The sequence below is a fragment of the Schistocerca nitens genome, chromosome 5 (genome assembly GCF_023898315.1).
Source record: "Schistocerca nitens isolate TAMUIC-IGC-003100 chromosome 5, iqSchNite1.1, whole genome shotgun sequence".
Taxonomy (NCBI): Eukaryota; Metazoa; Arthropoda; class Insecta; order Orthoptera; family Acrididae; genus Schistocerca; species Schistocerca nitens.
Window position 1 is genome coordinate 389,958,536 of NC_064618.1, and position 288,358 is coordinate 390,246,893.

Consider the following 288,358-nt stretch of genomic DNA (forward strand, 5'->3'; position numbering starts at 1 on the left):
CTTTATTTGTGTGTGAGGAATGTTTCCTGAACGTTTGGCCGTACCTTTTTGTAACACCCTGTAGATGGAACAGTAGGGGTTCATTTTACCCACTTTTTTATCCAAGCACTTTGTTCTTGGTCTCCCAGTCTTATTGTTCCCTCTTGGTTCTTGTATATATTATACATCACCCATCTTCCCATATAGTTTAACCCTAGTTTTCTCAGAATTTCAAACCTTTTGCACCATTTTACATTGTCGAACACTTTTTCCAGGTCAACAAACCCTTTGAACTGGTCTTGATTTTTCTTCAGTCTTGCTCCCATTATCAGTAGTAACATCAGAACTCTCTATTTGGTACCTTTACCTCTCCTACAGCCAAACTGACCATCAATTAACAGATTCTCTATGTTCTTTTCCATTCTTTTATATATTATTTTTTATGGCAACTTGGATAAATGAGATGTTAAGTTAACTGCGCAATAATTCTCACACTTGTTGGCTCTTGCTGTCTTTGTAACTGGGTGGATGATGTTTCTCTGAGTGTCTGATTGTGTATTGCCAGTCTCATACATGGTACACATCAACATCAATAGTAATTTTGTAGCCACTTCTTCCAGTGATTGTAGAAATTCTGACGGAATGTTATGAGGGTGGTTTGAAAAGTTCTCGGTATCGCCACGAGAGGTCAGCGCTAGCGCAACAAGTTGTTCACATGATATTCATTGGACTGTTGCCTGTAAACGCATGCCACGTCAGTGCTCTCGGAGGAGAGCTGTAGCAGTGATGTGGCTCTGTTGTTTTTCCCGCATATGAATTCCGAAGAAGGAAAAAAAATCGAGATTTGAGCAGTGATTAAGTACTTCTTAAAGAAAGGTATGAAAGCAAAAGACATTCATGCTGATTTCCAGAATAGACTGGGGGACTCCGTTCCTTCATATTCAATTGTTGCCAAGTGGACAAATGTATTTAAACTTGGTTGCGAGAGCTTAGACGATGATCTGCGCAATGGTTGGCCAAGATGTGTCATTACTCCAGAAATCATTGCAAAAGTGCACAAAATGGTCATGGAGGATCGCCGATCGAAAGTGTATTAAATTACTCATGCTTTCCAGATGTCATCTGAGAGGGTATAACACATTTTAACTGAACAATTAGAAATGAAAAACAAAAAAATGTGCATGATGGGTGCCGTGACTCTTGACGCTGGATCAAAAACGTGCTGTCGCGAAAAAATTACACGAACGAAGGTATGAACTGTTGCCACACCCGCCTTATTCACCTGATATGGCTCCGTCCGACTTCCATCTCTTCGGAAAACCGAAAATTTTTCTTGGTGGACGAAGATTCACTTCAAATGAAGAATTGATAGCCGTAGTTGACAACTATTTTGCAGGCCTGGAGGTAACTCATTTTCGAGATGGGATCAAGGCACTGGAACATCATCGGACCAAGTGCATTAATCTACAAGGAGACTACATTGAAAAATAAAAAAAGGTTCATTGACGTATTTTTTTTCTATTCTGTTCCGAGAAATTTTCAAACCACCCTCGTCCCTACCTACTCCTGCATTACTTCATCTTAAGTCCTATAGTTCTTTTTTAAATTCAGGCTCTAATACTGAGAACCCTATCTCTTTCCTGTCAACTACTGTTTCTTCTTCTGTCATGTCATCAGGTAAGTCCTCCACCTCATAGAGCCATTCAGTGTACTCTTTTCAACAATCTGCTCTCTCCTCTGCATTTAACAGGAGTTCTCATTTCATTCTTAATGTTACCACCCTTGCTTTTAATTTCACTGGAGATTGTTTTGACTTTCCTACATGCTGAGTCATTCCTTCTGCCAATCAATTCTTTGTCAATATCTTCGCATTTTTTGTGCAGACATTTCATCTTAGCTTCACTGCACTTCCTGTTTATTTCTTTCCTAAGTGACTTGTATCTCTGTATTCCTGAACATTTTTGTACTTCCTTCTTTCGTCGAACAGCTGAAGTATTTCTTCTGTTACCCATGGTTTCCTCACAGTTACCTTCTTTGTACCCATATTTTTCATTCATCTAATGTGACTGCCCTTTCTAGAGATTTCCATTCCCCTTCAACTGAACTGGTTAATAGGCTATTAATTACCACAGTGTCTATAGCTTCAGAGATTTTGAAGCGCAGCTCTTCATTCCTTAGTACTTCTGTGTCCCACCTCTTTGTGTGCTGATTATTCTTGACTAATCTCTTAAATTTCAGCCAATGCTTTATCAGTACCAAATTATGATCTGAATCCATATCTGCTCCTGCCTTGAAATCCAGTACCTGATTTCAGAATCTCTGCCTGACCGTGATGTAATCTAACTGAAATCTTCCCATATCTCCTGACTTTTACCAAGTACACCTCCCCCTCTTGTGATTCTTGAACAGAATATTTGCTATTACTAGCTGAAATTTATTGCAAAACTCAATTAGTCTTTCCCCTCTCTCATTCCTAGTACCAAACCCATATTATCCAGTAATCCTTTCTTCTACCTCTTCCCCTACAATCACATTCCATTCCCCATGATTACTTCACTTTTGTCTCCCTTTAAATACTGAATTACCCGGTCAGTATCCTCCTATACTTTCTCTCTCTCATCATCACCTGCTTGCGATGTTGGTATGTCTACCTGAACTATTGTTGACAGTGCTGGATTGCTGTGTATTCTGATGAGAGCAACCCTATCACTTAACTGTTCACAATAACACTCTTGCCTACCTTTCTATATGTAACAAATCCTACTCATTTACACCATTTTCTGCTGCTGCAGACAGTACCCTATACTTCTCTGGCCAGAAATCCTTGTCTTCTTTCCATTTCATTTCAATGATCCCCACTGTATAAAGATTGAGCCTTAGCATTCCCCTTTCCAGATTTTCTAGCCTCTCTACCAAGTCCAGACTTCTGACATCCCATGTCCCGACTCATAGAAACTTACTCTTTTGTTGTTTATTCAATTTGTTTCTCATGGTCACCTCCCCCTTGGCAGGCCCCTCCCAGAGATCTGAATGGGGGCTAGTCCAGAGTCCTCAGGATACACATTGTGTGTTTTTAACGCAATGGTTTCCACTGACTTCTGCATCCTCAAGCCACTGATCATTGCTGGTTCTTCTGCCTTTTGAAGGCAGTTTCTCACACTAATGGGAAGAGTGTGTCCTCAACCTCTGTCTACCTCTCTACCCTCTTTGATAAGGCAATCAGCCAAATGAGGGCGACTTCTTAGGCTGGAAGTATATGGTCACCATTGCTGATTATTTTAATTCAAGATTTAAGCAGTGGCGTGGTTTGAACCCAGGACCAAGGACATTTTAATTTCCAGTTAAAAGATGCTAGCCCTAGAGCACAGATTACTGCCTCAGAGTGATTATGTCCCATAAATGTTCAGTGGGACTCGTGCAGGCCATCTGGATGGTCAAATTATTCACTCGAATCATCCAGAATGTTCTCCACACCAGTCATGAACAGTTCTAGACTGGCGATTGGTGCATTGTCATTCATAAAAATTCCATTATTATTTGGAAATATGAATGACTGCAAATGACTCCAAGTAGCTGAACATAACAATTTGCAGTCAATGATTGGTTCAGTTGGACCAGAGGATCCATTCCATGCAAACACAGCCCACACCATTAGGGGAGCCACCAACAGCTTACACAGTACCTTGTTGACAACTTGGGTTTATGGCTTTGTGGTGTCTGCACCACACCATCAGCTCTTAATAGCTGAAATTGGAACTCATCAGACCAGGCTATGGTTTGCCAGTTGTCTAGGATCCAGCTGATATACTCATGAGCCCAGGATGGCCCTGCAGGCACTTGCATTGGTGGTCTGCTCCCACGGCCCATTAACACCAGATTTCACCATACTGTTCTAATGCTAAGTTTGTCATACATCTCACATTGATTCCTGTGGTTATTTCATGCATTGTTGCTTCTCTGTTAGCACTGACAGCTATACACGAACAGAACTGCTTCCTGTCATTGAGTGAACGCCTTCGGCCACTGCATTGCATTGCATTGCCTGTGGTGAGAGATAATGCATTATATTTGCTATTATAAGCACATTCTTGATACTGTGGATCTCAAAATATTAAATTCCCTTAATGATTTCCAAAATGGAATGTCCCATGCATCTAACACCTAGCACCATTCTGCATTCAAAGTATATTAATTTCCATCGTGTGCCCTCAATCATGTCAGAAACCTTTCCACATGAATCACCCAAGTGCAAATGACTAGTCCGCCAATGCACTGCCATCTTATACCTTGTGTATGCGATCCTACCACCATCTGTATACGAGGGTCACTCCAAAAGAAATGCACACTATTTTTGTAAAAATACAGTTTTCATTCTGCATGTGTGAAAGTTTTACAGTGTGCTGATACATTCTTCCCGCTTGTTTTCAAACTTTGTTCAACCAGTTCCCATGAGTGGTGCCATAACAGCATGTCTTCAAGATGGCTGCTACACTTGACGTTCGTCAGAAGCAACGTGCTGTCATAGAATTCCTGTGCTGTGAAAACGAGACAGTGGGGAACATCCACAAGAGGTTGAAAAAGGTGCATGGAGATGCTGGTGTCGATCGTACTACAGTTAGTTGGTGGGCAAGCAGGTTACGTGATGAAAGCGGGCACGGCAATATTGAGGATTGTCCTCGCAGCGGCAGGCCTCATATTGCACACTCCAGACAATGTGCAGAGTGTTAATGAATTGGTGGCTGCTGACAGACGTATCACAGTGAACGAATTGTCACACTACATTGGGATGGGGGGAAGGAAGTGTTTGCAGAATACTGAAACTGTTGGCGTTAAAAAAGGTTTGTGCCTGGTGGGTTCACAGGATGTTGACAGTGGCTCACAAAGAAACAAGAAAAATGGTATGCAGCGTACTTTTGGAACATTATGAGAATGGTGAGATGAATTTCTTGGAAGAATTGTGACAGGTGAAGAAACATGGCTCCATCATTTTTCACCAGAGACGAAGAGGCAATCAATGGAGTGGCATCATACAAATTCACCCAAGAAAAAAAAATTCAAAACCACACCTTCTGCTGGAAAAGTTATGGCTATGGTGTTTTTCGATTTTGAAGGACTCTTGCTTGTGGACATCATGCCAAGTGGAACCACCATAAATTCTGATGCATACGAGGGTCGGTCAAAAAGTAATGCCTCCCATTTTTTTTCTACTTAAAGAAATTAAGTTAAGTGAAAAATTTGAATTTGGCGCCATTCCTCAAACCTTCTTCTGCAATCCACTGCAGTAGTAACTTTCTGTGTCAACAGGTGGCAGCACAGCAGAAGTTCGTAAGATGGCCGACATCGATGTTCGTTTGAGACAGCGTTGTGTGATTGAATTCTTGAATGCAGCAGGTGAAACGCCCATACGCATTCATGAAAGACTGAAGAAGGTGTATGGTGTTGTGACAGTGGATGTCAGCACTGTTAGACGATGGGTTCGTCGTCGTAAGGAAGCTGAAGGGCAAACACCGTTGACTGACGAAAAGCGGAGCGGCAGGCCGGTGAGTGCAGTGACTCCACACAACATTCAGCAAGTTGATGACATCATTCGTGGTGACCGTCGGGTGACTGCAGATGAAGTGTGTCACATTATTTCTCTTAGTAAAGGCAGTGTGATCACGATTATTAAACAATTGGGGTACTCAAAAGTTTGTGCACGGTGGGTTCCAAGAATGTTAACCGATCAGAATAAAGAGGCAAGGAAAACAATAGCCTCCCAACACTTGCAGCGCTTCCGTTTGGAGGGAGATGAGTTTCTGAAAAAAATTGTGACCGGGGACGAAACATGGGTGCATTTTTTTGAACCCGAATCAAAGAGGCAGTCAATGGAGTGGCGTCACACAAGCTCGCCGAGGAAGAAAAAATTCAAAACTGTGCGATCAGCAGGGAAAGTTATGGCAACAGTTTTCTGGGATACAGAGGGTGTGATTCTGGTTGATTTTTTGGAGCAGGGATGCACAATAAATTCTGTTCAATACGTCACAACCCTCAAAAAACTTAAAGCACGTCTTCAGCGAGTTCGCCCAACAAAATCAATGGCAGATGTTCTTCTTTTGCATGACAATGCAAGACCACACACCAGTCGTCACACCTCTGACGAGATTGTCAAAATTGGATGGGAAGTTTTGCCTCATCCCCCATACAGCCCTGACCTGGCACCATCAGACTTCCATCTGTTCGGGCCACTAAAAGAAGCTCATCGTGGGATTCATTTTGAAGATGAGGAGGTCGTCAAAACATCCGTGCGTCAATGGCTTAGGAAGCAGAGCTGTGATTTTTACCGTGCTGGGATACATGCCCTTGTTCAAAGATGGACCAAAACTGTAGAGATGGGCGGAGATTACATTGAAAAATGACAAAATGATCCTCAATGTTGTGGTTTTCAACCTATGTAATTGCATTTAAATTTCCTGACAATTAAACGTAGAAAAAAAAAATAGGAGGCATTACTTTTTGACTGACCCTCGTATGTGATAACACTGAAGAAACTTCAAGCTTGACTGAGTTGTGTTCGACGACATCGGCAAAAGCAGGATGTTTTGCTGTTGTGCGACAATGCACGGCCACATGTCAGTCAAAAAACCATGGAAGTGATCACAAAACTCGGATGGACAACACTGAAACACCTGCCTTACAGTCCTGACCTTTGGGAAACTGAAAGACTCTCTTCGTGGAACAAGGTTTGAAGATGATGACTCCCTTGTGCACGCTGCCAAACAGTGGCTCCAACAGATCGGTCCAAAATTTTACCGTGCGGGTGTACAGGCACTGGTTCCAAGATGGCGTAAGGCAGTTGAGAGGGATGGAAATTATGTGGAGAAATGAAAATATTGTTCCTAAAGGATGAATCTAGACACTGTAAAACTTTCAAACATGTAGAATAAAAGATGGATTTTTTTTAAAAAATAGTGTGCATTTCTTTTGGAGTGACTCTCGTACATGCATATCGCTGTTTCATCACTCTTGTAACCTACTAATAAGGCGTGTTGTTACCTATACTCCTTCCATTATTTATATTCTGCATACAACTTCCCATTACCACAGGAAGATAGATATAATTGAGGGTTCATATTAAAAAACTTTTGCTCTGTTTCCTTTTTTAGTAGGCACAACAAATTATTGAGAGTTCAATGTTTTTATCCATGACAGCAAGATCTTTGGATTTTGAAGAAGGGAGAAGTTCGATGAAATCCACAAAGCATTTTTGCTTAGAATGACGTCTGCAGCTTAGTCACTTTGAAAATTGTTTCCTCCAGATTTGTGCATCTAAATAATTCAGTTTTAAATGTAGCCTCTGGTAACTGTTAGCTATTTTGATGATCCATCTTTAGCCCTAATGTCTTATTTGCATTGTCTCCTCTACACTTTTAACTAAAAATAGATATTGCTTCACCTATGTGAGTGTTTGAGGATGTGAAACTCCCTGGCATAATAAAACTGTGCAGTACAAACATGCATTCTGTTCACTCTGATATGTTTCGCTCAATTACAGATAATGTAGATAGCAATGACAGGTTTTTCCTTTTTTTCAGCCATGAGGAATACGTGCTACTTCAAAAATAGCATGGAGTGATACAAGTGCACTAAGGTCATTGCTGGCAAAAACACATTTCCTACGTCTGACAATTTTTATTCAACCATTATTGATCAAAAACATAGTTCAAGTTGAACACAAGAGTTTTCAGTTTTGTGAAACACTATCACCCGCAAGAACATCTAACCTAGACTGTTTAGCAAAAATATCCCTAATTTGTTGCTTCTATACCACTTCTTCAAACAATGTCTTTGTGTTCACCTCCCCTCCCTCCTCCATTCATTTCAGAAAATTTAATCTTACAAAAATTACCATATCTCCCATTCCCCACATCTAACAGCACACAGCACTCAGTGCATTTACAAATGTTAGTAATAGTCGTATTTCTACAATTTTTTGTAAACTTATGCATCAATAATTGACTGAAGTAACTGTTATGAACAAGCAAAGGTAATAGTTTAATATTTCAAGCATTGTCAGTAATTAAGAAAGATGATGATTTTACCTTATATGCACTTTACATCTTAAAAATTTTTCATTCATTATTTGTGCCTTTCTTTAATTCTGTTTGCCAACCCACTTGCTCTATAATCAGTTTCCGTCTTCTTTAAGAGAAAACAAGAAGTTTGCTCTTGACACTGCTTTCTGCATTTTTATAAAAAATCAGTTGCCTTCACACAGAAAATTAAAAATACACAGTTCAGAAACTACTTAGTTTAACTACAGTGGTGAATAAATCCATAACACAATTAAATTAAGGAAATATCTATTGAATTGTTTTCACTATTTCCTTTTGAGTAGGTTAATAACCATAAATAAAAATAAAAACCAAAGTGGCAGAAAATATTTATTTGTGTTACATAATAATTTGATAAATGACTCTGTTTGACAATGTCTGATGGACTGAGGTAGATTTAAAATAAATGGCAGTGTGTAGCATGGAAACAAAAGGAAATATTTATACAATTAGCAACAGACGTTTATTAGTAATCTGTGAATACTTTCAAATTAACTAAAACACTCATTTTTTTCATTTTACAGTAATTATTATTACATCTCGTGCAAATTACATACCATTAAATGATTCAAGGCATGATCATTGCAAACCTGAAACAATCGTCGAAAACTCAGTACCAAATCTCACCAAAGAACTCTTTCAATGAAATGCATATCTGTTTTTGCTTCCTTCCTCCTTTTACACAAATAACATTTGAATATAGCTGTCATCAAACATTAACAGCACTGACCACATTTAATGCATCAATAGTTAAAATTAAGCTCCCAGAAGGCTATATTGCACTCCCCTCTTTTATTGAAAAGGAATATCACTACCACTCTCTCAATTTGAGAATTTTCAGTGTACAGAATAAGTTTGAGGCTGGCTGATATTAATGAAGAGCATAATATCTGAAGTCTTACACAATTACGAATTTTGGGAACAATGCATCTTCCTCATATTTTGTTTTCAAAAGTGAGGAAGTGCGCAATATGACAAGAACCTGATATAATCATTCCAGTAGGATATAGATAGAAAGTAGACTTCACTGCAACCCTCTCAAAGACTTTAAAAAGGAGTATTTGCCATGCACAAAAATTATTGCACATTTACTGAGGATAAATGTCCCAAAAGTGAGAAAACAACATGCTGTACGAGAATAAATTTCAACAACTGAAACATATTTCTTCTGATAATTAAGACAATTAAAAGAATACACATTTCACACAGCACCACTTATACAATTTTATAATGGAACTTAAGATGCAACATGTAACTAATGATTGAATGTATGCAGGTATACTTTTGTGAGTCACAGTTAATTTGACTATGGTATATGATTAATGTATGTGTAAAGATGTGTTGGGAGACAGCAGACCTTTCTGACGGGGAGGGGGGAGGGTGTGTGATTGCAAATATACAACATAAGATGGATATGTAATGGAAGATCACAGAAAATTAGAATAATTTCCACCCACTATGCACAAGCCACTTCAGCTACTGGATCACATTTTATGTCGCACATGCAATTCAGGTATTTTGAGGAGCAAGCAGCCCTTTGAAACATTTAAATGTGGTCAGTCATCATGAAATTAAATTGCTGCAAGAAAATTGCACAACAAAGAAGTGTAAAAGAAAAATATGTTATGAGATGCAGTATAAATGTATGGCTCAATTTTCTGTTTCTTCTTCTTTTTCTTTTTTTTTGAACAATTAATTTGTGGAATTTCAACACGAATGAATTTTAGAATATACCGAAAACTAACACCTACTTGCCAATAACACTAATTTTAAAGTAATTAAGTCACAAATGTAGAATGGGACATCATTATCCACCTTCTCCAAGAAGAATATTCAGCTCAACTATGGCTTACGCCTAGAATACTTCAGTTTCTTTACCGGAAACATTCACCTCAATACAAGGTAAAGTAACTAGAAGTTACAAAAAGTAGCTTTGGCAGTTCTAGTCCATCACTAATCTTCAGGAAACTTTGTATTAAAATATTCTGGTTAATGGATAATGAGCCCATTTATGGTACATCAAAATTTCAAAAACTTTTACATCCAAACACACTTTAAGAATAATTGCTTTATTTTTAAAAATAAATTTCATATCAACATTGAAATATTTGTTCAGTATTTTGTAGGTCATTACCAAGCTTGGTTCTGACAACTAAGCAGTCCACTTTTTGAGCACATTCAGAGCATAAGGGAGTACTTGAAAAGACACAAGTCAATTGCTAGATTTGCAGACTGTGCAGGTCAAAAACTTAATCAAATTTGTCTTCTAGGGGAAATGGACTGTAACTCATTCTCACACTGATACCAAATGTGATACAGTTAATTTTAACTATAATGCATTAGGTCTCATCATTTATAACTCCATTACAAGTGGGGGAGGGAGGGTTGGGCAGGGGGGAGATGGATTCAATAAATAAATACGCAAACAAACCTGCTATGTGAATGGAAATAGCGTTAAATTTTAGGAAATAGACATCCCCTATACAGAGACGATTTTAATTGGTTAAAATGCAAGTTGTTAACTGCAAAGGTAAAAATTAATGTTTGATTTAATAATGCTGTGGGGCAAAAGGTGTGGCAAAACCAAACTAACATATCCATTTCAAATATAAATCAATTCAGTTTCTGAGGTTCATGTAAAGCCTTTAATGTCAGCAATTGAACTGTGCCTTCAATTACAGACCTGTGAACTACTGTTCCTCAAGAATACAACACACTTACAATGTTCTCCTATTACGACTACACAATGAGAACACCTGAAAGCGTGCAGTATCATGCCTACTAGCAGAAACATTCAAGAGCTTCCATAACTACAATGTAACATTTTTAATAGTTATGTGGCAGTACCAGTTTTTTATCAAACTTAGTTTGACTGAAAATGATCAAATTTACACTATAATTTTACTAGCTTCAGGCACCAAGATGAATATAATTTTCCTGTGATTAATAATCAATACATCATGATGACAAATAAAGAAAAAAGTAATGTTGCTGTACCATTTCACACATTGTAGCAAGATAATACAGCAACATGTACTCTAATACCACACAGAACAATGAACAACTTAGTACAAATAAACAAAATTTAACATACAATTTTAACAACAGTAGAACATTTTAGTGTTGATTTAATACATACATCAAATAAACATATAACTTTATCATTATTTACATAGTCATAATGATAACTCATGTCATGATACTCATAAAAAATTACTCTCTGTGGACTGCAGTCAGGAAAACTGCTCTCAGAAGCTTAAAATGTATTAAGACAGAGGTGTGAATGAAAGGCTTCACTATGTCCTGTTGTATCACTGGAATATGTAATTTAGTTTGATACAACAGCATAATTTGCAAAGGACACAAGAACTGAAACTGTCCAGTGATTTTTATGGAACTTTTAAAATTAAAGAAAAAATATCTGTTATCATAACAAGACAAAGGATTCATTTAGTCACATAGCAAACCGAACTCTGCTTTATTTTTGTTATAGTCACAAATATTTCACAGACTTTTATTCACACCTACACCCTGAGAAAAATGGTATGTTTGTTAAATGTTAAAAATGGTTAAATTTGGTACAAGAAATTATTTCATGTACAGGTGCATACTCATTTAAACTATGGATACATATACCGAAAAATCCATGTTCTTTATTTATTTGTGTTCACATATATTATAATCAAGTTTCTCAATACACATATTTGAATACCATCAAACATTAATGCAATTTTTTGTAAATATCTAATACACATTACAGACAAAAACAATAACTATCCACATTCCACATAATAATGCAATTTTATGTCACCTGTAAGTTAATATTTAATTTCTAGTAGGGAGATCCAAAAAATAAGTGATACATTACATGAGAAACTGTAATGTAAATTTGTACATGGCACCAGTTTTTATAGGTAAATTAATGTGCCAATCATACCTATAAGGCACCCATCAGAATCAATGTTAGGCGATGACAACTTTTCTGCCAAACATATACCAATTTTTTTAAAAAAAAATTCATCTGATGTGCCTGCTAAGGTGTACATGAACTTGCATTAATAAAGTAGGATGACACACTATTGAGTAACATAAAACATCAAGTGTCTAATAGGCAAATTCAGTTGCATTGCTAATGAAGCAAAACATTACCAATGGCACCCATTCACACACTGATGAAATTCCTTGCAGGAAATTCTTTTCTGAGCATTATTTTTGTGTGACATTCTTGGTTACTGAAGGTAATATAGCAGAATGATGATTGTTCAACCTCATTTAAATGACAGCAAGAATGAAAACATGAGAAGGAGCAACATCACAATGTTTACAAATACAAAATATTTGTTTGGAATATGGTACCAAAAATTAAAACACATACACACACATGTGCACTAATCAGCACTGTGGATGATGGTGTCATTACAAACAATATTTGGCAACAGCATGTTGTCTGCTGTGTGTACACCTAGAACACTTCACAATACTTTTAATTTTTCATGCACAATTCTGTATCTAATCCACAATGAACAAGTAAATATCTAGAGTAATTTTGTTGGATAAACAAACTATATGTTTTATGGTGTCACAATCGCTTTTAAAACTAAAAATTTGGTGCAGCAGATAATTACAAGTGTGTGAAGTTGTGCAACTCTCAAGACTATTGTAATATACTTTGTCCGTATCAATAATTCATTTGATTTTTCTTCATTAGCAAAGACAAGACATCGAAACATGACGACATTTAAAATGTTCAATATACATGGCAAATATTTTTTTAACATATCCAACATGAAAGACACAAACAACCCGAGCATAGAAGTTTTTTGAAGTTGTAACATATCAAAGAAAATGCTTATTTTTTACACCTATTTTCACATAGATTATACAATGCACTTAATTTTATAGCTGTTACAAATTTCACTATATTTCAAATCTGAAAGCAATGTACAAAATTTCTGAACACTGGATTGAATCTAAGAGCAAGTAATAAGATGCAACACTGATGAGGAGGAGTGTGTATCACACCCCCTGAAATAATTTCCTGTTTCTTTTTTTGTATACAAAAAAGACTGGGTAATACAAGCATTTCCATACATAACAAATTTTGGTTTCAATAGGCTTAAAATCAACAATCACATAGATCCAGTTAATATAATTCACATTCCATTACTGATAATTTGTGTAACTATACATGTACACACATATTTTTTTTTTAATTTTCTTACAACTATGCACAGCTCTATATTTATGACTGTACAACAGATATTACCCAATAAAATAAACATCAAATAATAATAAAAACAATTACATATATTACATCTGAAACTAAGGTCACTGGTATAAAAAAATCACTGAAGATACATTGACAATGATGACTGGGTTTCACTCCCCACATATAGTTTTTTTTTTATTTTCATTCATTACCTATGTCTGTTGCAAATATGCAAACGCACGCGCGCCCACACACACACACACACACACACACACACACACACACACACACAGAAGAGAGAGTTATCATTGCCTATAAAAAATCATCTGTTTTTCATACTGGCATGGGTGTGTGTACACACACACACACAAACACACACACACACACACACACACACACACACACTTCTTACCACACATTATTTAATAGCACACAACAAGGTGGATGGGACAGACATGCAAGTCCCCCACAATCACAGGACCAGCATCATTTTTCCACATACCACGCCACAAATTAAGGTGCAGCAACACCACTTTTTTGAGCGATTTAAAAAATCTCTTCGGGAAAAAGACTCTTATATACAAAGCTAACGACTCATTTGAAGCCATTACTGTACATATGACCTAGTGGCCACCTACAATAATATCCATGTCATGAATACTGCAGATAATTCCTAGTGGCCTTTCACAGCTGAACACTCACTATCAACCATCAACATTGGTGCCAAGTGTGAAAAACTACATTATTTATATATATATATATTCATAAATGTGAATTTACAGCAACTGGTGAGGACTACTTACCCGTTTAGTTTTTTGTTTTCCAGAACTATGACAAGGTTATTTTAGTATGTACTTTTCAAAAGAATTTTCATATAAAAATCCAAAGTGTAAATTTATATCAACACACATGGAGAACAAATGAAATTTATAAACAAATATGCAATTTGTAGCCCACCAGTAAAATATCAGCAGCCACACCTCTATTAAAAAATCAAATTCTCTCTCTCTCTCTCCACACACACACACACACACACACACACACACACACACACACACACATGCTAAGCACGAGTGTGTGCTGTAAACACACACACACACACACACACACACACACACACACACACACACACAGAAACACGCACAAATATTACATTAAATGTTTGCTTAATTTGTACAGCATTTATCTTGTACTTGTTCACAGACATTAATATCTGCCTTAATATTATATATAGTTTACATTTCTTTTGTATTCTGTGTATATTTTCTTTTGCAATAAATAAGACAATTATCTGCCAGGCAGCTCGAGAAACGGGGTGATATAGGAAGCAAGCAATATATGAGAAAGTTTGGAGATATGAAACCAGAGTGCATTAGATGCAACCTGCAATGTAACCTTTCCAAACTCTGGTAGTAACAATAGCACCGGAACACTGTCAAATTGTGGTGAAAACTGCAAAATGTGATACTGTGTTAGCAATAGTTACTCTGTAATGAGCTGGATGGTTTTCAAAAGGAATTTGTACTTTCAAGGAACAAAACCCAGCCAGTAATGTACGTATCTAACAAATGTGGAGCAACAACCACAATCTAGAAGATAAAAAGAATACAAGTTAAAAAAATACAGAGATTCCACAAACTCCTGTTCATTGGACCCAATGGACGTTAAGTTTCTGTGCTACAAAACATCTGCATTAAACCATCTGAGGATATCAAAATGTCATTATAAATACTAGTCTGAGGTAATGTGTAATACTATATTAAATGTAAATTGAGGTAGCATGGTATGTTTGAGACAGTAACTTCTCACACATGTACAAATATATAATGCCTGAAAATTACCTGAGTTCCAGTTGTGACAGTCTCAAGAAAGAAATGTACACATATATGATGAGTGTTCATAATAACTGGAGATTCAGAATGATACAGAACACTTCAAAGGAATATCAACAGTACAAGGAGGATTGTGATTAGTACAATTGTTTTAATGCAATAATGCATGGCGTGTAGAAATTTTCTGTCATTAATGGAGCTCTTGACAGAGAACCAGATGCAATACCCAAGAATATGTATTAAAGTGAGGTAGGTAGCTTTGTGCTATTGCATCTAGTTCAGCTGTGCCCTGAGATTATATTAGGTAAAGTAAACTAGTAAGACCAAGTGTTTGTGGAATCATCTTAAATTCAAAAAAGTGATGCATTATTTAAACTATTGGCTCTAAAAATGAATACATTAATTGAGAAAGCTGTGAAATACTTTTCGTACACTAGCATTACACAACTAAATATTTTATATCACTTTGTGTATTACTGCCTACAAAACTACATTATGACAATTGCCAAAATAATAAAATCTGTGCATTTACTACAAAGCACATTGAACATTTGTTTAACACAATACCAAATTTGTTTCTAAAAATTTGTACTTCAAATGAAATGTGTACTGCAACTGCAACAAGTTCACTTGCACAGACAGCAGTGACATTCATATAAAATATTATTAAAACACATAAAATACACAATTATGTGAAACATTAAATCCCTGAAATGAATTCCTGAGATTGTTTTCTGTTGTGTTATTCTACAGTTAACGAATCAAAGCACATCTAATCATGAATTCTGTAACAGTGTCCTTTTCCCAAAGAATTTGGGAAAGTAACCGACAAAGCCTAAACCAATCATTCACTTTCTTCAGTTCTCTGCTGACCCTGCTTAAAAATGTAGTGACAGTTCAAGGATGAAAGAACTTGAACCCAGCATCACAAAACATATCTACTTTACTGTGGATTGCAGCTATTAAATGAGACGGAATGGTCATAACAATTTCCCACTTCCCATAAATAAGGAGAAAGGACCATTTATTATATACATGACTATTTAGAAAACTGTGGGCATGTGAGCATGGAACTGGGTGTACAGTAATGTTACATCCAGTTTAAAGATGAAATACTTAGTAATTTGAAACCTTGTATTCCAATTCATCTTCTAGGTCAATCCAAGGAAACAATATTTCACCACAATTCAACTCACAGATACCCGTCAGAAAGGTTAGCATTAATACTTTCAACGTTGCAAATGTAATACACTGCTGTAATACAAATGCAAGTTATTACTCCTGCTTAGTAAAGAAGAGTTGCCAGTAATTTGATTTACCCGTTTCATCACAAAGCACATAGTGCATCAAACAAATTTCTTACGTATAAAAAAGGGCCAATAATAAATTTTTCTGTAAAATGTTAGTAAATAAATACAGAAATAAGACTTCCATAAAAACAATCAACATTAAAATCTAAATTCTGTTACTTAAACCAATAACCATAGCCCATGATTAAAAGCACCAAAACACATAAAATCTAAAAGGCATTGTCAATTGCTTCAAACATAAAAATTTATCAACAATGAAAAACAAGTGAGAAAGAACCCACAAGCCAATTTCCATCCCCACATGCACAAAACTATGCAGTAAAGAAAATGACACTATGCCTGATTTTTCTCTGCTCAACAGAGGTTTGGATATGGTGTAAATAACAATGTGATTTCTATTGTACACTCCTTTGCACCACAGATGACAAGGTGCACGCAAAAGACACTTTAATGAGGAAGACCACAAACTACTGGTCTTTGTACTGTTAACACGCTATTTCAACAATGTAATAATATAGATCTTATATTACATAAACACAAAAATCGAGATAGACTATTTCACACATCTCCAAGCATTCACTCCCATATATCTCACACTGTTTGCAGTTATAACATTTGCTTAGGTGCTATCTTGACTGCTGTGTTATGATGATCGGTACACACATTACTTTCACTTGTACAACTCTGAAATCACTTTTCTTGCACTTTCCAACTGTAACAACATAGTTTCATTACAAACAACAAAAATCACCAAGAAATAAAACTACGTCTTATAGTTTCTACAAGTTCAAAATTTACACATTCACAAAAAAGAACAAATAAAAAGTTGCTACGATCCTACACTTGTGACATTTAAAATGCCAACTACCTGAGATTGCATAGGGAAAACCTATCAAACAAGAACATGACTGTAAATCAAGCAATGGCTTTCTCCTCAAATAGGAAAAATATAAGGACATCGGTAAAAAGTACCTCCTAGAAAATGCAGTATTTAAAATAGCTGTATAAAATAACAGTTTTTGCATTCTTGTGATGCTTGATCCTGAGTTCTGTAAAAACTGTCATGAAATGTATCATTTCAGATCTGTCAAACACTGTACAGATTAATAACAATGGATATATATGAATATGCACATTATTCTTGTATGTAAACTGGAATCTATAAACTGTGTACAAATAATGTTATGACCAAATTACTGACAAACATCTATACACTACAGGAAAACATTGACTAGGAGCGAACAGTAAACATGAATATAAATATTGTGTGTATATAGAATATCTTAAAGAAACAGGATGAGAAGAGGTCAAATAATCATTAAGAAATAGACTGGTGTGAGGACAGAAAGATATAATAATTTAGCATTGCTGAAGTGCTGTGTGAACTAAGCTACAACTGCAACGTAAGCTGACTTCCTTCTACTGGGTGTACTCCAATAATAAGCTCATATTCAAAATTCCTAAAGATTCTTTAAAAAATAAAATACTTTATACATTGTGTATAGCGGTGATTTGGCACTAGATATTTTACTGTCCCTGATAACCCATCTGAATGGGGCCTGATAAATAAAAATATCTTCATTTACTACTGATTCCTGAGATGTAAAAGATGTGAGGTTGCACATTTCAATGACTAGTTATCTAACAGGAAAATGGCAATAATTTCTGTTTTAAATGACGGACTACCATAACAAAATAATGTGTACAACTTTAAATTGCTCAGTATATCTTAAACATAACTCTCTTGTGGTCTTTAAGCCCACTGGAAGCAAGATGTTTAGGATGCAACTGAACAAGTTTTTAGTATGTACACGCAATGCAAGTTGGTAATAAAATTGCAAACCACAAGTTATGGAGGGCAACAGTTTTATCATCACCCCTAGAAGAGGTTTGATAAGATTTTAACTGTATTAAATGTACAAATACACAATCCAACTATTATTTGAAGTTCAAATGTACATTTCAAAGCAGAACACAATTTACCACCAACTGCAATTCAAAAATTCTCATTTTGTAGCTTATCAGTGAGGCACCATTGTAGATAAACTGCTGCCTTTGGGCAACGAGATTAGGACAGCAATGAAGTTCATAAAGCCCTTTCTGTCATATATGTTTGCACTTGCAACCAAAAGTCATTTGCAATAACAAAATTTTGTGTTGTTATGTCAAAGAGAGCCAATTAGTCCTCAGATATATGTCAGTGAGAAGAAAGAATTCTGGAAAAAAAGAAAGAAAGAAAGAAAGAAAGAAAAGAAAAGAAAAAAAGGAAAAAAAAAAGAAAAAAAGAAAGATCTGTTAACAGTTAACAGTACACTGTTTTACATTTCCTTAAACAATATAACATTTTTCATTTAATAATATATATATATCTATATATATAGATTTGTATATATCAATAATATATTTATGTATAAGATCGTTTGAGGTATTTCTGTTACTGTTGATTGGCTTGAGTTTACTGGTTGTTGTGATTATGGACTTGAGCTTGCTGGAACACTTTCAAGCTATATTCTGTTTTGTGCTCACGGGCAATGTGACGACGAACTGTATTGTTGCGGGTGAAGGTGCGGCTGCAGAATGGACATGGAACCCGTATACCCTGGTGACGCTGCCGAATGTGTGCCCGCAAGTTCGTTTCATAGCCATACAGACGCTCACAAAATGGGCACTTCAGTTTTTTGCCTGGAAGTAAATAAATATTTTCTTTTTGTAAATAATAATTTTTTGAGAAGTATACAAGAAAAGAAAAACAGTTATTACTAATGGTGAAATATAAATACATGAAACACAGTGTTAAAAGGATAGAAATTCCTGGGTGGAAAAATATGTGAAATAAAGGAAAGGCAACCACAAACCTACCACACAAACACACAAAGAAACTATATGGATGGATGTGTGTATTCTTACTAGAAAAAGGGCAAGAGCTTGAAAGCTAATGTTAACTGTTTTCTATTACATGTTTCTGTGTGCCACACACAAACAGCCTGTTGGCAAGTGGCTACCTTTCCCTTGTTTAACATATTTTCCACATATAGCATTGGATTATATACTCAGACATTTATGTAATATTCCACTAACGTATTACTGTTGGAGTTGCAGCACTTCCTCTCGATGTTGGATTACCTCCAAAAAGTATTTCAGTAGCTAATAACTGATATTTGATAGTGAGTTAAGCCTTCTTGTATGACTACATGCTTGTATGACTATCTGCATTTTTAGAGTGTTGTAGATGTGAAGATGTGTGGTGGATAATCTTTTTTCTTCAAATGTTTTATGCTGCAGCTTGCATTACTACAGCAATAATCCATTCAAATGTCACAAGGAATGTAAATGTCAACTTACAATGGCTATGACACAACCACACAAATAAAACAAATGCAGAACATAACTGTTTCCTACAGATTACTACAATATGTGAAAAATGTGAACAAGGAATAACTATGGAGGAGGAGGAGGATATTAGTGTTTAACGTCCCGTCGACAACGAGGTCATTAGGGACGGAGCGCAAGCTCGGGTGAGGGAAGGATGGGGATGGAAATCGGCCGTGCCCTTTCAAAGGAACCATCCAGGCATTTGCCTGAAGCGATTTAGGGAAATCACGGAAAACCTAAATCAGGATGGCCGAAGACGGGATTGAACCGTCGTCCTCCCAAATGCGAGTCCAGTGTGCTAACCACTGCGCCACCTCGCTCGGTGAATAACTATGATGCAGAATATATACTGATATCAGAACAGTATAAAACTGGATACAAACTAGGAAGGCAGTATTTATCATAGAAACGGAATTTGCTATGAGCTTCAGTACAATGCTTACATTTCTATAATTTAGGAGTAAAGGAGACCACTTGCCAAAGAGCAGAAGTGTTGAGTTGTCGAAAACCACACACAAAAGAGAAAGGAAACTTGCTAACTTTCAGGATAACTCTGTCGACAACCTACAGTACTAACACACACACACACACACACACACACACACACGCGCACGCGCGCGCACGCGCGCGCGCGACAGGACTGGAGAAGAAAGTGCTGTGTTGATGGATTGAGCACATCTGGCACCAGGTCCTTTGCCGGGATACAAATGCTTGGCTAGGAATTGGGGACGAGAGTGGCATAGGGATGAACCAAGGTGATTTATAGGTTGTGTGGGTGTTGAAATACCACTTTAGGAGGGTGGAAAGGATCTTGGGTAGGATGTCCCTCATTTCCAGCCATGACAATGGATAATCAAAGCTCAGGAGAAGGATATGGTTCACTGTTCTGCTCCAGCACAATGCTATGTGATGAAATGACACAGGATATCAGATTTTGGACTATTTTTTGGGTGGAGAGGGGGGTAGTGCCTGTCCATTAGCCTCCCCCTCTGCTACCACTATTCCCATACATCCTAGACCACCTGCTGAAACGCATTCCTGGCACTCTGTTTCCAGCCAACACAATGTAGGGGCACAAGTGTGTGTGTGTGTGTGTGTGTGTGTGTGTGTGTGTGTGTGTTTTAGAGAGAGAGAGAGAGAGAGAGAGAGAGAGAGAGAGAGTGAGAGTGAGTTTTCTTTCTCTTTGTGTGCAGCTGTTAAAGACTCAGTATTTCTTGTTTTTGTCTGTGGTCTCCCCTAGTCGTAAATTACTTACATTCGGTCAGAACTTTTGTTACTATATTTATACCGTTTAGTGGCTCCCTTCCATTATTAACCTCATACTGTCCTCCCCTCAGTATGCCCTCGTAATTTATGTCTACTTTGTCTCTCCCATACCGTGTTCCCATGTGTTCCTACATGTTCACATGTTTTCCTACGTTTTTCTTCTCACCTTTATTACACACATATGCATCACTGGCCCTTTTGTGACAGCTTGTGGCACCGGTAACATCTATTTTTACTATGTCACGTGCTATTCTATGAACCACACATCAATCAAATCACAGATAAAACACTATCCTCACAACAAAACTCTACATTTTATCTCCAAATTGACGCATCCCTATTCACACATTGCTCTCACTGGAATTATGTGTGTTTTATTTGTTGCGCGTGACGATAACTTACATGCAGTTAAATAGCCCCACAACACAGAACTATCCTACTGCCCTCATCACAAATTCTTCCAGACTTTTCATTTCCCAAAAGTCCATTTTCTACATCCCACCGCTCCTTTCACAACCACCTTAATCTTTTCACATTCCACTAGTCCCTATCCCTCACAAATGTGATACTGCAGAGAAACATCTCTCCCAGAACTGTCTCTGGTCTCTCCACAAGATATTGTGACTTTGCAATCCTAACAATATAAACATCTCCAAAATTGAAACTCTAGCCCTCCAATACCATGAAGAGCATTGTGGTCACTAACTCTGTAAACTGTACAACCTTCTGACATACTTCTCCCACCATGGAGCAACACTACCAATCAGCACCTATCCTAACCACAGGAATCCCCCTGCAATCCTTCATAGCACCCAGGCACTGCCTAGCTGACCTCTTCAATTTACCCCATGCTCCAAAACTTCCTCCGACACTGTACAAAATCCAGAACCCAAACAAAAACAAAACGTTGTTAACCATTCCAAAATCTCCAATCCTACAGAAGTTTCAGTCCTATAAAAGCTCCTCACCTGCAGCTCCCCCCCCCCCTCCCACACACACACAAGTTTAACCATGTTGGACTTGAAAAAGATCTACAAAGCTCTACTCTCTCTTCTCACAACCCCTTAAAGTTAAAACACATCTTGCTACCAATCCCTCCAACCAAAACCTACCTAATTCCAACACTGAACTTTGCCTCTTCCAGTTTATACCACCAACCAACCAAGGCCCTCCCCCCCCCCCTCCTACTTAACCAACCCTTTCCTTGCCTTCCACGTGGCCTGATCATTCTTCCCCCAATGTACCTCTCCAAGAACACTAATCTCTAACACAAGAAAAGACAGCCATTCACAGCCTCATAGCTGATCCTGACCTAATCATCCTCCCTGTAAACAAATGTTCCACCAATGTTGTGATGAATCACAGTGACAATCTGACAGAACACTTCTGCCAACTGCCTGGCTCCTCCACCAACTAGTGCTGCCATAGCAATCCCACCCCATACATAAAATATAACCTCCAATCACTACTGAACTCCTTAGGCCCATCCCAGAACCTTGCCTCCAGTACACCTTTCTCTTCACTCCGACGACACCCTGCATACCCACCTTCTATGAATTCCCCAAAATCTATAAACCCAACAATCCTAGTTCCTACTAAAAGAATTTTCACTCTTGTTGACCAACACCACCAACCAACTGCTCAAAGCCTAGTCTCTCACATCAAAGATAGTAGCCTTGCCCTTCAACAACTCTCCACCATCCTCACCCCTTTATCACCAGGATACCTCATCACTGTTGACGCCAGCTCCCTATAAACCAGCATCCCTCAGCCCATGGCCTTATAGAAATCTGCTACCTAATTTCTCATGTACCTTACCAACTATATCCTCACACTAACTACTCCTCCTTTGATGGGAAGGCATATAAATAAATCTTCAGCACAGCCATGGGTCCCTTCTATGTCACCTTTTTTTATGGGCCATCTCAATGGAAGTTTCTGAGCCTCCCAAAACCCAAAGCCCGTGTCTGGTTCATGTTCATTCATCATACCTTCATGATTTGAGCTCAGGGCCAAGACACCACTATCCTAATTTTTCCACAATCTCAACACCTTCTCTCCCAGTTGCTTCACCTGGTCCTCCTCAATCCAACATGTCATTTTCCTGGGCATTGACCTCCACTTCTCTGATGGCCCCATCCACACCTCTGTCCATATTAAACACACTAACCACCACCAGTACTTGCATTCTGATAGCTGTCACTCCTTCCACATCAAAAATTTGCTATCGTATAGTCTAGCCACCTGTGGATGACGTATCTGCAGTATCCTGAAGGCCTCACAAAGGCCTTCACAGACAGACATTACCTCCCAAACCTAGTCCACCAAGTTACCATGTAAAATCCTCACACACCCCAAATCCTCTCACCCCCCCCCCCAACCCCAAGATTCAGCTACAAAGAAGCACCCTCCTCATCATCAAATATCGCTATGGACAGTAGCAACTGGATCATTTCCTTCTTCCACAGTCTTGGATTATCTATCAACATGCCCAGAAATGAGGGATATCCTACCCAAAGATCCTTTTTCTGTTGTCCACCCAACTTATACAACACCCTGATCCATCCTTATGCCACTCCTGTTCCCAACTCCTTGCCACATGGGTCACATGCTGCAGAATACCAAGGAGCAAGACCTGCATGATCCACCCATCCAAAACTTCCTACTGCAGTACTGTCATAGGCTTATCCTATCTCACCTCTGAAAGCATATAACAACTCCACTGCAATCACTAAACAGATTTTTATTTCAGCACACCAACCAATGAGCTATCCACCAGAATGAATTGCCACCACTAAACTGTGGCCAAGTACAAAGCTAACACCCAGTTGGCACAACATACAGCTAAGCACAACATGCTTGAGTTAAACGGCTGCTTTACAACCCGTGTCATCTGGATCGTTCCTTCCACCACCAGATTTTCTGAACTATGCAGATAGCAGTTATTCTTGCAACACATCCTTCACTCCCATAACCCTTCTAGCCCCAATCTCCACTATCTGGCCACACACTCTCTATCAAATAGTTTGCTCTTCAACTGTGCTGTCACCCCTGTCTAATCGATACCTACAACCCTCCTTCACCATGTGCCGCACATCACTGGTTCCAGTACCTGTGATTCACATGCCTAGCCCATACACCTGCCATGCTTCCTTCCTACAATTCTAGCCAGTAAACCTGCTGCCTTCCTCCAAGCTGTTAGTTATCCGTCCCCAAATCCTCTTCCTGCATCCCACTTCTCTCTTCCTCTCCCCACCCCACCTTTGTCCACTTGTCGAGTTGCAATCCCAGCAAGTGTGTATCCATGCAAAGATTCAAATGCAGCCTCCAGCCCAGATCTAATCTCTCCTCTCTACCTCCCCCAACTTGCCTGCCAACCATAGAAGATGCGGTGCCCCTTGAATGTGAATAAAGGAGCAATATCTTGACATTATGATAGAAGAAGAGTATGGCAATCATTGGAACATTACAGTAATTCAATACAGCCACCCTGCTGTAAACCGGAGATTTGTATCAGCAGTATACCCAGGAAAAGTATACATCACACCAGTCACATATGTGGTGCTATCTGCAGTTCTCATTGGGGATTCCAATGTTGTCACCACCAGAGGAATTATTAGAGGCCAGCCATGGCTGGTCCTGGAGCCAATGCCATCAAAAACCTTCACAGGGCCACCACCACTGGACACTATTTGCATATGCTCAGGAGTTGTGGAAGCTTCCCTACTCCAGAAGACGTGAAATAACAATATAGTTGCCTATATAGGCTGCCACTAAGAGTCTAAACAAGAATAAAAACAGAATGGCTCCAAATCTTAACTTTGTTAAGCAACAAAATTGAAGAGATATATTACATCCAATAGCACCACATCTATGTAGAACGTCTGGATCCTAGCCAATAAAATCAGAACTGCCCATATGCCTCCTTGTTGTGCATGGTGGTGTCCCAGCCTCTATGTGGTTCCCATATTTTCTTAGAGCCACTAGAAGATCTTTCACACATTTTCTTTCACAATAACTGGAAGGCTATGAGGTTCTATGCAGTTGAATGTCACTTGAACCGACACATTACCACATGAATGACATGGATAGCAGAGCAGCACTGTCCTCCCCCCTCACTACCCACAACAATTGGTCAATTAATTTTTAAGCTCATTTGAGGATCTCAACATTGGTAAATCATTATATGAATATTTTAACACCATGAACATCCTTTTTGGCATAAGAGCAGGGTGTATAAGTGGACAAAGAAAAAATTTTCCATATTTCCCAGTTAAAAATACACTTTTTCTCAGATGAAAATACACAATTCCTCGAATGAAAACACACTTTTTTTTCCTATGTTAAATAACAACATACATTACCTCAGAACTATAAAACTTATCAATCCTTCGAATCGTTAAGGTTTTACACACCATTGTAGAACTTCCTGGCACTTTAGGAAACGAAACCCAGCAAAAAACATGTTTTGGAAAGATCTCTGATACACAGAAAGAAGTACTGTGTTTGTCAGTCTTTTTGTTGTGCCTATCTGCGACCAAGCATCTCCACTATTTGGTGAGTAGCAACTGTCCTTTTCATAATACTGAAAGTGTAAATACAAATTCTACCAAATACAGCACAGTAGCTTCTGAAGCACTGAAATCGAGATTGCACTGTGCAATGCGCTTTTGTCAGCCAATCAAAGCTGATGTCACGTGATCTCGTGAGCCAATGACAGCAAATACTCAAGAGTGTAGGACCCATGATTTAGAAAGCCATAGCAACATCAGTGTTAAGTAGCACAAACACACAAATCGCAGAAGTTGATGGTTTAAGTTAATATACATACAGCATAGCTACAAGAAAAGCTAAGCTTTCACATATAATATTGGTCTTTTTTAGCATGCGTTACCCTTTAAGATATGTAAAATACCAAAGTGCCAGGAATATTTTAAATAATGGCATAAACGGCTAATCTTCTGAGCCCAAAATGTTTGTAAGTAGCAATTGTACGAGTGTCAAATGCAACAATATTCAAGAAATTCATCGCACGTTCTCACAATTAATGTAATTCATCTTGTCAAAAGGAATTTACTTTAATATTAACACTTCTCAAACCATCATTCAGAATATTTCCCTGTGATCTGTTAAATTATGTAAACAGTTGTGACTAAACACTCATCGAAAGCATGTTGTTGTTATGAAGTACTGCATAGTCTTCACCCTAAAGCCTTTGACACTATTCGCTGTCATCAGGCGCTCGTGTGTGCACTGCGTTTTGTTGTTGTAAATGGCACACTTTCTTTTCAACTTAAGTTTATTCTGCAGTAGTGGGCTAAAGTAAAATTCTTTGTTAGAGTATCAGTTTTTTACCAGTCAAAATTACAAAAATTTAGCTGAAAACTAAAACAAAGAAAAGTTTGCGGGTTTTATCCAAAAGAAAAAATTCCAGCATTTTCCCCAAATCTCATAGGGAACATACATCCTGAACAGGCATAGGCCAGATAAAAATATCCAGTCCACAGAGCAGTTACTTGAAAGTGGATAATGATGAGGATGAGCATGAGAGCAGAATACAGTTTAGGTACTGTAGTCAACAACATCATAGCAGTGAGGAGACAATTTAGAATCACAAGTATCTGAAACGTTATTCTTGAGTACATTTGACAATCAATCAATCACTAACTGTAGATTACACTGTCATAACCTCCTCAGATCCCGCGTGTCGTATACGACACACCAAATTGGTGAACTTTGTTTAGCCACAGCTCCGATGTAACGCCAGAGACACATGTCTAAGTAGTTTCCCAGACGTCTGCGAGATGTCAGCATGGATTCCTGTGAGTTTTAGCGGTCTGGCGCGTGAAGTGACGAGTGTGAGCTTTGTTTCCTGAGTGCATGCGTGAAAAGGCGGACAAAATGATGTCGAGATTTTGTAAGTACCCATCTATGTAAAGTTATTTACATTTTGTGTTACCTTAACGTGCATAATGTTTGACGCAAATACTAATGCTCGGTATGTGAGCATTTTAAAACCACGAAATAATATTTTTCACTGTACTACAAAAGGCTTTGTACACGTGTGTCGGATAGGACACATCAGATTCTCAAAAAAACCAATCAAAAAAATTTTTAAAGAACAATGTTTCCTTGCTAATATCAACCATAACATCAAATAAAACGCAATTTTTTTTAGCAAAATTAAATTTAGAGGGTAGAGGATCTGAGGAGGATAAAAGAGTTTCATAAATTTTTGTCCTCACACAGCTGAAATTACTAATTTTGCTTTGGCTAAATTTGTAGTTACTATAATTTGCACTGTGAAAGTCTACAGGTTACCATAGCATTCACTGTCATATTCCTATCCGAATGTCCAAAAAAGGTTTTGGGCACTGAAAAGGCCCCTTATTCCAGTCTTTAATCTCAGTGGACAAAAATTGAGACCAATTTTCATCAGTGATGATCACATCTCTGTACTCAAATACGGTAATGTAAAAGCAAATAACAAATTCTTCTAAACATGCTTTTGTATTAGTATATTTTAACACAGGGATCTGAAGATGCTTATCACCAACAAACCAGTCATATGATGTGATTCTTCAGTTTCTCCTGGCGTATTTCTTGCTCGAAAAGTCCAAGGGTGTACTGCCGGTCCATAGTGTCCAACGGGCACAACATTTCAGCGATCAGACATGGCGCCATCGTCAGGTGCACTGATGAACTGGGCTCCTGAGGGCAGGCAGCCATCTTAAATCCCCTCCCCGTGCGAGGCGTTCTCTCTGCGGTCAGTGCCTGCGTGTCAGCAACCACTGGGACGCTGGTGTCGGTGTCCTTGGTGGTGTCGGTGCAATTGCCTCATCTGCCCTAGTCACCCGTTTGTTTCCTTTGCTGAGCATTTTTTTAATTAGACGCCCTGCTGAGGTTGTAGCTGCAATCTCAGTTGATGAGTCCATCCCTGGTACAAATTTTGATAGCCTCTCCAACAATGCTGTCCCAGTATTTAGACGTCTGGGCCAAGATCCTGGTATGTTGGTAGTCCATTTCGTGATTTTCGGACAAACAGTGCTCTGCGACCGCCGACTTGTTGGGGTACCCAAGTCGAGTGTGCCTCTAATGTTCTCGGCAATGATCTTCGATAGTGCACACTGTCTGTCCAACATAAGTCTTCCCACATTGATACGGAATCTGGTATATGCCGGCCTACCGCAAACCGAGATCGTCTTTGACACTTCCCAATAATGCTAGTGTTTTATTTGGTGGGCAAAAGACAGTTCCTACTCAGTGTTTCCTCAATATTCATCTTATTTTCCCGATAGTGTGCCAGTATATGGTATGTAGGCAGCGGCTATGTCATTCTGTCATTCTCTGCGACTTCTTCCGTCTCCACAAACTGTACTGTAGAGCGGGGGGCGGAGAGCACGTCTGATCTGCCATTCCGAGTACCTGTTTTTCTGGAATACAGTTTTGAGGTGTTCCAGCTCTTGAGGCAGACACTCTGCGTCAAGATGGTGCGTGCCCTATGCACCAGTGTTTTTAGCACCCCATTCCTCTGCGCAGGGTGGTGGCAGGTATCCGCTTGCAAATATAGGTTGGTGTGTGTTTTCTTCCTGTAAACCCTGTGGCCCAGGGTGCCATCTGCTCTTCTTTTGACCATGACATCCAGGAATGGTAATCTTCCTTCTGCTTTGGTCTCCAAAGTGAATTTTATGTTTGGACGTATGGAGTTCCTGTGTATAAGGAAGTCTAGGAGCTTGTCCCTTCCAAGGGGCCAGATCACGAATGTGTCATCCACGTAACTGAGAAAAACAAGTAGATTTCCATTTGGATGACGCCAAAGCTTCCTTCTCGAAGTACTCCATATAGAAATTCATGACCACAGGCGAGTGTGGGCTCCCAATTGCGACTCCTCCTGTTTGTTCATAGTATTCTCCATTAAAGAGAAAATACGTGGAGGTCAGAACTTGCTTGAAAAGGTCGGTCGTCGTATTGTCAAATTTCTTTGCAATAAGCTCAACTGACTCACGAAGAGGCACCCTGGTGAATAATGAAACAACGTCAAAACTCACCAGGATATCTGAGTCTTTCAGCTTGAGGTTGTAGAGACATTTTATGAAATCCACAGAATTACGAATGTGATGAGGGCATTTACCCACATAAGGGCTTAGTAATTCTGACAGGTATTTGGCCTCCAAATATGTACATGCCCTAATGTTGCTGATAATTAGGCGTAATGCCACCCCTTCTTTGTGGGCTTTAGGGAGTCCATAAGGTCTTGGCAGTACAGGTCCTTGAGGAGTCAATTTCTTGGCGACATCCTCTGCTAAATCTGCATCCTTGAGAAGAGCCCTAGTCTTGTTCTCTACCTTCTTTGTGGGGCCAGTGTTGATCTTCCTGTAAGATTCGTCATTTAGCAGGCTTTGCATCCTCTCAATGTAGTCCTTGTGGGAAAGAACAACCGTAGCATTACCTATGTCAGCCGGTGAGACAAACAATCTCAGGACTCTGTCTCAGGTCTCAAATGGCTGCCCTCTTAATGCTGGTAATATTCGCCTTGATCGGTTTAGTTCTCGTCAGAGCACAGAAGGTTTCCCGACATACTTCTTCAGCTGCTTCTATTGGTAGTTGCACAGCAACCTGTTCAACTGAAGTAAATCTAATCTAATCTAAAAATACTGACAATCTCCGCTACCGGCGTGAAGCTCCGTGTGGGAGCAAAATTAAGTCCCTTCTCCAGAACAAAGACAGTATCCCCAGTTAGTTCAATATCTGTGAGATTGATGACCGCCTTGCGTGGGGCCTCCAGCGATGGTTTGTCAGAGAGACAAGAGAATTTAGATATCTGACGTCCCGAGGTGGTCTTATGTGCAGAATCGTCAGTCACCCAGGTAACACCATCAATCCAGTCCCAGGTCCCGGAATTAAAATGATTGGCTAGTTGTAGATGTAGTTTAAGCTGTTCCTGGGAGTTGTACTCAAGGCTGCATCTGGTAAAGTGTACCCTCTCACGAACCAAGGAGAGGCTAGCATGCTTTATAAGCCTCTTAGCTGCTGCAGAATCGATGTGATGCGGTACCTTAGCAAAGTTTGGCAAAACCTGATCAGCATGAAATCTCTTTATAAAAGCAAGAGCACTTGGCAAACGGCTCCTTTGGTGGCACAGCTTGTCGTATTTCTTCATGCTGCGATACATCTCCTCCCCGCAGGGGTATATGATGTGATTCTTCAGTTTCTCCGGGCATATTTCTTGCTCGAACAGTCCACGGGTGCTCTACTCTCAGGAACCAAGTTTGTCGGTGCACTAGAAGATGGAAACATGTCTGATGGCCAAAATATTGTGCCCGTTGGACACTGTGAACCAGCAGTACACCCGTGGACTGTCCAAGCAAATCAGTCATAATGTATTTTACAACAAATGATACATTGTAATACAAAACCTTTCAACCATTCCTGGATCACTGTCATCTACACAGAGGAGATGCCGTTAATTTATATCTTTACATATTGACTGGACAATGTAGAAATTAAAATCATACATAATTAAACTTAAGTGATGAGATCATGTTGTTTCTGTTACCTTGTAATTTATTGCTTTTCTATACAATATCATCCCCTGACTTGTGTTACCTCGTTTTGCACAAATCCTGAGTTATGTGATCTGTCTGTTTGAGCAATGTGCACCTCTATTTCCTCATTCCGACAACACTGTGTTTAGTTTATGACAGGTTCAGATGCATTTCGTGGGGAATCGTTTGATCCATGGAGCTAGCTTGATTGATAGGTTCTAACTATGTCATCCATATGAAACAGAACTGTTTCATTTGTGTCAACCAAGAAAAGAAAAACATATTTCTGGAATATAAACTTAACATCTGTCACAGACTTTGATGCACTAGTTCAAAAGTTGTAATCAGCAAAGGATCGCAGAAGTGGAGAGAACAGCAATTGCTGATAAAGAGACTGTCACACTATCCAGAGCAATTTGGGGTAACGATAGGAGAAGGTGGCTATACAAGCCAGACCATTTTCAATGTAGCTGAAACTGGTCTGTTCTCGAAGAAGATGCCCAAAAGAACTTTTATCACACATGATAAGGAAACCTTTCCATCTTTCAAGCCACCAAAGATTGACTGACAGTGATAGTTGGTACAAATAGAGCTGGTGATTGAAAATTAAAACCTCACTTACTTTATACCTCAGAAAATCCAAGAGCTTTAAAAAAAATCTTAAGCTGGGTTGCCCTTGATTTGGACGTCAAATGCTGAAGCATAGGTAACAGCTTCCCCTAGTCATCACTTCATATCTGAAGTCAAATGTTAATGCCAGCCGGCCGCGGTGGTCTTGCGGTTCTAGGCGCTGCAGTACGGAACCGCGGGACTGCTACGGTCACAGGTTCGAATCCTGCCTCGGGCATGGATGTGTGTGATGTCCTTAGGTTAGTTAGGTTTAAGTAGTTGTAAGTTCTAAGGGACTGATGACCTAAGATGTTAAGTCCCATAGTGCTCAGAGCCATTTGAACCATTTTTTTGTTAATGCCAATAAAAACAAATCCTATTTGAAGTGATGCTATTAATTGGCAACACACAGGGTCTAATTGATTTCGAGCTACGTGTGAGAATTGTATTTTTCACACCAAATACACCCAGCTTGCTTCAACTGATTGATCAGGAAGTGATTAAAAATTTAAAGCTTACAACATGAGACAATCGTTTGCGCACCTGCATGAATCTATGAGAGAAAATAACGAACTCTCTGTTAAATACCTTTGGAAGCAATTCAATGTTTTGGATGCCGTGAGAATTTCAGAATAAAATTTCACTAACAGAATTGTAAACGACATCTAGAAAAAATGATTCATTGGGTGATATCGCATTATAATTTGTTTTATGTGTTAACCTTAGGTGTCCATGGTGCTTATGAACCATTAGCCAGTGTAAAGTGCTGTGTTCCAGAACATATCTTATTTTGAATGTCGTTGGTGTGCATTAATATATCTGTTATCTGTTCTTGTTCACCTCCCCTTAATTCTTCTGATTTTTAAAGTAAATATTGGTCATGTAATTTTCAATTGGTGGCGGAGTGAAATGTTTAGTATTACCAGATACCACAGCTGATTAACTGTTCATGTCAGAATGTGTGTGTGTGTGTGTGTGTGTGTGTGTGTGTGTGTGTGTCTTGCTGTTTTATTGACCTATTTATAAATTGCTTTTGTTGTTCTGGTTTCTAAGCTGTCTAAGAAGCAACACAGGGTGAAGCGAAATTCGTGCACTCTGTCTTTGCAGTGCGGCTCCTCACATGCCAGCAATAAAAAAATGTTCTCCACAAAATTTCGTCTGGCGAGTACATCCAGCATAAAAAGGACATTAAAGAGTGGAAATCTGGCAACACTGCCACCACATGTATGGTAACTACCTCTGACAGCACGTTTTAGTTATGCACTACAGTTGGTGCAGTGGATAGAGTTTTGGGTTAGCATGCAGGATGTCAACGGTTTGATCCTGGGTCGAAGCATATGTTTTTTATTTGGTAAATGTGTGCGATTTGAAGGGGTGGATGGGGGGGATTTCCCCCCCTCTGCATCAGACCATCCCCTCCTCTGGTTTTAGTTTATGCATCCCAACCTGGGATGTTTATTTCCCACGCATTGGAGTAAAACTTTACATATAATTTAAATTTGTGGAGCCGAACACTGAAAGTTTTTAATAATACTATTAATATGTTTCAGTTTTCTATCATCAGAGTAAGTACAACTTTTCACAAATGTGCCTCTACGTTTTGAATTCCCCTCGTATATCTGTACCCGTATGTAGATGATTTTGTAAATAAGCTTTACCTATAATGTACTTTTAAAGATATAACAAGGGATGGCTTTCCTGATAGTGCATACGAGTCAATAGCGAGTTTCGGCATTAACATCTATTTATAAATAGCTGTTTAATCATGCGTAACGCCACGGTCCAAGCTAGTAACATATATAATTCTACTAACCCCCTAAGACATCCCCCACCACTGGTAAAAGCACAAATCGCACCCTGAGTCCAGGTGATATGGTATCTGGCATCTTAATCGTCAACAGCGGTTGCAGTGGGTCCTCTAGAAAACATTTGTACTTACATACTATAATCGTAGAAATGGAAGAATGGTCTGCTTTGAAAGAAGCGCTTTCCACGTCACGGGCGTGAATTTACTAACACCACTTCATCTACTAGATGCGAAACCTGTTTCCCTTTGTACCTTCCTTCAGTGGTCCCATAGATTAGTACCAACTATTATTCTTGCCTTGTTCAGGTACATATCATTTTGCTAGGGCCTTACGTTACCAGTAGGACCAGCTACGTGCTTTGCTAATAATGTCCAAACTCTGTTACTATTTGTATGTGTTATCACCATGGTCCCACTAATTATGCCTTTCAACACTGAGTCTGGTAACCACATGCTGTTTAGTACGTTTCTCAATGCATTATTATTATTATTATTATTATTATTATTATTATTATTATTCTACCGACGGGATTTTGGAAACATCACGTCTATTACCATTAGGAAAACAGTGTAATTCGAAACTGAACATTTCACAATTAGTGGTGTCGGGATGTATCATACAGAACAATGTCTGTCAGAGAGGTAACGCTGTTAGATGGAACAACGCGCAGGACAATGGCATGTTTATACTGTATGTGCTGTCCACCAGACAGGGACTACCTGTGAGCGAAGTGACGCACACATGACATTGCAACGTACATGCGTACATGTATCAAATTTTCTCATCGTAAAACTCTAAACCAGTGTGGCAGATATATGGCATACATAAACGATGAATATGTGGATATGCTTCTGGTTCTTGGTGCATCTAATAACTGGGCTGGTGTTGCCACTCGTGAATATGCTGCCACATATCCTCGTCGACGCCATCCCGATAAAAATGTGTTTCGTCATCCGGAGCTGTGCCTTCGGGTGCCAGGTTCTCTCCTTCCACCATCGTGTGACAGAGGTCATCCACGGACTCGCCATACTCCAGCTACTGGGGGAGCTATTCTGGACGTCATACACCAAGAACTTCAGTAAAGTACACGTAGCACAGCAAGGCAGCTGTGTGTCTCGCAATGCACGGTCGTTAACGTGCTGCACGGGTATGGGCTGCACCCCTATTATTATGCTTTCACACAACACCTGCATCCTGCAGATCGCCATCAGCGGATGTAGTTTAGGGAATGGTTCCAACAACAACAGAAAGCCAACGATGACTTTGTGAACAACGTAATATGGTCGGATGAAGCAGCATTCACTCGTGGGCTGTCTTCAATATGCACAATGCCCATCACTGGTGTGAGGTTAACCTGCATGTTACCCGCGACCGTGTATATATCAAGTTCGATTTGGTATCAACACCTGGGCTGGAATATTGGGCTATAGGTGTTGGAGCCCCTACATGCTGCCTGACTGTTTGACTGCACGAAGGTATCATGAATTCGTCTCAAACTATCTATCTGAGGCACTGGAAGATGTTACACTACATGTTCGGCAGAGAATATGGTTTCAACATGATGGCGCACCTCCACACTCTGGAATTAATGTGCGACAGTATTTGGACAGAACATTTCCAGGGAAATGGCTCAGACATGAAGGTCCAGTTGTATGACCACCACATACACGTGACCTAAATCCCCTGGATTTCTTCCTGTGGGAACATCTGAATGAGCACATCTACTCTGCTGTGGACGCAGCTTTGCTGCAAAGGGTCCAGAGCTGTATGAGCCGGTGGGTTGCGAAATGTTTGGACATGCAGGGAGGTTTCTTTGAGCATCTGTTGTTCTGAGGACAAGGTATTCTGTTGTGAAGGTCATGGGTTCATTAATATGGCAATTATTATTGTCACTGGTTGCTAAAGTATGACATCTGAGCGCTCATATTACATATAGTATAAATGACAAGTAGATGTTGTGTTACTGTAGTGTGCCATCATCTTTAACATCTTGAAACTGATATTGATTTTGTAGTTATTCTGTTGTATGACAGGATATTTGTTTCAATTGTCTATTTCTTATTTGTCTAACCACGTGTTTGTTATGTTCAGCAGTACAAAAGTCATAAATTTAGGATACATGTGACCTAACAAATGGTGTATATTACAGCAGGAAATGTCAGAATTAAATAAAAAATGTGCCCCAACGCGGGATCGAACCCTCGACCTACTGCATGCTAACACACAATTCTGTCCACTGTACCAACTGTACAGCACAACTACTATATGACGACAGAGATAGTTACCTTACATGAGGTTACAGTGTTGCCAGATTGCCACTCTTTAACGTCCTTTTTCAGCCAGATGTACTTGCCAGACGAAATTTTGTGAGACATTTTTTTATTGTTAGCCTGTGAGGAGTAGCACTGTGAAGCCCGAGTGTGTGAATTTTGCTTCACCCTGTATAGCGTGTCTGTTCTATTTAAGTGGTTCAGATAAATTTTAGTATGTACCAAGATGCAGTTGTTTTCTCCGAACTGCTATAGACTAATGTGTGTACTGATGAGCTTTGAATGTCATGTGAGTGTCCTTGTGGCTGCTTTAATGGTTTGCTGGAAAGGAAAATTTTTCTGATATTAATATCTTATTGCTGAAATTATTTATTTAAAATACTTGTAGCTGGTTTCTTAAATATTTTGATTAACTTGTGAAAAGGTAGTTAAGGAATCGTGGTTTTTGGTAAGAGTTCAAATAATTAATGCTGTACCGTAAGAGTTATTCATTTGATGTATGGCTGTGTGTTGGAATTCTGTCTAACTAAAATTATGTGTGCCGCAGGAAACTGTCATTAACAATCTCTTGTACGCCATTGCTGATACTTGTTATCTAGAACTGGACCTCAGTTACTCACACCTCATCAGCCTGCTTACATCATTTGGAGTGCATACACTCAGTAGCTCTCGCCACTGTATGTCTTTTGCACTGTTTCCTCCAACTGTGGCTGCACTACTTAATGTTCCTGTTCAAGTTAAGCCTATACTTGGAATAATTCTGAATTTGTATCCGTTAGCTTGTTGCCTACACCTTAAGCAAATTTTCACGTCTGTTGGGACCCAACATACACCTTCATCCGTTGTAACTTAATCATCCAACATTTCTGGAAAATGTGTTAAATCTTCAATTGATTTGTTTTCCTGCATTTAAAATTACCTTGCCTAGATATTGGTGTTAAATTGTTTTTCTTTGTTTTATATATGGTTTTAGGTTTTTTTTTAATCAGTCAAGTTTAAATTATGTTTTACGCTCACCATTTTGTAATTGAGGCTGTTCTGGTCTGTTCTCGTACTGTTGTTTGGACTGATGTCTGCCTTTAGTAAGGGTTTAGCCTTATACATTCTGTGCCTAATATGGGGCATGTCTTGCCTTAAAGAATGTTACATCTTATTGGGTTAAATTTAATTTTAAATTTATTGTAAATTATTTAAATCAGCACTGAATTTTAAATGAGTTTCTCATTGCTTGGCCTTTTAATTAACTTATAAAAATAACAATAACCACTGGTTCAAGCCTTACCAGTTTTCCTTCCTGGCTGAATTAAGAGGCCATAATTATCACCATTTCAATAAACAATTACCACTTTCAAAAATGAAGAAAGAAAAAAGAAAACCACAGCACTACTAATGGAAATAATGATGCATAGGAAAGGAAGATGCACACTTTATAACACCAGAAGTTTTATGATAATGGTGATATGGCAAAAGAAGACAATCCTAAACAACACCGATTCTTTGTATGCTGAACTTATTCTAGGTATGTATTTCCTATCGAGCACCACTGATGTTTGTTTGCCTTTGCACTAGTTATTTAAAGGTTTTATATGGATTTTAATTTTTGTCACAGCCTTGAGAATTAAAAATAATGAATAAGTCTGGAAAAGTAAGGCCAACTCATTTAGGTACTTAGTAAGTGTAACTGACAAGTGGCTGGCTTATGACCAAATAAAACTTGGATGTACCATTCATCCTCCAATCTGACAAGTTTTTCTTAAATCATGTAACTGTTATAATTGTAGGTTGCCAACAATTCGAAGCTTTTGGCAACAGCAACGTGTACTTATTAAAATAACCACATTATATTTGATTGGTTTTGATAGTTTCATGGAGGATTTTATTGAGGAATGAATGCATACATATTACTTTTCAACAAACTTGTGTTTCAAGAACTTCTTCTCTTGAATAACACATTTCAAAATTGTATTTCTGAACTACACCTTGTAGGAATAACACAGTGAACAAACAATACAATTTTCAACTGATGCTTGATACCCATGTGTGACCACGAGATCATTATTTGAGTGTTTACATGTACTGTCCTTGTAAATGCAGACAGACGCCCATCTGCACAACAATTAACGGACAATGTCCTTGTAGAACCATTGTCAGCATTCAGCATTTCTATGACGCAGTCTTCATCACTTGATGTTTCTGTATCACTGTCATTAAAATCCTCATCATCGTTGTCTTCTTCAAACAACAGAATCACTAGCAACATATGCTGGATTATGCTTACACTAGGTAGTGCTGATACCCAAGTGTAAATACATTCCAACAATGTCCCAGATATTGTCCATGGTAGGCCCGAGCGCAGTTCATAGAGCACGGAGCACGGTGCCACCAGGTGGCCCGAACTTAGTTTGGAGAGCACGATCAAGTGGTTAAGTGAGGAACAATCTGTCTAGCTCTTCATGAACAAGCAAAAGTTTGAACAGAATTTTCTTCTGATGCAGTTATACCAAATCATAGGTCTTACCATCAATTCAATGAAATGGAAAAATAAAAGGATCAGTATAATTTCAGAAAAATGCATTACATTCAGTAATTATTCCTTGTCGGTTATAGCTAAACAGTACCTCTCTCGTATAACCAAATATATACATTTGTTGTAAAATGTTTGGTTGGTTGGTAGCTTGAGGGGGGCCGAACAACAGTCATTAACCCCACAATCCCATATGATTTGCATTAAGGGAGGAAACACATCAAAAGCACAGTCCAATTGATGGGAAACGAAAACAGGCAAACAAAGGGACAGAAGGAACATTGGGGCAACAGGAAAATTAACGAAAAGGATGGGAGGACGAGGGGGACGAGGTGGGCAGGGGTGAGAGCAGGGGTGCATTAAAGGTGCTATGTGCAATGGGGCACTGGCACCATCAGTGACCCATCCTTATGTCCACACCATACCATGATTGCTACACAATGGAGACAACACAATGGGAAGAAGACACAAGAAAAGGAGGAAAAAGTGGCACAAAAGATTAGAAGGCCTCCCAAATCAATGCTAACACTGAGGGACCATAATTCTGGGTGGAAATGAAATTCAGGTACTTAAATCTGGGAAGAGAACCTACTTTCATGAAGAAAACAGGACGGAATAACCATGTGAGGGTCATCCTCTAAGACCTGGGCCACGGAGAATGGGAATGCTATATCTAGTACAAGGGCTAAAAGGCAGGGGCAGCCCAGAAAAATACTGCTTGAGGTGAGTGGGGAGGGAGAACACCACATGGCAGGAGTCTCAGTAATTGCACTAAGAGGCAGCCCATGACTGGTGAAAAGGAATTTGACAAGAAGCCACAAATCCACTCCTGGAGGGGTCTTGAAGAGCAGGGGTAGGTGGCTTTCCATCCCCCCCCCCTGTCAGCCAGATGATTGGCAAGCTCAATACCCTTGGTACCCACATAGCTAGGGACACAAAAGAAATCAGCCAAAAAAGCAGCATGGACAGATCAACAAGAAGGTTATGGATGACAAGAGACCATGTGCTGGCGGGAAAAACATCGGGCAATGTTGTGAAGGCCACTCATCATGTCCATGCACAACAAAACTTAGCGAAGTGGAAGGCCCAGTAAATGCCCATCAGTACCACAATAAACATCCTACACATGGCACACAAGAGATGGTATTCCCTGCCAATAGTGAGCATGAGGCATTATCCCATGTGATCAGAGGATTTAGAGCAATAGTATACCATAACTCTTTTAACATATTGCAGAACAAACAACTAAACACCATCGAAGTGACAAAGCCTTTCCGACCCCAGAAGTGATCCATTCAAATCTTGCGGCAAGAAACTACCATGGTGGGAGGGGGGGGGGGGGGGGGTTCCAGGAGATAATGTGGGGAACAGGACAAAGAGGGAAGATTGATTTCCCAGTGGAGGGAAGTGAGGCGGAACCCAACCAGTAAACCCACCCAAGGGAGGGCGGGCTGTGGCTGAGCGACACCTCAAAGCAACGAAAGGAATAGTATAGAAGGGGTGAACAAGCAAAGAGTGGATAGCAGTGGCACCGTAAACCAAGAGGTGGAACCACAAAACTGAAAGGGAAAGGAACCAATCCCAGCGTCAACCAGAAGACTATTGACAAGCTAGTGCGAAAAGCACCAGTGGCCAAATGTTTATTATGATGGTGGATCAGGTGCAAGAACAGCACTGCAGAAAGGGCAGCTGACCCATAAACATTGCAACCATAGTCCAAAATGGACAGAATTGAGGCCCAATGAACATGGAGAAGAGTCAAATGATTTGTGCCCCCAAGAGATATGGGCACAGAAGCACAAGACATTGAGTTTACAGAAACAGCCAATCTTCAGCCAATTAAGCTTGTTGTCATTCACATACAGGGCATGGGTGACCAATGGTCCAATGGAGTCCACGAGTTCTTTAACAGTGATGTGAAACACAAGCACACTTAGTATAGAACCTTGTGAAACAATGTTCTCCTGGGACTGCAAAGCAGCCCGAACTCTGAATGACCTGCCTAACAGGAACAGGCCAATAAAATCGGGAGTGGGCCCCCAAAGACCTCACTCTTTGAGTGTAATTATGTTTTGATGGAGCCAAGTCACGTCACAGGCCTTATACAGATCATAGGAAACCTTGGCAACATGGTGATGCTGAGAAAAGGCCTGTTAAACTGTGGTTTCCAACTGAAGTAGATGACTGATCGGAGACCATCCCTCCAGAAAGCCACACTGGCAAAGAGAGAAAAGATCTCAAGATTCCAGGACCCAACATACCACACAAGCCACCATCCACTCAAATAACTTGCATGGGACATTGGTCAGACTGTTTGCCCAGTAATTATTAAAGGACAATGGGTTATTATCAGGTTTAAGGACAGGTACAACAATACTGTCATTCCACTGAGAAGGGAAAACACCTTGGTGCTAAATACGGCTAAACACCTGGAGGAGATATTGCCGTCGGAGAAATGAAATGTGTGTGTGTGTGTGTGTGTGTGTGTGTGTGTGTGTGTGTGTGTGTGACAAAGGCTTGCCGTTGTGTAGACCGATCGTGTAATACAAGTATTCTTAATTGATGTCATTTCAGTGTCTTGCATGTCAATGAGGATGAAACGATGATCAGCACAAAACAACGCAAAACTCAGGCCTCGAGCAGAGACAATCTCTGATTCGGCTGGGATTGAACCTGGACCCCTTGCATGGCATTCTGTCACACTGATATCTCAGCTTTGGAGGTGGACAGGTGGAGGATAGAGGTGTTCAAGAATTAGTTTTGGATGTGATCACAGCCAGGGGCTCAATTGTGGGAAAAGGAGAGGGCCAGAAGAAGTTCCCATTCAGTAAAAGGTTCATTGTAGGATTCTGCCTGACAAGGGGTAAAACAGAAGTGGGAAGGTTAGTCCAACTGTTTCGGGAGGAGGAAGGCAGCCAGATAGGAGGCTGTCTCTGATGCTGTCGCAAAATGGGTCACAAGGGCAAACACTGATGGATCCATACAAAGGGCACACAGGAGGGCAAGGCCCACGATGGAAGGGTGTTGGCAACCTTGGAGGGTGCTGAATGTAGCCTGCACCCATGACAGAGGAACAGAAGAACCCAGAAGGAGACAAAGTGTTCCCAACTCACCTGCTTGCTCTGTTTGATTAAATAACAGGCTTTGGCACAAAAGCATTTAAAGGTGTTATGGCCAGTGGATGATGAGTGCCACTTAAGGCACTGCAAGGTTCGACGGATTTCACGGATGGTGATGGCAATGGCCTTGGTCCACCGTGGGACGGGCTGGTGGCAAAAGGGGCCCATCGAGTGGGGATGGCAATGCCAGTGGTGTGAATCATCATATCGGACATGTTACGGATGACTTCATCAATACAGCCTGACAAAGAGGGGGTACATAAACATGACCTGGGAGGTACATATGGGGACCAAAAAGCGCGATGGAAAGCCCATCAGAGTAACCTGGCCACCTGGAGGTGGGAAAGGGATGAGAGAATCAATGGACAGTGGTCACTATCACAGAGGTCATCCTGCATCGACCTGTATAATGAAGGGAGAAGGAGAGGAGGCGTGAGTGACAGAAAAATGGCAAAGAAAGTGCCTAAGTGGCACTAAAATGGGTACAAGCACCATCATTAATAAGGCAAAGTTTGTGGCCCACAAGAAACTGGCCTATGTGGAGACCCCAACTGCCCCATACGAGGTGATGGGCATTAAAGAAGGGAGGGGGGTGTTGCTGAAGGAGGGCAGTTAGAGCAGCAGGTGTAGGTGGCCTGTCAGGAGAGGGAGGGGGAAGAAGAGAGGGGGGGGGAGAGGGAGAGAGAGGGGGGGGGGAGATTGCAAAACCATGACTACAGAGTCCAAGTGGACCTAGACGACACCTGCTGCAATAAAGTGTAATGAACATAGGAACTCCAGCAAATATGCACCTTTTACAAGCAAAGAAATTGAAGCAAATGTGATATACATGAACAGTACAGATGAGATATCAAGTAGGGCAGCAATGGTGTGTACTGGCAGTGTACTAACCACTATTTATAAAACATATTCTTTCAGTCAAACATTTACCCAGGTAGACACAGAATGCTGAGAGCTTCTGTAATAGTTCATTAGTTAAAGCACTGCACTTGTCCTTGGAAGTAACAAGAGAAAAAATTTGATAAAAAACATTTAACTTTGTAGACCAGTACTTTTCAAGAGGTGGTTTGGCAGCAATTGGTGGCTAATTGCTCTGAAATGTGTGCTACAGCAATGTGGGGTAAGCAGAAACATATTAAACAATTCACTATATTCTGAGGCACAGGTATGTATTAATTTTTTGCACCCAAAAAGCAAGTGAGTACACATCACTGCACTACATAGACAGTGAAGCATTTCTATCTTTATGTTCCAAAAATCCCTATGACTGGCTTCATTTCCTCATGGCAGACTGCATCAAAGACCTTCAGTTACAATGCTTTGTCAGATCTTCATATTATGCACTCATAATCAGGGCCTTAAAAAGACTCTATAAAACTGCACATTATAAGATCCATCTACAAGACATTGTAAAATATTAAATGCGTCCAAGGATCTACTTTTCACAATCCTCGTGTGTGCCAACTATGTTTTTGATAAATTATTTGAATGTGAGACAGAAGACACACTTCAGTAGTGCTGTAGAGTTGTTCTTTGCAACTAACTTACCATTTATAACATTTTCTAAGATAGCCTACAGCAGTGGATCTCAACCTGGAGGAACTACCCTTTGAGGGGTGAGAACTAAAGGATACAATTCTGTTTCAGTCACAAAACTAAATTATTTTCAAAAGATTATTACTATTTTACAAGTTGATAGTATAATTGGTATGATATCAACTTTATCCTGATGCCACATGTCCTTGACTTCCTCAGCCAGTTGGATGTATTTTTCAATTTTTTCTCCTGTTTTCTTCTGTATATTTGATGTATTGGGTATGGATATTTCGATTAGTTGTGTTAATTTCTTCTTTTTATTGGTGAGTATGATGTCAGGTTTGTTATGTGGTGTTGTTTTATCTGTTATAATGTTTCTGTTCCAGTATAATTTGTATTCATAATTCTCCAGTACATTTTGTGGTGAATACTTGTATGTGGGGACGTGTTGTTTTATTAGTGTATGTTGTATGGCAAGTTGTTGATGTATTATTTTTGCTACATTGTCATGTCTTCTGGGGTAGTCTGTATTTGCTAGTATTGTACATCCGCCTGTGATATGATCTACTGTTTCTATTTATTGTTTGCAAAGTCTGCATTTATCTGTTGTGGTATTGGGATCTTTAATCATATGCTTGCTTCAATATCTGGTGTTTATTGTTTGATCCTATATTGCAATCATGAATCCTTCTGCTTCACTGTATGTACTGCCTTTTCTTAGCCATGTGTTGGATGCGTCTTGATCGATGTGTGGCTGTGTTAGATGATACGGGTGCTTGCCATGTAGTGTTTTCTTTTTCCAATTTACTTTCTTTGTATCTGTTGATGTTATGTTATCTAAAGGGTTGTAGAAGTGGTTATGAAATTGCAATGGTGTAGGCGATGTATTTATATGAGTGATTGCTTTGTGTATTCTGCTAGTTTCTGCTAGTTCTATAAAGAATTTTCTTAAATTGTCTACCTGTCCATAATGTAGGTTTTTTATGTCGATAAATCCCCTTCCTCCTTCCTTTCTGCTTAATGTGAATCTTTCTGTTGCTGAATGTATGTGATGTATTCTATATTTGTGGCATTGTGATCGTGTAAGTGTATTGAGTGCTTCTAGGTCTGTGTTACTCCATTTCACTAGTCCAAATGAGTAGGCCAATATTGGTATAGTATAGGTATTTATAGCTTTTGTCTTGTTTCTTGCTGTCAATTCTGTTTTCAGTATTTGTCTATATTTTTCTTTTAGTTCTTCTTTAATATTTGTATTATCTATTCCTATTTTTTGTCTGTATCCTAGATATATATTGGCATCTGATTTTTCCATCGCTTCTATGCAGTCGCTGTGGTTATCCAATATGTAATCTTCTTGTTTAGTGTGTTTTCCCTTGACTATGCTATTTTTCTTACATTTGTCTGTTCCAAAAGCCATATTTACATCATTGCTGAATACTTCTGTTATCTTTAGCAATTGGTTGAGTTGTTGATTTGTTGCTGCCAGTAGTTTTAGATCATCCACGTATAGCAAATGTGTTATTTTGTGTTGGTATGTTCCAGTAATATTGTATCCATAATTTGTATTATTTAACATGTTGGATAGTGGGTTCAGAGCAAGGCAGAACCAGAGAGGACTTAATGAGTCTCCTTGGTATATTCCACGCTTAATCTGTATTGGCTGTGATGTATTATTTGAATTTGTTTGGATATTAAGTGTGGTTTTCCAATTTTTCATTACTATGTTTAGGAACTGTATCAATTTAGGATCTACTTTGTATATTTCCAATATTTGTAGTAACCATGAGAGGGGTACACTATCAAAAGCTTTTCGGTAATCAATGTATGTGTAGTGTAGTGACCTTTGTTTGGTTTTAGCTTGATATGTCACCTCTGCATCTATTATCAGTTGCTCTTTACATCCTCGTGCTCCTTTGCAACAGCCCTTTTGTCCTTCATTTATAATTTTGTTCTGTGTTGTATGTGTCATTAATTTCTGTGTAATGACTGAAGTTAATATTTTGTATATTGTTGATAGGCATGTTATGGGGCGATATTTTGCTGTGTCTGCTTGATCTTTAGGTTTCAGATAAGTTATTCCATGTGTAACTGTATCAGGGAATGTGTATGGGTCTGCAATGTAACTGTTAAATAATTTTGTTAGATGTGAATGTGTTGAGATGAACTTCTTTAGCCAGAAATTTGCTATTTTATCTTTTCCAGGGGCTTTCCAATTATGCATGGAATTAATTGCTCGGGTGACTTCATGTTGCAAAATTATCACTTCAGGCATTTGTGGTATCATCTTGTATGTGTCTGTTTCTGCTTTTATCCACCGTGCATGTCTGTTATGTTGTACCGGGTTTGACCATATGTTGCTCCAAAAGTGTTCCACGTCTGTTATGTTTGGTGGGTTGTCTATTTTAATGTGTGTGTTATCTATTGTCTGATTAAATTTCTTTTGGTTTGTGTTGAATGTTTGGTTTTGTTTCCTTCTATTTTCAATTTTTTTGTATCTTCTAAGTCGTTTGGCCAATGCTTGTAATTTCTGCTTCTTTTCATCTAATTGCTCTATCGCTTCTTGTTGTGAGATTTTACCTAACCTTTTTCGTTTCTTGTTTGATATTTCATTTCTTATAAATTGTGTTAGCTGTCTGATGTCTTTTCTCAGTTTTTCTATTCTGATCTGTAGCCTGTGTTGCCATGCTGGTTTTGTAGGTTTCTTCTGTGTGTTGGTTTGTTCTGATCTCTGCCTAGTGTGTATATTTAGTGTAGTAAGTGCTCCTATATAAACCAGTAGTTGTAACTCTTCCATAGTTGTATTTTCATTTATTTTGTTGTGTACGATTGTGTTGATAGTTGTTATTGTTGTTTCGACTTGTGGATTATTTGGTGGTCTATGCAAGAATGGTCTAATGCCTGTATTTGTGTCTTTGTATTCTATATATGTTAGGTGAAATTTTTCTTCTATATCTAACATGTGTGTCACTTCATGTTCTATTTGTGCTTGTTCTGGTGGCCGTCTTAAAGATTTCATTTTCCTCTGATTGTTTAATTGATGTGTGTTGTTCTTTGTTTGTTTGCTATAGGGTGTTTGAGTCCATTACTGTATTTTCTTCTTCTTCTGATTGCACATTATTTTGTTCCAGTATTTGTTGTATTTGTTGTACTTCTTGTTTGATGTTTTCTAATTCTGACTGGGGCATCCTTTTATTTTTGATTATTACACGGATCTGATCAGCTAGTCGTTGTTCTGTTAAAAATTTTAATTCTAGGTATCTCGTAATAAATTTTGTGTATACTTGTGATCTGTATCCAGTTGTGTTGGTTCCTAAGTTTGTTGCTTGGTAATAACAGAACATGACGTGTCGGTTAACTTCATCTGAGCATCTCATCCTCTGTCTTTGTTTTCCTTCTAGAGTGGTTGCAGGAAGCATATCCTGCAAAACACCTCTATTTGGATTTAAATCATTCTCCGTGTGGCTAGCACTGTCGTTACCATTGTGGACGGACATAGGGTTCAAGCGTCGTCTCCGACCATGACAGCGCTTGTCCGAGACTTCATTAGTTCTGTCCTGAACCAACTAATCACACTAAAAGGGGGTTAGTCCTATTAGTGGTTTGTTCTTTTCATCGCCTTTTACGACTGGCAGAACATACCGGAGGCCTATTCTTTCCTTATTATTATTATTATTATTATTATTATTATTACTACTATTACGGTGATTAGACACACAGCATAAACAGCCTGAAGTCATCCAATTTCTGCCTGTTCAGAAGTAAGGAGTGTGGCAATGAAGTGATTTACACACAGTCAGTAAGTGCTTGAACCATGAACCATGGACCTTGTCGTTGGTGGGGAGGCTTGCATGCCTCAGCAATACAAACAGCCATACTGAAGGTGGAACCACAACGGAGGGGTACGTGTTGAGAAGCCACACAAACGTGTGGTTCCTAAAGAGGGGCAGCAGCCTCTTCAGTAGTTTCAGGGGAAACAGTCTGGATGGCCTTGTAACATCAACCAAAACGGCCTTGCTGTGCTGGTATTGTGAACAGCTGAAAGCAAGGGGAAACTACAGCTCTAATTTTTCCTGAGGACATGAAGCTTTACTGTATGGTTAAACGGTGATGACATCCTCTTGGGTAAAATATTCCAGAGGTAAAATAGTCCCGATCTCTAGGCAGGGACTACTCAGGATGACATCATTAGCAGCATAAAAGAAACTGGCATTCTAAGGTTCAGAGTGTGGAATGTCAGATTCCTTAATCGGGTAGGTAGGTCAGAAAGTTTGGAAAGCGAAATGGATAGGTTAAAGTTAGATATAGTCTGAATTAATGAAGTTCAGTGGCAGAAGGAACAAGACTTCTCATCAAGTGAATACAGGGTTAGAAACGCAAAATCAAATAGTGGTAATGCAAGAGTAGGTTTAATAATGAATAAGAAAATAGGAGCACAGAAAAGTTCTATGAACAGTATAATGAATGCATTATTGTAGCCAAAACAGACACGAAGCCCACACCTACCACTGTAGTACAAGTTTATATACCAAATAGCTCCACAGATGATGAAGAGATTGAAGAAATGTATGATGTGATAAAAGAAATTATTCAGATAGTTCAGGTAGACGAAAATTTAATGGTCATGGGGGACTGGAATTTGATAGTAGGAAAAGGAAGAGAAGGGAAAGTAGTAGGTGAATATGGACTGGAGGTAAGGAATGAAAGAGGAAGCTGCCTGGCAGAATTTTGCACAGAGAATAACTTAATCATAGATAACACTTGGTTTAAACAGTGTGAAAGAAGGTTGTACATGTGGAAGAGGCCAGGAGACACTGGAAGGTTTCAGACATTATATAATGGTCAGACACAGATTTAGGAATCAGGTTTTAAATTGTAAGACATTTTGAAGGGCAGATGTTGACTCCGGCCACAATTTATTGGTTATGAACTGTAGACTAAAAATGAAGAAACGGCAAAAAGGTAGGAATTTAAGGAGATGGGACCTGGATAAACTGAAATAAGGCTGCAGAGAGTTCCAGAGAGAGCATTAGGGTATGTTTGACAAGAACAGGGGAAACTGATACCATAGAAGAAGAATGGGTAGCTTTTAGAGCTGAAATAGTAAAGGTAGCAGAGGATCAAATAGGTAAAAAGATGAGGGCTAGTAGAAATCTATGGGTAACAGAAGAGATACTGAATTTAACTGACGGAAGGAAAAAATATAAACATGCAGTAAATGAAGCAGACAAAAAGGGATACAAACTCCTCAAAAATGAGATCAATAGGAAGTGCAAAATGACTAAGCAGGGATGGCTGGAAGACAAATGTAAGGACATAGAAGCATGTATCACTAGGGGTAAGATAGATACTTCCTACAGGGAAATTAAAAAGAGCTTTGGAGAAAAGAGACCCACCATATGAACATCAAGAGCTCAGATGGAAAACCAGTCCTAAGCAATGAAGGGAAAGCAGAAATGTTGAAGGAGTACATACAGGATCTATAAAGGGACGATGTACTCGAGGGCAATATTATGGAAATGGAAGAGGATGTTGATGAAGATTAAATGGGAGATACGATACTGCATGAAGAATATGATAGAGCACTGAAAGACCTAAATTGAAACAAGGCCCTGGGAGTAGAAAATATTCCATTAGAACTATTGATAGCCTTGGGAGAAGCACCCATGACAAAACCCTATCATCTGGTGATCAAGATGTATGAGACAGGCAAAATACCCTCAGACTTCAAGAACAATATAATAACTCCAATCCCAAAGAAAGCAGGTTCTGACAGCTGTGAAAATTACCAACCTATTAGTTTAATAACTCCCGGTTGCAAAATACCAATACAAATTCTTTACAGATGGCAAAACTGATAGAAATGTTGGAATACACGAGACAATACTGACCCTACGACTTATCTTAGAACATAGGTTAAGGAAAAGGCAAACGTACGTTTCTAGCATTTGTAGACTTAGAGTAAGCTTTTGACAATGTTGACTGGAATACTCTCTTTCAAATTCTGAAGGGGGCAGGGGTGAAATACAGGGAATGAAAGAATATTTACTATTTGTACAGAAACCAGATGGCAGTTATAAGAGTCGAGGGGTATGAAAGGGAAGCAGTGGTTGGGAAGGGAGTGAGACAGGGTTGTTGCCTACCCCCAATGTTATTCAATCTGTATACGGAGCAAGCAGTAAAGGAAACAAAAGAAAAATTTAGAGTAGGAATTAAAATCCACGGAAAGAAATAAAAACATTGAGGTTTGCCAATGGCATTGCAAATTTGTCAGAGACAGCAAAGGACCTGGAAGAGCAGATGAACAACAGAACGGACACGGCCTTGAAAGGAGGATATAAGATTATCATCAACAAAACCAAAATGAGGATAATGGAATGTAGTCGAATTAAATTAGGTGATGCCAAGGGAATTAGATTAGGAAATGACACACTTAAAGTAGTAAATGAGTTCTGATATTTGGGAAGCAAAATAACTGATGACTTTCGAAGTAGTCATAACATAAAAGGCACACTCGCTATGGCAAGGAAAGTGTTTCTAAACTACGAAAGTGAAACATGGACAGTAAATAGTTTAGACAGGAGGAGAACAGAAGCTTTTGAAATGTAGTGCCATAGAAGAATGCTGAAGGGTAGATGAGGAGGTCAGGTAACGAATGAGGTGGTACTGAATAGAACTGGGGTGAAGAGAAATTTGTGGCACAACTTGACAGAAGAAGGTATCAGTTGATAAGACACATTCTGAAGCATCAAGGGATCACCGGTTTAGTATTGGAGGGAAGTGTGGAGTGTAAAAATTGTATAGGGAGGCCAAGAGATGAATACACTAAGCAGATTCAGAAGGATGTAGGTTGCAGTAGTTTTTCGGAGATGAAGAGGCTTGCACACGATAGTAGCATGGAGAGCTGAGTGTTCCAAGTAAAGTCTTTCATTCTTGAGTTAGCTACGTGCTAAAGTTGGTATAATGTGGGGGAGGAGTTAGTTAATATGTAATTGCACTCAGGGGTAATGGTCTAAGAAAGGTTGGGAACCACTGGTCTACAGCATGAATAAATTTTAGAAAATGCAGGCTGACTTTGGTGTATCGAATTTTATGCATTTGACCTGACCAGTTTCAGCTGTCAACCACCATCCTGGGAAAAAGCAAAAACCAATCTGACTTTTACGTTTCATATAGTATGCTACTGATGAATGCCACACTACAGGGCACATTTTGGTACAAATCAACAGCTATCAGAGAAATATTGTGACTCATTCACCTGAGATACAAAAACTGTATCACAGTTGAACAAGTTACAAAATGTCACTTATAGCTGTTAATGTGTCTCAGTCGAATGAGGCAGAATATTTTCTGGTAGCTATTGATGTGCATCGTAATATGCCCAGTAGTATCATATTTGTTTGTCACATGATTCATGAAATCTAAAAGTAGTATTGTTTTTTGCTTTTCCCTGGATGATTGTTGACAACCGAAACTGATTAGAATAAATAATCAATAAAGCAAAGTTAACATGGATATTCTAAAGATAATTTACACTCTCTGAACCTTGCAACACTCCCCTCCAAATGTTGTGCTATGCTGGACTGTCCAGTATTATGCAGCATGTTGTGTTATTCTATGCACGTACTGATGACTGTGACTGTGCCAACAGTCAGAGAATTGTTTCAGGGCAATCACTGGGTTTCAGATCATGCCTTTTAGCATTATGTATGGCAATTAGACATAAGTGAATCATGACACTGGTACATTCCTCCCACATTTTGAAAGTTAGTTATGAAGACTGTTGGTGAACTTTGAATGTTCATTTACAACAAAACCAATTGTGGCATAATAAACGTACCTGAAATAGAGCTGTGATGGTTTTTATTAACATTTAGGATAGGAGCTGCCTGTGATGGGACTGGAATAGGATATGCTGGGTAGGTGTATCAGACAGCTAATGCACTTGGTCTTTCACAGCGGTACAGACCATGCGGCACAAGGCTGGGACTACATGTGGCAAAAGGATGGATCAAGATGTTGCACAGAGTGGGCAGGCACACAAATACCACTCTGGGAGTGGAGGAAGGATTATGGATAACACCAATATCCCCCATGCCCATGTCATTGCTGCTATGTAACACTATGTCTATTAATGTCCTTCCAACTCTAAACCCACCACCTCAACTCCTACACTTACCAAACTACATCGTTACATAAGCTTATTATTTTTCTTTGGGGAAAATATACAAACATATCCTCCAAAATAAGGTAAAAAGTAAAGCGATACTCAATTTGAAGATTGTGCTTTACCAGAGTGGTCCTATTGTAGGTAATGTGCCCTTCCTCCCTCCTGCCTTTGAACTAACTTATCCACATACTTATTGTAGTACCTACAGTTTAGTGTGGATGCCAAAGTATGGCGTAACTAGCCTTCTTTTTAATGTACACAAACTGTTGCCTACGTAAAACCACAAATTTATTGAAAGGCACTGGAAAGTGAGGGGATCAGCGACTACTGGCACTAACTCTCTTATGTGATCATACTCAAGTGTATGAATTAGATCACCAACCATCACCACTTCAATACTACATACACTACCTTGGCACCATCCAAGGTGATTACATGGAGCCATTATGAAAGAACTCCCAGCTCACAGAGGACACCTCAAGCGATGTAAGATTGTATCTCCAAGGCCTTCTGTTAAGCCTGAATGTCATACTCGTTTATAACAGTTTCCTCCCCAAGATATGTTTTCACTGGTAATGTGCTACTTTAAACATCTGTGTAAGGTCATATCATTATATTCTGACCACCATACTCATCCTGGACGGCCAGGAGTATAACGAACATTCTACTGATGTTGCAAAATTTTTGTATGAACACACATTATTATTATTAATCTTCACAATTTTATATACCTTGTTACAAAAATCTGATATGGATCCTACACAATTGTACAGTATCCTAACATAGATCAAACAAGTATTTTATAAAAATCTCTGTGGGTTAACAAAGTACAGTTCCTAATATACTATTGATGAAAGTTCCTATTTGTCTTACAACTGCTTCTTCCATTGTAACTAGTACATATAATAATTCCATATACTAAAAATCACATGTACAGTGCATTACAAATACACCTGGCAATTCCTTTCAGTGACTGAAAAATTTACCAGCCAGTGCTGGCTGCTGCCTCAGACCTGTTTTAAGTCCAGTGACTGTAAATGCATTTTATTGATGCTACTTGATATTAGAAATGAATTTTTGGCACTAACCTCCCACTAAAAAAAACTGATAAATATGTTCTCTGAACAATCTCTCACATTAAACAAATTTTCTGACACTTTCTGCTAAAGTAACAAAATCAGTGTTGTCCATCACCACAGCCCTCAATTCTTCTCCAAAATGGGGATTATTTCAGCAACATTTACTCTTTTAAACCTCCTCAAATGAAAAAGTCACTACATCATAGGTCACAGCCATTGGGGACCATAAACCTTGAATGGTTATCTGATCACCAAAAAGATCACATACAGTGTTTGCACTGCAGCAGCATCTTTCAGAAAATATCCATACCTTTTTTTCCGTAAAATGTTCACTGAGTACCAAATGGAATTAGTACTGTTCTCATTTAAAAATTTTTCTTGGACGCACATACACATCAGTCTTTCCTCTGCTAGGAATCTTAGTACCTATACTACCGATGTTCCAATGCGGTATGAAAATCATCTCAGCAGTGAGGTTTTTCTCATTATTTCCTCTTTCTTCCACCAAAGTGCTAAGTTTGCAGCAGAGGAGGAGTTACTTGAGGAACTTGCTTATCCCCTGACACCTACAATGATGTCCATAGGGTCATAAAAACGCCCATCTTTTGATCTGCAGACAGGACCAAGAGATCATGATTGGATGGTTTTGTAACAATTTTTTTTTCCTTTTTTTGTTTAAAAACCCTCATCTGTATTTTGGTGAAGCTGTTTTACTAGAACTTTACTTTGTTGCTCTTTGTCTGCCAGCCATGAATACGTATTGTTCTTCCACAATAATCTGTTCTACTGCCACTACTGTTTCTGTTCTAGACGTACTTGTAGGTTTAATCACATTTACAGGTGAAGTCTGCTGCTCTTTCATCAGTTGCCAATAATAGCCTTTGATGGAGGTTTTTTGGTTGCTGGAACAACAGATTTAATGAACACAGATAGCTGCATGGCCTTCAATGCATTCTTTTCTTCACCTGAAGTGTTTGAGAAATGGCACGACCTTTATCTTCACATGAAAACTGGGAGACGAAGAAAGAAAAAGAAAGGAAAGGGAAGGAATTATTAATGTCAGCTGCATCGGGATGGTATGCAGAATCGGCAGCGACAAGTGAAAATGTGTGTCAAGGCTTTCCCACTTACTAGGCAGCTGCATCAACCACTGTGCCATCTGGACATAGTGTTTACCCCAATTGAGCGGACTATCTCAGTACGTCTCCCAGCTGACTCCCACTCCCACCTATCTGCAGTCCCTGTCCATGTCTTCCATGTTGGCCACTTTGAAATTCCCTCAGTAGGTTGAATGTTCATCCAAACTGAATTTAGTAGATTCATGGCCCACTAAGGCAAATCAGTAATATGAATGTGTGGTATCTGTTTTTTTGGACAACGTTCTGGGGGGGAAAAAAAACAACAACAACAACACACACACACATGCATTCATATAACTGATTCCCCTCAATGGGCCATGATTTCACAACCTGCAGTGTGGACGCATAATTATGTTCCACCTCCTACTGGAATCTCAAAGTGCTGAGCATGGAGGGCACGGACAGGGACTGCGGATAAGGGAAGTGTGGGTCAGCTGGGAAGCGTACCAAGATAGTCCGCACAATTGCAATGAACACTGTGTCTGGGTGGTGCAGAGGTTAACACAACTGCCTAATAAGTGGAAGATTCCAGGTTCAAGTCCCAGTCTGGCACACATTTTCACTCATCATCACTGAATCCACATAAAGTCCCAATGCTGCCAACATAAATAATTCCTTCCGTTTTCTTCCTTTCTCCTCCCTCCACCTACAGTTTACATAATATGTATCACAGCTGTGGATTCCGTACAGTGTCTGTTCTTTTGAACATATCCGAAAGAATAGACACCATGTGTTCATAAAATTCATATACTTTATATTATTATTCTCTTTTTTGAGGGCATTCTTTATTCCATAGTGGGTGTGGGTAGCATTCAATACACATGGGTGGGGAAGTCCACTGAATATACTGTTTGTAGGCAGCTGGACTGCTCCTTTATGGTGACTGGTGGCGTTACCAAAATATTGACACTTAAAACAGTGCATATGGAGTGATATACAAAGCCTAATTTACAGACAGCCAAAAGCTTCCTACAGCGTAATCGTGCACCTTTGTAACATTCAAAATAAGTAAAGGGCTAGTTTTTGAGCTAACCACTCTCTTTTCACTGTTGTTTACTTCTCCGACATCCTCACCTTCCCATTTCTATTGCAGTTCTTTTGTGTCTGTTTATGATTTCCTAGCAACTGACAACACCCGTATTGATACTTAACATACTTTTCAGCTTACTTCTTATGGCAAACTCTCCAATCAAAATGGTATGTAACAGTTTGATTACTTGGATTTTTTTTTTTTTTTTTTTTTCGTCTTGGCTATGAGTGTGCCACTGTTCAGCCTCTTGATGGATTTAAGAGGCCCTCCAATGCTTTACTCATATAAAAAGGTAACAGTGTTTTTAGATGTGCCTCCCACATGATGGATAACAATGAAAATGTTCACAGAACGAACTTTGTAACAGATTATGTGCTTTCCTGAAGCTTCCTTAAAGATTTTAATTGTGTGCTAGACTGGAACCCCGGTTTAGTTTGTCAGAGAGTTTTATGAGGAGCATCATCCAAGTGGCTACCTTGGTAACATTGTTTTAGCTAAGTATATTCCCCATTTAAGTAAATAAATAAAAGATGAAGTTATCTTTCTCATAACAGTCCTTCAAAAGCAAGTAAAGAGTAGATGAGTTGCTATTTTTAAAAAATTCATATATAAGGAAAGTTTTGTAATGTAACCTAAGTAACATTTTGCTCCTACAGGCTTGTTTGGAGATGTAAATACACATATATTTATACAAATTCTCAAAAGTTACAGATTTTAGGCTATTCTAAAAAGAAAATCAGTTACTGATTAAAGTAACTGATCTCACCATCTGCTGTGGCAATTGAGCTGCCCTTCTGCGGTGAAACCTTCATATTTGCACCGGAGTTCCATACATTGATTGGAATCATTTCTGGTGTTTGTTCTGCACTTGTATCTGCATACATAGCAGTAGATGAAGTATGCTGGTCTTCTGAATGAGAGCCTGATATCTCCAACTTCACTCGCAAATCTATAAATTGAAAATTTGGTTCCACTATAATGAACAAGTTACTTCATACTAAATACTATAATAATGTGATAATTATATACTAAGAAAACACATAACAACAACAAAAGAGACTTGTCTGGAAAACAAGTAGTGAGTACCCAGTCCTTAAAAAATCCTAATATATGGAACCTACAACATTGCCTTACACAGACATAGCTCTATTAAAATGGTGGCTCATTAAGAATTCTAACGGCACCAGTAGGTGGAAGTAGCCGTGTCATTGCACTTTGAAAAACAGTTGCAAGTTTGAGTGTTGACACACACACACACACACACACACACACTGAAGTGCAAAACGTAATCAGGTTTTTCATTTAAATAAAATGCTTCCAGCTACAATTCTTCACCAACTAGCACACGTTTACAGAACAAGTGTAGTATCACAAAAACAGGTATAACTGATAACAGCAGAGCACATTTGTGAGATAAGCAAAAGTCTGGGCTACCAACCATGTTCACCTAAGAGGGCAATATGTGCCATTTGAAGAACTGATTTAAGCTAATAGTTGCATATACATGACGAAGATTGCACATGAACTCAACACCTCCACTGACAGTATAGTCAATATAGTACACAATGTGTTGGATTACCAGAAGATATGGCAATTCTCAGATGAGAATAAAACCAACTGAATATGGTTGTTTCTCCACCATGTAAGACATATTGTGCACCGTACTGTTACAGCTGACAAAATGCAGCTGCATCGTATGACACCCGAGACAAAAAAAGCATCTATACCATGGAGGCAATCTTCCCCTCTCATAAGGACATCAAAACAACAGTAGTTATCACAAAATTTGCTGTCACATTCTTTTGGGACATGCAGGCAGCACTGCTCGTTGATTTCCTCACCCATCGAGAGACCATGAATGGTGCCATTTATTGCAACCTGCTAAAGCAGTTGCAAAAGGTAACTAGGAGTAAATGAGCGAGATCGCTTTGGTACGTATTGTGTTGTTGTACAACAACACCCGATAGCACACGGTCTCTGTTCTGGACGATTTAGTTCAGTGTTTCTGATGGAGCATATTGGAACAATTCGCATGCAGCCTTGTCTTCACTTCAAAATCAAAGCCAACTTTCAGGACACTTTTGTTAAATGGTGCCTAGACCTGGATCCTGATTGCTTTTATTTCAGTTACAACAGACTGTGTTACTGACAGAACAAATGTTTAGATGATCATGGTGAGTGTAGGAAAGTAACACGCACCAGTGCCTCAGTAACTTTGTTTACCTCTCTGATTTCCTGAAGAAACCTTTTCTGAGCCACCCTTGTATTTCTGAAATTAAACAAACATTTTCTAGCAGACCTGATCACTCTAGTACCCTTGACAAAAAGGATACAAAAGAAAATTGTCATTTCCTCCATATCTCAGCACAGGATCTCTTTGATTTTAGTAGTTATATGAGTGATTCTTAGTGCATACAATGCAACTAACACATTTTCAATATCTGTTCCATAATTGCACTGAAAGAAAACTTAAGAGCATATCAATGGTGACACCGAACAAAAACTAAGTGCTAAACGAAGACATTTCACACAAATCAAGAAAATTTGTTCAACAGATAGTTTTCTGAATAAAATCTTCATAGTTTTCAAGCCACGTCAGTTCAAATAGAATTCTCAAACTCAAGAAAATGAAAATAGGCTGTAACAACCTAATGGTCTGGACATTGTGTCTCTTTTTACGAGGGTGCCATACAAGACATGCTGGATCTTTTGTCCCAAAAGTTTCTTCCTGGATTCATCAAGTTCTTCCATCAATTTAGAACTATGACATACTTCTTGTATCACGACGAACATTATCAAATGACAGGTGGCTCAGCAATGGGATCACCACTGTCTCTGGCAGTCATGAATTTCTTCGTGGAGCAGGCTCTGAACACGTTGCTTCATTCTTGCTTCCCACAGCACATTGATGACACCTTGCTGATATGGCCTGGCCTCATGTTGAAAATACACTGCAGTAGTTGATCGATCACATGAATGGTGTCCATCGCAATATTAAATTTGCCATCGAGAGGGAGAAGGGTGGAAAGTTACTGTTCTTGGATGTTTCTGTTGAGCAGGAGGCTGGCTTGGTCATTCAGTGTACAGGAAACCGCCACACACTGATCAATATCCTAACACTGATAGTTTTCACTATCTTGTACACAACACAGTGGTCCTGAGCACATTAGTACATAGAGCAAAAGTTATTTCTGATGACAACCACCTACAGTCTGATTTGCATTCATTTGAGACATGTTCAGACAGAATGGTTATAGCCAAGAGAGACACTGAAATGCCTACAGGTGGCACCTAGCTTGTGAATTGGTAGGAAAAGTCAAGCTGGCTGCTTTTCTGCCATACTTCCGGGCAATGTGTAGCAAGTTAGGACGAATGGTGCTGAGACCTGAACAGAGACCAGTGTTCCGGCCATCCCCAGATACGAGACATGCTGTGACCTGTTAAAGACAACATAGCTCTTGGCATGCCCAGTGTGTATGGTGTCCCTATAGAATGCAGCAGCATCCATATGGTCAGGCAATTTGTACAGCTGCAGAGCAGTGTACTGAGCACAAGCGACATATTCAACAAAAGGAGCTCGACAAGTTGACCCCAGCTGAGCCCTGCCTAGAAAATGGACACAAAATAAAGTTTGAAAATGTGAGCATCTTGGCTCAAGCATCAACATATTGGCATTCCATATAAAGGAGGTGGCTGAGATTATAATGAACAGCAACAAGTTTAACAATGACCAGCACCACACACTTAGTGGAACATGGGGGCAGGCTTTGGGTATTAAAAGGAAGTAAAGACAGATGCTTGACACTTGAAGGGAGGCAGGGGCGTTAGTTTGAAACATGGTGCCGGCCCCTTGTGGCAGGCTGGAGCTGCTATGAGCTGTACAAGTCACCTACTATGCACACCATTTCAGCTCTCCCTGATTGGCGGCAGAGGCTGCAACCGTGCCTATATAAGCAAAAAACCCTGCCAGCACTGGCAGTTTGTGGTTTTTACTCCTGATGATGACTGCGGAGATACCCATCAAAAGCTCAAGATTTTATTCAATCTGATGTGGCTTGAAATTTGAGAAGATTTTATTCAGACATGCCGCAGCAGAAGACTCAAGGGCAGATAATGTTCCGTTTCCACACATAGATATCTGCACAGTAAACATTCATTAAAAGGGGAAATGGCAAAAAATAAATAAGTGTTTTGCTGCTTATATTCTCTTCCATAATTAGCACAAATGTAACAGAAAGAAAGGAAACAGCTATGCACTGCAATGGATACACCAGTGATACACGCATACACTATTATAAACTTTTGAAGAATTTCGACTGTGCACATAGCAGCACATTTAAATTAGAAGAAAACACATTTATGAGCTGTTTTAACAATTAAAATGGTAATATTTGAACTCGTTGGCACTATACACATCACCATGACAACAAATTAAAAAGTTAACACATCCGACAATTATATTATTTCAAAATATTTTGGACAAAAAATGAATATATTCACCTTATAAAAGAGTGACATTAATAATAATCTGTGGTATTCATCCAAAATCACTTTCTACACACAATCATGTAGTCTGCCAAGCACTTGAAATCTTTACATGGTGGGGTGGTCGGATAGTTAAATGGTCTATAGTGGTCTGTAGATATGAGGATCGTTTAACGAAGATTGAGACTGACGCTCAAAAAACTTTATTACCAGATAATTAATTGAAATCAATACATTTTCTGTGCAAATGTAGTTGCCATTAAGAATGATGTACTTGTCTCATCTTCTCACACACTTTTGGAAGCTTTCCTCAAATCTATTTCTTGATGATTGCTTCAAAATCAGCTCTAAAACCTTCAGTGTGTCGTTTTCAATGTCAAACTGAAATTATTTGAGATCTTTTCTTCAGTCAGAAAATGCAAAGAAAGTCACATGGGGCAAGGTCAGAGTTATATGGGGAGGGTGCAGGTAGGGGGAGGGCAATGGAGGGGGACTGTACAAAGACCCTTCTTTGCTAAAAATGAAGCTGCTGCTGCAACATGAGGCTGCACATTGCCCTGGGACAGTTTCCACTTTCCGTTGAGTTTTCACAGTTTCTTTGGGATATAATCTTTCATCAGTTGTTGCAGGACATTATACTTTTAGTACTCTGCATTTACTGTCTGACCAATGGGAACTTCCATGTACACCATGACACAATAATCACTGGGACCTTTTGGCTGATTTCTGGATCCACACTTATGTTGAGCAGGACTGTCCATTTTGAATCCACTCTTTATCTTTTCATTTCAGGGTCAAAATTCATTTCCAAAGATTGATGGTTTTCCACTATTCATCCTGGGCACATTGCCCCCCCTCCTTTCAGCTCATAACTCCCTCTTCTATTTTTGAAAGCTTTATTCCAATGGAAACGTGCAGCACTAGACACTGTAGACTCAGTGCCCTATGGAGATCTTTAAGCATTTTTGAAGCAGTCTTCATCAGAATGCAAAACCTGATTGCAGAACGTTGCTCACTACTTTTTGCATTTATAAACTTAAGACGTGGCTCAAGTTACAACCACATTTAAGATGCAACTGCCAGAGAAGGGCTAAAATCACCTGCAGAACATAGAGAGGGGACTGAGTACACAATATTTTGAATTGCAACCTATGCTGGAAACACACCATTTCTGAGCTAGGCATTTGAAAACATATCTGCTAGACAGGTTTGCAACCAGACATTCATGGTGGGTGTTGCTTACATCAGATAGGCTGATGTCATTTGATGTCCATCCTATCTCTTTGACCTAGTTTGAGCCTCATTCACATGCCTGTGAGTGTTAGAGCAACTTGACTGAGTAAACATCTGCAGAATACCCCAACATGATCCTTCCATATGGTGAAGCTAACTGTAATGGAAGAGCTACTTCTCGCCTTTATGGTGGCCATTACCCATAATGTCTGGCTCCAATGCATGCCCTTTTTGCCACAATTACACAATGGCTTCGAGAAAGGGATACCTTCGTCAGCAGGCATGACTGTGACGCACCAAGGAGATGCCGCATGCCTGATTTGGAAGAGACATACTATATCAAGTTGATAAGAAACCATCAATGAGTACAAGAGCAAATGTGTGTGCATTGGACGTTGGTCACAGCACAGCTCGGAACGTTCTGCATGACAACAACTACATCCGTACCACCTCCAGAGGATATAGTCACTAATACCAGCCGATTTTCGTACCACACGTTGACTTTTGTACACAGTTCCTGTGCCACTGCATCAACATGCCCCTAGTGTTTCCATGGCGTGTTCACTTCAGGGCTGTGTTCTCAATTCTCGAAACAGCCATTTTTGGGCGGATGAAGAGTTTTGTTTATGAGACTCCTGTAGAGACAGAAGAAGATTTGGTGGCATGAGTTGTTGTTGCTGCTGGACAGACTGCAGAAATACCAGGTGTCATACAGCATGTGTACCACATTATCATTCATAGATACAACACGTGCACCGAACTTGGTGGTTTCCACTTGTAGTGGGTAAGAGTGTTAAGCCTCCCTTGAAAGGGACAAAAACAGTTTAACTGTAGGCAAATGCAATTTTTAAAACTGATTAAGTTTCCTTTTTGTTTCTTTGGTTGTTAACGAGTGAAATTGTGAACGAAGTGCAGGGTTGCCACAAGTTTTCAGTAGTGAAATTCCCTGATATTTCCCTGATTTCAAGACAAATTTTAGCATTTTTCCCTGACAAGTTTTGAGATCTCAACAGCGAGAAAAGACGTAAGTTGAAAAAATGCAAGGACTTCTGTATTTCTCCCCCATGTGATCAAAAATCTTAAGTATTAACATAAACATATTTTATAATGAACTGTTTTTAGATGGAGAAAGCAAGACAGAGGGTATAGGTGTTTCATTAAGACCACTGTTGTTATTTTATTTCAATAAAATGAAGCGAATTTGATGACAAAAATATGCATTTCCTCGGAGTTGCAAGACAGATTTAAAATGCCTTCACTGATATCAGAAATAACCTCAAAACAAAGTAAGCCTCTTGAAAGCAGGGGAGAATTGTATAAACCAACATTATAGGTGACCACCAATAAAATGTTTGTTCTACTATGTTTGTTATTGTTGGTTATTACCCACTGTGTTATGACTATTATTTTACAGATACTGTGTGACTTTTCTTTCGAGAAAGATATGAGTACATAGCATACAAACCGCTAGCGATTACCACAATTTTCTTCTTTGTATCATCCAGAAATTATTTTTCAAGTGCCAAAATGTACTAGAATAAATAAAATGCCTATACAACTCCGCACTGTACTTGTGGTTAGAAAGTCGCAATTTCTGAAATCCATCGCCCATGGCCTCTGGCCTGCTGAGGAGCACCGCAGTCCTGGGACCTTGGATAAACCACGAAAATCCGCCGCATTATGCCACACACAAACAGACCCAGCCTGCGAGCAGATCGACCGAGACTAGATCCGACGGGAAGGGCTTACACATTAGTGGGAAATGATAGGCTTCAGACTGGCAGACCCGATCCGTCAGAGATACCCACAGAAATGGCCTGCAGTTTTGGCCCATCGTGGAAGTCCACTCATGTGGCCAGCTATTCACATGTCACAGACACAATGTTGATGAAATGATCAACCCACACAGCAGATAACTTGCACAAACATCCCGAGAATCAAATTTCCACAGCTTTTGGAAGAGACATAGTATATCAAGTTGATAAGAAACCATCAATGAGTACAAGAGCAAATGTGTGTGCATTGGACGTTGGTCACAGCACAGCTCGGAATGTTCTGCACACACACACACACACACACACACACAGTCACAACCGCTGTCTCTGCCTGCTGCGTCAACGACCTCTGAGAATCATATCCAAACAAACCATTCCTCACACCTCCCTGCTTCTGATCTACAGTTGCTAGGCTAGTAGCAAGAAAGGGTGCCGGCACTGACTGCAAGCTGAGGTGAGTGACAGGAAGGGGAGAAGCAGTGATAATGAGAGAGTAGGAAGCGGCACATTTACTCAACTGTGCCCAGCCAATGACGATGCACGACATCTCAGTAAACAAAGCATTTTATCTACTGTGGCAAAAACACGATTTTTTTCAGGTTTTTTTTTTCCAAATTTCCCTGACACATTTGAAATTCCCTGATATTTCCCTGATTTCCAGAACTTGGGGCAACCCTGTAAGTGATACACTGGGTCACGCCAAATAAATTACCTGTAAAAGTGGTTGTGTTACCAGAATGTTTTCAAATGGTTGTAGCATGGAAACTATGTTCCTGGACATAGGTTCAAATTCAAAATATTATCTACTCATGTCTCAGTTCCCTCTACAAATCATTTTAGAGTACCCTCTCCCTTTTTTCCCACCTGAAGGCAACACAGTTCTGCAACACTGTTAACTTATTCACTAACTAGTTTTCATCAATTGATGATAGCATAACAAGCCAAAACTGGTTGATGAACAAATAAAATTTATTGCGAAGCACCAGGAATGTGTTCTTTTTGTTGATTCTTATTGTGTTCAGCCAAATACGAACAGAGAATTCATTTAATAAATTTCTTTTATTTCCCATTGCATTTTCAACTCTTTTAATTTCAAAGAATCTACAAAAGGAAAGGTAAAAACAGTTCACTGTGACTTTTCTTTTAGACCAAGAAACAATAAGTATTTCTCATGATGACACACGTTATTCTCTGTAAATTGACATGAACAATAATCTGACAGCTGGTACTGAGTGGTTTGTCCTTGACCTGCACAACTCTTTGCACAATCAATAAATAGTTATAACATAACTTAGTGGTGTCGAAGTGATAAAGGTTGATAAAGTTAAAGTAATAACTCAGAGATATTCATAAAGTGTGATTAAATTTAAGAATCACCTGCAGGTGACACTTGGTACACACCAGAGAATCTAAAAATATACCTGAAGTAAAAAGGAAATTGCAATAAACCTTCAACATGAGGCAATAAAATCACAAGAAAAGTTCTAGAAGCAAAGACACAGAACAAAACTTGGGTTCAAAGAGGAAGTCATTAAACATTTGGGTTGTTCATAAAAATATGGAATCACAGAGTAATTTCAAAGAGAAGCCTTAGCCCAATTAAAGCCCCCACAATTCCACAAATGATTGTGTTTACTACTACTACTACTAGTACTACTACATAACAATAATTTCAGAAGGAAAACCAAAAGAACAATAGATCAGTGGAACTTGTTTAAATGTAAGGGGGGTAAAAAGTGCATAGTGAAATAGGTACTAAAATCAATCACTTTGTTGATAAACTTGAGTTCCTCTCTGAATAGAAATGCCCACATTCAAAATAAATCTTCACATAAAACATGGCACATCATGTTTCTATTTTTCCTGGTGATTGCAGGAAGGTATATAATTTCTGGAATGTAACTTCTGATGACAGTTCTTGTATTTCATTAAAGTCCAAATGTCTTCACAGTGGGTTTCCAAGATGACTAAGATACTGCTAATTAATGGTAGTTGCCCATGTGGTGCTTCACGAGAGTAGTACGCTAAGTGCTCACATAGGGATTTACTCTCTCTTTTTCTTTATTCTGAATACCCATTCATAAAAACAGTAGTACTAAATTACACACAGTCACACACTCTTTCACAACTTCTACTAGACAGTTACATATCTGATATTTAGAGACTGGACTTGTGACTGACTGAAGCAAGTCATGTGGAATCTTATAAATACACTGGCAGCTCCTTGTCTAGAGGTTAGTGCTGCTGCTATATCACAAGCTGCACAGGTGCGATCTCCCAGCCAATAATGCCATAATATGATCATTTCAATTATATAGGGTATCAGAAAAGTTTTCTCTAGACCACTATATCTTCATACCGTGAATAGCATTTCATTTGACATCATCATGTAGCTTGATGAGCTGTTGGCTAATGTATGCACAAATGGGAAAAGTTAATGGTTTAAATTAATATACATAGTGTTGCTACAAGAAAAGAAAAGCTTTCACATATAATATTGGTCTCGAAGCTGCAAGAGAAGCTAAGCTCTCACACATAATATTGATCTTTTTTGCGCATGTTACACTTTAAGCTACATCACACAAATGTGACAGTAAAATTTTTAATAACAACATAAATGTCTGATCTTCTGGGCTCGAAATTTTTCTAAATGGTCGTCCTCAAATAATTATTTTTAAATGAGAGGTAAACACTCTGTGATTTCTTGTACATTCTCACACATGGTTCAGCTTGCATAAAAGGAAATTTACTTTGAAAGTAACGTTTTTCAAACAACCATTCGCAATATTTTCCTGCGACCTGTTAGAAATAGGTTCGTTTCAGCAGTTGCCAGAGAGAGCCACGTAACAGGCATCACCGTGCTTGCGCAGCTACGATGGCACAGGAAGCCTGTAGGCTCGTACGTGTAAAACATTAGAAGATCTTATATTATGTCATAAAAGAAACAAAACATCAGAGGATACTCCAAGAGTGTAGGAATTTCGTGAACCATACTAAAATGCATAATTCAGCTTACAGTGCACATTCATATGTCCAGATTCGGATGTAAATTTTCTTGGAGAACCAGTACTGTATTATCTCATGTTTGGTTCTTTATTATGGCATTATGCCACATGTGCTAGAAGATGAAAAGATGTACTTTTGAAATGGAGTGAAGTTGAAACTAGCCAATAGTGTGGAATTAAACACTTTGTTTCAAATAAATTGACTGCCTTAGCGAAAAAGATTAATAAAAGCCAAATTTCTTTAGCAAACCGACAAAAATAACTTCACTGTTCTGCAAGGCGGTTATTGCTTGACTGTCAGAAAGGCGGGAATAAAATCTGAAACTAATAACATATTTAACCTTCCGTAATTATGTGAATGTATTTTAATTCACTTGCTAGCTCCTGGCCACAGAAACCCATTTTTTTTTCACTTGACATGAGTGCAATAAACAAAGAGGAAACAGCAAAATCACTAAATGTAAACACGGGTCACGTAGAGACTATCCATCTTCCTGCTCGCATCAGCATTGGATCAACGATATTTCCGAACCACAGCAATAGAAGATAGTGGTTCCCTTCCCCCTCTGTCCCTCTTCCTCCCTCGAGTGTTTGTGGTAGGACGCCAAAAATTTGGGAAAAAAAAACGACTTTTCAAAAATACGTTCACTTTGTAGTGCACATCTTTCTGAAGAGTCTGATATACAAAACAAGTGTTCGAGGAAATGTAAGACATGTTATCTGGTCTTTAGTGTGCCAAATGGCAGTGCCACGCCTCTTCACACAGCATTCTTCTATCGCATGTCATCGTTTTTCGCTCTGTGGAATTCAAACATATAATATTTTGTAATGGATGCCATCAAACTATATTCAGGACAGTGGAAATTAAAATGTCCTATGGTGTCTCTCCTGCTCCCAGTCGTCCAGTTTGACATCCAGCCTCTCTTAAAAAACTCACAATTAATACTGGATGGGATTATTTGTAAACCGGAGAACAAGAACTCTTCAGAAAATTTGCACTCTTTATTGCCTATTAGCTGACAACTTGCTTTTTTTGTGTAACATATAAGTAAATATAGGATACATGAAACCAATAAAGACAAGTGACAAGTAAGACAGTACACATTTCTTCAATCCTTAAGTCCTAGCATTTTTTTCTCTCTAACCTTGCTACAGTTTTACATGGTGTCCTTTCCTTTCTGGGAAAGGATCTATTACCTCAAACTTCCTCAAACGTTCTGCCACATGAAAAAACAAAATGTCAATGTCTACTGCTGAAAAAGCAGTTAATACAAACAGTACCCAAGATTGGTATGGTTTCTCGATCCGACTACGTGTATTTTGTCACTGCTAGATAAAATGAAATAGGCCTGTCTAATATTGCAGCAACTGTAACACACACCATATAAAGAGGCTGTTTTAGCACAAATGGTCACTTTTTTAACATGACAGAATATAATTCAGGAAGTACGAATATCGAATGCCTATTAGGCCTACTACAAGCAAAAAGCTTTATGTTCGGAAATAGTTTCACATTTCATTCATACACTCCAGCTTCTCAAGCATGAGATTGAAAAGTAGTAGTGCGAAATTTTTATATAAATTTGGAATTATCATATTCTTCCATAATTTGTGTGATGTCCCTAGTTCTTCGCCTTCCTTGTTCTAACAAACAATCTTGTTATCACTAATTCTGTAACTATTCCTGCCAGTGTCAAAACTTATTCTCTAGTTAATTTCACGAACCCTGTCACAATCAACTACTTTTATTATCTGGTCAGGCGTTATTGTGTGTTCATACAATGCGTTTTCCATGCTACTCCCAGAATAGAACTTAGGTGGCTGCTACCGGGGTCTGTACAACTGGCCATTACTAGTGTAGCGGTCTGGCCAAAAATTTTCTATCAAATTTCATTTTCTTGGATAGACCGAGAAGATAATATGTAATCTTTCTTATTTGTTATTCCTGTTAATTATAACAACATTGATCATTCACAAACCCAGTCAATCACATAAACAAATAGCGATTGTCATTCACCCGTTTGGCTTTATTCCACTCAGCTCTTATAGCCCCCTCCCCTTCTGTCTGCAGGAAAGATTATTTCTAGATGCGATGTGGATTCCCCTGGCAGACACATGACAGTATGCACGCATTCAAAAATCAACCTAAGATCCATTCAGAAATAAACTTAGAATATGTTCATAAATGTTCAAAAACCAACAGGGATGCATTTCAAAATCATATGAATAATTGATAGACCAACGTGCGCTGGATACTGGGCGCTTTGTGAAACAAGGCTTTTTCCTCAAGAATATGAATTCTTGCCATCCGGAGCAGATAGCCCGGTTTGCCCCCATTGAATCTGGCAGCATTGTTTCTTACCAGTTAAAATTACAAAAATTTAACTGAAAACTAAAAACCAAAAAATTCTCAGAATTCTAAAAAATTCCCGGGCTTTTCCCGGTTTTCTCCCAGATGAAAAAATTCCCGGGTTTTTGCCGGTTATCCCGAGTCGTATACACCCTGCTGAATGGCAATGGCAGCATACAGTCGAAAGTCACAATTTGCATTCGATCTATATAATGCCTTTACTGGTGCCAGAATCCCTTTGTGAAAACCACTGAATCCTACATTAAGACAGTTTTTGAAGAAGTATGCAGACAAATAAGTGACCAGTAACTAAAGTTTGCAAAAAATTTTCAATTAAGTGAATGTTATGATGAGGTAATGAAAATCAATAAAATAAATAAATAAATACACGTAAGTGTGAATAGAATTCACACTATGTGGGTTTGTATAAACTCAATTATGTACACAGATAGCTCATCCATCCTGGAAACTGAGAAGTTCGATGGTTTTGGCCTGTTATTGGTATTGATAATGGCAAGATATCAAAGTGACAAAACTGGCCAGATCTTTTGATGGCATTGACTTACAAGCTTAAAGTCTTCATACTGCAACTGTTAACTTTTTACATAGATAATTTTCCAGACCTTCTGGTGTAGGCAGGAATGCTTTTACTGATCTGCCTTCTGCAGGATCTAATAACTTTTTCAGGCAGTCTGTTGCAAGCAGGAATGCTTTTATTGATTCGCCTTCTGAAGGATGTAATGGTCAAACAATGACACTGGCAATGAAACGACCGTGGGATCAGCTGACTCGTCGATTGAAATCCAGATCTTTCTTAGGTTTCCGTACCTCAATTGGTAAAAACTGAACCATTATAGGATCAATTTGTTGTCTGCGTAATTGTTTGTCTATATGTCTTTCTGTCTGTCTGTCAAGAACCATTTTTCTCTCAAACGGATGGACATATCAAGTTTAAAATTATGTCACAGATAAACCATTTACTATGGAGCTCAGAACTACTTCGTAAAAGACAGTTGGGTTTTAAAATAAATATCAAGTACTGTTGCACTATGTCAACCTATTCTTGTTAGAAGGGTACTGTGTGTACCAAACCAAAGCATGAATAAGCAACTCTAAAAGATCTCAATCAGAACTATACAAGATGAAATCAATACTGAAAGAGAGCTATAATTACTTCCCTACTACTTCTACTAAATCGTTTCAGTACCCTCTCCAACAGCTTAATGGAGTTCCAGACATTTACTGTTGGATATTTGTACACTGTCAGAAGCGCTATCTTCTATGTTTACCAGTCTGCTGCTGAAGTACAGCATTCAAACAGCTGTTCAGTGCAGTACTCATTTACATCTATAGCCTGGGACTTTTAATATATATATACACGGTGGTCAGAAACAGTCTGACAAGCTTGTAAGGGTGTTACAGGGTAGGTTGTGCTGAGAAATAACTGTTAAGAAAAAAAATCTGCTATGTTGCATCGTTTCAGTTAATTAGCATTGTAGTTAGTCAATCCGGTCATTGCACATGCATATTCAAGTGACCCGCTGGATACGATTACTGTCAGTTTTTCTCATAGCTTAGATGATAATGCATGAGATTGCTCTGCCTTTGGCTCAGGTTTGATCTTACTATTGTCCCATGTCCAATTTCTGCATCACTCTCTTGTTCAATTTTAGGAAGCCAAACGAAGAACCTGCCTGGTAACACCATCTCTGGCAGTCCAATTAAATTTACATGCACATCGGCCTGACTGGTTGGCTTCAGTGCTAATTAAATCGAAAATGGCACAGTGTAATAATTTTTTTTTCTTCTCCTTATTATTTCTCAGAACAACCTACCCTGCAACACCCTTACAAGCTTAGGCATAGCACATCTTTAAAGTCTCTTTAAATATTTCAGTTTCCTGAACCAATACAAAAAGCTCATCTTCCTTACTTAATAAGCATATTATGTTCTGATTGTAACGTCCAAATGTATTATGACTATCACCCTTCCTACTCTCCAAGCTGCTGCCCTATTTTTTGCCACTGACTGTTACACCTACACCTATAGTTTTTCAGTAATTCTGTTCCAATAAAAATTTACTCTCAAAATTGCCTAGCGAAAATATTCAAAATAATAGGGAGGGGACAAACACTGCACTGGTTATACTAAATGTTTCTGGAAATTAGTTGTGTGAATAACCTCTTACTGGAAACATTCAGATGTAGTCCCATGCTGCATGTAGCACACAGGATGATGTGCGTGGTATGATGCATCAATCACACCAATGTGTGTGATCAGGCCATTCTGCTGAATGACTTCTGAAAACTCTGTGTTTACACATTTGCCATCTTTCTCAAAGAGTGTCACAATCTTTACGTCAGTGTGAGAAACATTCATATTGATGTGCTTGATGTCACATTCCAGCGTACAGTTTACATTACGTTCCAATGCTGATTCATAACACCACGAATAATGACTATATGAACTTCTTTACCAAGGTCTTCCCCATAAAGCCTAAATCACAGGTGACATCACCTAGCCCTGAACTTTGCTTAAAAATACTAGCTGCCTAGTATTTCTTACCCACAGAGTTCTGCACTATCTCAGACATCCCCTTTTATGACTACTATCTAGCAGATGGACCTTCTTCACCTTTTAAGCCCCAGACTACTACTTGCCTTAACTTGTACTTTTTCCAGTCTTATCAGACTGTTCCAGGCCGCCTTGGGTTGACTATATACTTTTGTCTATAGTCATCAAGGCAGTGACACTGTTGGAGGTGTTTAGAGTAAAGCCAGTCGAGTTTGCAGGTTTGGTCACAGTCCAGTTATCTATCCTATTTCTAAACTTACTCAAACTGCTCCAATTCTACTTGTGCTAGTACTAGATCAGATCAGAGTTTTAAGGTCAACTGTTCCTTCCCCATAATAGTGGAGCAACAAGGCCACCTACTACAAGGCAACACACTAGCCACACTCCAATCAAGCTAATTGGTTTGCAACAACCAACATGAGAAAACCAAAGGCAGTCTTCAGACTGTACACCATTTCTCAAAGAGGATGAAACTATGAAACTTCCTAACAGATTAAAATTGTGTGCCGGACCGAGACTCGAACTTGGGACTGAGTTCAAGTCTCGGGCCAGCACACAGTTTTAATCTGTCAGGAAGTTTCATATCAGTACACACACTGCTGCAGAGTGAAAATCTCATTCAGGATGAAACTATTATTAGTGAATGAGAGGTATCCAGAAAGCAGGAAAAACTTGGCAAATGGCTACCATTCTCTCTGCTTCCAAATAATGCATCATGCCTTGTCTTTCAAGTCATTGTGACTAGAAACTGCCACTTTATGGTCATGAATTGCTATGTTCACAAAGTGAACTGGTATATATGACAATCTTTCTGAATACAGGGAAGAGACTAGCTGCCATTAAACAGTTATGGAGAGTGAATCTACAAATCATCTTTATTTTCTGAATGAATCTAAAAGCAGCATGAAGTAAGTGTATCAAGTCACTAAATGCAAGAAAAGATTGTTCCAGTAACTTAATAAATGACTCATATGAACATGAGCATTATTGAAACTCTTTGAAATATAGTTTTTTGATATACAATACAATGATGATGTGGAATTGATGGTTTACCACTCACTATCCTTGCAATTCTCTCCAAGATATAAAAGTCAACTTTATCAAAGAATAGAGATATTACTATGAAGAATAAATAATGATGTTTGTTATCAAGTTGGAGCTAATGTGTAAAATCAATAAAATATTAATAAGAAGCAAGGTCTTCGCTTAACTTTTAATTTCTGTAGACTATATGTTTGTTTCTCACTTTCCTTCCTTCTGATATTTTCCCATTTTCTTCTATTTATGTTTCAGTTTATGCTCATCTTACAGTTTCTTCCATTTATCAAAGACCTCATTACCAAAACAAAACTAAATTTGATTTTCAAAGCTACTCTACTATTAATTAATATATTAAATAATCAAGTTCCCTCTCTTAGACAAGTATCCAAACCCGTCTTTTAAAATATTTAAACATCCTCATTTTCTCTCTTCGGTTAATACCTCGCTAAGTCTAAGACTTTTTATCTTTGTGAGACTCAGTTTCATATTCATCTGTGGATCTACTACTTCCTTAATTAGTGTACAAACACTTTCAATCTTGTATGATAAATTTAACTTTTACCTACATAACATCATAATGATGCCTGAAAACATTAGAAGTGCGCTCTCTCTCTCTCTCTCTCTCTCTCTCTCTCTCTCTCTCTCTCTCTCCCTCCCTCCCTTCTCCCCTCTCCTTCCCTGTCATAATTGGTAAAATCAAACAATGGAAAATCCAGTCATTCGCAGACAGGTACAACAAGAAGACTGCTAAACAAGTACACTTTCAGCCAAAAGGTCTTCTTCTGAATTAGAAAAAAAAAAAAAAACACACACACACACACACTGCGGGCAACAGAGCATGATAGGAGAAGCAGTCTGGGTGGTGGGGTGAGGAGGAGGCTGGGGCGAGGAGCGAGATGTATACCAGGACAGGACTGGGGAGCAGTAAGGTGCTGGCATTAGGTGGAGGGCAGTGTGTGTGTGTGGCGGGGGGAGGTAGAGAAGTAAAAAGACAGTGGATATGTTGGTGGAATAGAAGACTGTGTAGTGTTGGAGTAGTAATAGGGAAGGGGTAACTGGCAGAAGGATAGTGACTAACAAAGGCTGAAGCCAGGAGGGTTACAGGAACACAGGATATGTTGCACGGAGAATTCCCACCTGCGCAATTCACAAAAGCTGTTGTTGGTGTTGGTAGGAAGGATCCTGATAACATAGGCTTTGAGCAATCATTGAAACAAAGAATATTTTGTTGGGCAGCATGCTCAGGAACTGAGTGGTCCAGCTGTTTCTTGGCCGTAATTTGTCAGTGGTCAATCATGTGGACAAGCAGCCTGTTCATTGTTATGCGCACATAGAATAAAGCACAGTGGTTTCAGTTTAGCTTGTAGATCACATTGCTTGTTTCACAGATCGCCCTGCCTTTTATGGGATAGGTGGTGCTTATGAATGGACTGCAGTAGGTAGTGGTGGAAGGGTGTGTGGGACAGGTCTTGCATCTAGGTTTATAAAATGTACACGAGTCATTAGGCAAGGCACTGGGAGTGGGGGTTGAGTAAGGATGGACGAGGATATTGTGTGGGTTTGGTGGGCAGCGAAATACCACTGTAGGAGGAGTTGGAATGATAATGAGTACAACATTCTTCATTTCAGGGCACGGCAGCAGGTAGTCAAAACTCTGGCAGAGAAACAATTTAGTTGCTCCAGTCCTGGGTGGTACTGAGACATGAGGCGAATGCTCCTCTCGTCAGACAGTAGTAGTTTGGGAGGTGATGGGTGACTGGAGAGATAAGGCACAAGACATCTGTTTCTGTACGAGTGTGGAAGGGTAATGGTCTGTGATGGCCTCAGTGAGATCCTTGGTATATTTCAAGAGGAACTGCTTGTCACAATAGATACAATGGCCACAGGTTGGTAGGCCGTACGGAAGGGACATAAGGATGGAGGTACTACTGCAGTCATCTTTGAGGTGGAGGTCAACATCAAGGAAGGTGGTTTGCTGGGTTGAGGAGGAGCAAATGAAGCTAATAGGGGAGAAGGTGTTGAGTTTCTGGAGAAATGTGGATGGGTTGTCCTCGCATGAACAGGTTGGCACAGGATGGTGCCAAGGATGGTGCCATGCAAGTGGCCGTAGTGATACCCCGGATTTGTTTGTAAGTAATGCCTTCAAAGCAGAAATAATTGTGTGTGAGGATATTGTTGGTCATGGTGACCAGAAAGGCAGTTTAAGTTTGGAATTTATCGGGTGTTGGGGACGGTAGTGTTCAATAATGGTAAGGCCATGGGCATTGGGGATGTTAGTGTAAAGCAATGTGGCATCAATAGTGATAAGCAGGGCATCATGTGGTAAAGGAAATGGAACCGTGGAGAGTCTTTGGAGGAAATGGTTGGTGCCTTTTATGTAAGGGGGTAGGTTCCAGGTAACAGGTTGAAAATAGGTGGTCTACGAGAGCAGAGATTCTCTCAGTGGGGGCACAGTAACCAGATGCTCCATTGTGGCCTGTTACTGTGCCCCCAATGAGAGAATCTCTGCTCTCGTAGGGCAACACCTTCAGCGTATTACCTCCAACTTACCCTCCTATATAAAAGACACCAAACATTTTCTCCACAGTTGCTGTTCCTTTACCACACAGTGCCCTGCTCACCACTACTGATGCCACTCCCCTTCACACTGACATCTCCAATGTCCACGGCCTTGCCGTTATTGGAAAGTGCCATTCCCAATGCCTGATGCATTCCAAACCTACGACCTTCATCCTGGTAGCCATGACCAACTATACCCTCACCCACAATTACTTCCCCTTTGAAGGCATCACCTACAAACAAAATCTAGGATACAGCAATGGGCACCCACATAACACCATCCTATGCCAACCTACTCATTGGCCATCCACAGGAATCCTTCCTAACCAAACTGAATGCCAAACCCTTCACCAGGTTCAAATTCATTGATGACATTTTCGTGATCTGGATCAAGGGTAAGGACAAGCTACCCACATTCCTCCAGAACCTCAACATCTTCTCCACCATTTGCTTCACCTGGTCCTACTCAATCCAACAAGACACTTTTCCTCAATGTTAACCTCAAAATGGTTACATCAGTACCTTCGTCCATATAAAACGCACCAACCACAAGCAATACCTCCACTTTGACAGCTGCCACCCACTTGATACCAAGAAATCCCTTCCATACAGCCTGGCCACCCAAAGCCGTTTTATCAGTAGTGACGAGCAGCTCTTCTCAAAATATACCAAGGGCCTTCACAGACCATAATTACCCTCCCAATCTAGTACAGAAATAGATCGGCCGTGCCTTATCTCTCCTCTCACCCGTACCTCCTGAAGTCCTACTGTGACTCAGTATCACCCAGGACTTGTGCAACTGTATTGGGGTTCCAACTATCTCCTGTCATGCCCTGAAATGAGGTACGTTCTACGGACTATCCTCTCCACGCATCCCACAGTGGTATTCAACCACCAACCAAACCTACACAATATCCTCATCCATCCCTACTCAGCCCCTTCTCCCAAACCCTTGTCTCATGGCTCATATCCCTGTAATAGACCTAGATGCAGGACTTGTCCCATGCATCCTCCCACCACCTCCTACTCCAGCCTGGTCACAAGCATCACCTATTTCATCAAATGCAGGTCTACCTGTGACACGAGTCATGCAATTTACAGGCTAAGCTGCAACAACTGTGCTGCATTTTACATCAGCTTGACAACCAACAAATTGTCTGTCCACATTAATGACCACCAACAAACTGTGGCTACGAATCATCTGGACCACCCAGTTCCTGAGCATGTTGCCCAACCCAACCCTCTTCATTTCAATGACTGCTTCACAGCCTGTGCCATCTGGATCCTTCCTACCAACAGCTTTTCTGAACTGCACAGGTGGGAACTCTTCCTGCAATATATCCTATGTCTCATAAAACCCACAGACATCAACCGTCGCCAGTCATTGTCCTTCAACCACCAATCCCTTTCCTTGTTCCAGCATAACCAGCCTCCTATTCCTGCAACACACACACTGTCTTTACTTCTTTTCCACACCATCTCCCCCCCCCCCCCCCCCCACCACCACCACCACCAGCATTTTACCTCCTGATGGCACCTAGCTACCCTTCTCCGTTCCCACCATGTCCCTGTATGGCCCCACAAAGCAGTACTTTACTACCCTGCTATCCCTCCCCCTCCCCACCCCTTCCTCCTCCTTAACACTCACCCCCACATTGCTACTCCCATCATATTCTGTTGCTCTCAGTCTGGCCTTGGCAGCCAGACACAATGGCCATCTGTGAGTGAGTTGTGTTTGCATGCACATGTGTTGTCTAATTGAGAGGAAGGACTTACTTCTTTAGCAGTCTTTTTGTTGCACCTATCTGAGATTCAACACGTCCAATATGAGTTGAGCAGCAATCTATTCTTTTCATAATACTGTCATAACTGGTAAATGATGCCACACAATTACTCGCATTAAACAAACATTCAACAGAAAAATAACAACTAAACCTCACAGTCATAAAAACAAAAGAGATTAAATAGTCTACTAGAATACTATAAGTTTTTATTTCTTTGCAGTAGTTGTAAAATCTCTATGCTAAACATGGATACTACCATACTTCGCACCAAAATTTGTGATCTAGAACATGCGGTTCCACTCAGAAAGACCACCTGCGAGCACAGATGGGCAATGAGACAGTTGAGTCACATCCCACACAAATGTACTGCCTGAAGACAGAGGTGTCCTAGTGGCTCGCATACGTGGAAAACACATGCAACAGGACCTAGCAGTTAGCCTATACTACCTCCGCCTATATGCAGTGAGCTATTGGGTGCTTGTTGGCATCCATGTCCACAGTACTGCTGGAACAGCCTCGTCTAGAAACTACTGCCGAAGTGGCTCACACTTCAACCCCTCACACTAGTGAAAGAAGTAATAAGCTGCACACATGCGTGCACACACACACAGAATAGATCTTACATCCTATATGAAATGTGTAACTAACTTAATTCTTCAGCAGAATGAACTTACCTTCGGGACAACTGCTCCCAGTATCCACTGAAGATCGGCGGCTGTCTGAGCCAATAGGATCTGAAGGGTCGACATCCACAGCAGCAGTTCTGTCATAAGTCACAGGTGTGGCAGCAGGATTTGGATCAGCAGCAGAATCATATCGCATATGGTGAGGACTCTGTACATAAGTTTTGTCTGGTTCAGATTTGAGTTCAGGCTCAGGTGGCGGCGGTGGAGGGGGAGGTGGTTGCTGGTTCTGTTGCTGACTTCCTGATGGACGGTAAGCCAGTGATAGTGGCGACAACTTCCCTGATGGCTTACTGCCATCACGCAATACAGATGCGCGTACTGCAGCAGCAGCAGCAGCTGCATCTTGCATCACCTCCGACGAGCTGCGATGGTGACGTTTACGTGGAGGAGGAGCATCGTAATGGGAAGGAGATAATGGAACCCTCTGTTCATAGCGATAATGTGATGGATGCATATACAATGCTGTTGTATATGATGAGGTAGATGGATGCTGTTGGTGCAGCTGTTGCTGTGGTTGAGTTTGTGGTTGTGGTTGATGGTGATGGTGTTGCTGTGGTTGCTGTTGCTGCTGTTGAGGTGGTGGAGGTGGTTGTTGAAGTTGTTGCTGTTGCTGCTGTTGTTGTTGTTGCTGCTGCTGCTGTTGCTGCTGCTGTTGTTGTTGTTGTTGTTGCTGTGTCTGTTCTGGGGTGTTTCCTTCATGGGATTCCTTCGAAAGACAGCTATTAAGCTTTGACTGTTTCCTGTTAGTGGGTGAGTCAAGTTGGCTGTCATGATTCACAGAGCCAGCCTGGGAGCTGTGCACTACAGCCAGCTTTTCATGCTCTATTGAAAGACCTTTCACCTAGAACAGCAATTATCAAGTCATGCATTAGAATTCTGCGTTCATCATGTTGATATATTTAAATTACAGCTGTTATTCAACGTAAGACATAAAACATGGTAATCAGATAATACGAGATAACAGGTTAACCTGTGCATTATATCTTTCAGAACTCACAAGACTACTCTGTATACACTAATGTACCAAAACGTTATGACCACCTGCTTAACAGTGTGTTCATCCACCTTTTGAATACAATACACCAGTGATTCTGCTAGCTAGGATTCAATAAGTTCTGCATCAGTTTCAGCAGGCATGTGGCAGCAAATGCCTATGCACATATCACACGATTCCCAAAAAGTGTGGGTTTGTGGTTTGTTGGCATGGAACTGGTACCCAACAGTGTCATAAATGTGTTCCGTCGAGTCCCGATAAGGTGAATTTGGTGGCCAAGACATCTAAACAAGTTTGCTATCACGATCTACAAAACCAACCACTATGACATGATTCTGATCTTATGGCATGGTCAGCTATCCTGCTGGGAGGTGGTTGGTTGGTCGGTTAGTTGGTGGATTTGAGGGAGGTGACCAAACAGTGAGGTCACTGGTTCCATCATCTAGGATGACAGAAATCAAGGGAGGAACAACACAAACAGGACAGACCACTCAAGGGGAAGGGATAACCTGCAAGCAAAGAGGGAAAAGGAATGTCACGGCATCAGGAAGAGGAATGCACAGGAGAAGTCTGGGTGTTAACAGGGATGCCCCAGAGGTACTATGCACAATGGGGCACCAGCATTGTCACTAATCCATCCTGATACCCACCTGAGAGACAAACGACTTTCAGAAGAAAATTGAGAACAGACATGTGAGTCCGCGAGTGGAGCCCTGCAACTACCGAGGGGGGGGGGGGGGTAGCTTACCAAGAGTCAGCTCATGACTAAGTAAAAAAAGGGATTTGATGTAGAGCGGTGAATCGGCCTCAAAGGGGTCACGGAGAATGGGGGTAGGTGGTCTGTCCCCCTCCACAAAGAAAGATGATCAGTGAGTTCGCTGCCTGGGTTACATACATGGCCAGGAACCCAAAGGAAATCAACTGAACAAGCAGCATCACCAAGATCAGCAAAGAAGTCGTGGATGGCAGAGATCAAATGGTCATAGGTAAATACCAAGTGATAGCCTGAACAAAACTCAGGTGAGGAAGGACTGTTCAATAAAACAAAGGGCCCGATAGCTGGCCATATTTTGCAGTAAACACCCCCCACATGGCAGGTGAGAGATAGTGTTCCATGCCAACAGATGATGTGAAGGCATATCCCACATGACATGATCAACAGAGTTTGAGCCATCGGTGTAAAAAACAATGGCATCCTGAAACTCCTGTAAGAGCGTCTGGAACAAACAATGGAACACAACTGACGCAATGGAGGCTTTCTGTCCACGGAAATGATCTAGTCGAATCTGTGGCTGAGAAACTAACCAAGAGCAGGTGTCGGGAGAGAACATCGGGAAGACAACAAGGAGGGGAGATGGAAGTCATGGCAGTGGGAAGTGAGGCGGAGCCCTATCAGTAAACCCACCTGAGGGCGGACAGCGGGCTAGAGATGGTACCAAGCCACAATAAGAATAGAATAGGAAGTGCAAGCCGTGGAAGATCAGATAGTGATGGCATAGGAAACCAGGTTCTGTGACCACTGAATCAAAATGGAAGGGATCCCAGCATCAACCAGAAGACTATTGACAGGGCTAGTGTGAAAAGCACCTGAGGGTAAACAGGTGAATTGGGTCCATGAGCAGCAGCATAGAAGGGGCAGTTGATCCTTAAACTTGAAAACCATAGTCAACTTGGGACAGAACTAGTGCCCGGTAAAGGCAGAGAAGGGTCGAACAATCTATGCCCCAAGAGGTGTAGGCAAGGAAGCAAAGGGCGCCGAGTTTATGAAAATATCCAACCTTCAGATGATGAATATCAGACAACCAAGTAAGCTTGTTGTCAAAAAGAAGACCCAAGAAACAGAACTGGGGGACCATGGTCAGGCATTGGGCATCAAGAGAAAGCTCTTGATCAGGGTGGACCGTAATACGGCAACAGAAATGCGCTACCCTCAACTTAAGGGGAGAGAAATGAAAACCGTGCGTGTGTGTCCACGTGGAAGTGCAGTGGGTGGTAACTTGTTCTACAGAGGCCACCAAGTGGGAGCTAGCCCAAATACAGAAGCCATCCACATACAGAGCAGGGGTAATCAATGGTCTGGCAGAGGCTACAATTCCATTATTTGCGATGAGAAAGGGAAGGACACTTAATACTGAGCCCTGTGGAGCACCATTCTCCTGGGCTCCATGGAGAGCTGAGAACAGTGCCAACCTGAACTCTGAACAACCAGTGGCACAGGAACTGTTGAATACAAATCGGGAGGGGTCCCCGAAGACCCCACTCATGGGGCATAAGAAGGATGTAATGGCACCAAGCTGTGTTGTAGGCCTTACAACTGTGACAAAATGGTGGTGCTGAAAAAAGGCCTGATGAACTGTGGTTTCCAATCAAAGCAGATGATCAGAGACTGTCCCTCCCAAAAGCCGCACTGGTAAAGAGAGAAAAGTTTCCAAGATTCAAGAACCTAACTGAGACGAGAAACCAATATCCATTCTAATAACTTACAAGGAATACTGGTTGGACTGATGGGCCGGTAACTATCAAGGGACGACGGATCCTTGTCAGGCTGAAGGACATGAACCACAATACAAGGACGGTTTGAAAAGTTCTCTGAATCACCATGAGAGGTCAGCGCTAGCACAATGAGTTGTTCATGTGATATTCATTGGATGGTTGCCTGTCAACACGTGCCACATCACTGCTCTTGGAAGAGAGCTGTGGTGGTGACATGACTCTGTTGTTGTTCCTGCATAATGATTTGCGAAGATGGGGGGGGGGGGGGGGAATCAAGATTTGAGCAGTGATTAAGTACTTCGTAAACACAGGTATGAAAGCAAAGGACATTCATGCTGGTTTCCAGAATACACTGGGGGGCCGGCCGCGGTGGCCGTGCGGTTCTGGTGCTGCAGTCCGGAACCGCGGGACTGCTACGGTCGCAGGTTCGAATCCTGCCTCGGGCATGGGTGTGTGTGATGTCCTTAGGTTAGTTAGGTTTAAGTAGTTTTAAGTTCTAGGGGACTTATGACCTAAGATGTGAGTCCCATAGTGCTCAGAGCCAATACACTGGGGGACTCTGCTCCTTCATATTCAACTGTTGCCAAGTGGACAAATGAATTTAAATTTGGTCAGGAGAGCTTAGATAATGATCCCTGCAATGGTTGTCCAAGAAGTGTCACTACTCCAGAAATCATTGCGAAAGTGCACAAAATGGTCACGGAGGATTGCCTGCAAAGTGTGTGAAATTGCTCAAGCTTGCCAGACGTCATCCGAAAGGGCACATCACATTTTAACTGAATAATTAGAAATAAAAAAAATTATCTGCAAGATAGGTGCGCGACTTTTGACACTGGATCAAAAGCATGTGACAATGGACGTATCGAAACAATGTTTGGCCTGTTTTAGGAGAAAAGAATATGATTTTTTGTGTCGGTTTGTGACCACAGATGTAACTTGGGTGCACTACTACCGTATTTACTCAAATCTAAGCCGCACTTTTTTTCTGGTTTTTGTAATCCAAAAAACCGCCTGCGGCTTAGAATCGAGTGCAAAGCAAGCGGAAGTTCTGAAAAATGTTGATAGGTGTTGCCACAACTAACTTCTGTCGTCGAATATATGTAGCGCTACACAAGCATGCTTTGCATGCACAAATATAAATACTGGCGCCAAAACCTCTGCATCAGTAAATAAATTTAAAAAAAAGGTAGAAGACGAGCTTTTTTTTTCTCCGCCCCGAGTTTCGACCACTGCATTTTCATACATTATCCAACGAAGTAAATACAAATTCCGTATTGTTCATCTTCGAATGTAGCAGAATTTCAATGTACTACGAAAATCCGACTGGCAAGACTGTTAAGGATGTTTGTCAATATGGCCAACTCTACGTTCCGAGTTTTTTCCTACCTGTGAGAAGAGATGGTTGCTAACAGGAACCTGATGAAATGTGAATCACATGCAGTATTCTCTTCACCATAAGAATAATACGAATATAAACATTTTGCCATGTATTCTTTCGTGTTTGTTGCTATCTCATTCAAATCCTGTCTGCGTAATAAACTACGAAACTAGAGTGAGACAACACCCAACGCGGAAGAATATGCGTATTGTGTCATGTTTATATTCATATTATTCTTATGCCTAATAGTGATACAGTCAGAAATGAAGCACGGCAACTGACTAGATTTTAAATGTAAGATGACTAATTTCTGTGCAGAATTTGATGTACTAAAGAAGTGGCCGCAAAGATTTTCAAACGGAGGAAAATTTTCGCAAAACTCTCGTTCAGAACATGTTCTATCATACGCATGTTCTATCATACGCATTTGGTTCTTGTTGAGCATTATCAAAGAAAGCAGCAGTGTAAGTAACAACAAATAGCAGTCTCTTGCCATTGTTTCACTAATGAGACGATTCCTCTTTTTTTTTAAGCGGCGGTAGCGCGCACAAAAGCAAGTCATGCTGCAAGCGGCGACAGGCCGTAAACACGCACTATCAAAATGCGACAAACAATGCATTACACAGTACAGTAATGCATTTTCAGCTTAGAGTGACGTAAACACCTATAACAAAGAAAACGGCACTTATCAGATCAAAGCAAAATAAGCAATCGATTCACACCAGACGAAGCACGTGAAAAAGGAAGGGTACCCGTATAAATACGGATGCATAGCAATGGCTACCTGGTAAAACTTAACTGCTAAGCTTACGACTCGAACCAAACTACTGTAGCTGTATCGTCTTTCATTCGACCTAAATTGTGTCTCATATTACAATGGACCAACTTTGTTTCGATTTGGAGGTGCGGCCTAAAACTTTTCTCTCCCCTTGAATTTCGAGTCTCAAATTTCAGGTGCGGCTTAGATTCGGGAAATTTTTTTTTCCTTTATTTCGAGTCTCATTTTTCAGGTGCGGCTTAGATTCGAGTGCGGCTTAGATTCGAGTAAATACGGTATACCCCAGAGACAAAACCACAGTCAAAGTAGTGGAAACATGCTGATTTTCTGCCACCAAAGAGAGCAAAGACAATTCCTTCGGCGGGAAAGGTCATGGATCAGTGTTCTACATCTACATCTACATTTACACCCCGCAAGCCACGCAACGGTGTGTGGCGGAGGGCACTTTACGTGCCACTGTCATTACCTCCCTTTCCTGTTCCACTCGCACATGGTTCGCGAGAATAACGACTGCCGGAAAGCCTCCGTGCGTGCTCGGATCTCTCTAATTTTACATTCATGATCTCCTCAGAAGGTGTAAGCAGGGGGAAGCAATATATTCAATACCTCATCCAGAAACGCACCCTCTCGAAACCTGGACAGCAAGCTACACCGCGATGCAGAGCGCCTCTCTTTCAGAGTCTGCCACTTGAGTTTGCTAAACATCTCCATAATGCTATCATGCTTACCAAATAACTGTGTGACGAAACGTGCTGCTCTTCTTTGGATCTTCTCTATCTCCTCTGTCAACCTGACCTGGTACGGATCCAACACTGATGAGCAATACTCAAGTATAGGCCGAACAAGTGTTTTGTAAGCCACCTCCTTTGTTGATGGACTACATTTTGTAAGGATTCTCCCAATGAATCTCAACCTGGCACCCGCCTTACCAACAATTAATTTTATATGATCATTCCACTTCAAATCGTTCCGTACACATACTCCCAGATATTTTAAAGAAGTAACTGCTACCAGTGTTTGTTCTGCTATCATATAATCATACAATAAAGGATCCTTCTTTCTATGTATTCGCAATGCATTACATTTGTCTATGTTAAGGGTCAATTGCCACTCCCTGCACCAAGTGCCTATCCGCTGCAGATCTTCCTGCATTTCGCTGCAATTTTCTAATGCTGCAACTTCTTTGTATACCACAGCATCATCTGCGAAAAGCCGCATGGAACTTCCGACACTATCTACTAGGTCATTTACATATATTGTGAAAGGCAATGGTCGCATAACACTCCCCTGTGGTACGCCAGAGGTTACTTTAACGTCTGTAGACGTCTCTCCATTGATAACAACATGCTGTGTTCTGTTTGCTAAAAACTCTTCAATCCAGCCACACAGCTGCTCTGATGTTCCGTAGGCTCTTACTTTGTTTATCAGGCGACAATGCAGAACTGTATCGAACGCCTTCCGGAAGTCAAGGAAAATGGCATCTACCTGGGAGCCTGTATCTAATATTTTCTGGGTGTCATGAACAAATAAAGCTAGTTGGGTCTCACATGATCGTTGTTTCCGGAATCCATGTTGATTCCTACAGAGTAGATTCTGGGTTTCCAGAAATGACATGATACGCGAGCAAAAAACATGTTCTAAAATTCTACAACAGATCGATGTCAGAGATATAGGCCTATAGTTTTGCGCATCTGCTCGATGACCCTTCTTGAAAACTGGGACTACCTGTACTCTTTTCCAATCTTTTGGAACCTTCCGTTCCTCAAGAGACTTATGGTACACGGCTGTTAGAAAGGGGGAAGTTCTTTCGCCTACTCTGTGTAGAATCGAATTGGTATCCCGTCAGGTCCAGTAGACATTCCTCTGTTGAGTGATTTCAGTTGCTTTTCTATTCCTTGTACACTTATTTCAATGTCAGTCATTTTTTCGTTCGTGTGGGGATTTAGAGAAGAAACAGCAGTGCAGTCTTCCTCTGTAAAACAGCTTTGGACAAAGGTGTTTAGTATTTCAGCTTTACGCATGTCATCCTCTGTTTCAATGCCATCATCATCCCAGAGTGTCTGGATATGCTGTTTCGATCCACTTACTGATTTAACGTAAGACCAGAACTTCCTAGGATTTTCTGTCAAGTCGGTACATACAATTTTACTTTCAAATTCACTGAAAGCTTCACGCACAGCCCTGCTTACGCTAATTTTGACATTGTTTAGCTTCTGTTTGTCTGAGAGGTTTTGGCTGCATTTAAACTTGCAGTGAAGCTCTCTTTGCTTTCGCAGTAGTTTCCTAACTTTGTTGTTGAACCACGGTGGGTTTTTGCCATTCCTCACAGTTTTACTCGGCACGTACCTGTCTAAAATGCATTTTATGATTGCCTTGAACTTTTTCCATAAACATTTAACATTGTCAGTGTCGGAACAGAAATTTTGGTTTTGATCTGTTAGGTAGTCTGAATTCTGCCTCCTATTACTCTTGCTAAACAGATAAACCTTCCTCCCTTTTTTTATATTCCTATTTACTTCTATATTCAGGGATGCTGCAATGGCCTTATGATCACTGATTCCCTGTTCTGCGCTTACAGAGTCAAAAAGTTTGGGTCTGTTTGTTATCAGTAGGTCCAAGATGTTATCTCCACGAGTCGGTTCACTGTTTAATTGCTCGAGGTAATTTTCGGATAGTGCACTTAGTATACTGTCCCTCTATGCTCTGTCCCTACCACCCGTCCTAAACATCTGAGTGTCCCAGTCTATATCTGGTAAATTGAAACCCCCATCTAAGACTATAAAATGCTGGGGAAATTTATGTGAAATGTATTCCAGATTTTCTCTCAGTTGTTCTGCCACTAATGCTGCTGAGTTGGGAGGTTGGTAAAAGGAGCCAATTATTAACCTAGCTCGGTTGTTGAGTATAACCTCCACCCATAATAATTCACAGGAAGTATCCACTTCTATTTAACTACAGGATAAACTACTACTAACAGCGACAAACACGCCACCACCAGTTGCATGCAATCTATCCTTTCTAAACACCATCTGTGCCTTTGTAAAAATTTCGGCGGAATTTATCTCTGGCTTCAGCCAGGTTTCCGTACCTATAACAATTTCAGCTTCGGTGCTTTCTATCAGCGCTTGAAGTTCCGGTACTTTACCAACGCAGCTTCAACAGTTTACAATTACAATACCGATTGCTGCTTGGCCCCCGCATGTCCTAACTTTGCCCCGCACCCTTTGAGGCTGTTGCCCTTTCTGTACTTGCCCAAGGCCATCTAACCTAAAAAACCGCCCGGTCCATGCCACACAGCCCCTGCTACCCGTGTAGCCAACTGCTGAGTGTAGTGGACTCCTGACCTATCCAGCTGAACCCGAAACCCCACCACCCTATGGCACAAGTCGAGGAATCTGCAGCCCACACGGTCGCAGAACCGTCTCAGCCTCTGATTCAGACCCTCCACTCAGCTCTGTATCAAAGGTCTGCAGTCAGTCCTGTCGACGATGCTGCAGATGGTGAGCTCTGCTTTCATCCCGCTAGCGAGACTGGCAGTCTTCACCAAATCAGATATCCGCCGGAAGCCAGACAGGATTTCCTCCGATCCATAGCGACACACATCATTGGTGCCGAAATGAGCGACCACCTGCAGATGGGTGCACCCTGTACCCTTCATGGCATCCGGAAGGACCCTTTCCACATCTGGAATGACTCCCCCTGGTATGCACACAGAGTGCACATTGGTTTTCTTCCCCTGCCTTGCAGCCATATCCCTAAGGGGCCCCATTACGCGCCTGATGTTGGAGCTCCCAACTATTGGGATGCTAAGGGGATTCTGTTTGTAGATTATCACCCCCACTGGGTAAGCAATTACTGGAGAATACTATGCAAACCTCCTGGACAAAAGATACGCTAAAAAAGGCCAGGTTAAGCAAGGAAGAAAGTCATCTTCCATCAAGACAATGCGCATCCGCACACATGTGCTGTCGCCACGGCAAAATTACACGAACTAAGGTATGAAATGATGCCACACCCAACTTATTCACCTGATATGGCTCCTTCAGACTTACGTCTCTTCTCAAAACTGAAAATTTTTCTTCAAACGAAGAACTGATAGCCGGAGTTGACAACTATTTTGCAAAGCTGGAGGAATCTCATTTTCAAGATGGGATCAAGGCACTGGAACATCGTTGGACCAAGTGCATCAATCTACAAGGAGACTGCATTGAAAAACAAAAAAAGTTTCAGTCGTGTAAGTACTTTTTTCTATTCAATTCAGAGAACTTTTCAAACCAACCTTGTACTTTCTTTCCACTGAGAGGGGAAAATCCCTTGGAGCCCAACATAGTTAAACATCTGGAGGAGCTATCGGTATTGCGGAGGTTTGAAATGTTGAAGCAATTGGTTATGGAAGGAATCAGGACCAGTAGCTGAAGCGTGGGAAGAAGAGAGTGCCAGCAAAAGCTCCCATTCAGTAAAAGTTTCATTGTAGGTTTCCGCTGACAATCGGTAAAACGTAAGCAGGAAGCTTCAGTCCACTGTTTCCAGAGGCGAAAGGCAGCTGGATAGGGGGCTGACACCGATGCCGTTGTAAATGGGTCACGAGGAGTTCCAAGGGAACTGATGGATCTGTACAAACCTAGAAGGGCAAGGCCTGGAATGGAAGATAGCCACTGACAATCTTTGAGGGTGCAGAGAGTAGCTCACACTTGTGATGAATGGACAGAAGAACCTAGAGAGGGAGGGCCCAGTGGGGTAACTTGGCCACTGGGATGTGGGTAGGGAACAAGAGAATCAACGGGAAGTGGTAACTATCACAGAGGTCATCAGGTGATGACCAGCGTAAGGAAGGAAGAAGGGAGACAAAGAGAGCGAAATATCAATGGCAGAGAAAGTGTCACAAGCAGCACTAAAATGACTAGTGGAACCATCATGAAGGCGGCACAGCTCATGGTCCACAAGAAATGGGTCAATAAGGAACCCCCAAATAGATGAAGAAGCACTGCCCCTTAAAGGGTGATGGGCATTAAAATCCCAAAGGACAAGAAAGGCAGGTGGGAGTTGCTGAAGGAGGGCAGTTAGGATAGCAGATGTAGGTGGCCTATCAGGAGGGAGATTGAGATTGCAAACCATGATGGCAGAGCCCAACTGGACACAAACAGCAACCACTTCCAATGTGGTACAAAGTGGGATCCACATTCTAACAATAATCATATGGACCAACACATGCTGACATCACCAGAGCCCTCAAACGGCCAAGTTGGTTCTGACAGAAAGCACAGAACCCAAGACGAAACGGTGAATGAGCATCAGTACAATGAGATTCCTGGAGAACGACACAAACTCCTGAGTAACAGGCAATGAAGGGTTGCAACCCTGGGAAGTGATGGTAGTACCCATTACATTTCCACCTAGTGATCACGGAGCAGATACCCAAAAGGACAGTGTTTTCTTCTTTTGGAGGATGAGGAGGGTACGGCACAGAGAAGAGCTGGCTCCTGCAAGATCTGGAACCAAAAGAGAGTGGGCAACGTCAGGGTGCACAGACTATGCATCCCGTGGCTGACAGGCCTCCAGTCTGAGAGGCAGTTGCAGGAGGGGTCCTGGGGAGGGCGCCCCATCACTGGCAGGTGCCGAAGAAAGGAAGCACTTCTTCGGCCAGGGAGGGGGAGCACCATACAGAGGGGAGGGTGTGGGAACCGCAGGGGTGGGGAAGAGAAAGGGGGGAAGGGACTAGGGTAAGGAAGACATAGAAGAGAGAAAGGATGTAACAGAGACAAAAGTAGAAGTCAGGCATATTTTTAATGAGCCTCACTGTAAGATAGACAATCCAGAGATTTATAAATCTTGCATCTTCTTTTCTGTCTTTTAAGCTGTGCAATCTGGCAATCACGATAATTTACACACATAGGTGGTGGAACACAGGGGCTTCCTTCATGGAGTGAAGGTCCACAGTCACCACACAGAGGGTCTGCTGTACTGCGAGATGATGAGCCCAAAATGCAAGCACCAAAAGCACCTCATGGGTGGTGGGACATATGGCTACAAGTCACATCACCTTGACCTTCTCTGGGAGGGTATCTCCCTCAAATGCCAGAATAAAGGCACCAGTATCAGCACTGTTTTCTTCATGACCCTTCTGCACACGTGGAACAGAATGAATGCTGCGACACTCCAGATTAGCCTGGAATCCCTCATCACTTTGAAGGATGAGGTCCCTATGAAAAATCACTCCCTGGATCATATTCAGAGACTGGTTCAGGGTAATAGACACCATGATGCCACCTAGATGATCACAAGCACGAAGAGTCGCAGACTGGGTAGCAGAAGCAGCTTTGATCAACAGGGAGCCCAATCACATCTTACTGGGAGACTCCACTTCGCCAAACTTGTCCTTGATATTCTCCACAAAAAGCAACAGCTTTGTGGCAGTAAATGTGTCCCTATCTGTCTTAAGAACACAAAGTGAGGGGAATACGGGGAGTGGGTAAGGAGTGAAGATGAGGAGGGAGAGGCACAGGGAATGAAATGCAGACTGGGAAAGAAGAAAGAGATGCACCTTGAGTCCCTTGGGGGGGGGGGGGGGGGGCTGGAAGATGTCATCATGGTTAGGGAAGACATCAAGCATGAAGGGACGCAAATTGTTTACAGCAGTTGTCACATAATCCACAGCTGTCATGGTGCTTGTGATTAACACCATAGATCCCATGGAAGCCCAGACGAAAGTCTCCCATAGCATAACATTCTGTCCATGGTACAGGGCATGTTCCTAGCATCTGTTTGCCTGGATGACAGCTTATCCCAACACACCCACTGACCTGTTGTAAAAATGAACATTCTTCATACCCTATTGTCCCACATTTCAACATTCATGATGCCGTGCCCACTGCAACTGTAATTGATGGTGTCAATGAGTCAACATGGAAACAGGTAGGGGTTATCTGCTGCTTAGCCTCAAGTTAGCAATGTTTAATGAACAATATACTCCAAAACACTTATATCTGCTCCAGCACCAGACTCTGACATCAGATCTTCCACAGATCATTGCCTGTCCTACTTTAAAGACAGGCAAGCCCCTGTGTTCTGTGATGAAGCATGCTGTCCAACAACTCATTATAAACTCATGGGTGCACTGTCCTCCAACTACTTTCCATAGATGCTCACAACAGTAGCAAGCTTTGGCATTCCCAAAATGCTCATTCCCTGGCAGGAGGGCATACTTAGACACCCCCCCCCCCCTCCTCACCAGGTCATGGCCCGTATAGTCGTTAGAATGGTTCTCCATTTGTCTGAGCTCTGTTTACACAGTTTCCTTACTGCATCATATTTTACCCAGTCGATAAGTCTCAGATTAATTTGCAACAGGTAAAAATTTTGCTTTTACACTGACATGTGCACCCACACATCTTCTGCTTATCTTAGATTGCACGTAGGTTGAAGATTCAAATGGTGCAGGGAGTAAGAGGATAACACCTATGAAAATAAAAAGGATAAAAAAACTTTACTGTATAGTAATAACAGGCAAATAACCAAGAGAAGGCAGTCTGTTTGAAAATTACTATCTGTAAATCAAAATCTGCTGCTGAGTAAAATTTACTACTAAGTAAACCATGGACCTTGCCGTTGGTGGGGAGGCTTGCGTGCCTCAGCAATAAAGATAGCCGTACCGTAGGTGCAACCACAACGGAGGGGTATCTGTTGAGAGGCCAGACAAACGCGTGGTTCCTGAAGAAGGGCAGCAGCCTTTTCAGTAGTTGCAGGGGCAACAGTCTGGATGATTGACTGATCTGGCCTTGTAACGCTAACCAAAACGGCCTTGCTGTGCTGGTACTGCGAACGGTTGAATGCAAGGGGAAACTACAGCCGTAATTTTTCCCGAGGGCATGCAACTTTACTGTATGGTTAATGATGATGGCGTCCTCTTGGGTAAAATATTCAGGAGGTAAAATAGTCCCCCATTCGGATCTCCGGGCGGGAACTACTCAAGAGGACGTCGCTATCAGGAGAAAGAAAACTGGCGTTCTACGGATCAGAGCGTCGAATGTCAGATTCCTTAATCGGGCAGGTAGGTTAGAAAATTTAAAAAGGGAAATAGATAAGTTAAAGTTAGATATAGTGGGAATTAGTGAAGTTCAGTGGCAGGAGGAACAAGACTTTTGGTCAGTGAATACAGGGTTATAAATACAAAATCAAATAGGGGTAATGCAGGAGTACGTTTAATAATGAATAAAAAAGTAGGAGTGCGGGTAAGCTACTACAAACAGCATAGTGAACGCATTATTGTGGCCAAGATAGACACGAAGCCCACACCTACTACAGCAGTACAAGTTTATATATCAACTAGCTCTGCAGATGATGAAGAAATTGATGAAATGTATGATGAGATAAAAGAAATTATTCAGGTAGTGAAAAAGAGACGAAAATTTAATAGTCATGGGTGACTGGAATTCGGCAGTAGGATAAGGGAGAGAAGGAAACGCAGTACGTGAACATGGATTGGGGCTAAGAAATGAAAGAGGAAGCCGCCTGGTAGAATTTTGCACAGAGCACAACTTAATCATAGTTAACACTTGGATCAAGAATCATAAAAGAAGGTTGTATACATGGAATAATCCTGGAGATACTAAAAGGTATCAGATTATATAATGGTAAGACAGAGATTTAGGAACCAGGTTTTAAATTGTAAGACATTTCCAGGGGCAGATGTGGACTCCGACCACAATCTATTGGTTATGAACTGTAGATTAAAACTGAAGAAACTGCAAAAAGGTGGGAATTTAAGGAGATGGGACCTGGATAAACTGACTAAACCAGAGGTTGTACAGAGGTTCAGGGAGAGTGTAAGGGAACAAATGGCAGGAATGGAGGAAAGAAATACAGTAGAAGAAGAATGGGTAGCTTTGAGGGATGAAGTAGTGAAGGCAGCAGAGGATCAAGTAGGTAAAAAGACGAGGGCTAGTAGAAATCCTTGGGTAACAGAAGAAATATTGAATTTAATTGATGGAAGGAGAAAATATAAAAATGCAATAAATGAAGCAGGCAAAAAGGAATACAAACGTCTCAAAAATGAGATCGACAGGAAGTGCAAAATGGCTAAGCAGGCATGGCTAGAGGACAAATGTAACGATGTAGAGGCTTATCTCACATGGGGTAAGATAGATACTGCCTACAGGAAAATTAAAGAGACCTTTGGAGAAAAGAGAGCCACTTGTATGAATATCAAGAGCTCAGATGGAAACCCAGTTCTCAGCAAAGAATGGAAAGCTGAGAGGTGGAAGGAGTATACAGAGGGTCTATACAAGGGCGATGTTCCTGAGGACAATATTATGGAAATGGAAGAGGATGTAGATGAAGAGTTTGACAGAGCACTGAAAGACCTGAGTCGCAACAAAGCTCCAGGACTAGACAACATTCCATTAGAACTACTGAGAGCCTTGGGAGAGCCAGTCCTGACAAAACTCTACCATCTGGTGAGCAAGATGTATGAGACAGGCGAAATACCCACAGACTTCAAGAAGAATTTAATAATTCCAATCCCAAAGAAAGCAGCCGTTGACAGATGTGAAAATTACCGAACTATCAGTTTAATAAGTTACGGCTGCAAAATACTAACGCAAATTCTTTATAGACGAATGGAAAAACTAGTAGAAGCCGACCTTGGGGAAGATCAGTTTGGATTCCGTAGAAATATTGGAACACGTGTGGCAATACTGACCCTATGGCTTATCTTAGAAGCTAGATTAAGGAAAGGCAAACCTACGTTCCTATCATTTGTAGACTTAGAGAAAGCTTTTGACAATGTTGACTGGAATACTCTCTTTCAAATTCTGAAGGTGGTAGGGGTAAAATACAGGGAGCGAAAGGCTATTTACAATTTGTATAGAAACCAAATGGCAGTTATAGGAGTTGAGGTGCATGAAAGGGAAGCAGTGGTTGGGAAGGGAGTGAGACAGGGTTGTAGCCTCTCCCCGATGTTATTCAATCTGTATATTGAGCAAGCAGTGAAGGAAACAAAAGAAAAAATTCGGAGCAGGTATTAAAATCCATGGAGAAGAAATAAAAACTTTGAGGTTCGCTGATGACATTGTAATTCTGTCAGAGACAGCAAAGGACTTGGAAGAGCAGTTGAATGGAATGGATAGTGTCTTGAAGGGAGGATATAAGATGAACATCAACAAAAGCAAAATGAGGTTAATGGAATGTAGTCTAATTAAGTCGGGTGATGTTGAGGGTATTAGATTAGGAAATGAGGCACTTAAAGCAGTAAAGGAGTTTTGCTATTTGGGGAGCAAAATAACTGATGATAGTCGAAGTAGAGAGGATATAAAAAGTAGACTGGCAATGGGAAGGAAAGCGTTTTTGAAGAAGAGAAATTTGTTAACATCGAGTATAGATTTAAGTGTCAGGAAGTCGTTTCTGATAGTATTTGTATGGAGTGTAGCCATGTATGGAAGTGAAACATGGACGATAAATAGTTTAGACAAGAAGAGAATAGAAGCTTTCGAAATGTGGTGCTGCTGAAGATTAGATGGGTACATAACATAACTAATGAAGAGGTATTGAATAGGATTGGGGAGAAGAGAAGTTTGTGGCACAACTTGACTAGAAGAAGGGATCGGTTGGTAGGACATGTTCTGAGGCATCAAGGGATCACCAATTTAGTATTGGAGTGCAGCGTGGAGAGTAAAAACCGTAGAGGGAGACAAAGAGATGAATACACCAAGCAGATGCAGAAGGATGTAGGTTGCAGTAGGTACTGGGAGATGAAGAAGCTTGCGCAGGATAGAGTAGCATGGAGAGCTGCATCAAACCAGGCTCAGGACTGAAGACGACAACAACAACAACAACAACAACAACAAGTGGCTCCATCCAATGCATTGTAATATGATTCGATTCTCCCCAGCATACTGTCCACAAAGTGACTGAGGTACTGCTGCTCAAACATTTCTACCATACTGAAATCATTCAGAGTGTGCAGAACGTCTGTGCAAAGACGCACTTCAAGTCTCATTTGTTCCCATGTGCATCCAGTCACATTTGTGTCAGCAGATTCACAACACACCTCATTCAGTGGCCTCTTATCTGCTGAAGGAAAGTTTTAATAAGTTGGTGCAGCACGCTTTTATATTATCATCTTGGAAGGTGGAGCCATCACCAAAATATTTGCAATAGCGTTGGAGGATCATTTCTTGATACTGCACAATACTCAAACCCCCTTGATACGAATGAGAGGTGTCACAGAAATTGTTACATGATATCAGCCCAAAACACAACTGGCCCACCCCCTGCTGAAAATGTGGAGCTGAATTCGTACCCATGTTTATCATTAGGTGTCAGGCAAATCCAGCACTCTTCAGTGAAGAAAACCAGAGACCACCGATTAAGGTTACATACCAGGTGACTACTTTATCACCTTCTTCACGTACCATGGTTTGAGAGATTGTAATATTGTTTATAATGGATGCTTACAGGCTGCGCAGATTGTGCAAAGGTGGCTGTGTACTGTCCGAATCAACACAGCCATTTCAGTTTCTTCCAAGGGAACAGTGCACAATAATGCAATCTCCTTGAGGTACCTAAAATCGCTAATCTATAGGCAGCTGTCGTCAGCTGGCATTGTTCACCGGAGGTAATCACTACAAGACCGATCTATAATGTTTATTGTTTCACAATAGCAGTCCAATGTTTGAATACGGCACTGTGGTGTACACCAATCTGGCAGCAACTTCCCATGCTAGCTATCCTTCCTGTCATAAAGTAACAATGCACCCACAGTTTAAAACTGAAATGCCTCTTTGAGTCATGTTGATGGACACAAACTGCACTGCTCTGTTCACAATTGGAGAGACAGTACATTTTAATGAACTGAACGGCACTGCACTGATAATGCAGGTTTACTTTTATCCCACCACACGCTGGCTGTGAGCAGTGATTTCCTATGGTATAGAGTATTAAAAATAAGATTTTGGGTCCCAGACATGGTAAAACACTATATCCATAAACTGTCATTTTCAATTCTTGATTGAGTCACCTGTTGTAGGTCATCATCTTTATTTACCTTACTGCCAATGTAAATACCAGGAGCAGAACAAGAGCTGCATTTACTGTCCAACTAAATTTGTTATTAGGCAGTTAAATGGGTCGGTGTTTCCACTTTGCACTGTTTCGTCGATCTTTTTTTTTCCGTTAATGAGCCTTCCCTGTTATGTCACATGCTGGTTATCACTGTGAGGGCAACTTAGCTGGAGGCTGGTCCATTATCTTAAGGGTTTTGAACTGCTGATTATGTTAAGCTAAATCCTATTAACACCAATGCTAACAGTCTTCAGCATTCTCAGTGTTCCCTACTAAAACTCTCCAAGAAGGCCTGTATCTGCATTCCCATATGCTTAGTCAAAAACAGGCGATTCCGTGTTGTTTTGTTAGTTCTATTAACTTATTATTTACATTGTGTAAATAATGATTTAGATAATCATTGTGCAGTAGAAACTGGAAAAAATAAATACTATGTGATTCGTTGAACTGACACATGTTGCGGGCCTGTCAGAGAAGAAACAGAAAAGTAAAGTTCATGGTTTTTTTATCTTCTAAGTTCAGATGAGTTTGCGTCACACAAGAGTTGGAATAGAGAACACACAGTAGTATGAGAGACATTCAAAAAGTTCACAACTTGACACAAAAACTGCAAAATTTAATAAGAGACCTTATGTTAATTTCTCTACTTCATCTGTCTAAATCACTAAATAAATGACAGTTTCCCCGTATACAAAAATCCATCATCCGGCAAAAACATACAGGCACGCAATCAGGTTGCCACTTTGTCACTGCCATTTCAACAAAACAGAATTGATATTGAGCCAAATTAAAGAATACATTTGCAACAATGATGATAATAATAATAAAATATGCTATCTACAGTTTAGGCACAACAATGAAGCTGTTAGGAAAAATCATTTCTTAGGCAGTACATCATGAAAAAAGCATAGTACAAGAAGCTATTTTCAAAAATTCTAATCACCAAGTGGTGGCAGCAGGAGAAATCACATAAAGCATGTGGTATCGTGCAAGCTTCTGGAGCCAGTGATCCCTTCTTCTGGAAGAAGGATTGAACGGAAAGGAAGAAGGATGGAAGAAAAGAGCTGGTGAGGTTTAAGAAATGGTGAAAAGGGCTGGTGAGGTTTAAGAAATGGTAAGAGTAACAAAAATGTCATGCAGATAAGTGGGCCAGAGGACACTTGCTGGATGGGATGAGAAAGGAAGAATGATTGATGGGGCCTTCACCAGGTGAGAGTTGAAAAAATCTAATACAGTGCATGCACCAACAGTCTGTCTTTCCTTCTCAACCCTGACCCAGGGTTCTGGGAGACTTTTCCATAACTCTTCCCATCGCCAGTCCTTTTCTTTCATCTCCTCCTTTTCCCTTAAACCCTTCTACCAGAAGAAGGGGCCACTGGTTCAGACAACTCATGTATTTCCACACCTTTTGTGTGTTTTCGCCTGCCACCATTTGATAAGTAAACTCTCGATCTACCCATATTATATTTTCAAACAATGATTATTGTTGCTGATATATTTAAAAAATTCTTTGTTGAAAATGATGCATCACAAAATAACAACAGTGACACTGTTATCCTTCAAGCATGGGATGCAAGAAGTGTGATGTAAATTCAATTTTCCATTGTCATCAAAAAAATATGAACAGGAGGATTTAGTTGAATTTTTGGTAAGGGTATTTAAGTATCTACATAGCAAAATTATATTTTCATAAGTTTTGACTGTTAATAAGAAGATTGTTATGAGCAACTAAGTACAAATTAAGTTGATCTCAGGAACTCAGGTTAATAATTCTCAATGTTTGTATTATAACTGTTGCAGTACTGAGGTAGTGCATTTTGTTATCACTATCTTTGTTCTTTCAAACTGATAAATTTCCTCACCACCACTAACAGCCATAATTTATTCAGTTAGAAAATATAATAAAAGTTTTGAATATAAACATAGCGATATATTCCTCTCAACAACACCAAATGGGCAAACCGAAACGGCTTTGAAGCACAAATTTAGCATAACACATCACATTTAGCTAAAATTATCTCGTGTTAAGATAATCTCCACTCAAGCTGCAGTTTGGAGCATATGAAAATATGACGTATTCTTAATATTTAGCTGTTCGTCTAATTGAAAAAACAAAAATATTTCCAACATGTCAAAAATTTGGTAATGTCGTCTGAAAAAGCATTTTTGTAAAGTTTCTGTATTTCATCTTAAAAATGAATAAAACTAAAATGAAAACAGTGTAGCTCATTCAGAAGACAATGATGTCAGTTACAGCTTTGTGCATAGAATGGTTTGTGAATCTGAGAGAGTTGAATGAAGCGTAAGATTACATATGTATTCTATGTGGAACAAGACAACTCAATACCGCGTCTCCAGGCATTCCTGCCACAGTGTCAATACTAAAGTAATTTTGAACAGACAATAGGATGAAACACCAGATGTCTTTTCAGAAACTTGTATTGTATCAGGACAGTTTCCTCCCATCTGTTTAATCTTCAGTCAAACACTTTGTAAGGTTAAGATGATCAGTATGGAAGGCCAGATGAACCACAAATGGGTTAAATGGGAGACAATAATCCATAACTCAAGCCAACGAGCTTTACGAAGTTGAAGCAAGCACCATTTTCATATCTTTATGTCAACACTACACGAAAACAAATATATAAGTCATTTACTGCATGGTTATGGGAGATTTTGTTCAATGAACTTTCACTACCACTACAATAAATAGACTGTGAAGCCACCAGCTATGCTGTCAAGACTCAAAATTACACACAGAAGCCCTAACGTTCAAACGTTATATGTTACTAAAGTGCAATCTGTGGAAGAACACAAAAGTGGGAGAGTGGGAGGTGGGGACGGGTGGGGGGTGGGGGTGTGTACTCTCAGGATTTAGGTTTCAAACTTCTCCGCTGAGCAGCCTCAGCTAACAGACAGATAAAAAGTTAAGGATTTATGCTGTGCAGATTAATTTCCATGGTTTCCATCTGATATTCAATTGGTGACAATGTGGCTGCAAGAGAAGCAACCTACTCATTGCCTGATGAGCATCCTTAGATGAAAAAGTGTATTTCACACACATTATTCAAAAACGGAAAGAGGAGCAAGTCATCAAATGACTTTCCCTTGAAACTTCACACATTATTAACCATGTGCACCATCTTTAACGGCCTTCATACCCTTACTGCCTTTCTGTGGGAGCATATTTCCTTGTTATACATCACAATCGCAAAAGTGGACACAATACATTACTTCACTTTGTAAGGCTTCCAATATCAACATCACTGAACAGATACGTCAGAAAATGTCAGCAGTGAGAGAGATGCAAATTATTCTTGCCCTGTGCCCTACATCTACCATGGTAAGCCTTTGTTTCTCAAAGATAATGGTTCATTCTTTAAAAATTTATACTGTCCTCAGACAACCCTCTTTCTAAGTCATTAGTCTTCTGACTGGTTTGATATGGCCCACCACGAATTCCTCTCCTGGGCCAACCTCTCCATCCCAGAGTAGCACTTGCAAACTACATCCTTAATTATTTGCTGGATGTATTCCAATCTCCGTCTTCCTCTACAGTTTTTGCCCTCTACAGCTCCCTTTAGTCCCATGGAAGTCATTCCCTCACGTCTTAACAGATGTCATATCATCCTGTCCTTTCTCCTTGTCAGTGTTTTCCACAAACTCCTTTCCTCTCTGATTCTGCTTAGAACCTCCTCATTCCTTACGTTATCAGTCCATCTAATTTTCAACATTCATATGTAGCACCACATCTCAAATGCTTCGATTCTCTTCTTTTCCAGTTTTCCCACAGTCCATATTTCACTACCACACACGTTTGCTGCTAGTAGACTCCTCTTAGCCAGGAATGCCCTTTTTGACAGTGCTTGTCTACTTTTGATGTCCTCCTTGCTCCGTCTGTCATTGATTATTTTGCAACCTAGGTAGTAGAATCCCTTAACTTCATCTACTTCATGACCATCAATCCTGATGTTACGTTTCTCGCTGTTCTCATTTCCACTACTTCTCATTACTTTCATCGTTCTTCAATTTACTCTCAATCTCATTAGACTGTTTATACCACTCAGTCCATCCTGCAATTCTTCTTCACTTTCACTCAGGAGAGCAATGTCATCAGCGAACATTATTGTTGATAGCCTTTCACCGGGAATTTTAATTCCTCTGTCATTGTTTCTTCGATGTACAGACTGAACAGTAGGGACGTAAGATTACGTCACTGTCTTACACCCTTTTTAATCCAAGCACTTCATCCTTGGTCGTCCACTCTTCTTGGTTCTTGTACATAATGTATATTACCCATTTCTTTCTATAGCTTACCCCTATTTTTCTCATAATGTTTAACATCTTGCACCATTTTACACTGTTGAAAGCTTTGTCCGGGTCAACAAATCCTATGAACGTTTCTTGATTTTTCTTTAGTCTTGCTTCCCTTATCAACTGCAACGTCAGAATTGCCTCTCTGGTGCCTTTACTGTTTCTAAAGCCAAATCGATTGTCGTCTAACATATCCTCAATTTTCTTTTCCATTAGTCTGTATATTATTCTTGTCAGCAACATGGATGCATGAGCTGTTAGTCTCATTGTGCGATAATTCTCGCACCCTTCATCTCTTCCAGTCTTCAGAATTGCACGCATGATATTTTTTCCAAAAGTTGGGTGGTATGTCATTTGGCTCATACATTCTACACACCAATGTGACTAGTCTTTTAGCTGCCTCTTCCTCCAATGATATTAGAAATTCTGATGTAATGTTATCCATCCCTTCTCCCTTATTTGATCTTAAGCTCTCCAAAGCTCTCTTAAATTTTGATTTTAATACTGGATTCCCTATCTCTTCTGAATTGACTCCTGTTTCTTCTTCTACCACATCAGACAAATCTCCCCCCCCCCCCCCCCCCATACAGACCTTCAATGTACTTTTTCCACCTATCTGCTCTCTCCTCTGCATTTAACAGTTGCACTCTTAATGTTACCACCCTTGGTTTAGTTTTAATTTCACCAAAGTTTATTTTGAGTTTCCTATATGCTCAGTCAGTCCTTCCAACAAAAATTTCCTTTTCGATTCCTTCACATTTTTCATGCAGCCATTTCGTCTTAGCTTCCTTGCACTTCCTGTTTATTTCATTCCTCAGTGACTTGTATTTCTGTATTCCTGAATTTCCCTGAACATTTCTGTATTTCCTCCTTTCATGGATCAAGTGAAGTATTTCTGCTGTTACCCATGATTTCTTCAGTTACCTTCTTCATATCTATGTTTTCCTTTCCAGCTTCTGTGACTTTCCCTTTTTACTGATGTCCATTCCTCTTCAACTGAACTGCCTACTGAGCTATTCCTTATTGCTGTATCGATAGCCTTAGACAACTTCCAGCGTATTTTGTCATTCCTTAGTACTTTCGCATTACACTTCTTTGCAGACTGATTCTTCCTGACTAATCTCTTAATACTTTGGCTGCCGGACATGTAAACTGTGCCATTTCTTAGGAGCCCAGCGGTTTTTGCTAATATTGTACATTCGTTTTACAGAAAACTAGCCTACATTTTGTTGTGGTACTAACTTTTTATGAAAGCCGGCATCATCTTCTTCCAGAAAATATATATACAGCTCCTTTGATTGTTTAGTTTTTTTCCTTATATTTTTACTGATTGTAAGGTTTTACAAAATATACAAAAGTTTACGGAAATGAAAAACAAGTTTCACTGACATTTTATTCCTCATAATCTGTGGTTTTACATTCATTAACAGAAAACTGGTATCCTAAGTCCATAATTATTATAAATTGTTACATAGTATATTCACAAAGTATAATGTTTCTTCGTGTGATATATTCTGTACTGCGTGGGTTCATACAGTGAATGCAATCTATCGGCCGTTTGAGGAACTAAATGTACGCGATCTGTCGGCTGTTTTGGATACTACATGTACCAAGTACAGCAATGAAGGTCGATCGAGCTTGTCAATAAACGTGATTTTGTATTTAAAAGCAGGAGAAAACACATCACGTCAAATGACGTGATCGGCACTCTACGGAAATTCCCGCATCCCATCAATTGACATGATTGGCACTCAAAACGTTAACTTTCAGCCTACTCTTCATCACTACTACATTGCACGTTTTAAAATTCAGTATATGATTTGGTAATCCCTGTCTGACCATGATGTAATCTAACTGAAATCTTCCCATATCACCTGGCCTTTTCCAAGTATTCATCCTCCTCTTGTGATTCTTAAACAGAGTATTCGCTATTACTAGCTGAAATTTATTACCAAACTCAATTACTCTTTCCCCTCTCTCATTCCTTGTCCATAGCCCATATTGTCCTGTAACCTTTTCTTGTACTCCTTCCCCTGTTAGTTTGCTGTCAGTTCTGATACAAATAACCCTATCATTGATGTGTTCAGAACAACACACACTATACCCTACATTCCTGTTCATAATGAATTCTACTCCTGTTATAACATTTTCTGTTGCCACTGATATTACCCTTGTCTTCTTTCCGTTTAACTTTACTGGCCCCTACTAAACCTAGATTGAGCCTTTGCATTTCCCTTTACAGATTTTCTAGCTTCCTTACCAATTTCAAGCTTCTGACATTCCACGCCCTAACTCATAGAACATTATCATCTTTTTCTCACGGTCATCTCCCCATTGGCAGTCCCTGGCTGGAGATTCAAATGGGGGACTCTTCCAGAATCTTTTGCCAATGCAGAGATCATCATGGCACTTTTTCAATTCCTAGCCATGTGTCCTGTGGATACACATGATGTGTCTTTAATGCAGTGGTTTCCATTGCTTTCTGCATCCTCATGCCATTGATAATTGATTCTTCTTCCTTTAGGGGCAGTTTCCCACCCCAAGGACAAGAGAGGGCCCTGAACCTATGTCTGCTCCTCCATCCTCTTTGACAAGACCGTTGGCAGAATGAGGGTGACTTCTTATGCCAGAAGTCTTTGGCTGCCATTGTTGCTTATTAATCAAAATTTAAGTGTCAGCGGGTTTCAAATCCGGGATCAAGGACTGTTTGATTACTAATCAAAGATGCTACCCCTAGACCACATGTGTATTATAGCAACTGAAATTGTAGAAAAACAGCATTTTTGGAAATCTTCAATGTATCACAGCTTAAATCATGAAATAAACTGATGAATATTATGGTATCACCAAAACAGAGTTTTTCACGACATGTGTAAGGGGGTTGCAGATTTCAGTGCATCACAAAATCTACGAGTCAAAAAATCTTAAGGCAGCAGATTAATCATTATTCTAAACTACTGTTGATTACATTCAACTAATATTTTTATCTTGCCTTTACTTTACAGGAATAGCTAGAGCACAACAGGAACCATCTTACAATATGTTCAGAGTACCACGGAAAGAAAACACTTCCAGCATAATCCAATGCAACTTCCACACTTTTGAATACATTTAAGTTTAAAAACCAATCAGCGAAGATATGAGTCAAACACTATTCGGTAATTTTACTCTAACATTAATTACACTCAGCCAGAACTTTACATATCATATTTAGTTCAATGAAGCAAGTTAGACCTAAAATCCAGATAGCACCCTTCATTCATTCAAAAGAAGCAGATGATATATATTTTCCAAGTACTTTTTTGACTGTTTAGAATTTATTCTCATACATTACAACATTCAGTCCACAAACAATGTGTTTATAAACCTAAATCAATCTATTTCTTGGACTGATTCATCAGCTTCTCTTGGTGTATCAGTTTATTGAACAGTCCATGGGGGTACTGTCAATTCATAGCATCCAATAGGACCAATATTTGGCAGACAGATATATCACCATCATCAGGTGCACTGACAAACTGATCTCCTCAGGTGCATGGCTGTCTTATATACCACTACTAGTAGGCCACTTCATACAGAAGTCTGTGCCCCAGAAAATGAATTGGACACCAAAGAGACCAGTTTGGCTGCATTAGCAGTGATGTATGCACTTCATCCATTCTGGCCACAAGCTTGTTGTATTAGCCAAGTGTCTTCTTAATTAAACTCAGTGCAGATAGCCAAACATTGCTGAGACTACAGCCACAGTCTCAGTTTAAAACAGTGTGCTCTCTGAAAACTTGCTCGTTAGGACACATTAGTTGAGTGTGACGCTGATGTTGTCAGCATCAATCTTCAATGGTGTGCACTATTTGTCCAACATGTGTCTTGTTATAATGACACAGAATCTGGTATACATCAACCTTCTGTAAACCAAGGTCATCATTGACACTCCCCAATAATGTCTGTGTCTTACTAGGCGGGCAAAAGATAGTTCTTGCCGAGTGCTTTTTCAGCATGTGCCTGACATTTCCCGAAAGCCCGCTGGTGTACATTATAAAGGCAGAGGCTGCTTCATTTTCCGTAACTTTTACTGTCTCCATTGACTTTTATATCACAGTGCGGTGCAGAGTGCACCTAATCTGCCAATCTGAGTGTCCATTTTTCCAGGAGTCTGTTTCGAGTTGTTCCGGTTACTGCAGAGGGACTTACTGCACTTCAGATGGTGCACACCTTGTCTATTGGCATTTTCAGCACACCATTCCTCTGTGCAGTGCAGTGCAGTGCAGTGCAGTGGCAGCTGTCTGCGTCCTAGTGCAGGTCTGTGTGGATTTTCTTCCAATACACGCTGTGACCCAGGGAGCCATCCACTCTTCTCCAGACCATGACATCCAGGAATGGTAGTCTTCCCTCTGCCTCGAACTCCATAGTTGACCTGAAGTTGGGATGTGTGGAGTTTAGGTGTGTGAGGAAACCATGAAGTTCGTCTCTTACATAGGTCAAATGACAAACTTTTAATCCACATAGTGGAAAAAGAAAGGTGTTTCTCAAGTGACTCTTGTAGAGGCAACCTGGTAAAAACTGAAACATTTCTTGGATTGGTTATTGATATCCCAAGAGGTGTTTAACCAAACACACTATGTTCACAAATAATTCATACCAGTAGGTACCCCCTTGTTCTAACATCTGGCTATTTTTCCTCAAAAGGTAAAAACTTTTCCAAATATCTTCCCACTGCAAGAATTACAGTTCCTCCTGAAGGGTGTGGGAAAATGCAAAGGACCACATTTTGTAGGACACCACTGAAACACCGATTAATACCATTATGGTAAAATTAAAAGAACATTAATTTCTGCCCAACTTACTTGTTCATCAATGGACAAGAAGTACAGGATGTGAGTGGATGAAAGATTAAGAAATTTCCAAATCCATCCATTCATTAGCGATTGAAATGTGAATTTATTTATTACAAAACTTATTTTGTAAGGAAAATGTGAAAGAGGGACCAGGTGGCATGTGGGAATGCACACAATTTCTGACTGACTGGTTGGATGGATGGAGTAAAAGGACTAAACTTCTAGGTCATCAGTCCCTTCATCCTTTAAGTAGCAAACCAGTAGTAGTTTTCAAAGGAAGGAAGCAAAAGGCAAATCCTGGAAAGCATAAGTGTAACTAACACAATTCGTCGTCGGCTGATACTCGTATCCGAGTTTTCATTTCTCTCCTGAGATTTCCTTTGTCACGTTTCAGGCGTGGAAGTGTCTTTGATGGCTTAGCAATCCAATCCTAGCGTGGAACAGGCGGCCACAGACATTACAGCTGATGGAAGGTGGAGGACGTGGCTGAGCCTGGAGGAGTTTACGTCTCCGGTATTTATCATTCTCCATTCTTCGACGTTCCAGCTCAAAGTTTTGAAGAGCATTTGAGGTAACTGAGCGCCAGCGACTTCGATCTTCTGCTACTGTGGACCAGTTACTCGGATCGATGTTCAAGTTTTTCAGATTTTTCTTGTACTGATCCTTATAAAGTTTGAGAGGGGCACCTCGTAGCCTTTTACCTGTGCTCACTTCGCTGTACAGCATTTGGCGTGGAAGTCTGTCATTTTTCATCCGCTGGACACGTCCGACCCATCTGAGTTGATGCCCAATGATAAGAGCTTCCATGCTATACATTTTTGCTTTCTCAAGAACAGCCGTGTTGGATATGAAGTCATCCCATATCAGGTTCATGATATATCTTAGCTTCTGCTGGTTGAAGCGTTCTAGTTTCTTCAGATCACAGCAATATAACGTCCAGGTTTCACAACCATATAGCACGGTGGAAATGACTACAGATTTGTACACCATCAGTTTGGTGTACAGTGTTAGGTCTTTATTCAGGAAGACACGCTTTGTAAGACTTCCAAATGATACAAGGGCAGCACGTAATCTATTCTCCACATCTTTTCCAGATGAGCAGTTAGATGACAGTATACTTCCTAGGTAGAGGAAATGGTCCACTTGTTCGAAGGGTGTATCATAAATGGATATGTTGAAATCAGGAACAGAGGAGCCAGGAGATGGCTGCGCCATCACCTAAGACCATCCACATGGCTTCTCTGGGAACTGTATCAAAGGCCTTTTCTAGATCGTAGAAAACAAGTAGTAAAGGCTTTTGCTGTTCTCTGCACTTCTCCTGTAGTTGTCGTGCACAGAAAATCATGTCAATTGTCCCTCTTGAAGGTTGAAACCCGCATTGAGACTCGGGTAGTATAGTCTCTGAAAGTGTCGGGAGGCGATTTAAAAGGATTCTCGCAAAAATTTTGCCAGTGACAAAGAGTAGAGATATTCCCCGGTAGTTACCACAGACGCTTCTGTCGCCCTTCTTGAAGATGGTGACAATTGTGGAGTTCTTCAAGTCAGCTGGTACCTTGCGGGTTTCCCACATTAATAGAATGAGTGAGAAGAGTCTAGTTTTTAGAGGCAAGCTGCCACCCTCAATAAGCTCCATCCGGATGCTGTCAGGTCCAGGAGCCTTCCCAGGTTTCACACTCTTGGGTGCCTTGCAAAATTCTTGAAAAGTTGGAGGATCAGCCATCCAGGGTTGTGGAGGGTGCTGTGGGACATTTTTGAGAAAATCTCCAGCGGCAGTAGAAGGGCGGTTTAACAGTGAGCTGAAGTGCTCTTTCCAACGATTTAAGGTGTCCTGACTTTCAGTAAGAATGGTGGAGTTGTCAGCGGCTTTCAGTGTTCCTGATGAGGAGCGGATAGATTCATACAGCTCTTTAATACCAGCGTAGAAGGCACGCAGGTTCCTTGCATTGGAAAGATTTTGGAGTTCTGTGGCTTTCTGTTGCCACCATTTGTTCTCGATTGCTCATATTTCACTTTGACATTTCTGCTTGAGTTCTTGAAAGTGTGCTTTCTTTTCTGCGCAGGACGGATCTTGAGCAAGGGATAGGTAAGCATCCCGCTTTGCATTGATGATAGATTGGATTTCTCGATGGTTGTCATCAAACCAGTCACTTCTTTTCTGTGCACTAAAACCAATGACATTCTCAGCAGTTTCTTTGATGATGTTCTTTAATGTGGTCCATTCTTGTTCGACATCATCTGTGGTTGCTGGAGCTTTGTTAAGTTGTTCAGACAGTATGTCTTGGAAGTGTGAGCGAACGTTTTTGTTGTTCAGGCTGCTTATGTTGAATTTTCTGCGTGGTGGGTTTGAAAAGTGGGATCGTGGCTTAAAAAAACAGAAATAAAAGCCCAGAGAAAAGACAGGGGGTTGTTGTGGGGGGGGGGGGGGGGGGGGGCAGGAGATGGGTGCCCCACCAATCCTTCAAGTGGTCAATGAGGCCAAAAAGATTTTCCTTACAGGGATGAATAGAAACCATCTTCGCGGGCAAAACGTAACACAAGATCAACCTCTTTGGCATCCTCTGCTAGCACCCGAGGTTACGTGTCTGGGCGATTAAGGTGCCAGCTCAAAGCAGCCAAATTTGGGGAGTCAATGAGTAACTAGGCCATCATAAGTTGGGCTCTGCATCGGCAGTGAGGGGGATCCTCATATTGGAGAATGAGACCAAGGGTCAGCCAAGTGTGGCCAATGCAGAATCGATACAGGACAGTGGATTCCCTGTGTGAATCATGCAAGGAGGACTGCCAGATGGTCATCATCTCCTTAACTGTCCTCAATTTGGGGAGATCACGGCAGACCATTCTGAGTTCCAGACTTCCAGCAATTGATGGCATATAAACAACGAAAGGTCTGGTTCTTGGACCCCTATTTTCAGAATCGGCATCCTGGCGGACAGCTTGGCCAACTCATTCATTTCCTGAAATCCCAACATGACCTGAGGTCCAAACAAAAATGACTGGCCATCGAGCTTGATGGAGGTCAGAGAGAAGATACTCGATAGCTGTAACCAGTGGGTGAGAAGAGAAGCACTGTTCTATAGCTGCTGATGGAGTTACTACAGATTAGAACAAGAACAAACATGGCTAAGGGCTAGTTTAATGGCCATCAATGCAGTAGTGAAGACACTGCAGCTGTTTGGCAGGGAGTGGAGTTCACTGCACCATGCATGTGTGTATGCAAAGCCTGTTCGTCTAGTGACTGTTGAGCCATCAGTGAATACCACTTCTGAACCCAGATATGTCTCAAGGACAACCAAGAACAGGCGGCGAAAAATCGTAGGGTCAACGGAATCTTTTGGACTAAAGGAGACTTCCAGACAAATTCGAGGTCAGGGCACAAGCCACGTGGGCAGATGCTTTGTCTCCTTGACCAGAGGCAAAAGTTCTGAACAGAGACACTGGATGTGTGCAGCAATTGTATACCCAGTTCTGGGTCACTATTGTAGGAGGTGGAGCTCCCTTCTAGGGAAAAGGACATGGTAGTTGGGATGTTTAAGGAAGCTATGAACATGGATAGCAGAATTCAGTAGCTGTTGTTGGCACCTGATAGGTAACGGAGGGACTCCAGCCTTAATTAGTAGGCTGTTGGTTGGTTGGTTTTGGGGAAGGAGACCAGACAGCGTGGTCATCGGTCTCATCGGATTAGGGAAGGATGGGGAAGGAAGTCGGCCGTGCCCTTTCAGAGGAACCATCCCGGCATTTGCCTGGAGTGATTTAGGGAAATCACGGAAAACCTAAATCAGGATGGCCGGACGCGGGATTGAACCGTCGTCCTCCCGAATGCGAGTCCAGTGTCTAACCACTGCGCCACCTCGCTCGGTATTAGTAGGCTGTCAAAAGTCTAGTTCTAAAGGCTCCTGTCACAAGTTGGACCCCATAATGATGAATGGGGTCCATTGCCTGCAATGCTGCGGGTGATACTGAACCATACAAAAGACACCCATAGTTGAGACAGGCCAGAATCAGGGCTTTGTAGAGACACAAAAGAGCAGAGCGATCTGCACCCCAGTTAGCACTACTGAGGCAGGGAAATGTAATGAGATGTCGCCAGCACTTTTGCTTAAGTTTGTACTACTGGGGAAACCACGTCAGCAAGGAATCAAAGACTAGTCACAAAAACGCAGTGCATCTCAACTAAAAGATGTAACTGATTGTCTAGATAAGGCTCTGCATGAGGGTGGGGAGTACGCTGGAGATAGGTGTCCACGACACAAGTCTTGGAGGCTGTGAATCGAATGGCACACCGTAGGCAACACTCAGAAACACCCTTACTAGAAGAGAAATAATAAAAGCAAAAATCACCAATGTGTAAAGAGGGTGATACCAAAGACTCCCTGCCACCACTAGATAATTGAAGGCCACCAGAAAGAGAGGGACACTCAGTACAGAGTCCAGCAGGATCCCGTTCTCTTGAATATGGGAAGTACTGAGTGAAGCACCCACTTGAAAAAAAACGTATGATGAGACAGAAAGTTCTTGACAAAAATCAGGAGTGGACCCCAGAGACACCACTCATGTAATGCAGCAAGGATGTAGTGATGCCATGTGTCACAAGCCTTCTTTAGGTTGAAAAACACAGCAATGAGGTGCTGATGATGTGCAAAAGCCATCCAGATGGTAGACTCAAGTTGAACCAAATTATCAGTACTGGAGCAGCCTTTGCGAAAACTGCCCTGAGATGCAGCCAAAAGACTCAAGGAACCAACATAGCAGTTTGCTCACCATGCATTCGAGCAGTCTGCAGAGAGCGTTGGTAAGGATGTTTGGATGGTAACTGTCCATCTATAGATAGTTCTTACCTGGGTTCAGTACTGGAACTAGCTCACCGCTGAGATGGGAACTCACCCTCATTTCAGATCCAATTAAAGAGGGCAAGGATGTGATGCTGAAAAGCCACTCAGAGATGTTTCAGCATTTGGTTGTGGATGTGGTATGTCCCTGGGGCCACATCAGGGCAATGGGAGAGGGCACACGAGAGTTCCCATTCACTGAATTGAGCATTATATGACTCCATGTGGAAGGTAGTAAAAGGTAAGTGCATTCACTCCATCCACTGTATTATGAACCAAAAGGCAGGGTGGTACTTCTCAGACGCAGATGCATGAGCATAATGCTCAGCAAAATGTTCAGCAACAGCATCTGGATCAGAATAAATGGCACCATCTAAGGAAATACATAGTATACCCGAAAGGGATTGGAAGCTGTAGAGGTGTCTTATCTTTGCCCATACCTGTGATGGAGAGGAATGTGATCCACTGGTGGAAACATACTGTTCCAAGGATTCTAGTTTTCATCATTCACGAGGTAGCAGGCACAGGCACGGAGCCCTTTAAAGGCAATGAGGCGCTCCAGTGAAGGGTGCCACTTAGGGCACTGGAAAGCCCGCCTATCACCTCTAATGGCCACAGCAATCTCTGGGGTCTACCAGGGTACCATCTTCCGAGGGGGAGGATCCTGAGGAAAAGAAGATGGCTTGGTTGGCTGCCAAAGCAAAGACTGCTGTAGCATGCTGAACAGCTGCATCGATAATGCCTTGGATGGGGAGCTAAGCATGACAGCAGACATGAACCCACCCCAGTCAGGATCACAAAGAATCGATCTGGGCAGGCATCCAAGAAAGCAATGCTGAGTGAGAGACAAGAAGATCAGGAAGTGGTCACTACTGAACATGTCATTGTGGACCCTCCAGCGGATAGAGGGTAGAAGACCATAGCTGCAAAAGGAAAGATCAATGGCCAAATAAGTTCCATGTGTCAGACTGAAGAGTGTCAGGGCACCAAGAGTTCAAGAGGCAGAGGTCAAGCCATGCCAATGAAGTTTCATTGTCTTTACCACAGCCAGTGATCACTGTACAAACCTACAAAGGGTTATGACTAGGAAACTTGAGGGGAGCTCAGAGAGTAATGCAGACAGTAATCCTGGGACATGACATCATTGGGACAGAAATAAACATTACAGATGGCAAAATCCTGATGCACCCTAACCCAAACAGCCACAGTCTCCAAAGGTGTATCACGAGGGACAAGGTCACGGTATACAAGAGTCCAGCACATACCTATAATAAATTCCAACCAGTACCCTCTCACAATCGATACGATTCTTAAAATAACCTTGGCAGCCAAATCCTGGTACACGACATCATTGGGACAGAGATAAACATTACAGATGATAAAATCAATAACCTTGGCAGCCACGAAGAGCAGGGGTCCAAGTTGCTGGAAACAATGTTTCCTGCATGGCCGTACACAATGCAGTGTTAGGAGCTAAAACACTGCCAGAGCTTAGAGAGATGGTGGAAAAATCCATTAAAACTCTACTATTGGAGTATCAAACTGTCTGAATACTGTGGAGGGATGAAGCGATTTGATGGGAGGGGGGGGGGGGAGGAGGAGGAGAGGGAGTGGGGCAGGATATTACCCATGGTCATGTGCTGCCACTGGTTGAGATGTCAGGGGATCCACTGACACAGGTTGTGCAGCACACTGTCAGGGAGATCTGGTGTCTCAGGGGCCACTGGGATCTCCAACTTGGGCACCGAAGGAGTACATACAGAGTCCAGTGGCATGGAAGTTTCCTTCATATTATAGATTTCTTTTTGTCCTCCTCCTCCTCCTCCTCAGAAGACGAGGACTGGGAAGGCATCCCTGAATTGGTTTCTGGGACAGAGGGACAACGAGAAGTCCAGTGGCTAGAAGCCTGTAGTTCCTTCAGCCACTGGCTGGTGTCTGGCTGTGAGCCAGCAATAACCATGGAAGGAAGAGTCACGAGGGACCTATTCCTAGCTACAGCGGCCGGAGGAGGATGAGGTGCCTCCGGCTGAAGACTGGGGACTGGTGTCCCCGGCAGGTGGGGAGCCAATGCTCCTGAAGTGGGTGTGGTGGAAGCACCAGAAGGGTCCCCGACTGCCTGGGGGGACAAGGTAATAGCAGGCGGGTCTGCTAGTCCACACTAAGAGGTGCAACAAAGGAAGGCACTGTCAACAGAGAAGGCAACAACGTTGTGGCTGTAGTGTAAGATTGTGTCATTTGTATGGCATTAAGACGCTCATACTATTTTCTGGCCTCTTGATCTGTAAGCTTGTCGAGCATCTTATACTCCTCGATTTTCTTCCCATGCTTAAAAATGGAACAAATCTGATGAGCAGGAGAGTGAAGCTTATCGGAGTTTACACAGATGGAGGGAGGGTCACAAGGAACATTTGTGTGCAGTGGACGTCCACAATCCCAGACAGGGATGGTGGTGCAATGGGAAAATGTGTGTTCGAACTTCATACACCTGAAGCATCTCATAGCAGGAGGAACACATGGTTTCACATCACCCCAGTAGGCCATCATCTTGACCTTCTCAGGCAACATATCATTCTAGAAAGCCAAGATGAAGGGTACCGTAGCAACTCTGTTTTCCCTATGGGCACTAAGGGTCAGGTGCACACTCTGTCACTCTAGGTTCACCCACAGCTCATTATCAGATCGCAAAAGAAGATCACGGTGAAAGATAATGTCCTGGACCATACTGGGACTTGGGTGGAGAGTGACAGTCATGGAAATGTCATCCAAATTTTCACAAGAGAGTAGTGCCTGTGACTGGCTAGGAGATGATGTTTTAATCAGGAGGGAACCTCTCTTCATCTTAGAGATGGCTGCAACATCCCCACATTTATCTTCAATGTGTTTGACACAAAAAAAGGCTTTGTGGCCTGCTCCATTCAGTCCTGGTACAGACCAGGTGTTAGGAGGAGGGTTTTGCTCATTGTCATCTAGTCCTGCATTCCTCCCACAGCGTGGGCAGGAGAGGAAACGCATTGGGATCGTATTTTGCTGCATCATACGAGGCCTTTCCAGTCAGAGAGACTGCTAGGGCCATGTGACCACCAGCGAGAGAAAGTTTAAATCACTTCATGTGTGAATTATCTGCCGGAGTGCTACCCACTTTGAACGATGGCTCTCCCTATGGGCGTCACCCGGCCACAGTAATGGCTACCTTGCCAGTAATCTGTTGCTGAGAGTCCCTGTGCCTCAGTCATAAAGTGCATATACTCTACAGTATACGTGGGAAGTGCAATCCTTGCATGGTCAGGGGGGCTACCATTGTGCGGGTACTTGATGAAACCCCCCCCCCCCTCTCTCTCTCTCTCTCTCTCTCTCTCTCACACACACACACACACACACACACACACATACACACACACACACACACACACACACACACACACACACACAAACATACAAATTGGGTGGCTACCAAGCAGGATTTTGGGTGTACCATAGCAACAAGAAGGAAGGGTGACAGTGTGGAATGTCACAGAGGAAGAGCATACACCACACAACCTGCACGACACACACTGCTGTAAAATTTGGAACAGATGGAGAATCAAACCCAATAATGGAAACCATATAATCATTAACGGAAGGTGGTGATAGCACCAGCAGCAAAACTATGAATCAAGACAAAGAACGTGGCCCAATTCCAGGCACGGTCTGCACTGAAAGGACCATCTGACAAAAAGGTCAGAGGAGGTAACACATGGTCAACGTGCAGATTTGCATCACAGAAAAAGGAAGTAGTGTTGCAAAGGCTAGGGCCCTGTGGCAGCCAAGCACATACTCACAAAAGAGTGGAGAGCCTCCTCGCTGTTTCTAATTGAAGTTCTAAATTTTCCTCAGATTTCATCTCGGTTTCTTCCCCCCCTCCCCCCTCCTTGTGCATCCATTTCATCCTTTTCGTACTTTTCAAAAGTATTTTGGTGTATTTTTGCGTAATTTTTCGGACGAAATTGTACTTTCTTACGCAATTTTCGCATTTTTACACCACCTTGGATCCTTGCTCCTTCCATCTGCATCAATACAGAAAAGTTTCCTTATCCCTAGGCAGATCCCAGTCCCACATAATGTTCTTGCGTTGTTCCTTGGCTCATGAAATCCCCCCTAATGGCCTTACCATCAAATTAACCATCTCTGGTTGCCACCCCTCCTTCCATAATCACCTCCCCCTGTTCAGGTTCCGCCAGTCCTTAGCCCTCACCAACATAGTCCTGCAAAACCATATCAACCAAGCCCAATCCTCCTTGCAGTGCCTTCTCTCCATCTGCAAAATTCTTCTGCTATGTAATCCCAAATTCCTGAAACCCGTAACACACATTGGAACTCTTGACCAGCAGGAACTTCAGCAACATGCAAAATGCCACCTCAAAAAGCTCTCCATCCTGCTCACTTCCTACTCCTGCCTCGGAGTACCACTGTCCACCACTTCTACAACAACCTCCAAACCTCCCCCACGCCCCCTCATAGCTGACAAACCCTGTCTCACAGACCTACTCCAATTACCCCACCCTCCAAAACTCCCTCCCACCACCACAACGCAGAACCCAGAACCTAAACAGACCTGCAACACAGTTATGAGCCTTTCCTCCAGAAGTCTTAATCCCACAGAGATATCAGTCCTTTCCAAAGGCCTCACCTTTTGCCCCACTGCCAAATTCAACCATGGAAGATTAGTTAAAGACCTCTCCTTCTCCCGGTCCCTACAGTGGAAACACATTTCGCCACCTACCCGACCAATCAGACTCGACCAAAGACCAATATTGAACCTTGCCTAATAACTCAGTTCACTCCTCCATCCAACTGTGATTCCCCCCGCCCTGCCACCAAACCAACCCCTGTTAACTTTACAGAACTTCTTAACCTCGAACCTTGCCTCACCATCATTCCCCAAATCCCTCAACATGCAAACTAACCTTACATACGCAGAAAGAACCGCAGTCCACCATCTAAAACTGATCCCAACCTTGTAATCCTACCTGCAGACAAAGGCTCCACCACCGTTGTTTTGAACCGCAAGGATTACGTGGAAGAAGGACTCCGCCAGCTGTCAGATACTTCCACCTACAAACCATGCCACAGTGATCCCATTCTAGTAATCCAGCAGGATCTCCAGTCACTACTCAAATCTTTAGGCCCATCCCAGAACCTCTCCCCAGAGTCCATCCCTCTACTTACCCCTACCACTCCCCGGACTCCCACCTTCTACAAGCTTCCTAAAGTCCATAAACCTAACCACCCAGGACGACCCATTGTGGCCCCTTACTGTGCCCCCACTGAGAGAATCTCTGCTGTCGTAGACCAACACCTTCAACCTATTACCTGGAACCTATCCCCCTATATAAAAGATACACACCATTTCGTCTACCGACTCTCCACAGTTCCTGTCCCTTTACCACATGGTGCCCTGCTCGTCACTATTGATGCCACCTCTCTGTACACTAACATTCCTAATTCCCATGGCCTTACTGCTATCGAACACTACCTTTCCAGACGCCCTATGGATTCCAAACCAACAACCTCCTTCCTAGTCTCTATGACCAACTACATCCTCACCCACAATTACTTCTCCTTTGAAGGCATTAACTACAAACAAATCCGCGGTACGGCTATGGGCACCTGCATGGCACCATACTATGCTAACCTATTCATGGGCCATCTAGAGGAATCCTTCCTAAAAACCCAGAATCCTAAACCCCTCACCTGGTTCAGATTCACTGATGACATCTTTGTATTCTAGATTGAAGGGGAGGACACCTTATTCACATTCCTCCAGAACCTCAACTTCTCCCCCATTTGCTTCACCTGGTCCTACTCAACCCAGCAAGCCACCTTCCTAGATGTTGACCTCCACCGCAGAGATGGCTACATCAGTACCTCCGTCCATATCAAACCTACTAACCACCAGGAATACCTCCATGTCGACAGATGCCACCCATTCCATACCAAGAAGTGCTTTCCGTACAGCCTAGCCACCCATGGTGGTCGCATCTGCAGTGACAAGCAGCCCCTCTTAAAAGTTACCGAAGGTCTCACTCAAGTCTTCACTGTCCGTAATTATCCTCCCATCCTTGTACAAAAACAAATCTCCCGTGACTTATCTTTCCAGTCTCCCACCACCTTCCAAAGTCCCACAGCCCAGCCACAGAGGAGCAGTACCCACCTAACTCAGTATCATCTGGGACTGGAGCAACTGAATTACATTCTCTGCCAGGGTTTCGATTACCTCTCATCGTGCCCTGAAATGAGAAAGTCACCCCACTATCCTTCCCACCCCTCCTACAGTGGTATTCCGCTGTCCACCGAACCTACACAATATACTCGTCCATCCTTACACAAGCCCTGCTCCCAATCCCTTACCTCATGGCTCATACCCCTGTAATAGACCTAGGTGCAAGACCTGTCCCATACATCCTCCTACCACCACCTGTCCCATCAAAGGCAGACTGTGAAACCAGTCATGTGATTTATAAGCTAAGCTGCAACCACTGTGCTGCATTCTATGTAGGCATGACAACTAACAAGCTGTCTGTCCGCATAAACGGTCACTGACAAACTGTGGCCAAAAAACAAGTGGACCACCCTGTTGCTGAACACACTGCCAAACGTGATATCCCTCATCTCAATGACTGCTTTACAGCCTATGCCATATGGATCCTTCTCACCAACACCAGCTTTTCTGAATTGCGTAGGTGGGAACTTTCCCTGCAATACATCCTACATTCCCGTAACCCTCCTGGCCTCAACCTTCGTTAGTCATTGTCCTCACCCACCCAGCCCCTTCCCTGTTCTCATTCCAGTCTTTAATTTCTTTTCTTTTTATTTGTCTCCTTTCTGCTACTTACCCCCTCCCCCCCCCCCCTCCGCACCTTCTCTCCTGCCCTCCGTCTAAACTTCAACACTTCACTGTCCGCTATTCCCACCATACTATCTCCCTCCCTCTCCCAGGTGCAGCCTCCTCATCTCCATCCAGTCGCCACTCCCATCGTGCACCGGTGCTGCTGCTCGCAGTGTGGTTTCAAGTTCTCCAAGACTGCAGACATGTGTGCAAGTTGTGTGTGTGTGTGTGTGTGTGTGTGTGTGTGTGTGTGTGTGTATGTGTGTGTGCTGCTGACAAAGGCCTTAATGGCCGAAAGCTATAATTGTTTGAATCTTTTTGTTGTGCCTACCGCAATTCAGCATATCCGCTCTATGGTGAGTAGCAACTTTCCTTCTCTGGTTTAATTCATGTCACTGTTACAGGAACTGGATTTTTCAGACACTCTTTGTCACCAGCAAAATGTGTCACATCTCTGATTCTCATTACTTAATATTTGGAATTTTTTACTTCATATGTTCCCACACTCTATTCAATATTCCTATTCCCATGTATTTTTTCTTGTTGCAAAATAAAACAAAAAGAGTAATGGAAAAATGTGCCTGGGAATCACATGATACAAAAAAGGAAGTTACGAACAGCCTACACTATTTCACATACCGGTAAAGGTATTGTAAGCGATATTACTAAGTCAGTAACAACAAAATGAAAGTATAGTAGTGTAAAATACTTTAGAAATGGCTACTAAACTGAACATATCCAAATTATTTAACTTCAGTATGTATCAGATAAGAATTTTTAGAAGTGTTTACAATGTAGGGAAAATACAATGATACACTACATCAGATACACTTGGAATCATACCTGCAAACATTCAGCTGCTTTCAAAAAGCTTGACAAGCTGTCCTGTGAAACGTGAACTTCACCTTTGTACATAAATTCTAGCAATGCTGACATATTTGAAGATGATGTGCCATCCAATATAACAAGGACACTCGGACATACTGGTGCTGTTTCAAAGAGATCCTGAAAGTGCTTGCTGCATGCTGCTAAGATCAATTTGTGTGCTTTAAATGTGACACCTGTGTAAGAAAACAAAAGAAAAATTGGCGAATATATTACTTGTTTACTGTGACACTGAAGTTCTTGCTTTATAAAATACAGAACTTCAAAAATATGACATTTCATTACTGTAATTTTAAACAACTAATACAAAAGTAATTCAAATTTTCCTACTGTTGATATTCATATTTTACTCCAACGGTATACAGTGACGTTCTATACACTACTTGAAATATAACAACTGTACACATTTATATAAATCCTGAAACAGAACACACCATTGAAGACAGGTCACTTTAATTTTAGGCACAAGTAAGCCAAAAATTACGAAACAGTTATGAAATCTGCAGTATTTTTTATTTACTTCCAGCTTCACCCAGTTGTTCCTGTTTTGGTAGAAAGATAAAGAGTTTAATGCCTGACAAATGTCTACAGTTAATTATTCACTCCGCAAGCAAACTTGCGGCGTTGGTAGAGGTACTTCTGGAACCACTATCACTTCCCTTCTTTCTTATTCCACTTGAGAATTATGAGTGGGGAAAAAAACTGCCAATAGACCCCTGCATAAGCTCTAATTTCTATTATTTTCTCATAGTGATGGTTTCGAGAGACACATATCGCACTACAGAAGACTGAATTCAGTATTTTTGTCTTCTGTCAGTCATCTATCATTATGGTACCAGTGTGGTCACCAAGTGACTGAACAAATGATTTTGTCCACTTACTGACTTTACATACAACCAAAACTTCTTAGAATTTTTTGCCTGTTCAGTTGGCGACATTTTATTTTCAGTCATCAAAGTTATTAGACAAAATGTTCTGTATTATCCTGTAATCCCCTCCCCCTCCTCTCCTCTCTCATCGTTTACTGTAAACTGATACAGATCAAAACAATATTTTTAGAAACGAACATCATTTCCATAAACATATTATGATGTTGACTTATATTCTTTCCATACAAACCACACGCACTGTTGTAATTTAAGAAATGTTATTCACATCAGGCATCACATCAGAGTTCCCCTCTCTCGCACACTACTTCAAAGTGATATTTTTACGGACTGTTCCAACCTTCCACAACCTGAAGAATGAATAGCCAGACAGGGCCAATATACACACATGCATTGATTTATGAATAATAGAAGAAACAACAAGTAAAATATCTGGTAAAAATAACTATGGGTGTTGTCAAAAGCTTGCCTTAAATGATGTGTACACTAAAACCATACACAGCTGTGGCATGGACTCACAAACATTTCCAACAGAACATAACAGAGAAAAGAGATTTGCTGGCAAACTATGTAATCAAATGTACCTCCGGTAACTACTGAAGAGGTTCTAAATAGGATTTGAGAAAAAAAATTATGGCATTTGACTAAAACCAAAAGCAATAGGTTGACAGAGCATGTTCTGATGCATCAAGGAAGAGTTAATTTGGTAATGACCGGTAGTAATCCTTCCTTCAGTTGTGTAACAGATGTTACAAGAGATTTTCTATGCTGACACCTACTTTTTAAAAATAACATTTTCCAATTGCTAAGTATACATTAGGCATAAGCTTCTAAATTGTTCAAAAAGGTTTTTCCACAAACCTCATGACTTGCATAGCTCCATGTCCACACCCCCTCCCCCCCAATAGTCTTAAGCAGAGGACATCAATACATACAGCCACATGTGTAATGAAGGTAAAAATGAACCTTAATTCTCAATGTAGTTTTGTAAAGTGCATTGCATCTCCAATTATGAATGGGACAACCCATCTTGTGTTCACTGTTGAATCTGATAACATGACCTAAGAGTCATTTTCAATTTAGACTATTCATGCATTACAACTTTGCGGTGAGAGAAGTCGTCAGCACAGCAAGTTCCCCCCCCCCCCCCCCCCCCCAAGTTGGTGAACACCAGAGAAACACCACTAAAATATTCAACCACCTCCAATATGAAACACAAAAACTGTAGCTCTGGCTCATAGTGGCTGCCTTCACCAGATTAAAATGATCACAAACAACTGTACAAAAATACCACCACTGGAACGCGCAGGGTGAATGAGGAATCATCTGGATTAGAACCTGGGCCAATTGTATTGGATTCCCATCATCAGTAAGTGCAAAATTTGACATCTGCTGATTATGCATGTGGAAGTGGCTCGTACTAATGCATAACCCAGGCATGCAGTTCCATGGATGCAGCACAGAGGTCCCACGTACATGCAGCTGACACTCCTTATCAGTCTTGAGGGTGATATGGGGCCTGTACAGTATAGGAACAAGATCCTCCAACCTGTCGTCCTGCTATACAGCCAGCATTTCGACAATGGCTTAGCCTTCCAAGATGATAATGCAGCACATCTCACTCACTTTTTGACCATCTTCCTCCAGCCTCCAGGAGGAAGACATCAACTGAATGAAATTGCCAGCAGTATATGCTGCCAGTAGACTGATTCAGCAATCTTGGGATCAGCTGAAACTTGCACTGTGTATTCACAGGAAACCTCCTCGCACTGTGGGTGTCTCTGAAGGGCTGCCATCGAGCAGTGGGATAGGCTTGAGTAGCAATGTCTCGATCGCATTGTGGACAGCATGCTGGGGAGGATCAAAGTATGTTACAATGCTTGGGGCAGAGAAACACAGTATTGAATGTTACTCAGCAGCAGATTTTGATTTCACAGCTGTGTAAAAATTTGCAAACAAACTGCTTTTATTTTCATGATTATTTTGTTTTATTTCAGAGTACAGTCACCTCCAATTTTGTGGTCCCTTGAATATACGATCATACATTTGCAAGTAGGCATGTGGTGCAAAACCTTCTTCTGGTCAGTTTGTATCAGACAGTGAGAGTACAAGCCCTAGATATAAGCTGGAGGAACTTAGTGTCTCAAATAAAGATATGGACTACAGAGCTATTTTCTCTCTCAAGCAAATTGTGATACTGATAAAACTCTTTAGAAAGAAAACCAATATTCTAAGAGATGATTGTGGTTTATAATGATAAAATTTACTTGATAAATGACATTTCTTATTAGTATATAAAGACAAGACTTTTTTACTTTCATTAAAAATGTTGTTCATCAACTATATGAAGGTTGCAAGACATCTTGAATACAAAACACTGATAAAATTTATGCATTTCAACTAAAGCACCCCTCTCCCTGATTTCCCCCCCCCCCCCACACACACACACAACACACAAAACTCTTTGGTAAAAATAAGGGCACAGTTTCACACAAAATTTACTTAAGTACTAAATCACTTACAACTACAAAACAGGGCAAATTCCCTCTTAAAGGTAGAGCTGCCCCACCAGCAGAACGTAAAATATACACCATTAGTGTGAAATACTGATGCTACAGGGGCACAAATTCTTAGCTCCTCTGGGTGCGAAAGCTATCAACCAGTGTTCAATGGGCACTGCTTTATATACGGATGGGTCACTTTCATAACATTTCTGGGACCAGAAGGAATAACTCCACATCCGGATAGTTGATTTCACTGATCGCAACTTATTGTCCATAACTTTCATCCAACTTTCCTCCAATTGGCACAGCAGTGATCAACATTGCACAAATGGAGAGATGTATGTCTGCTGTGTATTTCTGACAAACTTTCTCAATTACAACATCATTTGACAGAAGGGAACAATAAATCATTTGATGGGGCTTCTGTGAAATTATATTGAGATTACTAAGAAAATCACAGCTGATCACATCTCATTTGCTCCAGCAGCTTCAATCTTGGATACAGTAAGACACTGTAATGTATATGATAGGTGATTGATGAACATATTGGGAAGGTAAATGGCTGAGCAGCAAAGAAAGTGTCTGCTTAGACTCATTGATATTCACTGCAGCGAACTCTTGACACTGATCTAAAATATGTAAAATGGTATTAAAGAACTAGTAGAGAGTGCTTTCCCTCTTAAAAGCTAACGTATCTGAAATAACTCTGGAGCTCTTAAGGAACCAAGGTGGTAATGCACTACAACCTCAGCAAAGGACACTGTCATTTGTCATAATCATTTCTAAGAGAAAGCTCTTTGTATGCAGTTCACTTGCAGACCTCTGGTCCTGGGCTGGTACATTTAAGTTTGGAGTGTGTCATATGAGAGGAGTCACTGCCCTCCCCTCATTTTCAGTCCACAATGATGAGGCGGAACACAATAATTATGTGAAAAATACTTTATTTCTCATTAAGTGATATTCAGTAATACTTTAGAAGATGCCCACAGGCTGCGGCCCTTGGCTGGTCAAGACATATGTCTGCTCACTGCTGTGCCTCCAGGCTACCTCAGGCCATTGCTCTCAATAGATGCTCAGCAGTACCTGCTTGAACACAGAACCTGGGAAGTCCAGTTCTGCACACACAAAGTTATAATATTTCCCGACAGGGAGCAGATTATGCTAAGACAGACCGACCTGTCCAATTTGCAAAATGCTGCTAGATGGCACTTGGAGTGTCAAGTGAGTTACAGAAATCAACACTCTTTCTACATGTCTTTGAGGACTCTACTGGTTTTCAAACAGTTTTTAAAATACTGTTCTATGAATTAGCTAGCAACAGTAGGGCATACATGTGTCTGAAGGTACAATATAAATCTGATATGATTTTTCAACACAAGTAAGTGCCATCGGATGGAAACTGGATACTTCCAAGCCTCAGCGGAGAGGTAGTGGATGAGACTGGTCCTAACTTTTTATATGTCAGCCTGCTGTTCATGTTGTGTGCGTGAAAATTTTAAAATACTGAGCATTGTGAGGCACCAGGCTCTCAGATACCTCAATTGTAGCAATTAAGTAAGTATCATAAGAAAACTGAAGCATAGGATCACATCAAATCCTTAAAATTTGAAGGTGTCTTTCACATGTCACATAGAAAGTCATGTACATTTCTCTGTCTTGTTTCTGAATTGTTGGCAACAATCTGATTCAAGTACACCACATACAATCATACATGTATATTCATTTTCCATTATTTCCTGGCACTTCATAGCATTCTTGAGTGTGTGTTTAGTCCAAAGAGAGATAATCAACCCTCTCCCCTCCCCAATATTCACCTGATTTGGCTTCAGGAGACATCAAGCTCTTCCCTGAACTTAAATCTGTCCTGAAGGATGAGCATTTTCAAGATGCTTAATAGCTTCAATGGAACATGGTGGTGATTCTGAACAACATTCCAGTCGAAGAATTTCCAAAGGTGTTCCAGAACTTCTATGATTAGTGCTGTGAGTGTGAAGCAGGGGAAGGATTGTTTGCGAAACTAACACAATAATTATTTTTCAAATACTACAGACCCGCTTCATCAATCATTTTCATATGATGAAACATCACATTCATCCCTTAGATTTAGTGCTGAAGTGTGTGGGGCCGATATCAATTAGGGCTAACAGAGGATGTTGTATACAAAGAAGGGCAGCACAAATGGTCACAGCTTTGCTTGACCCAAAGGAGAAGGTATCTAAGATGTAGAAAAACTTACTGGCAGATGCTTGAATAAAGATGCCAAGTATGTGAAATCGAACAAAATATTGACTGGATTGAGAATTTCTTGTAGGGTGGATGCAGGGTATTATCCCAAACCCAATGGAATCCCTGTGTGATTCGAAACAGAATTTGCAGCTGAAATAGCTCTCATTTTAACCATAGCATACTGTAGATATCTCGGTGAAGAAAAATGTTCTGAATAAATAGAAGAAAGCACATAAAACACAATCCACACAAAAAGTAGTAGAAGTGATCCACAAAACTATTATCGTATCTCATTCACACACACCTTCTGTGGAATCCTAAAACATATTCTGAACTCAAACTTAATGAGGTATTTTGAACAGAATGATCTCCTACATGGCAACTAGCATGGATTCCGAAAACACTGATCAAGCAACACCCAACCTGAGTTTTTCTTGGATGATACCCTGGAAGCCAATGATCAAGGTAATCAGGTGGCTTCTGAAAAGCATCTGACTTGGTACCACACCAAAAGTACAACAATATTGGGCATCAAACAAAATTTGTGATTGGATGAGGATTTCTTGGTAAGGTGGATGCGACATTATCTAGGATGGAGAGTCATCAACACAACTAGAAGTTAATTCAACTGTGCAAAGGGAAGTGTGTTGGGACCCATGCTGTATGTTTTAATGACCTGGTAGAAAATATTCACATTATTTCAGACTTTATGAAAGTGGTGCAGTTACATATAATGAAATACTATTTGATAAAAATCTGCAAAAATATCCAGTCAAATCTTAACAAGATTTTCAAGTTGTGCAAACACTGGCAACTTGCTTTAGATGTACAGAAATATACAACTGTAGGGAAAATAGTACCTTGTGACCACAATATCAGTAAGTCACAACTGAAAGCAATTAATTCATGCAAATACCTGGGTGCAACAATTTGCTGGGATGTGTAATGTAATAATGAATAGTAGGCAAAGCTGGCAGACTTCAATTCACTTGCAGGATAATGAGAAAATGCATTTGATCTACAATGGAGACTGTTTACAAAACATTTATGTCTTACGAGTATGAACGTGTGGTAAGTGAAATGTCTTTTCCGCTGCTCTCCTTTTCTACTCCCCATTCCCCCCTCCCTCTCCCACTAAGCCCCCTGATGCCACACCAGGCAGCCTTGTCTGCCCACAATCTAGTCCCTGCACGATCTGCCAAGCAGTGATAACTCTGCCAAGCAGTGATAACTCCTCTTTCCCCACCTGTACTCTGCCATCCCTCAACCTTCCCCATCCCATTCCAGACTGCTGCTTCCACTCGACATGATGCATACATTTTGGCCACAGCAGCCAGGCAGAGCAGTCACATAGGCATGAGGCTTGCTTGCTGTATGAATGTGTGTGTGTGTGTGTGTGTGTGTGTGTGTGTGTGTGTGTGTGTGTTCTTTTTTTTCTGAAGGTTTTGGCCGAAAACTTAGTGTGTAACAGTCCTTACGTTGTGTTTGTCTGCAACTCAACATGTCATCTTTATGGTGAGTAGCAATCTATCCTTTTCTTAATAATACTAATATCCCAACCATTGTTTTGTTAATGTAATATTGTAAAATTAAATTCAACTGAGGGCAAAAAAGGCTAATATCTAGACCAAGACCAGGACCAGCATCAGGCAGGGTAGTGTTTGCCTACTGTTCATAGGCTGGCAACTCGTCAATTTCACTTAGGCAGTGAGATGATACTTTCATTAGCCAGTGAGACACGAGGAAGGAGGCAATGAATTTCTAGCCCCACCATTGAAATCATTCTCTTCTTTGTTGTTTTCACAAATATCTGAGCATTTTTCCCAAATATGTCATGAATTATGAGAGATGGTGGTTAGGTTGAGACCGAATAGCACAGCTTGAATTGCTGCACATGAAACAAGCAGCAATTAAATTTACAGTCTTGATTGTAATAAAAAAATCAACCTTTTTTTCCCTCTCACTGAATGCATTAAGATTTCTGACACAGTGACATTCAGACATGAGAATGTCACACTATTCCTTCGCCTCTTGCTTTGAACATGTCGTCTATCTGCTGCTCTCTCATTGGCTGCATAAAACCCCTCTTTCATTCCCATCATACCTCACAGTGATTGCTGACAACAATGCTGCACGAAACATGTAAGCACTGGCCTCAATCTAGACTTTTACTGGGAAAAAAATGTGAAGTTCATAGAAACCATTCAAAGTTCCTTGCTCATATGAAGTTACTTGTGAAGAAATTATTTTCTCACCTTATTTCACTCATCAGCATGTAATGCGTAATAATAATAATAATAATAATAATGTGGCATCAGGATAAAGTTGACATTATACCAATTATATTATCAACTACAGGAGTCATACCACACAATATCCACCAGTACATCAATGCAACACAGCTACATCCAAACTTATATACACAACTACAGAAATCCGTAATTATTGATACATGTTCAATTACCCGAAAGTTCCTAAATGCAATATAACATATACCGTACAGTTAAAAGGAAGTCACGCTTGATCAAGGGCCGAGTCACTTTCCATTTTTGACCAGACATAACGTCTGAGAAAAGAAAGAGATAATAATAATAATACCAACATATCCTAAGGTAAATAACAATAAGATGTCATACAATTATAACAAATTAAAAAAATTATCATAATTTTTTCAGCTGTAACTCATTAAAAGTCCATGGATTATGAAGAAAAAGGCTCAGAAAATTACATGTGATGTAATAGAACCACTTGAATCAACAGTTGTATGTAGTGATAAAAAATGAAAAAAAAACCAGTTCTTTAATATTGTTAATCCCTAGAAGATATAAGATATGCACGATTTCAAATTGTATTATGTCCAAAAAACGAAATTTTACAGGTGAAGCAAGAAACTGATTACTCATAAACCTGGTAATTTTTTCCCAATTTTTTTCCCAAGTTATTGTGTCTGACGCATTCTTCTAGAAACACGAAAAAGTTATATCAATTTGCAATTTTGTTCTTGAAATGAAAGAAAAATGTGTTGGTCTTGATATGTTTTGATTCGATAATCTGTAAAATATATAAAGAAGAAAACACAATTATTCTTGGTATTATTATAGAAGAAAATGTTCCTGACACTGCCAGAATGGGGACAATCTGTAATATAATGAACTTTGGAAAAACTCCAAACAACCAACATCATCAAGATTTTGATCCAGCAGCCACCATGAATTTATACTCAAAGGAATTACAGACAGCTGTGAGTAGACACTGGTTTAATGCAATGGAGAAGATCGAAAATTTGTGCAGACCGGGATTCGAAACCAAGTCCACTGCTTACTAGGCAAATGCACTAATCATTGCGACATCAGGACACAGTGGTCATCACATGGCACTGAATAGATCATTAGCCATCCTAGCCCTTTGTCCAAAAGAATAGACACCACTTGTATATAAATAGCCTTATGTCTGAAAGAACATAAGGCGAGGACAGTCAATGAGCTCTTCAGTGTGGAGGCACACCAGACCTCAGCTCTTAGGGAAATCGTTGAAATGCCTTGAGTAGTGAGGATAATGGGCAAGGGGCACTATATTCGTAGTGTGTGGATAGATTGAGAATTTGGATCTGACAGGAGGTGTGCAAGGTTAGTCCCTGTAGTTGCGATGACCACTGTGTCCACATGGTGCAGAGGTCAGCGCATCTGTCTGTAGTTGTTGTTGTTGTTGTTGTTGAGGACTTCAGTCTTGAGATTGGTTTGATGCAGCTCTCCATGCTACTCTATCCTGTGCAAGCCTCTTCATCTCCCAGTACCCACTGCAAAATACATCCTTCCGAATTTGCTTAGTGTATTCATTTCTCGGTCTCCCTCTACGATTTTTTCCCTCCACGCCGCCCTCCAATACTAAACTGGTGATCCCTTGATGCCACAGAACATGCCCTACCAACCGATCCCTTCTTCTAGTCAAGTAGTGTCACAAACTCCTCTTCTCCCCAATTCTATTCAATACCTCCTCATTAGTTATGTGATCTACCCATCTAATCTTCAGCATTCTTCTGTAGCACCACATTTCGAAAGCTTCTATTCTCTTCTTGTCCAAACTATTTATCGTCCATGTTTCGCTTCCATACATGACTACACTCCATACAAATACTTTCAGAAACGACTTCCTGACACTGAAACCTATACTCGATGGTAACAAATTTCTATTCTTAAGAAACGCTTTCCTTGCCATTGCCAGTCTACATTTTATATCCTCTCTACTTCGGCCATCATCAGTTATTTTGCTCCCCAAATAGCAAAACTCCTTTACTACTTTAAGTGTCTCATTTCCTAATCTAATTCCCTCAGCATCACCCGATTTAATTTGACTACATTCCATTATCCTTGTTTTGCTTTTGTTGATGTTCATCTTATACCCTCCTTTCAAGACACTATCCATTCCGTTCAACTGCTCTTCCAAGTCCTTTGCTGTCTCTGACAGAATCACAATGTCATCGGCGAACCTTAAAGTTTTTATTTCTTCTCCATGGATTTTAATACCTACTCCGAATTTTTCTTTTGTTTCCTTTACTGCTTGCTCAATATACAGATTGAACAACGTTGGGGAGAGGCTACAATCCTTTCTCACTCCCTTCCCAACCACTGCTTCCCTTTCATGCACCTCAACTCTTATAACTGCCATTTGGTTTCTGTACAAATTGTAAATAGCCTTTCGCTCCCTGTATTTTACCCCTGCCACCTTCAGAATTTGAAAGAGAGTATTCCAGTCAACATTGTCAAAAGCTTTCTCTAAGTCTACAAATGATAGGAACGTAGGTTTGCTTTTCCTTAATCTAGCTTCTAAGATAAGTCGTATGGTCAGTATTGATTCACGTGTTCCAATATTTCTACGGAATCCAAACTGATCTTCCCCAAGGTCGGCTTCTACTAGTTTTTCCATTCGATTGTAAAGAATTCGTGTTAGTATTTTGCAGCCGTGACTTATTAAACTGATAGTTCGGTAATTTTCACATCTGTCAACACCTGCTTTCTTTGGGATTGGAATTATTATATTCTTCTTGAAGTCTGAGGGTATTTCGCCTGTCTCATACATCTTGCTCACCAGATGGTAGAGTTTTGTCAGGACTGGCTCTCCCAAGGCTCTCAGTAGTTCTAATGGAATGTTGTCTAGTCCTGGAGCTTTGTTGCGACTCAGGTCTTTCAGTGCTCTGTCAAACTCTTCACGCAGTAACATATCTCCCATTTCATCTTCATCTACATCCTCTTCCATTTCCATAATATTGTCCTCAGGAACATCGCCCTTGTATAGACCCTCTGTATACTCCTTCCACCTCTCAGCTTTCCATTCTTTGCTGAGAACTGGGTTTCCATCTGAGCTCTTGATATTCATACAAGTGGCTCTCTTTTCTCCAAAGGTCTCTTTAATTTTCCTGTAGGCAGTATCTATCTTACCCCTTGTGAGATAAGCCTCTACATCGTTACGTTTGTCCTCTAGCCATGCCTGCTTAGCCATTTTGCACTTCCTGTCGATCGCAATTTTGAGACGTTTGTATTCCTTTATGCCTGCTTCATTTACTGCATTTTTGTATTTTCTCCTACCATGAACTAAATTCAATATTTCTTCAGTTACCCAAGGATTTCTACTAGCCCTCGTCTTTTTACCTACTTGATCCTCTGCTGCCTTCACTACTTCATCCCTCAAAGCTAACCATTCTTCTTCTACTGTATTTATGTCCCCCATTCTTGTCAATTGTTCCCTTATGCTCTCCCTGAACCTCTGTACAACCTCTGGTTTAGTCAGTTTATCCAGGTCCCATCTCCTTAAATTCCCACCTTTTTGCAGTTTCTTCAGTTTTAATCTACAGTTCATAACCAATAGATTGTGGTCAGAGTCCACATCTGCCCCTGGAAATGTCTTACAATTTAAAACCTGGTTCCTAAATCTCTGTCTTACCATTATATAATCTATCTGAAACCTGTCAGTATCTCCAGGCTTCTTCCATGTATACAATCTTTTTATATGATTCTTGAAACAAGTTCACCTACTACGTTTCCTTCTCTCCCTTTTCCTACTGACGAATTCCAGTCACCCATGACTATTAAATTTTCGTCTCTTTTTCACTACCTGAATAATTTCTTTTATTTCATCATACATTTCTTCCATTTCTTCATCATCTGCAGAGCTAGTTGGCATATAAACTTGTACTACTGTAGTAGGCATGGGCTTTGTGTCTATCTTGGCCACAATAATGCGTTCACAATGCTGCATTCCTATTTCCCTATTCATTATTAAACCTACTCCTGCATTACCCCTATTTGATTTTGTATTTATAACCCTGTATTCACCTGACCAAAAGTCTTGTTCCTCCTGCCACTGAACTTCACTAATTCCCACTATATCTAACTTTAACCTATCCATTTCCCTTTTTAAATTTTCTAACCTACCTGCCCGATTAAGGAATCTGACATTCCAAGCTCCGATCCGCAGAACGCCAGTTTTCTTTCTCCTGATAACGACATCCACTCTAGTAGTCCCCGCCCAGAGATCCGAATGGGGGACTATTTTACCTCCGGAATGTTTTACCCAAGAGGATGCCATCATCATTTAACCATACAGTAAAGCTGGATGCCCTCGGGAAAAATTACGGCTGTAGTTTTCTCTTGCTGTCAGCCGTTCGCAGTACCAGCACAGCAAGGCCATTTTGGTTAGTGTTACAAGGCCAGATCAGTCAATCATCCAGACTGTTGCCCCTGCAATTGCTGAAAAGGCTGCTGCCCCTCTTCAGGAACCACACGTTTGTCTGGCCTCGCAACAGATAACCCTCCATTGTGGTTGCACCTACGGTACAGCTATCTGTATCGCTGAGGCACGCAAGCCTCCCCACCAACGGCAAGGTCCATTGTTCATGGGGGTAGCGCATCTGTCTAGTAAGCAGGAAACCCGAATTCGAATCCTGGTCCAGCACAAGTTTTCAACCTTTCTACTCACAGCCATTGTCTTTAATTCATTTGTGTCTTTATTACTAAAGTAATTATTTCAATGACAGATTTCAGTAAAATATGTTACCATCTTCAGATCTCCAACTTTACAATTCAGGTTATCTCTGCTCTCATACAATGCACTGATGGCGGAGGTTACATGAGTTGTGACGTAGACGATCTGAAGATGGTAAAATAGGCATTTAAACAAATAGTATACTAGTGTTCTTGGCCATTAGAAGTTTTCCTGAAGTTCATTATAGAAGAACACTAGCTTTAAATACAAACTTCCCACAATAAACTTTATAATGCACAGTGAACTCTTAACACCCCTCTAGTTGCCAACTGACTTTAATAAGTTTTATATCAAACTAATATGCTATTATTGAAACCATTTTTTATAATTCACAATGTCTTTTTGCTATAATTATTTAATGATATGCTCCATTATTTAAATGCTTGTTTGTGGTATTATTCAACAAAACTGATAGTCCAAAATCTAAATCTTATGGATAAAAGTTTTGATTTTTATAATGTTCAGAATGGCCATTCTATTGGTTTCTCTTCAAATTTGATTCAGTGCTCCTCCTTCCTAGCAACCACAAGCTAACACATCAACTTCCTCATTGTCAGTTACCAAAGCAACTGATTCAATGATGTTACCACAGAAATCTGAATATCCTATGCTCCTCCAATCACCCACCAAACATTTAGGCCTACATACTAAATTATTTTTTATGTCACTCTTCTTTGCTTCTCTCACTCTACTGTCTGCTGATTTAAGTTCATGGGCAAGTTTGTTTTTCTATCCCTCTTTCGGCTTCTTCCTGAATTACCACCCACAGTGCTTTCTTCCTCCATGAGACGAAAAGCTGTTTCCCTACACACAGTTCACAAGCAAAAGATACTGTCATTATTAAACACATAGCATTGTCAAGAAAAGCATGCTCGTTGTTAGTATAACCAGCTGAGCAAAGTAACTAGGCCCTAATAAGCTTCATGTAGTGTTTACAATAGACACAATACAACCTGAAACACACAATACAGAGGACTGAATATGATTTGAAAAAACAGCTAGTTCTCAGCAGATACACTTTTAGTGAATACAATTTGTTACAATCTGACTTTAGAGCTTGAAAGAATGCTTCAGAAGCAATGCAAAAAAATCATCAAACTTAATTTTGTCCATTGGTGTACATAACACAATTTGAAATGATGCTCCTCATATAGAAAAAAAAATCACTTTTTTGATACAAGAAAGTTTTAATTGTACTGCATCTGTATCTGCTAAAATGGAATTTTATGGAGGCAACAAATATACAGATTTATTTGTTTGGTACAATAAATGTAGCCTACAGATACCTCTACATCAATAACTGCATTAACATGTGACTTGAAATAATGTCATAGCAATTGCTGAAAGATATGAAAAGTAGTAGTTAGATCCAGTAACACTGTTGAGTTATTACTGAAGACATCCATGTATTTCAGACAGTCACCCCACTCACTTATTAACGGAAAAAATGAGTTGAAATTTTATGAGATAGGACTTTAAAATTCTTTCGCTTCTTACAATCTAGGACAATTGATGTTTGTTTCGAGACAATTTATTGAAAATTTTGCTAATACATACCTAAGTTACATCTAAATATGGTAGTGGGAAGTCCTTGGCTCCAAACTGTCCTACACCTCATGCAGTGTGCCCTTCGTTGCTAGCCCCATGTAGACCTTCTCTGTTATGTAAGATACATCAGAGACTTTTTTCTCCTTGTATGAACTGATGTTTGAAAAAAACTGTTAACCACTTGATATACCATGAAAGACTCCATCTAGTACTGAATAACTATAATCATGACTCCCTGATGAATTTCAGTACAGTACTGTTTACGATTTTCCTTTTATGGAGGGGGGGGGGTCACACTCATGTAGAACTTTTCAAAAGAAATTTCTGCTAACTGACCATAAACTACAGTTCATTTATTTCACACAACCACGGTTTCGGCTTTACAGCCATTCTCAAATGCATTGTGTGTGTGTGTGTGTGTCGTCCAGAAATATGTCTCTGTCAATGAAGATATGACACGTACACAGGTCAGATATACTGTAGCCTAACATTTGAACATGGACTTGCGAATGGCTACAAAGCCAAATCACGATTGTGTGAAATAAGTGCACGGTATCTTACATTGAAATGGTGAAAATTTTGTTCAAATTCTTAGGGTTTGTGTTTAAAGTTTTGACAAAAGTGTTCCTGTCTCTATGAAGTACAATGCCAGCAAAGTCGAAACAAAATATTGTTTTATGGCCCCTCCCCCCTGTCACTAACAACTACACAATCAATACTCCTGCTTTAGAGACAAGGCAATAGATTGTCATTGAAGATTGGCAAGATTCAGTACAAACAGTTCACCGTGGTGACATCTAGTGTAGTAGACATCTCGTAGAATTCAAGCTATAAAACTAGGTTTATCAGACAATGGTAAATAAATAGAAAGTGTGAAAGTCTTGGGACTTCAGACAGATAACGACCTTAATTGGAAAACTCACTGTCTAGAATTAATGAAGCATCTTAACTCGGTTATGATACAGTACAAATGATTATTGCTATTGGTGATTTAAGAATGGAGAAACTTAAGTTTACTCTGCATATTTCCTCTCCCTAATTGTACAAGTGCTATCTGTGGAAACTTTGTGTACATGGGCAGTATTTTCAGACTACAAAAAGTATGCTGTATAGGTCAAAATAAGAAACAGAGCAGCAGCACATCAATCACATTTGCAGGGCAGAACTAATAATGAATGGTCATCAAATAAATATCGTTCGCTGTTAATGGAATTTTATATTTACTTGGGTGACATGACAAGTTAAAAACACATACTGTCAGTCTCAAGTCATCTACATAAATATCTCACCTTCACAAAACAATGTAACGTCTGTTAAGCTCTCGGATCGAAATAAGTTTCCAAATGTTGTTGCTAGATTGCTGCCAAAACTGTTCCACTTAAGACAGAACTGCTGCTGTGAATCCATTCCAGATGTTGTTTGGAATGTATCAGCTGGAATGGAAGAATGACATAACACAACACTTCCAATTTCAACGCATTAGAATACATTAACTTCACTGTCAAATCAATATAACTCATTAACGTTGTCGTATAAAGTGCATACTATTTCAAAACTAGTAGCGTTTCCGGACATCGCGTATATGATTTACAACAGCACTATGAACACAGCGTGATACTGACAGACGCAAAATGATCAATAAAGTGATGGTAAATAACTACGAATGTAAATACGCACCTCCCTGCTGTTCTTCAGATCACATGGGGAAGCCTAGCTCTAAAATTAGTATAGTGCAGTAAATGCACTTAGGCCTAAATAAATTTTGGTTCGTAACTGCGTTTCCAATAAACGAGGCCAAATCTAATTACTGTCAATGTATATATGTGCTACGTTCCGATTTTCTACATAAACATGTTTAACAGGTGTTTTTATACAAATCCAACATCGTTCAAGGTAAACCTTGCGCCAAATCATAAACATGCAACCATCTTGACACGATTCATGCAACACCAATGCTAAGATTCCATGTCCGCTGCAGGAGACTCCCGCAAAATTCACAATTTGCAATATTGTATAATGAGGTCCATATAATTTGCGCTTACGCGATAACACATACACGGCGTTGCATTTAATTTCTATTTATTTCAAATAATACCTGAGATAGGTCCGTTCAATATTTATAAATAACTTAATTTCTCTAACCCGTGCATAAAAAGAAATGTTGGTGTAGGCTACAGCCGGAAACAGTTGTGTACGAATTATGAAAAATTTCGGTGCATCAGTTTAAGTCTTTGGAATAGGAAAGTAACTGCTGTGGCCTTACAATGAGTCCTGTTGACTTCCAGGGAAACGCATTATGAAAAATTAATTGTTTGGTAGCTTTTTATGTGTTATTACTGTTGTAATAGCTCACTTTACACTATTGGCACAGGGCAGATATCGAAATTTCTCATACCTCCCTAGTGGCGAAAATGCGAAGTAAAGTTCTATACGTTAGTTCTTTTGCAGTGGAGGTGAAGGTGGGATTGGCGTAGAAGGAGTGCAAGACGTAATACTAAGTTAACACAAGCATGATGAACATCGTATCTCGTGCGGGAAATTTAGCACCATACCTAAAAGCAACATCGCAGGTTGTAGCACCTCAATTAAAGCTACCAGCTACGCCGGTTGCAATTTCATCTGAAAAGATTGTGACCCCAAGTCTGCCGAAGCAACACACAAGTTATTCTTTAAGCCAGACTTTACCCAAGGGTAACTTGAGGGTGTGTTCTGGGCCAACAGGTAAAACGGTAAATTATATTTTATGCAATGTAGAATAAACCTTAATTCTCTGTTAATGTTGAGTGCTGACTTTGGTTTACAGTTACTACTCAAGTGAGATGTGCGCACACGGATATTCAGGTTCCAGATTTCAGTGCATACAGAAGACATTCAGTAGCAGATGCAACAGTGAAGAATACGGACCCGGAAGCCCGAAAATCTTTTACGTACCTAGTAGCGGGAAGTAAGAAGTTAAATTTGAGCTTTGATAGTCATCTAGATTTTAGCAGTTCTGTGTCCAATAACATATGTCTCCAGAAAGTAATTTTACGAGAATGGATTTAATAGTGACTTACGCCATGGTGTACTCTGTACACCTCAGTCGTACTTCTATTACAAACGCCTACCATCCTGGAGTGATACTTTCTGTGATGCTGTGCAGACATTAATAATAGTTAAAACCTGATTTTACTTAACAACATTATTCTTGTTTAAAACAACTGATGCCATTACTGGTGTGTAACTTTTGTTAGTATGAATAAAGTATCTTTACATACGTGGGAAGAAGATACTAATAAAAAATCTTTACTTTCAGCTGGTGCCATTGGAGGAGCATATGCTGCGAAGGCAATAGTAACCCAGTTTGTCTCAAGTATGAGTGCATCTGCAGACGTGCTAGCTTTGGCGAAAATTGAAGTGAAACTGAGTGACATCCCAGAAGGAAAGAGTGTTACATTCAAATGGCGAGGGAAGCCACTGTTCATCAGGCACAGGTATCTAGAACTGGGTGACTCTAGTTAAAGCTCAGAGTATGGTTGTGATGTGTTAAGGAATGTTCTACAAGGATTCTCTTATAATGTGTGATCTGCATCTGAGTACATATAGCTCAGAGTAAGTACTTAGTGCCAGCTCAGTTTTAGCAATATGGCTATCGTGACATTACACATTCAGGATGCAGACAGACAAGAAGTCTCATAATACAAAGTGTAACAAAAATTATTTGAAGAATGACATGAAGTTAATGGGAATTTTCGAGTTTTGGATGGGAAAAAACAAAATGACATTCCCAATGTAAAATTCATTCCTACCCAAACAAATAATTCAGTACTTCAGTAAGCCACAAAAATTGTTGGAAATTTCATTTGGCCTATATATCTCATATGAAGGCCACAATCAGCACAAAAGCTGGCATCAAAATATTCACTTGGTCTTCGTAGCTTAAACGAAGTCCATGATACAGTTTAATTTCACATGGTTCCAGATGTGTATTGAAACCTTCACTTCACGTACATAGCTAGAACAAACTCCACAATATAAAAAACCAAAACTAACTGATATATTTTCAATAATTTAACTTCTATGAAATAGCTAGAGCAACCTCCTTTTTTTCACATTTCAAAGCTAGCTAAATCTTAAGTAGTTGCAGTTTATGAAGCTTTGGTCGAACAATTAAAGGAATATGTACAGGTAATTCAGTTATGTTAATAGCACTGTATCATATATTTAAGATTTTTATACACAGATTTAAATTATTCCAAATAACCATTTTCAACAAACAGAACTTCCACCCCAGTGTCAATGACGGTATCTGCAATTGGAATCTGCCACATTCACTATTGACTCCTCTGTTACACAGTTCCACCTCTGCCTCAGAGAGAGAGAGAGATGTTGTTTGAAAAAAAAAAAAAAAAAAAAAAAAAAAGACAGCTTGTGAAATTTGCTGACAATGAGCTTCCCAAAGTTAACGATCAAAGTTCTTTTTGCCAGCAGAACATTCTGAAATATTACTGTTGCCTCATTTAATGGGTTCCTGCCAGTTCTCCGGGACCTGCAGCCTGTAAAATATTTCATATCTTCCGCTGGTAGAACTTGCGGAACCTGAAGCCAAATTAACTTGTTTCAGATCCTGGTGAATGAAGATAGTACGAAAAGGAAAGTGTGTTCAGCTAGGTAGTCTACTTCAATTATCATATGGGAGCAATTGATGAGTAGCATATTGTCCTACAGTGTCCTGTTGCTAGTGGTAGCAAATTTTGCAACTACAAGGGGTCATTTAGTGTTGTGCTGCTTGCTGTTTTTGCTGAGAATAACAACTTTTTATATGCTAATGTTGGCTGTCAAGGAAGGATTTCTGATGGAAGGGTTTTTAAATATTCCTCAGTGTGGACTTAATTATAAAACAAGCTGAACTTGTCATCTGATGAATGTTTATGTGGAGGGACAAACCTGCTGCCACATGTATTCCTGGCAGATGATGCTTCCTGTTACAAGAAAACTTCATGAAGTCATTTCCAGGAGAGCACAACCAATGTTCAAAAGAAAGAATTTTTATCTACAAATGTTTAGACCTCAGTGGAAACTAGTGTTGCAGTCTAGAAGGCACGAACTATACTATGACAATTGTTTTCCACAAGTTCTTAAGCAGAAATGTTAAGCAAAGAAGCTGTTATAGCCCAGGAGGAAATTTAAACTGTTATTTCCTATCTTCTATTACTACACTCCCAAATTTACCATGGAGAATTTCAACCAGAAACAAAGAAATAAAAAAATGGAAAATCCAGGATGGAATGTAACAATGTTAAGAAAAGGATAGTTGTGACTCCCTGTACAGCGGAGATGCTGAGTCGCAATAGGCACAGCAAGGCCTACACACACACACACACACACACACACACACACACACACACACACACACACACACACACACACACACACAGAGAGAGAGAGAGAGAGAGAGAGAGAGAGAGAGAGAGAGCATGATGGGAGAAGCAATAGGGTTGGTGTGAGGAGGCGGCTGGTGCGGGGAGGGGTGGGGGGGGGGGATAGCAGGCTAGGGGTGGGGGATGGTAAAGTACTGCTAGTGGAAGTGTGCAGGGACGAGGTGGCAGTTGGGATGTTAGACAAAGGGCAGGGGGGAGAGAGATGGGAGGCGGGGGAGAGAAGTAAAAAGACTGGGTGCATTGATGGAATAGAGGGCTGTGTAGTGCTGGAATGGGAACAGGGAAGAGGCTAGATAGGTAAGGACAATGACCAAAGAAGTTTGAGGCTAGGAGAGTTAAGGGAATGTAGGATATGTTGCAGGCAGAGATCCCACCTGCGCAATTCGGAAAAGCTGGTCTTCGTGGGAAGCATCCAAATGGCACAGGTTGTGAAGCAGTCATTGAAATGTAGAACACCATGTTGGGCGGTGTTCTCAGCAGCAGGGTGGTCCAGTAGTTTCTTGGCCACAGTTTGTGGCCATTCATACAGACACTGCTTATTGGTTGTCAAGCTCATTTAGAATGCAGAATGGTGGTTGCAGCTTAGCTTGTAGATCACATGACTGGTTTCACAGATAGCCCTGCCTTTGATTGGCTAGATGGTGATTGAGACCGGACTGGAGTAGGCGATGGTTGGAGGATGTATGGGACAGGTCTTGCATATAGCTAGGTCTATTACAGGAATATGAGCCATAAGACAAGGGGTTGGGAGCATTGTGTAGGGAAGGACAAGGGTATTGTGAAGGTTGTTTGGTGGGCAGTGGGAGGGGTGGGAAGGGTAGTGGTAGGACATTTCTCATTTCAGGGTACAACGAGAGGTTGTCGAAACCCTGGCAGAGAATGTGATTCAGTTGTTCCAGCTGTGGGTGGTACTGAGTCACAAGGGGAATGCTCCTCCGTGGCCAGACATGGGGTGGGAATCTGGGAGGTAGTGGGTGACTGGAAGGATACGGCATAGGAGACGTGTTTTCGTACAAGGTTGGGAGGGCACTTATGGCCAATGAAGGCCTCAGTGAGACACTTGGTATATTCCAAGAGGAACAGCTCGTCACTGCAGTTGTGATGTACACAGGTGGCTAGACTGTATGGAAGGGACTTCTTGGTCTGCAATGGGTGGAAGCTGTTGAAGTGGAGATATTGCTGGTGGTTGACATGATTTATATGGACAGAGGTATTGATGTGACCATCTTTGAGGTGGAGGTCAACATCAAGGAAGGTGGCTTGTTGGATTGAGTGGGACCAGGTCAAGGTCAAATTAGTGGGGGAGAAGGTATTGAGTTCGTGGAGGAATGTGAGTAGGGTGTCCTCACCCTTGATCCAGATCACTAAGATGTTGTCGAGAATCTGAACGAGTTGAGGGGCTTGGGATTCGGGTGACCAAGATTTGTTTGCAATTAATGCCTTCAAAGGAGATGTTATTGTTAGTGAGGGTGTAGTTGATCATGGTGACTAGGAAAGAGGTTGTGCCTTTGGAATCTGTCAGGCATTGGGAAAGACGGTGTTCAATAGTGGTAAGGCCATGGGCATTGAGGATGTTAGTGTAAAGGCAGGTGGTATCAATAGTAATGAGCAGGACACCGTGTGGTAAAGGAACTGGAACTGTGGAGTGTCTTTGGAGGAAACAGTTGTCTTTTGTATAGGAGGGTAGATTGCAGATAACAGGCTGGAGGTGTTAGTCAACAAGAGCAGAAAGTCACTGTGGGAACCCCTTAAAGGACCACAATGAGGCATTTGCTTGGTTGGGTTTATGGACTTCAGGAAGATTAGATTATTACTTGTTCCATAGATCATGAATATGACACTTCATAATGATGTGGAATGTGTCACATTAATAAAAGGTGTCTATACAAGATATTACATTACACAAAATATTACATGACAATTTTTTTAGGAGTTGCCATTCAGAAATTCTTTTAATTTCCTTTTAAATGCTATGTGGCTATCTGTCAGACTTTTGATGCTATTAGGTAAGTGACCAAAGACTTTCGTGGCAGCATAATTTACCCTCTTCTGAGCCAAAGTTAGATTTAACCTCGAGTAGTCTAATCTAATCTAGGAAGCATGTAGAAGGTAAGAGTCCAGGGAGTGGTAGGGGTGAGGAGAGATATAGACTCCAGGTAGAGGTTCTGGGATAGGCGTAAGAATTTGAGGAGAGACTAAGGTTCCTACTAGATTTTTGGAATAGGGTCACTGTGGCAGGGTTTGTGGGTGGATGCATCTGACAGGTGGCAGAGTCCTTCTGCCAGGTAATCCTTGCAGTTCAAAATAGCACTGGTGGAGCCTTTGTAAGCAGGTAGGATTATAAGGTCGAGATCAGTTTTTAGATGCTGGGTTGCGGTTCTTTCTGTAGATGTAAAGTTAATTTGCATGTTAAGGAGTTTGGGGAATGATGCTGAGGAAAGATTTGAGGTTAAGAAATTCTGCTAAATTATCAGGGGTGATTTGGGAGCAGTGGGGGTATCACAGTTGTATGGAGAAGTGGACTGAGTCAGGCAGGGTTCAGTATTGGTCTTTGGTTAACTCTGATTGGTAGGGTTGATGGCAGAAAAGTGTTTCCACTGTAGGGACTGGGAGAAGGAGATAAGGTCTTTAACAAGTCCTTTATTATTGAATTTGAGTCGGGCAAAAGGTGAGGCCTTTGGAAAGGTCTATTTCTGTGGGATAAAGGCTTTTGGAGGAAAAGGTCATTACTGTGCTTCAGGTCTGTTTTAGTTCTGGATTCTGGGAGGGAGTTTTTGAGGGTAGGGTATATTTAGTAGGTTTGTGAGAAAGGGTGTGTCAGCTATGAGGGGATGTGGGTGGTTTTGCAAGTTATTGTATAGGTGGACAGTGGTACTCCGAGGCGGGGGTAGGAAGTGAGCATGCTGGAGAGTTTTTTGAGGCGACATTGTGCATGTTGCTCTTGTTCATATATGACAAGAATTCAGTGTGTGTGTGTGTGTGTGTGTGTGTGTGTGTGTGTGTGTGTGTTTGGGATCCAGAACTTGGTTGCATAGCAGAATAATTTTATGGATGGAGAGAAGTTATTGCAGGGAGGTATGAGTGTGAGTAATATGGTTTTGCAGGATTATGTTGGTGAGAGGTAAGGATTGGTGGAATTGGAACAAATGGAGGTTATTGTGGAAGGAAGGATGGCAGAAATTTGAGATGAATTTGCAGAGTGCTTTTTAAACTCACAAGGATTTGTACTGCGATAAAATAATTAATAATATTGTTGTACAGTGCAGAATACAAATAAACAAGCATAACCTTGTTTACCCCTTTTTTTTATTGTCTGTTCTTTGTTTGGTTCCTGAATAATCATCCAAAACCTGTAAATAATGGAAACCAAACCACTTTATGTAAACAAAGATTCTGTACCACTGCCAGATTTCTTGTTCTCCAATTTTATTTTTCTCATGTCTGTATGGAGCTAAAAGAGATCTTGGCTTCCTGTCCACATCACTGCTGCTGATAGTAAGCAACAGTGGTTTTCTATAGAGAACCGTGCCCCACTTTTGTATTTTTATAACAGACGCAACATACATTCTATTAGCGTGTAAGAAGTTGTACACTTCATTTTCAAAATGTGATACAATGTACAGTGCAACATAAGACAACTCGCAGAGCTACACAAAGTAGGGCAGAGCATAAACAAACACTAGTTCTGTGTAGCTAATGAGAAACATTGTTACCTTTGATCTATACTGACACAAACGTGGAACACTTCTTGTTCGTGATGTGTTGCAAATTCTTGATTCCAGAATTAGTGACAGAATTCAAAACAAGAACAGCTGCCAACATGAGTGACAAAAAAGTATATATTCTTGGCGTAGTGAAGCAGCTTAAATCTCTTAACAAAAGTGTCTTCCAGTCCAGACAGCACACCAGTTAGGTTTCTTCCAGAGTGTACTGATACAATACCTCCATACAAACAATCATTTACAACTGCTTGTTAGACCAAAGATCTGTACCCAAAGATGGGAAAGTTGCGTAGGTCACATCAATATATATAAGAAAGGTAGTAGGAGTAATCCACTAAATTACAGGCTCATATCGTTAATGTTGATATGCAGTGGGATTTTGGAACATATATTGTGTTTGAACATTGTGAATTACCTCGAGGAGAAAGTTGTTACTCACTATACAGTGAACATGCTGAGTTGCGATAGGCACAACAAAAAGATTCACAAGATTATAGCTTTCGGCCATTAAGACCTTTGTCAGCAGTATACACACACACACACACACACACACACACCTGCAGTCTCAGGCAACTGAAATCACACTGCCAAGTGTCCTTTTGTTGTGCCTGTCTGTGATTCAGCATCTCCACTGCATCGTGAGTGGCAACTTTCCTTCTCATAATATTGTTACATTCCATCCTGGATTTTCAATTGTTTTATCTTTACTTACACGAAGTGTTAATGCTATTGGCAAGGGATTTCAAATTGATTCCATATTTCTATATTTCCAGAAGGCTTTTGACACTGCACCACACAAGTGGCTTGTAGTGAAATTGCTTGCTTATGGAATACCATCTCAGATATGTGACTGGATTCACGAGTTCCTTTCAGAGATGTCACAGTTCGTCATAAAGTGGAAAGTGTTAAAGTAAAAGAGATTTTCTTGCATTCCCCAATCTATAGCATTGTAGGCCCTTTGCTGTAACTTATCTATGTAAATGAGTTAGGAGACAATTTGAGCAACCATCTTACGTTGTTTGCAGATGATGGTGTCATTTATTTGCTAGTAGAGTCATCAGAAGATCAAAACAAATTGCAAAACGATTTACAAGAATATTTCTATGGTGCAAAAATTGGCAATTGAACCTAAATAACCAAAAGTGTGAGGTCGTCCACATGAGTGCTAAACGGAATCTGTTAAACTTTGGTTACATGATAAATCAGTCAAATTTAAAGGTCGTAAATTCAACTAAATACCCAGGAATTAAAATTGTGAAAAACTTAAATTGGATGGAACACACACAAAATGTTGTGAGGAAGACTAAGCAAAGACAGTGTTTCATTGGCAGGACACTTAAGAAGTGTAACAGATCTACTAATGAGACTGCCTGCAGTATGCTTATCCATCCTCTTTTTAGAATACTGCTGCACAGTGGGATCCTTTCCAGATAGGATTGACAGAGTACATCAAGAAAGTTCACAGGAGGACAGCACATGAAATAGGAGAGAGAGTATCGCTGAAATGATACAGGTTTAGGTGTGGACATTACTAAAACAAAAGTGCTTTTTGCTGTGGTGAAATCTTCTCACAAAATTTCAATCATCAACTTTTTCCTCCTAATGCAAAACTACTTTGGTTTTTCAAGCTGACCTACATAGGGAGAAACGATCATCATAATAAAATTGGGAAATTAGGGCTCGCATGGAAAGATATAGGTGTTTGTTTTTTCCGCATGCTGTACGAGATTGGAATAGTAGAGAATTATTGTTAAGGTGGTTCAATGAATCTTTTGCCAGGCACTTAAATGTGATTTGCAGTGTATCTGTGTAGATAGAGATGTTGCAAAACATGTTTCAAACTCGGTGTAAACAACCTTCAGGTACACAAAACTAATTGGTATTTTGTGGGATTCACACAGTGCATCTTTCAGAGATGTTTTTAAGCAATTTTGAATATTGGCCACATTTTCATATTATTGAATCACGGTAGGAATTAGCTGCTCAGATTCATAATCCTGAGAGAAATGATCTACAATATGCACTAGCAGATCTGACTTCACCACAGAATGAAGTGAAACCCACAGTTATAAAATTCTTTGATAACCTACCCATAGAAATAAAATGTATACCAGCAGCAGTAGTGTCCAGATTACAATTAAGGTGTGTGTGTTGTTTTTTTTTTTAATAAGTCTGAATTATTGTGGAGGGACATGACAGAGCAGAGCTGTGCATCGGGCAGCTGCTGCAATGCTTCTTCGTGTCTAGTTATAGTGGGGCAGGGATGAGCCCAGTAGCCAGTAGGCTCACTTCACTGCTTCATCAGCAAAAGCACAAGCTGGCCAATCTGCAGTCTTACTCCAACAATTTTAAAGAAACTACTAGGTAAAAAAATTCTCATGCATCTTAAGGATTTCGTGAAGAGCTGTTTATTGTTTCATTAATCACTGTGATATTTCAAAATTAAGTAGTCTTCTGCGTGAAAGCTGAATAGTTTGCGTTGACACATAGATGTTGTTATGAATTTGCATTTGGTGCCTGTTAACTCACATGTTGCTGCATACCAGATGTTGTTGACATATTGAAATATCGTTTGATCTTGGAATAGCATCTATAACTTACTCCATTCTTGAGGAAATGGATCATATATGGTGCACCCATAAAGCAAGAATCAAACTCTCATAACACCTGTGAATCTCGTAAACACTATGAATTAAAGAAACAAGATTTGGGCAAATAATAGTGCTCAAAGATGGGAGTATGTTGCCATTTGGTTGCTGTACAAAACTCCCTTATCTTATGTGATGCACAAATAAGTACAGCTTTCTTTTATTTAACTTTTTTTTCCAACAGAATAATGTGACTTCTTAAGGGTCATCAACAGTTAGTGAAACAAGAATTGTTAAAAGTTCCTGGAGACCAGAAGTAGTTTTTGAGACATAGCTCTATAGTCACAATAGGATTCGCAACCATTATAAGAAATGTGGAGTCAACTACCAAAGTGTTGTGGGATTGCCTTCAGCCACTCCACATGGAGTGTGTGTTCTGCAGATGATTTTCTAAATACTATAAAATATTTATAGAACTTAGAGAAACATTCAAATGAATTGGTGATGCTCGTAGAAGCCGCATTCATTTAAAATGTACAGAAAATTCTGGTATGATGTCTTAGGTTATAGGCATTTTCATTCAATTGTACTACAAGCAGTTGCAGATACTCATGGGGAAAGTCATTATAATCAATGTTGGAGAATATAGTAAGGAAAGTGACTGTGGTCTATTTAATTATTCTAGTGTATTTTGCTTGATGCGAGAAGGGGTGCTTAATATATCATCAGACTCTCCATTACCAGAGATATCAGTTATATTGCCTTTTGTGTTCATTGAAGATGAAGCATAGCCATTGTTAGGCATTTTGTCAAATCTTGCAGTCGGCAGATTTTAAATCGGGGAAAAAATATTTCAACGAACACTTTTACAGACCATGGCAATTGGTGTGTTTTTTGAATAATGAGCAGTAAGTGTAGCATATTTTTTAAGCCAAGAGAAACTCCACCCAAATTTGCTGCTGATATTGTGAAATGTAAGTGTTCTCCACAATGCCGGCATTGTTGTAGAAGGATCCCCGAGTTGCAGTGAGCGACATATGGTATAAACCGGGCATTCTGTGCAGGGCACTTATCATAGAGGACGAAACTATTAAGAGAGGTTCAAATGAAGCTATTAACTGAGTCTTTGAAAAACTTTTTCTCACATGGTAAAAGGTGGTTTTTGTGTTGTTATCAGCTCTGCTACTTTAATTTTGTTACCCTCTTGTTTTAAGACAATGAAAGATACCAGAGATTAAGGAAATGTATTCTGCACTTTTTGAAAAGATATTTCTGCCATTCAACTGTATACAAAGCCTTTATTTCACAATCTACATTTCGGCCTTTGGTCATTTTCAAGTGTCACAGTGTCAAAAACCATCAGATTTGTGTTGTTGAAAATGCACATCATGTTACATGTATAAACCAGTCGTATTGTAAGTCAGTATGACAAAATGTCTGTGACATACAAAAAGGCTGGAAACTTGTATATCTGCCAAATATAGTGAAGCTGTGATGTAAATTATACATATCCTAAAAATGGGTACACACTTAGTTTCATTTGAATTCATGTTTACGCACAATGAAATGAAGCTTACACCCATGCTTTGAATGTGATGTACATCACAGCTTCACTACACTTGTCAGTCATGCAAGTTTCCAGCCTTTTTATGTAACACAGGTATGTTCACACACTAATATAACCTGATATGTATTTTTCAACCATAACTTTTGTTTCACACAAGTCAGATGATTTTTGATGTTGTGACAATTGAAAATGGCCTAAGGTCATAATCTAGATACTGATATGAATGCATTGTGTGTTCTGGACTTCAGTCCAGAGACTGGTTTGATGCAGCTCTCCATGGTACTCAATCCTGTGCAAGCGTCGTCATCTCCGAGTAATGGCTGCAATGTACATCCTTCTGAATCTGCTTAGTGTAAGAATCTCTTTGTCTCCCTCTACGATATTTCCCCTCCACGCTTCCCTCCAGTACTAAATAGGTGATCCTTCGATGCCTCAGAATGTGTCCTACTAACCCATCCCTTCTTCTAGTCAAGTTGTGCCGCAAACTCCTCTTCTCCCTAATTCTATTCAGTACCTCCTCATTAGTTACGTGATGTATCCATGTAACCTTCAGAATAGTTTTCTAGCACCACATTTCGAAAGCTTCTATTCTTTTCTTGTCTACGCTATTTATTGTCCATACCTCACTTTCATACAGGACTACACTCCATACAAATACTTTCAGAAAAGGCTTCCTGACACTTACATCTACACTCGATGTTAACAAATTTATCTTCTTCTTAAACGCTTTCCTTGCCATTGCCAGTCTACATTTTATATCCTGTCTACTTTGACCACCATCAGTTATTTTGCTCCCCAAATAGCAAAACTCATCTACTACTTTGTCTCATTTCCTAAACTAATTATCACAGTACCATCCGATTTAATACGACTACATTTCATTATCCTCGTTTTGCTTTTGTTGATATTCATCTTATACCCTCCTTTCAAGATGCTGTCCATTCCGTTCAACTGCTTTTCCAGGTCCTTTGCTGTCTCTGACAGAATTACAATGTCATCGGCAAACCTCAAAAGTTTTTATTTCTTTTCTTGGATTTTTATTCCTACTTCAGTTTCCCCCTCCCCCCCCCCCCCCTTAACTTCATGCTCATTATACAGATTGAAGAACATCAGGGATAGGCTAAAACCCTGTCTCACTCCCTTCCCAACCACTGCTTCCCTTTCATGTCCCTCGACTCTTATAACTGCCATCAGGTTTTTGTACAAATAGTTAATATTCTTGTGCTCCCTGTATTTCACCCCTGCCACCTTCAGAATTTGAAAGAGAGTATTCCAGTCAACATTGTCAAAACTTTCTCTAAGTCTACAAATGCTAGAAATGTAGGTTTTCCTTTCCTTAATCTATCTTCTAAGATAATTCGTAGGGTCAGTATTGCCTCACATGATCCAACATTTCTAAGTAATCATAACTGCTCTTCCCTGAAGTCGTCTTCTACCAATTTTTCCATTTGTGTATAAAGAATTTGTGTTAGTATTTTGCAGCTGTGACTTGTTAAATTGATAGTTCAGTAATTTTCATGCATGTCAACACCTGCTTTTTTTTGGGATTGCGATTATAATATTCTTCTTGAAGTCTGAGGGTGTTTCGCCCGTCTCGTACATCTTGCTCACCAGATGTCAGGGTTTTGTCATGGCTGGCTCTCCCAAGGATTATCAGTAGCTCTAATGGAATGTTGTCTACTCCTGGGGCCTTGTTTCTACTTAGTTCTTTCAGTGCTCTGTCACAGTCTTCATACAGTATCACATCTCCCATTTCATCTTCATCTATGTACTCTGGCATTTCCATAATATGCCCTCAAGTACATCGCCCTGTATAAACCCTGTATATACTTCTTCCACCTTTCTGCTTTCCCTTCTTTGCTTAAAACTGGTTTTCCATCAGATCTCTTGATATTCATAAAAGTGGTTCTCTTTTCTCCAAAGATTTTATTAATTTTCCTGTAGGTAGTATCTATCTTATCCCTAGTGATATATGCCTCTACATCGTTACATTTGTCCTCTAGCCATCCCTGCTTAGCCATTTTGCACTTCCTGTCAATCTCATTATAGAGACGTTTGCACTCCTTTTTTACTGTTTCACCTACTGCATTTTTATATTTTCTCCTACCATCAATTAAAGTCAATCTCTCTTCTGTTACCCAAAGGTTTCCACTAGCCCACATCTTTATACCTACTTGATCCTCTGCTGGCTTCACTACTTCATCCCTCAAAGCTACCCCTTCTTCTTCTACTGTATTTCTTTCCCCCATTCTTGTCAATTGTTGCCTTGTGCTCTCCCTGAAACTCTGTACAAACTCTGGTGTAGTCAGTTTATCCAGGTCCCATCTCCTTAAATTGCCACCTTTTTGCAGATTCTTCAGTTTTAATCTACAGTTCATAACCAATAGATTGTAGTCAGAGTCCACATCTGCCGCTGGAAATGTCTTACAATTTAAAACCTGGTTCCTAAATCTGTCTTCCCTTTATACAGGGTGATTCAAAAAGAATACCACAACTTTAAAAATGTGTATTTAATGAAAGAAACATAATATAACCTTCTGTTATACATCATTACAAAGAGTATTTAAAAAGGTTTTTTTTTTTTTTTTTTCACTCAAAAACAAGTTCAGAGATGTTCAATATGGCCCCCTCCAGACACTCGAGCAATATCAACCCGATACTCCAACTCGTTCCACACTCTCTGTAACATATCAGGCGTAACAGTTTGGATAGCTGCTGTTATTTCTCGTTTCAAATCATCAATGGTGGCTGGGAGAGGTGGCCGAAACACCATATCCTTAACATACCCCCATAAGAAAAAATCGCAGGGGGTAAGATCAGGGCTTCTTGGAGGCGTGCTACATTTTCATCACTCGTTCTCGGCCGTCCAGAACTTTTCCCTTTGCACAAACACCCATCCTCTGTAAACTGTTTATACCAACGTTTAGTACACCACCTATCAGGAGGTTTAACACCATACTTCGTTCGAAATGCACGCTGAACAACTGTCGTCAATTCACTTCTGCCGTACTCAATAACACAAAAAGCTTTCTGTTGAGCGGTCGCCATCTTAGCATCAACTGACGCTGACGCCTAATCAACAGTGCCTCAAGCGAACAAATGTACAACTAAATGAAACTTTATAGCTCCCTTAACTCGCCGACAGATAGTGCTTAGCTCTGCCTTTTGTCGTTGCAGAGTTTTAAATTCCTAAAGTTATGGTATTCTTTTTGAATCACCCTGTATAATCTATCTGAAAGCTTCCCGTATCTCCAGGCCTCTTCCACGTGTATAACCTCCTTCCATGATTCTTAAACCAAGTGTTAGCTATGATTAAGTTATGCTCTGTGCAATGAATGCAGTACATACAGTCAAAAGGCATAAATATCTTTCCAAAAATTTTCTGTGACTATGGTTTCAGAAAAAAATCATCTCTTCTGTACTTGTTTGTACATCGGTTGCTGCCTGATCAGATAACTTGTCGAAAATCAATTGTGATCTTAGTTGTTTCACTGGTCCCATAAAGGGCACTGTGGAAAAACAACTGTATCAAGGCTTCCGCTGGTGCTATTTTCCCAGTAGTACAACAAAAGCAAGACAAATTCCAGAAATAATATTGACTCTGCTACCCACAGCAACAGCCAAATGCTGCTGGTGTTGTCCAAACACAGCCGGAGTCACTTGAAGGTTCTACTCGCAGCTCTGTGAAACAAACATATTGGATTCCCTCAGCACCGCTCTGCGCTGCTCTGCTGATTTGCCGATTTGCCTTGCTTGCTGCACCACTATGATCATGTGCACTGATCTGCACTGGTTTGTTTCATCAGTGCTGCTCTGCTCACCATGTTGCGCTGCTCTGCTCTGGTCATGCCATGCAACTCCACTTAACTGCAGCCTGACCCCTACATAATAGAGGTTTCTTGATTAGAAGTAGTCAGTTAGAAACTTTTGAATGTCCAGTATATATGTAACATAAGTTGCTCTATTTGCCTATAATTATGTGTAAATTTTGTCAAATTGACATAGTATTTATCACAATATTTATGATGGGTTTAACTAACTGTTTTGTGTTTATCTTTCCCAGAACAGCAGAAGAAATTCAGCAAGAACAGAGTGTAAATGTAAGCACACTAAGAGACCCTCAGCATGATAATGATAGAGTGCAGAAACCAGAATGGCTGGTTGTACTTGGAGTGTGCACCCACCTTGGCTGTGTACCCATTGCCAATGCAGGTAAGGTTTTAGCACGTATTTTGTTAACATTGTTTATATTGTCATTGGGGACTGAAATGATACTGTAGCAGGTTCATTGCTCTTACTTACAAGGAGGGCACAGCTTGGGAATTCAGATTGGAATGAATCTTGGTTGGCGTGTGGTTTACCTAAAGGATGCTATCCTGTAGGAGTAATAAAATACACTAGCTTGCCAACCACCCCAAAAAATTTCAAGTTTTTAAATGCATTTTATGCACCAGTTTAATGAACACCTGAACTTCTGTAAAAATAGCTCATTGGTGGCATGCTTGATTTTTAATCTGATGATCTAGATTCATTTCCTGTCTCTGTCTCTCTCTCTCTCTCTCTCTCTCTCTCTCTCTCTCTCTCTCTCTCCCTTTTTTTTAGGTAAATACTAAAACAGTGCTGTTGTCATTAAAAAAACATTAAGATATTATTCCCGTCCCCCCCTCCCCTCCCCCCAAAAAAACTGTTGTTACATGTGAACGGGTGCAAGTTGTTCATTAGAACTTTTTTAACATATTTATTCCATGGAAGAGTTTGACTGCTGGTCTGTTGTTGAAAGACAAACATTTCAGAACATCACAGATAGTATGGGAACAATTCAAGTAATAGTATGTACAGGCTACAGTATATTGCCGTATTCTACATATTAACTGGTTGTATTGAATAAACTTAAGTATATGTTCCAGTTCTTTCTGGAAAATTGCTGAGGTTGGAGTACTCATATTGTTAGATTGTTGAAGTGAATAAGTCTGTTAATAAGAAAACCATTAATGTAGCAGAAGTTGGAGATGAAATTACTCAGGATTACATATACAGTGGAAAGTTGAAGTTACTGTTGAGAGATGTTGTTCATTAACAAAGCCTTGCTGACTAATGATAATTCAGTTGCACCAAAATCTTCAACTTAGATTTCTCATGAAGCAGGGTTTATAAGAAATGCACAATCACAGTGAATAAATCTGTTGCTGTGCATTGTTGTTTGCACTGTTCTGAAACTTCCTGGCAGACTGGACCTCAAGTGGATAAGGTTCACCCCAATAGCAAGGATTTTATTCAGTGTAGCATGTACTTTTAATTTACTAGGATGCTTCATAACAGTACATACTGTGTATCAGAGTTAATTTTTCATTCTGCCACAAAGCGTTTCATGAATAATCTTTCCTTGTCAGTAAGACCCATTACCTTTTTGTTCCCTACATGGCTGATTCACTTTTTCTCCTTGCAAGTTTCAAGAAGTGAGATTGCTTATTTTTATGATAGTGGCATAATGCAAAGGTGTTTTTAACTTACAAACCTGTGGGTGCCAGAAAGCTGACTTACTAACATCCAAAGAACTGGTTCTGTAAAAAATTTCTGAAACCGATTTTCTTTTTTCTAAAGAATTATTATTCTTATGTGTTTTCACAAAAAGTGGTTTAAATTTCAAGATGGGAGAGATATTAAATAAAGAACACTAAGCAAAAGAACTAAGTTTTCATTGGCAGACCTTGGAACCAGTACTTCAAAATTAGCTGAGAGGTGGGCTTACTAAGAACTGAATTGTATGTTTACTAATCCCATTGTATAAACCTGATGAAAGTAGTAAGTTACCTGGAATATTGTCTGCATTTTTACTAAAATAGTTTTAAACAATCTTTTTCTAACTGAAGATAAAAAGTAAAGAAAATTAAAAAGCTGCACAGAGCAATCACTTCAACTATTTTACTTGAAGTCTCACTTGTACAAAACCTTTCCCTTAAAAAAAAAAAAGTGAGAGTGAGGGTGGTGATACCTCACCCAAGGCTAGTGTGGAGAGTCTTCCAGTAGACAAGTGGGCTCACCTTTTCTTTAGGATTTGATCAGCTAGCGTGTCTTTTGATTTCAGAGTTTTGAGAAATTTTTTTTGAAAAAAGGAAGCAGTTGGTTCTTCTGAATGAAGAACAACACTAACTCTGAATTTGTCAAATTGACATTGCTAGTCCTTTTCAAGAATGCAAGCAATCTACCATATCTGATTAATCCAGTTTCACCCAGTATATCTTAAATAACACTCAAAGCCTCTAAGGAATTAAGTTTTCAGAAATGGTTTGCGTACTTGATTTACCATTCAAGATGTGTGGCCCAATTGCAGCCCTGAAAATGGGTCACTGGAATGTGAGTGTGTACTAAGAATCCCTTCCATTCCTCTGTTGTATAGTTAATTACTTGTCTCATAGATCATATTCACAATGGAATATTGTGGAATGTACAGGCCATATTTACCAGACAATTTTTGAAGATGCTCCTTGGGAAATCTTTATTTTTATCAAACTGTGACTGATCACATTTACAACTGTTCTCTTGATGTAAGGTATCATAAGATTGGCCTAAAAAAGTTAACACTGTTCAGCTGTGGTGTATTGTTACATTGTTTGACAATATATGCAAGTAGCATTTAATTAAATGCCATGGAAAATTGCTAAGCTAGTGCTGTTCTAAATCCTTGTAAGACTCACCATCTTTATCATCGTCACACATGAGCACATGCTTGATGTAAATTCTGCACATGCAGTTTGAAAATTCCTCTTTCTCCCCAACCGCTTCATTCGAATAATGGGGAAGCCTTAATCATGTTTCTTTCAGGCGTAGTAAACAAACTGCTGCTCCAGTTCACAAATCCTTTCCTAATTCGACCCCCTGAAAGTTCAACATGCAGAACTGGTGATCTATAATTTGGTCTTAATCTTACACTACCTATGAACATTTGTTTCTGTAACATCAAATTTTCTACCTGTTTCTGGCCTTTTTAAGTCCTGGATCACTCTGCTCAGATTTTTCAATGTCATACAATACCAATCAGCATTTATGGTGTTCCTTCACAAAAGCTCACCACATCAATTCCAAAAGGCACTTGCACACACTTTAGGAAAACAAAGCCACCAGGAGACAATTTCGTTCAGTGGCAAGCAAGACATCTGAGAGAATTGATGTGTGAGTTCTGGAATTGCTTGCCACACTCCATCAGTTCTCATGTCACCAGGGATGGTTAGCCACTATGGTCTTTCCTGTGAATACAGGTTTGTCCTTCAGCATATGGCATGCACCATCATCTGACTGTACTGATTGTAATGATGTGCCTTTACGGTTGGCACAATTGGTGACAGATGTTGGCTGGAGATTGCTTCTGAGTGTGCAAAAATTGGATAACTGCATGAACCTTACAGTTGGTGGGAGACCACAACAATTACAAGATTGAAACTACACTGTGTTATTCTCACATACCTCCTCTCTACTCCTGTGCATGTGCATTCCTATCCGACAACTTGTGCCATCGTTGGATGTGATTAGAACTTTCTTTCTGAATGCACCTCATATGTTATCATCTTGGATCCTTTGTGGTGAACTGGTCAAAATAAGAGCACTAAGAGGCAACAGTGCACTTCTTTATTTGTTGCCAACCTTGAAAATCAGCAGGGCTGTTGAGCAGTAGCTGCTGTAGCGCCATTGTTGAACATTGTATTTCATTTATTACACATGTGTTTTGGGCATTCTGTGTGAACATATATTAGAATTAATGTCTTTCATGTTGAAATGTATGAGTATTTATCCATTTGTAAAGTCAATTAAATTCTGACCACATTTAGATTCCGGTGAACTGCAGTTTAAACGTGGTAGATGTTCATAAAAAGAAAGGTACGCTCGTCACTACCCTCCTGACATACTGCTGTGCTGGTGCCAGTGCACCCCATCCCACCCTTCTGAAATCATCAAATTACATCTTTGTGAGATCTCAATTACCGAAGCTTCATCTGCAAATGTAATACAACCCCAGTAATAAGCTACAACACAGTGTAAAAATATTGATCACCAGAATGAAAGCTTTATCTGCAAATGTATGATTACCCAGGTCCCCTTCCCCCAAAAGACAAAGCAAGATAATAAGCTCTCTTATTGTTGGGTAAATATGGTAATGCAGAATTGATCCCAAGAATGGTGCCTTGAGCAAAATTGCAGTTCTGGCCGGGTGTCGTGATTTGATTTCAAATGGCTCTTGTAAATGTGCTTTAACAGAGGTCTTTTGACAGTGAGCGGGTGTGCATGCGTTTTAGTGTTTGTGCAAATAAACGTACACAACACTTATAAAGTAATTATGCTTACCATAATATCCTGTTTTTTCTTTTTTTGTGGGCGGGGGGGGGGGGGGAGGGGGTGTGGATAAATAAAGGTTGAATTGCTGTTTAATCAGGCAGTAATGTAGAATGACAGGTTCATGAAATCAGACATACTTATTCCTGAGATAGCACTTTACATGTAAATGACATAAAATTTTACTATTGTTTGTACTCGCTTGTACCTGTTAACAGGCTCCCGCCCTCACCGCAGAACTTTTTGAATTTCGTTATTGAACCATAGTTCATTTTTTCTGTTCTTAGTCCACTTAACTTGGCACTTACTTCTCTGGAGTTTGATTTATAGCCAGTTTAAACTTTGCCCACAATTCCTGTACATCCATCATATTGGAACAAAATTATGTCCATTCAGTGTTTAAACAGGATGTTAACTACTGTTCATCTGTTGTATCCAGCATAAACACTTTCCTCGGTTTCTTGGTAGATTTATTTCAGTAACTGTTGTTGCTGTGATGACATCATGATTACTAATCCCTGCCTATATTGTCACTGTCAGTAAAGTTGTAGCTATGTTGCATGTGGGTCGTCAGACTAGCTGCTCAACCCAGTTTCTGTATAATATGTTTTTGGAGTCAGTTGCTCCTACCTGGGGGGGGGGGGGGGGGTAGAATAGGCAGGTTGTAAAATAAAAGGGAGTGAAGGAAATGAATATTCACACTCACGGGAAAGAAATTCTGAGACCACAAATGTTAATGTAAATTTAAGCCAGGTGGGTCACAAAAACCAAGCATGTGTTGTGATATCAGTTCCCACCTGCAGAGTTCTGAAGAATTCATGTCAGGAAGGAAAAACCAGCTAACGTGCGGTGAAACAGGCACTGAGGTCATGACTATCGCATTGTAGAGCATGCTCAATAACAGGATATTGTGTTTTGCCTGTATACCCCCTCTGTCTATTACCATTCAGACTGACTTTGACAAAAATGTCAGTCAGTGCCGTGACGAAATGATAGGAGAAACCAAAGGTGATGTGAAGGATAATACTGTTGTGATTATTGCTGATGAAACTTGACGGAATTGGAGGATACTTACTTGAAGTTTTATTTCGGACAATGACTGGAACATCACGACAGAAATTGTATATGGCTTCTTTTACTTTTTCGAAGTTGCTAACAGAAGTACTTTGCACAGGTCATAGTAGACACCCTAAAAACCCACAGCATTAAATGTGGAAACTCTGTAGGTTTAGTATCAGAATCTGCTACATACATTTCTTACACAAGTCACACGTTGATTGGAGACAGTTGAATACATTCACCTGCTGGGAACACAAAGTGAAGTTAGATGACATTTTCATGAAAGAACGAAAAGAGCTAAAGTTTATTGTCAATAAGATGAAAGTGGCATTTCTGCACTCCCTCAGAATGAAAGATGCACGCCTTCAGTTCCTTCAAGAGAAATTTGCTCGCCTGCCAAAAATATTTTTACCCCTATCTAATAATCACAAGATGGAATTTTTAGTTTCATGCAGTGCAATACTTGGACACACAAACCAGCAATCATCAAATTTTTCAGATCATTGCAAAATGAAAATGCTGCCATTGAGCTCATTTTTGATCATTTAAAATATGAAGCTGCATATTCTTACAAGGCAAATTTGTAAGTGACACATGTGCTAGCATCAACACCTCTATTACAACACTAGAAGGCATGACTTGCCCATTTGCACATTTGTTATGGAAACCTGAGAGTATCAGATTATTACTGAAAAATTCTGAAGATTATTTTTCAACAGGCACTGTGGCACAGAAAGCAGTTGCAAAGTATTGTCTCAAATCTGTTGCCATAAGAAGTTTACAAAGGCTATATAAACACGCAACACACAGCCCATCTAAACGAAAGCGCTGGCAGGTCGATAGACACACAAACATACACACAAAATTCTAGCTTTCGCAACCAATGGTTGCCTCGTCAGGAAAGAGGGAAGGAGAGGGAAAGACGAAAGGATTTGGGTTTTAAGGGAGAGGGTAAGGAGTCATTCCAATCCCGGGAGCGGAAAGACTTACCTTAGGGGGAAAAAAGGACGGGTATACACTCGCGCGCGCATACACACACACACACACACACACACACACACACACACACATCCATCCACACATATACAGACACAAGCAGACATATTCAAAGACAAAGAGTTTGGGCAGAGGTGTCAGTCGAGGTGGAAGTGCAGAGGCAAAGATGTTGAATGACAGGTGAGGTATGAGTGGTGGCAACTTGAAATTAGCGGAGATTGAGGCCTGGTGGGTAACGGGAAGAGAGGATATATTGAAGAGCAAGTTCCCATCTCCGGAGTTCAGATAGGTTGGTGTTAGTGGGAAGTATCCAGATAACCCGGATGGTGTAACACTGTGCCAAGATGTGCTGGCCGTGCACCAAGGCATGTTTAGCCACAGGGTGATCCTCATTACCAACAAACACTGTCTGCCTGTGTTCATTCATGCAAATGGACAGTTTGTTGCTGGTCATTCCCACATAGAATGCGTCACAGTGTAGGCAGGTCAGTTGGTAAATCACGTGGGTGCTTTCACACGTGGCTCTGCCTTTGATCGTGTATACCTTCCGGGTTACAGGACTGGAGTAGGTGGTGGTGGGAGGGTGCACGGGACAGGTTTTACACCGGGGGCGGTTACAAGGGTAGGAGCCAGAGGGTAGGGAAGGTGGTTTGGGGATTTCATAGGGATGAACTAACAGGTTACGAAGGTTAGGTGGACGGCGGAAAGACATTCTTGGTGGAGTGGGGAGGATTTCATCAAGGATGGATCTCATTTCAGGGCAGGATTTGAGGAAGTCGTATCCCTGCTGGAGAGCCACATTCAGAGTCTGCATCCTGTCATTCAACAACATCTTTGCCTCTGCACTTCCACCTCGACTGACATCTCTGCCCAAACTCTTTGTCTTTGAATATGTCTGCTTGTGTCTGTATATGTGTGGATGGATATGTGTGTGTGTGTGTGTGTGTGTGTGTGTGTGTGTGTTATTTATGAAAATATAATGTACAATCTCCAACAAATTTAACATATTCACAGGTACCTTTACCTTTACACCATACAAATACAGTTTCATTTACAGATATCTTACGTCTACTACGTGTAGAAAGGAAGAAGGGTGAGGGTGACATGTATGTGGATTTTCCAAAGTCTTTATTTGCATTTTCTGTAACATGGTAGGTCTTAAAGGCGATGTCTCTGTCAACGAAACTCTCTAGTCCAGACACGTTTGAAACACCTGTTCCTCCTCGTACAATGGCCACTGTAAGCCATCCATTGCCATGGGTAAATGTATCGTTGATGTCGATGCTGAAGTTCAGTTTACATCCACAGAATACAGCTGGTCCATCTAGAAGGGCGTGTGCGGCGACAGATTTCATTGTGTTCTTCTTCTTGTCGGCAGCAGATGTTGTCATTTCGACGTCTTCTATAGTTTTGTATATTGTCTGTCTAGCACGTCGCCGTTGTCGTCGGTAGCGCATCTTGGCAGCGTTCAATGCAGTTGCCTGTGCGACAGCAGCAGCGCGAATGACCCGCTATGCGCGGGCATCGCTCGCTTTTATACCCGCGCGCGAGTGTATACCCGTCCTTTTTTCCCCCTAAGGTAAGTCTTTCCGCTCCCGGGATTGGAATGACTCCTTACCCTCTCCCTTAAAACTCACATCCTTTCGTCTTTCCCTCTCCTTCCCTCTTTCCTGATGAGGCAACAGTTTGTTGCGAAAGCTTGAATTTTGTGTGTTTGTTTGTGTGTCTATCGACCTGCCAGCGCTTTCGTTTGGTAAGTCACATCATCTTTGTTTTATATATATATATATATATATATATATATATATACACACACACACACACACACACACACACACACACACACACACACACACACACACGAGGGCGGTTCAGAAAGTAACCTCCGATTGGTCACAGTGCGGGTTGTGGGGGGAGTAGCGACGCCATCTGTGCGTTCACGCACTCAACGGGTCAGTCGGCATCAAGCCGTGGTCGAGTGAACATCGTACCTGCGCTAGTTTAGTTTTTGTGGCAGTTTGAAATGTGTGCTGCAATAGAAAACCCCACCAAATGTGAAGTGCGTGCTGTCATAAGGTTTTTTACAGCCAAAGGATATTCTGCAGCAGCTATTCATCGTGAGCTTTGTGCCGTGTACGGACCAAGAGTTATGAGTGAAGGAGTTGTCCGTGAATGGGTACGTTTATTTAAAAGTGGCCGAGAAAACGTTCATGATGAAGAGAGGAGTGGTAGACCATCATTGGTGACTGACGAACTCGTTCAGACAGTTGATGCAAAAGTTCGTGAAAATCGACGTTTCTCAATGTCGGAGTTGTCTACTGGTTTTCCACAGATTTCTAAGACTCTCTTGTAGGAGATAGTGACAGCAAGATTGGGTTACCGTAAGTTCTGTGCACGATGGGTGCCCAAAATTCTTACCGACCACCACAAAACTCAAAGAATGGCCTCTGCATTAGACTTTGTCACGTTATGAGGACGAAGGAGAACCATTGTTAAACAGAATTGTGACCGGTGACGAAACCTGGATTAAGTACGTGAACCCTGAGACAAAAGAACAATCAAAGATGTGGGCACATTCAAATTCGCCTACCAAACCAAGAAAAGCCTCGCAAGATTTTTCTGCCAGAAAACTGATGGCAACGGTGTTTTGGGATGCCAAAGGGGTGTTGTTGGTTGAATTCATGGAACGTGGTACGACCATTAATCAAGACGTGTACTGTGAAACAATAAAAAAGTTAAGACGGGCTATACAGAACAAACGCCGTGGTATGCTGACTTCCGGTATCGTTTTTTTGCACGATAACGCCCGTCCTCACTCTGCTCGCAGAACAACGGCCCTTCTTGAGTCCTTCAAGTGGGACGTTATCAACCATCCACCTTACAGCCCAGACCTGGCGCCAAGTGATTATCACCTCTTCATGCATTTGAAGAAATGGCTCAGGTCACAGCGGTTTGATGACGACGCAGAGCTCAAAGATGCGGTCACAGGCTGGCTCCAGGCACAAGCGGGTGATTTTTATGCAGAAGGAATTTCAAAGCTTGTGAAGATACGATAAGTGCCTCAATCACTATGGAGACTATGTAGAAAAATAGTGCAAAGATGTAGTTGTAAGATGTATATATTAAAATATTTTTATTTAACTTGGTGTATTTTTTTAAATCAACCGGAGGTTACTTTCTGAACGGCCCTCGTATATAGTTTTACAGAAACATTGGTGAGCTCTTCAGCACTGAAGTTTGTCGTGCAAAGCTGTATTTGAAAGATTCTGCTGGGGAAAAAAATTGTAAATGGAAAGTATTCCACCTGACAATTTTTCTAACCATTCTATCAACATCGTATTGACTATTTGAGACTTGATGAGAAGCCTGATATATTGAACCTTCTCCTCTGTGACAAGTGCTTTATCTGCGATTTGGGTATCTGTCAATAGTGGGGATGCATAGAGGTACTTCTCAATGTACAATTTAGTTGTGGCAGTAGGAGGTCAGTGAAGCCCGACATTATTGAAACTACTTCAGTGATTGCATTCAATAGATAAACATTTGTATATAGGCCTAAAGTGTGTGTTAATTTGAATAACAACTAACACTGTGGAGTTGTGTTACAGAAAGAATCAGTTTTCTTTATTTTTTAGAGGAAACAGAATAATGAAATAGAAAAAATATGTGCTAAATTCAAATTTTAAAATGCTAAAATTTCAAATTTTATTTGCTAATTTCATGTAGCTTTACCAATGACTTACATTGATTTAGATTTTATAGGCAGAACTGAAGCTTGTAATAAAGAAATAGTTGTTTTTGCGTATTCTCAAGAAAATCTGATGTTACAGTATAGCTGTTAACCCTCTATTAAACAGATCCCTGCTTCTACTGATGAAGTCCTAGTAGAGAGGCTACACTAGCAAATATTTGCTATTTTACAGCTTTTCCACTTGGAATCTCAGTTACAAGCATATGCTGTAGAAGATATAATTCTATGTGTTTGCGTTAGCTTTACATATCATAATCCAATGTCAGCCCCGAAAAAGACCCTTACAGACCTTGCAACATTAACCTGATTTCTATATCTGTTTTCCAGATCTAGGCTTTCTGCAATGTCTAATAATGTTCAGTATGACCTGCAAATCTGCTCTTTTGCATTAGATGTCACATCTTCTAAAGACCAGTTATAACTTCCCTGTCTTCAAGGACAGAAAAAGAACCTCAACAGGAAGTCATTGGATTGTCACATGAATGCTCCACAAAGTTGTGGACTGCATCCACAAATGTCTGCAGGAATGGTATCTCCTTGATGACTGTCAGTTCAGTGAAGTTACTTTTGAAAGTAATTGACAAAAATTGCACTGTAATGAGTTTTATAAATAAAATATTTTTTCATTGTTTAGTTTGAAATATGTTGCTCTGCAAAATTATGAAGTGATCCTGTGACATGTTAATTCTTCTGTGGCCTGTATTTTGTTACATGTGCTGTGCTCTGCATTTCGTAATGTCAGAGGTTCATTAAAATGCCTTAAGTTAGTATGTGTTTTGTTTACAAAGTTAAGTTTCTGTATATACCCTTGCATCCGCTTAATATATTGGTGTGTGCTGGTTTTCAGTGTCAGTCTCTGTAAAAATTGTGATGTTTTAAACAAATGAACAGTTCAGATATTTTCATTACTACACCACTTTCTTTCAGGTGACTTTGGTGGATACTACTGTCCCTGTCACGGCTCTCACTATGATGCATCAGGTCGTATCAGAAAAGGCCCAGCACCTCTCAATTTAGAAGTTCCAACATATGTGTTTCAAGATGAAGGAACCTTAGTTGTTGGCTGATTTTACTCATAACTACTAGCATGTACTAGTTATGTGAAGTAAATCATATGTTCCCAAGATAATTAAGTTATTGTTCAGTTATATAGATATGTACATATTACCCTTTATTGTTCCTCATATGAAAGAAAACTGAGTTATCAATTGGTCTGTGGCTCTTAAAGTAAATATGAAACACTGTATATGTTGCAACACTTCCTTTTATGTACATTAATTAAAATTCTTTTTTTTTTTAATTATTGGAATAGTTGATTAAATGCATGCATGGTTTCTCTTTGGTAGAGTACTGCTCAGGGATAAAGTAATCTGCTTCTGTTTAGACTGTTGGTCATAAATACTTACATTGACATTTTAAAATGGAGTATAAAGCCTTTCAGAATATACCAGTAAACACTGCAGTGTTATCAAACACTTAGTGAGTATAGTCTGAACAATTTGTGCTCCATTTTAAGGAAAGTTAGTTTCTCCCGCATCTCGGTGTTTATCTCATGTACTTTGTGTGATAGAATAGTATGATTTTGCTGGTAAATTCAGTGATATATGTGGATTCTGTCTGCAAAATGTCCTGCAAATATAGGAGTAAAGAAGTTATGAATTAAAACAACATGCATGGCACTGAAGTTTTACTGAATGAACAGGGAAAATTTAGCATGTGATAAACTTTTACCAGTGAGAAAAAGTTTTGTAAAGGTTTCAAATTATGTGTAAAGTTATTTGGCAGCTGCAAAGTGCTCTCATTCTCAAATACTGGAGGAATACACACTGATTAATTTGTGCGGCATGAGTTATACTGCCTCAGAACAAATATTCTATGTTCAATATTAGATTGGCGTGTAAGTTTGTAGCATTTTTGTTTTGCATGTTGGTATTCCAGTTATTATGGGTTTGTTTATTGATTCTCATTTTTTATTTGTAGTTCACTGTTGATGTTTTGAGTTTACATACTGTCATTTAGAGATAGTGAGTGGAGCTATGGACATTATAAAGTGGAATGACAAGTGGACAAATCAGAACGTTTCTGACCTATTCTTCTGTTTGAGTTCAGTAGTGGGGTGACAACAAGGGAGGCAACGAGAAATATTTGCGCCTTGTATAAGGATAAGGCCATTGGACAGAGCAAGGCAAAAAAAAAAAAATGGTTTTCTCATTTTAAGGAGGATCATTCAGTGTGTCCTCATATTTGAAAGACCTCCAGGGTTTGATGAAAATATTTTAAACTCATTTTTCCACAATGAGCCACATCAGTGTACTCAAGAACTGGCAAATGTGATGAACCATGATCATTCCACCATCATGCGACATTTGCGTGCAAAGGGGAAGGTTCAAAATTCACAGAACTGACAGATGGCCATATGTGTATCTCTGCTTGCTTATCATCAGTTGGATCAGGAGCAACAGTGACTATTCTTATCCTGTATTGTCACAGGTGACAAATGGTGTCTTCATGCTAACAGAAGGCCAACTCCCGAAACAAAGAACTGCGTGCATCCACAGAAGATAGTGGTATGCATCTGGTGGAACAGCCCACGTCTCGTAGTCGTGCGGTAGCGTTCTCGCTTCCCACGCCCGGGTTCCCGGGTTCGATTCCCGGCGGGGTCAGGGATTTTTCTCTGCCTCGTGATGGCTGGGTGTTGTGTGCTGTCCTTAGGTTAGTTAGGTTTAAGTAGTTCTAAGTTCTAGGGGACTGATGACCATAGCTGTTAAGTCCCATAGTGCTCAGAGCCACTTGAACCATTTGAACCTGGTGGAACAACAATGTTATGGTGTACTACGAATTACTTCGCTGATGTGTAACCATCACTTCTAACACAACTGAGATGTTTTGCCAGATGCAGTCCAAGAGCAATGACCAGGAAGATTGCGTGAAGTTCTGCTACTCTGTGATAACGCCTGCCCGCATTCTGCTAGACTGACAAATAACAGTATACAGGAGTTGCGTTGGGAAGTCACTCTGTACCAACCTTATTCACTTGACCTTGTGCCCTCAGATTTTCACCTTTTCCGCTCTCTATTGGAAAACCTTCAAGGATCTTCCTTTCTGTATGAAAATGCACTCTGCACATGGCTCAATGAATTCTTTGCCTCAAACCTCTAAACCACATGATTTCTGCAGTAGCAGAATTGAAAGTAACTGTAGCATTGGACCCCCCTGCAGGTCTGGGGGTAGGAATAGGTCCGAAGTATTCCTGTCTGTTGTAACAGGTGACTAAAAGGAGTCTCACATGTTTCGGCCTTTATGTGATAGTTCCCTGTAGGGTTTGACCTCCATTCTTCAAAAATTTTTTGAATAGTGAGCCAATTGGGTAAGGGAGCCTTACATGGTGCATTGTGTCCATCATGCCTTGAAATCTGTAGCCCCCTTTCTCGTCGTCACATTGCAGTCCCACACATTCTCAATCTCCTGAGGGAGGACGCCTTCCTGGGTGCGTTTTCCACCATGCACTATGCAGTGTCACTTTCTGCGCCGACGATGATCATGGACCTGTTTTCACCTGATATCCAGCATGGTAGCCAGTATGTTGTGGTGGGGTCGCTATGTACCCTGTTGGTTGTAGCCCCCCGACAACACAGGGATCGCTCTGCTGATGCCTGCGCCGTTAACTCCCCACATACGCCAAGGAGTAGATGCCCGTCATCCTGGGGCATTGGGACTCCCGAAAATGGCCATCCTGCCAGGTGGTCGTTGCTGTGGCTGGGTGGCACCCATGGGGAGGGCCTCTTGACGGAGTGGATGGCATCAGCACGGATGAAACGCCACAGAGTAGTATGTCATCTCTTGCTTGTGATCTGCCGCCAGCTGTCTCTAACTGGCAAAGTCTAACTACAATGCTAAGAAATATGACCCCAAGTCATTCCCCTCCCTGGCCACACCATGAGAGGAACGCCAGGCTAAAGATCGCAGTGAAGCTCATTCGCTCCGGTACCTCATATGTACAAGAGTTGATGGGAATCTTTCATGTCCATGAAGCCTCAGTTTTTTGTGGAGCATTTGGAGGACAAGTTTGGGGAGGTGGAGGGCTTGTCCAAAATGCACTCTGGGTCAGTTTTGATAAAAACAGCATCCTCTGCCCAGTCACGGGCATTACTCACTTGTGGCAAGTTGGGGATGTTTCTGTTACCATCACGCCCCATAAGAGCTGAAATATGGTCCAGGATATTATATTCCAAAGGGAAATTCTTTTGCAGTCTTACGACGAGCTGCGCTCCAGTTTAGAGCGGCGAGGTAGTCATTTCGTCCGACACCTCCATCAGTCCCCGTGGGATAACCAGGTTGCCACCGGTGCCTTCATCTTGGCCTTCAAGAGTGACACATTGCCCGAGAATGTCAAGGTGGTGGTCTACTGCTGTGATGTCAAGCCATATATCCCTCCCCTGATGCGGTGCTTTAAGTGCTGGCAGTTCGGCCATATGTCTTCCCACTGTACTTCCAGCCCCACCTGTCGAGATTGTGGACGTCCATCACATTCCAATACTCCAAGTGCCCCGCCTCCCATCTGTGTCAACTGCGGAGAGCTTCCTTCACCTTGCTTGCCAGACTGCAGGGTTTTACAGAAAAAGAGGAAAAACATGGAATATAAGACCCTGGACAGACTGACCTACACGGGGGCTAAGAGGAAATTTGAGCACCTACATCCTGTCCCGTATGACCACCTTGTATGCCGCCACTACAAGAACACTTGTCGCCCCATCAGTTCCTTGAATTCCTGTCGCCTCTCAGAACTGGGAGACTACACTTCCCCCCTGATGGTGGAGGGCACTTCACTCCCTGTTGCTCTCACACCACCTACTTCGGGAGCAACACCCCCACCCCCCACCATCGAGGATTTCAGTCTCCACTTCTGAGCCAGAGAAGTGTAAGGCTTCTTCGGCTCCTCTCACTAGGAAGGGATCCCTTGGGTCGCTCACTTCCCAGGTTTCTGCTAGTGGAAAAGATGACACCCACCAGTGGCTGAAAAGCCCAAAAGTAGCTGGTCGTAGGGCTTCACACTCATTCTCAGTCCCAGAGACTGATTCAGTGAACTCCTCCCAGCCAGGGAAACCCAAGGAACAGTGCGAGAAATCAAAAGAGAAGACCCCGAAGAACAAGGAATGTGCGGTGGCACCCACACCACCGCTACCTAAAAGCCTGAGGATGGGGTGGATATTCTGGCATCCGCTGAGGACCTGGATCTCACCAAACCCTCAGTCACAATGGATATATACTGTTCAGGCAAAAAGTCGGTGGCAGCTGAAGACCCTGAAGCGTAAACTGCCTCATTGAATTTTTGATGCCATCCCAGTCTCTGCATTGCCCTCCAGGAAACCTGGTTCCCGGCAATGCAGACCCCTGGCCTCTGTGGCTATGAGGGATATTACAGGAACTGTAGCAACTATAATAGAGTGGCAGGTGGAGTTTGTGTCTGTCCTGAACTCGGTATGCAGTGAACCTGTGCCCCCTTCAAACCCCTCTTGAAGCTGTGGCTGTCAGGCAGGAAATAACTGTCTGCAATGTATATCTTCCTCCAGATGGTGCAATACCTCTGAACACACTGATTCATCAACTCCCTAAACCTTTCCTACTTTTGGGAGATTTTAACGCCCATAACCCCTTGTAGTGTGACACTGTGCTTACTGGCCGAGGCAGAGATATCGAAAGTCTACTGTCTCAGTTCGAAATCTGCCTCTTAAATACTGGGGCCGCCACATATTTCAGTGTGGCTTATTGTAGCTACTCAGCCATTGATTTATCAGTTTGCAGCCCAGGACTTATCCCATCTATCCACTGGAGAGTACATGACGACCTGTGTGGTAGTGACCACTCCCTCATCTTCCTGTCACTGCCCTGGCGTCAGGCCCATGGATGCCTGCCCAGATGGGCTTTAAACAAGGCAGGCTGGGAAACTTTCACCTCTGCTGTCACCATTGAGTCTCCCCCACACAGTAACATCGATGTGGTGGTTGAGTAGGTAACTAAAACGATCATTTCTGCGGCGGAAAACGCGATCCCTTGCTCTTTAGGGTGCCCCTGGCGAAAGACAGTCCCTTAGTGGTCGCCGGAAGTAGCCAAGGTGATGAAGGAGCGTTGGCGAGCTCTGCAGCAGCATAAGTGGCACCCTTCCCTGGAGCATCTCAAAGCCTTTAAACGGCCCCGTGCCCACATTTGTCAGCTTATCTAAAGGCAGAAACAGGAGTGTTGGGAGAGATATGTGTTGACCATTGGGTGCCATATGTCACCTTCCCAAGTCTGGGAAAAGATCAAATGAGTTTTTGGGTACCAGACTCCAACAAGTGTTCCTGGTGTTAACATAAATGACATGTTATCTACAGATGTAAACACGATTGCCTAGCACTTTTCTGAGCACTATGCTCACGCCTCTGCATTGGAGAACTACCCCTCAGCCTATCGCACTCTCAAACGGTGGATGGAAGAGAAAGTCCTCTTGTTCACCATACGTCACAGTGAACCCTATAATGCCCCATTTACAGAGTGGGAGCTCCTCAGTGCCCTTGCACATTGCCCCGACACAGCTCCAGGGCCCAATTGGATCTGCAGTCAGATGATTAAACATACCTTGTCTGATTACAAGCGACATCTCCTCGTGATCTTCAACCGGATCTAGTGCGATGGCGTCTTTCCATCGCACTGGCAGGAGAGCACCATCATACCAGTGCTCAAATCAGGCAAAAACTCTTGTTGTGGATAGATATCGGTCCATCAGCACACCAACGTTCTTTGTAAGCTCCTGGAATGTACGATATGTCTGAGGTTGGGTTGAGTTCTGGAGTCGTGGTCTACTGGCTTCTGCTTCGGTCGCTCTACCACTGATAACCTTGTGTCGCTCGAGTCTGTCATCTGAGCAGTCTTTTCCAGATATCAATACCTTGCCGTCTTTTTTAATTTACGAGAAGTGTATGACACCACCTGGCGACATCATATCCTTGTCACATTATACGAGTGGGATCTCTGAGGCCCGCTCCCGATTTTTATCTAGAATTTCCTGTTGCTCTGTACTTTCCATGGCCATGTTGATGCCTCCCATAGTTCCCCCAATATCCAGGAGAATGGGGTCCCACAAGGCTCTGTATTGAGTCTCTCACTATTTTTAGCAGCCATTAACAGCTTCCAGTTTTTGGCCAGTAAGTCATGTGTCATGCACTTCTGTCAGCGTCATACAGTTCATCTGGAAGCAGACCTTTACCTTCATGAAGATCCATTAACCGTAGTGGAGACACTGATTCTTAGGACTGGTTTTCGACACTTGATTGACTTGGCTACCTCATCTTTGTCAGCTTAAGCGGAAGTGCTGGCAGCACCTCAATGCCTTCTGCTGCCTGAGCAACACCATCTGGGATGCAGATTGCTCTACTCTGCTGCAGCTCTACAAAGCCCTTGTTTAAGTTTAATCCTGCCTCGACTATGGGAGTCTCGTTTATGGTTCGATGGTACCATCAGGTTTGCTTATACTCGACCCAGTGCAGCACTGTGGCGTTCACCTAGCGAAGGGAGCTTTTGGAACATGTCAGGTGACCAGTGTCCTGGTGGAGGCCGGTGTCCCTCCATTGCAGATTCGACATGCACAACTGCTCGCCAATTACGTTGCACACATTCATAGTCCTCCTGAGCATCCGAATTACCATCTCCTTTTTCCACCTGTGGCAGTTCATCTCCTGCATTGACGGCTCAGGTTAGTGCTAATGATTGCGGTTTGCGTGAGATGTTTATCACTCCCATCCATGTTCGTCGGCATGCATCTCCATGGTGTACACCTAGGCCGCAGGTCCGTCTGGACCTTTTGCATTACCCTAAGGACTCAGTTACTCCTGCCGCTCTCCGCTGTCACTTCCTCTCAATTCTTGATGTGTTCCGGGGCTCCCAAGTGGTTTACACCGATGGCTTGATGGCTGATGGTCATGTTGGCTTCACCTACGTCCACAGAGCCCATTTTGAACAGCACTCCTTGCCCAATGACTGCAGTGTATTCACTGCAGAACTGAGCTGGTGGTCACCTCTCATGCACTTCATTATATCCGTTCATGATTTGGGGAATTGTTTCCGACTCCTTGAGCAGCATACAAGCTATCGACCAGTGCTACCCTCGCCATCCTTTGGTAGCGTCCATCCAGGAGTCCATCTTTGCCCTAGACCAGTCCCTTCATTCAGTGGTGTTTGTGTGGACCCCAGGACACATCGGCATCCCAGGCAGCGAACTTGCCGGCAGGCTGGCCAACCAGGCTACATGGAAACCGCTTCTGGAGATGAGTGTCTCTGAATCTGACCTGGTTCTGACATATGGTGTAGGGTTTTTCAGCTTTGGGAGACAGAATGGCATAACAGTACACACAACAAACAGTATGTCATTAAGGAGACTATTTCCATGCGGGCCTCTCGCAGGGTTGTCCTCTGATGGCTCCGCATTGGCCACGCTTGGGTGACCCACACTTACCTCCTGTGATTTGAAGACCCGCCTGAGTGTCGGTGCAGTGCCCGATTGACTGGTCCATATTCTGGTGCATTGTCCCGTTTTGACTGCCCAGCTACGAAATCTTGGGTTACCAAACTTGTTGCTGCTAATTTTATCTGACAGTGCCTCATCAGCTGATTTAGTTTTACGTTTTATTCATGAGGGTGGGTTTTATCATTTGATCTAAGTTTTAGCACATGTCTTTTGTCCCTCTGTGTCCTCCAACCTAGTGCTTCTAGGGTGGAGGTTTTAATGTGTTGCAGAGTGGTTGGCTTCTCCTTATTTATTCTCATGGTCAGCCAGCCATGGTAATCTGCTTTGTTGTTTTAATCTCTTCATCCCGTTTCTTGCATTTCTGTGGTTTTCTTGTCCCCTTTTGTCCATTTACATGTTTGTTGCCCTTCATCGTTTGTTGTGATTTTTCCTTTCCTTCCATTTTGAGTTGTCAGTCGCATTTATTTTATTCTCACGCTTGTGGCATTGTTTTATTCGGAACAAGGGACTGATGACCTCATAGTTTGGTTCCTTTCCCCCACTTTTAATCCAACTAACCAATCTAGCATCGGCAGGTGGTTGTATATATTGAAGGAGCATATATTATTGGTGACTAAAGTCTCTGTTAAGGGGAAAACATGAAGCCCACGCCTACTACAGTAGTAAAAGTTTATATCCCAACTAGCTCTGCAGATGATGAAGAAATTGATGAAATGTATGATGGAGATAAAAGAAATTATTCAGGTAGTGAAGGGAGACGAAAATTTAATGGTCATGGGTGACTGGAATTCGGTAGTAGGATAAGGGAGAGAAGGAAACGCAGTAGGTGAATATGGATTGGGGCTAAGAAATGAAAGAGGAAGCCGCCTGGTAGAATTTTGCACAGAGCACAACTTAATCATAGTTAACACTTGAATCAGGAATCATAAAAGAAGGTTGTATACATGGAATAATCCTGGAGATACTAAAAGGTATCAGATAATTATATAATGGTAAGACAGAGATTTAGGAACCAGGTTTTAAATTGTAAGACATTTCCAGGGGCAGATGTGGACTCCGACCACAATCTATTGGTTATGAACTGTAGATTAAAACTGAAGAAACTGCAAAAAAGGTGGCAATTTAAGGAGGTGGGGGATGGATAAACTGACTAAACCAGAGGTTGTACAGAGTTTCAGGGAGTGGGCATACGGGAAAAATTCACAGGAATGGGGGAAAGAAATACAGTAGAAGAAGAATGGGGAGCTTTGAGGGATGAAGTAGTGAAGGCAACAGAGGATCAAGTAGGTAAAAAATCGAGGGCTAGTAGAAATACTTGGGTAACAGAAGAAATATTGAATTTAATTGATGAAAGGAGAAAATATAAAAATGCAGTAAATGAAGCAGGCAAAAAGGAATACCAACGTCTCAAAAATGAGATCGACAGGAAGTGCAAAATGGGTAAGCAGGGATGGCTAGAAGACAAATGTAAGGATGTAGAGGCTTATCTCACAAGGGGTAAGATAGATACTGCCTACAGGAAAATTAAAGAGATCTTTTGGAGAAAAGAGAACCACTTGTATGATATAAAGAGCTCAGATGGAAACCCAGTTCTAAGCAAAGGGACAGCAGAAAGATGGAAGGAGCATATAGAGGGTCTATACAAGGGCGATGTACTTGAGGACAATATGATGGAAATGGAAGAGGATGTAGTGAAGATGAAATGGGAGATACGATACTGCATGAAGAGTTTGACAGAGCACTGAAAGACCTGAGTCAAAACAAGGCTCCGGGAGTAGACAACATTCCATTAGAACTACTGACAGCCTTGGGAGAGCCAGTCCTGACAAAACTCTACCATCTGGTGAGCAAGATGTATGAGACAGGCGAAATACCCTCAGACTTCAAGAAGAATATAATAATTCCTATCACAGAGAAAGCAGGTGTTGGCAGATGTGAAAATTACCGAACAATCAGTTTAATAAGTCACAGCTGCAAAATACTAACACGAATTCTTTACAGACGAATGGAAAAAGTGGTAGAAGCCCACATCGGGGAAGATCAGTTTGGATACCGTAGAAATATTGGAACACGTGAGGCAATACTGACCTTACGACTTATCTTAGAAGAAAGATTAAGGAAAGGCAAATCTATGTTCCTAGCATTTTTAGACTTAGAGAAAGCTTTTGACAATGTTGACTGGAATACTCTCTTTCAAATTCTAATGTTGGCAGGGTTAAAATACAGGGAGCGAAAGGCTATTTACAATTTGTACAGAAACCAGATGGCAGTGGTTGGGAAGGGACTGAGACAGGGTTGTAGCCTCTCCCTGATGTTATTCAATCTGTATATTGAGAACAGTAAAGGAAACAAAAGAAAAATTCAGAGTAGGAATTAAAATCCATAGAGACAAAATAAAAACTTTAAGGTTCGCCGATGACATTGTAATTCTGTCAGACAGCAAAGGACTTGGAAGAGCAGCTGAATGGAATGGACAGTGTCTTGAAAGTAGGATATAAGATGAACATCAACAAAAGCAAAATGAGGATAATGGAATGTAGTTGAGTTAACTCGGGTGATGCTGAGGGAATTAGATTAGGAAATGAGACACTTAAAGTAGTAAAGGAGTTTTGCTATTTGGGGAGCAAAATAACTGATGATGATCGAAGTAGAGAGGATATAAAATGTAGACTGCCAATGGCAAGGAAAGCGTTTTTGAAGAAGAGAAATTTGTTTACATCGAGTATAGATTTGTCAGGAAGTCGTTCCTGAAAGTATTTGCATGGAGTGTAGCCACTTATGGAAGTGAAACATGGACGATAAATAGTTTGGACAAGAAGAGAATAGAAGCTTTCGAAATGTGGTGCTACAGAAGAATGCTGAAGATTAGATGTGTAGATCACATAACTAATGAGGAGGTATTGAATAGAACTGGGGAGAAGAGGAGTTTGTGGCACAACTTCACAAGAAAAAGGGATCGGTTGGTAGGACAATTTCTCAGGCATCAAGGGATCACCAATTTAGTATTGGAGGGCAGTGTGGAGGGTAAAAATCGTAGAGTGAGAACAAGAGATGAATACACTAAGCAGATTCAGAAGGATGTAGGTTGAAGTAGTTACTCAGAGATGAAGCAGCTTGCACAGGATAGAGTAGCATGGAGAGCTGCATCAAACCAGTCTCAGGACTGAAGACAACAACTACTACAACAAGGGGATTGGTCCATGAATGCCAGGGCAAGCCTTGAAAAAATTGTCAGTTTTCTTGACAGTGTAAGTCAAAGAATAAGATTTATAAGCCCATATAATGCTTAAGATCTTTTAAGACATCTTTTAGGAACATTTTTATGTATGAACCACAGCTTTAACTCTCACGCTTTTTATTATTATTATTATTATTATTATTATTTTTCAAGTGAAACAAACCATGCTAATTATTTATGTAGAAGGTTTATTTTTTTTCTGTAAGTTGTTTACACTAATATCTTTAAAGCAGATTATTGGAAAGATGTACTGTCATAAATAGTGGTACAAAAAAATTTGAGTATGGTCATCAAAAATTTTGGAAATGAATTAGGGTTTTTCTTCAAAAAAGCATTTTATTTTCAGATTTAGCTCACAAGTGTAGTCTACTTTTTAGTTAAACATATTTTAAGCTGATATACAAAATTTCAGCTCTGTATCTTCAATAGTTTTTAGCCAAAGTGTACCAGAAAATGAAATAATTTAACTTTCTGCAAATTTAAGTTAAAGTTAAAATTTGCTTTTTCTTTTACACTTGCATGCCACCAATGCATCCGATGTCCATATTCATCTTGTTTCCTGTGTTGTTCTTCCGCCCTTTTCTTTTTCTTTGTATTCTTGCTTCTTTCGTGACTTTCAACACTTGATTTTTCTGCTTTGAAGAGTCTCCTTCAGTCAGTGGCTATTAGAACTCTGTGCCTATTTAGCACACCAGGCACTCCCATCAGTTCCATAACATCAAGCCTTGACATGCACCATCATTGAAACACAGAGCAGCACCTAGCACACCTATTTTCAAAGAATTTAGTCCTACTAGAACAGTTTTTGATATCTGTTCCCATATACAGTTGTTGAAACTTTCATTTGGATTTTGAGTCCTATCATGTAAACATTTCTCTAATAATCTTGTGTCACTAGGATTCCTGTACACAAGTTTTATAATTTCTATTATAGCAAATGGCAATGAATGTTTATGGTTGTGGGTCTCACTTTTGAGTAACAGCCCTCTGGTAGCCACAGCATGAATCACTGCCAAGTGGGCAGAGTGCATGACATGGGTTGTCATCTGTGGAGGATTTATGAAAGAAGGTAGCCCCTTATTGCCTTTTTCATTCTCTCAAGTTCATTTTTATTTTGTCTTATGGCTTGTCCATAATAATACTCCAATCTGTGTATTTCTTCATCTGTAAGCCAACCACATTCACTAAGCACTTACCATCAGCTAATTTCTTCCCCTTTAAATTCCTTTTAGAGTTCCTCAATCTTGTACGTAACCTTTTCAGGACATGTCCAACACATTCCTTTTTTTTTTTTTTTTTTTTTTTTTTTTTTTTTTTTTTTTTTCCAGTTTTTGTGTCCGCATAAGGTTTTTGGTACCCTTTTGAGTCTCCATCTCCTAGGTGAGATGTATACATTACACCAGATTTCTCCACTGACCTGTGAAATTTCTTCACAACACCTACAGCTCCCATCCCTCCACCATAACCACTAAAATTAATCAAACATTTATGATTTTCTTGTTCCACTAGTACAACCATGACAGTACAGTAGAACGTCGATTATCCGAACGTCGGTCAACCGAACGACTGCTTAACCGAACTGTGTACTCGCTCGCACCTGTTACTCTCCCACCCTACCATCCATCATCCCCCTCACTCCCAAACCAAGTTTCCCACAGTAGTCGCCGCACTGGGCCACCGCTGGCGGAACATTGCCTCTAATGGGGCCTTCACAAGGTGCTGCTGACCAGCCAACCCGCCAGTCGCTGTGTTTCAACAATCAGCACACTTCTGTCGGCTTGGCAATGGCAGTAGAAGCAGCGGCAGTATCGAAGCTGTTCACAGCAACAGCTACGCCAGCTTAGAGTTGAGGCGCGCCACTCCGCGCAGTTTGAAGGATCACTCGCCGCTAAGAAGAGCTTCTCATGGTGCAAAGTCACCTTCTGTTCTCTGTTACGACCACTTGTGTGCTGCTGCGTGAAGAAGTGAACTTGACGATACAAAATGCTTAAACGTAAACGTGTTGACCTTTCTATGAGGGACAAGTGCGTGATTATTAAAAGGTTAGAAGAAAGTGAATCTGCAACCACTTTATCCAATGAGTACAAGGTGGGGAAGTCGACAATTACGGATATAAAAAACAAAAGACGAGCATAGCAAATTTTATAGCTATGCTTGATTCTACAGATGGATCAACAAGCCGTAAAACTATGAAGCTCACCACTAACACAGATCTAGATGATGCTGTTTACAAGTGGTTTACACAAAAGAGATCGGAAGGAGAACCTATCTCAGGTCCCATTCTGTGTGAGAAGGCAATGCAGTTCAACGAAAAACTTGGAGGGCCTTCGACCTTTAAAGCGAGCACAAGCCGGTTAAAACGCTTCAAGTCAAGACACGGCATTCGTGAGCTTGCAATACAGGGAGAAAAACTGTCGGCTGATTCTTCAGCAGCTGATTCTTTCAGAGTCAAACTAAGGGACGTATTAAGGGAAGAAGATTATGCTCTCGAAAATGTTTACAATGCTGACGAAACTGGACTTAACTGGAAAGCTTTACCGAGAAAAACTCTTGTTTCACATCATGAATTAGCAGCACCTGGTCCTAAAACTAGCAAGGACTGTATTACAGCTTTGGCTTGTGCTAATGCTACTGGAAGTCACCGACTGCCTATGTTCGTCGTTGGTAAAAGTGAGAAACCGCGTTGTTTCAAGCACGTTAATATGTCAGCCTTGCCTATTGTGCACACCTCACAAGAGAGTGCCTGGATGGATATTACGATTTTTATGAAGTGGTTTCTGGACGTTTTTGTACCCTCTGTAAAAGCTCATCAGCTAAAGAATGGGAAGAGGAAGAAAACACTACTTCTCCTTGACAATGCACCAACTCATCTGTCATGTGATATTTTAAACGAAAAAGACGAATTCATAAAGGTAATATTTCTTCCACCTAACGTAACCTCCTTATTACAGCCCATGGATCATGGTGTTATCGAGACTTTCGAACGATATTACAGGAAATAATTGTTGCGTAAGTTATTGTTAGAAAGAGAAGAGGATGGAGAAGAAAGTCTCTTAAGAAATCGTAAGAATATTGACTTGAAAGACGCGTCCTACATGATCAGCGCAGCATGGACTAGTGTAAAGGAAGAGAATTTGAAGAAAGCCTGGAATAAAATTTTGGACACAGAAGGAAATTCACAAGGTGTGATTGAAAATGACGAACAGAATGATATGTCCGAAATTCTCGGTATGCTAAAAGAAATAGATTGCCACGAATGTGATGAAGATGTTCATGAATGGATGAATATCGATGATGCAGATCCAGGACACCAAATCGTGCAGGACAGCGAGATTGTAAATGTCGTCACTGATAAAGATGACGCCGACAGCATATCATCAATCAGTGCCCCAGAAAGTGAAGATGAAAGTATACCAACAGCTTCTGAGGCATTCACTTGTTTAGATACTGCCTTGCGATGGTTTGAAGCCCAAGATGAAAGTGACCAGTTTCAGATATCTGTAATGAAAAAAGTACGTGACTTAGCTGCTCGTAAGCATGTAGGCTTGCTTAGACAGACCAAAATAAAGGATTTTTTTAAACGTTAATTTTGTATACTGTGTGTATTGTTCATGCAAAATGCGTATGTAATATGTATATATTTTTGTTTAATAAACTGTGCTATGTAGTATATATTCCTACTGAAGTTGCCTTTGTATGTTACTTTGTAATACTAAAAGAGATGCCTGTTTTTATGAATAAATTTACGGTACAGTACTTCTTTTTGGCAAATGAACATGTAAAGTTCGATTATCCGAACAAACCAGTTTTCCGAACACCCATGTCCCCAATTACTTCGGATAATTTACGCTCTACTGTATTTAGTAATACATCCCACATCAATGACATTGTCCAAAGAGGTAGCTGCCACAACACCATTTAGGGAACTATGGCACCTCGTTGCCAGGATCCATTCAGGGCTGCAGACATACATGCATTGCTGTCATTCATATCTACACTTTCCTGAACAGCGTTTTTCATACAATCGTTTGCAACTTCTTCCAAAGTCTGTAGAATAATTTTATTGTACCTGTCAAACCTTGTAGGGTGAGGTAAGTCCATAAGAACACAGAAAATTTGTGCACTTCTGTACCCTTTGCCTATACATCTCATAACATAAGCAAGTTTAATCTTTGTATTATGCAGTCTCTGTTTAGTTACACTAAAAGTATAACCCCATTCACTTAAATCACTAAAATTACTAACAATTCTTAATTTTGATGCATAACCTCTTCTAGCATATGTCTGCTCAACTACCTTAACACCACTATTTCCACATTCCTTACACTGCAGCTTTATTTATTAGTTCAGATAGAGCAGAGTGTTCACCAGTAACACAACCTGAATCAGTAGTTGGTGTTTTTATTTATCAGCATTAATACTGCCAAGCCCATTGTCCAAATATTTCAGTTTTACCTTCAAAGCACTTGGAATAGCTTATTCAATGTTGTATCACATTGTATTTCAGTATTAGCAGAGTTAATCCATTTGGTGAAACAGTTTCCATAAAATTTATGTTTACACTGAACTTCTTAATTCTACACATTGCTTTCAAGTGGAATAAGACATGTGCACAATTACTTCTCTGTAAACAAAATATTCACACCAAAACAACAGCAAACAATTACTAACTCTGTGTATAAACAAAAGATAAGTAACTGTAAAGCTTTCACATATTGGTCAACTTGGGGAACTAAAAAGTCATAAAACGAAGCAAATGAGAGCAAAACTTTATTTTTAACAGAGCTGACTGTATTCCTTGGGGACAACATGGTCATGCAGCCACTTTTAAATTCCTCTAATTTTGGTACTTTCTGTGGTCCATTTTCATGGAAGTAAACTTTTTCTCATTCACAAAACTGCAGAGAATTTTTTAAGACAAAAATTAAAAAATTGATTTTTTGACAGTTACTGACAAGTCCCCTTAATTGTAACTGTTGTGTTTATTAAAATCATAGAAAAAGCTACAATTCGAATACTAACCGAATATTTGACTTATTCTGTTAAACCCTTCATGTAAGATAATACCTCTTAATGATTAATAGACAGCATTTTAAAATTTGCCCAATAATTATATGAATTACTGAAAATTAAATTTTTGCTTGTCCTGGAAGCTGTTGGATCTGCACCTGGGACTAATACCGTGGTGCAAATACATGACGAAACTTAAAATTTCCATATACCTGATGTCCGTCACCGTAATAAGACGTGATTACCAATAGTGTTCAGTGATTCTGCAGCTCTGCAAAAGCACAGAATGTTGGAACTTCAAAAATAATTTATTCGGAAATTACAGTTTCAATATCTTGATAACTAAACCTGAATATTTGGAGAAAAGTTAAATACGCCCAAAGAATAGTTTAGTCATGCGAAAATATTAAACCTGGCAGCTGACAAGTGTAAGTCATGATGTTTTAGATGCCATTAAAGAAATAGTGTAGACGTAAGAAGAATGGCATTTTGCAAAAAAAAAAGACGAAACGGAACTTGTTAAACAGACGTCATGTGAAACGGTTGGGACATTGCAGCACGTACATCCTTCAGCACATGTTCTTGACAACACAGTTATTTGTGTGTCTGTAGTTTTGACCATAAAGTATGCTGTTGGGGTGTTTCACTCATAATCCAACAGAAGTGAGTAAATAAACATGTCAGTTATGTCTCTCCGATGTGTTAACTGATTTAGCTGTATAAAACATGCTGCTAACAGGCCATGCTGATGGATGATTGAGCAAGCAAGGAGCTGCCCACCATAGGTTACTCTTGAAGTGTCAGAAGGGTTATTCTAGAGGACATGTGATTAAAGTTTTCTACAATGGAGTATTGGTGGTTTTTCCAAGATGTTGTTTCTTTGCCAACCATGCAAACCACAGTTAAAACTCCAGAAGTAAGTTTGTTATGCTTAAGTATAGCCCAGTTGTTATCTTCTCTATTAATCTATTCAGAAGTAAAGGTGCATACAAGTTTTTGGCAGTGATTTTTGCTTAATTGGTATGGCTGTGGACTTTTGAACTTGACTCAAAAAGTGATGGAGACTACGTTCTGTTTGATATGAGTGCTATTCAGTGTCAGTAGATGATTATTCACCTGTTCTCACAATCTTCAGGTCACCTCTTCCCAGCTGATCCCATTCTGTTTATCTCTGTGAAAGGTGTTGCAGGAACGTCTTGCAAGTCACTACCACTGGTCCCAAAAGTTCCAATCTTTTGAATAGGGAAAAGCACATCATTTAGTCCAGCTTGCATTACTGCTCTGATTGTCAGTGATCAGTATTAGGATACCCCAGCAGACCCAGTCTTATTTGTTCCTTGCTATTCATTGTTCAGACACTGTGCTATTTGCACTTCACGGTGTTCATGTGGGATGTTTTCCAATAATCTAGAGTCGCTGGCACATTGCTTATGAACATGGAATCCTGAACTCTGAAGGTAGTGTAATCAAATCTTGCTGCAGACTGAGTGCTCCCTCTGTGGTGGCTGCTCTGTTGGAAACATTGTTTACATAAAACTCTTGGTAATGTGTTTGTAGCCTTCAGATGTGTCATTCTCTTTTCTTCTGTTAGTTGCAATAGAGATCTTGTTGCTGAAATGATACAGCTGCTGTACCACAGTTAACTATCAATCAACAGGCCCTGATTGGTTGAGAGACTCCTGCCGTAGAATCCTTTGTAGGACTTGACCTGCCTTTCAGACTTAAATCAGTCTGTCTGCATTTTTGTAATGTCAACAGTGTAAGTCTGTGTATTCAGAGCAACAGGATAATAAAAAATGTCATCCTGTGCTGTTGGTCCAACCAACGAGATGTCATTGATGAAAGTGTTCAGCGATTTGTTTGTTAAGAGATTAAATACTTCTCGAAGTATAGAAGCACTGTGGTGTGTGTTATGTAACACACGCATTTTTCCATGTCTGATTGTCAGTTCCATGTGACTCAGTTATTTGTCTTCTCTCATATAACTGACATGCTGTGCCCTTAATTGTGGCTGTCACTGTAGGCTTCTCTTTAAGTGTTGCAAGCTGTATGTAGTGTTATTTATGGATTCTCCCAGTCCTGTATGATTGTTTTTTCACAGGAAGTATCACCACAAGTTTACTGTTTGCATTCCTGTGAATGTTTTTTGCAAAATGTTATCCACACAATCACACTTCCTCTGTGCGTACAGATGCAGACTGTCTCTTCATACAGCCAGAACTTCTAACTTGAATATTAAGATTGTTGTTGCCTGTAAGGCATGACAGTACCTTTTGCACATTGGACTTGACTGAGTGAGGTATTATCCTGTCTGACGCAATCCAAGTGAACAGAACTGTATTATAGTACTGATCACTAACACCCAAACCTCCAGATGTCAGTCAGTCAGATCGGTCATCAATAGAGTATCAACGAAAACTTGGATATAGTTTGTGCTATGTGCTGTCATCGAGGAGAACATGTGTAAATGGTAAGTAATAAGTAACACCTGATCTACAGACCACAGGAAAAGCATAATTGTGTGCATCTGTCATGTAGAGTTCCCGGGGGTTGATTATTAGTTCGTGGTACCAAGGTTCATGGGTTGAAGCCCTGGTTGTGCCAGTTTTTTAGCTGTAGTGCATGTAAAACTGTTATGTGGGACATGTTCATGGCATGTAAAAGTAAAAGTGTTTACAGCAATGTTCTATTGGCAGTCCACTTTTGCTTCAGTTATATGAACATCGCAAGCCTGTAGAATAAATTAGTAGTATCACAGAAAAACATAAACAAACAAAGAACTGGAACAGAAGAATAAACAAACAATTGCATCACACATGTGTAAGTAGTAGTAGTAGTTGTTGTTGTTGTTGTTGTTGTTGTTGTTGTGCCAATAATTAACATAATAATCTGTATGTAACATTCTGGAATCAATATAACCGTGACCAAACGCGCACAGTGTTGTTCATTCAGGAACAAAGGTTTCACAATAGTGATTGTGTACAAGGAAATGTCTGAAGCAAATTACCTTCATACACCAAACACATTTGATGACTTCCATATTTGCACATCCTACCTGTAGATTGCAGAATGGAAGCTTCTGTGTGAAACAGAAGTGTGTCGAAGCTTCAAAGCATTTGGGTTCATGAACGAGTTTAATCATTACCCATCTGTGCCAGTGAGAATTATAGAAACATGGAGAACCCATTTGATTTATATGAGGGAGTGCAGCTTAATAAGATTATTTCCATTTTTGCAGATTAATCTCTTCCAAAGAATCTCCAGTAGTATCGACAATTTTATGAGTCATACACTTGAAGATTCTGAAGGAATGAAGGTCAAGCAGTTGACAAATGGAAGTTGTATTTCTTGGAATTATGTGAATTGTGATTTTGTCTTCTGGTAGGTTATTTTGCACATGCAGCTCACAAAGAACCCTGGTGTCTTTTTGTGACCCATGAGAATCAAGTATTAGGACTTTTTCTTCGTAGATTTGTTCCATTACAGTTTCTTATAAAAATGTCCTGGACAGTTCTTTGGCCATTTTGCCAGAGCGGGGAGAGTGGAGAATGAAATTTGGTGCTATATTGTAGTGACATCTATGAGCAGTCAAAGAATGAGGCTCTTGACGGACTACAAACAGCTCTGGAGCGTTTGTCTGCCTGTGAAAGCAGTGGACTAAATGTGTACATTTGGGTTGCCATGTGAATGGAATCTATAATCCCTACAATATATACAGATTCTCAAGCTGCAAGAATGCAGCCCACAGTCATCTCCTTATTGAATCCACTTTCATTGGCATTGTCAATATTTGCAACTGTGTAGGCTTACGAGTGCATGAGTTACATGTTGCCAGGCTGCTACCATTTTCTGGATGTCGTTTATATTCTGGTATGTTTTCAATGTAACAAAAGATTTTACTTTACTTACAATGTTGTATTTACACTTCCAGCACAAGAACAATCCATAACTTCCTGCAAAGCTTGGGAAAGTCAACTGCCTTGCTTTTGTTTTTGCCCACAAATTGATGCCCACATTGAGAACACATTGACCCTATTGTCGAAGCTGTTTGCAGTTTACATGCAATGTAATGTTCGTACTTATCTTTCACAGATATTAACTTTCCACTTTCCCATTGCTGTTTACATTGCTATGACGCACATCGTGCAGGACATCTAGTGGGAAATCTGTTGTTCATAGCAAATGTTTGGGTTGACTTTGGCTACTTTTTGACATTAGGCCGATATTTGAGCACCTTGAGGACTCCTCTGGTAACAATATGAAAGACATTGACACTAGTCCAGGCATTTTGTCACAAACAAATGATTCCTCTCCATTGTCATAGATCACAACTGTCACTATGCAAATAGCATTCCACTGTCAGCTGCAACAGTAATGTGCAGAATGGACAGCTATTTCAGAGATGTGCGCTTGAAAACGACACTAGCCACAACACACACATCTGATGTCTGGCAGTGCTGCCATCTAGCAGTCTGTTGTTGTTGTTACTACTACTACTACTACTACTACTACTACTACTGCTGCTGCTGCTATTAATTTATCCACATTTTATGCAATTGCTTCTTTATTCTTCTGTTCAGATTGTTTAAGTTTATTCTGTGAAACTATAAATATACACTCCAGTTTGCTACTTTCAAATAACCGAAGCAAAAGTGGACAGCCGAGAAAATGTTGCTATAAATTCCAAACAGTTTGTTTACATGTCATGAATATGTTGTCCCACATTACGGTTTCACACATACTACAGTACACTAACTGGCATAACCAGGACTCGAACCCAGTACCCTCGGTACGACAAAATAATGTTTTACTGACTTCCCCATGGGAACTCTACACATTGCTCACTGTTAGCTTTTACTGTACTCCTTAGTCAGGTACTACTCATTACTTACTGTTTATGCACGTTTTCCCGGGTGATAGTGTGTAACACAAAATATGTCAGTGTTTTGGTTGATACTCTGTTGATATACAATGTCTGGTCCAGTCTGACGGACTGACATCTGAAAGTTTGTGCATGAAAAGCATAGGAAGTCCTCAGCCAATGAGATATGCATCATGGAGGTCAAACTTGGCAAAAAACTTTCTGCCCCTCAAGGCATGACAATGCGTCCTCCACCTTGGGAATAAGATAATCTTCTGACAGATAGGGCATTAATGGTTATTTTGAAGTCCCTGCAAATGTGCAGCAAATTGGCTGTTGACTTTAATGATGTCCCTGTTGTCATTACGCAGGGGAGTGTAAGAAGGCTTAAAAGGGGATGGGGGGGGGGGGGGGGGCAGGCAACACAATAGTAAGATTGCCAGTGTGTGATGGTTACGGAGGACGCTGTGTCTTATGTCCTATCTGTACCTCAGTGGATATGTTCATGGCTGCCATGAATGTTCTGGGTGGGTAAGCACAGACTGGATATAGGTTATTTCCAAGAATGTTTGGATATTTGTTACAACCAGGAATTTGTCTGCCCAGTCATCCAACCCCATGTCTGATGGGTCCATATGTGCACAGTTAACTTTAATTTTGAGTGCTGCTTGGCACACTCTGGCCTGGTCTGGATTTCCCACAAGAGGCGCACTTAGTGCGCCAGTAGTTGCTCTAGTGGCGAATAAAACTCCAGCTGCAGGAAGGGAGCAGTTGAGGAAGGCATCTAGCATCTGCTGGAGCAGTAACAACACCTGGGCAATGACATCTGCAGGTTCCATTGTGCAGGAAGCAACATGCTGGGATGTGTACTTGGAAGAGGAAGAACATGTGACAAAACCCTTGTTACCTTAGTCGGAGCACATTTGTATGACACTGACTCGGGGAAAAAAATCTTGTTGCCAACGATATGGCCACTGAAGGTGGTGCAGGAAAATACTCTGGTATAAAATGAATATGAAATGTATTGTAACATTCATAAACAATCTTCTCTGACAGGAGTTGGTCTGAAAAACAATAATTTAAAACAAGTCATTTCTGGAATACTGAAAGAATAATCATATCAGAAGGCCTGAAAATGTCATTGTAAATTGAAAGGTCCACACCAACTGTACCCTGGGTTGCCACTAATTCCGGAAATCAGGGAATTTCAAACGTGTCAGGGAAATGTGAAAAAAAAAATAATAATAATAAACATTGCAAAAATCTCATTTTTTATCTCAGTAGAAGAAATGCTTTGTTTGCTGAGATGTCATGCGTAGTCGCTGGCAGGATGCAGCTGAGTACGTTTGTCACTTTCCTACTCCCTCATTACTACTGCTGCTCCCCCTTCCTATCAATCCCCTCAGCTTGTAGCCAATGCTGCCACTGCTTCTTCTTGCTGCTAGCCCAGCAGTTGCCAATGAGAGGCAGGGGGACATGAGGAGTCGTTTATTTGATTTGGATCTGATTTTTAGAGACTGTTGACGCAGTGGCCGGAGACGGCGTGAGTTGTGTCCAAGTGATTTAGTGAATTACAGCGTGCTCATTTTCTGACAAAGGCTACAGCTGAAAATTTAATTCTGAGAGTGTGATAGTCTCTTCCAAATGCCTGTCTGTGGCCCAGCAATCATCTTTGTGGTTAGTTGCTATGTATCCTCATTAGCATTGATTCTCAGAGGATTCGTGCAAGTTATCTGTTGCATGGATTGATAACTGCGATCTCATATTATCAACAAGTTGTCTGTGACACGCGAATAGCTGGCCACACAAGTGGATTTCCGTGACGGGGCCAAAACCGCAGGCCATTTCTGTGGGTATCTCTAATGGGTCCCTCCCCCTGTGGGTCCAGGGGCTAGAATAGGCCCGCGGTATTCCTGCCTGTCGTAAGAGGGGAAGGGTGCCTTACATGGTGCATCATGTCCATAGTGTGTTGAGATCTTTAGCCCCCCTTTCTCGTCATCGCATTACAGTCCTGTTCATTCTCCATCTCTTGGGTGATGATACATTCCTGGGTGTGGTTTCCACCGTGCACTATGCAGTGTCGCTTTCTGCACCGATGACGACGACGACGACCATCGACTTCTTTGCACCTGATATGCAGCATGGTAGCCAGTCCGTTGTGATGGGGTTGCAATGTACCCTGTTGGTTGTAGCCCCCTGACAACACAGGGATATGCTGATGCCTGCGCTGTTAACTTACCACATATGCCAAGGAGTAGATGTCTACCTCCCTGGGGCATCAGGACTCTCAGCAATGGCCATCCTGCCAGGTGGCCCATGCTGAGGCTGGGTAGGGATGGGCTATGATCGCGCGACCCGAAGGCAATTTCTCGATAATGTCCCGGGTACACTCGAGAAGTTGACAGTGCTCAGCTCTGTGAGAAATTGCGCAAACCTTCAGTACACGAAGCACTGAGCCGCAGCGGTCGTACTCGTCGTACGTATGTGCATGGAAAACTTTCAAATTCTATGATTGATATCAACTGTACTACCGTTATTAATGTGTACTGAAGTATTAGTATAAGTCTCATAAGACAAAAATCATACTATTGTTGTTTAAAACATAGCACAGAATTCGCATGAAACAGAAGCTTTATTCTTACAAAATAAATTACTTTGTACATTCTGCTTGTATGCATGCATGCTTAAACGTAAAAGAGAAGTGCTATAGCCTTTTATATACTGAAACAGCGTACATGCGTTTACTTACTGAAGAAAGAAAGGAAACAAAAGTTGTTCAGCAGAAGGCATTTTTACATACCACTGCTGCACTGCCGTCGATATTTGTTTAGAAATATGATTTTATTAACCAATTGGCCTTTTAGTCTGCTTCTTTGTTTGTTTATAAGTAGTCCTGTTTTCGAAAATATTCTTTCACTGGGAACAGAAGTTGCAGGTATTGCAAGATATTTTTTTGCCATGACAGCTAAACCTGGGTAACTGTCTCCATTTTTTTCAGTAGTGTAAAGGATTATCCGTGCGTTGTAGGTACGGTTCTTCCAAATATCGTTGTACCTCCAGGTCTATGGTATCACAACCGCTTTTCATTAGATTTTTATTGGAAACCTCTTCATCGAAAGAAGCCCATTAAGGAACTACTGGCATTTTGTACGAAATGGTAATCGTGGCTAGTGTCGTTAGTAGCCAAATGAGTAAATCGTACGGTCTCTACCACGTTTATGCACTCTGAAATTAGGCTTGAAACGGCATGTTTTGAATGAATGGGATTCGTAAATGGTAACGTTTTGAATCTCGGGTCAAGAACTGTGGCAACGGCATGTACTTTGTTTGTTTCTATTAATCCTAGCCGGGCTATTAGTGAATTATGCAGATGTTGCTGTAGCTCTTGCGCTGTCGTGGTAGTCCACTTCCCATTGCATATGGTTAGGATTAGCTATCTGATTATTGGAATAGCATTCGAAAGAGAGCTATAGTTTTCAGTTGAGATTTCACTTGTTATCACTTCAAATGGTTCCAGTACACACAAACATTCGCTCAAAATTCACCACTCGTCAACTGTGAAGTTCTCTACACCTGAATACAAAGTTGATAAACAGGCTGCAATGCATTCCTTTTGTTCCACTAGACGTTTTAGCATATAAAATGTACTGTTCCGTCGGGTTTCGGTTTCCTGAATCAATTTATGAACACGTGTTTTCATTAGATCCTGGATCTCATGGAATTTTTCATTAGCATTGCAACTTGTTTTAAAACAGCTAACAATTTTTGTGGCCTTTTCCCGCATTATGCAGAGCTCACTGTTGCTGTTCAAAGAACTTTTCACAACTAAATTGATGGTGTGTGCTAAACAAGGCACATGTTGCATATGTATGTTGCCGCTGTGAATAAGTTGTACGGCTGCCATCATGTTACTGGCATTGTCAGTTGTGATGCTTACAACTTTGTTTTCAATGTTCCATTTTGAAATCACGTTATCAAACGCCTCACTAATATTTACCACTGTATGCTTTTCCGGGAAACGGAATGTGTCGAGAGCTAAAGCTTTCAGGCACCAATTAGTGTTAATGAAGTGAACAGTTACAGTAATATATGCCTCACTATTGAGTGAGGTCCAAATATCGGTTGTTAAAGAAACACAAGTAGAATCTTCCACGGCCAAGTTTACAGCCTCTTTATGTTTATGGTAATCGTCCTCAATTATGAGGCGCAACTTTTTTCGATTTGGTATCGAGTATTGTGGGTGCAACAGTGAAAAAACGTCGAAAACCAGTGTCCTCGATGATTGAAAGCGGTTGAAAATCATCTGTTATCATGGTCACTAGTGTTTCATCTAGCTTTTGTTGCCATTTACTTTTCTCTATGAAGAGAAACGTAAGATTTAGATCAGTTCCCCCTAGAAGTTAAAACTACTTAAACCTAATGAACCTAAGGACATCACACACATCCACGCCTGAGGCAGGATTCGAACCTGAGACCGTAGCGGTCACATGGTTCCCAACTGTAGCGCCTAGAACCGCTCGGCCCCTCCGAGTGCTCCTGCAAGGGGATACATTATGCTCGACAACTAGTCCAATAAAATTACATACCGTATCGTGCAAAAGCTATGATAGTATAGGTTTGATTTTGGGGTATGTTGTATGTTATCGGAGTACGATTAAAAAATCAATGTTTTTTAAGCGTGGCGGACCGCTTCTGACACTGTCCGAACTTTTGCACGGAATTCACCTTTTGGACCATACGTACCTGGATATTTTGTCTGCCTCGGACTATCGGAAGAATGAGTCTCTGTATCCACAGACGTCGCTGTTTTGTTGCTCGATAAATTGTGCAGTTTAAGATGTCTAATCATGCCCGTTGTATTTTTTGATACATTATGGAGATTTTTACAACAAATGTTGCAAGTAACGTTATCTCCATCCTCCGTAAAGTATTGCCAGCACCGTGATGTTCATTTTCGAGTGTCCATATTGATTTGAATAACAACTTTACTCGAATGAAACCTGAGACGCAGCGAGAGTGTTTGTCTAGCGGCGGCATTCAATTCATAAAACAACAGCGTCACGGCATATGTTGTCGCAACCAACTTGCACGCAGTGGCACACGCCACTGAGCTGTTTCTCGTGAGCTTCTTGAGGATTGCTGGAGAACTAGAGGCTTGAGGAATTCTCGGTGCGCTCAAGTCGCCGCGCCTCGCCATCCCATCACTGAGGCTGGGTGGTGCTCATGGAGAGGTCCCTTGGTCGGAGTGGGTGGCATCAGGAAGGATAACATGCAGTGAAGCATTGTACATCTCTTGCTGATGGCCAGCCGCCAGCAGTCTAAGCATTCGAGGGCTCACTTCAATGCACAGAAGTATGACCCCAAATCGTTCCCCTCCCTGGCCACACCATGGGAAGAAAGAAAGGCTAAGGATGGCAGTGAAGCTTATTCACTCCGGTACCTAGTGTGTATGAGAGTTGATGGGGAGTCTTTCATGACAATGTCTTCATTCCAGAAGATTGGTATTCTCTAGTAAGGAGTGCCTCAAAGAAATTTGAAGTTGTCCTCGTGACTCAAGATCTCATTAAGGATTTCAAAGCCCATCTGCCACCATTTTTTAAGAAGTCTAGCAAAACTGATAAACAACCATTCACATTATCCAAGTATAGAATGTTGCATATTCAGGAGATAGTATTTCACTGTCTGAAACACACTGCTTACTTTTAAACCAGAAATTGGTTGCTATGAAGAAAGGCGTGCATGCTAATGAAATTAATTTGGATTTAGCTACAAGTCTATACAGTTCACCATTGCCAGTAAATCAGAAGAAACTGGATGATATTATGAAGTTGGAAAAGTTTATTCCTCCAGTGTATAAGCAGTGGTATGAACGTGTTGAAAAGCTGGGTGCGGATTATGAAAAGAATGAATGAAAAGACTACTATGTATATTAATCTAATTAATTTGTTAATTTTTTCCATACTGATACATCTTATTGTCTGATGCATATTATAACACAATGTAAGTTAAATAATTCAAATCAGTGGTGTTTCAGTTCACATATCAGTGATTTTGTGCTGGAAAAAATTCACAACTTTGTGCATGAGAATTGAATAAGTCCATAGACATATTCTGTTGATAACTTACTTAAGGCTGAAATAATATTTACTTTATTGTCTTGCCCTGTGGTGTGATCAAATGGGGGTACAACATGGACACATTTGTGAATAAAACGGGAAAGGGTCCTTATATGATTCTCCTCCCCCCCCCCCCCCCCTCCCCAGTTTGGCAAAACCCTCGGTACCACCCACCGCCTTTGTTGAGCACCTTAAAAATGTACATGTACAGACAGAATCCATGAAGAGAGTACAGGCACCTACAAGCAGGCTACACTGCTGCTGTTTCACTGCTACACTGCTGCTCTTGGACCTGGTAGTAGCCATCTGGAATCGGTGTGTGTCGAAGGGGTTGCCAGTCTGCAAGTGCCTAGGACTTCATCCCGGGTTTTGTCTGTACAAGTACATTTGTACATTTTTAAAATTCTCAATAAAGGAGGGTGGGTGCCATCGGGGGTTTTTATTAACTGGGGGGGGGGGGGGGGGGGGTCCTCTTGGAGGGACCGTTCACTGTTTTATTCATGCATGTCAGTGTCGCACTCCCTGTAAACATGCCACAGGATGACAAAAAATAGAAGTGCTGAAAAAGCATGAACATGCCACATGACAACACAAAATAGGAGCACTGATAAAGCATAAGCACCCTCAGCTGCTTCGGATCATGTTTAAATTTCGTCGAATGGTTTTGAACGGTCCCTGTTGGTTCCAACTTGTACAGGAAAACAAAAATTGCGATTACACTCCAGTCCTAAGGGGTGCAATCACATTCAATGAGGATGCAGCCCCACAATGTCCTTAAAGAGGGGTTGAAATGCTGAAGAGTGTCAGCAGTGTCAAAGATTGTCAAGAACATCTTCGTGTTGCAAAATGCGTGGGAATAAACTCCCAGGTACAGGGGTGGTTTCACTGGCACCCGTTATTTGTGCCGATTCTGAGCAGTGGTGTGTGTAGAAGGGTTTTCTTGGCCACTCATTTTTTGCAGAGGCAAGAAATGAAGGGGTGAAATCTGGGTAAGATGGATTTTGGCGACCTTCTAACCATGTGACACATCCATGGTGGTATTGGATGGGATTATGGTGAAATTTTATGCTAATGTGACAATATTAAATCTTGCACTTTACATGAACTTCTGAGCTGTGACCTTTTTTTCCGCATGTGTCGACACATTCCTGTTTGAAGCCTCATCGAGCCAAAGAGCAATGTCGCAGAGTGCCACACTTTTACGCCGTTATAGGAGGAGGTTGCATGCACCTCAGAGCCAAATTTCAAACTTAACGCCAGAGTGGGTGGGAATTAAGCGAATTTATAAAGTAATCCTTTGATTCTGTTGCACATTGTAGATACTAAAGAAAAACCCATGCAGAACTGCATTGCTTTTCACAAATATCTGTGATGTTGAAAACCTGCTTCATAAAAAAAGTTGAAAAACCATGTCACAACTGACAGAATAGATATTTGTTGTTCTGTGTTACTGTTTGGTTGCAGCAGTAAGTTTCTGTCTTCAATAATGGTAATATCTTTCAGTAATGTTATGAAGTGATTGTGGAATGAAGACTTGAAATCAATTTTGAGGAAGAGGGAAGACTTACTGCTACTGGTAGTAAAAGAATTCCAACAAAAGACATATACCAAGTACCATACTACTTGCAGGTTTGAGATTCACATCAAATGACTTTAGATTTATTTTTTTTTTTTTTTTTTTTTTTGAAGGAATTCGGAGATGTGCTGCTAGAATTTGTAGCGCTAGTTTAATCAACGTGAAAATCTTGTAACGATGCTCAAAGATTTGAAATGAGAATCACTAAAACACTGATGATGTGTGTGACATGTGGACAGTTATTTGCCTTCTATGACTTGAAACATGTAAATGAGAGTCACTACCACCTCAAGGTCCTACTACACTACTGTAATAATAGGTTCACTTTTCACAGTGTTCTGTAGTGCTTCCTGTCTGTAACAGATACCATTGCAGTACGCACACCATGACAATGTATTCCAGTGACTATTTACGTTTACCGCTTCCAATGTCTCGGAAGACTTTAGAAATGTTCTAGCTCTATCGCGCAGTAGCAGACAGGTAGCAGTACTAATGCGTGATTCGTTAATTTCAGCAATCACGTTCAGACACCTCACTATGTATAAATGCAAAATAAATTTGTTAGTCTGATTTCCCAATGGTGTGTGATATGACAATTTGGATTGACTGTACCTTTCAAAATAAAAAAAAATTAGAAAAACCATGTGTTAATAGGCTCACTGTAAAATAACACTGCAAAGAACTTGACGATGAAACTCCAACTACTAAAAGAAAACATGACAGAACGTACGGCATCAAGGAATCTGACAGTTCAAGAAATGCTTTATTTTGATTTTTAACTAAGACTCAACAACCATTCAGTATTTTATGCTTTGCTGCCTTATACAAACCACCAGTTCCTGTACTAATTAGTAACATACACATTTTGTGTAAATAGGTGATTTATTAATTCCTCAAATAAAAGATTAAAAATTTAATGGAATATTTAGTAGATTTATTAACAATTGATACTACAAGCTGGTGAGATATTGAACCACATAGTAAATGCTTTAACATAGCCAAGATAGATGAAAATTCAACACTCATCACAGTAGTAGGTATTAAGCATTTATGTACCTACTAGCATTCTAAATATTGGAAAAAAATATATGATGCAATAAAAGTAATTATTGAATTTAACTGACGGAAGGAGAAAAAAATAGAAATTCTGTAAATGGAGCTGGCAAAAGGAACACATCTGAAAAAATGATTGATAGAAAGTGCAAAATTGTTAAACAGAAAGGCCTAGGGGACAAGTGCAAAGGTGCAGAAACATGCATCACAAAGGGAAAGATGTATTCTGCATACAGAAATATTAGAGACCTTTTGAAAAAAGACAAACAGCTGTATCTGATATCAAAAGCTCAGGTGGCAAGCCACTACTAAGCAAAGAAGGGAAAGCTGAAAAAATGTGAAACTTCGGGAAGAATTTGACAGAACTCTGTAGGACTTAATTTTAAAAAAGGCATTTGTTCTAGACGACATATCCTCAGAATAGCTCTGGTCCTTGGGAGAACATAACATGACAAAAAATTCCATGTGGCATACTAGATATACTCTTATGAGACGGACAAAATATCTTCAGACTTGAAGAATGCAATAATTCCTGTTCCAAAGGAGGAAGGTGCCGACATTTAAATATTACTAAACTATCAGTTTAATAAGACGTTGTTGCAAAATACTGGCACTAATTGTTTTCAGAAGAATGGCAAAACTGTTGGAAGTTGACCTTGGGGAAGACTAATTTGGGTTCCAGAGAAATTTAGGAACATGCAAGGCAGTATTGACCCTAAGACTTCTCTTAGCAGAGAGACTGAAGAAAGGAAAACCAAAGTATATAGAATTTATTGATTTAGAACAAGTTTTTTACAGTGTTGGCTGGAATTCACTCTTTGAAGTTTTGAAGGTATCAGGGGTAGAGTACAGGAATAGGAAGGTTACCTACAACTTGCAAGAAATCGAGACAGCAGTTATAGGAATCGAAGGACATGAAACAGAAGCTACAGTTGGAAAGGGATTGACACAGGGGTGTAGCCTGTCCTCCATGTAATTTAGTCTGTACATTGAGCAATACGTGGAGGAACCAAAGTGAAATTTGGAATTAAGCTTCAGGGAAACAGAGTGAAAAGTTTGAGGTTTGCTGATGACATTGTCATGCTGGTAGAGATGGCAAAGCACTCTGAACATCAACTGAACAGAATGGACAGTCTCCTGAAAAGATAAGATAAACATTGATGACAGGGAAACAAAGGTAATGAGATGCAGTCGAATTTCATCAGGAGATGCTGACAAGGGAACCTTCCCATCGCACCCCCCTCAGATTTAGTTATAAGTTGCCACAGTGGATAGACCTTGAAAAATTGAACACAGATCAATCGAGAAAACAGGAAGAAGTTGTGTGGAACTATGAAAAAATAAGCAAAATATACAAACTGAGTAGTCCATGTGCAAGATAGGCAACATCAAGGACCGGCAGAATACAGGAGTGCCGTGGTCCCTTGGTTAGCGTGAGCAGCTGCGGAACTAGAGGTCCTTGGTTCAAGTCTTCCTTCGAGCAAAAAGTTTAATTTTTTATTTTCATACAATTATCAAAGTTCAGGCACTCACACGTAATCAACTTCGCTATACAAAATTCCAGGACATGTTCAGATTTGCTTGGACATATGCAGGATTTGATGGTCTACACACGAAAATTTGAAAACGTAAAAAACATATGTTTTGACAGAGCACAGGGAAAAGTGTGCGACTTTGAAACTGATGCATTCATTTGTTGCAGTTTATGTGACAAACTCTTATGTTTTCATCACTTTTTGGGAGTAATTATCGCATCCAGAAGAAAACCTAAATCGGGCAACGTAGAAGAATCTTTTTACACATTCGCCAAGTGTACAAGTTAGGTGGGTCGACAACAGATTCCTGTCATGTGACGCACATGCCGTCACCAGTGTCGTATAGAATATATCAGATGTGTTTTTCTGTGGAGGAATCGGTTGACCTATGACCTTGCGATCAAAAGTTTTCGGTTCCCATTGGAGAGGCACATCCTTTCGTCTACTAATCGCACGGTTTTGCGGTGTGGCCGCAAAACACAGACGCTAAACTTATTACAGTGGACAGAGACATCAATGAACAAATGGATAGATTATAACTTTGCTAAAATAAAGAAAAAATTTTCGCTTGAGGGGAGACTTGAACCAAGGACCTCTAGTTCCGCAGCCGCTCATGCTAACCACGGGACCACGGCGCTCCTAATCTCAGAATGTCCATGATGTTGCCTATCTTCACATGGACCTCTCAGTTTGTATATTTTGCTTATTTTTTTATAGTTCCACACAACTTCTTCCTGTTTTCTCGATTGATCTGTGTTCGGTTTTTCAAGGCCTATCCACTGTGCAATCTTACAACTAAATCTTAGGGGGGCGCGATGGGGAGGTTCCCTTCTGAGGGAGTTACATTAGGAAATGAGACTCTAAAAGTAGTAAATGAGTTTTCCTCTTTGAGCAGCAAAGTAACTGATGATGGTTGACAGAGAGGATGTGAAATGCAGACTGACAATAGCAAGAAATCGTTTCTCAAAAACAAAGTTAACATCAAATATAAATTTAATTGTTGAAAACTTTTTGAGGCATTTGTCTGTAGTGTAGCTTTGTATGGAAGTAAAACATGGACAATAAACAATTCAGACAAGAAGAGAATAGAAGTTTTTGAAATATAGTCCTGCAGAATAATCCCTATGAGAAGATACTCAGTCAAACTGGGGAGAAAAGAAATTTACTGTAGGTAGGTAGATTTGTGCAAGGTGTTGTGTAACAAAATATTGGAAGCTGTCACACTGCTGTTCTTACCAACCTATAAAATACAGGTGAGAACTAATGCATTTCAAGAACAACTGAATTAAATTTATATACTTTATTTGTGTCCTATTCCATCTTTTTATTGCATGAATGTTTTTCTTTTGCTTCCTGTCAAACCAAGGGCGATACAGCATGCTGATGGTAGAATCTTTGCCACTGCTGCCAGAGATGCTGTACTCACTGCCACAATTGAAGTGATGGCCAGCACTAGGGATATCCTCCTGGTGTTGTTACAAAACTCTGGTTTTCAGTTTGCATTGATTGAAGCTATTGTGTTTAAAAAATGAAAATAGATAGTGAGACTCAAAATGTGCTGTTGCCTGCAAATAAAATCATATATATTGTCATATGTAATACGAAAGCAATAAAAGGGTTCTGATTTGAAAGTTAATTTTACGTCATATTTACTTCTGAAATGAAGAAATCAATCTATTTTTAGAAGAAGATTATGTAACAGTTCAAATTCTGTATGTACATGTATTTCTATTTGTACAGCATAAGATTTTTGCAGCTTTTCACTTAATTTGAGATTGCTAACACAGTCTGAGACAATTGAACGCGAGTACAAATGTTACCAAAATACAACATCTTATGATTATCATCAAATTGTAACTATCAGAAGAATCAAAGAAATATTACAATAATGCAGATTTGATGTGGCTTACTTTCTGGTTAATGGAATCCAAGTACAATCAAAGAGATTAACAAAAAGCCAACCTCTTCAGAACAGAAGCATAACACCACAAGCACAACTAGCATCGAAAGCTTCTGGTGGTCCGAAGAAAGATTTGATATGTTCCAGTTGCCATCATGGTAGTTTTATCATCTTAACTTACTGGTGCAGCAGCTGGGTTTATAATGATATGGCTTGAGCATTCATTGTTTATTATTATAGTTTTGCTTGTATGTGATTGTTTAAAAAACATTGTAGAGTACCAATGCAAAAGTGATGACATGTGTTAATGATGATTCTGAAGGTGGCAGGGGTAAAATACAGGGAGCGAAAGGCTATTTACAATTTGTACAGAAACCAGGTGGCAGTTATAAGAATCGAGGGGCATGAAAGGGAAGCAGTGGTTGGGAAGGGAGTAAGACAGGGTTGTAGCCTCTCCCCGATGTTATTCAATCTGTACATTGAGCAAGCAGTGAAGGAAACAAAAGAAAAATTCGGAGTAGGTATTAAAATCCATGGAGAAGAAATAAAAACTTTGAGGTTCGCCGATGACATTGTAATTCTGTCAGAGGCAGCAAAGGACCTGGAAGAGCAGCTGAATGGAATGGACAGTGTCTTGAAAGGAGGATATAAGATGAACATCAACAAAAGCAAAAGGAGGATAATGGAATGTAGTCGAATTAAATCGGGTGATGCTGAGAGTATTAGATTAGGAAATGACACACTTAAAGTAGTAAAGGAGTTTTGCTATTTGGGGAGCAAAATAACTGATGATGGTCGAAGTAGAGAGGATATAAAAGGTAGACTGGCAATGGCAAGGAAAGCGTTTCTGATGAAGAGAAATTTGTTAACATCGAGTATAGATTTAAGTCTCAGGAAGTCATTTCTGAAAGTATTTGTATGGAGTGTAGCCATTTATGGAAGTGAAACATGGACGATAAATAGTTTGGACAAGAAGAGAATAGAAGCTTTTGAAATGTGGTGCTACAGAAGAATGCTGAAGGTTAGATGGGTAGATCACATAACTAATGAGGAAGTATTGAATAGGATTGGGGAGAAGAGAAGTTTGTGGCACAACTTGACTAGAAGAAGGGATCGGTTGGTAGGACATGTTCTGAGGCATCAAGGGATCACCAATTTAGTACTGGAGGGCAGTGTGGAGGGTAAAAATCGTAGAGGGAGACCAAGAGATGAATACACTAAGCAGATTCAGAAGGATGTAGGTTGCAGTAGGTACTGGGAGATGTAGAGGCTTGCACAGGATAGAGTAGCATGGAGAGCTGCATCAAACCAGTATCAGGACTGAAGACCACAATGACAACAACAACGATTTGAGCAGCAAAGATAGTACCTGCATCAGTGGATGATAGCAGTGGCAATTTGAATGGTAAAGATACTACAAACAGTGGAAGATGTCCACGAGAGGTTACAAAAGGCATCTGAAAAAATTATTAAATAGTTACAATTAATGGTATTGCTGTACATTTATTTGTGTTAAGTAGTTCCAAAATGGTTTAACATGGGTCTTGTCATTAGTTACAGCGAAGGAGTCGTGCTGGACAGCTAAATTCACACTGTGGAGTTCTCAGTGTATCATGCTGACAGTTATTGTAAGCTGTGGGTCAAATAGTCGTAGTGGAACTTGCAGTGGTAATAGATTTTTGGTACTAATAGGTCAGAGCGAGTGCTGGCCCGAAATAGTTGATTTGTTTAGCTCTGTGAGTCTCCACATCTGAATTACTGTTAAGCAGTTCCCATGGTTAATCACTTAATTGCTAGTGAGGGAGATCTGGCTAAGTATTGGTGCAAAGAGTGGAATTAAATAATTTGTGGAATGATAAAAATACATATTTCATTAAGAGGACTGTACTGAGCCAAGCACTTGTTGATTCGTGATTGGATTTAAACTCAAATACTGGTCATAAAGTATCAATTGTCCAAAAACAGTCAAGATACTTCCCGTAATGGTACACAGTAATCTATTGGAGCCATTTATGCAAGCATGTCACGCTACTATTATTACTTTCTGATTTGAAGTGGTGAGTGACCATTAATTAAATTAAAAAATGGTAGTGGGGCACAATTTGCCAATCCCAGAAGAGGCTTAATTTTTCTTGAATTGTTTAACTTCATGTTCCAAAGTAGTGGTGGCATGTAGGATTTTTTTTTTTTTTTTAATTATTATTTTTGGTAAGAGGATTACTGGCACTCTTCCAATGCTGTAGAGTTCTTGATGTAAACGGAAAAGGCAAATACAACTTTGGTATATTATCCTGAAATAAAGGAGTTCCTGAATATTATCTGTGTCTACATCTACACACTGCAAGCCACTTTGTGGTGCGTCGCAGAGAGTACTTCAGTACCCTGGACTCGCATTCGGGAGGACGACGGTTCAATCCCGCGTCCGGCCATTGTGATTTAGGTTTTCCATGATTTCCCTAAATTGCTCCAGGCAAATGCTGCGATGGTACCTTTAAAAGGGCACGGCCGACTTCCCTCCCCATCCTTCCCTAATCCGATGAGACCAATAACCTCACTGTTTGGTCTCTTCCCACAAACAACCCAACCCAACCCAACCCAAGTACTTCAGGTACCAGTTTCACTTTCTCATTTTCGTGTTTGAGTTGCCTCTGGTTCATGGGAAGAACAATTGTTGGTAAGCCTCTGTGTGGGCTTGAATCTCTCTGATTATACCTTTGTGTTCTTTTCACAAGACATAAGTGGGAGGAAGCAATATATTGGTTGACTCTTCTAGGAATGCCCCTCCTCGCTGACCCCAAGTTAGGTTGATGGACAGGTGGCAGTTTCCATGTGGTGCTGCCACTCGTTGCTGAGGCCAGCAGCCTCTGTACACCATGTCAGTGGTGCTTCAAGTTGTAGTCGTGATGACACTCCACTTGGGAGGCAGCTCCACATGTGCTCATAGTGGCAGCATGTGCACTACTTCCCTTGGCGTCATGTAGGCATGGTGACCTTTCATCATATTCATATCACTGCAATGGGACACAAAGGTGGCTGTACGCAGGGAATGAACCACTGCACAGGGACAACAGTTGTCTGGCAGCTGTGTGGCACTGAGTCCCATTAGGAACACAGCTCAGAGTCGGCAGGTGCAGATGGCGGATTGGGAGGGCTGTGACATTAAGTCGCGTGAAGGACTTAGTGCAGATGGCAGGCATAGCATAGTCTAGAACCCATGGGTGCAGGTGGTGAAGCCCAGTTATTTCACTGTCTGGCATTGATCAGGCATTGTGGTGGTAGTACTGGCTTCCAGCAATGACAAGTGATTCCTTCCATAAAATTCAGGCTGATTTATATGCATCTGGTGCCAATTTGTTTTGTTAAAACACAGTGCCTAGTTGTGTTGCCAAAACAAGAGACTGACCCTAGTGTGATGACACAGCCCCACTTGCTTCACAGTTACAGCTGTGCAGCACTGTTTATGTTGAGCTGTGCTGTCCTCATTGTGCAGTCCACTGGCATCTCTGTTATTGTAACTCACATGTCACCACACTTGCGGCTACTGGCCTGCCACTATTAATGCAACACTGTGGTGCTTCCATAGTACTTTTGTTAAAGACTCATAGTTTTCTGACCAAATACTCGGTCGTGATACTACATTGCCCTGCCCTAAGGAGAAAGCTTGGTCCCTTGGGTCTTACTTCAGCCTGGAGCTTTAGTGTAATTACTACTGTCCGTAATGCGTAAAACTAGTACCTAACACTGAATTTGCTGTTCTTAACCACTACGCAAATTACTGTGTTCATCCCTGACTCCATAAAATTATATTCCATCCCTCGCCTTTTATCCAGTCTACAGGAACTTGGATTAGCCATTGGTTGGCCTTATGCATGGTTCATCGTTTCAAATGTGTGACAGCTAGGCAGGGCCAAATGAGAGTAACCCCAGTGTTAGGATTACTATGCTTGAAGTCACATTTACTTCACTTCTACTATCCTGATACTGTTCCATGTGGTGCAACAATTACTTTTCAATGATTCACCCCTCTTGGGCTGCTATCATTGGGCTTAGTGATTGGTTGAGAATAGGTTCCTAGGTATTACCAAGGAAGGTAAGAGTTTGTTTTTAAAGCGCCTCTAAAGGTACGTCTGGCCAGTACAGCTGTGGCTGTTTAACATTTAGTACAGCAACTCCCATCGTAGTAGCTGCCAAAGAAACATGGGTCCCAAAATATCCACATAGTATCATTCATCAACAATCCACTGCCTCATGATCCCAAACATCTCACTCCATTAGTTTCCCCCAATCATAGCAACTAGTATATACAGTGCAAACCTGCCTTCCAATAATGCAGTTCTAGTTCCATCACATCTTTCTGGCAAGGACATCCCTATGTTTTACCACTGAGGAACTCCTTGATAAATGTACTCCTACTTGTCACAATTTCACGAGTCATGCATATGATGACTACCCCACTCTGCCATTGCTGGAGCTGCACCCTCGGTCATTACTGCTTGTTGATCCCCATCTTAACTTCACTGGATAAGTATATATTATGTAACACATGAACACTGCATGCTTGCCCACTAGTGGTACCTTCACTGATACATACAGTCATACACTATCTGGTGTTACACTCACTGTTGCACTGTGGTGGTAGAATGGCAAGCTATGGCTGCTCAGCCCCACTACTAGCTGTAATTCCAGTACAATTCTTTTTGCACTTTTTTCAGTCCTCTCAAACACTGCTCAGTGTACAGGTGACAGTAAGACAGAACTTAACTTCCCATGTAACACAAGGTGGATGACTTGCTGCAGATTCATTAACTCCACTCTGGCATCCTAGATCGTATCTCCCAGGGACTGCAGAAGCCTTGTTAACATTAGTCTGGTATCCCGTACCCACATTCGAGATTTTATTGCTTCCAAATCCCAGTTTGGAGTCGTAGCTCAGATCCTAGCATAATTCATAACTTCCTTAGTCAGTTTCAGTTCATGCATGTGTTGTTTAGCTTGCCTTTCTACAAGTTCATGACCTGTGTAGAATGCCACTCCACAGTTACTTCATTTGGCTCTGCTAATCTCCTTGCAGTCTCTGCCATTTCGTTAAACTTACTTACGTCATTCAAGTATGCTGTCCTGAAGATGGCCCTAAAATTCTACCCCCACTGTGTGTCCATCCCCTTTTTACTCTCCTATATTCATGAGGAACCACTCCAGTCACCTCGTGCATCTGCTCCTTTAGTTGTCTATTTGCTTCATGCTCCTTTGAGACTTCTCTCAGTTTCCTGCTACTAACCACTAATTATTGTATCCTAGTGAAGACTTCTTCCAGCCTCCTAATTTCATTTTGCAGCTCCCACACATTAAGCTCTAAGCCTAATGATAACTCGTCGCTGGATAGTACCACACCTGGTTGTCTGGAAAACACAACTCCTCTGTCCAGTTGATGATCCCGCAGCACCTCCATTCCACCTCTGGTGAAGGGGTACAGTACCACCAAAACTAGCAACCTTTTTCTTCAGCCTTTCTACCATACAGAACCCTGAGAACAGGGACTAATGTCACCTTCCCTCCCCCAGGAGCCTGCTGTGTCTCAACAACTACATCTCATTACACTTATGATAACACCTATCCTACACAAAAACATAATTTTATTATAAACCAAGGTAGCTCTCTATAGTACACTGATGAGCCAAACATTATGACCATGTGCTTAGAAGTGTTGGTCCATCATTGGAACAAATACAGCAGTCATTCTACATACCATGGTTTTGACATGTACTTAGTAAGCTTCCAGAGGTTTGTGACATCAGGTGTGTACACACATATCACATGGTTCCTGTAATTTGTGGGTGGGTGGTTTGTGTACATGGGGCTGGCACCCAATAGTATCCCAGTTGTGTTTCATCAGATTAAGATAATCCAAATTCGATAGCCAAGACATCATGTTGAGTTCACTATCATGCTCCTCAAACCACTGCAGCACGATTCTGACCTTTTCAGACAGGCAGTTATCCTGCTGGAAGATGCCATGGATGTCGAGGAAGACATAAAGCATAAGGGGTTGCAGGTGGTTCCTAATAATATTCACATAGTCCACAGCTGTCAGTGTACCTTTGATTACTACTGCAGGTCCCATGGAAACCCAGTGAATGTTTCTCAGAACATATTACTGTTCTCGCCGACCGGCATCTGTGGTGCAGGGCATGTTTCGAGCAGCCATTCACCTGGATTACAATGTATCTGAGTATGACTGTCAACCTGGTTTAACAAGAAATGTGATTCATCTGACCAGGTGACATGATTCCATTTATCCAAGGTCCAATCACAATGATCCTTTGCTCAGTGTAATCATAACTGACATTGCTGGGTCTACATGGGAACCTGTAGGGGTCATTTGCTGCAGAATATTCAACACTGTGCACTGACTGGTGTGCTCCAGAACACTTTTGCCTGGCCAGCACTGTACTCTGTCATCAGATCTGCCACAGATGACTGCCTATCCTGCTTTAGAAAGAGGCCAAGCCTCTGATCGATATGTTCTGTGATGAGGTATGGATGTCCAACTTCTTGTCAACCACTCATGGTTTCAGCATTCAAGCACTTTCCATACATTCTCATGACAGTAGCACATGAACAACAGACCAGCTTCACTGTTTCCTATATGCTCGCTCCCAGGCAATGGGCCACAACAATCCGATTTTTGTCGAAGTCGCTTAAGTTTGTGGATTTCCACATTTGTGCCATATATTGTCACTAGAATGATTACTCAATCGTCTCTGCTCTACTCACATACTTCTTTTACTGTGTCACATGCTCTAAGTGCCACTAGGGAGCTCACAACCTTGCAGTGGACAGTGTTCATAGTGTTTTGGCTCATCAGTGTACACACAAAAGAAAAATATTCAGTAATTGCAAAAGTCGCACCACATATCAATTACTTCCTTTGTCTTAATGCATAACAGATCTGAGATTTCTGGACCTCTCTCTCTTGTCATGCATCTTTCTGCTACTTCTTTCGCCTCTCTCCCCTTGCTTTCACCAATACCTCTCATGGAATTGCCTCCAGCATGCCCTTGAATGGTCGTAGAAGCCCGATATGCACAGTTGTTCTATCGGCAGCTGTAGTTTCACATTTCCTGGTTACGTAGTTTCAATTACTTGGCATGGGGCCTGGGACTGAGTTAATAACTTCTTCATTTTTCCATTTGGGGTATAAGGACTTAACAACCTCACCCACTGGCACACTTTATACTGAGGTAATGACCCCATTCATCTCATTGCCTTTTTCTGCTTCTCTAACGCCTTAGCATTCCCTTGATACACCTTCCTTCATCTTGTCTTACCATTCTAGCAAACTCTAACTCCCACTCCTTTCTTGCCATCCACTAGTTAATTATGGATACATCAAATACCTGTGGTATCTTCTTCCCATAAACCACCTTGAATGATGACAACCCTGTACTTGTGTGTACTTTGGAGTTGTGTGCTCTCACCATGAAAGGCGGATACACATTCCAATCTGAACAGTGTCAGTTCACGTAATAACTTAGCATCTTCCCAATTGTCTAATGCACTCATTCCATTTTACTGTTAACTTGTGGAGTAAGTGGACTGGTTCTCAATTTTTCCATCTTCAGTAAACAACAGAATTCTTTCACCAGTTCGGACATGAAGTTTGTCCCCTGGTCTGTAACATAGTCTCTGGCATCCCAAACTTCAATACCCACCTGTTCACCAATACTTGGAGTGTGACTGTGATCACCTGTAGGTCCAGCATCAGTACCAACTTGATGAAATGAGAAAAATGGTCTATTATGTCCCACACAAAACGATTACCTGCTGGTGTTCGGTTGAATGGGAATAACACATCCACCCCAACAAACAGTTCCATTGTGTCTTGCAGCCTCTTTAACAGTACCTGCTTCTGACTCATATGTGCCCACTGTGCATAATCCACACAATTCCTGATATGTTAATTGACATAATCTTTCCTTCCCTTCCAGCAATACTTTTCTGCCTCTCTCTGATTCATTGACCAACATCCCCCATGGCCCAGTGAAATGTGATCATGCATTTCATACAACACTCCTCGTTTCAACTTGGCCAACACCACCACTCGTGCTCCCAGTTTCGTCTCTCTACGTAGCAATCAACCATGCATGCTAAACTATTGTTGCTTGCCATCCTGCTTACACTCTGTGTTGGTGCACAGCTCTGCTTGCCATTCCACAAAGTCGTGATCTATTGCCTGTATTCAGGGGCACCGACTTATAAAAAATATTGGGTGGGCCCATATTGGGGGTCTCGCCCGTGAAATTTTCTAAATTTTAGATGAAAAATAGTGAGTTTTAAAGTTTTTTTTAAAGCATTTTAGAGTCATGTGATCAACATTAGAACCCCAAAAGCTGTACTCTTGATAACTCAACACTCTGGGAAAATTGACAAGCCTAACACATTTTTCGGTTTTGAAAAAAGAAACAAAACATAAACACGCTCGGTATTTTCATAAAAAGTTAATTTAATTTACAGTAATAATCCTGCTTATAGACTATTACAGGGCTGTGAATATATAGCTCTGAAAAGACTGAAATTATATTTAAATAAATTCGAAACTATCATTAAAAGAATAAAACACAAAATATTGCTGTCGCACAGTAATAGCACTTCGATTAATAAGTGAAATAGCTAATATAAGCTTACTTTGAATAAGGCTCAGGGTCCATTAAATAAAAACAATATCTCAAAGTTAATGCTTTAATATAGTTAATAAAGTTAATACAGTATGCCTAATACTTTGTCAAAAACTATGTAAATAGCGTGTTTTAATTGAGTCTTACACCCTAAAAAATCTGTGGTTGTTGTTGTTGTTGTTCTTGTTGTTGTGGTCTTCAGTCCTGAGACTGGTTTGATGCAGGTCTCCATGCTACTCTATCCTGTGCAAGCTTCTTCATTTCCCAGTACCTACTGCAGCCTACATCCTTCTGAATCTGCTTAGTGTATTCATCTCTTGGTCTCCCTCTACGATTTTTACCCTCCACGCTGCCCTCCAGCACTAAATTGGTGATCCCTTAATGTCTCAGAACATGTCCTACCAACTGATCCCTTCTTCTAGTCAAGTTGTGCCACAAGCTCCTCTTCTCCCCAATTCTGTTCAATACCTCCTCATTAGTTATGTGATCTACCCATCTAATCTTCAGCATTCTTCTGTAGCACCACATTTCAAAAGCTTCTATTCTCTTCTTCTCCAAACTATTTATCATCCATGTTTCACTTCCATACATGTCTACACTCCATACAAATACTTTCAGAAACGACTTCCTGACGTTTAAATCTATATTCGTTGTTAACAAATTTTTCTTCATCAGAAACACTTTCCTTCCCATTGCCAGTCTACATTTTATATCCCCACTACTTCGACCATCATCAGTTATTTTGCTCCCCAAATAGCAAAACTCCTTTACTACTTTACGTGTCTCATTTCCTAATCTAATTCCCTCAGCATCACCCAATTTAATTCGACTACATTCCATTCTCCTCGTTTTGCTTTTGTTGACACTGTCCATTCTGTTCAACTGCTCTTCCAAGTCTTATGCTGTCTCTGACAGAATTACAATGTCATCGGCGAACCTTAAAGTTTTTATTTCTTCTCCATGGATTTTAATACCTACTCCGAACTTTTCTTTTGTTTCCTTTATTGCTTGCTCAATATACAGATTGAATAACATTGGGGATAGGCTACAACCCTGTCTCACTCCCTTCCCAACCACTGCTTCCCTTTCAAACCGCTCGGCTTTCACTCCCGGTATTTTACCCCTGCCACCTTCAGAATTTTAAAGAGAGTATTCCAGTTAACATTGTCAAAAGCTTTCTCTAAGTCTACAAATGCTAGAAACATAGGTTTGCCTTTCCTTAATCTATCTTCTAAGATAAGTCGTGGGGTCAGTATTGCCTCACATGTTCCAACATTTCTATGGAATCCAAACTGATCTTCCCCGAGGTCGGCTTCTATCAGTTTTTCCATTTGTCTGTAAAGAATTCGTGTTAGTATTTTGCAGCTGTGACTTATTAAACTGATTGTTCGGTAATTTTCACATTTGTCAACACCTGCTTTCTTTGGTATTGGAATTATTATATTCTTCTCGAAGTCTGAGGGTATTTCGCCTGTCTCATACATCTTGCTCACCAGATGGTAGAGTTTTGTCAGGACTGGCCCTCCTAAGGCCGTCAGTAGTTCTAATGGAATGTTGTCTACTCTGGGGGCCTTGTTTTGACTCAGGTCTTTCAGTGCTCTGTCAAACTCTTCACGCAGTATCATATATCCCATTTCATCTTCATCTACATCCTCTTCCATTTCCATAATATTGTCCTCAAGTACATCGCCCTTGTATAGACCCTCTATATACTCCTTCCACCTTTCTGCTTTCCCTTCTTTGCTTAGAACTGGGTTTCCATCAAAGCTCTTGGTATTCATGCAAGTCGTTCTCCTTTCTCCAAAGGTCTCTTATTTTCCTGTAGGCAGTATCTATCTTACCCCTGGTGAGATAGGCCTTTACATCCTTACATTTGTCCTCTATCCATCCCTGCTTAGCCATTTTTCGCTTCCTGTCAATATCATTTTTGAGACGTTTGTATTCCTTTTTGCCTGCTTCATTTACTGCATTTTTATATTTTCTCCTTTCATCAATTAAATTCAATATTTCTTCTGTTACCCAACGGTTTCTACTAGCCCTCGTCTTTTTACCTATTTGATCCTCTGCTGCCTTCACTATTTCATCCCTCAAAGCTACCCATTCTTCTTCTACTGTATTTCTTTCCCCCGTTCCTGTCAATTATTCCCTTATGCTCTGCGTGAAACTCTGGTTCTTTCAGTTTATCCAGGTCCCATCTCCTTAAATTCCCACCTTTTAGCAGTTTCTTCAGTTTTAATCCACAGCTCATAACCAATAGATTGTGGTCAGAGTCTGCATCTGCCCCTGGAAATGTCTTACTGTTTAAAACCTGGTTCCTAAATCTCTGTCTTACCATTATATAATCTGTCTGATACCTTTTAGTATCTCCAGGGTTCTTCTATGTATACAACCTCCTTTTATGATTCTTAAACCAAGTGTTAGCTATGATTAAGTTGTGCTCTGAGCAAAATTCTACCAGGTGGCTTCCTCTTTCATTTCTTAGCCCCAATCCATATTCACCTACTGCGTTTCCTTCTCTCCCTTATCCTACTACCGAATTCCAGTCACCCATGACTATTAAATTTTCGTCTCCCTTCACTACCTGAATAATTTCTTTTATCTCATCATACATTTCATCAATTACTTCGTCATCTGCAGAGCTAGTTGGCATATAAACTTGTACTACTGTAGTAGGCGTGGGCTGCGTGTCTATCTTGGCCACAATAATGCGTTCACTATGCTGTTTGTAGTACCTTACCTGCATTCCTATTTTGTTTATTCATTATTAAACCTACTCCTGCATTACCCCTATTTGATTTTGTTTTTATAACCCTGTATTCACCTGACCAAAAGTCTTGTTCCTCCTGCCACCGAACTTCACTAATTCCAAGATTTTAAACATGGCTGCAGCAGCAACTGTTATAATTCTTCACAATAAAAGGATGACAGCCAAAACAGTTGCAGGATAAAAAATTTTTTTATTAAAAAATTTTTTTTATCCTGCAACTGTTTTGGCTGTCATCCTTTTATTGTGAAGAATTCACTAATTCCCACTATATCTAACTTTAACCTTTCCATTTCCCTTTTTAAATTTTCTAACCTACCTGCCCGATTAAGGGATCTGATATTCCACGCTCCGATCCGTAGAACGTCAGTTTTCTTTCTCCTGACAACAATGTCCTCTTGTGTAGTCCCCACCCGGAGATCCAAATGGGGGACTATTTTACTTCCGGAATATTTTACCCAAGAGAACGCCATCATCATTTAATCATACAGTAAAGCTGCATGCCCTTGGGAAAAATTACGTCTGTAGTTTCCCCTTGCTTTCAGCCGTTCGCAGTACCAGAACAGCAAGGCCATTTTGGTTAGTGTTACAAGGCCAGATCAGTCAATCATCCAGACTGTTGACCCTGCAACTACTGAAAAGGCTGGTGCCCCTCTTCAGAACCACACATTTGTCTGGCCTCTCAACAGATACCCCTCTGTTGTGGTTGCTCCTACGGTATGGCTAACTATATCGTTGAGGCACGCAAGCCTGCCCACCAATGGCAAGGTCCATGGTTCATGGCGGCGGGGAGTGGGGGGGGGGGGGCTAAAAAATTTAAGTATTTGAAAATAAGTAATACAGTAATATAGTAATATAGTACTAAACTAGTACTAATATTTCGAAACTGAAAATTAAACATTATGTATGTATTTAATTCTCTATTTTACAGAGATTTTTAATAGTCCTCTAAATGCCATTATTAGGGCTAGAGTGTCTTTAGGAAGGTGCAAATGTTGACCGTCTGACTGGAATACTGAATATGAAGTTGTTGATGACTGCTTGGATATCCAATTCATCCAAATCATCTTGGTGGGAATGAAGAACAGCGAAGTTGTTCAATCACTTCTGTCCCATTGTTGATCGGAGGTATGACTTCAGGCGTCTAAGGGCACTAAATGACCATTCTGCTGTTGCTGTCGTGATAGGAACTACTTGAGAAGCTTAATGCACTTCAATACTTCACACAACATTTCTCCAACTGCAGGCTCTTGTGTAATGTACTTTCTTACATCACGCATATTTTTTAATACCAGTAGTTTTTATTAGCGATATCAGCTAACATATTAAAGTGTAAGTGCAGTCTCTCATTGTCTAGGTCATTTTTTAAAAACTCAGTTGATTTTTCCAACTTTGTTTCACCTTTGTTTACTAAAAGCTCAATTGCAATGACCTGTGTGAGTCTAGTCGAAGCAAACCGCTCGGTAATGCAAGATTGCACCATTTCACAAATTTCTAAGTAAATAGCTTTGTAGTATTCCTTCGGGGTTTTTAAAGTGTGTGGTGAACTGGCTTCATTGTTTTCATACTTCTTTGGTATACTTTGATTCTGAGGAAGTGAAGGATCATCAACTTGTGAAGGTTTTTCTTTTAAACACAATTCCCAAAAGTGTTCAAAATTATCACACCTAACATTCAATATACAAATCAAGCCCTCATATATTTTTTCCAGATCAGCGACACTTAGATGAGGGCACTGAATTTTTTCATTGACATCCTCTACTGGATTCATTACATGGCAATAAAGACATAAAAATAAATGTCTTGAATTGTAACATTGGCTCAAGGTAGCCTGCACATTTGTAACCTGCCTCTGTTTTGTCCTATGCAATACAATACAATAACTACAATAAATCATAGGTGTGACCATTCAACTTCCTAATTGTATCTGCTAAGTCCTCCACTGCTTCATTCTACCTCTTCCAGGAGGCACCGCCTTATCGTAGCACTGTCCATGCAGGCAGGAGAGTTTTTGTGCTCCACTGAAGTTGGGAGCTGTATCAGTGGTAGCTTAGCTCCTGACAGGTCCTACCTAGCTGGACAGGTCTCAGCAGAGGAGCCAGACCAAGTGTGCCTTACAATGACCTAGCTTTCTTTTCTTTCCGTACCCATCCCTACTTCCTTCCACTACAACCTGTCCCAGGGGCTGAAAAGCCTCAGCAGTTTTTGTTTCTCTAGTCATCATAGTCACTATGCCACTGGGCCAAGATTACAAAGCTGTCAGGGACCGTATGATTGTTGTTGTGCAGGAAAATTTACACATAAAAAAAATACATGCACTGGCGTCTTTTGGATGATAATATCACCAGTCCAACATAGGAAAGCCCTACAGCGATCAGCAAGTTGCAATGGGAGCAGGACTGTCTAAACTGGAAGCTCTTAGTGACAAACCGACACGTGGGCAGCAGGTGTGTGATCGCCGTTTCGCTCGAGAAGGCTCTAGAGTAACTTGTGTGCTATACCTGTGACTGAGCAGGCCTATTCAGGATCAACTCTGCTCACCCTGCATGGCGAGGGGGCTTGAAAAGGTGCCCGAAACGTAGTCAGCCTAACCAACCAACTACCTGACTCGATGGGTAAACCATATGTGCTCGAAACAAAAAGAAGAAATGAAACTTAAATATTGCTACCTGGAATGTTTGAACTCTTGTTAACTCAGACAAAATCAAAAGACCAAAACAAAGAGCAGCTATTGTGGCGCATGAACTAAAAAGGTATAACATCGATATTGCTGCCATCAGTGAAACAAGCCTTGCGGGCGAGGTCACCTCAAAGAACAAGATGGAAACTACACTTTGTATTAGAAAGGGAAAGATGAAAATGAGCCTTGTATCCATGGGGTAGGGTTTGCTGTAAGGAATCAACTTGTCGATGATGTAGATGAACTACCCTCTGGATTAAATGAGAGACTTATGACCATCCATCTCAAACTTGTGAACTGCCGAAAGGCTACTATATATAAGCACCAACCCTAGATTCAGAAGACGGTAAAAAGAAAGAGTTCTACAACCAGCTAGACCGACTCTTATCAACCATACCGCAATGAGATAAAATTCTTCTACTAGGTTGTCAGAGACTATGCCCTATGGAAAGGCGTCATTGGTAAGGAGGGCATAGGCAATGGCAACTCCAATGGAACCCTTATTCTGACTAAATGCTCAGAACATGATCTCGTCATTGAAAACTCTCTCTTTCAACAGAAAAATAAGTATAAAACCACAGGGCAACACCCCAGATCAAAATAGTGGCATCTCATAGATTATGTGATTTTGCGGTCTAGAGATCAAAGTGATTTGATGATCACAAGAACTGTAGGTCAGGCTAATGACTGCTGGACAGATCATTGAATGGTCCATTTAGTAATGGCTCTATAAATGCCACTCAAGCAGTGGATGCAAAAGAAACAAGCAAAACGTCTGCTAAATCTCAAACAACTAAAAGATAAAGAGGTCCAAATAAGTTCCAGAACATTGTGAAGCAAAAGTTGCCTGCTAAGTATCCTGATAATCTTGAAGAACACTGGTCAATACTAAAAACCATCATGCTTTCGGTTTGCCAAGAATCAAATGGAATCATCAAAAGAAAACATCAAGACTAGTTTGATGAAAATGAAGATGAATTTCAAAGCATGCTAGGTAAAAAAAGAAAGGCCTACAACACCTGGCAAAATGATCCAAAAACAAGCTTATCTCCATGCCAAAGCAGATGTTCAAAGGAAAACTAGAGCTCTCAAAAGCCAGTGGTAGACTACAAAATCAACCGAAATGGAAAATTTAGCAGCAACCAACAACTCCAGAGCCTTCTTCACTGCCACAAAAGTGATCTATGGCCCCTCCAAAAGAAGGCCTAAACCCCCTTCTATCTATAGACGGTACACAACTTTTTAAACAGTCAGCATCTACTGGCTCTTGGTGTAAGGAGAACTTTGAAGAACTTTTAAACAGAGATTCGGAGGTGCATGAGGACATTTTTACAAAAATACCACAAAAACCCATTCAAGAACATATGAGTGATGACTCTTCCCTTCAAGAGGTTGAAGAAGCTATCCACCAACTGAAGAATGTCAAAGCCCCTGGACTGGATAGAATCCTGGCCTGAGCTATTTAATAATAGTGGTACCGAATTAATCAGAAACTTTCACATCCTTATCATCAAGATATGGAACACTGAGACAATACTGCAGATCTATGTGACATCGCTATTCTTACTATAGTCAAAAAAGCCGATAAACCCCATTGTGGAAACTACCACAGAATATCATTACTCTCAACAGCTGGAAAGATCCTTGCTAGGATTCTCTCTAACAGACTACTTCCTCTGGCTGAAAAAATCCTACCTGAAACTCAGTGCAGCTTTAGACCTGATCGAGGCACAGTGGATATGATTTTAAGTGCAAGGCAAATGCAAGAAAAATCCAAAGAACAGAATGAACCCCTGTACATGGTATTCATAGACCTTGCTAAAGTCTTTGACTTTGTTAATCAAGAAGCACTCTGGAAAATTCTGGCATCAAATGGATGTCCTGAAAAGTACATCAAAATACTTCGGCATCTACATGACAACATGAATGCCTCTGTCCCTGCCGGCAATGGACCCAGAGAAACATTTAAGATTACCACAGGAGTCAAGCAGGGATGTGTTATTGCTCCTTGCCAATTCTCGATATTTGTGGAAACCATACTTCACCTTGTTAAGGAAAACCTACTGTTGGGTGTTGAAATAGCTTATAGGACCAATGGTAAGCTATTCAGCCTTAGCAGACTCTGAGCTAAAAGCAAAATAACTATAACAGCTGTCATCGAACTTCAGTACACTGATGATAACGTTATCTTGGTAAACACAGAGGAGGATCTACAAGCTATCTGAGATGCATTCAGCCTGGCATGCAAATCCACTGGTCTAGAGCTTAATACAGACAAGAAAGTCCTCTATCAACCAGTCTCAAATTCCACTGCAGCAGCTCCAGTTATCACAATTGATGGAACACCTCTAGAGGTTGTAGAGTATTTGCCATACCTGGGAAGCCATCTTCTGCAAATTCAGATATAGATGCAGAAATTAAACACCAACTGGAGTGTGCACAACTGCATATGACAGTATTTTTAAAAGAGTAATTAATTACCAAGATTTGCGTGTTAAAACTAAGCTTACAGTCTACAATGCCATTATCATGCCTAAACTTATTTGTGGATGTGAAACCTGGACCACCTACAGGTGCCACTTAAAGTCCTTAGAAAAATACCACCAACACTGCCTAAGGAGAATACTGTAAGTAAAGTGGCAGGATCAGCGAATGAACAACAGTATTTTGGAAGAAACCAACTCCACCAGCATTGAAGCAAAAATTGTCAAACACCAACTTCACTGGGCAAGACATATCGACTGCATGCCAAACTCTCATCTCCCTTAGCAAATCATGTTCTCCCAATTGAAGAATTGCCAACGCAATCAGGGAGGGCAAACAAAACAATATAAAGGTGCCCTCAAATCAAATATGACAAAATGTCTAATAAACACAAATGATTGGGAAACTGCAGTCCTAGATAGATCCAAATGGCGACAAATTGTTCACCAAGGAACAATTATTTTGAAAAGCAGAGACAGAACGGGAGCTCTTGAGAGGAACAAACCTGTTACACCATTCAGTCAACACCAACTGGGTATGCCATTACTGTGGGAGAATCTGTGGCTCCAGAATAGGACTATTTAGCCACCAAACAATCCACAGATAACACTACCAAAAGACATTTCATACTCGTCAACAAGTTAATTCCTATGACGATGATGATTATGTTGGTACCTTCTGGACACGGTCCGAAACTACTCCCAAAAAAACTGAGCACTATTCTACTTCTTGTACCATTGTTCCAACTCCTGTCTCAGTTGATCAAAAATCTTTGGATTATGCAATGCTCTTGTGCATCTTACAAACAACTTCGCTTCCCCCATCCAACGCAATCTCACAATCTGCAATAAATGCTTATCTGACCAACTCTTTAAGTTAGCTGATGACTTAAGATCTTCTACAAATGCTACCACATCCTCAGCTGCCCTGTCAGAGAAGGGAGAAACAAGGTTAGCAATAGCTGGATTCACCCCTAGAACATGGGACCTCAACAATTCTGTTTCTTGATCCTTCTCTGCCAGTGCATGATTCACAAACACATTATCCTCTCTCATCTGAGCTACCTGGTTCACTAACAACTGCAAAGCCTTCTCACTGGCTACACCTTGTGTGTCTGACTTTCCTCTGCTTCTGACTTACTCATTTCCATGACTGATGGAAACACAGAGAAATAACAAAACTCATACAGATACATTGAAGAACCAAAGAAACTGGTACACCTACCTAATATCGTTTAGGGCCCCCAGAAGCTTGCAGAAGTGCTGCAACATAACATGGCATGGACTTGACTAATGTCTGAAGTAGTGCTGGAGGGAATTGCCACCATGAATCCTGCAGGGCTGTCCATAACTCGTAAGAGTAAAAGGGGGTGGAGATACCTTCTGAACAGCATGTTGCAAGGCATCCCGGATATGCTCAATAATGTTCGTGTCTGGGGAGTTTGGTGGCCAGCGGAAGTTTTTAAACTCAGAAGAGTGTTCCTGGGGCCACTCTGTAGCAATTCTGAATGTGTGGGGTGCAGCATTGTCCTGCTGGAATTTCCCAGGTCAGTCAGAATGCACAACGAACATGAATGGATGCAGGTGATCAGACAGGATAATTAGGTATGTGTCACCTGTCAGAGTCATGTCTAGACATATCAGGAGTCCCATATCACTCCAACTGCACACGTCCCACACCATTACAGAGCCTCCACCAGCTTGAACAGTCCCCTGCAGAGATGCAGCATCCATGGATTTGTGAGGTTGTCTCCTACACGTCCACCCACTCCACACAATTTGAAACGAGCCTCATCTGACCAGGCAACATGTTTCCAGTCATCAACAGTCCAAAGTCGGTGTTGACAGGCTCAGACGAGGTATAAAGCTTTGTGTTGTGCAGTCATCAAGGGTACACAAGTAGGCCTTCAGCTCCAAAAGCCCATATCGATATGTTCGTTCGCATGTGTTGGTTCGCATGCTAACACTTGTTGATGGCCCAGCATTGAAATCTGCAGCAATTTGCTGAAGGGTTGCACTTCTATCACGTTGAACGATTCTCTTCGGTCATTCTTGTTGCTGTTGTCGCAGGATCTTTTTCCAGCCACAGTAGTGTCGGAGATTTGATGTTTTGTCAGATTCCTGATATTCATGGTACACTTGTGAAATGGTCATATGGAAAACTCCCCACTTCATCGCTATCTCATAGATGCTGTGTCTCATCACTCATGTATCGACTATAACACCAAGTTCCAACTCACTTAAATCTTGATAACCTGCCATTGTAGCAGCAGTAGCCAATCTAAAAACTCCACCAGATACTTGTTGTCTCGTATAGGTGTTGCTGACTGCAGTGCCAGCAGCAGAGGAAAATAAGCATCTCTCAAAAGATGGGGACGAATTGAGAAAAAACACATTTGAAGAACACAGTTTTCTTTATTCACTTTATTCATACACATCTTTCAAACATTGGATGATGTTAGTTTGTGACTTTCCAGTTTTTGTAAGGCTTCACATTTTAATCAAGTTATGATCCTATGGCGTGCCTATGTAAATATAAATATACGACTGCCTGTTTGCATATCTCTGTATTTGAATATGCATGCCTATAGTAGTTTCTTTGGCGCTTCAGTGAAGAACAGGTAGTGGCAGAATGCTCCATCAACCTACTTCTTCAGTCTAATAGTGAGCCACCTGGATTGTGTACACTGTCTACCTGTGTGCCCAAAATGATTACATGTGAAGCAATTCACTACTACCGATTCAGAACAAGGGGGAGAGTGCCCAAACATATTAGAATGAGTACAAAGCCAAGGCACCAAACATTCATATCTAAAATTCCTCTTAAATTGCAAGTCAGCTGGCTCCCTCCGGTCTTGTAAAGGTAATCCTCATATAATTACACCCACTAAACTCCAACCCATGACTACCACCACACAAGAGCAGAAACAGTCTCACTCACTGTAACTATGATACTGCAGGCTGTGGCTCAGACAATGCGCTGTGGGGGTGGTACCCCTCTGCTGATGCGATATTGATTCTCCTGACACCAGTCTACAGCATCAGAGATTAGGGCATCTAAGGGAAATTACTGTTAATAACTACAAAGAGATTTGTTTGGTTTGGTATGTGGCATAGTGAGGCAGGCCCGTCCCTCCTTGCTGAACTTGACTCTCAGTGATGAAGAAGCAGCAGCTTCCACTTGGTGGTTTTGAGCTCTTGACTTGCTTTGCTGAGCCTGCAGCCCCTGTAGGCTATAGCCATTGATGTCAGTGGCGCATCAAGTTGTGCTGTGATGGCGCTCCACTTGGGAGGTGGCCCCTTAGCTCAGCACACAACCGCAGTGGTGACATGTACACTACTTCGCTCAGCGTCACATAGGCTTGGCAGCCCCAGTACCACTCACATCACTGCGAAAGAATGCGAAAGTGACTGTGTGCAAGGTACAAACTACTGCACTTCGACAGCAGTTGGCTGGTGTTGTGGCGTTGAGTCCTGCTAGGGATTCAGCATTGGAGTCAGCAGGTGCAGTTGGCAGTAGTCCCTTGAAGGACGTAGTGCACGTTTCAGTTGCAGTACACTCTCTGAATGTTAACAGTAACCATAATGTGATGCAGAACACCTCTCTTGCAGTGTCTGCTACTGGAGTTGGATGAGCATCTCCGTGATCCTGTCATGCTTTCCAAATTAATCTATAATGAAAGCTGTTCCCCTTCTTTGGGTCTTTTCTATTTCCTACATCAGTCCTGTCTGGTACGGTTCCCATACTGATGGGCAATATTAAAGGTCAAACTAATGGTTGGTAAGCTACGGTACTTCCATTGTTGATAGACTAAATTTCTTGAGGATTCTTTCAATGAATCTGTCTGGCATCTACCCTATTCATGATTAATTTTATGTGATTGTTACACTTAAATCACCCAAACGCATACTCCTAGATATATTTTGAAGGTAACTGCTTCCAGTGACTCTCCTCAGTTTTGTTATCATACAATAAAGGGTGTTTCTAACTATGTATTTGCAGTACGCTATGTTTGTTTATTCGAGGGTCAATTGCCGCTCTCTGCATCAAGCATCGATCCCTTGCAGGCATTTCTGGATTCTGCTACAGTTTTCAAGAGTGACGACTTCTCTGTCTACAACATCATTTGCAAAAAGCCTCATGTAACTTCCAACATTATTTACTATGTCATATATATTGTGAAAACTAATGGTCCTGTAACACTTCCCTGGGGCATGCCTGAAGTTACTTTTATGTGTGAAGACTTCTGTCCATTCTGAATTGTCAGAAAATTACAAAAGTTACTTGAGTCTCAAAAAGAAAATAGTAATAAAATTAACTTGAAGAAACATAACTTCAATAAGTTTCAAAAATGAAAGTAGATAAAAAGATTTTAGTAATGCTGCTGGTTACTTTAAGGAAGGAAATAAAATTGAGAAATGCAGTTGTACAATAAAACACCCAATTTGACACTATTATTTGAGTAGAATTTTATGCACAAAATAAAAAATAGTTGCAGAATATTTACAGAAATATTTCATAGTAAATATTTTGAAAAATTATATAAAGAAAGCATAAAAGATATTGATTTTATATTGGAACAGAACAGAGATAGAACGGTATTGACCAAAACTGTATTGCTAGCTCAGTTTTAAATTATCTCTATGGTTTAAATAGTTGACATTGATTTATAATTTAAGGAGAAACTTGGCCATTATGTATTATGAACTACTAAGTAAAACAAATTCCTTAAGCAATAGGTTTGCACAGAATTAATCAAATTTGGTTGACAGCAGGCTGTTTGTTTTGATGCTCATGGAGCGATTGCCACATTAAGATGCGCTGTCTCATTATGAGCTGATTGTAAAAATCAACATTAAATATAATTCATAATTGGATAATTTCCAAGAATGATTACTTATCGAGCCTGTGGGCCCCAAACGATATATATTGAACATGCGACTCTACGTTGACAAAACAACTCTGTTGACGTGAGTTATGGATACTGTTTCCAGCATTCACTAGAGCATTGACAAAAGACGAACGTTTGCTAAGTTACAATTAATTACAAATGAAAAGATTAACTTTTCTTTCTTCATTTGTCAGACACGTCTTCCTCTTGCACTCTTCCTCCTGTTGTATAAGCAGCTGGCAACAATCCTTTTTTCCCAGAACCCAGGTACACACTTGCTCTGTCAGTCAGAAATATCAGGAGAGTATCAGGATGGTCAGTTTTTCCACACAACCACAAGTTGTGGAAATATACGTATTTGAAGAGGCAGAGTTCAGTCCCTATCTTGTGACTGTCCCTACTATTTTACAGATTTCCCCAAGCGTTCGATGTTCTTTGTGTAAACAGATAGACCATTTGATGACACGAATCCAATAGAGTGATTCACAAATTTATGCTGAAATCCTTCTTTCTTTGAGGTGTTATATGATTTAAAGCCATCTGCTATCAGTTTCATGGCTGTCATCAGAGAGACTAAAGTTTTCTTCCCCCTTGGGTTGCAGTATTCTCTGACAGTACCGTCAAACACCCAAATACGAGTATGTTCAATTTCAGTTTTAGTGACCTTCCTGTATAGTATTTACTAGTAGCTATATATGATTCTTGCACTTTGACAACCTTGTTTTGTCCACCGATTAGAACACTCTTTCATCACTATGACGTAACACACTCCTCTGCAGAAAACATAGTACTCACACATGGTGTTCATGGGAAATTGTGTTTCAGAAGCTGTTGCTTGTAGCGGTTAGTTTCCTATCCTATAAGAAATAAAATTCTGCTCTTCTCCATGGATAACATGAAAACGTCAAACCATTTGTTCTGTTTTATATCACAGGTGTCCTCTTGTGGCAATGGGCGCAGTACAATTTCAAAGGAAAAATCAGCATCCGCACCTTTCTTGAGAAGTTTCACGGAGTTGAGTTTATGACATCCTACACAATTTCCGCTGTCCTCAATTGGAAGCAGTCCAAAGCCTGAACAATATTTGCAACAGTTTCCCACACTACATAGCTGACTAATTAGATTTTGGTAAGTGAGACTATCTGCACTTGAAACTGCAAAGCGTTCACTCATTGCTATTCACTACAGAAAACTAAAACTATGTTCGCCTGGAAACAGGGGCAATGGCAAGGGGGGGAGGGGGGCTATAGCCCCCCCCCCCCTCCCCTTGCCCCCACTGGAGTATGATATTACACTGGATAAAATGACTTCAGAAATCAGTGAATATATTACTTCCACAGATTAATTTTGTTATGATTATGTAGCAATTATGTAGGTTGCAGTGTATTTCAAACACATTTTAACAAAAGAATAAGAGTGGCAAATAGCTTTCTATCTAAATCTAAATCTATCTAAATCATTTAACTTAAAATGGGCGTATTATTATTTATTAATATACATTGGATGTATATTAATGTGTGAGTACCACTTACAATAATCAAGAAAGCTAAATATGCTGGGTATGCCTACCAACACTTAAATTACTGACCCCAGACAAAAACTTCAAAATCGCCAGACATCTGGGTCAAATATTATTATTTTCCCAGGCACACACATTCTGTAGACGTGTTTTTACCCTAAACTCCAAGACAGTTACCCAAAATTACTTTAAGTAACACCAAATTTTACCAGTTTGTCAGTGGAGGACCCCCAACTCTACTTTTGTTAAGCAATATTCCATATTCCCAGCCGCCCCCCCCTCCCCCCTCCTTGACCGACTTCTAGAATCGTCCATGCCTGGCAAGGCACTAAACATTTACCTTACCTCATGCCACCAGAGTCGTGTGGTCGACATTTGAAACCACATTCAATATATATTGCTAGAGGTATGCACATTCAATACGCAGTCATTCTTGGAAATTACCCTTTACTGACTATTATTCTATTCTAAATCTCTATATATGACGGTTGGAACTTAAATCATCTTCTTTTCCTTCACCATTTGTCCTGCGTGCCTGCAGGGTCTGCTACAGGGGTCTGTTGTCTCCATTTTGCTCTATCACATGCTGCACATCTGGATGGATGTTCACTCATTTAAGGTGTTTATGAATTGTATCAACCCAACATTGCTTATGTCGTCCTTTGGGTCTGTTGTTGACGACTTCAAGTGTGAAACCCACCTTGGCAATAGAGTCATCACCATCTTATAAAACATGCCCAAACCATCGAAGACAACTCTCACGCATCTTGTCTTGGATCAGTGCAACACCAAACTGTTTCCTAATGCTGTCATTAGAAATGTGATCTAACTTAGTGAGGCCCACTGTCCATCTTAGCATCTTGGTTTCCATTACACTTAGGCGGCGTTCTGTCTCAACTGTAGTCGGCCAGCACTCACAACCATACAAGGTGACTGATGGATGACAGTGTGACAGAGTTTTTATTTTAAATTATCTTTCATCCTGTCGTCGCAAGTGACTGGTTGTTGTTTGCCACTTCACCCAGGCTGCCTGAGTTCTTGTGTTGACCTCTTCAGTGAGTCGGCCGTCAACAGTGATCGTGGAATCAAGGTACATAAACTTACTCACACGAGTCAGATCTTCACCGTTAACCGTGATGGTTCCCATTTCATGTCTGTCTGATGTCAGGTACTCAGTTTTCTTCAAATTGAGGCACAAACCGTATTGCACCAACCAGTCACTCCATTCTTGAGTTAGGCTCTGCAGATCAAGCTTGTTTTCTGCTGCCAGCATCACATTGTCAGCATAAAGTAGGGTCCATGGTAATGGCCGGTGCAGGTCAGCTGTCACACTGTCCACCACAAGAATGAACAGAAGTGGTGAGAATGCAGAGCCTTGATGGACACCAACTGTAATGGAGAAGTCCTTGGATAGTCTTGAGGTTGTACGGACATAACTTCTCAGCTGTGCATAAAGTAACTGCATCCAGTTAATAAGCTGCTCTGGCACATCATGCTGTCGAAGTTCTAGCCAGATGAGACTGTGTGACACCCGATCAAAGGCCTTTTCAAGATCTAGGAATGCTAGATGCAGCAGCTTGGCTTTCTCACGATGTTTCTCGACTAAGAGTCTTGCAGTGGGTTGGAACTTAAATAGTGGCAACTATTTATTCACAAGCGATACAAAAGAGTTACATGTTTGCACTTGTTACTGTGCTTCAAAGTAGTCACCAGCATTGTGTAGAACCCATTGCTAGTGATGTGGAAGGCGTAGTATACCTTTAGCAGAGCCTGTTCTGTTGATGGTATGAATGGAGCGGTCTAAAGTTATGGTGATTCTCATGTACGACTTGACGGTGTTATCCTAATGCATTATGTCCCCCCATGCAAACTGTCAGTGCACAGTACTACTGTTCATTGTTGGAGCACCATCTGTGACCAGCTTTGCAAAAGAAGTGACGACACTTTGTGTGCAACCCACCCATTGTTTTGCATGACAATGCGCGGGTGCATACAGCACAAGCTGTGGCTGCTCTGTTTGGTCAATGGGACAGGGAAGTACTGTACCATCCACCATACGCCCCGAACTTAAGTCCTTGTGACTTTTGATTTTATTCCGAAGATGAAGGAACCACTTCATGGCATTCACTTCAGAACTGTTCCAGAGATCTGACAGGCAGTAGACCACTCCATTCGCTCCATCAACAGAACAGGCTCTGATAACAGTATATTGCGCCTTCCACATCACTGGCAACGGGTTCTACACAACGCTGGTGACTGCTTTGAAGGACAGTAACAGGTGCAAACATGTAACTCTTTTGTATCAGTTGTGAGTAATCAGTTGCCACTATTTAAGTTCCAACCCTCGTATAACAGGCAATGTCCTGACCAACCAACTGACTGACTGACTGTGTAACTTATCATTGCCCACCACAAACTGCTAAGTGTAGAGACTTTAAATTTGGAGAATATGTGGATCTTATACTCTAGGCATCATTTAAGGATTTTTCGAAATTCCGGCGCTAAGGTAGTGAAATAGGGATGAAGGTCTTTTTTTTTTAAAAAAATGTTGCTGTTAAGGGAGTTTTGAAGCTAGACCTGCAAAAATTTATATTTGGTTTCTCAGTCAGAAATAAAGAAATACCTGTTACAGCATTTTTTTGGAAATTTAACCCTATAGGGGTGAAATAGTGGATGAAAGCTCTTTTTGAAAATATACCATTAGTAAAGAATTACTACAGTATTTTAAAGCTATGTCTACAAACATTAGCATTTGAACTCTTAGTTATAAATAAATAAATAAAAAATATATGTTTCAGTGTTCTGGAAATAGAACCTCTTTGGTGGTGAAACAGGGGATGAGATTTTTTGTGAAAATATTTATTATGAAAACATTTTTTAAAGCTAATGCTAGGAAAATTTAAATGTGCCTTCTCAGTGAGTAGTTAAAAAAATTACGTGTTTCACTGTTTCTGGGGGTGAAACAGGGTCAGACTGATTCACAGTCTCATCATCGCCGAGCTCAAACTGCTAAGGATAGAAATGTAAACTTTGGAGAGGGGTGTGGCTCTTATACTGTTGGCATCACTTAAGGAGGACTGTCCGAAACTCACTCCTACAGGGGTGAAATAGACAATGAAAGACGTTTTGAAAGCATATCGCTATTAAGGGAATTTTGGACTAGGACTATGAAAAATTGGTATTTGGTTTCGCAGTTATAAATTTAAAAAATACCTGTTCCAGCAGCATTGGAAATTGAACCACTAAGGGTTTAAAATAGTGGATGAAAACTTTTTTGAAAATAAATTATTATTAAAGACCTATGAAGCAATTTTATAGCTATGTCTATGAAAATTTGTATTTGACTTCTGAGTTGGAAATAAAAAAATACGTGTTTCAGTGTTTCTGGAAATCCAACCCATATGGGAGTGAAATAGAGGATTAAAAGTTTGATGAAAATATTTCATTATGAAAGCATTTTCAAAGCTAAATATAAGAAAATTTTTATTGGACTTCTCGGTTAGAAATTTTAAAAATTCATGTTTCACTGTTCTTGGAGGTTCAACTCCTAAGAGGGATGAAATTTTTTTAAAAATATTTCGTTGTATTAAAAGAAAACTAATGTTAACCTTCTTTAGGAAACTCCCAAGAAAAGCTGAAATGTGGATATCTCCCAACCCACTGTTAGGAGAATTTCAATTACATCATGTGGCCAGTTCGCAAAAAAGTGCAATGGAAATTATGAATGTGAAAGCAGAATTTCAATCAGATCATTGCCTCTAAAATTAAAGTCAAACTCGTAAATAATAAAGAACAAAGAAAGTCACAAAGGTTAATAAAGTATAGCACAGACAGACTTACTATAACAAAAGAATCAGTTAACAACTGTCAAGACAAAATTAAAGTGGCTAAACGTGGTAACTGGAAAGAAATATCTAAGCAATTAATAACGCTGCACAGGAAATACGAGGTGTGTTTTTTAAGTAAGTACCATTTTGAAATTAAAAAATGTGCTAAGATATCTCAATAATTTTATTTTTACATGAAAGCCTGTACCTTAATATACTTTTCTGCATAATTTCCGTCAATATTGAGGCACTTGTCATAACATTGTACCAGTTTTTGAATACCCTCCTCATAGAAGTTTGCTGCCTGACTTGTTAACCACTGCATCACCACTGTTTTGACTTAGTCATGAAGATGCTGACCGCCCAAGTGTTTCTTCAAGTGCAGGAACAGATGGTAGTCACTGGGCACAAGATCGGGGCTGTACGGAGGATGATCTAGAGTTTCCCATCGAAAAGATGTGATGAGATCTCTGGTCTGATTCGCCACATGCGGACGGGCATTGTCTTGCAGCAAAACGATGCCCTTGCTCAACTTGCCACGTCTTTTGTTCTGAATTAAACAGTACAGATTGTGCAATGTCTTGCAGTAAGCTGCTGCATTGATTGTCTCGTTACGAGGCAGAAATTCCACAAGCAATACTCCTTTTCTGCCCAAAAAACTGTGCAGATGATTTTCTGGGCAAATTGTTAGCTTGTACTTCACTTTTCTGGGTGAATCTGAATGCCACCATTCCATGGCCTGTTGCTCTGATTCTGGTGTGACATAGGCCACCCATGTTTCATCTTGAAGAAAGACCTGGGCGGTCAGCGTCTTCAAGACGATGATGAAGTCAAAACTGGTGATGCAGTGGTTAACAAGTCAGGCGGCAGACTTCTATGAGGAGGGTATTCAAAAACTGGTACAACATTATGGCAAGTGCCTCAAATTGACGGAAATTATGTTGAAAAGTAGAATAAGGTACAGGCTTTCATGTAAAAATAAAATAGCACGTCTTTTTTTTTAATTTCAAAATGGTACTTACTTAAAAAACACACTTCGTATTTGGGTCAATAAAAAATAAAAGTAAAATATAGTGGAATGAAATATACAAAGAAGCCATAGCAGAGAGAACTGAAAAGTTGGAAAATGGAAATGCTCAAAGAAAATTGAAGATTATGATCAATTTAAACAACAAAGAAAGTAAACAGCCAGGTTATTCAGAAATATGAAACAGGCCTTTGAAAAGGAGAAACGTATGGAAATAAACAAAAAAATTGTAAAATATGATACTCATGACTCTTATCAAACTTTTAAGAACAAATTAAAGGGGTATCAAACTCCAAATGTGTGTTTCAAAGATGAAAACTGCAAAATTGGGTTAAGCAATACTGAAAATTGTGAAATACTATCAAGATATTCTCATCAGCTTCTGAACTGTCCTGCATCAAGTCATAAATTGGAATTTCAGATATTAATAAAAAGGTAAAAGAAGATTTAACACCAACTACAGAAGAAAATCAAGAAGTAATTAACACACTGAAAAACAACAAAGCGAGTTGAGAAGATTTTATTACAGCTGAACTTTTGAAGTGGTCCTTGCCTAATATGTGGGCTTTCAAATTAAATGAAGTGTGGTGATGTGGCCCTCAACGTTGTACCCACAGACTCAGAGTTGAAATATTAAAAGTTTTGGCTGGTTTCATTGTCTAGGGGCTGAGGTACGTAATTGCCGCATTACGCTTCTCCCGAATTCCTCATAACTCCCCCTCCATTCACTTCGGTAGTCGCCTCCCTTAGTAGCGAGCGCTGTGATTGGTGATAGTGATTCCGTCATGTCTCCAGGCCAACGTATACTCACAAACATATTGAAACACATACAAAATTCTGGATTTACATTTAAACAACTTGAAATTAAATAAATATTCCTTTGGCTGGACCATAAACAAGCTCTAACACACATTATTAAATACACAAACAAATTAAATCAACATATATCAAAGGAACAGCAACAAAAGGTAGGCCAGTAGCCTAATGTCTCTGTGCTTTCTAGAAAACAGTAAATACTTAAGCAATTTCTTCATGAACAGTATATATCAGATACAGACAAAGACATAGATGAATAAATATATTTATAAGCATGATGCTCTCATTTTATTGTAAATGTGGAGTACTTATGGCCTGCTGCAATCGATAGTAATCGGCCACTTTGACTTCCAATAACTCATGTACTATTCAAGTTACATACCAATTTAGGTTTACACTAATAGTTTTCTAAAGACTTATCGATCCACAAAATCTGAAGTACCGTTTAGATTTTGTAAATTCGTTGCTGGGTGTTACTTGTATAATTTATCGTCAGATACTAAACTTTAAACTAACAAATATATTGAAGATCTGATTACACCATCAGAATCATCATGCAAATAATGGTAACTTACTTGTTTCTTTTTGAGGTATCATGATTCATCTGGCTACTATTAATTTATATATGAACTTTGAAATGGCTGCCATTAAGGTTTCACAAAGTCCGCCATCTTTGGCACTCCTGGCATATCTCCTTCATCAACACAGCATCACCATGGAATTCCCCAGCCTCGCGGCTGGACCGGCCATTGTGCATCACCACGCAGTTGCTAAGCTTGTGGTTGCTGCCGGGCTGCGACCAGCCGAGAGGCCCCAGTTCGGCCACGCCATTTCCTAACTCTGAATATTTTTAGGGCGCCACGACTCGCACGTTACCTCACACACCTCCACTTATTAATATTCCGGCTTGCCAGAATGTTCAAAAGTAGCACCATTCAGTTCATACAAGCACATATAAAACAAATTTCAAAGAACAGAGTTAAATGATTAAATGTTAGGCCAATAGTGTTTACAAGATCTTAGTAGTGGTGCGGGAGCAGTATGAATTTTGAAATAACTAAAACTAACACAAATTATGAACAAAATGGCATATTAATTAAAAGCCTGCATTTCAGTTATGCACAAACAAACATGAATTTCGAAATAAACTAACACAAATTATGACTGAAACGGCATATTAAATAAATGCCTGCATTTGAGTTGTTCATAATCAATTTTTTTGGACAAGAAATAAAATTTTTAAATGCACTTTCACTTATGTGCAGTTTTGTAAGCACTTCTTGTGCCACTCACTCAGCGCTAAGGCTCCTTTGTGCACTAATTTTTCCGTCGCACTCCACATGCTTACACGGATTTTAGCACAAAGTATTGATCAACTCACATCAGTCTTTTGACCAAATGCCTCTCATAAATCGTGACGCCTCTGAATTCTGAGTTCCACTGTTTATCATGACAAATCTGTCTATAACGAAACCCAAAAGTAGAAACCTGTAACAAACAACTTTCCAAAACCAATCAAATTCCTCGCTAAAGATTCCCGCCAGCGGAAAACAATACTGTAGGAACTAAGTTACAAGACAAACGACTGAATCACAGTACGCTCAAATTCCCACAAGTTCAATTTAATTGACTTTATCAATCCTTCCTACTTCCATGCACCAAAAAATGCATGCACATACAATTACAATTTTAATATCCTTCAAATTGACCACTAAATTCTTTGCCACACACACAAAGGATGAATCGATAAATATTTTACTTAAATTCACTAGGTCACTGACCTCCATGCACACTCAGTGCCTAAACTTCCTCTTTTTGCACACGTACAGTGCCACAATAAAGTAACAAATTACTAATGAATCCCCAAGTAAGACATCTAAAATATGCTTCCAAAATTACTTCCACTAATTACCGATTAGAACAGCTTTTCACTTCTGCCCTTTTTATATCTACCATTCGCAATTTTAAGCTTCTCTCGTTTCCACATATGCGGCAGCAACGACCGTAACGTTCTACCATACCAACGCCAATCAGTCTCACTAGAATCACACTCCTCCTTCTTATACCAATTTGTACGAACTTCGTTACACAAACTATCCCCATTCGCACTATTTACTTCAGCCGTCTCTAAATTTTCTGTTAGTTCTTCCACACATTTCGCCGATTCACTACCCACAGCATGCATAACTTTACTGTTCTTCCCCTCCAAAATATCGACACTTGCAGCTTCAACAAAACTGCACATCAATTCACTGTTAAACACTTTATCTTCTCGAAATAATACATCGATGCCTAAGCCATCATCACCATAAATATTCATCTCAGCAACCTAGTCTGCTGATACACAATTTAAATCACTACAAAAATTCACATCAGAGACCTTACTTTCCTCCGTCGACAAATTAACTTTACGTGAATCGTACACAACGTTATCCTCTGCTGCTACATTACACAAATTGCTGCTACCTTATTGTACATTTTTGGGACTTCCAGACTTGCTACATTCCACTGTGATCAGACAAAAATCAGCGCGCACTGCCATTTCTACACACCTTTCATCCAGATTAATCCCCGATCCTATTTTACATACATTCTCACTTTCGCACTCTGACGAACGTTTTATATTCACACATTCATCAATAAGTTTCGTTTCATCTTCATTCGTGACTAGAAATGCGTAAATTCCTTCCGCCAAAGTATCAACATCAGTAGCTTTTACATTATTACGTAAATTACCATTACTCTGCTCCTTTAAGGGGATACGGAATCACCTATCCCCGCAATGTTAATATATGCCTACTATAGGGAACATTTTCTCGCAAACTACTGGAGACAGAGAGGTAAAAATTTTACTGTATGTGCATTCATATGTTACAACAATACTGAAACAACAGTTTATTGTCAAAGTATTTTCTTACAGAGATATTGTACATTTATTTTTAAGTAAATTTTTTCCATCGCTTTTTACTAGACTATCACCCCTAAGTCTTTTGTAAATCAAGTAATTAAAAAATCGTTGTTTCAGTATGTAATAGGGACCTATGTCACTACGTCATAAAAATTTCAGACTTCTAGGTTGACCAGTACCTGAGATAATGTTCCTAGATGAAGTAAAAAGTAAACTTACGGGAAACGGAGAAAGAAGATTAAAACATTCCTGATCCGTAGCTAATACCCCCTTCACAGTCTTCATAATCATCTTCAAGTCTTCTTTTGGCACCCCTCTGCACCTGTCTTGCTTTTTTCACTAATGTCTTGATTATATTATCAGCATGCCTTAGTCTGTGCTGATCTAAAAAGAACATAGCACGTACCGTACGGGAACCAACACACATACCCAACATTTGAAGGACCTGGCATTTAGTTATATTTCCAAGATTGAAGGTTGCCACAGCATCATACACACCAAAATGTAGTGTATTAATTCCGACAAACACTGTTTTTGGGAGACGATGCCATATCACACTATTCAAGCACTCGTTGGGGTTCTGCGTTTTTCCGTGAAGACATTTCATCAGAAGACTTCTGTCAGCCAGATCTCTGAATATGGGCTTTATTTCTGCCATGATGGCTGATGGTAGACTGTGGTGGTGAATGTATTTCTCTCCTGTTGTTAGTCCCCTGTTGTATTTACACCAGCTGTTTTCACCTTTGGGGCACAAACCATGTTGTGGATGCTCATCCGTGGATGCGGTGTGGAAATATAAAGCCCATATAGCTCTCCTCATTTCTTCAAGATTGCCTGTATTTTGCCTGATTGCAAGGCCATAGCAGTTCTGAATGTGGTCTATTATGGAATCAGTCAATCTTCCTCTGCCATCCAAGGTTTTCCCATCATCTAGTTTTTTCCCTCTCATAACTGATTTTAACCTTCTCAGCCTGGCACCCATTCTCTTCTGCACATGTCCTATACATTCAAGTTTGCTTATATTTACACTGTTCCCACATGGTTTGCATTCCAAAACTTCTTTGAATGCTTTAGAGTCACCATCTCCCAGATATTTGACATAGCGAACATTATACCACTGTGAAGAGCGCAATACCCGATCTCACAAATATATAAAAATAAAATAGTTATAATTGTAGTAGAGCTATGTATGATACGTCATTTTAAAGAGGAAACATGGCAGAATATAATACGCCAATAAAAAAAAATTCGATTTTTTAACCCAAAATCCGATTCCGTATCCCCTTAAACAGATATCATCTACCTCCACAGATACATTTTTAACTTCAATTGCTGGCGAGACCAATGCTAAGCCTCCCTCAGTATCATTGACGCTTTCCACTGAAACACCATCACCCTCACTTGCAGCTGGTGAAACCAAAGCTATGCCGCCTTCACTAAAATCGACGCTTTTCGCTGACTCAAAAATATTTGCTTCTAAAAACACCTTCATTACTGCAATTGCTACTGTTTGCTAATACCTCTTCAGAACTCTCCACGCAATTTGCTTTCACAAAATTCATCTCCTCTTTAACTTCTTTCAGAACCGTTGAATCTTTCCATTTATCACCATTCACATACTCATTCATTGTTGTTGTTGTGGTCTTCAGTCCTGAGACTGGTTTGATGCAGCTCTCCATGTTACTCTATCCTGTGCAAGCTTCTTCATCTCCCAGTACCTACTGCAACCTACATCCTTCTGAATCTGCTTAGTGTATTGATCTCTTGGTCTCCCTCTACGATTTTTACCCTCCACGCTGCCCTCCAATGCTAAATTTGTGATCCCTTGATGCCTTAAAACATGTCCTACCAACCGATCCCTTGTTCTAGTCAAGTTGTGCCACAAACTTCTCTTCTCCCCAATCCTATTCAATACCTCCTCATTAGTTACGTGATCTACCCACCTTATCTTCAGCATTCTTCTGTAGCACCACATTTCGAAAGCTTCTATTCTCTTCTTGTCCAAACTGGTTATCGTCCATGTTTCACTTCCATACATGGCTACACTCCATACAAATATTTTTAGAAACGACTTCCTGACACTTAAATCTATACTCGATGTTAACAAATTTCTCTTCTTCAGAAACGATTTCCTTGCCATTGCCAGTCTACATTTTATATCCTCTCTACTTCGACCATCATCAGTTATTTTACTCCCTAAATAGCAAAACTCCTTTACTACTTTAAGTGTCTCATTTCCTAATCTAATCCCCTCAGCATCACCCGATTTAATTTGACTACATTCCATTATCCTCGTTTTGCTTTTGTTGATATTCATCTTATATCCTCCTTTCAAGACACTGTCCATTCCGTTCAACTGCTCTTCCAAGTCCTTTGCTGTCTCTGACAGAATTACAATGTCATCGGCGAACCTCAAGGTTTTTACTTCTTCTCCATGAATTTTAATACCTACTCCGAATTTTTCTTTTGTTTCCTTTACTGCTTGCTCAATATACAGATTGAATAACATTGGGGAGAGGCTACAACCCTGTCTCACTCCTTTCCCAACCACTGCTTCCCTTTCATGCCCCTCGACTCTTATAACTGCCATCTGGTTTCTGTATAAATTGTAAATAGCCTTTCGCTCCCTGTATTTTACCCCTGCCACCTTCAGAATTTGAAAGAGAGTATTCCAGTTAACGTTGTCAAAAGCTTTCTCTAAGTCTACAAATGCTAGAAATGTAGGTTTGCCTTTTCTTAATCTTTCTTCTAAGATAAGTCGTAAGGTTAGTATTGCCTCTCGTGTTCCAACATTTCTACGGAATCCAAACTGATCTTCCCCGAGGTCCGCTTCTACCAGTTTTTCCATTCGTCTGTAAAGAATTCGCGTTAGTATTTTGCAGCTGTGACTTATTAAACTGATAGTTCGGTAATTTTCACATCTGGCAACACCTGCCTTCTTTGGGATTGGAATTATTATATTCTTCTTGAAGTCTGTGGGTATTTCGCCTGTGTCATACATCTTGCTCACCAGATGGTAGAGTTTTGTCATGACTGGCTCTCCCAAGGCCATCAGTAGTTCTAATGGAATGTTGTCTACTCCGGGGGCCTTGTTTCGACTCAGGTCTTTCAGTGCTCTGTCAAACTCTTCACGCAGTATATCTCCCATTTGATCTTCATCTACATCCTCTTCCATTTCCATAATATTGTCCTCAAGTACATCACCCTTGTATAAACCCTCTATATACTCCTTCCACCTTTCTGCCTTCCCTTCTTTGCTTAGAACTGGGTTGCCATCTGAGCTCTTGATATTCATACAAGTGGTTCTCTTCTCTCCAAAGGTCTCTTTAATTTTCCTGTAGGCAGTATCTATCTTACCCCTAGTGAGACAAGCCTCTACATCCTTACATTTGTCCTCTAGCCATCCCTGCTTAGCCATTTTGCACTTTCTGTCGACCTCATTTTTGAGACGTTTGTATTCCCTTTTGCCTGCTTCATTTACTGCATTTTTGTATTTTCTTCTTTCATCAATTAAATTCAATATTTCTTCTGTTACCCAAGGATTTCTATTAGCCCTCATCTTTTTACCTACTTGATCCTCTGCTGCCTTCACTACTTCATCCCTCAGAGCTACCCATTCTTCTTCTACTGTATTTCTTTCCCCCATTCCAGTCAATTGTTTCCCTATGCTCTCCCTGAAACTCTCTACAACCTCTGGTTCTTTCAGTTTATCCAGGTCCCATCTCCTTAAATTCCCACCTTTTTGCAGTTTCTTCAGTTTCAATCTGCAGTTCATAACCAGTAGATTGTGGTCAGAATCCACATCTGCCCCTGGAAATGTCTTACAATTTAAAACCTGGTTCCTAAATCTCTGTCTTACCATTATATAATCTATCTGATACCTATTAGTATCTCCAGGATTCTTCCAGGTATACAACCTTCTTTTATGATTCTTGAACCAAGTGTTAGCTATGATTAAGTTATGCTCTGTGCAAAATTCTACAAGGCGGCTTCCTCTTTCATTTCTTCCCCCCAATCCATATTCACCTACTACGTTTCCTTCTCTCCCTTTTCCTACTGACGAATTCCAGTCACCCATGACTATTAAATTTTCGTCTCCCTTCACTACCTGAATAATTTCTTTTATCTCGTCATACATTTCATCAATTTCTTCATCATCTGCAGAGCTAGTTGGCATATAAACTTGTACTACTGTAGTAGGCATGGGCTTTGTGTCTATCTTGGCCACAATAATGCGTTCACTATGCTGTTTGTAGTAGCTAACCCGCACTCCTATTTTTTTTATTCATTATTAAACCTACTCCTGCATTACCTCTATTTGATTTTGTATTTATAACCCTGTAATCACCTGACCAAAAGTCTTGTTCCTCCTGCCACCGAACTTCACTAATTCCCACTATATCTAACTTTAACCTATCCATTTCCCTTTTTAAATTTTCTAACCTACCTGCCCGATTAAGGGATCTGACATTCCACGCTCCGATCCGTAGAATGCCAGTTTTCTTTCTCCTGATAACGACGTCCTCTTGAGTAGTCCCTGCCCGGAGATCCGAATGGGGGACTATTTTACCTCCAGAATATTTTACCCAAGAGGACACCATCATCATTTAACCATACAGTAAAGCTGCATGTCCTCGGGAAAAATTACGGCTGTAGTTTCCCCTTGCTTTCAGCCGTTCGCAGTACCAGCACGGCAAGGCCGTTTTGGTTAATGTTACAAGGCCAGATCAGTCAATCATCCAGTCTGTTGCCCCTGCAACTACTGAAAAGGCTGCTGCCCCTCTTCAGGAACCACATGTTTGTCTGGCCTCTCAACAGATACCCCTCCGTTGTGGTTGCACCTACAGTACGGCCATCTGTATCGCTGAGGCACGCAAGCCTCCCCACCAACGGCAAGGTCCATGGTTCATGGGGGAAGACTTATTCATTACACATTCATAAATTTCATCATTCCCCACAAATTTATTCCCATTACTTTTACTTAAAGCTCTCACGAATTTATGCTTCCCGCTGTTTGCACCTGCTTTTATTGAAAGAGCCACCTATATAGCCTCCCTCTTTAACGTATTCCATATTACATATTTGTTGCCTTTCTCCAAACCTATCAACATTTCTACCATTACCATTAACTCCAGTCCTTTTCATCGCCGGTTTAGATTGCCATCCCCGGACCTGAGATGTGATGAACTTCAGTTTCCTGACACGTTGTTACGCGATTGCACTTCGTGCGAATTTCTCCCATCAAATCTGCGTTCTTTACTCGGAACCCATTCATGGAAGCTATCACTCCTGTTCATTCTTCGACCATTCTGCTCATTCCAGCTACTATCTCCCTGAGAATTCCTTTGATTTCTCTCACGACTATTATTTTGGTGATATTTGGATTCCCATTTTGATAACTACCACCCGGTTTGCTCTGAGGTTTGAACTCCAAAGCCCTCTCTAATTTTTCTACAAATTCTAGAAATTCCACAGAATCACATGGACTATGGAGAAGATCCCACTGCATATCTTTTGGTAATTGCCTTTTTAACGTGGTGATCTCTGTTCAAACCCCCAACGGATTTATCACATGCATAAGTTTGCCAAGTTCACACTTGCAAAAATCTCTCATCATCCCATTACCGTACCTGTAACTTGGCCCGTTTAAAAATTCATTTTGGATCCGCATCTGTTTTGCCTCGCTCGAAAATTTATTCAAAAAACACTTTTTGAAGCCTTCATATGATTCACATGAACTACATTTAACATTTGCCCAAGACTGTGCGTCTCCCTCCAAATGCCGTTTCACATATTTTATTTTCGCTTCGTCCGACATGCCGTGAACAAAAGCGTCCCTACACACATCCAAGAAATTTACTGGGTGATATCTACCGTCATCTGTGTAATGTCTCACAGATCTGGTATTTACCCAAGGGAGATTTAAAACTGCCATGGCCTGTTGGAGTCTAACAAATTTAAATCACTTTTTATCCGTTGCATTTGTTTTTTACATTCATTTTCACTAGTAATAATGGAGTCTATTTTATCTTTAATTTTGCCCAATTCTTTCTCCCTCTCACCTACAGGATTGGCAATCCCACCAATTGCTAAATTTATATCGATTTTATGAGCATCTTATGCTTTTATACAGTCGCTTACTTTGGCCCCAAGTTCTGTCTGTATCTTATCCATTTTTCCCCAAGATCTTTTCCCACTGATTTGAATTTAGAGTTTACTATTACAACTTCATCTGTAATTTTGCCCATATCCACTCTAACACTTTTAAATTTATCATCAATTACTTTTTCAAGGTGACCCATTATTTTTTCAACTTCCTCTTTCACAGCGGAACCTACTTCAGTTTGCATTGTACCCATACCAGTCCGAATTGTTTCCATAACTGTTTGAATTGTACTGATATTATTTGCCATTGTATTCATATTATTTCCCAATCCCTGGATCATTTGCATTAGCTGAGACATCATATCTCCCCCACAATCATTCCTCTTGCCTGAATTCCTACTAGTTACACTTTCGAAATCTGATTTCGGACTAACAGGCTCACTTCCATTTTCAGGTGATCGTTTTATATTCGTGAGATCTATAAGTGGAGCCTGAACTTCAGAGTAAAACACTATTTTACTATTTGCACAGGCACTTATCTGATCTCAGATTATTCCCTCTGCCATGGTGATGCCATCACTTGTAGTGGAATTCGACATTGAAGACTGCCCTGGAGTACTCGGAGATGCTGCCATCGTACTGCTGTTGGATCTGTGTCCACCACTGGAGAAGTCGCCTGATGTAAATGTAGCTGCTGCTGGTTACCGCGTGTTCCAAACGTCTCCGATGCCACTGTACATTAAATGTGCTAACCGCTACTGTTCCCTGCACTCAACTTATTTAGGTTTTGAGCTCGCATGCAAATTGCCTTTAACATGATAGATTAGGACCTCTATTGATAGCGTGTGTTAGTTGTGAAAATTACTGGGTAATTTCACTATTTCCAGAAACCTACTTGCGGAAAAAAATGATCTCACATTGTGTTTTGTGAGAGGTACACCCTACAGAAATCTCTACTGGTTTTGCAAAGGTTTTTACGCTTCGCATAGTACGCTAAATAACAGAGAACAAAGAAATTACCACTTTGCAGGGCACAAATCCTGCACAAGCCCCGAATTGCAGGCATTCAAATTAAATGAAGTGTGGCCCTCAACTATGTACCCACGGACTCAGAGTTCAAATATTAAAAGTTTTGGCTGGTTTTGTTGTCTAGAGTAGTTTCTGCATTACAGGCCAAATACTACTGAGTGAGACATTCACTTCTAAATGCATACTACGTCTTCACTGTAGAAACCACAGAAATCTCACACGTTCACAAGTCGGCACTCCAAAGTATTTTTATATCCTGCGATCACGCGCAAAACACTCCACACTCTCCAAGTCTTTCCTGCGATCATGTGTCCCTCTTGCCGTACTGTCCCAGACTCTCTCGTGTCTTCTCCCGAATTCCTCAGAACTCCCCCTCCATTCACTTTGGTAGTCGCCTCCCTTAGTAACAAGCGCTGTAACTGGCGATAGCGATCCCGTCATTACTCCAAGCCAATGTATACTCACAAACGTATTGAAACGCACACGAAATTCTGGATTTACATTTAAACAACTTGAAATTAAATAAATATTCCTTTGGCTGGACCATAAACAAGCTCTAACACACATTATTAAATACACAAACAAATTAAATCAACATATATCAAAGGAACAGCAACAAAAGGTAGGCCAGTAGCCTAATGTCTCTGTGCTTTCTAGAAAACAGTAAATATTTAAGCAATTTCTTCATGAACAGTATATATCAGATACAGACAAAGACATAGATGAATAAATATATTTATAAGCATGATGCTCTCAATTTATTGTAAATGTGGAGTACTTATGGCCTGCTGCAATCGATAGTAATCAGCCACTTTGACCTCCAATAACTCATGTACTATTCAAGTTACATGCCTGTAACTTATACCAATTTAGGTTCACACTAATAGCTTTCTAAAGACTTGTCGATCGACAAAATCTGAAGAACCGTTTAGATTTTGGAAAGTCATTGCTGCTTGTATAATTTATCGTCAGATATTAAACTTTAAACTAATAAAGATATTGAAAATCTGATTACACCATCAGAATTGTTGTGCAAATAATTGTAATGTACATGTTTCTTTTTGAGGTATCACGATTCATCTGGCTAATATTAATTTCTATACAAACTGTGAAATGGCTGCCATTAAGGTTTCACAAAGTCCGCCATCTTTGGCACTCCTGGCATGTATCCTTCCTCAACACAGCGTCACCATGGATTTCCCAGCCACGCAGCTGGACCGGTCGTTGTGCATCATCACGCAGTTGCTAAGCTAACGTTCGGCACCATGTGGTTGCTGCTGGGCCACGGCCCACCAAGAGGCCCCAGCTCGGCCGCGCCAACTTTGAACTTAGAATATTTTCAGGGCGCCACAACTCTCACGTTACCTCACAGGTACCAGACTCCAAATGTATGGTTCAAAGATGCAAACAGCAAAATTTGGTGAAGCAATATTGAAAATGGTGAAATACTAGCTAGATATTTTAATCAGCTTCTGAACTGTCCTGTATCAAGTCATAAATTGGAATTGTCAGATATTGGCTCAAATGGCTCTAAGCACTATGGGACTCAACATCTGTGGTCATAAGTCCCCTAGAACTTAGAACTACTTAAACCTAACTAACCTAAGGACATCACACACATCCATGCCCGAGGCAGGATTCGAACCTGCGACCGTAGCAGTCGCGCGGTTCCTGACTGAGCGCCTAGAACCGCTAGACCACCGCGGCCGGCCTCTCAGATATTAATAAATAGGTAAAAGAAGAATCACCACCAACTACAGAAGAATTTCAAGAAGTAATTGTGTTGTTGTTGTTGTTTTTGTGGTCTTCAGTCGTGAGACTGGTTCGATGCAGCTCTCCATGCTACTCTATCCTGTGCAAGCTTCTTCATCTCCCAGTACCTAATGCAACCTACAACCTTCTAAATTTGCTTAGTGTATTCATCTCTTGGTCTCCCTCTACGATTTTTACCCTCCATGCTGCCCTCCAATACTAAATGGGTGATCCCTTGATGGCTCAACACATGTCCTACCAACCGATCCCTTCTTCTAGTCAGGTTGTACCACAAATTTCTCTTCTCCCCAATCCTATTCAATACTTCCTCATTAGTTATTTGATCTACACATCTAATCTTCAGCATTCTTCTGTAGCACCACATTTCGAAAGCTTCTATTCTCTTCTTGTCCAAACTATTTATCGTCCATGTTTCACTTCCATACACGGCTACACTCCATACAAATACTTTCAGAAATGACTTCCTAACACTTAAATCTATACTCGATGTTAACAAATTTCTCTTCTTCAGAAACTCTTTCCTTGCCATTGCCAGTCTACATTTTATATCGTCTCTACTACGACCATCATCAGTTACTTTGCTCCCCAAATAGCAAAACTCCTTTACTACTTTCAAGACACTATCCATTCCATTCAACTGCTCTTCCAAGTCCTTTGCTGTCTCTGACAGAATTACAATGTCATCGGCGAACCTCAAAGTTTTTATTTCTTCTCCATGGATTTTAATACCTACTCCGAATTTTTCTTTTGTTTCCTTCACTGCTTGCTTAATATACAGATTGAATAACATCGGGGAGAGACTACAACCCTGTCTCACTCCCTTCCCAACCACTGCTTCCCTTTCGTGTCCCTCGACTCTTATAACTGCCTTCTGGATTCTGTACAAATTGTAAATAGCCTTTCGCTCCCTGTATTTTACCCCTGCCACCTTCAGAATTTGAAAGAGCGTATTCCAGTCAACATTGTCAAAAGCTTTCTCCAAGTCTACAAATGCTAGAAACATAGGTTTACCTTTTCTTAATCTAGCTTCTAAGATAAGTCGTAGGGTCAATATTGCCTCATGTGTTCCATATTTCTACGGAATCAAAACTGATCTTCTCCGAGGTCGGATTCTACTAGTTTTTCCATTCGTCTGTAAAGAATGCGCGTTAGTATTTTGCAGCCGTGACTTATTAAACTGATAGTTCGGTAATTTTCACATTTTCAACACCTGCTTTCTTTGGGATTGGAATTATTATATTCTTCTTGAAGTCTGTTGGTATTTCGCCTGTTTCACACATCTTGCTCACCAGATGGTAGAGTTTCGTCAGGACTGGCTCTCCCAAGGCTGCCAGTAGTTCTAATGGAATGTTGTCTACTCCCGGGGCCTTGTTTCGACTCCCATTTCATCTTCATCTACATCCTCTTCCATTTCCATAATATTGTCCTCAAGAACATCTATATACTCCTTCCACCTTTCTGCTTTCCCTTCTTTGCTTAGAACTGGGTTTCCATCTGAGCTTTTCTCCAAAGGTCTCTTTAATTTTCCTGTAGGTAGTATCTACCTTACCCCGAGTGAGATAAGCCTCTATATCCTTACATTTGTCCTCTATCCATACCTGCTTAGCCATTTTGCACTTCCTGTCGATCTCATTTTTGAGACGTTTGTATTCCTTTTTGCCTGCTTCATTTACTGCATTCTTATATTTTCTCCTTTCATCAATTAAATTCAGTATTTCTTCTGTCACCCAAGGATTTCTTCTAGCCCTCATCTTTTTACCTACTTGATCCTCTGCTGCCTTCATTACTGCATCCCTCAAAGCTACCCATTCTTCTTCTACTGTATTTCTTTCCCCCATTCCTGTCAATTGTTTCCTTATGCTCTCCCTGAAACTCTGTACAACCTCTGGTTTAGTCAGTTTATCCAGGTCCCATCTCCTTAAATTCCCACCTTTTTGCAGTTTCTTCAATTTTAATCTATAGGTCCGTAACCAATAGATTGTGGTCAGAATCCACATCCGCCCTTGGAAATGTCTTACAATTTAAAACCTGGTTCCTAAATCTCTGTCTTACCATTATATAATCTATCTGAAACCTGTCAGTATCTCCAGGCTTCTTCCATGTATACATCTTCTTTCATGATTCTTGAACCAAGTGTTAGCTATGATTAAGTTGTGCTCTGTGCAAAATTCTACAAGGCGGCTTCCTCTTTCATTTCTTACCCCCAATCCATATTCACCTACTACGTTTCCTTCTCTCCCTTTTCCTACTGCCGAATTCCAGTCACCCATGACTATTAAATTTTCGTCTCCCTTCACAATCTGAATAATTTCTTTTATTTCATCATACATTTCTTCAATTTCTTCATCATCTGCAGAGCTAGTTGGCATATAAACTTGTACTACTGTAATAGGCGTGGGCTTTGTATCTATCTTGGCCACAATAATGCGTTCACTATGCTGTTTGTAGTAGCTTACCCGCATTCCTATTTTCCTATTCATTATTAAACCTACTCCTGCATTACCCCTATTTGATTTTGTGTTTATAACCCTGTATTCACCTGACCAGAAGTCTTGTTCCTCCTTCCACCGAACTTCACTAATTCCCACTATATCTAACTTTAACCTATCCATTTCCCTTTTTAAATTATCTAACCTACCTGCCCGATTAAGGGATCTGACATTCCACGCTCCGATCCGTGGAATGCCAGTTTTCTTTCTCCTGATAACGACATCCTCTCGAGTAGTCCCCGCCCGGAGATCCGAATGGGCGACTATTTTACCTCCGGAATGTTTTACGCAAGAGGACGCCATCATCATTTAACTATACAGCAAAGTTGGATGCCCTCGGGAAAAATTACGGCCGTAGTTTCCCCTTGCTTTCAGCCGTTCGCAGTACCAGCACAGCAAGGCCGTTTTGGTTAGTGTTACAAAGCCAGATCAGTCAATCATCCAGACTGTTGCCCTTGCAACTACTGAAAAGGCTGCTGCGCCTCTTCAGGAACCACACGTTTGTCTGGCCTCTCAACAGATACCCCTCCGTTGTGGTTGCACCTACGGTACGGCTATCTGTATCGCTGAGGCACGCAAGCCTTCCCACCAACGGCAAGGTCCATGGTTCCTTGGGGGAAGAAGTAATTAAGACCCTCAAAAACAAACAAAGCTATTGGAGTAGGTTCTATTACAGCTGAACATTTGAAGTGGTCCTTGCCAAATATAGCAAAGGAGCTAAATTTACTCTTTGAAGACTTCTGGAAAACAGAAGAAATCCCAGAGGAATGGAAATTTGCCTTGATACATCCACTCCATAAAAAGGTAATGAATAGAAAGGTGGTTTAGGAAAGGAAGGTCATGCTCAGAATAAATATTTAATCTCAAGTCAATAATTCGTCACAGATTATTTAATTCAAAGTATACTGTAGTTATGTTTGTGGATTTCAAAAATTCTTTTCATTCCTTTGACAGAGGAAGTATGGATAAAATAATTCGAGAATTTGGCATTAACTCTAAACTAGCAAACCTAATCCACAAAACACTTAGATACAGTCTGTAAAGTAAATTCTATAGGAGAAATTTCACAGCCTATCAAAATAAAAACAGGCATACAACAAGGTGATGGCCTATCCCCAACTCTTTTTAATAGTGTACTAGAGAAAATAGTAATAATTTGGAAGGAAAAACTTTAAAATCCAACATCTCACCTAAAAGGTTAGGAAGAGGAAATGAAAAGGTGGAAATCAACTATCTTGCATCAGCAGATGATTTTGCTATACTTTCCAAAAATGTGGCATCTGCTATAACACAAATAAATCTCCTGGAAGAAATAGCCAGCAGAAGTGACTTCAGAATTTCTACAGAAAAAAACAAATTTGTAACGAATATTAGGGATGCTCCAGAATTTCTGAAAACAGATATTGGCCAAATAGAGGGGGGAAGAAAATTGAAATATCTAGGGGAGATAATCCTGGAAAATGCTTTGGAAAAATCTGCAATTGCTTAAAATTGGGAGAGCATATGGTATCACCAAAGACCTCTACAATGAAAAATGCCTATCCAGCAATACAAAAATAATGCATTCCAACACAGTAGTGAAGCCAGAATGCCTATAAGCAAGTGAATGCCTGATAAGCTATCATTTAGATAATTTAGAATTACTAGGAATGCAAGTTCTAAGGAAAATATTAGGGCCACAAAACACAGCAGAAGGTTGGAAATTATAAAGTAATGCTGAAATATACCAAAATATTTCAAATGTAATGAGAAAAGGAGACTCACGTTTTTTGGACATATACACTCCTGGAAATTGAAATAAGAACACCGTGAATTCATTGTCCCAGGAAGGGGAAACTTTATTGACACATTCCTGGGGTCAGATACATCACATGATCACACTGACAGAACCACAGGCACACAGACACAGGCAACAGAGCATGCACAATGTCGGCACTAGTACAGTGTATATCCACCTTTCGCAGCAATGCAGGCTGCTATTCTCCCATGGAGACGATCGTAGAGATGCTGGATGTAGTCCTGTGGAACGGCTTGCCATGCCATTTCCACCTGGCGCCTCAGTTGGACCAGCGTTCGTGCTGGACGTGCAGACCGCGTGAGACGACGCTTCATCCAGTCCCAAACATGCTCAATGCGTGACAGATCCGGAGATCTTGCTGGCCAGGGTAGTTGACTTACACCTTCTAGAGCACGTTGGGTGGCACGGGATACATGCGGACGTGCATTGTTCTGTTGGAACAGCAAGTTCCCTTGCCGGTCTAGGAATGGTAGAACGATGGGTTCGATGACGGTTTGGATGTACCGTGCACTATTCAGTGTCCCCTCGACGATCACCAGTGGTGTACGGCCAGTGTAGGAGATCGCTCCCCACACCATGCTGCCGGGTGTTGGCCCTGTGTGCCTCGGTCGTATGCAGTCCTGATTGTGGCGCTCACCTGCACGGCGCCAAACACGCATACGACCATCATTGGCACCAAGGCAGAAGCGACTCTCATCGCTGAAGACGACACGTCTCCATTCGTCCCTCCATTCACGCCTGTCGCGACACCACTGGAGGCGGGCTGCACGATGTTGAGGCGTGAGCGGAAGACGGCCTAACGGTGTGCGGGACCGTAGCCCAGCTTCATGGAGACGGTTGCGAATGGTCCTCGCCGATACCCCAGGAGCAACAGTGTCCCTAATTTGCTGGGAAGTGGCGGTGCGGTCCCCTACCGCACTGCGTAGGATCCTACGGTCTTGGCGTGCATCCGTGCGTCGCTGCGGTCCGGTCCCAGGTCGACGGGCACGTGCACCTTCCGCCGACCACTGGCGACAACATCGATGTACTGTGGAGACCTCACGCCCCACGTGTCGAGCAATTCGGCGGTACGTCCACCCGGCCTCCCGCATGCCCACTATACGCCCTCGCTCAAAGTCCGTCAACTGCACATACGGTTCACGTCCACGCTGTCGCGGCATGCTACCAGTGTTAAAGACTGCGATGGAGCTCCGTATGCCACGGCAAACTGGCTGACACTGACGGCGGCGGTGCACAAATGCTGCGCAGCTAGCGCCATTCGACGGCCAACACCGCGGTTCCTGGTGTGTCCGCTGTGCCGTGCGTGTGATCATTGCTTGTACAGCCCTCTCGCAGTGTCCGGAGCAAGTATGGTGGATCTGACACACCGGTGTCAATGTGTTCTTTTTTCCATTTCCAGGAGTGTATTTCGAATGCAAGACTGTAGATTAACTAATAAGATTTTCAAATCTTTGTAGGGTAATAAGCTCACAACAAGATGGATCAACAAAGTAAAAAATGATTTAGAAATATGCAATGCAAAAATAGAAGATACAAACAACAGATTGGTTGGTTGGTTTTCGGGAAGGAGACCAGACAGCGAGGTCATCGGTCTCATCGGATTAGGGAAGGACGGGGAAGGAAGTCGGCCGTGCCCTTCGAAAGGAACCATCCCGGCATTTGCCTGGAGCGATTTAGGGAAATCACGGAAAACCTAAATCAGGATGGCCGGACGCGGGATTGAACCGTCGTCCTCCCGAATGCGAGTCCAGTGTCTAACCACTGCGCCACCTCGCTCGGTACAAACAACAGAGAAGCCTTGCAGGAAAAGTATTGAAAATTGAAGTATCTCAAGGCAGGGTAGCTAAAAAGACTGGTTCAGAATGATGCGAAGGAAGAAGAAACATAGTGGAAGAAAAGAACGAAGAATAAGAATCTGGTCCTCAAATGGCATATTTGCACTTTAAAAAGTATTTTAAAGTTTATTCTACGACAACTGATATTTCACTCCTCACTTAGATATAAAGAAATATGTGTTAGGTGATGAAAGTTTCTATGGAAATATCACGACAAGAACACAAAAGGTTTGATTAACAAAAACCTTGGACTCCAACTAACAGAATGGTTTTTTGATGAGAAGTACATTTGGAAATGACCATGCTTCTATGACCTTAATTAGTGCGAAAAGCTTAGATGATGTTGCAATTTGCAAACAATATAAAAATTTGATTAAAGAAAAAGAAAAAAAATTGTGCAGACCACACAATCTACACGAGCGAAGCAGCTGGCACTAAGCTCATTCTAAGTAAAGTCAATAATACCATATCGCGTGAAGCCAGCAGAAGGGTTATTCACGAATAATACCTTTGAGTACAACGATAGTTACTAATATGTAGCACATATATCGTTCTGTACCTCAGCAGATACAAAGGGCGTTCAAAAAGTTTTGCACAGTCGTCTCTAATTTTTTTATTTTTTGCAGGAGGAGAATGAAATTTTTTGTAAACATACTTGGAGCATGTAGCTATACATTGAGCCTACTCAGTGTAGCCTCCATCAGCTGTGACGCATCTGGCCCAACGTTCTTTCCATGATGTAAATGCACTTTGGTAAAATTCTGGGTATTGACTTTTACACCATTGCTTGACACAGGTAATAAGGTCATTCTCACTATCAAATGTTTTATCGTGCAGGTGGGCCTTCAGATGACCAAATAGGTAAAAATCAGACGAAGCCAAGTCTGGACTGTAGGGAGATTGGGGAACAATTTTCCAACCCATTTTTCTGATTTTCTCCTCCGTCATAAGGGCTGTATGGGGTCTGGTATTGTCATGGTGTAGTCTGATGAGCTGACTCTGCAGTTGTGGTCTGTGGGTCTTGATGGCACATCGCAGCTTGTCCAATCACAAACAGTAACGGTCCCAATTAATTGTGGAACCAGGTTGCAAAAAGTCAATGAAAATGATACCACACTGATCCCAGAAGAAGAAGGCCATTGACTTTCAGCCTGTTGTTCTTGAAAGTCTCGGTTTCTTCTTCCAAGGGGAACCCAGATGACACCACTTCATGGATTGGGTGTTGCTCACAGGTTCGGACAAAAACAACCATGTTTCATCCTGGGTAATGACGCCATCAAAACACTGTTTTCACTCTTCAGTAAAGGTCTTCATGAAACTCTCTCACACATTCTTCTTCATTGTTTTCATTTCTCTTGTTAATAATCTAGGAACCCAACATGCACAGATTTTCCTGTATCCTAGTTACTGTACCTGTGATACCACATTACCCAATGACAAACGACTCATTTCAGCAAGCTGTCATGTTGTCACACATCTGTCATTTTGGATGATTTGATCAATGGTCTCATTCACGTCACTCAGTGCCGTCAATGGTCTACCGCATTGTGGATTGTCCAGTACCAAGAAAACACCGTCTTTAAACCTCTGCAACCACCACTGGACACTGCTGCGATCCACTGTGTCCTCCCCATAAACAGGGAGCAACTTCCAGTGAATCGATGTGGCAGAGTCATCGCCGGCGTTGAAGTGGAACTCCATCACCGACCATTGTCGCAACCTGACGTCTACTTCACGGTCCATTATGGCTCATCTGTAAAAAAAAAAAAAGAAAATACTTCTATATACCAACTTATAGCTAAATGTTCCAAGTATGTTCACAAAAAATTCAATTCTCCTCCTGCAAAAATAAAAAAAATTAGGGATGACTGTGCAAAACGTTCTGAACGCCCTTTGTATACACAGATTGCTTATCAATACATGTTGCTTTATAGAACACTAAACCAAAAATGTAATAGTAGTGTATCCTTAAGTAAAACATATAACATAAAGGATTTATATCAAAACAATGATAGTATTAGATTTCAGTTATATGAAACTGTAGCTATTGTTATCTTTCCATTATTTAAAAGTCCAACAACGTACTTGCATATATATAACAACACCTGGTAGTGATGATAAATAGGCAACTCAGATGCAATTTTATGTACAGTTGCTTGTATGGATTAAAATTAAGAAAACTTTAAACTTGTGCTGGAATGGCGTACAGTAATATCAGTCTTATAAGCAGGGCACATAATTTGCATATTTCTTCGTTTACAGCCTCGCGGGATTAGCCGAGCGGTCTAAGGTGCTGCAGTCATGGACTGTGTGACTGATCCCGGCAGAGGTTCGAGTCCTCCCTCGGGCATGGTTGTTTGTGTTTGTCCTTAGGAATTTAGGTTAAGTAGTGTTTAAGCTTAGGGACTGATGACCTTAGCAGTTAAGTCCCATAAGATTTCACACACATTTGAACATTTTGAACATTTTCTGCATTTACATATGCACGTCATAAGCGTTGTCTTCCATATTAGTTGATGAAGTGTTGGTGCTACCTAGGATTAGCTGTCTACCAGTACATGAACTTACTTATGACCGCTGTGTGGCTGTATTTTGGCCATCAGTGCATGAAATAGCAATGGTTTTAGATGCAATTATGTAGTTATTGTTCCAGTGCAGTGTAAGCTGCAGCAAAACATTCTTCGAATTGAAGAACACAACTGTAACATAAATAGTTGATACAGTCTTTAATTTATAGACCCTTATAAGAATATTGGTAACTGACATGGAAGTTCATAAAATCAGAAAACATTTTTTCGAATTATTTACATTGCCCATAATGGAGGCAGACTGGCAGTAGTCTGAGTACTGCTCTGTGGCCATTGAAATAGACAATTTGTACACAGTCTATGATAAATAGTCTGCCACTATGATGATATATAATATGTGGTTCTATGATGACGCCTATGATTGATGTGAGGTAACAATAGATAAGGGATTTTAGTGAGATTTTAATTTTAATAACATAATGAAAATGCAACCAGACTCAAAACCATCAACAGCAGAACAAATAAGAGAAATCATAAAAGAAGTTAAAAATCGCGAAATTTAAAGAGATTAAAACACAGTTACTGGTTCATAGAAACACTCGAGTGATAACATTAATCTACGTTTAACAGAAATCATTAATATAATCTGGACAACAAAACAATTTACCATCAGAATGAACCTCAGTATTAATACATTAACTGCTGAAAAATAGAAAATCATGGACCTTAAAAATTATAGAGGATTTTTCCTCTACCAGTAACGTAACGTATAAGATCTTGTCTGCAATACTTCTGAAGAGAGTTTAACGAATACTCAACCCACAACTGGAAGAATATCAAGAAGTATTAGGAAGAGAAGGTCTTGTGCAGAGCAAATACACTGCCCTTTAAAGCTTAAGGAAGAGGTAGATAAAGTACCATAACGTATTAACTGCTCGTTGGAAATGAGTGAAAGTGTGAGAGCAGGTCCTATTCCTGCGCAGAAAGCTGCACATTACGGATCTCAACATACTGGTTGTCGGGGCTATCCCCATGCAGTTGCCGTGCCATTGTCAAATACAGCAGCAGCTGACTGCTGCACTGTGCAACAGGCAAGAGGGACCCATGTGAAACAGTGTGTGCAATGGCAAACACATTTAACAGGACTGCGCCGTTTGTGACAGTGCCAAGAGCACAGGGCTGGAATAGCATCGTGGACTGGAGTCACGTGCTGGGATGAGAGCAGATCCAGAGTGAGTAATGATTATGTTTGTACCCTCCTTTGGCGAGAGTTGGGAACACATAGCAAATCCAGGAATATTGACGAACTCGATCGTTTTGGTGGTGCAGGTGTTATGATGTGAGGAGGCATAATGCTACATAGACATACTGACCTTCAAGTCTTTCAACAAGGTATTCACCAGTCAATGTTACTGTGACACTACACTCCTGCCCCATTTCAGTCGTTTCAGTGTTGCATTCGACTCTGACTTCATTCTTATGGATGACAGTGCGTGACTGCATCGAACATCGCAGGTGGTGGAGCTCTTGGAACGGAAGGATACTCGACGAATGGACTAGCCTGTCCAACCCTCCTCCGTCCCCCATCGAGCTTGTGTGGTACGCACTGGCGCACGTTGCATAGCATGCACTACCGTCCATAGTGTTCACACATAAAACAATGTTTCACCTTTTATAATTACGGGGAACCATCATAAATCGCGGTGATTTCAGTGTAATTATCGTCTTTGAATAAATGTGTCATTTCTATTCGTCTCATTGCGTATTTCTTTTAGTTTCTTTCCATACATCTACATCTACATCCATACTCCGCAAGCCACCTGACGGTATGTGGCGGAGGGTAACATGAGTACCTCTATCGGTTCTCCCTTCTATTCCAGTCCCGTATTGTTCGTGGAAAGAAGGATTGTCGGTATGCTTCTGTGGTGGCTCTAATCTCTCTGATTTTATCCTCATGGTCTCTTCGCGAGATATACGTAGGAGGGAGCAATATACTGCTTGACTCTTCGGTGAAGGTATGTTCTCGAAGCTTTAACAAAAGCCCATACCGAGCTACTGAGCGTCTCTCCTGCAGAGTCTTCCATTGGAGTTTATCTATCATCTCCGTAACGCTTTCGCGATTACTAAATGATCCTGTAATGAAGCGCGCTGCTCTCCGTTGGATCTTCTCTATCTCTTCTATCAACCCTATCTGGTACGGATCCCACACTGCTGAGCAGTATTCAAGCAGTGGGCGAACAAGCGTACTGTAAACTACTTCCTTTGTTTTCGGATTGCATTTCCTTAGGATTCTTCCAATGAGTCTCAGTCTGGCATCTGTTTTACCGACGATCAACTTTATATGATCATTCCATTTTAAATCACTCCTAATGCGTACTCCCAGATAATTTATTGAATTAGCTGCTTCCAGTTGCTGACCTGCTATTTTGTAGCTAAATGATAAGGGATCTATCTTTCTATGTATTCGCAGCACATTACACTTGTCTACATTGAGATTCAATTGCCATTCCCTGCACCATGCGTCAATTCGCTGCAGACCCTCCTGCATTTCAGTACAGTTTTCCATTGTTACAACCTCTCGATACACCACACCATCATCTGCAAAAAGCCTCAGTGAACTTCCAATGTCATCCGCAAGGTCATTTATGTATATTGTGAATAGCAACGGTCCTATGACACTCCCCTGCGGCACACCTGAAATCACTCTAACTTCGGAAGACTTGTCTCCATTGAGAATGACATGCTGCGTTCTGTTATCTAGGAACTCTTCAATCCAATCACACAATTGGTCTGATAGTCCATATGCTCTTACTTTGTTCATTAAACGACTGTGGGGAACTGTATCGCACGCCTTGCGGAAGTCAAGAAACACGGCATCTACCTGTGAACCCGTGTCTATGGCCCTCTGAGTCTCGTGGACGAATAGCGTGAGCTAGGTTTCACACGATCGTCTTTTTCGAAACCCATGCTGATTCCTACAGAGTAGATTTCTAGTCCCCAGGAAAGTCATTATACTCGAATATAATACGTGTTCTAAAATTCTACAAGTGATCGACGTTAGAGATTTAGGTCTATAGTTGTGCACATCTGTTCGACGTCCCTTCTTGAAAACGGGGATGACCTGTGCCCTTTTCCAATCCTTTGGAACGCTACGCTCTTCTAGAGACCTACGGTACACCGCTGCAAGAAGGGGGGCAAGTTCCTTCGCGTACTCTGTGTGAAATCGAACTGGTATCCCATCAGGTCCAGCGGCCTTTCCTCTTTTGAGCGATTTTAATTGTTTCTCTAACCCACTGTCGTCTATTTCGATATCTACCATTTTGTCATCTGTGCGACAATCTAGAGAAGGAACTACAGTGCAGTCTTCCTCTGTGAAACAGCTTTGGAAAAAGACATCTAGTATTTCGGCCTTTAGTCTGTCATCCTCTGTTTCAGTACCATTTTGGTCACAGAGTGTCTGGACATTTTGTTTTGATCCACCTACCGCTTTGACATAAGACCAAACTTTCTTAGCATTTTCTGCCAAGTCAGTACATAGAACTTTACTTTCGAATTCATTGAACGCCTCTTGCATAGCCCTCCTCACACTACATTTCGCTTTTTGTTTATCTGCAATGCTTTGGCTATGTTTATGTTTGCTGTGAAGTTCCCTTTGCTTCCGCAGCAGTTTTCTAACTCGGTTGTTGTACCACGGTGGCTCTTTTCCATCTCTTACGATCTTGCTTGGCACATACTCATCTAACGCATATTGCACGATGGTTTTGAACTTTGTCCACTGATCCTCAACACTATCTGTACTTGAGACAAAACTTTTGTGTTGAGCCGTCAGGTACTCTGTAATCTGCTTTTTGTCACTTTTGCTAAACAGAAAAATCTTCCTACATTTTTTAATATTTCTATTTACGGCTGAAATCATCGATGCAGTAACCGCTTTATGATCGCTGATTCCCTGTTCTGCGTTAACTGTTTCAAATAGTTTGGGTCTGTTTGTCACCAGAAGGTCTAATATGTTATCGCCACGAGTCGGTTCTCTGTTTAACTGCTCAAGGTAGTTATCAGATAAAGCACTTTAAAAAATTTCACTCGATTCTTTGTCTCTGCCACCCGTTATGAACGTTTGAGTCTCCCAGTCCATATCCGGCAAATTAAAATCTCCACCCAGAACTATAACATGGTGGGGAAATCTACTCGAAATATTTTCCAAATTATCTTTCAGGTGCTCAGCCACAATAGCTGCTGAGCCAGGGGGCCTATAGAGACATCCAATTACCATGTCTGAGCCTGCTTTAACCGTGACCTTCACCCAAATTATTTCACATTTCGGATCTCCGTCAATTTCCTTCGATACTATTGCACTTCTTATCGCTATAAACACGCCTCCCCCTTCACTGTCCAGCCTGTCTCTGCGGTATACATTCCAATCTGAGTTTAGGATTTCATTACTGTTTATGTCTGGTTTCAGCCAACTTTCTGTTCCTAGTACTTTATGGGCATTGTGACCGTTTATTAATGAGAGCAGTTCTGGGACCTTTCTATAGACGCTCCTGCAGTTTACTATTAGCACATTAATATTGTTATTCCTGTTGCATTTTGCCTACTCCTACCTTGCCGCGTCTCAGGAGGCGCCTTGTCGAGCCTAGGGAGGGAATTCTCTAACCTAAAAAACCCACATGTGCACTCCACACGTACTTCGCTGCCCTTGTAGCCGCTTCCGGCGTGTAGTGCACGCCTGACCTATTCAGGGGGACCCTACATTTTTCCACCCGATAGCAGAGGTCGAGAAATTTGCACCCCAGATCTCCGCAGAATCGTCTGAGCGTCTGGTTTAAGCCTTCTACTCGGCTCCAAACCAGAGGACCGCGATCGGTTCTGGGAACGATACTACAAATAGTTAGCTCAGAGTGCACCCCGCGAGCGAGGCTTTCCGCCTTCACCAATTCCGCCAACCGCCTGTACCAACTGAGGATGACCTCTGAACCCAGACGGCAGGAGTCATTGGTGCCGACATGAGCAACAATGTGCAGTCGGGTGCACCCAGTTCTCTCTATCGCCGCCGGCAGAGCCTCCTCCACATCTCGGATGAGACCCCCCGTAAGCGGACAGAGTGAACATTGGCCTTCTTCCCCGACCTTTCCGCTATTTCCCTAAGGGGCTCCATCACCCGCCTAACGTTGGAGCTCCCAATAACTAATAAACCCCTCCCCCCGTGTGCCTGCTCGGACCTTGCTGAAGGAGCGACCACATGTCCACTCACAGGCAGAGCGGGCGATGCCACACGGCCAGCCTCCACAATGACCCTCCGCCTCGTGCGCCGCGAACGCCGCTGAACCCGCCACTTCCCTTGGGGAGAGGGTGGCCCAACCGCGCCCGGTACCCGCGAAGATGTCTCGACAGCAGGGACAGTGGGTGAAGCATGTAACACCTGGGGTGTACCATGCGACGCACCAGAGTCCCCACTGCCGCTACACTCCGAGGCAGCAGCCTGAAGACAGCTGACCGCCGCCATCAACACGTTCAGCTGTTCGCGAACAATGGCCAGCTCCTCCTGCATCCGTACGCAGCAGTCACACATCCTATCCATCCTAAGAAATCAATTTACTGAAGAGAGTTAATCAACTTTTGACTAGACTGGTAATTCACTAAAGGCGGCTGATTGTTGACTAAACTGTGGTTGCTAGACACTTCTTGTAGAAAACAATGAAATAGCACTACCTGTCTCTGGACTGTATTGAAAACAAACACTAGCACTACTGGCACTATGGTTGACTAAAGGGACTCTCTCTGACTGTATTCAAAACAAACACGAAATCTATGGAACACTATTACTAGCACTCGACAATTAAAGCTTCCTAAAAGCAAAAACACACGGAAGAAGAAGTGACAAGTAAGAAAAATACAGTTAATACTTAAATTAACTTAGCTCGCTGCACAGCAGACGTGAAGCAGACGGCAGTTACGACGTAGCAGTTATTTCTACTTAAGGTCCCAGTTTCATCGAGCTATGTTACTTGGCAGTGAGACATCATGCGAAAATTATTATCGTCCTTACGTTTTGTCTGCCATGTTCTAAACCTAAAGAACGTTACAGACATGAGGCAAATCAAAAGCTTGGAATATGTGATAACTTTTCTAGATTATAAAAAGGTCTATGACTATGACTATGGAAAAGCATATTACGAAGAATGCCTCTTATCTTAACGCTGTAAGCTGATCCTTAATATGACACGAAGAAGACCAGTGTGTGGTTCATTTTTACTGTTGTGCGTTGTAATTCATATAACTATTTACAAACATTGACGATTTCTTTTCTTTTCTTTTTTAGTTACCAGTCTTCTGACTGGTTTGATGCGGCCCGCCACGAATTCCTCTCCTGTGCCAATCTCTTCATCTCAGAACACTTGCAACCTATGTCCTCAATTATCTGCTGGATGTATTCCAAGCTCTGTCTTCCTCTACAGTTTTTGCCCTCTACAGCTCCCTCTAGTACCATGGAAGTCAGTCCATGACGTCTTAACAGATGTTCTATCATCCTGTCCCTTCTCCTTGTCAGTGTTTGCCAAATATTCCTTTCTTCTCCGATTCTGCGTAGAACCTCCTCATTTCTTACCTTATCACCCCACCTAATTTTCAACACTCATCTGTAACACCACATCTCAAATGCTTCGATTCTCTCCTGTTCCGGTTTTCCCACAGTTCATATTTCACTGTGAGGCAATGCTGTGCTCCAAACGTACATTCTCAGAAATTTCTTCCTCAGATTAAAGCCTATGTTTGATACTAGTAGACTTCTCTTGGCCAGGAATGCCTTTTTTGCCAGTGCTAGTCCACTTTTGATATCCTCCTTGCTCCGTCCGTTATTGGTTATTTTGCTACCTAGGTAACAGAATTCCTTAATTTCATCTACTTCGTGACCACCAATCCAGATGTTAAGTTTGTCACTGTTCTCATTTCTGCTACTTCTCATTACTTTCGTCTTTCTTCGATTTACCTTCAGTTCATATTCTGTACTCATCAGACTGTCTATTCCATTCAGCAGATTGTGTAATCCTTCTTCACTTTCGCTCAGGGTAGCAAAAAAAGCGAATCATGTCATCAGCGAATCGTATCATCGTTATCCTTTCACCTTGAATTTTAATTCCACACCTGAACCTATCTTTCGTTCCCATCATTGCTTCTTAGATGTACAGATTAAACAGTAGGGGCGAAAGACTACATCCCTGTCTCAGACACTTTTTAATCCGAGCATTTCGTTCTTGGTCGTCCACTCTTATTACTCGCTCTTGGTTCTTGTACATATTGCATATTACCCGCCTCTGTCTATAGCTTACCCGTGTTTTTCTCAGAATTTCGACCATCTTGTACCATTTCACATTGTCGAACGCTATTTCCAGGTCGACAAATCCTATGAACTTGATTTATTTTTCTTTAGGCTTGCTTCCATTATTAACCGCAACGTCGGAATAGCCTCTCTTGTGCCTATACCTTTCCTGAAGTCAAACTTATCGTCATCTAACACATCCTCAATTTTTACCCATTCTTCTGTATATTATTCTTGTCAACACCTTGGATGCGTAAACTGTTAAGCTGATTGTGCGGACGACATTTTTCCGAAAGTCAGACAGTATATTGCCAGATCTCATACATTTTACGCACCAACGTGAACAGTCGTTTTGTTGCCACTTCTCCTAATGATTTTAGAAATTTTGAAGGAATGTTATCGATCCCTTCTGCCTTTCTTTGATCTTAAGTCCTCCAAAGCTCTCTTAACTTTCGATTCTAATACTGGATCCCCTATCTCTTCTAAATCGACTCCTGTTTCTTCTTCTATCACATCAAACGAATGTTCCCCATCATAGAGGTCTTCAGCGTGCTCTTTCCACCTACGCACTCTCTTCCGTGCACTTAACAATGGAATTCCGATTGCACTCTTAATGTTACCACCCTTGCTTTTAATTTCACCGAAGGTTGTTTTGGCTTTCCTATATGCTGAGTCAGTGCTTCCGTCTATCATACCTTTTTCGATTTCTTCACATTTTTCATGCAGCCATTTCGTCTTAGCTTCCCTGACCTATTTATTTCATTCCTCAGCGACTTGTATTTCTATGTTCCTAAATTTCCCGGAACATTTTGTAATTCCTTCCTTCATCGACCATCTGAAGTATTTCTTCTGTTACCCAAGGTTTCTTCACAGTTACCTTCCTTGTACCTATGTTTTTCTTTCCAGCTTCTGTGATGCCCTTTTTAGAGATCTCTACTCCTTTTCAACCGTACTATTCTTTATTGCTACATCTTCAGCCTTAGAGAACTCCAAGCGTATCTCGTCATTCCTTAGTACTTCCGTATCCCAGTTCTTTCTGTATTGATTCTTCCTGACTAATTTCATAAACTACCTTATGATCTGAGTCTATATCTGCACCTGGTACATCTTACAATACAGAATCTGATTTCGGAATCTCTGTCTGACCATGATGTAATCTAACTGAAATCTTCCCGTATCTCCCGGACTTTTCCAAGTATACTTCCTCCTCTCGTGATTCTTGAACAGAGTATTTGCTATTACTAGCTATTATTCGTTCAATGGCAGCGAACTATTGGACTACGACCAATGTCACTATTAGTTACAAAGCTCTGCCTGTCTGGTGATGATAAGAGCGTGTTCAATTTCTGTGACCTATACCATTTGGCAGCCAGCTAGCCCCTATGCCAACATAAGTTCAGAGATCAATGTATGGGTTGATGTTGATTTCCCGTAAAAACGCCTCTTCCACTGTGGTCTCATGTTTGACAGCCGTGAGCATAGCACTGAGTCTTGATGGGCAGTGGACGAATGGGACTATTTTGGGTGCAGATAATGCGCAGAGGTGAGGACGTCGTGGATATCAGAGGGAGGGTGGTAACTGAATAGATTAAGTTGGAAGCAAGCGACTATAGATTTGATTAGGATGGAATTTTTTCTGGGTATGATCTGAGAGATTTGGAATTCTGAATACGTGCAGTTTCAATGGAACTATTTTGTTCAAGAGCATAGTTATGGTGAGATAGCAGGAAAGTATAGATCAAGGGGGAGGCAAATTGTGATGCGTGGGCTAGTTGGGTGGAGAGGGGTGTTTGAAAGAAATGTTAGATTCATTTGTTTCACTACTTTGATATGCTCTTGTTCCGAGGATTTATTTTATTTTATTTTATTTTTTTTCGAGGTAGGCGTTTCATGACAGGAAGCTAAATTATTTGTGGGAAGACAGGTGGCATTTAGCAGAAGTACCGTATATTTTATCAGGTCGCGATGATGGCGATGTCGTCGCTGCACATGTAACGGGAGCTTAAGGTGTAGATGCTGGTGCTCGAGTTGGTGCTGTTATTTGTGATAGGGGTTGATGCTGAAAATGGCTAAAATGTTGGTGATGGGAAAGGTGAAGGTGCTGATGATGTAGTAGGCAAATGAGTGGAAAATTACGCAGAGCTGGTACATGTAGTGTGCTGACGCAGAGTCTGTAAATGTAGTGTACTGAGGAAGAAAGTTAATGGTGGAATGTTAATGGGAGGAAACGAAGATGCAAGAGTGGTCATAGGAGATGATGTGGTTGTGTATATACAGTGTGATTGTTCGTTTACGCTGTGATTTCTTTTTGCTTCTTCGTCAGATTGCAGGAGTCCTTCCCACAGAAAAGTTGCAACTGTTGTGTGGTCATGATTAGGCAGATCAGAGAATTTGGGCTGATTTGTCAGTTCACTACCTAAATATTGTTTGAGTCACGTCACTTTTATGGCTTCTGTAATTTTCCTGCCATTTCCGTCGACATTCGCATGTTTTAATAACCTTCGTCCTCGAAATAAGTGTGTTAAGTTTCACTTTTACTTGCGCTTCTTTTGTAATACCGCCCAGTAGGTGACTTGAAACAACATGACCAATCTCACGTAAGTTCCTGGGGGCTGTATTTGTTGTAATGAATTTCTAAACAAAAAACTTGGTGTCAGTGTTCGATTTCTCTTATATTTTTAGTACACTCCTGGAAATGGAAAAAAGAACACATTGACACCGGTGTGTCAGACCCACCATACTTGCTCCGGACACTGCGAGAGGGCTGTACAAGCAATGATCACACGCACGGCACAGCGGACACACCAGGAACCGCGGTGTTGGCCGTCGAATGGCGCTAGCTGCGCAGCATTTGTGCACCGCCGCCGTCAGTGTCAGCCAGTTTGCCGTGGCATACGGAGCTCCATCGCAGTCTTTAACACTGGTAGCATGCCGCGACAGCGTGGACGTGAACCGTATGTGCAGTTGACGGACTTTGAGCGAGGGCGTATAGTGGGCATGCGGGAGGCCGGGTGGACGTACCGCCGAATTGCTCAACACGTGGGGCGTGAGGTCTCCACAGTACATCGATGTTGTCGCCAGTGGTCGGCGGAAGGTGCACGTGCCCGTCGACCTGGGACCGGACCGCAGCGACGCACGGATGCACGCCAAGACCGTAGGATCCTACGCAGTGCGGTAGGGGACCGCACCGCCACTTCCCAGCAAATTAGGGACACTGTTGCTCCTGGGGTATCGGGAGGACCATTCGCAACCGTCTCCATGAAGCTGGGCTACGGTCCCGCACACCGTTAGGCCGTCTTCCGCTCACGCCCCAACATCGTGCAGCCCGCCTCCAGTGGTGTCGCGACAGGCGTGAATGGAGGGACGAATGGAGACGTGTCGTCTTCAGTGATGAGAGTCGCTTCTGCCTTGGTGCCAATGATGGTCGTATGCGTGTTTGGCGCCGTGCAGGTGAGCGCCACAATCAGGACTGCATACGACCGAGGCACACAGGGCCAACACCCGGCAGCATGGTGTGGGGAGCGATCTCCTACACTGGCCGTACACCACTGGTGATCGTCGAGGGGACACTGAATAGTGCACGGTACATCCAAACCGTCATCGAACCCATCGTTCTACCATTCCTAGACTGGCAAGGGAACTTGCTGTTCCAACAGGACAATGCACGTCCGCATGTATCCCGTGCCACCCAACGTGCTCTAGGAGGTGTAAGTCAACTACCCTGGCCAGCAAGATCTCCGGATCTGTCCCCCATTGAGCATGTTTGGGACTGGATGAAGCGTCGTCTCACGCGGTCTGCACGTCCAGCACGAACGCTGGTCCAACTGAGGCGCCAGGTGGAAATGGCATGGAAAGCCGTTCCACAGGACTACATCCAGCATCTCTACGATCGTCCCCATGGGAGAATAGCAGCCTGCATTGCTGCGAAAGGTGGATATACACTGTACTAGTGCCGACATTGTGCATGCTCTGTTGCCTGTGTCTATGTGCCTGTGGTTCTGTCAGTGTGATCATGTGATGTATCTGACCCCAGGAATGTGTCAATAAAGTTTCCCCTTCCTGGGACAATGAATTCACGGTGTTCTTATTTCAATTTCCAGGAGTGTATATCTAAATGAATATAAAACTAAACTAAACTAAACATCCTCCCGAACAGGCCATGAAGGCCCAATGGTACCGACCGGCCGCCGTGTCATCATCAGGCTCTATACCGAGCGAGGTGGCGCAGTGGTTAAACACTGGACTCGCATTCGGGAGGACGACGGTTCAATCCCGCGTCCGGCCGTCCTGATTTAGGTTTTCCGTGATTTCCCTAAATCACTCCAGGCAAATGCCGGGATGGTTCCTTTCAAAGGGCACGGCCGACTTCCTTCCCTAATCCGATGAGACCGATGACCTCGCTGTCTGGTCTCCTTCCCCGAAACAACCCAACCCCAACTCATCCTCAGGCCTTAGGCGTCACTGGATGCGAATATGGAGGGGCATATGGTCAGCACACCGCTCTGCCGGTCGTATGTCAGTTACCGAGACCGGAGCCGCTACTTCACAATCAAGTAGCTGCTTGGTTTGCCTCACAAGGGCTCAGAGCATCAAGCTTGCCAACAGCGCTCGACAGACCGGATGGTCACCCATCGAAGTGCTAGACCACCCCGACAGCGTTTAAATTCGGTGATCTGATGGGAACCGGAGTTACCGCCGCCGCAAGGCCGTTGGCTAAAGGAACATGCAATATGTTATTATTTTTGATGAGTTTTCCCATATACAGGGTGGGGCAAATAAAAATGGCCCTGAGAAGTGGACACGATTGGAGGAGAATGTATGCATACAACCACACCCCATGACGCGCACACCACGACCACGCCCATCACGTGATCCAATCCGGTTCAGAGCGTAGTGCGGGCTGCGTCAGGGTGAGTGTAGCAGTGCAAAGGATGCGACGGTACTCCCAATGGAGAAGCATGTGTTCGTTGTGGAAAGTTGCATGACAACAAAGTCGTGGAAACGGCGTGGTCAGCTACTTGCTGAGAAGTTAACGGTCTGAGAGTGGTAGCAACGAGCGCCATGCAACGTTTAGTCGAAAACGGCATCAAACAGGATCTATTTCGAAGATGTCAAAAATATTCCGAAACCAGCGCCCAAAAGAGCCAAGAGATGGACCGATGGCCTTTGTAGTCTGGTCCCTTCAACCCCACCAACCAACCATCCAAGAGATGAATGGTTGTCACTTTCAACATATTCTACGGTCAGGTTAGTTAGTACTGTATTTCCTTTTCTCTACTGCGTTTCCTTGTACCCTGAAACCCTGTTCTCCGTACCACTTTTATGTGCCGCACCCAGTATACAGTGTGAGTCAGGTAAGATGTAACATCAATTTTAATTCCTGAACGGTTTCAGATATCGAAACGAGGTTTTTGGCAAATGATAGTACATTAAGGGCCATATACTTTGGTGTGTAACAGAGAGTCTTAACTCTTGTATCGATCGAGATATTGAAGTAAGAACGAATTTTTAAAATACGATCATCATCATCATCTTGGACAGTTTCCAGCCACTGGCTGGGTCTGTCGGGAACACAAGCCTCTCCATCGTGTTCTGTCTTTCCACCATTCCCCCTCTTCCACCTTCGTCCAGTTCTCCCCTCTTCTCGTCACACATTCCTTCACTCCCTTCACCCATCTATCTCTTGGTCTTCCTCTGGGCCTCTTCCCCTCCAGTTGCAGATCAAACATCCTCTTTGGAATTCTTCCCTCATCCATTCTCTTCATGTGTCCATACCACTGCAGTCTTGATTTTTCTATCCTGTCCTGTACTGGTTCCTCCTTTAGTCTTTCCCTCACATACACATTTCGCAATCTGTCTCGTCTTGTTACACTCAACCTGCTCCTCTGGAACTTCATTTCGCTAGCCTGTATTCTACTTTTGTCGCTTTTGTGCATTACCCATGTCTCACTTCCGTATGTCAATATGGGGACAAAGTAGGTTCGGTATATAATTCCCTTGGATTTCTGTGGCACCTCCTTGCTCCAAATAAGCCCCCTAATGCATTTGTAGAACTGCCCTGCTTTTCTGCACCTTTCATTTATTTCCATTGCGTTTCCCCCCTTACTTTCAATCATGCTTCCCAGGTACTTGAAGTTCTCTACCACTTGTAGTTTTTCCCCTCCACAAGTTATATCCACATTTGGCCTATTCTTCTTCCTTGTTGTGACAATTATTTCACTTTTCTTTGCAGAGAAATGCATTCCATATTGTGCTGCCGTTGCCTCCCATACATCTAACTGCTCTTGCACCTCCTTCTCGCAATTTCCCCATAACATCAGGTCATCGGCAAAAAGCACTGCTTTCATTTTATGATCTCCAATTGCATCTGATACTTGCTGTAGGATTTCATCATTTTAAAATACGATGATATACTTTATTTAACGGCATCCGAAAGCGCTTGAAAAGACGAGTACAGTGATGTACGGTAATGCTTGTTAATTTAGTTTGAAAGTCTTCGCAAAAGGATCCGAAAAATATTCTGAAATTGAAAGGCTGTCGGCCAGAATCAGTAATTGCATTGTAAACACGCGTTTGCCAGGCTATGTCGTTGTAACAAGCATTTCGACTGTTTACATGTCTGCACTGCAGAACTAGCAGGAGCTGTGTCGTCTGTCGGCAAGTCAGTTCTGCTTCAAATTTCCTTGCTGGCTGACATATACACCAATGAGAAGTTAGACATACTACTTTTATACAGAACGAGACATATTGCCGAGGAAGGTGGAATCAGCCAGGGGGAGTGTCATTCGCATCTTGCATCGACATAAATTCCAATTTTATCATCTGCCTCTACATCAGGCACTCGGAGGGCGTGATTTCGAAAATCGTATAGAATTTTGTTGGTTTGCTCTGCATCGCTTGGGAAACGGCACTCCGTTTTCCCAACATGTGCTCTTTACCGAGGAAGCAATGTTCACGTACTACGATATGTAAACTTACGCAACATGCACTACTGGGTAACTGAATATCCGCGCTGGCTTCTTCAGTTACAACAACCATCGTGAAACGTAAACCTGTGGTGTGGCATCATTGAAAATTCTATTGTGGGATCTTTTTTCATCCCACGGATGTTAAATGAAAATACGTATGCACACTTTCATACGAACATTCAACGTGTTCTTCTAAAAGAGGTACCATTGGACAAGCGACAGCGAGAGCGGTTCCAACACGACGGCTGTGCAGATCACTATATTGCAGCGCATATACTGAATGAAAAGTTTCCTGACCGTTGGATGGGACGGAATGCTGCAGTCCAATGGCTGGCCATGTCTCTTGATCAGACTCCTATCGATTTCTACGGGAGGACTGAAAGATACAGCTTATAATGAAACACCAACTACGCCAGACGATACGCGCCGTCTAATCGCCACATGCAATGGCTTTTCATCCAATGTACGTTCATCTGTCCATCTGTGTCTCGAACGGCGACAGCAAATGTGCCTTGAAGTCGATGGTAAACAATTTGAGCACATACTTCCGTAAAGCGTAAAACTACATTCCGTCGAGAAAATTATTTGTTTGTGGGTGACATGTAGTCAGTCAATTTGAAAAAAAAAACTGTTTAGTTTTTTTAATGTATTCCGTCTACTTGCAATTCCGAGTAGTATTTATATACACATTTGTCCGGCATCAGGTGATTTACTTTAAGAAGCATTCAGGCGTATGCAGGCAAAGAACAGGCCAGATTTTTCTCAAATTTGAGAAAGTTACAGTAGTTTCCCTCTTCCCTTGGACAGGGCTGTTTATCATTACGAAGTATTAATGACTGAAGTTTCTGTTTCGGTTTTGACAAGTAAGCGGCAACGGGGTTTAAATGGAAAACTGCTTGACGAAACTGTAGCTATTTCCACAAAAACCTGGAAACTTACGCACATCTGAAATAGATTTCCTAAGCCCCATCTCATGCACCAAAAGCTAGCATATGTCGTAGTTCTACATACAAAAATCGTAGCTGACCCTGTATCTGTGTCGTATTGGAAATGGGGTTTTCTCTTTGAAACGTAAGTCTGTCTTAGTGCATATAACAACGGAGCCTCGCATAAGACCTCTGCTTGGCGGTGTTTACAACGCTATAGCTGACTCTGGCCTCATTGCTTGCCAGTTTTACTAGGTCGCTCATATTCTTTTGCGAAGAGTTTCAACCTCATCATTAACAAGCATTATATCAGTGTACTTGTATTTTCAAGCACTTAAAAAAGTATATCATTCTGTTTAAAAAACCATACTTACTTCGATACTTTGCACAATACAAGAGTCAAGACATTTGATCACATGTCAGAGTACATAGGCCGACAGAGTGGCACGAGTAGTTGGCAAGCTTCCTGGCACATAAAACGCGTCCCAGGCGCAGTAGCAGCCACGGTGAGGACTATCCGTCCACCCGCAACCATGTGGAATTAGGAATTAACATGGTTATAAGTCCACACAAGTGGACGTATGTGCGGGCGCCAGGGGCCGCTATCAACAGTGGGGGAGCCCATAGTACGTCGACTGGCCAGTCACCGCCCGCTTCAAGCTAGATAGCCCCCACACAATTAGACACTGACGTACCACGGAGCCGATTGTTCCTCTTCGGTGTGCGCAACACTAGCCTCGCTAGAAGCTGTAATCATAATGTCGACACCTGCTGAAACAAAAAAGAAATATAAAGCTACCTCACTATGTTTTGGAACATGAAATATTCGTAGTATGACGCAGTGTTTCGCAGACACCTGTCGAAGCTCTCAACATCTACGCTAAACAGCCGTCATCGATCTGGAATTAGCCACGATTAATGTTGTTGTAACAGCCTTGCAGGAAACCAGGCTACCAGATGGTTCAATTCTGGAAGAAAATTACGCATTTTTCTGGAAGAGAAAGGACGTTACCAGTTCCAGACAACATGGTGTTGGCTTTGCCATTCGCAACGATTTTTTACATACCACCGAAAGCCCGATCGAGATCTCAGAACACATTATGATTCTACGTTTGTTAACTAGCAGTGGAGCATTGACACTTATAGCTGTATACGCGCCAACGCTGACCTCGACTGCGGACTTAAAGGATCAGTTTTACGAACATCTCAGCAAATGGTGCAGGGAGTGCACCATGTCGACCGTCTGTGCAGTCTAGGCGACTTCATTGCCCATATCCAGTGTGATTCTGCTGCTTTATCAGACTGCCTAGGCACACGTGGAGAGAATGAGAACGGTTTAGGCTGCTGAATTTTGTGCCAAGTACCAACTGTGCGTCACTAACACGTACTTAAAAGTCAAGACTAGGCACAAGGTTTCCAGGATGCGCCCTCACTTCAAACGTTGGCATCAACTAGGTCTTATTTTAACTAAGAGGAAAGGTGTTCGCCATTTTCTCCACACGCGCCCCTTCCATACTGCTGATTGTGGCACTGATCATATACTAGTAGCGACAAAAGTTAGTTTCGTGCGTATAGAGATTCATTCTTCTAAATCATCTAGCAACACAAAGATCAATAACCAAAATATTAAGGACCCCGCAACAATGGTATTTGATGACAGAGTTTTGAAAGAAGTTGACACCTTTGGCCCAAATGCACCCAAAAGCGAAATTCCAGGATTGATTCCTTTAGAACATTGATTTGTTGAAACCCCACCTTCATTCTATCGTAAGTGTCAAGCAACTACTTACTGGCACTCAAACCCTTACAACGCTAGCCACAGAGAACTAAGCAAAGTAAAGCCATATGTCCTGCACACATTCTGTAACTGCGGAAATATATACTTGGAACAACTTTGCACAGGTACACAGGAGTGTGTCTATGCTGGAAAAATCGATGGAGTGTACTCGGGCATCAAACGGACTATGAGGCCCACCGCTAAGAAGACTGCCTCACTTAAGAAGATCTATGGAACAGTCATCACAGATTGTAATCAACAATTGCAACTTCCAACCTCTACTCTATCTGCACATCAGCCCAAAAGCAATATGAGAAATTTCTCAACTGCCGACTTGCCATGAGCTGGATGCTCAACTTCAGTGAGCTGTTGCGCGGCTTAAATGCGGGAAATGCGCTGTTGAAGAAAACATCCACATCGAACTTATCAAACTGACTCCGCTCCTCTCAGTGCTCTACAAGCGTTTATTGAAATTTTCCACAGAGAGTACTGCGCTACACAATATTTGTGATGCCATCATCTTCACTCTACATGGAAGTAAATGCGATGGCGGTGATTGCAACTGTTACCGCGGAATTTCACTGTTGAGTATCGTTGGAAAAGCGTTTCCCAGTGGGGTGCTGGGAAGCTTGGAGATAATTGCCGAGCGTGTGTGCCCCGAGTCTAAATGAGGGTTTCGAGCCCAGCAATTTACTACTGATATGATCTTCGCAGCTGACAGATTCAGGAAAAATGCTGCTGGCAAAGACCCCATTGTTCATTGCTTTTATCGAACTAAATAAAAGCATTTGACACAGTAAACAGAAAGGTACTGCATACTAGTAAAGATAGTGTGTCCTCCAAAACTCCTGAAGATGATCAAGGCTTTTCTCGATGACATGGAGGGTGCTGCGATAATCGGAGGAAGCAAATCAGATCCTTTTCTTCTGCGAAGAAGAGTTAGTCAAGGCTGTGTACTAGCCGCTACCTTGTTTGGTATATTCTTCTTGTTACTTCACAAAGCTGCTTTCGGTGAAACAAACCTGGGCGTGCATCTACATACCAGAGCTGATGGGAAACTATACACCAACTCGTTACTCAGATCCAAGCGCTATCAGGACGACTTATGTGTGTGGTGTCACCGCCAGACACCACACTTGCTAGGTGGCAGCCTCTAAATCGGCCGCGGTCTGTTAGTATACGTCGGACCCGCGTGTCGCCACTATCAGTGATTGCAGACCGAGCGCCGCCACACGGCAGGTCTAGAGAGACTTCCTAGCACTTGCCCCAGTTGTACAGCCGACTTTGCTAGCGATGGTTTACTGAAAAATTACGCTCTCATTTGCCGAGACGATAGTTAGCATAGCCTTCAGCTACGTCATTTGCTACGACCTAGCAAGGCGCCATTTCCAGTCACTATTGATGCTGTAAAACATGTACCGTCAAGAGCGATGTTCACCAATTATGGATTAAAGTTAAGTATTCCAGCAGCTACGTACGTTTTTGGCTATTCTCATTTCCGTGTCCTGTTCCAGACCTCACGCCAGCCTGCGTGAGCTTAAACGCGTGCCTTTCGGCTGGTGCCTTGTCTTATATCAGCACGAGTGGTACTTGGTGTCATTCACGCAACAGACTTAAAGAAACCTGACTGGAACTTTGAAACTGGTTGCGTAACTATACAAACAAAATAGCGACCAGAAGCTGTCCCACGCTCCTGAACCCAAATTAGAGTTACAGTTACAAAAATACTAATCTGTGAAGTAACCGTGCTGAGTACCCTCTTGTATGGTGCTGAGACCTGAACATCATACACCAAACAAGAACAAGTTCAACATCTTTGATCTTCGGTGCTTACGAAACATTCTAGGCATAGCATGGAGCGACCATGTGGCAAATAAGGCGATCATGAATGCAACGATTCTACCGAATATCACCGCCACTCTCAACAAACGTCGCCTTCGATGGTTAGAACACTTAACATCATATGGACCATTCCCCAACGTACACTCCTAGGTGAGACAGCACATGTCAAGAGCCCCCTGGAAGACTTACTTTGTGCTTTAAATGTTGCATCAAACGTAATATGAACGCATTTAATACTGACTGCGACAAATGGCAGTAGCCCACCGAAGACCGTAACAGAAATGCAAATACAAAATGCAAAATACTTATTTTAATTTCGATTTGAAATATTCTTTTTTCAAAAAGCTTTTTCTATTTTATTTGAAATATTTAAAATACACATATTTTCTATTTATGAAATGCAAAAATTTCTCTTGAACTTCTTATTTCAAACTTCTTAATTTTCATTCATTTAATGAGCCATTTGTTTAAACAAAAATAGTTCCGTGGCAGATGCAGATAGTGCCGTAAGCGCTAAAGGTATACCTATCAAGTGAATGTAACCATGACCCTAATTATAAGAAAGGGAGTACGGGTAAGGCTCGAGTTCACATTATACGTTTACCATTATCTTTTGTTTAATGTAAAATGTGCTGAAATCAGCTGACAACGCCTAGTGATCTCAAAAGGAAGTGAAGGAAGGGGAGACGAGGTCGATATCGCAAATTCTTCGAGATCATGACTTTACTCACGGGCAACACTTAAGAGAGTTCATTCGATGTGACAATGAAAGCTATAACTTCGTATACTGTGTGTACATCTATGGAGTACATGAAAAACTGCTTCTTTCTTTCCATCAATAAGATTGGTATCGATAATTTTTATCGTCCATAATTAATTTAGATACTATTGTTGGTCTAACGATGTTTGTCCTAGACTACATATGTTTGTCCTAGACTACATTGTAAGTGCAGACAACTGCTTGACAGTATTGATTGTTTTCTAAGTGATTTTGTTCAGTCATCTTTTCTGGACCTAATTAATGAAATGTAAGTAAAATACTAATATTAAATTGTTTTTAACCAAACATCAGCTTTTTAAACATAATATAGTTATCTGTAGTAATGTAACCTAAAATAAAATTTCACCATTATCGACCATTGTTTGGGAACGTGTAAAGTTGTATTCAAAATGTTTAATCTACACTAGGTGTAGAACCTGGTGTTGCTCGGGAGTCTACGTTTCATGGCCTTCCTAATGAACCATAAGAGTTTTTGAAACTCTGTTTATAGCATCCTCAGATATTGTCTGTCAATGGTTCCTACATGACAAGAAGTCGCCTTGGCCACGAGTTCTTTTCGTACCATGTCGGCACGATTTGGAACATTTCGAGCGACAGTCTTCTGTTTTCAAGTGTTGCTAAACTCAACGATCTGGTGGTAGTGCCTCTTTAGTAGCAATATTTCTTCTATTCGCTTGTGTTACATTACAACAGCCTTAATTTAATCTGTGCAACAAATAAGTACTGCTACCGAAGACGACAGTTCCATAACGCACTTTCATGAACACTTGTTACTTCCGTATCTAATGTACACTGATCAGCCAGAACATTGTGACCACCGACATGCTATCGATATAAACCCGCCCAGGCGATAGCAGTGTCACTTGGCGAAGAATGACTGGTCAGACACACGTAAGGTGCATTTACACTGAAGAGCCAATGGAACTGGTACACCTGCCTAATACTGTGTAGAGCCCTCGCAAGCACTCAGAAGTGCCGCAGCACGACATAGCATGAACTCGACTAATGTCTGAAGTAAAGCTGGAGGGAATGGACACTATGAATCCGGCAAGACTGTCCATAAAACCGTAACAGTACAAGGGGTAGGATATCTCATTATTGGGCATCTCTGGGATGCCTTGCAACGTGCTGAACAGCCTGTTTTAAACTAAAAACGGTGTTCCTGGAGCCAATCTGTAGCAATTCTGGACATATAGGATGTGGCACTGTCCTGCTGGAGTTGAACAAGTCCGTACGGAATGCACAATGGACATGAATGGATGCAGGTGATCAGACAGGACGCTTACGTTCGTGTCACCTGTCAGTGTCGTATCTAGACGTATCAGGGTCCCATATCACTCCAGCTGCTCTCGCCCCATACCACTACAGAGCCGCCAGCAGCTTCAACAGTCCCCTGCTGACTTGCAGGGTCCGTACATGTCCATCCGCTCGATACAATTTGAAACGATATTCGTCCGACCAGACAACATGTTTCCAGTCATCAACAGTCCAATGTCGATGTTGACGGACCCCGGTGAGGCGTAAAGCTTTGTGTCGTGCAGTCATCAAGGGTACACAAGTGGGGCTTTGGCTCCCTCGAGTTGTTTGCACGCTGACACTTGTTGATGGCCCAGCACTGAAATCTGCTGCAATTTGCGAAGGGTTGCACTTCTGTCACGTTGAACGATTCTCTTCAGTCGTCGTTGGTCCCGTTTCTGCAGGATCTTTTTCCGGCCGCGGCGAGGTCGGAGATTTGATGTTTTACCGGATTCCTGATATTCACAGTGCACTCGCGAAATGGTCTTACGAGAAAATACCCACTTCATCGCTACCTCGGAGATGCTGCATCCCATCGCTTGTGCGCCGACTATAACACCACTCAATTAAATCTTGATAACCTGCCATTGTAGCGGCAGCAAACGATCCAACAACTGTGCCAGACACTTGTTATCTTATATAGGCGTTGCCGACCGCAGCGCCGCACTGTGCCTGTTTACAGATTTATGTTTTTGAATACACATGCCTATACCAGTTTCTTTGGCGCTTCACTGTAGTCTCAGTGAGCGTGCTGTTCATGTTTAGAATGGGGTAGGTGCACGATCTATCTGAGTTTGCCCGAGATCAGACTGTGAGGCTCAGCACGAGCATTTCGGAAACAGCATGACTTGTCGGGTGTTTGAGGAGTACTGTGGTGATTGTCTTCAACAATTCGTGAAAGCAAGTCGAAGTCACGTCCAGACGTCGGGGGTCGTGAGGTTTGGTGACCACCACTCATTACAGGTGTCGGACGCTTAATGCAGGTCAGAGTTCAAGTGTGTCTGAACGCACAGTGCACCGAACACTCCTAATGATGGACCTCCGCAGCCGACGATCCATGCATATGCCAATGTTAACACCACGACATCGGTACGTATGACTGAAACGGGCACGTGACCATCAGCGCTGGACGTTGGCGTAGTGGCAGAGCGTTCCATGGCCTGATGAATCCCGATACCTTCTTTAGCATGCCGATGGGAGGGCGCAAATCTGTTGTCTTCCAGGGGAACAGCTCGTTGACATGTGTACTGTGGAACGGAAGCAAGTCGGCGGGGGTCCATCACACTCTGGGGAACATTCACCACGCGTGCATCTATGGTTCCATTGGAGCTCGTGCAAGGTACCATAAAGCCCAAGGAATATCGTACACTGGTTGAAGACTATGCACACCTCTTCGTGACGATCATGTTTCCCGACGGCAGTGGCATTTTTCAACAAGATAACGCCCCATGTCACAAGGCAAGGAATGTTATGGAATGGTTCGAGGAGCACTGTGGCGAGTTCCAGTTGATGTGCTGGCCCCTCAACTCGCCAGACATAAACCCAACCGAACACATCTGGATGTGATTGAAAGTGGCATCAGAGCTCATTGGCTTCCTCCCTGGAATTTACGGAATTAGATGACTTGTGTGTGCAGATGTGGTGCCAGCTCCCTCCAGCGACCTACAGACGCCTCATTGCTTCCGTGCACAGCGTGTCGCCCCTGCTATCCCGGCTAAAGCTTGACATACCGGCTGTTGGGTAGGTAGTCATAATAATATATCTGATAATACGCCCGGACTACATCAATGGTGGAAAATATAGTCTTACCTTGGATACTGGGAGAGAAGTTTGCTATATGTGGAACCGGGTACCGATCCAGGATGGTCCTCACATTGAGCTCTCGGTAATCGCCATATGGACGCCGTCCGTTCTTCTTCTTCTTTGGTACCACATGGGCTGGAGTTGCCCAACTGCTACTCGAAACTCTGCAAATATCCAATGGCAGCATGCTGTGGAACTCCTGTTTCACTACTGGATTGGAGCTGCCCAACTGCTACTCGAAACTCTGCAAATGTCCTTTGGCAGCATGCTGTAGAACTCCTGCATCACTACTGGCAACTTCTCTGGCGTCAAACGTCTAGGCCTAGCGTGATATGTCGGGCCTGGCGTGTTCGTTGCTGCTACGTTTTCCGCTTCATGTTTCTACTTGCTCGGTGGTGTACACTTTCGCACATTGTTGCCGAATTTCTTCGGTACCAACACAAATTTCGTGCCGATGGCGAGCGGTTACTTCTTGACGATCGGCGGCGCGCTCGATGACATGCGTGCGTCATTTGTAATGTGGCTACTTGCATGGTAAGCTCCGCTAATTGCGACTGGAGCGATGCTAGTGTCACTGGAGACGTATTATCTTGCCTTGGTGTCGGTGTTGACACGTTTGTTGCGGGAAACATCTCGACGCTCCTGTCCGCTGTTCGCGCTGGAGCATTTAAATCACCCGCGCACACTGTCAGGAGTTTTTGAGTTCAGAGGGTAATCGGGACTAGCAAATATTGCGCAGCACGTTTTCCTCACTGTGTTGGTTGCCAGTGTGCGCAAACGGCGTAAAAGTTGTGGCGGGGTTCGATCGCCGAGATCATCAATCCGTAAAAGCTTCTCTAGTCGCTTCGCTTCCTATTGTGAAAGGCGCGTCACTAGAGAGTTCTTAATTGACGCATACCGCTGTGCGTTGGGTGGTGCAGCAAGGATATCTTGTACCTCAGCAGCTAAATCTTCTGTTAGTGCTACGACTATATAGCTGTACTTCGTTTCGTCTGTTGATATCTGTGCAAGGACGAGCTGGCTTCCAAGCTGCGCAAACCACAACACAGGGTTATGTTGCCAGAACGGCGGGGGTTTTATTGTAACCCTGTCAATTGTGCCGCTTGCAGCTGGCTCTGTGTTGACTGGCAGATTGTCCATTTTCGTGAGGGAACGAGCGCGGCGCGGCTGACGCGGAAGTAAAGAACGTTCACGTTACGATGCGGTGCGGTACGCTGAAGCCAACGCGGGCGTGTTGTGTTATCGTCGAGGTCACCAAATATGCGGTATCTAGTAGAATTGAACATTTATTTCCACGTAAAACACATCTATACAGGATAGCTTGCAAGCGTGGAAGGCTGAACAATTAAGTGTTAAGAGAGGCATGGAATCGTCTGTATCACTCACGTCAAAGAGTAACTATAATAACAAACACTAGCCGCATGGAATGTTTATATGTCACTGTACACTCGCGTTTGCGGAGACATAATGCGACACTACAACAGTTTCCGAAGCTATTGTGCCGTAATTCGTGGATTTCATATTTATACTTGTTTGTTCCGCAAATATGTAGTTTCAGTGTTACAGCGCATTATAGATCTAACCGACAGACGTCCTTTTCTTCTCGGTTTGTTGTGCTACAGTGCCTGAAAGTGCGATACCGATGCGCAAAAATTTAACTCTAATCACCAATTTGATTTGATCATAATCACCCTGAATACTGCTGTTTTGCCGGCCGGGGTGGCCGAACAGTTCTAGGCGCTACAGTCTGGAGCCGCGCGACTCCTACGGTCGCAGGTTCGAATCCTGCCTCGGGCATGGATGTGTGTGATATCCTTAAGTTAGTTAGGTTTAAGTAGTTCTAAGTTCTAGGGGACTGATGATAGTAGTCACCCTGAATACTGCTGTTTTGCCGGCCGGGGTGGCCGAACAGTTCTAGGCGCTACAGTCTGGAGCCGCGCGACTCCTACGGTCGCAGGTTCGAATCCTGCCTCGGGCATGGATGTGTGTGATATCCTTAGGTTAGTTAGGTTTAAGTAGTTCTAAGTTCTAGGGGACTGATGATAGTAGTCACCCTGAATACTGCTGTTTTGCCGGCCGGGGTGGCCGAACAGTTCTAGGCGCTACAGTCTGGAGCCGCGCGACTCCTACGGTCGCAGGTTCGAATCCTGCCTCGGGCATGGATGTGTGTGATATCCTTAAGTTAGTTAGGTTTAAGTAGTTCTAAGTTCTAGGGGACTGATGATAGTAGTCACCCTGAATACTGCTGTTTTGCCGGCCGGGGTGGCCGAACAGTTCTAGGCGCTACAGTCTGGAGCCGCGCGACTCCTACGGTCGCAGGTTCGAATCCTGCCTCGGGCATGGATGTGTGTGATATCCTTAGGTTAGTTAGGTTTAAGTAGTTCTAAGTTCTAGGGGACTGATGATCGTAATCACCCTGAATACTGCTGTTTTGCCGGCCGGGGTGGCCGAACAGTTCTAGGCGCTACAGTCTGGAGCCGCGCGACTCCTACGGTCGCAGGTTCGAATCCTGCCTCGGGAATGGATGTGTGCGATATCCTTAGGTTAGTTAGGTTTAAGTAGTTCTAAGTTCTAGGGGACTGATGACCTCAGAAGTTAAGTCCCATAGTGCTCAGAGCCATTTGAACCATTTTGAACTGCTGTTTTTATTTAATCGTGTCAGAAACACACACTATAGCTTACAAGTTATACAAAATTAAAAAATCTGAATACCCGTGTAATGCGTGGGTCTTCAGATTCAATGCCTTTGACTTTTTCCAGTCTGGGTACAAATTCACGACGGATATCTGGAGGTGGGATGCCCGCTAGACAATAAACTTTATCAAGTGGTATAGATCTCAAACGATACGTTTTGTTGTGACAATAATATTCTCTATGATTTCTCGGTTGTAACGAGTGGATTAAACTTAAATAAACTCTTGTCGTTACGTAGTGTTTGCTTTTTCGTTGATTTGTCTGGCAACACTGTTTCCTACCGTTGCCATGTGAATCTTTCCCCGTTTGGTGCCAAATTGCATTATGCCGTTCACTCCTACTCAGTCTTCATGAAAATAATTCACTTTACTTCATACTATGCAGTCGTTGTGGTCTTAACCCGTAACGTCAGCAATTGCTAATACTCGACACTGTCACTGGTGTTAATGTACCAGCGTCAAGTTTGTTTGAGAGTTCATATCTTTTTGTTTTACTTTTTTTACACTTATTCCATTTTTACTAAATTTATCAATTCAATTACTAACGTTGTGCCTCTTAGTCGGCTGCCATATATATCTTCTTGTGCAATATTCGTGTCTCACGATGTCGGGTTGAAGACTTCATTTCCGTATTGCCGTTCCGTCTTTATCAAAGATGTACGGCCGCCACTTGCGACGACCCCGCCGTCTTGATGCACGCTTTTACCTTCAGTTGGCAGAACTCCCCACTTCTTCCAGAAGTTCATCCTGAAAATTGCTTCTTACAAAGAAGAACTATACAACTGTTCTGGAAGATTATCGCGTTTTGATTTGCCAGATTACAAACAGACTCGAATTCACAACTCAAGTTACAATAGTTAGTAATACAAGCATTACTGAACTGGCTATGGGCAGAATTCTCCTTTACTTCATTCAGCACTTGTAGGTTAGCGTTGACCGTCGTCATGGAACTTCATCATGGATGGGCTCCATGCGACACACGCTGCTGTAGACTATGCGGCTACTTGCGATGACACGGACTCATCATAAGACTTTCTTTCTCCGGCGCACGATGCCCCAGGAGCAACTCTAACAAAAAAATCCAAATACAGAGTACCCAAGAACCGGTTCAATATTCCGACTAACCCTAATAACATAACTGAAACCTGATTGCCTACAAAATAGCCACGATTTCTCAATTATATCAGCAATTATGGGACAAGGTGTTTTGTGATGTCCAAATTGTTAATTCGCATCTTTCCATCCTCACAGAGGTTTGCGGGGGAGGGGGGATCTTCGAAACGATGATATATAAAGAAAATTTCTCATATAAAAGTTGGTGTATAACTCTTGAGAACTGTATAATCGAATTCTGTAATAATTTGAAATTTTGCAGAATACCCCATCACCATTAATTAATTGTGAAAAACGAAAACTTTTGTTGCAACATAAATGAAAGAAGCTTCCAAGCTACATATATACACGTGTCTAATAAAGCTGGTCACTGAAATACCACATCTGGAAAGTAACCTGTACACAACATGCTGTCAGAATATTTTCAACATGCCTAATTATAATGTCTAAACATTCATTAAGGGTCTATTTATTTGTTTATTTTACTTATATTTATTTTGTGTCTTAAATTGTTATTTTACCTATCACATTCAAGTTTTCAAATACGTGTATTTTATTAATTGAAATAATAAGTAACTCTTTATTAATATCGATACTGATAATCTGTAAATAAATGCTTAAAACATAACGTTTTCTTACAATATGCAAATAAAATGAACGAAATTTTTTCACATAATATGCACGACAGAGAATACAATATGAAAAAAAGATTCAGCAGGGTTTTACATTGTCGCAAGTGACCCTCTACACCTCCTGATTTGTATCAGGCATATTTCAGTACGTTGGTAAGCCTTGGCGAAGAGGATTGATTGCGCACTAGTGACTGCAACTTGATTATATTCTTTTTCAAGTGGAGACCGACATCATAATCATTCAGTAGAACTAGATCTTAAAATATTCCCACGAAGTTCTTCCTACATCAAAAACTGTATACATCTCACGACTGTACCTGTGCTGTCGAGCCCTTTGGTATCACCGGATGAACAAGTTCCTTGTACTCAAGTACGATGATATACATATTTCTGTCATAGCAGATGACTGTCACGAAAACCAATTTTTTCAGGATTGTACCGACTGCTGCTGCCCGCATGGCAAGTTCCCCCACAGAAATCATCATGCTCTCTTTCCTATAGCTGCAAGTCCCACTGAGAGAAGTTCACTTTGGATTGAAAACACTGTAATCCTCTCATGCATGAGAGATATCACTATTCGGTTGCACCTGAAACAAAGAATAGCCAGGACAAAACGATCATAGCAAAATGTATCCAAGTTAAAATAATTTTCGGTGAATTCATTAAGCGCAGAACAGAATCCAGCCGAATTTGCAATACTTTCCTTGAAAACTTCGTATTCAAACTGATCTCACAGAACACAAAATATAATGCAGGTAATTGTACAGAACATATTTTCTACAGGTTTAAAGCTTAAGGCATAATCACATGTTTTGGGGGCGTCTATGGAAATGTACTATATCAGAATCACGTTTATAAAACAATGAATCATTCCCAAGACTAGTGAAACCTCACTCATTTAAAAACATTTTTCCTTGTCAGATTTTAATTTCATTGGTTAATAAATACTTTTAGAGACTTCGTGATGTACCATAAGCGTTCCTGACGCTGCGCAAGACACTTTCAAGAATGTACCTACGTCATTAGGCAATATATTATCGAGAGTGCGCAAAAACTGGTCTGAGGGTTACACCCCCATCCAGTCATCAACAAGTATGTGATTTTTTTTTTTTTTTTTTTTTGTTAAAGTCGCAAGGCCCGTAATTTTTCTGACTTCCATAGATATCGTGACCTTCTGCAGTCCAATACCGGTTTCAACTCCGAATTTTGTGACAATTGCATCACTTTTGTACGCTTTTATTCCTGAGTAGCATACATATCGATCTCTTTTCATAATTTACAATTATTACATTTTTATCTTCTGATATATAAAACTGAAACGATGTGGGTATGTATGTGTGTCTAAGTCTAACGCCTGTACCAGTCATCTGATTGTCACAAAATTCGGCGTTGAAGAAGGTCATTATGTATATGATAGTCAAAAACATTACAGGACTTGCGACCATTTTTAAGTAAAAAATAATAGTGCCTCATTCGAGAGCGAGAGGGATGGGGCAGGGGAAAGGTTTTTGCCAACTTTTTGTGATATCTGAACCACAAACATTTCATGAATACTAATTTAAAAATTCCTCGTTGTCCAGAGAACGCTTAAAGGCACTGAAAACCTTCATCTGACCCGCAGAAATAGTCTTAAGGAAGCCAGTTGCCTCGTATAAATTCTCTTGGTAGCTACACAGCCATTAGCAGTTTTGAACTACATTCCACACTGTCCGGAGAAGGCTTAAAGCAACCAGTAGAATGAGTGACTCGCCTTAAATCTCTCGCGGGCACTTCAAGGGCAGTAGTGTTGTTTAATTAAATTCTAGGTTCTGTATGTAGATGGCAATTAACTGATGATTTCTGATCAGTGGGAAGACCAGTAGGAAGACAAATTTGTTGTACTTAAATGTAGATAAGAAAGGGAACCTAATTTGCAAACAACTGATGACTTCTGATCGGTGGAAGACAAACGTTTTGTTTCTGGAAGCAGGAGAGAGAGTACATAGTTTGATCGGAAAAGTTCGGACCAGTAGGAAGACAAACTGGTTGAATTTAAATGTAGATAAGACAGGGAACATAATTTGCGTTCTTCTGTTGCATCAAATGTGATATCGGTCTCGAAATTAAGAACCCAAGAATAAAATGAGATCCTACTTACTGCTGCTAATAATGTCATCCATTCTACGCTTCAAGTAATATACTATTAACTTTACTTTTGCAGCGAAGAGGGCATTCAGACCTGGTAGGGGAATAAGAAACGCATTGTATAAAGAAGAGGAAGTATGTTGATGATGCTGGTGAGGGATCAAATTCATCTAAAATACTGCCAGCCATGTTACGGAAGTCGGTTAATTTTGATAAGTTGCCTGTGAATTTTAGTAGATACCATGTCACCTATTTCAGTTATATAAAATGAGTATTTTTGGGCTGTTATTGAAGGTGCACAGCAGTTACCTGTAGCACCAAAAATCATGTGCTGGAAATTGGAGAACAATGCACGGAATATGTAGGGAGTACTGAAGGAGCTTCGAAAAAGCTTGATTTTGTATGCACCACTGATGATACATGGCCACTGCTGATATATGGCCACCATCCGGGAATAATGGCTCGTTGGATTGATTGTGAAACATGTGAAAAAAAAAGTGTAGCTCTGGTATTCCGTAGGTTTGAGAGAAAAAAGTTGCAATAAACCAGTTGAACAGATTATGGATATTCATTTTGAATTTCATTTAAAGCTAACAAAAGGCGTAGAGAATATTACCAACAGTGGATCAAATATGATGAAAGTTTTTAAATATTTAGATTCAGATACAGAAACAAGTAAAAGACATTCATCTCATATTCAGAATATTAAAATTGTGCATGACAGTGTTAATATTGTGATCATGTGTTAACGGTAATAGAATTTCCGGAGATACCTGAAGATTTAGATGAGTTGCAATTGCCCTGTCACGAGAAGTATGTCACAAACACATTACACTTAATAGCTTCAAGACATATGGATATGGCCACATTTCAAAGTATTTCATACAAATCTTTATGATGCAGCCATGCCAAAATCTCAAGCACTTCAGAATCTGTGTTCAAGGTCTCCTAAAGCCTGTGAAACATATTTAGTATCAACTGGAAAATTCCCTACTTATCCATGTCGAATTTGATCAAATCCACACTATAACTTTATTCAGATCTACTCACAGTCAAGGATACTCTAAATGAAACTTTGAGGAAATTCGGATTAGCAACTTTTAAAGAAAATAAAATGAAATTTCTTAATTAATACGCAAGCTGTTCAAAACATATTGCTGACGGCCTCAGAAGTTTATAAGGGGCATGAGATACCTACTGTGGATGTCTTCTGCCAGGACTAATGAAGATACAAAGAATGATAAGCAGTTTTTCAATGGATAACCCTACATAATGTAGTGCGTTGACAGAGGTTTTTGTCTTAATAGGCGTTTGAGAGGTTCTATAGATTAGAGGAACCAAAAGCAACGTATAACATATGATGATCCATATCTTATCCTATTTTGAAAATGAATTGACTACCGAAGAATAGTAAGTAACTTTTAATTTCAGGAGTACAGGAGATGAAACAAGAAGAAGAAGATTGGAAGAATTTGCAACATTCTGGTAAAAAAAGAAAGGGTTGAATCATCATATGTTGAGGACCCTGATTCTTCTGTAGCCAGCGATAGTGCCAGCGCTCTCTGTTCTACAAATTACAGCAATCAAAAGCAAGGATGTCATATTAGTATCCATATTTTATTCTTTTTTCAAAATGGAATGGGTACCGAAACCTAGCAGAGATGCTAGCCTTCAGTACTCATTTCATTTTGAAAAAAGAACTGTATATTTCAGAAGTGTGGAACGTGAAACAAGAAGAAGAAGCTGGATAGAACTTGTAATGTCCTGATAAAAAAAGAAAAAGGTGAACCTTATTGGTGTTATGAGATGTTATGCACTCGACCATGTACTTCATTCCTTTTAACTCCCTACGCACAATTTTTACTGCTGGTACCATTTTGGAACTCATGAGTAACCCCGTCTGCTGATTTCATGCGATTTTTTACAGCCACCCTCCACAATGCTCGACGATTCCTGCTAGTACGTGAGTCTGTCTGGTGTCGACTTGGGCAGATTTAGAAGAGTGGAAGTGTGCCTGATGGATTTGTTACTCAGGTAACATCCAGCTCCACGTTTGAAGTCAGTGAGCTCCCCTGAGCGACCCTTTTTAATGTTACTACTTTTCTTCTGACAAAAATATATTCCCCGTTCAGTCTATCTACTAGTGGTAAAGGTAGTAGTAGCAGTAGTTTCATTCGTCCGCGCCTTACTTCTACAGGGCAGCAGCTTCAATATCAACAGCATCAGCAGCATTGCAATGGCAACTCAGTCTCCATTCATATACATCTACCCTGCCATTAACAATTAAGTATCTGGAAGAGTGTTAATCGAATCACCTTCAAACCACTTCTCTACCATTCCACGCTGGAATAGCAGGCGGGAAAAACGAAGACTTAAATCTTGCTGTGGCAGCTCTGATTTATTTCATTAAGATGATGATTTCACCCTATGTACGTGGACGCCAACAAAGTCTTTTCGCGCCCTGAGTAGGTATCTGGTGATTGAAACTTCATGGGAAAGTCCTGCCACTGCAAGAAACACCTATGTTTTAATGACTGCTGCCCCAATTCGTGTATCTTATCCATGCCACTCTCTCCTTTACTTGGCGATAACACAGTACGAGCTGCTTTCCTTTGAAGTTAATCGATGCCCTCCGTCAGTCCCATCTGATGCGGATCACACACCGCACAACAATAATCCAGAAGAGGTTGCCCAAGCGGGGCGACATTTACTTCACAACACTTCCCGCAAACGTGACGTTATTTTGACGTCATGCGCAGCATCGATCGACAGCTATTGCCTTTCGTTTGCGTTCGATATAGGACTCTCACAAGACTTAAGCACACATATATGATATTTATAAAAACACGTCATTCGTGAAATTACTGTTATAATTAAACGTCACGTAATGATTTATCGATTAGTAATGCCTTCAAGTAAGATTGCTCTCTCAAGAGTGAGTTGCTATCGTCAATAACTTAGACATTATGCATGAAACACATATTATAGTTTGCAGTATGCTGTTTCAAGGTAACTGAGCACTGAAGATTAATCACCAAGTCGTCACCATTATAATAATGCATCAACCATATAAGCCTTTAAGAGATACTACGACAACCAAGACGTGATTTCGCATGCCAGTGTGCTGGCGTAATCGATAACGGCATGGATTTTCGTGTCGAAAGATGTATGTTTATATCTCGCCACACGCAGATACACTGAAGCGCCATAGCAACTGGTATGCGTATTCAAATACAGGGATATGTAAACAGGCAGAATGCGGTGCTGCGGTCGGTAACGTCTGCATTAGACAAGTGTCTGGCGCAGCTGTTAGATCGGTTACTGCTGCTACAACGGCAGGTTATCAAGATTTAAGTGAGTTTGAACGTGGTGTTACAGTCGGCGCACGAGCGATGGGATACAGCATCTCCGAGATAGCCACCCCAAGGGACTCACGGTTCTTTGCGTCTCACACACGGGGCCCCGAGCAATTGCAGTCAATTCTTCCTGCCCTGGCTGCATTTCCTTCACCTTGCCCTCCCTCCCTATCCTCGCTCCTTCCCCATTGGCCCCTCCGTCCCCTCTCTCGGTGTTCTGATTTATATCGACCTGGCTATCCACCTGGCTCCCTGTGTTGCTTGCAATTTTGTTCGTTTTGCCTGTTATTTCCTCCTTTTCGGCGTTTAGGTCGCCACTTGAGGTTTGACCTCCACTTCCGAATGTCCTGTTTTTAGTGTGAGCCATTTTGGGAAGACCTCCCTGCCTAGCATCTGTGGTATGGATTCCTCTCCCCCTTTCCTTCTCCCTTCCCCACTGTGGCCCCTTTCCACCCTGCTAAGTCACCAGCACATGTAGCCAGTCCATGTGGTGGGGCTGTTATGTACCCATATGGCTGAGCCCCCTGACAACATAAGGATCAGACTACTAATACTTGGCCTGTTCCCTCCCCAAGTATGCCAAGGAGTGGCTGCTTATCTTTTTGGAACTTTGGAACTCCTGGCAATGGCTGCCTTGCCAGTCGGCCCTTGTTGCTGCTGGGTGGCGTCGATGGGGAGAGCCCCTGTTCAGAGTGGGTGGTATCAGGGCAGATGCTTGGCGCATGAAGCGCATCAAGCTGCAGAAATCTGGCCGTTCTCAAACGGCCGTCTCTCCGAATGGTGAAGGACCATTAATGCTGCTTTGTATGTCCCAGCAGCCTTCCATTCACTGGCTACACCATGGGAGGAAGGCCAGGCTCGTTGTCTTGGGATGAAACCTTTTCCCCATTACCTCGTCTGTACTGTGATGGGGACTCATTCACCACCACAAAACTATTGTTTTTCGTGGAAAATGTCGAGGACAAGTTTGGTGAAGTGGAGTCTTTTAGTAAGATGCAGTTGGGCTCCCTGTTGATCAAAGTTTCTTCTGCCACCCAATCCGCAGCTCTTCATGTCTGTGATCGTCTTGGCAATGTTCCAGTGTCTATTACTCCCCACCAATCTCTGAATATGGTCCAGGGAGTGATTTAGCATAGGGACCTCATCCTGCAAACTGATGAGGAACTTGGGGCTAATTTGGAGCAGTGTGGCATTCACTTTGTTCGACGTGTGCAGAAGGGTCGCAAAGACAACTGCACCCATACTGGCGCCTTCATTCTGGCTTTCGCTGGGGGTACCCTCTCAGAGAAGGTCAAGGTTATATGCTACAGATGTGATGTGAAGCCATACATCCCTCCACCTATGCTGTGCTTTCGGTGCTTGCATTTTGGGCATATGTCTTCCCACTGTACGGTGGACCCTCTGTACGGTGACTGTGAGCACCCACTCCATTAGGGGAGCCCCTGTGTTCCACCACCTGTGTGTGTCAGTTGTGCTGACCGCTACTACCCTCACTCAACAGATTGCCCGGCTTACAAGAGAGAAAAGAAGATCCAAGAATACGAGTCCCCAGATCGCCTGTCTTATGCTGAGGCTCGCCAAAAGTATGAGAGATTCCGTCCAGTGTCACTCTCTTCAATGTTTGCCTCTGTTACTTCATTTCCTCCTCCTACCTCTTCCTTACCCCGACCCCATCTCCCTCCCCGCTCCACCTCCCATTCCCCCTCCCCCTACCCTGTCATTCCTATCACCTCCTGTCGGGGAGCCGCTCCCCCTCCCCAACTGAAGAAGTGCCCCCCCTCCGCCGTATTCGGCACCGCCGTTGATCGGGCCCTCTCCCAGACCCCTCACCCCAGCGTCTCTTGCTGGAAGACCCCTACCACTACTCGCCCACAAGACGCACAGTCGGTGAGCCTGCCTCTTTCAGTTCCAAATCTTGCAGACACCTGTACTCCCTCTGTGCCCTGCCCTACTTCACCTCTGAAAGAGAAGAAGAAGGAACATAAATCCCAAGACAAGGCAGCCCCAGTGCCCCTGGAGGTGCCATCTCCCCCCTCTCAACCTGAATCCGACATTTTATTTATGGGTCACCCCATCCTTATCAGTGATGACTACGGACCAAGTGACATGACTTCCCCTTGGCTTCTTTATGTATAACTTGGATTCTCGCCACATGATCATCCAGTGGAATTGCAACGGATACTATCGTCACCTACCGGAAATGCAACATCTTGTCTCCTCCTATTCTCTGTTCTGTCTTATTCTTCAAGAAATACTTTTCTGTGATGACTACTTTCCAACATTTTGTGGTTATCGGGCATTCTGTCAGAACTGTGCCGGCCCCAGGGTAGCAACTGGTAGGGTCTGCACTTCGGTCCGCTCCAATGTCATTAGTGACTGGATCCCCCTGCATGCCAACTTCGAAGAAATAGTGGTTCTAGTGCAAACGACTCTGGCAATCACCATTTACAATATCTACCTCCCTCTAGGTAGGCCACTTCCTTATGTTGAACTGTCTACCTTAATCCAGCAAGTTCCACCCCCATTTCTCCTCCTTGGAGACTTCAGTGTCCACCATCCACTGTGGGGGAGTATCACTTCAATAGGTAGGGGTCTCCTAATTGACCAACTTATCGCGGGCCTGGATTTGTGTCTCCTCGGTGATGGTTCCCCTACCCACTTCAGTGCTGTTCACAGCACCTTCTCTGCTATTGATCTCATGATCTCCTCCCGTGCCCTCGTGGCTTCCCTACATTGTTCATCCCATGAGGACCTCTGCGACAGTGACCACTTTCCAGTGATTCTATCATTCCCCCATGTTTGGCATTCTGCAGGGCCAATTAGCCTTTATATACGTCTACTGTGCACTTCTACAGCTCCCTCTCGAATTCCATTGATGAAGTCGTGCAAGGCGTCTCTGCCACTATCCTTCATGCTGCTGGCACTGCTGTCCCCCTAACCAATGGTCCCCCTCGTCGTCGACGGTACCGTGGTGGACCAAGGATGTTTCCGTCACTGCCCAGGACCACCGACGGGCGCTGCAGAGATTTAAGCGACACCCTTCACAGACCAATCTCCTCGCTTTTAAGCGTCTCTGTGCTAAGGCTCGTTACCTTATTACGCGGAGTAAAAAGGAATGCTGGGAGCGCTATGTTTCCTCCCTGGGGATGTACGCCTCTTCATCGCAGGTTTGGTCCAAGCTCCGTAGCCAGGTGGGGCGCCATCGACAGTCAACTATCCAGGGTCTTAACCTCCAAGGTCCTTTGAGCACTGATCCATTGGTCCTCGTGGAACACCTCGACACAGCATTGGCGTCCTCTTGCTATCCTACTGCTTTTCTCCATCACAATGGCGAGACAGTACAGTTATCCCTGTCCTTAGGCCCGGGAAGAATTCAACCTCTCTCGACAGCTACCGCCCAATTAGCATGATGAATGTGCTTTGTAAACTGCTCAAGAGGATGGTCAGATTATGTTGAGTACTCGAATCTCGAGCCCTTTTGTCGCCGTATCAGTGTGGCTTCCGCGAAGGACGCTCTCCAACTGACCATTTACTCTGATTGGAATCAGCCATCCGACAGGCTTTTACTCACAGCCGGCACCTGGTCGCGGTCTTCTTTGTTCTACATAAGGCATATTGTAACACTTATACCGATTAGGAGTAGGTTTATTTTAAGTAACTGTGTATCTGCAATTTATGAAGTGTGAACTCCTTGATGTATGGCAAGAAAATTAGAGTTTTGTAATGTGTATATGAAAAAAGCAAAAGAATGTGTTGAAATTTTAAATTATTATAATATGAATATGTTTATAAAAGAAGTTTATTTGTTAAGAGCTGGTTCATGCTCAGGGCACTTGCATTTGTAACATGTAAACGCTGTAGGGAAGTCCCTCTGCAACGAAAGTGGCATGGCGCGATGTAAAAGGTGGGTTTCGCCGTCGAACTGAGCGGCTCCTTTGTATGAACGGCAGGCAGTGTGTGGCAAACCTTAGCATGGTACACCTCGACCGTGCTAAGAGCAATCTAGAGCTCGCCTCACCCGTTACTTGTATAATCTGATCATTCCATTCGAGATCATTTCGAATAGGCACACCCAGATATTTCACTGGTGTTACCGCTTCCAAAGACTGATCATTTATTTTGTACTCATACATTAACGGGGATTTTCGCCTTGTTGTACGCAGTAGGTTATTCTTACTAATATTGAGAGATAACTGCCAGTCATTACACAACGCATTTATTTTCTGCAAATCCTCATTGATTTGTTCACAACTTTCGTATGATACTACTTTCCTGTAGACTACAGCATCATCGGCAAACAGTCTAAGGCCGCTGTCAATACCATCAACCAAAACGTTTATGAGAATCGAAAAAAGCAGAGGACCTATTAAGCTGCCTTGGGACACACCTGAAGTTACTCTTGTTTCTGTTGAAGTTAACCGTTCAGGACGACATACTGCTCCCTGTCTGTTAGAAAACTTTCTATCCAACCGCATGTCACTGGATAGACCGTAAGGCCGCACGTTTTGTAGCAAGCGACAATGCGGAACTGAATCGAACCTCTTTCGAAAGTCGAGAGATGTGGCATCAACCTGGGAGCCGGTATCTAGAGCCTGTTGTATATCATGCACAAAGAGGGCCAGCTGTGTCTCGCATGACCGCTGTTTCCTAAAACCGTGATGGTTTCTGCAGATGAGCTCCTCAGAGTCTAGAAAGGTCATTATGGATGAACACAAAATATGTTACATGATTCTACAACAAACCGATGTCAGTGAAATTGGCCGGTACTTACGCGCATCGGATTTTCTACCCTTTTTATAGATTGCTTTGACCTGGGCCTTCTTCCAGTCCCGTGGAGCTTTCCGCCGTTCCAGTGATCTCTTATAGATGACGGATAAGAATGGTGCTATATTTGTAGCATAGTCAACATGAAATCGAAGGGGTTACCGTCTGGGCTAAATGTCTTTCTGGCGTCTGGAAGGATCTTAACTGTTTTACAGTCCCAGATACACTGAATACTATGTCAGCCATCCTTTCGTTTGCTCGAAATTGTAAGGGGGAACGGCGCTGCAGTCCTCTATCGTAAAGGAGTTTTTGAGAGCTAGGTTTAGAATTTGGGCCTTCTGTTTATCATCATCAGTTACATTACCCGTACTGTCAGCAAGAGAAGGTATTGAATTATTTGTAGCGTTCATAGATTTTACGTACAACTAAAATTTTTTGGGGTTATTTTTGGAATCTGCAGATAAAATATTGCTTTCAAATTCGTTAAAAGAGTCTCTCATTGTCCTTCTGACAGCTGCTTTCATTTCGCATAATTTCTGTTTGTCAGCGGGGCAGTGACTACGTTTAAAATGGCTGCAAAATTCTCTGCTTTCTGAGCAACTTCCTAGTATGTTTGTTGTACCAAGGTGGACACTTTTTCTCCTCTATACTTTTGCTAGGCACATACTTCTCTAGCACATGGTGCACAATACCTTTAAATTCCGACAAAAGATGCTCAATATCTTTGTGTCCCGTGGTGCTTGGAGCTGACTATGAAGATATTCATTAATGACACTTTTATTTGCTTTCCCAAACAAGAAAACTCTACGCTGTTTTTTTTATCAACTTCCACTGACATAGAAGCCACAACGACTTTATGGTCAATAATACCTTCTTCTAGATTAACTTCCTCGAAAAGATCAAGTCTGTTTGTCGCCGAGATATCTAGTATGTTCCCATCTCGAGTTGGTTTTCTAACCAATTGCTCAATTGCTCAAGGTTGTATGTTGAGAGCTCTCCTAGAATAACTTCACACGAATCTTTGCTTCTGCCCCCTGTGATAAACGTGTAATTTTCCCAGTCAATGGATGCTAGATTAAAGTCTCCACCTATAACTAATGGATAATTTGGATATTTACTTCCTATGTACTCAGGACTTTCCCTGAAACGTTCTGTGACGTTTGTTGCTGATGCTGGTGGTCTATAAAAACATCCTAATACAATGGTCAATCCTTGCCTGATTGACAGCTTTATTCCGACTATTTCACAGTCCGACGCAGTATCAATCTCAACTGCGTTTAAACAGCTTTTAACTGCAATGAACACACCACCTCCCATAGCATCAGTCCTATCCTTCCTAAACATTGTCCAATCAGAGTTCAAAATTTCACTGCTTTTTATGTCTGGTTTCAACCAGCTTTCGGCACCTAATACAATATTGGCATTGCTACTGTTTATTTCGGAGATTAAATCGGGGATCTTGCTACAGACACAATTTACTAACATGAGATTAAGCATATTTAAATCCTTTGGAATGACCTGTTTAGGCGAACTAACAATTTTTACAGTTGGCTTACCAACATCAGTGTCATGAACTGGTAATTTTTCAGGATAGTGGTTTGTTTCCCATGGGGAGGAACCTAATCTAAAATAACCCCATGTGCACGCCACAAGTACTGTGCTACCCATGTAGCTGCTTCCTGTGTGCAGTGCACCCCTGATCTATCGAGGGGCGTCCTAAAAGCTACCACCGCATAGCGTAGGTCGAGGAACCTACAACCATTCACAGATTCGACGTAGCCTCTGGTTTAGATTCTCCACTCGACTCCAAACCAGAGGACCCCAGTCCACCCTGGGTACGATGCTGCAGATCGTCAGCTTGGCTTCCACTCCTCGAGAGATGGAGGCCGCCTTCACGAATTTAGCCAGCCGTCGAAAGGACCCAAGGATTTCCTCTTAACCCCGACTACAGGCATCGTTGGTGCCGACATGCGCAACAATCTGCATCTGGCTGTACCCCGCACGCTCGATAGCCGCCAGAAGAGCCTCTTCCACATCCTGGACAAGGCCCCCCGGCAAACACACCAAGTGAACGTTGGACTTCTTCCCCGCCCTAGCCGCTATGTTCCTGAGGGGCTCCATGCCCCTCCTAACATTGGAACTCCCAAATTATAGTCCGATACCCCTCTCCATTAGACACACGCAAGGTTGAACTTTGAAATCCTGTCAGAGGATAACATTAGCTTGTTTCACGGCACGTTAGTGTTATATGTAGCTTTTCCCGTGACAGAACTAGAGGTGACTTCGCGCCATCACATTTTAGTAACCCTCCATGACTGGGGCTTCCGTGGTCCCCTTCCAATTTTTATCCGCGAGTTTTTGTCTCACTGGCTCTTCCTGGTTGGAGTTCGCACTTCAATCGCGGCCCCCGCGGATTCAGGAGAACGGATCCCACAGGGTTCTGTGCTAAGTGTGACACTCATCCTTTTTGCCATCAGTGTGTTTGTGGCCTCTGTTGGGCCTCTGGTTACGCCGGCGTTGTACGTCGGCGATTTTTGCATCGGGTGCAGCTCCAAGGCACCATCGGACGCGCCTCTGCGTGGGCCACCTCCCAGGGCTTCCAGTTTTCTCCCTCCAAAACGCGGGTTATGCGTTCCTGTCGCCGACCTACAGTACACACCGACCCAGAACTTTATTTAGGCGACCAGCTCCTCCCTTTTCTTGGGCCTTATTTTCGATAACAAGCTGACATGGCTGCCCCACATTCGCCACCTGAAGACTACATGTATGCGGAAGATTAATGCATTCCGTCTCCTGGCCCACACATCTTTGGGTGCAGACCGTTCCACTCGTCTTTATCTTTACCGTGCTCTGATGTTGTCCAGGATCTTGTCAGGTTCATGGCTCAGCGCTTCTTCCACTTTGAAACTGCTTGACCCTGTCCAGCATTGTGAGGTGTGTCTGGCTATTGGCGCCTTTCGTACTAGTCCCGTTCATAGTCTCCTCACAGAAGTGGGGATTCCCCCTCCACACATGCGACAGAGCCAACTCCTTGTTTCTAACGCAATTCCCTGACCATTCTGTGTACGCTGTGCTCTTTGCCTAGCTCCTAACACCTGCCCACAGGGACTGCCGGTTGGCATGCGTCTCACTTCCCTATGTCAGGATCTCCATCTCCACTAACTGAACTGCACCCCGTTTCTTTCCTCCCATAACCCCACCCCCACCCCCCTTGATGGTGCCTAGACCACAGATTCTCCTATGGTTTTATGGTTTTCTGGCGTCTTGTATGTTCCATCCTTGCAGAGTTCCAGGGTACCACCATCTTTTACACTGATGGTTCTAAGACAATCGATAAGATGGGATACGCTTTCAAGCCTCCTACTGGCTTCGGACACCATTTACTGCCGGGATCATGTAGTGTGTTCACAGCAGAGCTTTTAGCCATTCACAGGGCCCTCCTTTTTGTTTCTCAGGTCTCCTTCCATAGTGTTTTAATTTGTTCAATGAGCAGCCTGCAAGCTATCGACCTATGCTACTCTCGTCACCATTTGGTCTCTGCTATCCATGACCTTCTCTCTGCCCTTGAGCGTGCAGCCTGTTCAGTTGTCTTTCTCTGGGTCCCAAGTCATGTCGGCACCCCAGGGAATGAACTGGCTGACCGTTTGGCCAGAGAACCAAATACTTAACCCCCATTTCCTTTCATGATTCCAGCTGCGGATATGCAGATCTACGTCAAATATCTATTTGCCAAAAAGTGGAATGCCATCTGGAGCGCTACTGCTCATAGTAATCAAGGATTATACTGCAGTTTGGCGCTCTTCCTTCCGCTCCTCTCGGAAGGAGTCCACTGTCTTATGCCATTTACGCATTGGTCGTATCCAGCTCACCCATTGTTTCCTCCTACATAAAGACCCACTCCCACAATGTGGTTGTGGAGCCAGACTGACGATATTCCAAAGCTGTTTCACAGAGGAAGACCGCACTGCAGTTCCTTCTCTAAGTCACCGTGCGAACGAAAAAATGGCTGACATCGAAATAAGTGTCCAAGGAATAGAAAAGCAACTGAAATCACTCAACAGAGGAAAGTCCACTGGACCTGACGGGGTACCAATTCGATTCTACACAGAGTACGCGAAAGAACTTGCCCCCCTTCTAACATCCGTGTACCGCAAGTCTCTAGAGGAACGGAAGGTTCCAAATGATTGGAAAAGAGCACATGAGGTCCCAGTTTTCAAGAAGGGTCGTCGAGCAGATGCGCAAAACTATAGGCCTAAATCTCTGACATCGATCTGTTGTAGAATTTTAGAACATGTTTTTTGCTCGCGTATCATGTCATTTCTGGAAACCCAGAATCTACTCTGTAGGAATCAACATGGATTCCGGAAACAGCGATCGTGTGAGACCCAACTCGCTTTATTTGTTCATGAGACCAAGAAAATATTAGATACAGGCTCCCAGGTAAATGCCATTTTCCTTGACTTCCGGAAGGCGTTCGATACAGTTTCGCACTGTCGCCTGATAAACAAAGTAAGAGCCTACGGAATATCAGACCAGCTGTGTGGCTGGATTGAAGAGTTTTTAGCAAACAGAACACAGCATGTTGTTCTCAATGGAGGGACGTCTACAGACGTTAAAGTAACCTCTGGCGTGCCACAGGGGAGTGTTATGGGACCATTGCTTTTCACAATGTATATAAATGACCTAGTAGATAGTGTCGGACGTTCCATGCGGCTTTTCGCGGATAATGCTGTAGTATACAGAGAAGTTGCAGCTTTAGAAAATTGCAGTGTAATGCACGAAGATCTGCAACGGATAGGCACTTGGTGCAGGGAGTGGCAACTGACCCTTAACATAGACAAATGTAATGTATTGCGAATACATAGAAAGAAGGATCCTTTATTGTATGATTATATGATAGCGGAACAAACTCTGGTAGTAGTTACTTCTGTAAAATATCTGGGAGTATGCGTACGGAACGATTTGAAGTGGAATGATCATATAAAATTAATTGTTGGTAAGGCGGGTGCCAGGTTGAGATTCATTGGGAGAGTCCTTAGAAAATGTAGTCCATCAACAAAGGAGGTGGCTTACAAAACACTCGTTCGACCTGTACTTGAGTATTGCTCATCAGTGTGGGATCCGTACCAGGTCGGGTTGACAGAGGAGGTAAAGATCCAAAGAAGAGCGGCGCGTTTCGTCACAGGGTTATTTGGTAAGCGTGATAGCGTTACGGAGATGTTTAGCAAACTCAAGTGGCAGACTCTGCAAGAGAGGCCCTCTGCATCGCGGTGTAGCTTGCTGTCCAGGTTTCGAGAGGGTGCGTTTCTGGATGAGGTATTGAATATATTGCTTCCTCCTACTTATACCTCCCGAGGAGATCACGAATGTAAAATTAGAGAGATTCGAGTGCGCACGGAGGCTTTCCGGCAGTCGTTCTTCCCGCGAACCAGACGCGACTGGAACAGGAAATGGAGGTAATGACAGTGGCACGTAAAGTGCCTTCCGCCACAGATCTTCGGGTGGCTTGCGGAGTATAAATGTAGACGTAGACTGGTGGAATGTCCCCTTCTTTTGGCCCTTTGTGTTAAGTATAGTCTTCCCGATTCCTTAAATTTAATATTAGCAGACGATCAACGGTTGGTTGAACTGGTCCTCAGTTTCCTCCCTGAAAGTGGTTTTTATTTCCAGATATAAGGTTCTACTTTAGTTTTTTAGTATAGGCAGGTTGATTCTGGTTGGGGTTCTTTTCAAGTCTTGTCGGTCTGTGACCTCATCACCGCCGATTTTCTTCCAGTTTTCAGATTTGGTCTCACCTTTTATGCCTTTTACTGTGTGTGTTTAACGTTCATTATTTTATGATTTGACTCACCCGACTGGATCCGCTCGCTTTTAGCGGATCCTCTTTCTTCTGTGACTAACTTTGGGATCGCGTGACTGATGACCTCGCCGTTTGGTCCCATAAACCCTTTCAATTACTCAGCTAGTCTGAGGTAGCGATGAAAAGAGGATTTTCCCGTACGATCATTTCACGAGTATACCGTGAATATCAGGGATCCGGAAAACATCAAATCTCCGACATCGCTGCGGCCGAAAAAAGATACTGCAAGAACGGGACCGACGATGACTGAAGAGAATCGTTCAACGTGACGGAAGTGCAACCCTTCCGCAAATTGCTGCAGATTTCAGTGCTGGGCCACCAACAAATGTCAGCGTGCAAACCATTCAACGAAACATCATCGATATGGCCTTTCGGAGCCGAAGGCCCACTCATGTATCCTTGATGACTGCACGACACACAGCTTTACGCCTCGCCTTGGCCCGTCAACACCGGCATGGGACTGTTGATGACTGGAAACATGTTGCCTGACGGACGAGTCCCGTTTCAAATTGTGTCGAGCGAATGGACGTGTACGGGTATGGGGACAACCTCATGAATCCATGAGCCCCACATGTCAGCAAGAGACTGTTCAGTGATGACTGGAGACTGTGTAATGGTGTGGGGCGTGTGCAGTTGGTGTGATATGGGACCCCTGATTCGTCTAGATACGACACGTACTTAAGCATCCTGTCAGATCACCTGCATCCATTCATGTCCACACTCTGCCTTCCGACGGACTTCGGCAATTCGATCAGAACAATACGATACCCCATATATCCATAATTGCTACAGTGTGGGTCCAGGAACACCCTTATGTGTTTTAACACTTCCGCTGGCCATCAAACTCCCCAGGCGTGAACATTATTGAGCATATCTGAGATGCCGTGCAAAAAAATGGCTCTGAGCACTATGGGACTCAACTGCTGTGGTCACTAGTCCCCTAGAACTTAGAACTACTTTAAACCTAACTAACCTAAGGACATCACACACATCCATGCCCGAGGCAGGATTCGAACCTGCGACCGTAGCAGTCGCACGGTTCCGGACTGCGCGATGCCGTGCAGCGTGCTGTTCAGAAGAGATCTTCACTCCCTCGTGCTCTTACGTATTTATGGACCTCCCTGTAGGATTATGATGTCGGTTCCCGCCAGCACTACTTCAGACATTAGGCGAGTCCATGCCAAATCGTGCTGCGGCAGTTCTACATGCTCGCGGTGACCATATACGATATTAGGCAGGTGTACCACTTTCTTTGATTCTTCAGTGTATTTTTTTCGTGTTAACTTTGTTAATACATTTTGGGACTTTCTTATGAACGTAATGCAAGCATGTTCTGCAATATTCGGTGCTTTTTACATTTTCATCTGATTAGAGGATGAAGAATGAAATAAATATTTTGCGATTTCTGAGTGTATGGTTAGGCAGAAACCTAAGAGGACAGCTTAAATTCCTACGAGTGATTTATCATTTGCAGCCTTTAAATTTGTGTAATCGACATTAAGCGGATTTCTGCTAATAGTCAGCCGTCCGCTGTGGCCGAGCGGTTCCAGGCCCTTCAGTCCGAAACCGCGCTGCTGCTCCGGTGGCAGGTTCGAATCCTGCCTCGGAGGTGGATGTGTATGCTGTCCTTAGGTTAGTTATGTTTAAGTAGTTCTAAGTCTGGGGGACTGATGACCTGAGATGTTAAGTCCCATAGTGCTTATAGCCATTTGAACCATCTGCTAATAGTCAGGCGAACGACTTCACACATTTCATTATACAGACTCAATCGCCACTTTTCGCGCCACACAAATGACTTGCAATTCGTTTTGATCACTGATGACTTTTCAACATGTTGAATGATAGCATTGCAAACAATCAAAGAGGGCTGCTCAGATTGTCTCCTAATTCATTTATGTAGACCAGGAATGGCAGTGGGGCTAACAATTCCTCTAGGAACGCCAGATATCACTTCTGTTTTACTCGGTGGCTTTCGGCAAGTTGTTTCGAACTGTGACCTTTCTGACAGGAAATCACAAATCCACTCGCACAACTGAGACGATACGCCATAGGCACACAATTTGATTACAAGTCGCTTGTGAGGGACGGTGTCAAAAGTCTTCTAAAGATGTGGAATCTGTTTGATGTCCCCTGTCGGTAGCATTCACTGCTTAGTGAGAATGAAGAGCTAGTTGTGTTTGAGGAGGAGATATTTTATGATTCCGTATTTGTTGTTTGTCAATAAATTGTTTTCTTCGAGGTAATTCATAATGTTCGAGCGTAGTATATGTTCCAGAATACTACTGTCAATGGACGTTAGTGATGTGTCCGTAATTCAGCATAATACTTCTATTTCCTTTCTTGCGTATTGTCGTGACTGGTGTGACTTTCCAGTCTTCGGGTACGTGTCTTTCTACGAACGAGCAGTTATATATGATTGCTAAGTATCGAGCTATTGTATCGGCATACTATGAAAGGAACCTGGCTGGTATACAATCAGGACCAGAGACTTTGCCTCTCTTAAGTGTCTGGAGCTGCTTCGTTACAGCGAGAATATCTTCTTCTAAATTACTTACGTTGGCAGTTCTTGATTCTAATTCTGGAATATTGGCGTCTTCTTTTTCGTAAAGGAATTTCTGAAAATCGTGCGTAGTACCTCTGTTTTAGTCGCACGGTCAGCAATAACATCACCCTGTTATCCCGCAGCGAACGTATTGGTTGCACCTTGCCACTGGTGAGCTTTACATACGACCAGTGTTTCTTTGGGTTTTTTGACATATTTCGAGTTAGAGTTTCAGTGTGAAAACTATCAAGAGCATCTCGCATTGAAGTTCGCTACCATTTAATCACATCACCAAGGTTATCCGTTTTTGTAATTAAAATATGACCCTTTTAATATATATCATCCGTTGATGACTTATTTTCAACTTAGTTACATTCAAAAGGCTTATGGCTGTAGAGAAGTACCAAACTGCTGCCAGTAAACACAGTTGGGGAAATAACGGAAGTTTTTGTGTTGTCAAATTAAAACTTCGCCATAATAACCCATAATAGGATATACTGAAAGAATCTGTATTGGAAGAATCTGTATTGGAAACTGGCTATAAAATCATCCTAATTCTACTCCACTACGTTTCACGTATTAGCAGCGTCTTATGCTAAGGGAAACGATAGGAAACCTATACCGTGTTCGCCAAACTGGAACTTGAACTCTGTTATTACCGAATATGAACACCACACATCCCTACCAGAGGAATATGCGCTTATGTTTACTTGGTGCCTGAGCTCTGGAATTTTGAATAGCTAGTAACCGGACGACTTCGAGCTGCTAGTGTTTCACGTACATTAACAAGCAATCATAAGGGCCAAAAACTATGCTTTGTACCAACATACTAGTGATAGTATAACGCTGTGTTTCCCGTCTGAGTGTTGTGATAAAAGTCGTGGGATACCTCCTAATTTCGAGTAGGACCTCATTTTGATCGGCGTTGTGCAGCATCTCGACGTGACATGGACTCAACAAGCCGTGGAAGACCTCTGCAGAAATACTGAGCCACGCTGTCCCTACAGCCGTCCATAACCGCGAAAGTGTTGCTGGTGCGAGATTTTGCGCACAAACTGACCTCTCGAATATGTCCATAAATGTTCGATGGGATTCATGTCTGGCGATCTTTATGGCCAAATCATACGCTCCAACTGTCCAGAACGTTTTTCAAACCAGTTGCAATCAACTGTGGTCCGGTATCATCCATAAAAATTCCATTGTTGTTTGTGCAAATGATCTCCAAGCAGCCGAACATATAAGCATTTCCTAAAATTATCTCGCATTAGAAAATTGGAATGCGCTCCATGCCTGTGATATAATTTTCAAAATGGTAAAGAGCAGGAAGCAGCCGTCGTCTCCGTGACCTTTATTAGAGCATGTTCAGATTTCGGCTAGTAATTAGCCACTATCAATGCAGTATTTCAGAGTTGTTATACATGACTGAACAACACGTGTAGACGTAGAAAGTCTGAATACTGCGTCGATAATGGCTAATTACTAACTGAGATCCGAATCTGCTCTAATAAAGCTGGAACGGAAACGACGAGTGATTGCTGCTCTTTACCATTTTGAAAGATAACCATTTCCAGTCATTGATCGGTTCATTTGGACCAAAGGACCCAATCTATTCCGTGTAATCACAGTCCACACCGTTATGGAGCCACCACCAGCTTGTACAGTTCCTTGATGACAACTGGGGTTCATGCCTTTCTGGGGTCTGTGGCACACTTGAACCGTACCATCAGCTCTTACCACTGCAGTCGTGAGTCGTGTGATCACGCCACACCTTTCCACTCGTCTGGGATCAAACCGATGTGGCCACGAGCCCAGGAGAGGCGCTGGAGGCGAATTCGTGCTGTTAGCAAAGGCACTCGCGTCGTTCGTGTTCTGCCATAACCCATTAACGCCAGATTTTGCCACTCTGTCCTAACGGATACGTTCATCGTACGTCCCACATTGATGTCTGCGTTTATTTCACCCAGTATTGCTTATCTGTTAGCACTGACTACTCTACGAAAACGCCACTCTACTCGGTCGTTTAGTGACTGCGTTGTCCCTGGTGAGAGGTGACGCCTGAAATTTGGTATTCTCAGCATACTCTTGACGCTGTGGATCTCGGAATGTTACATTCCCTAAGGATTTCCGAAATTGAATGTCCCATGAGTCTAGCTGAAACTATCATTCCGCGTTCAGAGTCTTTTAATTCCCTTACTGATATCATAATTACGTCTGAAGTGTTGAGTGATAAGGCCAAGGGATTTCATATCGATTCCGTATTTCTGGATTTCTGGAAGGCTTTTGACACTGTACCACACAAGCGGCTCGTAGTGAAATTGCGTGCTTATGGAATTATGGAATATCGTCTCAGTTATGTGACTGGATTTGTGATTTCCTGTCAGAGAGGTCACAGTTCGTAGTAATTGACAGAAAGTCATCGGTTAAAACAGAAGTGATTTCTGGCGTTCCCTAAGGTAGTGTTATAGGCCCTTTGCTGTTCCTTATCTATGTACACGACTTTCGAGACAATCTGAGCAGCCGTTTTTGGTTGTTTGCAGATGACGCTTTCGTTTATCGACTAATAAAGTCGTCAGAAGATCAAAACAAACTGTAAAACGATTTAGATGGTTCAAATGTCTCCGAGCACTATGGGACGGCGTACATCGAAAGAGTTCAAGGAAAGGCCGCACGTTTTGTATTATCGCGAAATATGGGAGAGAGTGTGACAGAAATAATACAGGATTTGGGCTGGAAATCATTGAAAGAAAGGCTTTTTTCGTTGCGACGGAAACCTCTCACGAAATTCCAATTACCAACTTTCTCCTCCGAATGCGAAAATAATTTGTTGACACCCACCTACATAGGGAGGAACGATCACCACGATAAAATAAGGGAAATCAGACCTCGCACGGAAAGACATAGGTGTTCATTCTATTCCCGCGCTATACGAGATTGAAATAATAAACAATTGTGAAGGTGTTTCGATGAACCCTCTGCCAGGCGTTTGAATGTGATTTGAAGAGTATCCATGTAGATTTAGATGGAGAATGCTTTTCACATAAAAACCTGAGCACAAATGTCACCTCCGTCAATGCACTGCCCTTTTATTCCTCGTGTAAGCGATGCTACCGCCATCTGTATATGTTCATATGTCATTTCAGTGTAAATTCACTGTAGCTACTCATTGTCAGAAAATCAGCATTCATATAGACAAA

General features: G+C 41.3%; 2 protein-coding genes across 3 annotated transcripts; one reads left to right on the forward strand and one right to left on the reverse strand.

Annotated features, from left to right (window-relative positions):
• Positions 1-18,804: 18,804 nt before the first annotated feature.
• Positions 18,805-131,141, reverse strand: LOC126259212 (zinc finger protein chinmo-like). 2 transcript variants are annotated; one of them, XM_049955811.1, is made up of 6 exons: positions 131,100-131,141; positions 130,294-130,437; positions 114,760-114,977; positions 75,365-76,217; positions 54,651-54,833; positions 18,805-19,102 (listed from the first exon to the last, which is right to left on the reverse strand). In XM_049955811.1, the coding sequence occupies exons 2-6, from the start codon at positions 130,409-130,411 to the stop codon at positions 18,876-18,878; spliced, it is 1,599 nt and encodes a 532-aa protein (XP_049811768.1). In that variant the 5' UTR covers positions 130,412-130,437; positions 131,100-131,141; the 3' UTR covers positions 18,805-18,875. The 2 variants fall into 2 exon arrangements, with proteins under 2 accessions (XP_049811768.1, XP_049811767.1); XM_049955810.1 differs by lacking the exon at positions 131,100-131,141 and adding an exon at positions 130,682-131,084.
• Positions 131,142-131,433: 292 nt separating this feature from the next.
• Positions 131,434-157,561, forward strand: LOC126259213 (cytochrome b-c1 complex subunit Rieske, mitochondrial). The gene is made up of 5 exons (XM_049955812.1): positions 131,434-131,725; positions 131,808-131,948; positions 132,300-132,477; positions 146,365-146,513; positions 157,360-157,561. Exons 1-5 carry the CDS (start codon positions 131,515-131,517, stop codon positions 157,497-157,499), a joined length of 819 nt encoding a protein of 272 aa, XP_049811769.1. The 5' UTR covers positions 131,434-131,514; the 3' UTR covers positions 157,500-157,561.
• The last annotated feature ends 130,797 nt before the right edge of the window (positions 157,562-288,358 follow it).

Bases quoted from the DNA above. Each gene is read 5' to 3' on its own strand.
- LOC126259212 (XM_049955811.1), bottom strand. From the start codon at position 130,411: ATGGATTCACAGCAGCAGTTCTGTCTTAAGTGGAACAGTTTTGGCAGC. The intron at 54,834-75,364 runs GTAAGTTCATTC...TTCAATTTATAG, and splicing joins TGGGAGCAGTTGTCCCGAAG to ATTTGCGAGTGAAGTTGGAG. The intron at 19,103-54,650 runs GTGAGATCAGTT...ATTTACTTCCAG, and splicing joins CTCAATTGCCACAGCAGATG to GCAAAAAACTGAAGTGCCCA.
- LOC126259213 (XM_049955812.1), top strand. From the start codon at position 131,515: ATGATGAACATCGTATCTCGTGCGGGAAATTTAGCACCATACCTAAAA. The intron at 131,726-131,807 runs GTAAAACGGTAA...TTTGGTTTACAG, and splicing joins GGTGTGTTCTGGGCCAACAG to TTACTACTCAAGTGAGATGT. The intron at 146,514-157,359 runs GTAAGGTTTTAG...ACTTTCTTTCAG, and splicing joins TGTACCCATTGCCAATGCAG to GTGACTTTGGTGGATACTAC.